Source organism: Apostichopus japonicus, chromosome 2, assembly GCF_037975245.1.
Source record: "Apostichopus japonicus isolate 1M-3 chromosome 2, ASM3797524v1, whole genome shotgun sequence".
Lineage (NCBI taxonomy): Eukaryota > Metazoa > Echinodermata > Holothuroidea > Aspidochirotida > Stichopodidae > Apostichopus > Apostichopus japonicus.
In genome coordinates this window covers 8,116,981-8,405,338 of record NC_092562.1, presented here as the reverse complement: position 1 = coordinate 8,405,338, position 288,358 = coordinate 8,116,981, and the positions used below count along the sequence as shown (strand labels likewise).

The following is a 288,358-nucleotide window of genomic DNA, read 5'->3' as shown; positions in this document are numbered from 1 at the left end:
ATCAGACCAGTGGCGGCGGAACCGGGGGGGCTTGGGGGGGGGGGGGCTCAGCCCCCAATGAAAAAGTTGAGGGGGCAAATGCATGATAAGCCCCCCCAATATTTACCAAGGCTCCGAAACGTGCATCTGCCCATTTTTTAATGCATACTTGTCGATCTGTCCGATGCACACGTATACTATATAGGTGTAACAATTAAATATGATAATTGATTGTCTGTATCATGCCTCATCGAATATTAGTGTTTTAAATAAGAGGGTAATAAGCTAAACGCTACACTCATCAACATTTGCGTTTACACTACGAGTACACGCAAGGCGTGGAACATGGCTTTATGTTTAAACGCAATCAATTATTAAACGAACAAAAACACAATATTAGCATTTCGCCTGTACTGTATAGGGTACATGCATTCATGACATGATGACAGTGCTAGGTCATAGAAATTTGTTGGCAACTGCACATGGTTTTGGAATTACCCATTTGTTGACATTAAGAAATGCTTTCTGTTTTTTCTTATGACATTTATTTAATTCAGGGGCGTCGGAGCCGGTACGGGCAGGTCCGGCGAACGCCGGACCAATATTCACGACGCAAGAAAAAAAAAAGTAGGACTAAAATATGGGGAAAAAATCTCGCAGGTATATGTTTCAATAAGTTTCAATAATAATGACGGCAAGTAGGCTAAATGTGACTACTCTGGAATGGCAGGGGTCTTATTTTCAAGCTCGGGAAGTGCCATTTCCTGCAATCTGGGAGGCATATTTTCAAAATTATCTCCATTACGCTACGCGCCAACCATGGTGGCGCGTAGCGTAGTTTGACCTACCAAACGTCCCCCCGATAATTATGATAGTTGGCCACACTCTGAACCGCCGCACCAATCAAAAATAGCTTCCGACGCCCTTGTAATTATTGCATTTAATTGCAAGTAGTAATTTACTACACTCAAAAACGTCTTTGCGAGTACATGTCGAGTAATAGCTACTCTCTTAAAACACCATCGAATATACAAATTACAATGTTTTTACAGATTTTTACGTGCAATCTGAGAAATTGCAGGCTTGAGACCCATGTTTTAGGGCTAGGTATTCCCAGCATAAAACACTCGGGAAGTGCCGTTTCCGGCCATCTGGGGGGTTTGAAAAACCCAAAATTTTCTTGTACGCTCCGCGCCAACCGATGGTGGCGCTCCGCTTAGATAGTCTCCACATATTAGCCCCCCCAATAATTTTCCCGTTCCGCCGCGCCTGATTATTATCAGACATACTGTTGAAGAGATATTGACAGTTTAAGGATTTTATGTAAAGCCTGGCCCATTCATGAGATACTTTTTAAGAAAAAAATCGCCGCACAGGAAAGAACCTGGGCACGAAAACCAAACTACTGAACAACTGATCCGCTCTCAACTCCAGTCCCCTTGCATCGGGACTGTGACTGTGGGATCATCGTCGGATGTGTATCACCATTCCCTCGAAAGGGAACAGATACTACACATGATCTATAGCCAAAGGCCGAGAAGCATTCATGTGATTGGAACCACAAAATAGGGCACATCTACACATCATAGGGCATCTACCTATTCAGTATGGCATTGATTCAATTGTTGGTCTTGAGATATCGTGTTTACAAGCTTCACTGTCATAACACTCTAGCCGTACCCATTCATGAATAATAATGAAAATGAATTTCTTTATCATATGACCATGTACCTATCATCAACTGACATCACAGTGGCGTCGGAGGCTATTTGGGATTGGTACGGCAAATCAGAGTGTGGCCATCTATCATAATTATTGGGGAACGTTTGGTAGGTCAAACTACGCTACGCGCCACCATGGTTGGCGCGTAGCGTAATGGAGAACATTTTGAAAAAAAAATGTCTCGCAGATTGCAGGAAATGGTACTTCCCGAGCTTGAAAACAAGACCCCTGCCACCCGACTAATCTTCTGAAACACATTTTGAGGTATGTTCCATTTTGGTTCTTTATTTTTTGCCATTTTTTTTTCTTAGTCCTATTGTTTTTTTTGGCGCCGTGAATATTGGTCCGTCACCATACTAAGTAGCCTATGAACTAAATCGGAAATATGGTTGAGAGACATCTGGTAATATATATTACCAGATAAGGTTATATCTTATATTACCAGATATATATTACCTGGTAATATATATTACCATTATAAGAATTTTACGTTAAGTCCCGCCCACTCATCAATATGCACAATGGGAAACAATCAGTAAGGCACATCTACAAATCATGGGGTATCTACCTACCAAGCATGACATTAAGTTGACTCAACTTTTGGTTGTTAAGATAGTGTTTACAAGCTGGCCGTCATACCCATAAACACACGCACACTCACCCACGTCAGCAAAGGTTAGTGAGCCTTCGGCATCGTAATAAAAAACTAGAGCAGCAATGCTGCAGAAACTATAATTTTCAAAAACTCAATTTGATGATCAGTGTATAATTTAATACTGGTATTGGCAGTTATTGTAGGTGCTAGTTATTTAAGACATATTTTTCAACAGACGTTCACATGCACAGAATCACTAAAGGAAAAATGCGGAAAGATATAACCTTAACTACCTTCATGTCAATCTCACCAAATGAATTGAAAGGAATTATTTGAAACTTGCTATGATACCACAGTGTGGATTTCCAATATCAAGCAACATTATTCTTTTCAAGAGTGCAACCCAAACTGTTAAGACTGTTGTAGCTCCACTGTAACAAAAAACTGCATTCACCGTTTCTTCGAGAGAGATGTTAATCGATTGCGAGACCGACTTGGCATTTTACGACCAACTGTATAGTGTTTAGCTGAACAAGGTTTCGAAATGCTTTGTAATTTGAACTGTACTGTGTTATTGGCTGGGAGTACAGCCCCCGCCCCCCCCCCCCCGAGGCTGCCGCACTTTGTGATGTTTCTTGTTCGCATTTGTACCAATTTTGAGGCGCAAAAATACACGTCAGCAAAAGGGATTACAATTCTTTGGAATGTATTTCAATTCCCTTGTGGGGGTCCTGGGGGCGAACCCCCGGAAGGTGTTGCATTGTCTTAACTTAATATTACCCAAATAAAGGAAATTTGAATGTAAGGGAGGTCAGGTTTGTTTTACGGCAGCCAACTGGGGGAGGCTGGTGGGAGGACTGGGAGAGGAGAAGCATCATGTCTTGGGGGATTTATTGACCTTGGTCCCACAAATGCGCAAGCTATGCTTGACAAGTTATTATGTTAACGAGTGAGGGTGGCACAAACGAACAAAATGACATCTACATGGCATAGATTCCCTTTGGCAAAGAATTAAAGAATACTAAGTAATGATAAAAGCAAGCTATAAAGTTTTGTACACATCTCTTCAACATTAATACATGAAATATGTTTTATTAATATTTGTGCCTGTTATATGCAACCCCTGATATATTGTACGGATGAGGCAGCCAATGATGTCATACATTCAGCATTCAATCCATTTGAGTAATATTTTTGTAGTTGGTGCTTACAATAATTCAAAACCTCTAAAGAAGTCCACTCATCTTTGAACTACTGTATCACTACTTTTGTTCCAAGAAATAAACGAACAATTGTAGTCCTAACTACGGGCGTTATTCAACCAATTACAACAAATGTATGCTATTTGCCCTCACCTGCGGCTCTCTGCCCTGCCAAGGAAAACATGATCAGTTTAAGTTAGTAACCAAACTATATACGAAACAAAATGGAATTAAATAATATTCAAAGGTGAGATGAAATAGCAGTCTTCTTACTTTCCTGTTTGAAGTGACGGAGTTGCATTTCATGGTAACAAAATACTTAGGTTCAATGATATCTCAATAATATCCTTGGAAGGATACCATGTCAAGAAGCCTACAAGCATACATTTCCTTTGTACAGAATAACTTTGAAAATCACTTCCATCAAAATGGTCACATGATCTATTTAAAATATGTGGAAAATAATCAAAGCTTGATACCTGATCAGTCAATAGATATGAATACCCACTAAATGAACCAAACTTACAAACTGGTCGTCTACAAGTATTTAATAAATAGTTTCATATGTATGAGTATAATCCATGACAATTCAGCACCATGTTTACAAGTACATGATCTCTCCTTAAAGCTTAAAGTTATACTTTTACAAGGTTTTATCTTCAGGTTTAACACACACTTCAATGACAGGACTGAGATTAAAGCTATACTAGTGGCTGAATCCCATTGTTGAGCAATTGTGCATCTTTGTGTCAAAGTCCGGTACAATGACTGTATTATTCTTTGTTTGTCTTCAGTCTCTTACTGCTTGCACCATGGTTAACATGGTTATTTTGTGCTTATAACTTAAGTGATAGACTAATCAACAGTAATAGTTTTCTTGTTAAACTGTTCTGATGAAAACTGAGAAAGAGCTAATTTAATATTTGCTGAACACTGCTATAAACCCTTTGTGCTTTTACATACATTGGTCTCTCATATTATTCTGTTCCTTTGTGTTCTCTGTCAAATATGAAAACTAATCCAGCTGCTTTTGATAATAAACAACAAATGTAGTCTTCCTGAGACTTGATATAACAGCTTGATGTATGAGTTTGAAATTATTGCACATGTCAAATTTCTATTCACCTTCAGTTCCTGTGCTATGAAACCATCACGTTGATATTTTACATACACTAGAATAATAGTCTTTGTAAAAACTGTTCTGAAAATATGACACAGACCAACAGAACTACATACACACACCTCTTTAGTGGAGTAGCACTTCATCATGAACAAATCCTCATAGAAAATCAAATTAAAGGAAGTCATCCCATACATGCATAAGTCTTATCTGCATACTCTAGGTTCTAAATCACAACTAGAGTAATGTTTATTTGACCCAAGGTTAAACCCACTGGTTGACAAAATCCCCTAAAAGGAACTACTGAAATCACTTTCTTTGCAGGTTTCCAGTTACCACCACTGTTTTTATGCTGAGATGTTGAAAAGGAAGGATTGAAATCAGGAGGTTGAAGATGACCAAAATTCAATACTGAAATAGGATAATTAAACAAAGATGCTTTGCATATGAATTGGGAGGCAGTAAACCATACATTCCCTCTTCTAGTTCAACATTGTTTAGCAGTCAATGTGTGTACACTGGCAAGTGTTATGATACAGTAGTCCAAGCCATCAGCTGCTATGGGTAAGACATGCCAGTTGAAACGTTCTGTGATCTGGAGACCTCCTCTACTCATTATGAGGACCCATAACATGGGTGGGGTATCAGTTCATCAAAAATTCCCTACTTGAGATATCATGTTCACAAGAATTTCAGACTTTGACCTATGACGGTCTCAAATGACCTTTAGTTCTTACAAAATTAACGGGGGGTTTCTTCTCAATATTGAACCTTCATATAATAAATATGAGATACAACCAAGATCCACATTCTTGAAACATCATGTTCGCAAGATTTCAAAATTTAACCTCTGATGACCTGGCATGACCTTTGCCTTCATTATATAATATTACGCACTTCTTGAATTCAATACAGGTATCACAAAACAAAGTTTGAGAGTCTATCAAAGTTTCCTTTTTTGAGCATTAAGATATTGCATTTACAAGGTTTCAGACTTTGATCCCCACTGACCTCAAATAACCTCTGACCTTCAAAACAAACAATAGGCTTCTTGAACTCAATATGGGGCATCAACGTACAAACTTTGAGATCTATCAGTTTCCCTTCTTGTAGTATTGTGGTCACAAGGTTTCACATTTTAACCTCTGCTGATCTGGAATGACTTTTGGCCTCTACTATATAAAACAATATGCTTCTTGGTTTCAATATGGGGCATCTACATACAATGTTTGAGATCAACAAGCAATGTGTCACAAACACATACATACCCAGGCATATACACACACACACATGCCATCATGATTGCAAAGTTACGGTTTACAAAGCCAAACTTGTCTCTTGGTGATGTTATTATCATAATTGGAAAGAAATCTTTAAGAAATCATAACTGACAACTGATTTGGTGATGAGATCTTGATTTACCATAACATTAGTTTGCACTGCTGCAATGTAAATAAGTCAAAACTTGATGCCTTAATGCAGAAACCTGCTCTTGCTTTGTAAATGGCACTCTCTTTTTGGTGAAGACTGTCATGTTTCCGTGGATACCACCTGCATACTACCTAGTGATGTATTAGAAGCTCTTTGTCTGATAAGGACAAACATGGTTCATCATGTTTCTTATTCAACCTTTGGAAAACTATCATGTCAGTACAAAAGTAAAATTTACTGCTATCACTCATGGCACATGAGCTTTATCTCTTTGACTCATACACATGATTCATATATGATAAAAATACATCCCATATAACAGTGACAGAATTGACATAAAGCACTCGGTATTTTGTTGGTAGAAGGTAAAAATTGATTACTTGTGCTGTTGGCCAAAAGCACCAATCCACCTGCATAGGAAATATAAAGACAAAGAACTGATGATATCCCTACAAAGATTCAATTAGCTTGGTAAGCAAGCTAGTATAACCAACACAGTAAAACCAAACACCAAGCTTGAGCGAGGTGTTTCCAACGTGATATATCACCAGCTTGTGTCCATTGTCTTGAATGACCGTTGGGTGTGGTGTGGTACACAGTGACAGCATTGAGTATGGCTGTGTACAGAGATTTGTTGGCTTTCTTGTCAGCCCTATGACTAATAATATGTTAAAACGCACCATTCTTGATTTTTTATGGAAATGTGACATATATACACTATGAAAACATCCATATTGTTCCTTTTCAGTAACTGAGGGCACTTCAAAAGTGACGCAAGCCACATATCGTGTTGCAAGGAAAAGAACTTGCCACCAGAGATAAAATGAAATTGCTCATATTAACAATTAAATTTGTCATTAAATTAACACCTCTCATTACTGCATATTACTGTTCTCAGATTCACTTTGATTGAACACAACTTAAATATTTGAATCCCTCCATGTCTACGGATTGTTTGGGAAACAGATATCGATGCCTCTGGATTAGAATCATATTTGTGTATCTTTTGGAGGAAACAATATAGAGACACAAGAAGAACATTTGATGAACGGTCCAGATCTCTCTGGGCTTAGGTAGACACTAGTATCACGTCCGTGACTGATGAAGTCACTGTATACGAACACCGAGGGTAGCAACAGACTACTTTGATGTCCATCTTTCCATCAAGCCAGAATTCACTTAGTTGTGTGTTACAACCATGACAGATGTTTTAGAGCTTTGTGGTGTGTTTGAGATTCAAAGAAAGGATCCAAGTCTGGGGTGGGCAACCTACGGCCTGGGGGTCACATGCGGCCCGCCACTGAATTTTGGCGGCCGTGAGATGTCTCAAGAAAAAGAAAAAAGAGCCATCTATTTTACATCATCACAAAAAACGAGCTACCCAACGACATCCCAACAGGTATACCACTAGCTGCTGGGATTGAAGAAAGCACCAAGAGTACTTGATTCAGGGATGCCAGCAGGGTTTGCCTCTAGGGCCTGAAAGTTGTGGGGACTTGGATGTCCCAAGGCTTTCTAAGCTAATGTTGGGAACTTTATGAAAATGCAGAGAAAAAATTGCTGTATAGGCTCCAATTTGCTACAGTTTGTTAGGATAATAGTTCGATAATTCTGGGAAAAAGCTCATGCCTGTTTCAACTGGGATGGAAAGATCGCGTAGAGCCAGAACCAAATTTATAAATCGGGAAAAAGCCAGAATTCCTGCTATTGCCAGAATTCTGGCATCACTGTTGATTATACCATGTGTCTTGTTTGTTAATATCCCACGTGTGTTGTTATGTTACAAGAAATGCTAGGTATCGTGATTGATCCCTTATGAATATTACAATGAATCCTGTTATTGCTAGTATGTTGAACTGAGGAGAGATTATCCCTACCTGATATAACGCTCTTAATCCTTGTAGAGGTCAACGTTGATTATTATCTATTCTAAGTACAGAAAAGTCTTCATCAATAGCTTACCATGTAGCAGTAAGGAAATTTTTCCTTCAATGATGTTTGGCACTGTGGCAAAGTCTTCCCTTCAAGGAGGCCAGCACCTTCAGATAGAGAAAGAAACATGTCATATTGAATGAGTTTAACAAGATCATGGTGTACTGTACTGTCAAGAACACTGACACCTCTGTCAAGGTAAACAGGCATTTATGCTTTACACACAAATGTACTGAAATGTGATGATGCAGATGGTTTAGAATGTAAAACATGAACACACCATCCTAAAGGCTTGAAAACAAGTTAATATTAAGGATAAAGCTGCAATAGTTACCAAGTTAAAGTAAACTGTCACATATTTGCGACAAGCAAAGTAACTAACTTTGAAGGTTTGTGATTCCTGATCTTGGTCCTATCATTCATGATGTACAGTAGCATACGAGTCATATGATTTAACAGCAAGGCACGTAGTAAATTGCCATTAGTAAAAGACCTTTGGAATTTTGTTTCAAACTTGTTTTCTATTCATACTTATGTTCACAATGCCCAACCATGTATAATAATGAACACTACAATCCGTAGTTAACATTTTAGCAAGTTTAACATCACCAACCTATCTCCTATTTGCAATACAATACTAAGTAGGCTCTGCCAAGTTTGGCCAACATGTAAACAAACTATACTGCCTGCTAGCACCCCAAACCACTCAAATGCATACATGATATTATCACACTACTGATCATTGATATTAACAGATGTGTCAAGTATGGTAACACATCTCACACACCTACAGTATTGTACCTTAAAAGTAACATTTTGTGCATTTAAGCAATGCACAAAATGCATAGACACTTCAAACAATATTCTTACCTACAAAGAAGGCAGCTAGAAAGAAAGGTGAAGCAATAACTTCATCAAGAATGACCTTCTTGAAGATAGTTTTCTTTTTAATGCCAGGAAGAAACTTATCCAAGTATATATACCAGTAATGATTGAATGGACCAAGAGCAAGTCCCATGATGAACATTCGTCCTGAAAACAAGGAGGAAACAAATTTGTAAAGATCACATTCAGAATTATGTGGCAGACAACATCAGAGGGAAATAAAATACTTAGCATTCCATATGGACTTGAAAATTATTACTACAAAATATTGGAACCCTATGAAATGAAACAAATTTATATCAGTTCCAGCTTGAAACAAGTGTTTTTTTTTTATACTCTGCAGCTGGAAAAAATTTATAAGGGTGCTAATTTTACATGTATGCATAGCAAGAAAATGAATATATATATTATTTAAATCATGCAAATCTTGGACATTAATGCAAACAATAGGATTCTGACAACTTATTATAAGAAAGCCATATGTAAAGTGGTCATAGTTTCTACCTCACACTGATTTGATATTTGAACACGTTTTACTGTTTTTTGTTACAATAACTGCCTATGAGGACCTAAACACGATGTACATTCCAAAGCTTACCTGTCTCCCTACATCCTTTACTCTTGTTTCTCCGTGTCTATAATGAACTGGTAACATTTTAATACTGGACCCCTCCAATCAATGCCCTTCCTTCCATGAGATCACCTCCCATCCCAAAGTAATTCCCTATCTGAAGACCAGGGGCAGCCTCAGCTCCCTTCATCGGGGAGACTGCCCTCTTCAACTACATACTCATTCGTACACTGTACCTCTGACACTAACTAACCAATGTACAAATACAATATTGGCAAAACCAAGTCAGAAACACTCTAGTCTTATCAGCTGCTAACACTGTAAAAAAAAAAACTTGTGCAAAGCATCTTAACATACGTACACCATGTACTCTGCGAAATGATACTATAATGAACTGTGGGCATTACCATTTAAATGCATTACAACTTTAATACATGAACCAATCTAGTGCCAAAAGCACTTGAGTCCCCCAAACTACTGTACTTGGAGTTTATAAACTATTAGGTTGGGATGCTTTACAACCATCTCTCTGTTTCTCTGTACTGGTTGCACTGGTTTTTTTCTTTTATGCCAACTATCAATCACTTGCCATTGACTAAGTGTAAACTGGATACAAACAAGGCAAGAATCCCTTTTAGTACACGTCCAGCACTTAGTAAATAAATCTTGGTCATCCAACATTCTACTAATGCCAAGCAATTGACCCACTTGAGTTACCTACAGGAAGACATATCTGAACCCCGAATTGAGACAAATAGCAACTGCAAGCAACACCCTAACAATTGCAACAGAAGATCTTAGGCAAAGGAACCAAAATGTCTAACAATAAAAGAAGAGTAACCAATAACAACGTGTTTTGGCTAAGCTAAAAGCATGCAGCTTACAAGAGTAGTACTTAACAACCTAGCCCAAAGTAACAGAACAAAAGGTCAGTGAGCAAGAGAGAATAGTCTAAGGAAACAACACCTAAAACTCTACATATAAGGTAGAACCAAGTAAATAACAAATGATTAGCAGGACCACAATACTATAACATGTAATGTATAGAAGCAAAGGGCGGGAAACTAGCGTTAGTAATTCGCGGAACTGTTACCCGTATCCAGAACAAAAAATATGAAACAGGTCGTGAACCGCTCCAAAAGTACAGTCTCAAAACACTTCAATACACAAAAAAAAAGAATATTTAATCAGACTGTGCACAAAGATTAATTATTCCTTCTTTCAGTAAATATCAAACAAAGATCCCAGGAAACCGTTCCGATTGAATTCAGTAGAAATTAAATCCACACAAGAAACGAATGATGTTGACACTTTGGGTGGTAGAATGAGAAGGGCATCGACTGGGAGGGTCTCAGTCATAGAGGGCGCTATAATAGGCTACCAGTTCAGTAGACATGGTAGAATGAGAGTGCTGAGGTTGTGGGTAGACAGGTAAGCGAGGAGCTAAGTAATATACAAGGTTAACATATACATGTTGAGAAGTTAACTTTAAAATGCTGTCTGATCTACATCTCAACATATCAATGGCACTCATATCACTAAGATATCAGGAGGAGGAGGAGGAGGAGGAGGAGGAGGAGGAGGAGGAGGAGGAGGAGGAGGAGGAGGAGGAGGAGGAGGAGGAGGAGGAGGAGGAGGAGGAGGAGGAGGAGGAGGAGAGGAAATGGACCATGTTTTACCATACTCTTTAGACTGTTGTTATGAGCTGTATTAGTTTTTGTTCTGAACTGATTATTGTACTATTGTCATTGACTGGCAGAATTCTCACACTCAGATGGTTGAGCCTCTGTTTCATGCATTAAGTTCTTCCATACTGTGCAGTCTGTGGCTAAATAAAGGTTTGTAAATTTTGAAGACTCACTGCTTTGCACTGGTATGGATTTGGTTTTATAGTAGAGTATATACATGATAGCTCAAAGCTCTAAGGGAATACTGATGAAACCAGTGGCGGAGAAACAGGGGGGGTTGGGGGGGTTTTAACCCCCCCACTTTTTGAAGAGGGGGGGTTGGCCCACACAATCAACCCCCCCTAGTTTTTGCCAGTAATGTTCTGTTATAGCCTATGTTATGTGCTCCAAATGGCATAATAAATCAAATTATTAAATTTGAAATTGTTAAAGTCATTTCAACCTTTTACCTGGTAGGCTACATCAACAATTAACGACCGAAAACCGAGTTAGAATTGACCGACACATTATTTCTAGCCCCTTTCCCCCACCTTGCGCATTGGAACTTGTAGCTCATAGCGCTAACTTCACCCCACAACAGAAATACACAAAATAACGTTTTGTTGCTGTTGAATAGCTTTGGAACTGCATACACTTGCCAACTTCAACGAGGTGAAGGAAGGAAAAGAAAAAGAAGAAAGAGAGAAAAGGATGGAGTAGAAAATACGGCAAGAAAACGGGAAGAGGAAGAGGAACAGTGACAAAATTATTCGAATTTGTAAAGCAAACAGCAGATATCACATCATATCAGTGAGCATGAAAATGGCGTTCCACGATAAACAGCCTCCAAACCATGGGGGCAGATCCTGGTGAGGACAGCGGGACGCGTACCCACCAACATTTTCAGTAGTGGGGACATGATATACCGTGTCCCCACCAATTTGTCTTTGCATTTCAAGTTCCCCTGTATGGAACTTTGGCGCAGTTTGATCCAGCATTGTGCAAATGACATGTAGCAGTTCTCATTTTATTGTATTTTATCCACAGTTGTTAAATATAGGACGGAAATCGCATTTGCGGCAGTCTATATTTGTTTTCTGGGAGAGGACCCCAGACCCATCGTATATACAAAAGTCTACTTGGATTATTTGTCCCCTGATTTTCTTTCTGCAGACGCCCATGTATTTCTCCAAACTAAATTTCTAAGCAATGAGATCTAAAACTTAAGGAGGTTTAGGAGCATCATTAGGTCTGGGAAGTGTTATTTCCGGCGATCTGGGAGGTATATTTGCCCCAAAAAATCGTACGCTACGCGCGAACCCATGGTCGCGCTCCGCTTAGATAGTGTCATAGAACAGACACGCGTCCCTACCAATATCCAAGACTGATCTGCGCCCATGGTCAAAACTGTCGATGTGTGTAGTGTTCGGTTTCGGAAATATCTGGTATATTTTTATTTCCTTCAACGAAATTTTTTAGTAGCCGTCTGAATTTTCGAAAATTCCCTAACCAACATTCTTCATCATACTTCATCATACTTGTGCAATTTTGACCCGTCTGTTAGGGTTTGAAGGAGGTTTTTCTATATCGGTTGTCCATTGATGATATTTTGTGCAACATTATGGGTATGTTTTGAAGTGAATTTATTCACGAGAATTGTGAATTTTCAAATTCTGAACAGTGGGGCTGACGGATATTGTGGGCCGCGATGAAGAATCACCTACAAAAGCAATGATCCACAGGATATGTGATGAAGTCGAACATGATGTGTGACTGGTGACAATCTTCAAAAAGGTTATAGATGAGAAAAAAAGTATTTGGAAAAAACTTGGTTGTCAGGCAAAAGTGTACATATGGTTGGTCAGTTTCAAGCCATTTCAAGTGCCATTTCCGGTGATCTGGGGGTACCAAAACCAGAAATTTTCTTGTACGCTGCGCGCCAACCAATGGTGGCGCTCCGCTTAGATAGTAATACGCGCCCCCCGGGTTAGAAAATCCTGTATACACCCCTGGTTAAATCCAGCTTTTCAAGGCCTGGGCAGTGCCATTTACTGCAATCTGGGAAGCAATATTTGCCAAAAAATTCTTGTGCACTTCGCGCCAACTTATGGTGGCGCTCCACTTAGATAGTGAGCCAGCAGTTATGACTTTTTATTTCATCAATGGCCTGCAACCCCCCCACTTCTGACAAGAAATCTCCGCCACTGGATGAAACTTACGCAATTTACGTACCTGTTCTCTTCCAGTTCCACTTTTTAGGGCCCTGTGTCTGTACATGATGCTTCATAAAGCCGTAACGCTCGTTGCACTGTTCAATGCCATCACTCAAGGCTAGAAAAAATCCTCCAGATACTATGTTTGTTAAAGCCAAGTACTTAGGAGAGTAAAGCCTCCTCGTCAAAGCAGCTACTTTTGAGAAAACCTGACCACCATTCATTTTTGGTCACTGCCATAAAACATTAAAAATCTTTGACACAAACATACTGTACTTTGCAGCAATAATGGTACCTAAATCATTTTGTAAAACGACAGGCAGTTTTATACTAAATTACAAACTGTCTCCCTGTTCCACATCTGAGAGGATCTAACAAACTATTAGACGGTTCGGTTAATACAACTTGCACCATCTATTTCCTTCCAAGAAGAGTATGTGATACCTCTAGAGACCACCCATGGAAGAGATCAATCGCATACTGTGAAAGAAAAGAAAGACCTTTAATAGTGTTAAGTCGAACAAACCTACAGAGCTAAGAAACCTATGGAAATGTCAAGGGCCAACAAAAATTACCAAGTACTGTATGACATCAACCATATAGGTCCTTCTTGAGATACAGTGTTTACAAGCTAGGGCATCACACACACACATACACCAACTTGACTGTATAGGTTCTGATGCAAAAGCAAAACCAATCAATGAAAATCCAACATAAAGAAAAAACTGCTGAAATCAATCTACTTATTATACTAATTATAAATACACTGCTGCAAAAGAAGGCAAGTACAGTAGGTCTCTCAAGTGATAATGCTTTCCATTAATGTCCTTGGACAAAAAAACGGTAATGCTTTGAAAGTCGGGTAAAGTCTTTCACTAAAAGCCATAGCCATGGAATTGTAGGAAATGCACAAATGGGAATAATTCTCAGCATCAATGTTGAAATGCTGTACTCTGATATCATGTAAGTATTGCATAACACATTAACTTTAGATGATGACACCTTCTCTGATCTATTTGTTCTGTACACTGATTTTGGTCTGCTAGATTTGGAAAATTTTGTTTATTGGGTGGGGTGGGACATGTTAGCTGACCAGGGTGACCAACATGATCCCTGAAAACAATCAACCACATCATCACTGACCAATCATCTGCTGATCAAGGTGCTCACTGCTCAGATTTCAATCACATCACACAGAAAGCCTAATCGAGGCAGGCTTAACATGATTTCTTCCTCTTTTGACCCCAAATGACCTTTGACTATAACAAAGTTGGATCAAACTTAACATAAACCTTAGAACTTCAGGAATGGGATTTTACGTGCTTTTGATGTTTTTAACCTTCTTTGGCCAAATGATATAACAATTAAACAAAAGTTTTGTGACCTAACAACTGCTGATCACTACAGTGTGACCCTATTTCACTGAAATGAAAAAGTAGGCTTTGTGCGCTTTTCACAGTTTTGATCTTGTTTGACCAGCATGACCTTAGACCTGACAATTGAGTACGACTTTTGTGACCCACAATCTGCCCATCACAGTGATTGAAATCAAGCAGAAACCCTAGGAGGAGTAGGCTTTTATGTTGTTGTGACCTCAAATATCCTAAAACCTGACCTAACAACAACTTTTATGACCAATCACCTACTGATAAATATGTCTAGTCCCTGAGTAGGCTTTTACATGTGATTTAACATTTTGAACCTATTTTCACCCAAACAAACTTGGAACAAAAGTAAGTACAAATCTGCTGACCCACCATCTGCTAAACACTATGACCAACTGAGTAGTAGACATTAATGACATGATTTACACAGTACCACATACCCCAGGAGGTGAAGTGTTTTACCAAGTGATTTAATGTTTCACCTATTTTTGGATGAAGTTGTTATCCTAAATATACTTTTCCATTTTCACCAAGTTTGATCAAAGTCAGAAGACCTGAGATCCTATAGTTGACAGACAGACATATGCATTGCAACATGTGACAATAGCTGAAACTATGGTAGCTGAGTTAAAACACCAAAGTGTGATGGCCTTCCAGATGCTTCTTGCCATGTAAGAGAAACATTACAACAGTTTTCAAATAACCATGTACCTGCTTTTGGTTGAACATAGGCAGGGGATACTCCTATTCTCCATAGATGTGCCAAGTTTCCTTTTTATATGCCATAATGGCAATATTTGACACAAAGGTGCCTATTATTCTTTTAAGATGGGAAACAGCACATTAATGCTTAATAATGCATTAATGCTTAATACAGCTAAGAGCTTAACACTTATTGTAGCCTATTGAATGCATGCACATCTCACATGTATGAGAATAAGGAACTTCACAGTCTCGCAGTTTCATAAGTCACAATCTGAGCAAATGATAAAAAATTATAACTTTTGAAACTTTGTCAAATAAAAAAGAACCTTGGATTTATAATGAAGAAAACCAAGTTGTAAAGTTTAAACTAGATGGTTATGGTTGCTAAATTGATATCAAATACATGTACAAACAATACAGGGTGTGTCATTTTCAGAGGTGTGCCAAATTTGGGGGTACATACAGTAACTGATACATGCAGACTATGCCTCATCTCAGGAGTTTAAATATTGAAGAATCTTTAGGACAATGAGTACAGTTAGTTAGTCCATAGTCTTAAGGGCTTATTATAACTCGCACTATTATACTGTAGCCTATGTGGGCCACAAGCATATATAGGCTAGAAGTAGGCCTATGTAGTAGTACATGGATACATTATTCCTCAAAATTATTTAACAATGGCACATGACCAACCACCAGTATTGCAATGGGGAGTAAGGCATTTAGACGCGCCCCAAACCAGGTGTCCCCTTCTGAAAAAATTAACTTTCCGTTGCTTGCAAGTGAAGTTTCCTTTGTGTCGCTACAAAATGCAGACAGTAATGAAACGTGATACCTTGTTATCTTTTATTTGGATCTGCTATGTACACTGTGTTGTGTGTATTAACTGTAGCTGCATGTATTGACTGTACACTAGTGTCTACTTACCGAGGGTAGCAAGCTGTGGGTATTTTCTGGGATCGATGGTGGTTTCTAACACTTATGTTACACCCCATTCGAACTATGTCAGAATACCAGCATCAGACGTTTCTTTGTGCGTGAGTCTTTACTACCTTTAAAGGGTCTGCAATTTGTAGCGCCAAGAAGAAAACTTCACTCTCAAGCAAGGGCAAGTTAACTTTTTCAGAGTGAGGCACGCAGTTTGGGGCAAGTCTTCAATGCCTTTAAAGCCTAACCCTATTTCCTAACCCTATTTCCTAACCCTAACCATATTTCCTAACCCTATTTCCTAACCCTGGATTTAACCCTATACCGCTTTAACTCATTCAAGCGAATCATTCACGCGACGCACCTATTCACCGACTGTTATTCTATTGAACCAAGCCGGTGCGATTATACAGTTGTTCTTCGGCCGATTCGAAGTCAGCTTGCACATTCATATGGTACGGATTCTAAAGTCAGGCCCTAAGCTATACTAACGCAAGGCTACTGGGCCTATGCTTACTGTAGGCTAAGTCCAACTCTTAAGAATGAGAGTCCGAGTTCAAATCACAGCCACTTGCAACATTAGGCTATACCTACCAGTATATATATAATAATACATTATATATACCGGTTGGTATAGCCTAATGTTACATGTGCCTCTGGTTCAAATGACCACAAACTCTGCAAAGATAACGATGTGGAACTGCTTAAGGCATTTTTTTTTGTAACTAAGAAGTTGCTTTATCTCATATAAAAACATACCTTCACCAACCGTTCGAAAGTACCAGACTTACGGAACAGTGTTGAAGTTAGGCCACCTTACTTCAACTCTTTGTTAGCAACGTGAAGAATGGGTTGTGCTATTTCCACCCCCTCCATTTCTGTGGCTATTTCATTATTGCGCAATGCAAAATCTGTTCAACCATGAGCCGCCGTCTGCGTATTTTGTTTCCAAGACAATTAAGGGAAATGTGCGTAAAGATGGGTGGGATTTGTAAATTTCGATACAGTAGAGTACGTCACACAAGGGCGGCGGAACCGGGAGGGGGGGGGCACAGGGGGCACGTGCCCCCCACTTTTCCTCAGGTTAAAAATGTGCCCTTTTTCTACATAAAAATTGAGGTGTCTCAAGTTAGCAAGAGGCCAGGGAACCAGAATGAACACTCGGGAAGGGCCGTTTCCGGCCATCTGAGGGGTTTGTAAAACCAACATTTTTCTTGTACGCTCCGCGCCAACTGATGGTGGCGCTCCGCTCAAATAGTCGTGCATACAACTTTGCAAATCCTGGCTACGCCCCTGACTTTTAATGAATTTCTGTGGGTCAAACTCAAAGCTATTTCGAATGGAAAAAAATTGTTAAGATATTAACAAGAAATAAACTCTAATTCCGAAGATTCCTACATTAGCAAATAGCATGATTTCACCTCATTTTGTCTCAAAAGAAAACTTGTTCCTTGTTTCCCAATTTGCACATTGGATATTACAGTGCTAGTATGCATATTTTCCTTGAAGGAGGGGGGGGGGCGTTGATGGAGTGATGTGTATATACGCAAATAAGATAATACAATAAGAGTTATAAAGGGTACCGTATATATAAGGCTGCATCAGTCCAATCGAATTTCTGCAAAGTGCCCTTTGATGTCGGTGCCCCCCCCCCCCAGATTAAAAGTGCTTCCGCCGCCCTTGACGTCACAGTCGTCAATTTTGCACTGAGCAGATGAGCTGGGTCATACGCGTACGAGTGTAAACATTGGTAAACTGACAGTGTCAATAAAGAAACTTGTAATGTGTTCATTGTAGGAACTTTAACAATGTAAAGAACTTTCAAAGTGCAATCCATCATTCTCACGGTAATTTGCGCTTGAAAATCGCTACGAGAAATAATAACTATATCTGAAAATACTGCAGCTTTAGCGGAAAGGGATTCGCCTAAGACGCTGCTACACAGGTGTACTGAATTCCCAGGTAATAACAGTGTACCCCAGGGGCGTATCCAGGATTTTCCAATAGGGGGGAGGGCGTCAGGCATGAATGATCGCCGAGTGGGGGGATATGACCTTGTTGACTATCTAAGCGTAGCGCCACCATGAGTTGGCGCGAAGCGTACAAGAAAATTTTGGGATTAACAAACCCTCTAGATGGCCGGAAACGGCACTTCCCGAGGTTTCCAAGCGGCATATACCAACTTTGAAATAGGGATGTCATGTCCGAAATATCTCATAATCAGGATCCAAAATACTTTTTTTTTTAATTTCGGGTGTTATTTTGGGAAAATTGCCCCTGTCAATCTTGTTTCAGGCGCAACGTTAGAATGTTCGAGAGCTCTTTTATATTATTCGATGAAGAAAATGGCCTCATGCAGGCTATTATAGGCCTATACACAGGCAATACACAATTACACATAGTTACATTCCTAGGTACCGATTGCTAGGGCATCCAGGTGAAACGTGTATAAAGCATTACCCTGGTAACATGACATTCTCAGCTGCTCGAGGGAACATGTACGTGTGTATAGGCCTACTATAGGGCCTATATGAATACTATGAGGGTGCATATATGTACTATATCAATACCGTGGGCGCAATAATACATTTTGTTGTTATAGGGCCAACGAAGCCTACAGTCAACTATTCTTGCTTTATAAAGACGCTTTATTTGAAAAGATCGCACTGCGTTTATGGTAGGCGAGAAATGAAGCTAAAAAGAGCCGTACACTAACGATGATGCATAAATGTAGGCATGAAAATATTCTTATCCCTGGCATTTGGTGGGGGGATATGGTGTATTACATCCCCTCCACCCATTTTCATGGGGGGATATATCCCCCCTTCCCCCAGGATCGCCGCCCATGGCCATATGTGATCCATTTTTCGACCTTAATAATAAGCAACATTTCCAGTAAATATGGACACAAAATGCACAATTTAGTGTGGCTGGCATGTCACTTAGTGTTTATAGTGATAATACAAACACAATTACCATCTATGTTTCTAAACTATTATGCCGCCGAACTTCGCCAGAACCTTTTTTTGGCAAACAAAAAATAAAGCATACGGGAGGGGGGGGGGGGTTGAGGATCACCGACATCTCACATAAAGGACGTCATCAATTTTTTTTTTTTTGCTATTTTTTTTTTTTGCTATTTTTTTTTTTTTGCCTGTTGCGCCCCCCCCCCTGGATACGCCCCTGGTACCCTATACCGAAGTCAGAAAGCCTCAGAAACGCATTTTTGTGTAACCATTCCCTACCTGCCGTTTTGGCAACTTGCGTTGGATACACCCCCCCCCCTGGAAAATTTGCATACTTGTGCCTGTGTAATTTTTCAATCATTAACTTGAAGTTAATGATCCTCCACCTTCTGTTACTATAATTTCAAAATAAAGTACGCAAAGAGAGTGAATTTACTACCAATAACAGAAACTGAGACGGGATACTGTTCTATAAATACTTATTTATGTTCGTAAACTGGTATGATAAGCTAACGTAGTCACTCTTTAAAACGATTAATTATCGTATTGTTTACTGCATATAGTGTTAACAAAATAAATTGAGTTCTGAATAGCAACTACCCTCTGATTCCATATAGTTATGGCATATCTCCGAATATTAATGTTATGCCCCGAAGTGCTAGTAACAGGCCAAGATTTTGCGATTGTTCTTGAGATAGGTCCTATAGAAATGATAGATAATACGTTACCATAAATCGTCTGATTTAAGCAGCACGATCTTCATGTCAAACTGAGTTGCAAATGTACTTAAATGACCTTGGTCTGCCTAACGACTTTACACTGCACAATAACTTCACATTCACAATGACGTAACGCAGCCATGAAGATGTATGACGATTCAATAAAGCGAAAAAGTTTGACATTTTCAATGAATCTACACGTAATAACGTGGTACAAAGGACGCGCCATGCAAACCATATCCACCGTACGCACATTTTGGTGGGTAATTATGCGTTGGGCTTGTGGTGAGTAAGATGACAGGGTAATGACTACTACAGCTTGTGTATATACCGCGAACGATAAAAGTCATGTGACATGTTTGGTAGAGCGTATACATTTCTAAGAAATATATGTTTGGAAAATATGGGATTGAAGTAGTTTTGTATTGGGTTTCCTACCAGTCAAAGATAACCTATGCATACAATATTGATTCAATAATTAAAGCATCATTATTGCAGTACTGAGGAACTTCATAGTCCTGCCAAATTTTTTTTAATTTAAAAATAAGTTCCAACGGAGCATTTACAAAAATACAGCCAAAGCATCATTTAAAAATCTAAACTAACAATTTAGTAGAGGTAACGGTTTGACCCTAGGTAGTGTGTTTTGTAGAGGTATTCATAAATATGTTGTGTTCATATAGGCTATTAATTTCTCAACCAATTAAAAATTGTTATTTAACGTCGATATCACGTGGCTTGGTTATGCGCAGGCAACACCTGTACAGTAGAGTATATGCAGGTATAGACTACTAACAATAAGCATTGTTAATAATGTTTCTTGTCAGAATACAAAATACTTAAGCTGGCCAAACAGCTCCTAAAATAATTTCTTAAGGCATATTCTACATGCCATCTGTGAAATTAGCAAAGTAAACAACAATTTAAGGAGTTTTTTTCAGTGCGTAAAAGATCGCTTTGATTTAGGCAGTGTACTGGAGTAATAGCGATATTTTTCGCACTCCAATCTACAGCTAAAAGATAAGATAAATAATTGGGAAAATTTACCAACCCCACCAATCGTGTAGCAGTTCAAAGTAGCAATGAGGTATACTGTATATGCTTAGGACACGCGCACACCTAACTAGAGGAGCCCTCATGTAACAGAAGCCAAGCTATCTTCGTAGGTATTTTTGCAGATGTTTTTTGTTTATTTGTTTGAAACACTACAGTTGGCCTAGCTGCTTCTTTACGATTCTGCGACATGTTTTACTTTGTTCATAACTAACTTCTGGTGGAAAAATAGTTTAAATTGCATACTGCACAGAAACAAATTTTCCAATCTGCAATTACTCAGCACCATGTATCTGCCCAAGTGCCTAACCTTTGTTCATAGAAAGGGTTGATGTTGTAGATCTGTAGTATGGAGATTTGAACAGCAGTCATAGTGGTTAGTGAGTTTTGCGTTTTGGCGAGTAGTTATGTAGTCACTGTCGCCAAATAGCGAGTACTTTCAAAAATATTCCAGCGTCGAGGCCTGATAACCTTTAAAACGTGATTTCTCATGATAGAATATATGGATTAGTCATATTGAGTACAAGAATCCTATTGCTTGTGACGTCAAATCTCATTTGAGGTCACCAGAGATCAACTTTGAAAACACTTTTACATGATATATAATGATGGGAATCGTGGATACCTTTCATACTATAGTGTGTGGATGCATCACATTGAGTACAAGAACCCTATTGTTTTTGGTGGAGGTGTGTATTGCCAGATACAGTATAGACTGACCTGTGTTTACCATGCCAAAGTGTAATTCTGCTTCAAAATAGTGTTTCGGGCCATTTATATTGTGACAGCTATTTCTGGTTAACTTCAAGCAGAAGTCTAGTGCAATGAAGTCATCGAAACCTCAATGCATTTTGCATTCTTTGGTTTCATTGCTGCATTATCGGGAATTTGAAGCTGGTCAGTACAGTTGCTGTCATTCTGTGAAAGGCTTTTTGCAAGTTCTTTTACCTGAGATCAAGACAAAAGAAAAGAAGTTTTATTGTGGCTTTTAATCACATTGCATTCAACCTTTCAATGGCCTATACGTAAATATAATGACCAACTGTCTGCACCACCAGATTCTGACTCTAAAACAAGATATTGTTGACAGGTCCTTGCTCTCCTTTCTTCGCAAATATCATGACAACTACTTGAGATTGAGCAGTTATGTTGGTATACTTGAAGAATTCTTTTAATAAGAACAAACTAAAACATGCGACGATTGCAGTTAATTATTGCCAAATCGACTGAGTCATTCTTTCGGCAGAAACATTTCGGAAGGTAAATCATGATGTACACTCGACATACGTTTTATCATAGCTGTAATGTGCTGATGTTGTTCTTTCCTTCGAACAATTTTCATCCAAATATTAGTCTGTGACCTCTATAGTCTGCATGGTTCTTGGACTGTGAAGAGTTTCCTAGCTAATCAAGTTGACTAAGAAACTAAACCACATGAGATCAATAGTCAGGTAAAACCTGACAAAAAGATGATGTCATATATTATTATTACTGTATTGTTATTGTTATTATTGTTATTGTTTTTGTTATTATTAATATATTATTGTTATTGTTATTATTATTGTTGTTATTATTGTTGTTATTATTGTTATTATTTTTACTATATAATTATTATTATTATTTTTGTTGTTGTTATAATTGTTGTTATTATTATTATTATTATCATTATCATTACACAGGCAATTCTATGATTACCCACGTTACATTTTGTATACGTTTGGACGTCTTTTGGTACCATAAACACTTCACATATGGGTATGGCATCTTAATTTTTTCTACAGAAGCAACATGTTTAAATATTAATTATTATGGTGCTGGCAGAGTATATGTATTCTGGCACAGCCTATGTTAATGAGTGGAATGCAACATAAATTTTATTTATTCAATTCACATTGTTTGTCCTCTCATTGCTTACACGATCTTGAAGATACAACAAGAAATGTTTAGAAAGAGTTATTTGGGGATAACTCTTCAATGTTTTCATTTGTCACAAACGAAATAACAAGATGTCAATCCACGGAGTTGCATATCTCATCGCCAGCAAAATTTATACTAATAGTATACATTTGACCTTACATCACGTGACCTTTAATCACTTACATAGTTCGATACCACTTGACACTCTCACTATATCTGTGAAGTTCCCATTTGAATTCATTGTTTATTTTTCATTGGGACATATCAACAACAACAACAACAACTAAAATCGATTATCACCTAATTTGACCTCTGACCTTTGGTTCCGGTGGTCTGCGAAACACACGTGACACGAGACACCTTCCAATCACGTTTGAAGAAAATCGGCAAAGCTGTTTAGGAGGAGTTTCTGACATAAAATAGCGCTAAAATGTACATTTGGCCTTTTACCACCAGACCTTTGACCTTGGTTCCCATGGCAACCACATATTTTGATAGTACTAGACATTTCCATATACCATAATAAACTGAAACTGAAACTGTGAAGGTTCAATCCAATGTTGTTATGGCAATTATATATATCCCTAAATTTGACATTTGGTTCCGGGGACCTGCGAGACACAAGGGTTCACCCTGGGGTACCGTCCCACCAAACTTGAAGAAACTCGGCCCATCTTTTTAGGAGGAGTTTTGACACAAACTTGGACACAAAACACACGTGCACTCCACACACACACGCACCCTCGCACGGACACGTTTTGACCCCTCCCTCAGTCATGGACTTCCGGTCACCCCGGGTAACCCACCATGGGTGACCCCCGAGTGTATCTATTCAGGAAAATAAACATTACCATGGCAACTGTTGCTATGGCAACTGACATAATTGTATATGGCCCATCCTTCATATGAGCGATGAGATGATGAAGGATTAACAATGACAGTTGAGTTCACAGAGAAAATGGCATCACCAGCCAGGGTGGTATCTAGCTTCTACTATTTATTCTTCTATAGGAGGATGGGAGTGTAGACGTAGTACTGCCAGAAAATACCATCAGCCTGACCATTTTCTTTTTTTTGTGCCGTGAGGGGGGGGGGGGGGCAAATATGGGGGGCTGGCCTAGCGCTCTCCCCCTTTCGCTAATGTCATCAGCTTGCCAACGTTATAAGTTGTCTTAAAAATATCCCTATTGAAGTTAAGCAAGATATACCAAAGGGGTCATTTGTCCCCCTTGACCATTTGTTTGATTTTGATTTGATAAACTCAAACCATGGAGGTAAAAACAGGATATCTTGTAAATAAAATAAAAAGTTCTATTACATATAACAACGAAGTGCTCCTCTTAAACTAAGAAAATGTGGGCTTGTCAGCTTAACAAAAAAATGTAAACATGCAAATACAAACAAACAAACGCTTCTCCTATTATAACATTCTTTTGAATTTATTTCATAATTCTTTAGTAGGCATGTTTTATTTCCAGTGGACTAAACTTCATATCTTATTGGAATCATTACAGAAACCATCTACTCCGAACATGTTGATTATTGGTGGCTTATATTTTCTCCATTTCTATCTCTTTCTGCTCTTCACACATATGCTTAACCCTTCCTATGAACCTATAGGATTATATCATTTTCATTGTTGGCCCCAAAGGAGCAGTTCGCCTATATTTTAAAGCGCCTTGCAAACTGTACTTTCTTATAACATTAGGCCTCTGGTTGTTTCTTATGCATATCCAAGGATGAATCAAAGAATACTTGGAGACTCGCCCATCATAATTACTAAAAAATACATAAGAAACATCCCGAATCATTCTCCTTTCGTCATCTAGTTGTATTACTGAATCAAAACAGTGCTTATTCGCATATGCGTATGGGACCGCTCCTATTTCCAGGAGGGGGGGGGGGGGTTGCAGAAAGTTTTTGCCCGGATTTTATTCATGATTGTTTTGATACACTTACCTGAGCATACATTGAAAAGTGAGTATATATGGTAAATCTCTGGTCCATATACACATCCATACAATTATGGTTTCAATATTAAATAATTTCAAATTTAGACATTTAATTCTCAGAATTACTACTGATAGCCACCATTTTGTGCGCTTTAACCCGAACAAACCCATAACGCAGTGAGTTGGCGAGAGACAAGGTAAGATTAACCTGACATGTATGGTAGTTTAGTAGTGCCATTCCCTTCTTACAAAAGGACAGGGTATCTACGTCCAAACGGGAACCATGTTAAATAAAAACGGAATATATCACACTACTATAATTGTATGAGAAGGGGAATGACCCCTCCTTAAAATCTCCCTCTCAATGTGCAACCGAACGAACAGTCTAAATCTCAACCTAAACCACACCATTGAACCTTCTTCTATAACAAGGACCATGCACGTATTTTGAAGAGATCTGAGGATATGTTTCATCGAATTGAACCTACATTAGCATTTACCATGAAGGTTTAAGAGATGTTAACTGTGAAGAAGACTTTGCAAGAAAACTGTGTTAAATATTTTAGCAGAGAATGAATATTTTTGCTACTTTTCATTTCCTAAAACAGACTCTTGAGTAACTATATCCTATAGCTTCCTGTGCCACTGCTCTAGAATTTGGACCACATTGGACTGACAAGACCAAACCAAAATGAGTAAAAAAAATATGACAGTGGGATATTAACAGTGTTTGTTCCAATTAGTTATAGAATCTTATTAAAACAAATTGATCCCAAAATCCATTTCCATATATGTATCTGTGTGCGAAAGCCAGTTCTTCTTTAATTAAATATCGCTTTCTTAATATTATGCAAGAATCTCTGAATCATTACGTCGCCAGACATTAACTCGGCCAGCAAAATGAGAGCAACATTGGCAGGGGGCAAACAATACGGATAGTGCAAGCTGGTACCAAAGTTGTGAGTCCGGAAAGCTTAAGTCATGTTGGCGTGTGGTCCAGGGGCCACCACAGGGCCTCTGGTGGGGATGAAGGGGTGGGACCTCTCGTATATAGAGCGGGAGTCCCGGGTTCGAATCCCGGTGGAGGCTGGAAGTTTGTTCACCGTTCTGGATTTTCTAACTCACTACAATTTTCAGTTATAAATAAATTAATTTGCCTTCGTAGTTTCTTTCCATTTCATTTAACAGTGTCTGTTCAAAGTATCTCTTTCGAGATCCGGCTTTATGAATCACAAATGATTTCGAGATGGTTAGCAGCATGTTTGATCTCTGGAGGAAGGCAAAATATATCACCAACTTCAGAGCTAGTACTTGTTCGATACTGGTGGCAGGTGCCTACAATATTATAACATATAGTATAATATAGTATAACTATACGGTAACTTACAGCATGCTGGCAGCGTTAATAGCGCATTGACGTTGGCGTTTGTTTCAAGATAATAAAGAAAACAGAAGTGAAAAGAACACGGACGGTGTATTTACAGGTGATCAATATAATTGCCATCGTGTTGTGACTTTACGTGTTGGTCAAGATCATACCAAAGAAAAAGTGCAATCTTTACAAAAGACTTCCTGTGATACATAAGTATACTGTTTGATAGAAATGGGATGGCGTGATCGTATCTTTATGTCATCATTCTGGAACCTCCACCCGTAAGACAAGCTTGAGTCCCAAGTTCAACGCCCCAGAGAAAGAAATCTCGGATTTGGCTCCGATCTTAATGATCCATGATTCCTCTATAACATTTGTGATATATCAGTCTTTGTCCGATCAGACTCTTAATTATCTACGCAAATCCCATTGCGTTCTTTCTTTGGAAGTTAACTATTACCTTTTTCTAAATCCATAAATATTTCTGTCAACTTGTAATGTCACCCATTCTAACGTCACTCAAACCGTTGTTTGACCATTATAATCTGTCAGTGTCGTTTATTTCTATTTATCGCGAGGCTAGAGACTGTATGCGTACAGTCGTACGTAACCCTTATAAGTTATTTAGCCATTTTAGATTGAACGGTGTAGAAAATGTCTGCAAAGTGGAGCTCTAGGGTGCAAGAGTTCCATGTAATATGCGTTTCCTAATGAGACATTTCCCCTTAGGAAGTGTGTTCTTGTACATATATAGGATCGTCGAACACATCTATAGTTTGCTCTTTTAACTTTCTTTTTCTTTTATAACGTTGAGCCAAAATGGTCATATCCTTTCATGCCTGGAGAAAGTATATCGGGTGTCACACTCGAAGCCTATGACGACAAACTGAGCTTTTGACAACATTACATTACCGCTTAGACGGATAAATCTGTGTTCAGAACTTGGTAGCCAATCATGAAATGGGGTCAGAGAAAAATCAGATTTTAAGAGAAATCATATAAAGAGTAATGGAACTATGCATGGAAACGGGAAAGAGGCGCCCAGTCATTCCCTCTTACATATACAGTCCTTTGTTGCACACTCCTTGTAGTTTTCTCTCAATATTTGAGGTGCTGTTGGTGTGCGTAGATAAGTCGTCGTGTCACAAGGCTACTAGTTGTCAGATGAAGTATAGTTTTCGTAAAATGAAAGGAGAGCATGGCGTCGGCATAGCGTTATTAGGAAAGTACATCCAAGCACAGAATGGAGATAATGTCTATATATGGCATTTTCATGTTTAGAAGGTAAAGTATACACTGGATGATCATGGTTTACATGCTTAACTGTTCAGTTAGTAGACGGCAGACGTCTTTACATCTGATTAGCGTGATCCTTGAATCCGAATCCTTTGTGCTGACAGCATGTACCCGACAATTAATGTTTATTTCAATGAAACCTGTGACGTGACTATGACGTCATAAACTACTTTACTATCATGGAGACCCTTTCTGTTTAACATTCTTTGTTATAAGGAGACACATTAAGTGGAGGTGTTTTGTAGTGGTTATAGTGACCCCATCCTTCCCCGCCCAACAACCTCCTAAGTTCCCGGGGGATAAAACCTCGCCTGCAGGAATCAGATTCTCCTGAAGGACCTAATTATTCTTCTTCTGTGCAGAGCTGTTGAGCGGAGCCTACCGTGGATTTGGCATTCTGATTTGCGATGTTTGATATGTACTTTCAAAACAGCTTCGTTCTCAGTATTTCAAATAGAAACCAGGTGCTGCTGCAGTACACTCTCGTTCGTCCCCACGGGCAGGTATGGGTATGACAAAATACGCCTCTTCGTCATTCTCTGAACACTAATATCGAACAAGGAAGGCTTGATATAAGCCGGTGTTCATCCATCGATTATCACATGAATAGGGTTTCAAATATTTTCTCTTGGCTTCCTAACACTTGGGATAAAACCAGGGAGTTGTTATGGAACAACTCCCTGATAAAACTAAACTATAAACACAATCCACTGGTTGTATACCGTGCGCGTGCGGTACAGTAATGCCCAGGGGCGGCGACTTGTTTCAAATATTGGGGGGGGGGGGGTTTGCTTGGGTGCAGGCGCGTATCCAGGACTTCCTAACCCGGGGTAGCGAATTACTATTCAAAGCGGAGCGCCAGCATTGGTTGGCGCGCAGCGTACAAGAAATTTTCTGGTTTTGATAGCCCCCAGATCACCGGAAATGGCACTTCTCGGGCTTGAAAATGACCAACCAGATGTACACTTTTGCATGAGAACCAAGTTTATCCCAATAGTTTTTTTTTTCATCCATAACCTTTTTCAAGATTGTCACCAGCCACACATCATGATATTCGACCTCATCGCATCTCCTGTGGGTCATTGCTTTTGTAGGTAGTACTACTTAACGGCCCACAATACCCGTCGTAACGGCCCACAATACCCGTCAGCCCCCCTTTAAAGGTTTTAAGCCTATTATTTCTTCAGAATTGGAATAATAAATTCACTTTAAAACATATCCATAATGTTGCACAAAATTTCATCTATGGACAACCAATATAGAGAAACCCCTTCAACCCCTAACAGACCGGTCAAAATTGCACGAGTAGAGGGAAGTATGATGAAGAATGTTGATCAGGGAATTTTCGAAAATTCAGACACAGTTAATTAATTGGTGTACAAATATTCAAACCTCTTATAACGGCTACTATCAAACTTCGATATTATAGAAAAATACAAAAAAAATATGCTCGAGGGAGGAGGGCGGTCTCCCCCTTCGCCCCCCCCCCCCTTGGCTACACGCCTGCGGTTAGAAATCTTTTAGGAAACAGGCCAAATGGAAACCAAGTGAACACATATCGACGTGGATCATATATATGATTGTACGTACTTACACTCATACACAAGAGATGTACAGACATTATGATAATAATCATGAGTGACAACATGCTATACAGTCACAGAACACAGAAACGACCACGAAGAGTCATTTACCTCATGCAGCATGTGTTGGATGAAGTTTTAGCCACCGTCAAATACGATTTGGATATATAATCTCACGCATTATTTTCTGTTTATAGCCACACAAAAAATGTGCCACCAAATATTGGGGGATATTAGATACTATATCCCCCACCTAAAATATGGGGGGCATGTCCCCCCGCCCCCCCCCCCCCCCCCCCCCATGATCGCCGCCCATAGTAATGCCTATTACAAACGAACTTCCCTTTACATAAATCAATACTATGTTGTGGAAGTTGCATGAGTTTTCTGGCTGAAAATGATAACTTATATGTATGTCATCAATAACAGTAGTGACTCATCTTAATTAAACATAATTTTCAACTTAAACATGAATAAACATCATTTTTATCAATAAGCTGTGTTATAAGAACTGTCAAACCTCAAGCACTATAATGGCTTAGTATAAGGTTAGTTTTTTTTAGTATAAAAACCTTACATCTCTTTGATGCCAAAACATTATGTTTAGCAGTATGTATGGATTCTTTTATGTTACTTTATTATATGTTAAAGGTCAATGTTTGCATGGCATCAAATCTCCCATATTTTACGTTAATTCGAAGTCTGTAGTGTCATTGATGTGATTGTTTCAGTGGAATTGTTAGATGATGACGTACGGTCTCGAATGTAAACTTTATAGCGCCCTCACTTTTTAAATAATAAAGATCGACAATAGGAATACGTTGTTGACATGGTAACTATGGTATCCAGGGTAAAGAGTTCGACGTGACCATGACGTTACAGCTTCCTGGAAATGGCAGTGTATAAAGGACACAATGACCGAAGACTTTACTGTCCTTTTCTTAAAATACATTGTAACTTTCAATGGCGGTAACTTACTCTTTTCTACTTGTTTCCGCTAGTTAAATGGAGCCCAAAAGTGTTATTTCGTAGGAAAAGAGTTAGTTAAAGTGTACCCGCCAGTATGCGAAAACACGCAGCATCAGCAATAGTTTGGTAAAACAACTTAATGGAAACAAAGTAACGAAGCTTGTAACGTGCCAATGTAAAATTTAATAAATTTTAGGTGAATTATCTTTTTATCTTAAAACGTGTGCATTAAGATATGAAAATATTGAAATACGAGATGTTAATTTCTCAGTATCTTTATGTTGAGATGTTGAAATATTGAGATACAAGATCATTATATATCTACATCTGAACATTAAGATATTGAAATATTAGCGTACGATATCTTCATATTTTAATACCTGTACATCAAAATATTGAAATATGAAGATACTGCAGATCCTACTAATATCTGTACATCAAAATATTGTAATATTATAGATACCAGATACTACTAATATCTGTACATTAAGATATTGTAACATTTAGATACGATATCTTAATATCTCAACGTCTGAACATTAAGATATTGAAATATTAGAGTATGATATCTTAATATTTTAATACCTGTACATCAAAATATTGAAATATTAAAGATACCAGATCCTACTAATATCTTTACATTAAGATATTGTAACATTTATATACGATATCTTAATATCTCAATATCTGAACTTTAAGATATTGAAATATTAGAGTGTGATATCTTAATATTTTAATACCTGTACATCAAAATATTGAAATATGAAGATACTGCAGATCCTACTAATATCTGTACACTAAGATATTGTAACATTTAGATACGATATCTTAATATCTCAACGTCTGAACATTAAGCTTTTGATATATTAATATACGAGATCTTAATATCCTTGGACCAGTGGGTGTCTTTTATAATTCTCTGTCACATATATTTTTTGGTAAGTGACGTAACTCCAAGAAGAGACAAAATGTATAAAGATGAGATGAAATTCATTACTTCCGTTCGCTATACATCCTGTGATGATGCACATATATCTTTATGTATAGAGATACAAGATATATTTTAATATTTCAATATAGAAAGTAGTATCTTCATCTTCAGGTACTAGACGTTAACTTAATGAAATGCAACTGGAAAGAAATTGTATTTAAGTTATTCAAATGAGACAGAGAACCAAGTCGTGTAGGATTTACCCTTCTGGGCGCCAGCTTGAATTATCTGCAATTTTGTGCCTCATTGTTGCACCCATTGTGTTTTGCCCCCGCACCCCCTCCACCCCTCTTCAATTCAAAGTGTGTCGAGACGCCACTGAAGACAAACGTTGCAAGATATCTTTAACGCTGTTATAACTAATCAGTCAAGACTCGCGTCAGTAATTTCAATTCCAAGGAATTTTGTGAAATTTCTTCCAAAATCCTTGGCAATGACTCGACTCGACCTGAAATGAAGTGACTGGTTATAACTCTGGTATAATGTAGTTAGGTATCCAACACGTACTACCGCAACCTGGTGTTCCAAGCATTCATGTCATTCACAGGAATAAACTTTCATATTTATTTCTGTAACCGTGTTTTATGGGGTTATTGATTTACACTTGTCGATTATAATTTTGTTTGAATTTTCTGAAATAAAAGATAGAAAGACTGAATAGTGATAATTAAGTACAAGATGAGATTATGTCGACCCTGGCATGACGACAAACGCCGTACAGCTTGATGGTATTGGAGCGCTTCATCTGATTATCAAGCGTACAATTACACCTAACTCGATTACTAAACTTGAACATATGTAACCCCCGGGTGTCAAAGTGGATGCAAATAGGCTTTATCCTGCTAGAAGTCGTTTATTGTTCAGTTTATTGCACTATTGGAAATGCATCAAAAAAATGTGTAAATAAATTCCAGTCTTCGCGTTTTTCTTAAGCTTCATATTTAACTAAGAGGAGGCAAGTCTCCAGTTATTGGTGGGAATGTATGTTAGTTCAATTATTGTAATGAACTGAACCGTGAACTATGCCCGCATGACCATGAAAGTTATAAGAAACAAGAACAGCCACTGAGGAAAAGCTAGGACGTATAGCCTACCATTTAGTAAGTAATGGCATGGTGATATCAACTCCTGTCGTATAAACTAGGCCCACTTGTCTCAACCTAACACGTTACCGTTACATAAAACGTCTAGACTGATATAGAGATGTCAGAGGTTAATAGAGGAGTGAAGTAAATGCGAGAAAACCTCCACCAAAAACTTTTTTGGGGGGAGGGGGGTCTTAGACAGCCAAAGTCAAGTAAAATGATGACAACGCCATTCGAACTGATTTGTGATTAAACGTAAACCGCATTATTCACAGACAAGCAACGAATGCCATAAACAGAAAGCGGAAATTCGATGAAACGCTTTGATATTGGCATTATGACAAGTGTCAGAGTCAAACGAGAAATGAAAAAAAAAAAGAGCTTTGTTGTTGCTTAAAGTGATAGCGAATGGCACCAAAATAGATGGAATGATATTCCTTTTTAATACGAGAACATTCTGTCTGTTAGAGAAGATAAGAAGTGAAGCGTGCATCAATTATTAGTATAGAGGCCACCGCATGTATTACAGCTTACGTAGGTTTGGTTATAACTAGCAACACGAGTCCGACAGCATCAATTTGCATTTGCATAGTAAGTTCCAGATGAGTGTATACATTGGCTTAACACTGATTATAGAAATCATTGTTACGAAATTGATCAGTGAATTTACGAACGCTGGTAAAAATAAAACAGCGAGATAATGAGACAATATATAATATTAGGTTAAAGGTAACTGCGTCATTTTGCTGACGTCATTGCCAACTATACGTGCAGCCTATGTACAGCTGAAGAAACAATTTTACTTTCAATATTAGATTCTGAGCTCGAAAAATGAAGTAAAATAAATATGATTATCCAGCATACTTGAGATACAATTGACGGACATATTTGTATACTTTTTCTGAAGATATAACACATTCCGTTGATATGGTTACTTAATTTGTGTACTTTATCATGTGGCTCTTAAGGCAAATTTCTCTCACGAAGTTGCACAATTCCAGGATGCGTAAGGAGTTTCATCAATATGAAATTAATGGAAAGTTAATGTTTAAGTCTCAATACGTGTTTGCTGATGAATTACGGAAAACAAACTTCCGAAATAGATGCAATGTTTCTTATTCTAAGTGAACTCTGACCAGGTGGATTTAATGGAGAATATAGCTGTCGCAATCGAAAGAAAGAAATTTAATTTTTTTAAAAAATTTTTTGCATGGCGCAAACGATTTACCGTAAAATGACTGTTACCGCCCACGTCAGCATGTTCATTACACAGATGTAAACAAAATAGCCTACACATGCGGCCCGATCAAGATTTTAAGGCAGTCCTATACTCTTATCATCCACTTTTTACAATTTCATTGTGGAAACGTCTGAAAATACCTGTTTATTCATTGCCATGGAAGGAAATTACATCATTTCAAAAGCGACATCGGTAAGACCGAGAGAAAGATACAAGAGCAGGGACGTAAGACCAGTGGCGTCGCCAAGGTGTGGCCTGGGGACACCTGGGGGGGGGGGGCACGTGCCCTCCCCAAAAAATCGTCCTCCCCAGGTGCCCCCCAGATGCAATTTGTAGTGTTAAAGGAAATTACTCATACAAATTTTTTTTTTTACAGGACGAGACGTATTATAGGATCTTCAGTAAAACTTCTTTCCCACCGACCATCACAATAACCAGTTGTTTTCTCACTAACAAGGCCACAGAGGCCCCGCTTAAAGTGCTTAAACTTATATACCACCCTGCATGAATTTCAATTTCAATTTTCAACACTCTTATTTAAAAACATTATCAAAGCAAAAGGGTTAATTTACATTTTTGAATAACTTTTTTATCCGCCTCAATTAAAAACATAAATATCGGACAGACTTAGCCCGAAAATTCTTGAACGTAAAGTTACTTCAAGTTGCAAAATATAGCACCAAGATGCACCTAAGGACCTTTGGTTCACCAAAAATTTCTCAAACGGGAGGGGGACACCACCTCCTCTTAAACACCACCTCCAAGACGGCATTCACAAATCCCCCCCCCCCTAATTAAGTGCTGTGCCCTCCCTGCACCCCCAGATTTAAATGTCTGGCGACGCCACTGCCTAAGACAGGCTAGCCACGAAAGTTATAGAAAGCCTAGTCCTAACGATAGTAAACGAAAAAAGAGATTTTATTGGCGCATGATCTGTTGGGCGGGGCAGACACGGACTCGTTAATAAATGTGGCGAATCTTATTCAGCTCAACAGTTTTAACGACAGATAACTCAATAAAAATAATGAATATTGATATGAAAATTGCATAGAACAGTGTCATTTTCACTGAACTTTTAGTGCAGTAGGTTGGAAAGGTATAAGTTTAAATTTGGCAAACACGTAGGCTCATACTGAGACTTCAATGAACCAGGTATCCGACAACCATTTGTTATGATCTTAGGCTCGACAAACGGTAAACGAATGCAGTTAGTTGCAAATAATATAGATGTGTATACCTTTCAAATAAGATGTTAGTTTGTTTGCGAGAAAGCAAGGTCACATGTCACATAAGATACAGATTAACTGTAAATTCATCACTGTCAAATACTAGAGGGGATATTGTACAAAACGTATCCTGCAAAGGTTATATCGTATATATACCCAACAAAGATATCCTGTAAATAAAAACATATGTATAGAGAAAATTAAGTAAACAACATAGATAGGCAGTCAATGGCCTCCATCATGCGGACCATGATGTGCATTAATTATCAGCCGTGATATAATGAGCATATAGTTAAACGGACCATATATTGTTGGTTTAATTAATGTTTTTAAAACTGATCTAACTGTACCCTTGTCCCTTTGGAAAACCTGTACCACTTGTTTCCTACCACATGGGTCACTTAACAACCCTTTTCTCATGTTATGAATGTATAAACTGTTAGAAATGGCTGCATGTGTTTGATAATAATGTCGGATTCCCTGTATGGTGATGGGTGCAAAATCTATGTCGAAAACAATGTTTGATGATAGAGGATCTTATACATATGTTCAGCCACTGCCTCAAATATAGATTCAGTGCACGTCTCCTTGTAAAGTATCCTGTATTAAATACGATGAGCGGCCCCTTTGGCTCCTAACGCCCTTATATCTGCAAATAAATGTTTCTTTTGTAACTTTGAAAACGTGGACAACACAACTCAACTAATATCAAGCGATCCTAATTTTAATTGTCATGCATGCATGCAAGCCATCTGTTGGATATCGCATCTCTCATATTGACTTACTAAAATGGACTTCACAGAATACAAATGTAGTGTTCTTGTTGTACAAACTCTTATCCACAATCATAAATTATTGTAATGGTTATGTGTAGCCTATCCACACCATGCCATTATACACTGGCACAAATAGGCCTCCTTAAACACACCAACCATTATTCTCTATCATGTCCAACATGCTATGGTTATATATAGGCACACGCAGTCACATTATACACTGTCATGGTTGTACGCACACCATACACTGTCCACTATCACAACTAACTGCTATGGTAATAGGCACACTAACACAATCGTAACTAACAGTTATGATTATATACGCCTATAGGCACACGCAGTTACAGTATACATTGTCATGGTTGTACGCACACCATACTCTATCCACTATCATAACTAACTGATATGGTTATAGGTACACTATATGTTCTTAGTCACTATACCGTAACTAACAGTTATATATATATAGGCACACTAACACTATCGTAACTAAAAAGTTATGATTATATATAGGCACACGCAGTCACATTATACAATGTCATGGTTGCACGCACACCATACTCTATCCACTATCATAACTAACTGATATGGTTATATATAGGCACACTAACACTATCGTAACTAACAGTTATGATGATATATAGGCACACGCAGTCACATTATACACTGTCATGGTTGTACGCACACCATACTCTGTCCACTATCACAACTAACTGCTATGGTAATAGGCACACTAACACTATCGTAACTAACAGTTATGATTATATATAGGCACACGCAGTTACAGTATACATTGTCATGGTTGTACGAACACCATACTCTATCCACTATCATAACTAACTGATATGGTTATAGGTACACTATATGTTCTTAGTCACTACCGTAACTAACAGTTATATATATATATATATATATATATATATATACATATATATATATATATATATATATATATATATATATATATATATAGGCACACTAACACTATCGTAACTAAAAAGTTATGATTATATATAGGCACACGCAGTCACATTATACAATGTCATGGTTGCACGCACACCATACTCTATCCACTATCATAACTAACTGATATGGTTATATATAGGCACACTAACACTATCGTAACTAACAGTTATGATGATATATAGGCACACGCAGTCACATTATACACTGTCATGGTTGTACGCACACCATACTCTATCCACTATCATAACTAACTGCTATGGTTACAGGTACACCATTTCCTGGCCACTATCGTAACTAACAGTTATGTATACATATAGGCACACGCAGTCACAGTATTATATACACTGTCATGGTTGTACGCACACCATACTCTTTCGACTATCAAAACTAACTGCTATGGTTATATATTGGCACACTATATGTTCTTATAGCCACTATGGTAACTAACATAGGCACAGAGTCAGAGTATACACTATCAAATCAAACTGTCATGGTATATCTTATCACATCCCTTTAATGTGACACAGGTGCCACAACGTCCATTAACATGGCTTACCGGGAGGATCTCTTATCGCGTGGGGTTTTCGATGTTATTCACACGGTCCATTTTACTACATAGACTACAGAAAGAGGTTTCGTGTGAGTTTCGTCTGCCACATTTCCATTAGTTTCATATAAATGGCCCCTGTATGGGGCCGAATGCTTATTAATATGCCAGGTGGATGGGAGATTATGGTTACCGAAGGTAGTGGACATACGTAATGGTTGTCTTCAGGTTTCATTATCTTTCTTTCGACAAATTCCGTTGCATTTGAGGAAGACAGGGCAATACACTTTAGTTAAATTGGTTGTAATAAAGAATAATTATTTATTTTTGACAGCATATGTTTGTTAATGAGAGCAATGTAGGCTTCTCCAGCTGAAGTCTACCATATAAATACGCTATTAAATTAGTTGGTACCGTACGTTCTAAGAAATACGTTGAAGTTGGCTGATATGCGAAGCTGGACCTCCTTTTACATCTCAAATTGTTGCGTGAAGAAGGGAATTTTAAAATAGGCAGATATTGAATCAAGTAAAGTCAGGACTTGAAAAATAAATAAATAAAGAACAAAAACGAAAAAACATGCACCTTCAGCCAAGAAGGCTATACTGCGTAATGAATTCTTCCCAAGGAAATTTGACACCTGATGCGATATGATGGTCACTTGCGCCATCTCATTTTATCCAAAACAAAGACTCGCGTATAGTCAAAGAATCTTCATTTTCACATATAGAAACACTTGATGCTCGAATGGTGTGTGTGTGTGTGGGGGGGGGGGGGGGTATACTAGTTGAAATAAATTAAAACTCACGGGTATTTAGCCGCGTATTACAAAGTTGTTCTTAATGTTTGAAAACATTCCTAGTATGTTCGCAAACGTACACTCTATAGGCCCTTAACTAGATACATAAGGCACAAAGCCCAGCCCTCTATATATAGTGTTCACCATGCTAATTTTGGTTAGACCGAACAGTATAGAAGAAACGGCTTTACATAAATGTTTGGGTCCCTGGGGACAGGTACTCCGAGTAAGTCGGAGTAGTTGTAGGGGCACCCACAATTTATGGAGGGGCACCAATAATTTAAGGAGGGGTTCACGTGCTGTTACTTGTGAAGTTTGTGTTCATATGATGGCGGGATACATTAAAGGGGTGGAGTGGGAGAGCACTAGTATGAAAGTGGAGGAGGTATGCTCCCTGGGCCCCAGCCTGGCAACCGTAATGCTGGGTAGACGTTAATATTCAAATTGAGCTATATATCCACCTTACAAAAATGTTCAGTGTCTTATGTAAACTTGTATACACATTTTCTTCAACATTTTTATGGCAAGTTAAGGCTACAAAAGTAAAACCCCGCTCATTTGACATGTGCAATACAATTTGGATATAACTTCCCAACATATATTTCTCTGTATTTTCTGACTTTTTTCTATGTACATATCAGATTGTCCAAGTTGAAACAGATATATAATATACTTTTAAGTCTGAAAGTACCCCCCCCCCCCCCCATTTAAATGGTTGTTGGCTTCTTTTTTATATATATATATATATATATGTCGCTTCAAAATGACTAACATGCTGTTTCTAAGGTTTTACAATGTTTATACACGCATGCTGTTATTTAAGAATATTAAAGTTACAACAGGACCAGGCACCATCATAGATGTGTAGGTTTACAAAGTTGCAGCATTTTTAGCTATCTCCCACGCCATATTGTTGTCTTCTTATAAGTAGTATCTTTCTTTTGTAATATTATTTTGCTTTCATTTTGTAAATCAATCTCCATTTGTAACTCTCGGATGCCTTCAGTGATATGGTGACTCACTTTTACATATGTTAAGTGGTCATGAAATACAATTTATCACTTCATAACCTCAAAAAGGATGCATTTAGTTACCACAAACATTTACTCCTCATCGTCATTTACTTAGAAGGCACAGCAAAGACTCCGTCGTGTTGCTTGTAAGGTTCTTTATTAGCAATTTCAAATCAGTTTAGTAGGCCAAGAGCAGACTGTCATTTCATTGCCAACAAAGTTTGTTATCACCATTACTTTCCTATCTTAGCAATTCGATGTAGCCTAGGCTAATTATTACCGTGGCTTTAATTACAAGTTACAACGATAAATTTATAATTACACTAGTACTATATAGTTAACTTGTAGCTATAGGCTAGACAAGCCATAGTAGTGTTACAAAGGTATGCAATTTTCCATATCACTTTTTATTCCTAATGATATCGCAATATATTTCGGCAAATCTGTCGCACAAGACGTACATAAAATAGTGACGTAGAAACACGACATGAGCACGCGCTACTGTTCGTAAGGGGACGAAAAATCCTTGTAGCTTGGTGCCCGGGTGCGATTTTTTCCCCCCGTTAACACAACGAGGGGAAAATATGAATTATTCAACTATATTGCACGATTGAGCTTATAAATAATGGAAAGTTTTATGCTGCATATGGTACAAGCTCAAGAGAGTTCATTCGCTCAACCGGAAAGCCCCAGGACTCTGAAGTACGCTAAATTTAATATCGAAATGTTTTAACGATATCGTTTTATCGTTGCTACATAATGCCATAGGCTATCTCCCGTCAGTATCACTGCCAGTGAAATGCCAAAGGATAATAGCGATGATATCATACTAATCGGTTTCATCCCTACGAGTTGTATATTTGAGCAGTTTAAGGCCTCATTTCAATTTCTTGGCACCTTGAAACGTCGTTTATCGTGTAGTATACTTCCGCAGATAGGCACGGTTAAGTGTCATGACGTCACAGCAGTAGGCCTACAGATCGAGCAGCAACAAACTTTTTCGTGGAACCAAGTTTTGTTTCCTCTCGATAAAACATGTTACATGTTCCTCTTCGCTTCCGTTCCTCATATATGTATATATATTCCCATAGACAATACTGTGTGTATTTATTTATTTATTTATTTTAAAACCTGGAAAGTGGATGGGGCCTTAAGTTAAGCACAATAGCAGTGTAGGTTGACGCTCTTCGATGAGCTATTGCTCTTTAAATTGCTGCAAGCGACAAGTCGGAAGTAGCTTCTATGTGCTAAAGTTCTGTGATTCTTCCACTTTGTCAGTTTAAGTAGCGGGCACATCTATCCACTTACTAGGACTCTGGACTCTCTGCTGAACTCTAAATGTCCCTGTGATGGTTATATTAGGTCGTAAAAGGGAAACAATGGAATTGTCATAGGGGCTGCATACGGTATATTATACTTCATGAGATATATGAAGATTATCGCAAGATATGACAAGTAACAACTTGATATATGTTTAATTTCTTTACAATGGCATAAAAGGCGCCACATGTTCAGCGGTATATGTACATATATGGCTTGTATAATGCAACTTTGTTCTTAAAGGACTTATACCAAGACACCCCCCCCCCCCACCCCTACCGGTCTTCATCATCTAATCCAGGTTAATGGAAGAATGAGTAAGTTTAATACCTTAACATTTCAACACACGAATACTATTCATATTGCACACATTTTAATGAGAATATGTGCACTAATCAGTAGTTTAGCGAGGCAATTGATGAGGATTTCAACGTCTGCTTTAAAGCAAGAGCCAAGGTCAGGAGTCATCGCCAGTGTATATAATAAAACAGTTATTTCAAAGATATTTTGTGAAGAAAATGCCACAATTTTTTATTATTAGATGACCCAAAATAGCCACGCATACATTTCGTTTATTACCGTAAATCATTTTTTTCTGTATAATAAGAATTCCTTATTGGTATAATTACCAAAGTTTCTATAACTCAACAGTTTTGAAACAATATATCAGTAAAGAATTTGTCTGATTCAGGAAAAAATCTCCTTACCATTTTTGTCTAAGTAAATGTAAAGTTAACTAACAATGATACACATAGATAATCCTCTTAATTCTAATATCTGTAAGTCAGAGTTTCTAGTCGCAGTTCTTTTTTTTTTTGAGGAAAACATCGTGATTCCACTCAAAAACTTTGCTGATGAAGGTCACCTACTTAGAAGCAGGCTTACGGGTCAACTTCACAGCTGCAAGATAATTGAGGGAGATCTTAATCTTAATTAATTCAGCCAAACGTGTAGGTTTTCAGACACTTTCAAGAGAAACAAGATTAGATATTTTGTGCACGTCTTATACTGGATTGCCATATGTAACGCGTTTGATTACAAGCGTTGAGGAGAGAAAAGACAACGTTACAGTTTTTTTCCTTCGAAAATACTTGAGTTGACCTAATTAAATCGTTTGATAAGATGTAAACGTTAACACGCGGGCGAAATATTATACAGATTTTAGCTAGTAGGCTCAATAGAACCATTAGATTTACTTAAAGCGGCAATTTCAGTGTCCATCGTTACGTCTATCACTCTTGAAACAATAGATGTCATTTTCTGCTAGAATTACGAACGCGATTGAAACATAGATCAATGTATTACTAAGAACAACAAAACCTAGCGTAGCTCTGGTAAATTTTTTTTACAGCTGATATAACGGGTCGAGCTGTTCTTCTCGCGAATAAATTATAATATTTTACAGGCTACCGAATTTAGGGTTTACTTCATATCATGGTCTCCATGCTGGTCAAGGGCTTTTTGGAGTGATAAGTAGAGGCTGGAATCCATATCATATTTTGCACCTCAGTTGTCGCTGTAACTGGAACAAGGGTCTAATAAAAGGCTAATTAGTATGTGCATAAATAAAAATTTGTATAAACAATACACAAAAAATAAGAAACAAATTGCTTTGAATTCAAATTTCACATTCGAACTTTAAAAACGAGTTTATTCACCTCCCCTCAATCATATCTACTATCATACTATCATAGCCAACCTCTCTCCTAATACCTCACCCCTCCCTGACCACATGAATTCCTCCACATAGCACCACATCTATGTAAATCTCTTTATTTAGTTAAATATACTTCGCTTGACTTATCTAACGGTCCTTTGTAAATCTCAATACTACATATTTAGTGACACTTTGGTAATGACTTCAGATGGTGGGCCAGAACTCTTTACAGTAATGTATACTGCTGTATTGTTAATAATATGAGGGCGTTGTGGTCAAGTGGTTATGGCAGTGGACTTGTGATCTAAGGATTACAGGTTCGAGTCCTGGCCAGAACATTGCGTTGCGTCTTTGGGCAAGGCGCTTTATCTCCATAAATGGGGACTTGCGAGGTAACTTGTAAATATAGTTGCGTGAGCCGGTTTGTGGCTGCACCCTATGGGAAGTCCTCCGGGTGACACGTGGTTGTGGTGCACTGTGGTGCCCCAGGAGAGATTGATTGAAATGTGCACACTTTGGCTAAGTTGTGTGAGACTGTAAGACCTAAAAAGACTGTAAACCTAAAATTAACATAAAAATGTTAACTGCAAAATCTGATTCAAAAATTTCGACCTATGTTGATGACACGGTGGTAATGACTAATAGCTCAATGAAGGATATTTCGGAAACATTGCAAATACTTTGTAAAGTTTCCGGTTTAAAAGTAAACTTGGGCAAACCTTGCCCCTTTTCTCTTGACCTTTGTTCTCGACCCCACCACGTTATTTCCGCAATTTAAAGTTTGTTTTCAGCGACGAACCTGTCAATTATTTAGGTATTTCTTTCACTCATCACCAAGAAGACTTCTATAAGTTGAACTATGTTCCCAAACTATCTCCTATTAAAAGTATTATTAATCGCTGGTCTTCCTGTAATCTTACGCCTATCGGGGAAATCGTTCCCAATAAAACGTTCCTTATTTTCAAAACTTGTCTATTTATATACCGTTTTACCAAATCCGAGTACACAATTTTTTAAAGAATTTGATAGTCCTCTTTTTTATTTCATTTGGTGTAGTCAACCCGACAAAGTAAAGAGAAACGTTTTGGTGTAAGATACATGCAAAGGAGGCCTGAATTTGATTGACATAAGGTCTTAAAGAAAATGAAGATTTATGGAAAGTTTAACGAAGGATTTAAGAGATATGGAATTTTTTTATATTTAAATGCAAATTTCATAAAATTTAATATAATGATAATAATAATAATCATGATCATCATAATAATCATCATATCATAGTAATCATCATCTTAATAAAAATAATCAATAATCATAATAAAAAATCATCATAATAATAATAATAATAATCATAATCATAGTATTCACAATTTTTTAAAGAAGCCTGAATATGATTGACGTAAGGTCTTTTGCAACAAGTTAAGTGGGTTAAACTGCATGTATCTTGATGAAAATGAAGGTTTATGGAAAGTTTTATTTGACGAAGGACGAAAGAGGATTTACATTAAAACGCAACTTTCATAAAATATGACATAAATATTTCAAATAGTTTTATTCGTGATGTGTGTTACGCACGGTCGAATTGTAACTACAGACCCCAGATACGTAGGGTAACCAGTTGTTTTGAATAATGCCTTCATCAAATTGATAATAAGCTCCTTTTATCAAATATTCTCAAACAAGAAAGTGCTTTCTGAGTGCGTGATGTTTTCGACAACAAATGAAATGCTATTGGTTATGATGGTTTTGTGCTAAGTTCGATCTAAATCATTTCGGCTTTTTACTTTTTACTTCGGAATTCGTCGGCGATTCCAAACCCTTGGAAAGAAAGTGTGATCACGCTCACAACACAAATGGTAATGAGCAACACCTTGTTACTATTACGTCACCCAAAGTATATCTACAAGAATCTAATTGAGAAAAATCACAAAAACCAACAACAATCCAGAAATGGCATGAAGTCGATAGCAAGACGCAAGACTGGGAAGTTATTTTTACGTTACCTTATCTAGCTGTACGAGATACTAATATACATTACTTTCAGCTCCGTTTCTTGCATAGAATACTTAGTTCCAACATGTTTTTATTCAAGATCAATGTAAAGGATAGCTCGTTATGTACCTTTTGTCAGAAAGAAAATGAAACACTAGATCATTTGTTTTGGGAATGTGATTTTGTTAAAACCTTCTGGTTAGAGTCTTAAGTTTGTCATATCGACGAAGCTAAACATTCGATCAACTGTTATCTTTTACATGCAAAGTATTAAATTAAATGATAAGCTGCTATATGATATTGCATTTTACTACAAGCTCAAATATTGTTTACAGGTAGAATATTACATATTTAACAAAGCAAATAATGAATGCCGTAGAATTTCTTTCCATTAATGCTGTTTGTTTCTTATATTGTTTTTGAGAATAAGTGTTAATTTTGTTCTGCTGTTAATGTAACAGTTTATTCTAATTAGAGTTTGGAATTGATTGTTCATTTGAAACGAAAGATAGCAGTAAATGGAGGAGAAGATTATGATGACTATGATAATAATTATGATGATGATTATAATGAGTATGATGATGATAATGATTATGATCATTATGATGATGATGATGAAGATTATGGTTATGATAACCATTATGATCATGGTTATGATAATGATGATGATTATTATGATGATAATAATGATTATGATCATTATGATGATGAAGATTATGGTTATGATAACCATTATGATCATGGTTATGATAATGATGATGATTATTATGATGATAATAATGATTATGATCATTATGATGATGAAGATTATGGTTATGATAACCATTATGATCATGGTTATGATAATGATGATGATTATTATGATGATAATAATGATTATGATCATTATGATGATGACTATTATGAAGATTATGATTAAAATTATGATGATTGTTATTATGATTAAATTTTTGATTATAATGATGATGATGATTATGATTATGATAATCATTATGATGATGATGATGATGATAATAATTCTGATTATGATTATAATGATGATAATGATAATGATTATCATCATGATGATCGTGATGATTAAGATTAAGATTAAGATTATCATTATGATTATCACTATCATTTTCATCAGGATTATCATCATGATTATGATTATACATGATTATTTTTATACATGATTATTATTTTCATAAGTATCTAGATCAGTGATTAATATGATGATTATGATGATTATTATTATCATGATTATTATGCTTATTATGATTATGATTATTATGATTATGATCATTGTTGTGATTATTAATATTATTAATATTTTTATAATTATTATTATTATTATTATTATCATCATCATAAGTATCTAGTTCAGTGATTAATATGATGATTATGATCATGATGATTATTATTATTATTATCATGATTATTATTATCATGATTATTATGCTTATTATGATAATGATTATTATTATTATGATTATCGTTATTATCTAGTTCAGGGATAAGTTTCTTCTGATTTCCTTAACTGTTACAAATCTTTCTACGTCGTTAATTTTACTAGTAGTTGAAAGTAAAGTTCAAGCTTTCAACAGTTATTGTTTATGCAATTATTTCCAATACGCGAATATGGATTGCATTTTTCTGGTTAAACTCTTGGATCTGAATCTTGATATGTCAACATCTATGCAACCAGACGGAGTCCAATTTGATCTCCCCCCAACAAGCGGTTTTTTGATAATGAATCATCGAAAATCCGCGTTCTGTTAATTTCTATCGACATTTAATTGCTATTTAATTGGTTAATATAGTTTCAATATGATATGAGAGCAGCATACGGGTTAACTTACGCACATCGTCACTTCTAATTCATTCTTCATCCATTCATGATCAAGGCACGTGTAACACCGAGTTAACGAGGACTCCAATCATAAGCTAGCAGGCTAACCATGCATGCTTTCAATGATACAAGAGAATGTCGGTTGAATGCAATCATACTGACATCTAAGAGTTTCTCTAAGCTAATAACTAAAGCGGTGGAATTGAAAGTATAAAGAGGGGAAAAGTCATGACTTGCGATATATGTTTCAATTTATAAATAAATTAATAACTGAGCTTACCCTGGCAGATGTCATTGATAAATTATACAATAACCTTAATAAGAAGAAAACATGTATTGGTATATTCTTAGACCTATCAAAAGCTTTTGATAGCATTGACCATCGTATTCTCCTACACAATTATCGTTCTACGGCATTATAGAGGACCAACCCTTAACTGAATGGACAGCTACTTATCGAAACGGTTACAGTTTACTTCGTATAGAAACACCATGTCTGACTATGCTGAAATCCGCTGTGGTGTTCCTCAAGGTTCAATACTAGGACCACTTCTATTCATCATATATATCAATAACATCTGTCATATCTCTAATATTGCAAAAACTATTTTATTTGCAGATGACACTAGTATATTTTTCGAATCTAATAATTTGAATATACTTTACCTGACATAGTGTCCATGGAGTTGAATATAGTTTACGACTTGTTTGCAACTAATAAGCTATCACGTAATCTTGATAAAACCAGCTACATTGTTTTCAATAAAAGTAAATCTTTTTTTTGGGGGAAAAGATATTTTAATGGATGGTTAGCCGGTCAAGCATGTACATAGTATTAGTTTTCTCGGAGTATATATTGAAAGTAAACTTACTTGGTGTGAACATATATCAAATATTGCAAACACTGTAGCGAAAAATGTTGGTAATTTCTAAGTTGAAACACTATACTTTTCTCAGAAATTTCTTAGAATGCTTACCAAACTTTAGGCTTCCCCCATTTTTCATATTGCTCTATAATCTGGTCTGGCACCCATAATGTTTATCTTCACCCTCTTGAAATCCTACAAAAGAAAAAGAAAGTCATACCTCATATAGGTCATTCTGAATATCGTGAACACACCAGCTCACTTTTCTAATTGCTCAACTTATTAAAATTTAGCTATATTGTTAGGCTGAATGTAGCCACATTCTTTTACAAGGCTTGGAATGGCTTACTTCCTGCAGCCTGTCATGACTTCTTTACTATTAACAGCGCCAAACATAGTCACCGCACTATGAGTGCCGGTCAAGCAATCCAACTTATGTAATACAACATTTGGTACGTTAAGTTTAAAGAATCGTGCTATAAGGACATGGAATTCTCTTACTGCTGCTTATAAATCTAAATCATCTAAAGTAACATTTAGAAAAACGCTAAAAAAAGAAGTAATTTCTCAGTATTGATACATCGTTTATATTGTATGTTTATAAATTATTCCTTATTAAGACATTGATTATATTTTCATTTATGTATATAGTTTTTTCTTTGGCTGGGGGCTGCAGCCCCCCCCCCCCCCCAACCAAATATTTTTGTGAAAATTCGGGCACTATGCTGAGAATTTTTTCGGGCACCTACTAAAAGAAAAGTCAATTGCACTGTGTTTTTCAATGGTTAAACTTATATTATGATTATCATGATTATTGTAACGGCTTCCCCAAAAGTTATAACCAATATGGAAGAATAATAACACTGCAAATGATTGTATGTACTTGGCATGCGATGTAATAACCGATGCATGTCTATGATGTTTACATTAACATGCTGAACGCGCAATTTTGGTTATAGTTTTCGGGCAAGTCGTTACAGCCTCCCCCACCCCACCCCCCCCCCCAAACAAATTGGGCTGCTACGCCTATATAACGGGTCGTTAACGTAACTAGGAACGTGTCCCACGGACAACTTACGCTTTATAGAAATGTTTAACACTTTATATTTGTAAGTATAGTCTCTCCGCAACGGAATTATGTGTATGTATCCAGGGAGATATAATGCATTCTACATGACAGGAATGATGGTTACTCTGTACCGTGCAACTTAGAAAAGAGGTTGCTAGTGTCATAAAACAGTATCTTACATTGAACCCTCTTCGACAGTAATCAGTGCTGCATACACGAAGTGATGAAACACCTTCGTTAGGTGATCTGTGAATTACTGCACATTTGACGTTTTGTGCATAACTATGACTGACTTTGTTGAGCGTGGTTTGAGGATTTTATTTTTTTTTTACTTTTCATAGTATTCTTACACCTAATGATTTACCTTCAACTTAGATCACATGGCTTTTATGTCATACACATTACTCTCGAAACCATTTTTTCATGTAGTTGTTAAGTTTTAGAAAGTCGCTAAACGCCGTCTACATTGTACAGATCGCCTCATCAATCACGTCATAAATTAAGTATCGCGATCCGCTATGGATAGTGATGGCTTTTGCGGATTTTGCCCATCTTCCTGTTTGGATGTCAGGTTAAAATAAGTTAGTTGATTTAGATTATCGGAGAACTGAAACATGCAAGATATAACTTGAATTGTGAACCCGACCAATGTTGCAATACTAAACAATACTCCATGTGGTTTGTGCAGTACTTCATGTGTTTCATGCAATAATTCATGTGGCTTATGTAATACTGTATGGTTTATGCAATATTTCAAGTGGTCTATAACAATAGTGCATGTGGTTTATGCAATGCTTCATGTGCTTTATGCAATGCTTCATGTGGTTTATGTAATACTTCATGGTTTATGCAATGCTTCATGTGGTTAAAGTGATAGTTGGTAGGGTTTATGCAATACTTCAAAAAATTGATGTAATGCTTCTTGTGGCCTATGCAATACTTCATGTGTTTCATGCAATAATTCATGTGGTTTATGAAATACTCCATGTAGTTTATGCAACACTTCATGTGGTTTATGTAATACTATATGGGTTATGCAATATTTTAAATGGTTGATACAACATATCTGTGCTTAATGTAATATTTCATGTGGTTTTATGCAATACTTCAAAAAATTAATGTAACTCTTCTTGTGTTTTATGTAATAATTTATGAAGTCTATGCAATACTTCATGTGGTTTATGTTAAAGTATGCTCATATAGTAAAGTATGCTCCTTCTAAAGGCTGATGTTAAATGACCTGAAACCTCGAATTGAATACTTTTTCTTAAATTCATACGGCAACAAGCGGAGTTAGTTATGTACCCAATCTGCAACTTGGTCCGCTGAAATCTTATAATTTACCACTTTTTGTTCATTTTGCTGACATTTAGCCTCTTGGAACGAGCATTTAATTCAGTTTTGATTATCTTATCAGAAGGTCCTGCCTAATATCTAAACTTTTTTTGTGATTGCTCTAAATCCATTAGTCGCTCTTTTCACAGATCGTATTCTTCAGTTATGAGTACAGTTCACCGTACTGTGTTTATTTTTCGACAAGAGAAGAAGAAATATGGGCACCTTTACTTTGTTCACTTATATCGTTTTAATGCTTTCAATCTCCACCGTTGCTTTTTAAATTGTTTAGATTTAATCTTCTTCCCTGTCACTTCATACTCTTTAGAGATGAAAGACATACCTCGTGACGTAATTGTTTTTGGCATCCAGTTTGATTTCTGCTTTCAAAATTTTCTGTTTCATTTATTTCCCCATGGTCATTCGTGACAAAATTTTGGTATTTTATATGATAATACTATTTTGAAGTTAATAATATAATATAGAATAATAGAATAATATAATTAAGAGAATTATTAATACATAGCTTCTATTCATGTGAACAAAAGTCTTCTATGGGTTAATATAGAAACATAATTTATCGGGTATGAACTGTCCAAAACAAGGAACTCTAAACAACTTTCATCGGTGTAATAGCAAGTTTTCATATCTTACATTGTTTCCTTTTCTTCTATGGAACTTCAAACTCGTCGATGCGATCCCCCGACAAATTCTTTGTTTTTATCTCATGCACACTCGTATAAACTTAATGAAATGTTGGTATTGCTTGTATTTTTTCAGTCATCAACAAGCAGTATACGGAAAACAATGCAAATATAGAACGCTGTGTGTTGGAATTAGAACCGGTTAGAACGGGTACTGTGAGAAAAGTAATATCCAAGGTCAAGAAGTGAAATGTTATAATGTATTACGACTAAAATGATGGTAAATATGGTTAAAAGAATAATCCAGTTGGTTATAGAAACTTTAGTGAGCTCCCAAAATAATATAAAATTGACACACAGGTAAATTGGAATACAATTTTTGAAGTGACGATTACAAATTCGTTATCAGTTTTAACGACGGAAACGTTCGAAACCAACTCATGAATTATTCATAGATCTTGTAGTGTGACGTCTTCTGTTTACTTTGTTTGGTAACAAATGTGAGCATACGTCATACATACGCTATCGCTTCTGTGAAAACGATATGCCAAGCATTTGGTTGTACTAATAGGCCTTCAAATCATGAGAAACGGCGATTTTCCCCCAATTCCTAACCCACAGTAGATATAAAACATGGCTCCATGCTATAGAAACCGACAAGTTTAAGTTTGCCACCTATACAAATTTAACAAAAGTTTAACAGAAGTCTTGTGAAGACCCTTTTGAAGATTGCGCCCATTATTCGATGGAGTTTCAGTAGTATTAGTGGAACTGGTACCAACACGATAACTACTAGTACCGGCCATCTTTGTCATCACTGGCATTCGGCGGCGACACAGGATCAAGTAGGGATTCCATGAGTTGAGGCAATTTATACTATTTTTAGCACACTTCCGAATTTATAAAAGTAGTGATAAACTGAGCTTATTAAACAAAGTGAGTGGTAACAATACTACAAGGGCTTCTGTACGTACGTACGTATTGTTGGTTTATTGCCTATGCTCATTCATATATAATTTATATCAAACAGGATCCAATCTAGTTTGAATAGCACTGCGCTTACTGCTTTAGAAAATCTGCACAAAGTGCAATAGTGACGTCATATCCTTGGTCGTACGTTAAGAAAAATACGGCGCTTAACAGAGTTATTCAATGTTAGATTTCTCTCCACATGGTAAATGCAATTGATCTAAGACTTGGTGTGTTGTGGTATATTAATATTCTCTTTTTCTAGACTTAAAGTTTGATGCCATAGATTATTCTTTTAAGAAAATCGTGAAATTAACATTCATGCAGTTAGTAACCTTTTTCAATATCTTGCTAAACGAAGGTTACGATTATTCCTATAGTGAAGAATAAACAATTACAGTTGATAATACGTTAGACTGTGTCGGCTAACTTCAAACCTCACTTCTACAAAAGTCAACCATTGAGATCTAGGTCGAAACGCTTATACGAAAAGAAATCTTTCACTTGACTGTGAGATTGAAAACAAGTCAATATCCCTAGGAGGTCACTTCACTTTCCGAAAATAACTTTTTAAAATTTCGCCAAGGAATAGCAAAAACACTCAATTTATCTTCAATATTTTATCAAAATAAGAAACCATCACAAAAATTGAGTATAGCATGCGAGTAACATGACACACAAAATCTATTTCGAAGTTAAGAAGGTATTTTGCTCTTCAGTTGCAAAAGTGTAATACGAGATGATATAGTTTGTAAGAAATTCTTCTAAGAAATGCAAAGCGAATACTGACATATGTCCACATGCGCACCAGAACGTCTGCCGCGCCATCTGAAGGATCGAACTTTATCTACACGAAATGACAAGAATGTTTGATTCGTTCTTGTATTTTCTATACACGCCTGCAAGAAAAGCACCTTATTAGTTTACATTGTGATGTGCAATTTAAATTTTCTCATATTGCCGACTTAACCGTTTCTTGTTGAGGTTGAATGTTATTTTTTAAACTCCATTTTCAACTTGTAGATACAGCCGTCAAAACACTGAGTCGTTTTGAAGTAAAATGTTCTAGTTGTTATCATAATGGAAATATAAGCAATATGAACTGTATTGCTAACGTTTAGTAATATGCAAGAAACCTAATATAGTAACAGAAGAAACTTTATCGCGGTAGGATCCAACTTGTTTTATGTAGCATGAATGCTTTAAGCGCCATATCATACTTTGTATCTGAAACGGTATGAAGTATACATGCATATAATGGCATTTAAGCATTTAATAAACTCGAAATCTTACGTTAAATTCTTATCTGGAATAGAGTTTTTGTGTCGTTTAATCCCTTCGTTTAAAATAGCCATACTTATGAATACCCTTGAAAGAAGATCAAACCAGTAAACATCTGAGGCAACCTGGATATTGTCCCCACCACCATCCCACCCCATGTAAAGGTTATAAATGTAGTATTTTATTTCAAATGTAAAATAATATCTACTGTATTCCAACAGAATAAATAGAATTCAAGTGGTAGTCATTTCAACCTGTTCCTATAGTTGAAGATTCCGATCCTGTTATATGTTATTCATTTCATGTTATTTCTGTTGCTAGGAAACACTTTGTCTTATGCAATCGTTAAATTACGACAAAGCAGGCAAACCGTGGAAAGTTTGTAGAAGTCAGAACAATTTCTTAAACCATTCACGTCGGAAAGATAGCAAGCTTGTGCGATTTCGAAGTATTGGTCACGTCAGTTTCAACGGAAGGAAGGACATGACCATGCAGCTGAAGACTGCAGACGTTTAAACATGTATATTATAGGGACTAGCAACGGGTAAACTTCTACGTTTTGTTGTGGCTTCTAAGTCATGTCGAGAGATCGCGGAAAGAGATAAAGAGTAGAGAGGACCCAACTGTGCATGAAGTTTCTCATCGCCTTATATAAACCATGTTGTACAGATAATGTATGTCTAACCTTATTCGCTAGTTTAATTGCTATCAGTTTACTGAATACAAACGGGAAATGCAGGATTGCCTAACTATAAGATTATAAACGTGTTTGACTTTCCATACTAGTTCCTAAGTTCCATTATTTAAACAAACTATACGCCTTTTAGACGTATATTTTGCCGTTAAAAACATTCAGAAACATAACAATGAGTCACAATGAATTTTTAAAAATGCGCAAAGTTAAACCCGCAGTCAGAATAGGAGAGTGACTATATCTTATTTCTCTTGCAGATGAAAAGATTACTATTATGTCTCGAGCTTTCTATGGACACTAGCGTATTCGACCATATAATATGTTTCACGCAACAAACATATTCTAAATAAGTTTTATCCTTCCAAGTCAAGTCGCGTGTATTCTTTTCTCCTCTTCGTTTTTCGTGACGAAGATACGTGCGTAAGCAGTCTCATGATCCGGTAACCTGTATAGTATAAAGCCTATGACTCTTATACACGGATCTCAATTAATATAATTACCATCACTTCAGCCAAGATGACATTTCAAATTTTTCATTAACTAAAAGAGAAATAATTTGCGGAAGGTAAATCTCACTACTTGGCATTTATTTTCAAAACTAGGATGGCCTAAAAGATGACGGAAAATGATTGCATAAATTAAAATTAACAAATCTTGACTTTTCCAATGTGGCATCAAGTTGATCTTGCGCAACTTTACCCAAATGAAAACTTCATACTTTGAGATAAGGTAATTACCGTAATATTACTTAAAATCTCCTTGGAAAAAAAATTCTCATCGGAGTCAATATCAGAACTCTTGGAATCAAAGCCTTTGAAACCTTAAGGCAAGACGGAAATCGTCTCCCTGTTAATTCACTTCAAGTGCTCTTGTGCCTGTAGATGCCTCGTTCGCCACTATCTTTGCAAACTCAAGTGCATTTCGGCAAACGGCTCTCGACTTGGCCGTTGCTCTTTCAAGATTATTAGGTAAAAACGTCGAATTTACATATCGGTCCAGCCCTTGATACCGAAAACTAACCATCCAAAATTCTTAAAACCATCACGAAATGTGAAGTGGTGCGGAAACTTTCGCAAATATCTTGATGTCGCAAACTGACAGAGTGACGTTAAGTGTACGTTCCAACACAGCATTTTGACATGAAAACATCTCTCTAGGGTGACTAACTACAAGCAGTTTGAAGAATACCGTTTTCATGCAAATTAAGGTCTATAGGTCGTATTTCTGTGCGTCAATGTAAGTGCGTATGACTTGTGTCTGTCAGCGGGGGTATCAGCACTTGGTTGTTGTGCTCACACACGTTGACGTGTTATTGTTATCATTGATCTTTCCTCAAGAGCATAACGGCACTGTACGTATGTACACGTGAGCTTCAAACTTTAATTAAATGCGAGTCTGGGAATTACAGAGACGTTTTCATATTTTAATTCATTTACATATTTGACACAGTTATTGAAAATCAAAGAAAATTGTGCGGTTGTTTTAGAAATTCCGGTAATAACAATGTGGATAGTGTGAAGTGTTGGGAACACTGCATGGTGAGATCTGGGGAGGAATGGGTAATATTACATAGAATGTTAACTCCTCAGTACAACTATGAATGGTCTCTGGTGAATTGAAATTAAATTTACTGATCTACTTAAAAACATGTCATAACATTAGAACACCAAATAGTAGCCCTACTAGCGACCGCTTGATAACATTAATATAATGTATTACCGAATAGATCCGTCCTAAGTTAGAAATTAGTTAATATATACGTTCGAAACTTCAACATCATTCTGTTTCCAACAATACGAAGTTGTTAATATGCTGCATGGTTAGTTGGATATAATTAACGTGATGAAGTAATTATCGAACAGGTTTCTAATTAATGTGCTCCGACATATAAGGCTTTTGATTGGCCCATGCTTGAAACATGATTAATTTTATAGCGTGATTATAGGAGGTTTGTGCAAAAAACATAAGTGAATTAATGCTTGGCATGTTAGTTTTGCAAACATAAATGGATGTATGATTTGCATGTACATTACTATGATGTGATGTAACTTGTGTGATTGAAATGAGCACAGTGTTTAATATAATCCCATTCGCATATTAAACTTATGACTGAAGGCTCCTGTAACATTGAAGATGATGTTTATGATTTTATGTCAACATATTGTATTATAACGTACACATAACGTCACTCTATCATACTGCATGTTCATTTTTAATTTAACATGTTTTTCTAAGAGCATCGTTAGATTTTGTATGAAAAACAACAACTTTGTTATTGCGTCCATCCATACAATCACAACTTTACCTTGTTTACTAACCTTAAGCCCCTCAATTGTACTTTCATTTATCATCCCACTATTCAATAATGTCTTTCCAAGTCTCTGGAGACTATTTCTGAAGACCTCAAAACTTGCATAACACCCAAATCTTGTCCTAGTACTGGTTGTTACTAAATATGTCAGTGGTATAGACCGACCGTCTACAACACGGGGGCAAAATACACCCATTTTTTCATCTGCCCCAAGTAAACGAGGGATGGTTCAATTGGGAAACTAGCAAATATTGTTAAAGAAACTGCTCCGATAACAGTCCATTTATCACAACCACCGACCCTGACAATTTTTAAAGTACTTGAAAGCACTTAACATTCGCGCTCTGGAATAAAATAAACACCATCGTTTTCCAATCACTTCCAATGCAATCACCTTCAAATAGAAGGTGCCTACAAACTTCGAACATTAAAACATCACTTGTTCTAGATGACCAACAAATAATCTGCTCGTACCGTACACAGTGCATCCGATCAACTTCATGCTAGTTATGTATACTTTACGTACAATCCGCGAACTGGTCTCAACTAATACTGATTGACTCATTCGAAACCGAGTCAATGTTAGTAAACACGTACAATTAAATCAAAATAAAATTCATACACTTTTATGAATATCATGCTCTAAAACAACCCCAAAAATAATGTGAAATTAAAAAAAAAAACACAACAACTTCAAGTTTGTTGTTGTTAGCTTGTTACCGTAGATGTGCGGCTTCCTCTATATAATTCATACATTTTCTTCGACCGAAATCTGACCTTTGACGCTGTGACGTCATGAGTCGGAACCACTTATACATTCCACACCCATGCCATCACTTATCGTACACGGGTCAAGAGGATCTCGTAACAACAATATCTGAGATTTATGAACACTATACTCTCTAGTTTTCAGGCTACTGTTTATTCAGTGGTTCACATAACCAGATCATTTTTATTGACATCTTATCTGTCTGATGTTTTTACTGTCCATGAAAGTGGAAAGAATTTTGCTTTGCTCACATTTGCTTCATTATAACTTTGCTTCAAGTTTACGAACTTCCCAGCCTTCCCGTTTTCAGGATTAGAAAACGCCAGGTACTATATTGTCTTTGTAAAGCACATGATTTACTTTAGTTGCGTATTAAATTAGTACTTGCTTCGTGTACGTGATCATGAGCGTACCCTCAACGTGCGTTATTAGGGGGGGGGGGGTCATCGTCCCCACCACCCGTCGTCAGTGGGGGGGGGGGCGCTTAGAGCTTCATGTTTATAATATGAACATACCTCAGAACTCCATTGGACGTCTGTTTTTTTTAAATGTAGGACCCTAGACCCCCCCACATGGGGGGTCGGCTTCAGTGATCCCAGGGCAGCAGTCCCTTGATTAGTCTCCGGCTCTCACATAAAGGTTCAGGCCCCTCTCTCATAACAATTGTGAAACTATTCAATACGAGTGTTTTCCGGTTATAACTGTACGACATACGCTATAAAATATAATTCAAGTCGCCGTGAGTTTACCAGGATGTCAAAGGAGTTGTTAGTTTCGTTGTTTGATCAATTCTAGTAGCACAACAAAACTATAGAACGCCAAAAGGACCACAACATGTAGGAATAAAAACTGTTCTTTTAACTTTATGTGAACACCAGCGCAACCTCGATAAGATTTAACACCACTCGCCCTTGAAAAATGTGTGGATGCAATGTTAGTATGTCATTTGATGTTATAGGTGTGTATAATATATGTACTGATTTATGTGTTGCATCAGAGGTCTATTTTGTTAATCAACTAACTCCCCTCTAAAGTCCATTTGAGCCACAGATGATTAAAGTGTCATTTCTCAACAATTCAAAGTGGTATAGAATTGCAACTGGACTGAATGTTTATTATTGTTTGCCAGACATATACTTTTAACCAGTCACACTTTGCACCGAGATGGATCTTGAAGCAACCATAAGTGAGTTCATTGCAGGGCACGAAGGCAAGAAATGTTTGTTTTCTTTGTCTTTGTGACCTCTAAAATAGGATATTTTCCAACTTTGACTTATATTGGTTAAAGAGCTTTAACCAAACTGAACACAATCTGTTTAAAAAGCCATTAATTTGCTTTTTGTTCATATTAATAGAATATATCTGGACACTAGCAAGTAGGATGTGCATATCAAATATAAACTGACAACTGACAGTAATACTTTTCATATAAGGTAAAGGTGGGTAATTATATAAAATATGATATTTCTGTTAATTGCACAGTTGGTTAAGAAGTTTGGGCATCTCCGTTAATGAATAGCATTCCAATATTGGAAAGATTTTGAGTTAAACTGCATGTTATTGCAAATGTCACGTCTACAATATGAAAGCTAAATTAAGCGAGGAAAATGGAAAATACTTTATGAAACGTGTCCTCGTCTACTATCCGTCAACGTTGCGTTGTATAAATATGCTTCGTATGTTTGTCTGATATATGAAGAACTTAATATCGTTATTTAGAAATTTTATTCATTTATATCATTCCCTGATTATAAAAATTTGAATCTATATATATGTTAAGCATCGTTATGAAAGAGAAAACAACCCGTAAAAGTGAAGTCGAGAAATAATGAATTCGTGAGGCTAACCGGGTCTACTTGAGTACCCTCAAAAATTAATCAATATTCTACAATACTCTTATAAACAAAACAAGAGCGGCAAGAAAGACAATGACAGAACAATGTTGAGACATTTTCAATATTCTTTACGTTTGAAACGACAAATAATACTAATGATTATATGATGACGGTTATTGTGATACTCTTATCACGTGTAAACCCAGGTTACAATATAGAAGTCCGATTATTGTAATTGTAATGACTTATTTTAATTACTTATATTGTAATTACATTGTAATTACTAAACTGTAATTACTGTATATTGTAATTACTTATATTGATTGAGATGAACAATCTCTTATAATTTTAATATCAACCTATACGTTTTCTACTGTGTCTCTTTTAACGTTAAAATGGAATGTCAGGGACCCACACAATTACCATAGATAAATAGTGCATTGCTATATATGAATAAGGCGAAGAACTAAAGAAACTTAAGGGGGGAGAATCATGAATCTGGGACAGGAGAATATCTCTGCCCCTACCCACACCCCTCCCCTAATTGGTGCCCAGCAAGGCAGATGTCGGTAATTAAATGATCAATTATTTGATAATACACATGAAACAATCTTGTTACTAATTCTGTCTGCTTCAATCGGGCAAATAGCATTGGTCTGGTAAGAGCCCTCAAACTAGGACCGTTCTCCCGTCGCATTGTTATGAGTGTTATGCCCTTGCGTAGACCGAAGAACAATCGGTGGTTAGATTACTATATATAGCGATAAATGACATTACAAACTGCCACAACATTCTTGTGTTGGTTTTTCAGTGATTATTGAATGCCACAATGCAAGGAGCCACAATGATAAGCTGTACCTTGCTAGTTGTATGATAAAGGTTTACCCAAGTCTATACAACTGTCCTTTGTACTCAAGTACTACAAGTGGGTAGTAAGTCAGTAAAACGTAATGGAATCTTACCTCAAACAAAGTGTTTGAATAACTTTAGTAATATTTGCTAAATATATAACTCTTCAGGGGCCCGGTTACTTCATATAAACTGCACCTGACAGTCACCGATTTGAAAGTACAAAGTAACAATGAAACGCAAAACCGGGAAAAAAATTAGTTCACCCAAAATTCTGTGAACCCGATCTCTGCAAGGGATGCCCCACCCCTCACCCCCCCCCCCGCATGCTTACATGTTGGTAACTATTAAGCGATAATTTCACCCACAGAATAACTCGACGTCGTTTTTCTTTTCGGAATTTCGACCCTCCCAGTATTTCCGTAAAAAATTTCTTTATATCAAATTTTGACCTTACGTCTTCAATCCCGACTGTTTTCTCAAAATGTAGACTTAATTTCAAATATTTCGTCTCAAAATTTATGCGTTTGATAAAATAGTTCGACTTCCCGAACGAATCCCCAAAGCTCAATTAATTTCCATAATAATGTAATGTTTTCTGAATTTCCACATTTTGTACAATTTCAACTTCTAGGTATTTTGACTGTTCATGCTAAACGTTGACGCATGTATTTTGATATATGGAAAATGTCTAAATCTCAAAATTTATTATAAAATATGAATTATTTCATTTTGACTTTTAAATGAAATTGTGGCTTTTCTTTAAATATAACCACACATTTGGCAAAACTTGGCATTATATCTCATCGCAATTGTGGATTTCCACGCAAAATCTAGACATTTCGAGGGATTATGAGGTGTAAGGAACGAGAAAGAATCATTTTATTGCCGAGCAATCTGACTGCTAGTTCAAAGATTCAGCTGTAAGAGTTATCCTGTTGTTTGTGTATCTATACCTTGCAATGAGCTTGCTTTTAACTTATTCAATCAGTATTGCTTCAGACCTGTTCATGGAATGTGCGTAAAGTGGATTTAATGACGACTAAACAGCTGATGCACTGTTCACGATACACGCCTTAAAGTATTTGAGTGAAAGCTATGGGCAGTAAATTTGTCTCTTTACTGACATAACCAAATTGCCAGCGAAATTAGACAAACTATATGACAAATGAATGCTGTCTCTTTAGTTAAATGTTCATGAAAAACATGACTGACTTCCTGATCCATTGGCTAAATATGTTAGGACTAACCCTGGGTCAATGCATGTTGCTTTATCCCTGCAAATGTCAATCATGGACAAAGTATGATACTTTGCATCATTTACACCATATAGAAAGGGATCTTATACTCATGGACGGTTGTCACTGACATATACCTAAACAAATTACATGTCAATACCTTCCATACATTCATTGTACAATTAGTGAATCATAACTATATGCAAGGTGCGGTCGCAATAAGTTGACTGTTTCGACTATAGATTACCTCCAGGACTGACCTTGCGGCTTTAATAATTGATAATTATGTTGATGATTGTGTGTTTTCTCTGTTCGCAATATATTTTTGTGTTATTTGATAAGATTTAGATAAGTATAGTCAGCCTTTGCTGCTACCTGAGGTCTAACTCTCTGCAAAAATGTGTCAACAGTATTTGTGATAAACGTGTTAGGGCCAGACGTTTTCACTGCAGCAAACCTCAGCAATATATATAAACTATAACATTTACAGGACAGTATAGATCAGAATAGCACACTGGTCAAACGCGAAACTGATTACTGTGAAGACGGGAAGATGATGCGAATGCTTTCCCTCAAAAGAATTAAGTGACCAATATACCAATATGTCTTACTTAGTAGTAATGCAACACTAATAACACCTGGTCAAATTTATCGCTTTCTTCTAAAGTCGATGCCGTGTAAACATTTGTCTTATTAAATAAAGTGACAAGACAAATTTAGTCTGTTAGGGTGCTTTACACACCTTACTTTAAATAGAATTTACTTATTTGCAAGAGTACTTTTTAAATCCATGTTGTTGACACAACTTAAGAGAAAGTCGGGATTGTGTCAGTTTAGTCACGCAGAAACATTGCACCCGTAACAACAACAACGCACGAGCTAAATACATGACGTAAAAGATAATATTTGATTGTTAAACAACAAGTGACAGAATAAGCAATCTTTCATTAAACTAAGTGCTGTGACCATTATGTTAACTTGTCAAAAAACCGAAAGAACATTTGGATTTAACTTTTTTGCTACCAACTTAAGACCATTTGATGTAAAGTTTGTTACCTTTTGTAAACCTTTGTCATTGTTATTAAACGTGTTACTTAAAGTTTACAATCAGTTTACCTCAGATTACAAACCCATTAGAATTGTAACCTTATAACATAGACACTACTCGTATTACTTTGCATTCCTTCACCACACTTGAATATACGATCATTCACCAAACTTTTTGTAGAACTTACTCGACAAGACAGAAATAGACACACACAAAATACAGAGGATAAAATCATTTCGTCCTAAATAAAGTTTTATGTGAATCGATGCACAGGAAATCTAGAAAGTTTCTACTATTGAGAGAATTTTTTTAACGACACCATAGCCAATAAGCTTGTGTTAAATAAATATGCTTGAAGGCGATACAACCAGAATGATTTCTTTCCCAAGTGTTTCTGTTATTGCAATAGCTGTAAATATGGATGAATACTTTATCACAGATGCAGTAACAACTCTAACGAGTTGTCTTCATTATATTCGCCAGGTGTACCTACACTTGTTTACCTAAATTGCTGGTGTAATTATGTTTATTTTGAATGAATCAGCCTGTTTTTGTTTTTGCTTTTTAATTCTTGATGATCTCCTGAAGCATCATCCAACTTTAAAGCTTGCGGGAGTACATATCTAATCGTCAATTTTAATTGTCATTTATACTTTTGAAAACATCAACTTTCCATTCTCTGAAGTAGTCCCATCATATCAGAAAAACAAACTGCTCTCTCATCTTCGTTCGACCGCCCCGAAACCTGTTTCACATAACTATACATGTTTTGTAATTGTAACCATTTTAGCCTCCGGCATCCACTATACTGTGTTAATTACAAGAGGAATTGATCCCGAAATAACGATAAAACAAAATGACTTTCCGCGTCAGTATCGAGTGAGGGCACTGGAACAATAAGTAGCTGCTAAAAATTATCTTCTATTTGTCTTTGTGTTTACGATAAAACTAAGATAACTATCTCGACCTTTCCCGTTGGCATTTAATGCTTCGGATAATTTTATACGATCAAACATTGACAACCTTAAGTACATCCAGCAATATTTACTCACTCGAAATGGAAATGCAAATTTAGTCAAATTTGACTAAACATGCGAAATCCCTTTGCCTGCAATATTTTTCCTCAGCTCCCCTTGGGCACTATCATTTATTCCAGGTGCTTTAAATGTCGGGTTACTTCTACTTTGTTTTATTCTAAGTTGTTTGCCATTTTTTCTACCGAGACATCAAGCTTCCTGCCACATTTGCAACTAATACCCGACTTAATATTTCTAACGCCCACTGTCGGTGTTCCTATTGGTAGATTCTTAATCACGTGACTATGACCTAAATCACGGTTTACTGCCTTTTTTAAAGGTTTTGCTTGTGTTGAAAAGTTCCACTCAACTTTTCAGATTCGACGAGATCATATTGCATAGACTCATTTAAAGACCACACGGGACAACGCTCACATCAGAAAATTTGGCAAGATAGATGCAAGCGTTAGAGTTCGGTTTTCATTTTAAGACCACCTTTGGAGCAACTGAGTTAAATATTTACGTTCATGTTATAAGAAAATTGTAGAAAGGAGATAAATACTGTTGGTTTAATCGACAAAAGCTTCTGTCCTCTGACCCGATTGGAGAGAGGCGTTCATCTTATCGGTTCTCTTAGAGGGAGTTGCGTAGATCAACTAAAATCGGAGGAAAGGTAAGTATCAATTAAGAACATTTATTATATAAGCTGATTAAATATATTACCATTTATTCAAAGAAAAAATGTACAAATAATCAGAAAAACAGTTTAATATTGAAAGTATTCTATAGAATGAGTATTTTTGTATCCTTTCATTATCAATAACTTAAATGACCTGAAGTCTTGAAAATATAACAACGTGAAAAATGCATGTATTTGTATCTAGACATGAAAGATAGATAATGAAACTTCTGACACTCAGGTAAATCACATATCTGAAACCAGAACAAATACTCTTTTTTCCCAATCATTTTCGAGTTGAATTTTTCTGTAAAAATTTGTTTAACTGATCTTACTAAGTGTTTTTTTTTTCATGCAGGAAATAAACCGTAGTGATTTTTTTTTAAAGTAATCTCGACAAGCGGTAAAGGTTGTATGTTTGCAAAACAATATTAACGTTGAGTACATAACGACCCTTGAACGTCTGAGTCTGCAACAAGTGTAATTACACTAATTATGTAGTAAATGTGCAAGTATTGACATCGAAATGTATTATGTGAGGTTCATAGATGAGAAATATCACTTGTGTACATCTAATAATCAGTATCAGTGCACGGCTAATAATCAGTATCAGTGTACAGCTAATAATCAGTATCAGTATCAGTGTACAGCTAATAATCAGTATCCTTTCAAAACCTTAGTTTTTCACATTACTGATATTAGACCTATACGAGTTTGCTTAAAAAACCGTCAGTGTTAGAAAACAACTGGTTCTACACTAATGAACTTTCGGGATACCTTCCTATCTATAAGCCTGTTTATTGCTTACAGAAAAACCACATAACTTACGCATAATAGTACAGAATTCCAGTATATATCCTACCTATAGCTTCATGTTTGTTGTCTGTGTTCTAAAACAAATAAAAAACAAAGTACAGAACGGTAAGAACGGTAGTCAACAACTTTCATGTAACATTTAGTGACCAGAAATTGTTCTGACATTTGCTTGATCGAAGGGCTCATTATCTTAATTAGTATTACAAGGGATTCTACCAAATAATTCCACTAAGTGTATTTTGATATCGGCGGTTTGCATCGGCTTAAAAGTAGCACAAATCTTAACTTAATTACGATGATTATATGATTTTAATAACGTATTGCTATTCAACGTTCGCCATTTGATATATGAAGAGAGAGATAGAGAGGGGGGGGGGGTGGTTTTTGTTATATATAGGTGTGGTATGTGGGGAAATAGGACATTTGAAAAATAATATAGAATTAGTTTCCACGTAGATGTAGGCTAAGTTTTCTATGACACATTTTAGTTTATTAATTGCTCATTATCTAGATAATTCAGATGATATTGGACAATAAATTAACACAAACTGCAAATAGTTGAAATATCAAGAGAATTAACTGGACAAAGAGCAAAGGAGGTGTTGGATTTTACATTCTCGTAATTCTACATTCAACTCATGTTTCCATTTGCATAACAAAAACAACGGAACATGGAATGGAACCGATCGAGTAGCTGATTTTCCAGATTAATGTGTTGAGTGTTTCCTCGTTGAATGTATTATTACTTATCTTTCAAAGGTTCAGTTGCACAGCTGTTCTACACACAAAGTAAATAACAATTATACTCTTGCTAAAGTGATTTTGACACACTTCGAAATTTATTAGGCTTATCGGCGCATAGAGGCCTGAAAGGGATATCAAGTACAGATATGCTTAACGAGGTTTGGTTAGTTACATAATTTACGCCAAAAATACGATACATATAAAACTGATGTATGAGCTATTCAGATAACTTATTAAATTAAGGCTCCATCTGTACACACTGATATATAACAAAGTTGGATATGACCATACTAAATTATAACAAGGCTCCATCTGTACAAACTGATATGTAACAAAGTTGGATATGACCATACTAAATTATAACAAGGCTCCATCTGTATAAACTGATATTTAACCAAGTTGGATATGACCATACTAAAATATAACAAGGCTCAATATGTCCACAGTGATATAACAAAGTTGGATATGAACATACTAAATTATAACAAGGCTCCATCTATCCACACTGATATTTAACCAAGTTGGATATGACCATACTAAAATATAACAAGGCTCAATATGTCCACAGTGATATAACAAAGTTGGATATGAACATACTAAATTATAACAAGGCTCCATCTGTCCACACTGATATTTAACCAAGTTGGATATGACCATACTAAAATATAACAAGGCTCAATATGTCCACAGTGATATAACAAAGTTGGATATGAACATACTAAATTATAACAAGGCTCCATCTGTACAAACTGATATTTAACCAAGTTGGATATGACCATACTAAAATATAACAAGGCTCCATCTGTACAAACTGATATATAACAAAGTTGGATATGAACATACTAAATTATAACAAGGCTCCATCTGCCCACACTGATATTTATCAGAGTTGGATATGACAATACTAACATTTAACAAGGTTCCATCTGTCCACACTGATATATAACAAAGTTGGATAACCATACTAAAATATAACAAGGCTCCCTCTTTCCACACTGATATATAACAAAGGTGGATATTACCATACCAAAAATATAACAAGGTTATGTCTGTCCACACTGATATATAACAATGGTGGATATAACCATACTAAAATATAACAAGGTTATGTCTGTCCACACTGATATATAACAAAGCGTGGTCTGTCGATACTGTCATATATCAAGGATTGATGTAACCATTCTAAAACGTAACAAGTGTCAGTCTGATGATACTAATACATACAAGTCTCGGTGAGTCGATACTAATACATATCAAGGTTCGGTCTGTTGCGACTAACACATACCAGTCTCGGTCTGTTGCGACTTATACACACACGTCTCGGTCTGTTAATGCTAATACATACCAGTCTCGGACTGTTGATACTGATACATACAAGTCTCGGTCTGTTGATACTAATACATACCAGTCTCGTTTTTGTTGTTGTTGTGTTTTTTATTTGCTCTGCTCTTACAATACACCTTCCAAGCAGTTAGAAAGAGAGCTTGATGGAAAACTCATCCGTTCGTATATGACAGCAAATTTGCGTTATTGCAACGTTGAAAGTCAGCTTAAACGTCAAACGTTTAGAAAGGAAAAAAATAACTATAAAATTTGTTGTACGTAGAACTTCTTTATTATGATGAGCTGATTAAAACTATCTTACTCAGATTATTAGAGGTGTAACATTTTTCTAATCTAATAACATCACATTTTTAAACGGTCCGAACATTTTTATTGTGGAAATGAATATTTTCCCGTTACATTCTTTACCTTCGATTGCACCAAATTGTTACAGGCAAAGTATTTGGTAAGCTAAGTGGTTTGGTCTGTTTGTAGATCTCCTCACTGTAACCTCTGTACGGATATACATGATTATATAAGTGATTATGTCTTCTAAAACCTTCCCAGATCATATCACATGGTACGCGATGCACTCATTTATGTAACTTCATTGCAGACCCAAGTTGCTTCTTTCTTATGAAATAACATGCCATTGTATTAGAAACATTTGAAAATTTTACCATTACAAGCAAATGTCCGATCACCGTATATTCTTATATTAAGGAAATGTCCGCTCACCGTATAATCTCATAGTCAGTAAATGTCCTATCACAGTATTCTCTTATGGTCAGGAAATGTCCGATCACCGTATAATGTTACACAAGGAAATGTCCGATCATCGCATAATCTTATGACAAGGAAATGTCTTTTCACCTGATAAACTCATGATAAGGAAATATCCGATCACTTTATCTTCTTACATTAAGGAAATGTCCGCTCACGGTATATTGTTATGATCAGGAAAATGTCCGATAACCGTATAACTTTATGATAAGAAAATATCCGATCACGGTATTCTCGAATATAAAGGAAATGTCCACTCACCGTATTATGTTATGATAAGGATTTATCCGATTAACGAATTTTCTAATATAAAAGAATGTCCGATCTCGGTATAATCTTATGATCAGGGAAATGTCCGATCACCGTATTCTCTAATATTAAGGAAATGTCCGATTACCGTATATTCTAATGGTTAGGAATCGTCAGATCACCGAATAATCTTATCGTAAGGAAATTCCGATCACCGTTTAATTATATAGTCTGCAGGAAATGTCCTATCACCGTATAATCGTAAAAAAGAAATGTCCGATCACCATATAATCGCACGGGTAAAGTAATCTCCGATCACTGTATCATCTTATGGAAAGGAAATGTCAGATCACCGGATAATTTCATGATAAGGAAACATCCGATCACCGTATTCTCTAATATTCAGGTAATGTCCGATCACCGTTATTCTAACGGCAAGGAAATATACGATCACAGTAAGTATAATCTTATGATATGAAAATGTCCGATCACCGTATAAATCATATGGTAAGGCAATGTCCGATCACCAAATAATTTCATGATAAGTAAATATCCGATCACTGTTTACTCTTATGGTAAGGAAAATCCAATCAACGTGTAATCTTATGGTAAATAATGTCCGATCACCGTATAATTTTAGGATCAGGAATTATCCGATCACGGTTATCTCTAATATTCAGGAAACGTCCGATCACCGGTTATTCTCATGGCAAGGAAATATCCGATCAGAGTATAATCTTATCGTAAGGACATGTCCAATCACCGTTTAATAGTATATGATACGGAAATGTCCGATCACCGTATTAAGGTATGTTAAGGAATCGCTTAAGCGGTGTTACATACAAGAAACGTTCTTTCCTTAACTTGTTAGAATAATGGTGATGACACTGAGTTAAGCGCTAAAACAGATTATTAAAATTCCTATGACTGTATGATAAAAAAATTGTAATTGCATGAAGTCAAATTATCATTTTTATGAGAAGAACAAAATACCAAAGAAACACTTGCTATATATAGTGCTGCATGTTTCTATTGTCTTACTTCAATAAATTACTAATGAAAGACTTCATCGCTTGAACTTGTCTTGCTAAAAACTGTAAATGTAATATTTGTCAAGCTTAACAAATTTCATGTTGTGTCTTGTGTTCTTCAGCTGGCTTCGATCTAGTCTCGACACATGAGCACCCAACTAGATGTGTAAAACGGACATTGATAATATGTAATAAGGACCATTTGACATATCGTACTTGATCATCTTTCACTGCATACGGAGGGACAAAACAAGTCACGAAATTAAACTTCACTTAATTAATTACACCATGTCTGCTTACTGGCTGGTAGCTGATCATTTTGTTAATATTAAAAAAAAATCATACTAAATGAGAGCTGCACTACTCTCAATAGAAACTTTTCTAACCAAACTTTCATCAAACGATGTCGCTGTCCATTTTCACAAAAAACCAAAAAAATATTATTTAACATTATCTGTAGTCCAACATGTTCAATAGAATAACACAAGTGGGGACACTTGCTTTGTTGGATTATTCTTTTTACTTTTCTAATACCTGCAGAAGTAAAATTCCTTTCAATAGAAATTGAAAAAAAAGAAGCTGCAAGCAAACTGCTTAATATCCATTAAAGAGCCTGCGTAAGAAAATGTATGAAAGTAAGTAGGCCTGAAGTTTCGATCCTAGCAGGATCTTCAGCCTCTGGAGAAGGTCACGCTAGGATCGAAACGTCAGCCCACTTGCTTTTACACAAATAGAAATTGTCAAAGAACTTCAAATCATCATGGTCTTAAAGAAAACAAATTGAATAAGTCGGTGAAACATAATATAAATAAGTTAAAATATGAATTTTTTTCTAGGTATCTACAGCTTTCGTGAATGGAAGCCCGCACTTTCCACACATAATGTACTCTAAATCTTTAAGTTTAGATGGAAGAAGTTGATGTCCATGTTCCACGACCAATGTCATTAAGACAAACAGGATAGAAATTTACATAACTGTCATGATCAATATAAGCGGAAAGATGTATTCTTTCTTGCCACGATTATGGAATGACGAATGTTGTTCCCTCAATATAATAAATTCATAAAGGTGAACACATCAGAACAAAATTTATTTCATAATTATACGATTTCGCTTGTCTATAAAAGGTGTTAATGTTGTGTACATCGTCAGATTCAAAAGCACCAGGGTGCACTCGGTACAATCATAACATTAGAGTAATACGCTCTCGTTGACAGTAACACAAAGCCATTAAAACGCCATTCACACCAGTGGAATTACTGGTCATCATTGTGAAGTGGATATATATATCTTTATATATATGTATATATATATATATATATATATATATATATATATATATATATTTATGTATTTATGTATATAAATATATATATAATATAGCCGCAGTTCCGGGTGGGCGTTTTAACCTCATTTTCTGCCGCAAGCTATAGAATTTATCGACACCATACCTCAATCTGTGTTTCCCTGGAGAATGAATTTATTATTTGTAACTGCATTTAGTTTTTTGCTAACAAAACAATAAATAAAAATACGAAAAGAACTGTGTCACGGTGTTTTTAGTTTTTATAGGATAAGTTGAAAGTTATAAAGATTTCTGTTCTATCACTTTTCTAAAGACAATGCATTGTGTTATACGAATGGCTAAAGCTACGACAAAGTAAACCATTTGTCTGTCTTCCTTTTTGTACTTTCCCATTTAACATTTGTTCCTGACTTTGGCAGAAGTGTGTAAGTGAAAAGATTATGCAATAACCAAAGCTAAAGGATAGTTTAACGTGTAGTTTTTGCAATTGGTAACGTTGTAGCTGATACCACTGTCAATAGAAAGTACTTAACCACCATTTAAATGTTATTATAAAGAGGACCATGCCCTTATTTAAAATCAATCGCTTTTCCATACAAGCGATTATGTGCGGCAGTTTAGTGCCAACAATTAAAAAAAAATGCAGGTCGATAGTTAACATGGTTACTATTGGGCGTCACATGTTTAACGTCATAGCATTTTAAAGATAAAAGTGAGGTTTTTGTTGTTTGTGATCAATTAATATATGTTCACTGATAGGAATTTGTCCCACTAAACCAGCAATTATAATGTTTAAATTGCTGTAGCGTTATTTATTGACAGACATTATCTAATTAAAAGCAACTTCAATTTGATAGCAAACGGAGGACACATTGTGTTTATAGATGGAAATTCATGTAGCCTGTGTGAAAACATCCAATGAACAAAATCCCCACAATTACAAGTACTACTTCAATGACATGTTGTGCGAAGAAACGTAGAACCAACTTCATGATGTGATCAAATAAGTGAGGGCGGAGTACAATGAACATCGCTTCTCCTTACATCGTCATGAGTTTCCAAATAGACATTGCTGCTTGTACTCTCCCATGCTCCTAAATTACACTCACAATCTGTCATAAGTAGTATTAATAGACAATACATACCATACACGGTCTAGAATATGGCATAGTTTTCGCTTCATTTCTGATGCATCGATAATGCGTCTGTGTGTAGCCCATCTGTGAAAATACCTGTTTTTACAGACCACAAGAAAACTATGCGCTTGATTCAAAGATGCGTTGAGCAGTTTCACTTACAACGTGTTGGCTCAGATTAAATCTTGGAACGTTAGTTGAATAGGACATAGGGGGGGGGGGGGGGCGGGGGGCTTACTGTACGTTTTGCGCTGAGCTATGCGTTGCCACTTGTAGTTCTCCAGGCTCCCTTATCAATCATTGCACCTTCAAGAAATGTAAATTTAGAAGTGATGCGGTGGAAATGGTATTTACTGGTTTCCTTGCGTTTCCATTTATTCATGTAGTTCTTTGTTATTACAAACGTACACGACAATGCGACAATGTAACAAGAGAGTTGTATGGACAAATGAGATATAAACGACATTCTTGGATGGGAAAAGCATCGAAAGGATGAAAGATGAATATGATTTATTAAGAATATTTAGAGCAATGTTTTTTCTTTCTCCCTTATCCAGATGAACGTGTCACATTTGATGTACATTGCCATCTTTGCAGCGGTGTCTGCTTTCATGATACATGCAGGTCAGTTCATTATTAAAGATTTTGAGTTAAACATAGCTTTTTGCGTTGCTATAATTTATAACAATTAAACCAAAGTGACGCAACCCATGGAATCATCAATTACTTTCCAGCTAAAGTAACCATGGAATCATTCATTACTTCCCAGCTAAAGTAACCCATGGAATCATCTCTTACTTTGCAGCTAAAGTAACCCATGGAATCATCCATTACTTTGCAGCTAAAGTAACCCATGGAACCATCCACTACTTTCCAGCTAAAGTAACCCATGGAATCATTCATTACTTTCCAGCTAAAGTAACCCATGTAACCATCCATTGCTCTCCAGCTAAAGTTATCTATGGAATCATTCATTACTTTGCAGCTAAAGTAACCCATGGAATCATCCACTACTTTCCAGCTAAAGTTATCTATGGAATCATTCATTACTTTGCAGCTAAAGTAACCCATGGAATCATCCATTACTTTCCAGCTGAAGTAACCCATGGAATCATCCATTACTTTCCAGTTAAAGTTATCTACGAAATCATCTTATGGTATCAGTTTAAAACAAGACTGCAATTGATCGAATTGCAATTGACCTGCTATTGAATTTTTAGGATGTAAAGTTTAGCTGGCAGGTAATTGTTGATTCCATGGGTTAAGACCCTTTACATGGCAGGTAATTAATAATAATAATAATAATTAATGATTCCATGGGTTACGACTCTTTAGAAGGCAGGTAATTAATAATAATAATAATAATAATAATAATAATAATAATAATAATAATTGATGATTACATGGGTTACGACTCTTTAGAAGGCACTAATTAATACTAATAATAATTGATGATTCCATGGGTTACGACTCTTTAGATGGCAGGTAATTAATAATAATAATTGAAGATTCCATTGGTTACGACTCTTTAGAAGGCAGGTAATTAATAATAATAATTGATGATTCCATGGGTTACGACTCTTTAGAAGGCACTAATTAAAACTAATAATAATTGATGATTCCATAGGGTACGACCCTTCAGATGGCGGGTAATTAATAATAATAACAATTGATGATTTCATGGGTTATGACTCTTTAGATGACAGGTAATTAATAATGATGATAATAATTGATGATTCCATAGGTTATGACCCTTTAAATAGCAGGTAATTAATAATGATAATTGATGATTCCATGGATTACGACTCTTTAGATGGCAGGTAATTAATAATAATAATAATTGGTGATTCCAAGGATTACGACTCTTTAGATTGTAGGTAATTTATAATAATAATAATTGATGATTCCATGGATTACGACTATTTAGAAGGCAGGTTATTAATAATAATATTGATGATTCCATGGATTACGACTATTTAGAAGGCAGGTAATTAATAATAATAATGGATGATTCCATGGATTACGACTCTTTAGATGGCAAGTAATTAATAATAATATTAATTGATGGTTCAATGGATTACGACCTTTCATATGGCAGGTAATTAATTATAATACTAAATGATGGTTCCTTGGGTTACGACCCTTTACATGGCAGGTAATTAATAATAATAATAATTATTGATTCTATAGGTTACGACCCATTAGATGCCAGGTAATTAATAATAATAACAATTGATGATTCCATGGGTTACGACTCTTTAGATGACAGATAATTCATACTTATAATAATTGATGAGTCCATGGGTTACGACTCTTTAGAAGGCAGGTTATAAATTATAATAATTATAATTGATGATTTAATGGGTTGCGTCCCTTTAGATGGCAGGTTATTGATAATTTTATGGGTTACGACCATTTAGATGGCAGTTAATTAATAATAATAATAATAATTGATGATTCAAAGCAGTTATCGTATTGTTTATATTGGGTATCCGTTACTCTTACATGATTTGTTCTGGCAAAGTCCCAACATTTAGCCGGCGGTGCTCTACCATTCCGTGGCTATGCATTGAATGGTATCTGCAGTATTTTACCTGCAAATATTGATCACCTGATAAACACAAGTCCATGTGCGTAGATGTGTAGCAAAAGCAGCAAGTAAACCAATATTATTGGCATTAATAGCGCATTTAAGAGAAAGAAACCGTCAGGACGGGAATGAAGACTGGATAATGCCAACTTCTACTACCAAGCCTCTAAAGTCAGGTAGCTGTTCAAAGAACTAAAAAAAAAACGGTTAATGGTAACTTTATTTCGAACTTGTCTTAGATCAGAAAAATATACTCCTTACACATGAAAACGCGACGTGCATAATACCTTCAATTAATTCATCTCTAAATGCTTGCACGTTTGAAAGGGATACGTTATATCGATTACTGTCCCTGAGATAGAACAGTTTACTTATGGTTCATTACAAATTGCCACGTATAAAACATGTTATTTGTTAATAAAGAAGAGTTATTTTTTCCTTTGCTTTGAGAAACAACAGGAAACACTTTATAAAGGCGCGTAACCCATAGTTTGTATATTTATAGCAGAGCCAATTCTTTACATGATGCAGCTTAATGCATATATAATCATGCGACTGATACGTCCATACTAATTGATCACTTGGATTTGTAAACATGCAACATAGAATGAAACGTGGTTGAAAATGTCGTTCATGTCAAACTTTTTCTCATTTTTCTTACAGTGTCAAGTTTATCATACAATACAATTGATGACACTATACCCTACAAGCGGCGTAAGTAATGTTTGTTAATGTATTTTTTTCACAAACAAGTTGCTGTGATATGCCTTTAGTTAATTGTATGCATGCTCTTAAAGTAAATAACACTGTGGTGCTTCATTATGCTCAGGTATATGCTTTAATGTTATTTAAATTTAAAAAGTTGCTTGCAAAGCGAAGTAGGCATATGATTACTTACATTAGGTTAGCTTCTGACATATTTTTTATTGGTTTTAACAGTTTTCATATGGCAATAAGAACATGATTCTTTAATTTTTTTTTATGAAACCAAGGGTTGGTGAATCAAGCCGTTTGGAAGATTTGGAGTTATATTTTGAAGGTTATAAATCTATTTATTCTAATTATGCTAAGTTTCCTATAATACCACAATGCAACTTCATAAAGGTGTACAAATGAAAAATATCATTTTCTTCCCCATCACTCCTCAGACTTATCAGACACTGATCCGAACTTTAATATATTAAACGGAAATAGCTTTTAAACGGTGTTGATTTGCAATGACAAATGGAATTACTATATATCCATGTCAACTTTCAAAGGGGATAAATGTGTGAACGTTAACTAAATGTATTACTGTTTCTTAATGTTTGTTCTTTTCTTCTACCCTTTCAGTCTTTTGGATAGACAAAAAGGCGTCTTACGATGGTAAGCGTTTGGTATTATATATGAACCTCTTTATTCTTAACCTATAAACTTGAGTTATGTGTCATTATGGTAATGCATTATCACTATTTTTACGTCAACAATGAATCAACAATAGTGTTCTGTGGTGGAAAGTTCTCGACCATGATTTCATTATGTTTCTCAATAATTAAAAGCCAAATATAATTAAATTGATTACAAAGTCAACATTTTATTGATCAGGAAAGCGTCTTTGAACTAATTTTCCGTTTCACTATTGTTTGTCTTGCAGATTCCCCCCTGTATACAGTTCGATCCTCTAGCGCACCAATTATAGTCGGTAAGTATATATAGTTCACCGTGCTGGGAATATAACAGAAAATAGGAATACAGGCCTAAATCATATGGCCAAGTTAAGGTGACGTCGAATTGGTAAAATCTTTTTGTAAATATGGTACTATTTTAAAAACAATTTTCAGTGAATTTCTTAACAATTTGCAACAAAACAACAAATTCCTTGGATCTAACAAATGGAATTTAACGTTTGCTGCAAAATGACAAAATTTCTTATTTCTTATCAAATTTCATCAATAAAAACAAATTGAATTAAACTTTAAATTTACCACCAAATATATTTTACCAACTCAACAGTTTGCAAGAAAATGATAAATTACGCACAGAAAGTCATCATTTCAACAATTGGTATAGCAAATTTATAAACTGATCACTTTTATAGTCTCGCAAATTCAACATTCTGCAAAAAACAAAAACAAAGATAAATTACGCTCGCATCAACATGTCGTCATTTCAACATTTTGCATAAGAAATAATAAATAATTTATTATTATTATCATTTATGAAACCTTTTTGTGAGACGGGCTTATTAACTAGACAGTGGGACGAGGGTAATCAGTAGACAAAATTAATATCAAATAGTTGTCAGTGAGAAAATGTAAATATAAAGAATGCTAGCAAACGAAGCTTGATCAAATTTTGTACAGTATTTTTTGTTATGAAGTATATATTTGTATCCTAACTTAATAACAAAATAATTCAGGATGGTCACCAGTCTCCCTCTCTGGACGTGAATCCGCCCAGGATTAATGAATGTAACCGAACAACGAGGAAATAAATCGGAGAGGGAGGGGGTTGCGAATATGTGACATATAGGAATAACGAATGATAACGTCCAGTTAGCAGTCTAAGGTTTTTTCAAACAAGTGAGAAAAAGTGTTTCAATATCCGTTCTCTCACTGATAGCCAGCACTCACTTCGTTCACGTACTCTTAATATTTTCCAACACGATGTCACAATTACTTTCATGGAACAATAAATTTTACATTTGTATTTTCCTATTCACAGATTGTTTCCTGAAAGAATGTATTAAAAGTTTCTCTGCCTGTGGAAAAACTTGTATCATGACAAGTGAAGAAATGCCTTGCATGGCAGCTTGTAACCAACAGAAACAGCTATGTTCAACGAGGTGTTTTCAGCGGTATGCAGTTAAAACGGTCGGGAATGCAGCATAATTGATCCTTTATCTCTTTAAACGACCATTTAAATATTTCTGGAAGGAATGATCCCCGATTATAGCAAAGAACGCAACAGCAGAGAAACGTCCGTTACAATAATCACGATCCATGAGGAGTTAAAACATGAATGAGAAAACTCTATAACTTATTTACCGGAGATATCTATAATACTGCTACAACTATTTAAAAGAAATAACCCATTGAAGTTATAGTATTTTTTGCACAATGGTCTCTAATTCTTTGTTGGTGCATAAATTGTAACCTGTTGGTAATCAATACTCAAAACGATTAATATTACCAACAGAATGACGGCTCTCATATCCACACCCAACTCTTGCAGGTTGCCATTTTATATCCGTCGTTGGTAAATGTAGTGGAGTGTTAGCTCAGTGGTTAACGTCGATGCCTTTCAATAATGAGGTCCCGAGTTCGAGTCACTCCAAATACAGTTACAGAGTTGTTGAAAATTGACAATTCATGACCATGGACGTTAAATATGAATCTAAGAGACTGACTTCGGTCAGCTTACGGCTTTGATAAGCCACTGATGGCTTCTTCGCGAGTTCCTGCTTGCAGGAGGATCTAAGATACATACATGCATACTTACATGTATGAAAAATAAACTACTCATACCTGTGTGATTGTTTCTTTCATCTAATCAATAAATATGTTATGGTAGAATGAACAATGTAAGAGTCAAACCTTAAATAGTTATAGTAAATATTTTGTTAGAAGGTAAATCTTTAGTCAGGATCACGTTGGCCCTCAACATCTTGTTCATTCAATTATATAAGTTGAAGCTATTCAGTACCATGCCCAAGTGTCATTACAGAGTTGGGATAAAGTTCAGATTTTGTTATCCCATATCTCTATATTAGGTGTTATTTGAAATGAACGGTCCTTGAGAATCCCATTGCGGATACATTGTTATGTATGCCATTCATAAAGCGGATGCGGGTCAATTATTTAAGTTGGGTTCATAACAAGTTAGTATTTTCCGAGGTCTAACATTCGATATCAAATAGGTGTGAGTTTTTTCCCGCATATTGAGAAGTGCAATTTGAAACACTGTTCTAAACGGGGTTATTATTTGACAAGTTTTAGTTTGAATGATTGTAATAGACTGCTTATATATCTAAGGAATATGCAACTATCAATAAACAATACCTAAGTGATAGATGATCTTCATAATGGTTTTACCTTCCATGTCTCTTCCTTTATCTCATTTGAGGATAATTGAGCTAAACAAGGAATCAACCAATAATACGTTGGCATATAATACCATGAAAATGATTGCATTCAACTACAGAGCTGAATTCATGTAGATCCCCCTCTATTTACTTTCCTCGAGTCGACATTATTGGTGAGTAGTTGTACTCTGTTACAAATTCGATTTCGTATCGTGATTTAATTGTACAGTGTATCGAGTCATATATATATAGAGGTTTCTTATGAAGTAATTCATATAGCTTACGCACTTCTTCAACGTAAATAGCAAATAACATAGTATCGTCTGAAGTTCATCATTCCCAAGAGTAGTCCCATGTCTTCGATATTTGTACATACAGAATGCATGAATATAGAAATATAAGTATGTATTGATAAATTTTATTTATTTCATATGCTTACAGATGCCCTCAAAGCCTTTGGCTGTACCTGAATGTTTGAGTCAATATTGAAAGAGTTATTGCCAAGAAAGATTAACATATCGATAAAATTTCTCATCATACATTTTTCTCTTGTTTCAAGTATTTAAAAAAAAAAAACTTCAGAAGTTCCCATTTTCACTATTATGTGCAAACGAGGCAATGCTAACAAATACCACTCTTTTAATCGAACACACGGGCGGCGAAAGTGGGGTCAACGTGGAGGCACAAACTTCGAAGGGCACGCGGACAAGTGACTTTGCTTGAGGAAGCAAATCGCAAAATCACCTCAAAAACCTCTCGACTAATTGACCCACTTTGTATTTTGGATCAAATAGATCAGAACATGAATATTTTCTTTACTAAACATTACTTTATTAATGCCAACCCCCCCCCCAACCCGACTGTACGTGGGCAAAATCTATGCACAGCAGAAACATGGGTGCACAAAGCAAACTAGAGAGCCTCGCTGTGTGATACTTTTAAGAAGAGACACGGATCATTATATCATAAACGGTAATATCAATTAGAGACTTACTCAGAAAATAATCACTTTGTTGTTGGGATCAATGTTATCACTCTCATGAGTAATACCACACCATGCAATAGCGCCGTAAATCCAACTTAATCGCTCAATCACAAGCGATGGAAATCAGGGCAGTCCAGCGATTCAGTAGGTGTTTAATGATGCATCACATACAGACTGTCCAATGTGCGGACTGGGACATAGGATGCTAACAAATCAGTGACCCAACCGTAAACAATGCTTATTCTCTCGGATGCTTTTATTTCTATCATGTATGTATTCTAGAAAAAAACCCCGCGAGGTTTACAAACGAAGCCCGCAGAAACATGTAGCAAAGAAATATGTGTACTTTGGAGCATAAATAGTATATATACGTAAATAGATAGAGACATACGGCCTACTTCTAGTCTAGATGATTCAACATAAATAGGTACATCTGGCTGGGTGTAAACTTTCTACAATATGTTGTCAGCATCAACAATAGCATATATATATATATATATATATATATATATATATATATATATATATATATATATATATATATATATATATATATATATATATATATATATATATGTATATATATATGTATATATATATATATATATATATATATATATATATATATATATATATATATATATATATATATAGGCTATTGTTGACGCTGACAACATATTTGGCGCAGAGTGCTCTATGTCCGGTGGACAGAGCGAAGTAGAGCTGAGAATTAGTTGACACAACTACTAATTCTCACCCATATAAATAAATAAATATATATCAGGTAATTATAAGCTATCGCAATTCCCGAAGTCTGCTTAAAATAGTTACTACTTCTAGCTGCAATATCTGTATTTGTATCATCGTTGGCAAAATTCAAAGATGTGGCTAATTAAGGAATGATCATTTTTATGTTGAGCCACTTTCGGGTAATTTACACACACAGCAAATGCCATGTGGTCATCATGGATTGGAGGTGAAATCAACTGCGTACAGATTATCTCTTACATAATAGTAGTATTTTTGAGATTGCCGATGTCAAATTATATTTATTAATTAAAACCAGTTAGAAAATTTTTGATTTAATATAATTACCTCAAGAAAGTGGTTTGCCATTCAAGTATCGGGGAAAACTTTTCTTACTGCAGACTTTATAGGAAACCGAAGTAATTTAAGGCCAACATCCGAGACAGGAACAAACCGATGGACTCTTTGTCAAATGGTCCCTTGCAAGATGTTTTACATAATGTTCTTTCACAACTATCGCAAGGACATCAACATTCGTTTATTGGTCGTGAATATCTTAAAAACTAACTTACATCCCTCACGTTCTAGAACCTGCGCCAGCGATACTCATCCACTCAGTCAGAGTTAACGGATGCCCGTGGATATTTGAAGAAAATATTGTCCTATAGTATTTTCCATCACAAATTCGACGGTAATGAGCAACTGGAAGCTACAAAGGTGATCTCGAACGACTGGTTTATAAAGAACACCCCGTGTTAGTTTCCTCTGGTATGGCAGAACGGTGTTTATTTTATGCCACTTGACATTAACAGAGTTTCAAAGTCAGTGGAATGCTAACAATAAAACCAAATTTGGTTATAAACAGCTGTGGAAAACACCAAAAGCGAGGTACGAATAGAGATTTTACCTAAATCATTATATCGTTTTAAAAGTGATAACATTATCAAATAATACATAAATTCGAATAGTTGTTCCTGAAAAGATAAGCGGAATTATAGAAACACACAACTTGCACCAGATGGATAAGTTTATGTACAAAAGTATCTTGACAACTTATAAACACTTCAAAACACATACAGTGAGGTAAACCTTCAATTTCTACATCCGTTTTAGTTTTAAGAAAGTACTCACACAATTTATAAAGGGGCAATGCACTGAGGTATCAAAAAAGAAATGTCAAAAATACATTGGGAATTTAATTCCTCTAAATGGTATAACATGTTGATATTAGTTCTGAAATGGAGAAACGAAATGCACCGCCCATTAACGCAAACAGGTTCAAATCAAATTTAACTTTTCTAAGATTGAAAACAACTTTATATTATTCTTGACATGCTGATATTTTGACATGTTGATTTTTTTTTCTGATATACTGATATTGAAACATAACATATTGATTTTGGTATTGGCATACTGATATGCACTTTTCATTCGCTGATATTTTACCTAGCATACTGATATTATCTTCTAACATAATTCTCTTCGTACACTAAACTTGTGAAGATCTATTCTAGGTCTTTTCAATTATTTGTCCGCGTATTAATCATAAAAAGATCACTTTTGTTTGGTTCGAACTTTGACCTCATCCTTTCATCCTGAATACATTCAATGAATGTCCCTAACACGAAGCACCTTGTAACAAACTTCTAAGAAATCGTTACATATATATTAACACCTTAATTACACATTTGACCTTGATCTCATTTACCATTGTAACCACATATTTTGTTAGCACTTGAAATTATACCTGTGAAGACTTCAAGTCCCTTCAATGTTTCTCCTGTCAATGTTTACCCTTCACCGAAGACCGATCGAAGAAAAACCTAGCCGAAGGAATGTTATGCCAACATAATGCAATACCTATATACTGATTCCTGCACAACGTTGTAATTGTTGACATGACGTGAAACTTGTATAATTGTGCCTTTGAGGATAAACAAGTTGCCCTTTAGGAGTGTTAGCTCAGTGGTTAACACCGGTGCATTTCAATCCTAAGGTCCCGAGTTCGAGTCACTCCAAGATTAATGTATGTCGTCCAGTTATAGAGTTGTTGACAATTGACATTTCATAATCATGGACGTTAAATATGAATCTAAGATACTAACTTCGGTCAGTTTGCGGCTCTGATAAGCCAATGAGGCTTCTTCGCGAGTTCCTGCTTGCAGGCGGATCTAAAATACATACCCTTCATTGATTGGAATACCTTGCTTTGACTCGACTTCTTATCTGTCTACAGGCAAGTCATGGTCAATCGGTGGCAAGTCATTTTTGGATATCGACTAGGATCAATGCTAGTCAATTCAGTGGCTGACTCGAGTCACTTCAGTTGAACTCGGATCAGAGATTTGACGTTCTACAACACTGGTTCATACCAGGTATGATGTTCAGTAACTCATAAAACGACCTGCTGTGTGTTACGTGTTAGTTCTTTGACTCTTGTGGTTAGTTAGTTCGTGGACATCCTCACGACTTTGAAGGCTTTTCCCCCACGTCTTGCGCACATTTTGACACTTTTTTATCTTAATTTTGTGTAAATGTAACTTATGGTATTTTTTCTTAACAAATGGACCCCCCCCTCCCGCAAAAAAAAAAGCCTTTTCGGGGCGTGTGTTCAAAATTTGGGCTTTTAACCCAAGATATTCTTATTCCTAATGAAATTCTGGTTTAGAAAAACCACATTTTATCATATTTGTGTGTAATTGTGGCCTCTGTTATTTTTTCCTTAAAAAATGGACCCCCCAGAAAGAACCCCCCTTTTCGGGGCATGCGTTCAGGATTTGGGCTTTTACCCTAAATAATCTTATTCCTTATGAAATTCTGGTCTAGAAAACCACATTTTATCTTATTTGTGTGTAAATGTGACCTCTGATATGTTTTCCTTAAAAAATGGACCCCCCAGAGAGAACCCCCTTTTTGGGTGGTGCGGGAGGATTTGGGCTTTTTATCCAAGATATTCTTATTCCTTATGAAATTCTGGTCTAGAAAAACCACATGAGATAAATCCTCCTTCCAGGTGATAACTAGCTTATTCATAGCCTGGTCTAGATAGGGTTCTTTGATTCATTGAATTGGATGCACAGATTTTAAACAGTATTTCTCAATAAAATCATGAATAGACCGACAGAAGTCACGATGTAGAGTGAGTAAATCATTCACAAAATAATGACCAGAATTTGCAACATTTATCCATACCCAATTACTTTGTTACGAACTTGAATCATGCTGTTATTCTACAACACTTGACTTAAAGAGTACAGATTCGTCAAAAGCATAGAACAAGTTAAAATGCATGAAATGGCTTGATGACTTAAACATCTCTCCAGATATGTAATATTCTTGGTAACAAGTTTGATGTAATAATCAACATTACTGAAAATAATAATCTACGTGTATTTTACATATCTTTTATAGTAAGAAGACAATTGTTCAGCATGGTTGTTTCTTTGCGAACGTTGAATTTTATCCACCATTTTGAGACCTACATTGGGGTAACTTTGAATTGTCTGGTTACGGTTTTGTCAGATTTGTTTCTTCCCAAACAAACATGAAGAGCGATCATTACCATAGTCAAAAAAAAAAGAAGAAGAACTAGAAATCTCTTAGTTTTCATATCCTTTAATTAATACATAACAAACCTTTGGGTACGTTAATAGGCCCTTTAGTACAGTTGAATATAATAATGAATGAGGTCAGCTGTTTTGATGTTTTTTGAGCTATACAGATTCTTCTTAAAGTAATAACTAACTTTTGAATACAATCACCATGTAACAAAATAGCACTTTAGTTGAAATAAGAGCTTAGTGGCATAATTGCCTGTCCCTAAATTAGGAAAAGTTTTAAAGCGTTCACCTGTAGCAAGTTTTACTTCCTTGCACCCTCATTTCCGGAAGTCTAAACTTTCTTTATGACGGGTTGCCCCGTTTGGAAAATACTTTTAAGGGACTTGCCAGTAATACATGCGTCATCATAGCTTGGGACCTCCACGACATGTGGATTATTACTATTACGAGTACCAGCTGACCTATATTAATAATATTACAGCTTTACACGAGTATCTTTACCTCGGGAACTTAAACCCTTATTATATATATTTGTTCGGCCATTGTCCGCTCGTGTTAATACTGCTCCGCGAGCTCTTTTCACCGGACTTAGTGGCCTAACGATCACCTCCGGTCCGCGTATTTTTTTTTCCCATGACGAACGTGGGCATCGGCCAATCAAATCCCTTGATTCCAAACATGTGACGCTTTTTCAAAAAACATGTTCTGAATCTTTTTTCCTAGTTTTGACCCCAGATTATGAACGACAATCCTGCAATTTCATAGAAACTGTATCCTTAACCCACTTTCTAAACCCTAACTCTGATTTCAAACGAATTTGTAAATTCCTGAAAAACCTGAAACCCACGTTCGTCCTGGGAAAAAAAAAACGCCTCCGGTCCGCGTTGCAGGTGATTATTGTTTATCAGCGTAGCCTAGCGCGGTGGCAGTTCATGGGATAGTAAGCCTAGGCGCCCTACACTTCTACTACTACTAATGCTACTACTTCGCACCACTTTCGGGAAGTTTTAACCACAGCTTGGCGTAAAGATTCTCACGCCACCGATCTAAGCTTGGCCTGAGCGACGGCGTACTGTGTTGTTTTGTGTACTGGAGGCCCGGCCACTTTTCATTTAGTTTACTAGACGGACTGATCCGAATTATAAGATCAGAGGTGAGTGTTTTACAACACCTTTCTCAAATCTCTGATTTAGAGAACGTTAGCTCTAAACACCTTCCTCCATTTCACTCCAGGCGTGACCCCATCAAACTACATTTTAATGGTACTAATTTTTCTTAAATCACGAAGCCATTTTTCTAACATACCAGCAACTCTTATACTTTAGGGATCATGAGGGTGTTTATATGCATTTTACAAGATAGAGTCTGATAACGTGCTCACGATCTGAACCTTGCCGACTCATGGGCGTGATCACGAGTGCTTTTATATGGCTTTCTGGTCCGTGATCTAATCACGAGCCAAGGTTATTCCTTGGCAGTACGGCCTTTGTGGATTGATCACTTACTTCATGAACTTGTTTTAACATCCAGGAAGAAGGTGTAGGTATTGAAAATACCCTACCCATCTATTCTAAGTAGGTGTGCACTCTATGGAATTGCTGCATTATTCCAGCTGGCAACCAAATAATAACATTTTAGTTTTATCTCATCGTCCTTGACGTATATTGGATAATACAATATCAGATATCAGCGTACATTTTTTGTAGGCGTTATTAATTATACAAAGATAGCTTCTTTATCCGTGCAAAATTAGTTTTGACTAGCACAGTCTAGCTTGTTCAGAAAACTAGTGATGGCAGTATATTGTTTCATGTACCCTTGTCAGGTCTTCAAGGGAATTGTATCTTATATAATTCCATTTTCATAATTGGGAAGATCACTTTTGATATGCCTCCATCTTGGAAACAAGGTTATCCTGTCCCCACTTCTTCTTTATAAACACCACTGACCATGTATACTAAAACACTAATAGACACTTCCATGTTCATGATTGGGATGATAAGTTTAAAATTTTGACTTCAATCTTGGTAACCATATTTCATTTCCACTTCCTCCAGTGACATACTTTTAATGTGCATAATGTACAACATGCATTCTATGGAAAGATATCATCAAATGATTACGTACACTCCAATCAATTTTCAACCTACTGTTTGCTGTTATGAACTAATAATACTGCCACCTCGCCCCCACCACCCCAAGTCTACTAGCATTCTTTAACAACTTACAGTAAACATGAAGATATAACGTTAAACCACTCGAGTACCCTTCATCACATCAATGAACTTGTCAATGCATTGTTAAATATGAAAATAGTAAAAACACCAAGAAGTAGTAAAAGTGAAATTAAAGTTTATACGAATTAAAAACCCTCAAACCTGCCCTCCACAATTCATCTAGCATTCATTAACAACTTACTGTAAAAATTAAGATATATATGTAAAAGCACTGTTCCATATGAAAATGATAGTAATAACACCAAGAAGTTGTAAATTTAATTAAACGGTATCAGGAGACACAGCTGAAACCCTGTAAAGATTTCTGTTTATATCTGGCTATTTACATCAGCTGAAGCAGTGAACATGGCTATTGTTCCTTGCAATGTTCCTGTCTAACATTTGCTTCCCCACTGTTCCTTTTACAACAAAAGGAAGAACAAACTAACTAAATTAAACCCCCAAATACCTTTTATGTTGTGGTGAGATTTCAATCTCATGATATATTTCAATAAGGCAAATGCAGAAACATACGTCAAATTTGTCTCTACATATTCTTTGCTTTTTTAAGCCATTTGCAGAACTGTCTTCACACTAAAAATTGATTAATTGTACTAACGTGTTCATTTTGCGAGCAAAGTTTGTAAGGCTATCAGTTGGACATTGTAAGAATACAGACTTTGGCAACCTCTTATCATATATATTACATGTTTACATCTAACAACACAACATTTAAGTTGAATTATGAGAAAGTTATTAAATGGACTTGGATATTGAGTTGACAGATGTTCATCATTTCAATACTGACATGGACTGTTCATAATGGAAATATCTAAATTCCGCAACGTAATCACTTAATATCAGGTTTATGAGTATAAAATTCTGGTTAATGAAAAGTCACAGAATAATTCTATTTTCATTAAACACTACATAGCATATCAATAAATAAAATAATGGTCACTAAAATGATCTAATCTGGTAATATAGTTTACAGAATCTTCATTTGATCCAGCTCCATCTTAGAAGACAACAGCATATTCTTCTGGGTTGTTAAGATGATCTCTAAGAAGCTCATAACACAGAAGGTATTCATCCTGGGGATGAAAGGAAAATGGACCACTTACAGAAAAACATCTACTTAAAGTGGAATGCCACAATATACCTACACAGCCACATTTACTATGATGGTCTGTATTTACCTCATGATGTGAACTCATTTTCAAACTTAGCTACAAACCAAGCAGTCAAAGCAATACCATTAATGATTTTCATTATCATGTCCTAGTCAGGGGTATATCACTCAGGGTGATCATGGTCACATTAAGCCCAACCAATCAATAACATGAAAATTGTCATACTTATTGAGATACATATATTCATATAAAACATGTCACATATATATAATAGAGTACATCAATATACCTTATATTGTCACAAATTATGTCATATGTAATGAGATAGGTATGTATCTATAAATATGTCACAAATATTTATGATGGAGTACACCAATTTACCTAATCTAGCAAAGGTACAGTTTAAGGTAATCTGTTTCTACAATACAGATAAGTTTAATTCACTAATCCCCCACCCCCTTCACAGCAGGCTTAACAGTAGCATAAATGTGTTATGTCAGAATGTAGATTCAGTTAAGTGACAATCAATCATCATCTTATACAAACCTGTGTCTGGACTGCCTTAGGACATTGCTTTCGTAGTTTATTCAAAGTCTGAAATACATCAACAGTGCCCTCCTTATCAAGCCTCTCTAGTTCAGAGATTACTGTGACATAGACAGCACTCAAACCAACTCCATTACTGATAGAAGAGAAAGGAAAGACAGACAGTTAATCAATTATCATGGAATAAATTTGTGTATTAGATCAGCACCATAATGTGTTAATAAACTACAGCTGGACCAGAGAATTTAGTTCTATTGTACTTGATGAATTCTCTGAGTTTTTAAAATGATTCAATTTAACAGTCTAAGATATAAATGTAATGTACTTAAATTGGACTGGGGCCTTTAGTTCTGATGTATTTGATAAATTCTCTGATGGTTTACAATGATTCAGTTTAATAGACTATGATACATACATGCAATGTACTAAAGCTGGACCAGCGCCTTTAATTCTGGTGTATTTGATGAATTCTCTGAGTTTATGAACATCAGGTTTATTTCCAAGCCATCCATGGAAGGAGAAATGATCCACCAAAAGGGCTTTCTGAAACATTAAACATAAGTGTATGCATTTGTCAATTAAATTTAAATGTGTGAAATTAATGTCTCAAGATATGCCTGATGAAGTTTGTAGTTCAAAGTTTGCTAAAGTTGAGCGAAATGTTATATTTTATTGCAATGGGTTAATTTATCTGCAATGAGAATACTCCTTCAAAAATATATAGTGAAAGGCATTAGCCCATTCCCACACAGAGAGAAATGTAAAAACAACTATACAATTATCCATAGCAAACTGACTGAAAAGTTATGACCAATTCGAAGGACCCAGGTTAATTAACTTCAAAGGTTTCATTTAATTATTGAGAGTAATGAAAAAGTTCCTCTTACAGTTGGTTCTTATGAACAGTTGGCAGATATCAAACCACTGAATAAACACAATGCACCCATCACATGCTGCTTGGTATGTGAAGGAGTAGTAATAAGTAGAGAACTTATGTGAAAGAGCAAATGATTATATGACACAATACTGCACATAATTATTATACTAACTAGTTATATACCTGAGATCTTTTATGTTTGACTTCAAACTGTCTCCTGGTGAACACATCACTTTCTTCAATCTTCTTACAGATCACAGTCATCAGGCCATTAGAAGCGGCTGCATTGTGGACATTAGGCCAGTAAACAGATAGAGACTGTAAACAGAAAGGGGAGAAGTTATTACACTACTCATTAAATATTAAGGAAAGAGTAATACTATTAAAACACACAGCTCCCCCAGGAAACGCTCCTCTCACACAGCATGTAGTGTCACCCCATCATTATGACTTACTATAAATTTGTAGTATTATTTATTTCATTTTTTAGATGTTTTTAATAAAACTACGACATTATCTGATTAAGGTGTGGTTCGTATTGTTCTACACAACATCCTTAAAGCCAAGTGAGTACTCTTTGTGTTGAATAGAAACTAATTTGGAATAACAAGCTAGTCCTATGATATAGGTCCTTTACAAATACTTCCACAAGACACAACGATCTTCAACTTAGCACAAACCCAACTACTTCGTTAATAAATCAATCACTTAAGGATTTCAATATCTAGAATGACTAGGAAATTGCAAACTGAGTTTGGAAGAGCAGAAATGTTTTGAACTGTCTACAGTTATTTTAGATGATTGGTGACCAAGGTGGTTGGATATGTATTTTGCCTCTTTATCTTTGTTGGACACTATCCCTTAAACATCAAGTTAGTTGTAGAACATATCAAATGAGACTGTTACAACTTAAAAAAATAATTGTGAGTTAGTGTTACATAAAATGCAATCAGCAGACTTCACACATGCAGGAGAAAAAAAAAAAATTTTTCAGTTAGAAAAAGAATTCTGGAGTTTGTGCATATTCTTTGTGGTTTAAGTATTGAGCATGTAAGCTCTTGTATTTATTAAATGTAATTCATATGAGCTTGTGGTGTAGCAAGTAGACCATTTATGAATTGTTATTTTATCAATATATTATAAATTATTCTCTGCATATGCTGTTTAAGTTATTGTAAGTCAGGTGGTATTGGTGTTAATGCATTTCTTGATTAACACTCAAATGTTCTGTAGGCTTCAAACACTAAGCTGTGCAAAACATGCTTAATAGAAACCTACCTCATCAGAATCATCTACGGTGTTCAACATTACAATGCATTTACAGTCATAATCAAAGACCAGTCTCCAAACGTCTTCTACGGTTGAGGCTAGAGGTGATTGGGTCATTATAAACCCCCTCTGTGAAATGTTCTGAAAAATGTATGTATAATGGCCATTACTAGTTACAGCAATCTGAGATACATTTCAAACATATTGTTAATACAATGAACAAATTAATACTTAGTATCTACATATGTTTTAAGGTTCTACATCTTGCAGGAGAAGTTTCAATAATTCTTTCTGATGCATATGCATATAAGAAATGTTTCACAAAATAAAAATCAGTTGCTTTTAGATTATATATAGTCTAATTAAAGACCAGATAGGTACATTACACACAAACCTTGGCAAATGTAGCATTGATGTAACCATTGGAACCAAATAAGTTGCCTGGGGATTTCAAGACTGGTCTGAATTTGTCCACTGTAAAAGAGTAATATGGAAATTTAAATAATGTAAATAACCTACCATCAATAACTTAATTGGGGTGACAATTTCATTGTTCCATACATATGTTTTGTTACACAACTAAAATTTAATGGGAGTAGCTCACCTGGAAGGAGATCAGGGAACCTGTTCTTATGATTATTCTCAGATGAATTTCCTGCTAGGGTTGCCAAGTCCTCCTGATGTTTGGTAGTTTCTTGCAAAATCTAAACAAATTCATGCAGTATTTCTTATTAGATTAATACACATTGACTTTGCTCATCATGTAATATTGCCTACTTTTCTAATTGAATTCCAAATTACTGTTATATTAATACAGCATAAAGTAGTACACCACTAAGTAATACAACATACATTAATTAAATACACTATATAGTTATACAACATATTTAGTATTACACTTAAAACAATCTATCGTTAATCATCATTCAGTGATACACTTACCTGGAATTCCTTCTTGCATTTCTTCTTCATTGCTGACAGGTCAAGTTTCTTGAGTTGATCACATGACATCTGAGAGTCTGGAGACAACATGGCTTCCAACAAAGCATCAAAGATGAACAGATACTGGAGCTAACATTAGAAGGAAGCATATTGACCTCATCAAATGTAAGTAATTCTAGAGACTAGTTGTCCTCCTACAAACTGATTCAGTATTTTCTGACCAATTAATAATTACATGTGACACAATTATATCATAGATACTAGTAATGGATATACCAGTAGCACCAACACTATTACTCTATGTATCAAATATACTTACTTTTGTCAGTACCATGTTCACCCTGTCTTTTCTCATTCCTTCTATGACATCAAACACACTGACTTCCTTCTTGGTTTTAATGACATCCATCAGATCATAGAGACTAATGAATACACCAGTAGCACCAACACCATTACTCAAGAAAGGAAAAAAAGAGATAAAAAATTAATAATTTTTTCAACCATTGACATTTCTTGTCCTCAAGGAACTTTGAAGGAAACTAAATCACCTCAATGAGAACATCCTGAATGAGTCTGTATTAAATAGTTAATAGAGGAATGTGAAATGTTTTGGGATTTTAACATTTCTGTTTCCACTCTGTGTGTTCTTACCTACAATGGACCAGTAAATGTTTGCCTCCTTTCTGATGATTCTTGATCTGTTTGATGGCAGAGGTGAGGTCAGCAGGCTCGGAAGGAACACCTCCATACTTCCAACAGGGGATCTCATACTGTGTCACAGTAGTATGAAATTTCTCATTACCCTGATGTAACAATGTAATAAATAACACACAAGTGAAGCAGCAAATAGTCAACATTGTCTTCCATGATTCTTAACAGATCTACTGTAAACACAGCCATGTTGGATGGCAGCAAATAAAATCTTAATTCATTTACTGTAAAATATTCTTCTTTCATTCTCTGCATCATCATGAGAGACAAAACAAGAATAACAAATGACAGAAGTAAAGAAAGCAATTATTAAAGTCAGTCAATTAATCAACCAATTATGTAAATCAAATATAAATAAAACCTCTTCTAACACATTATATTGAAGCGTAAATATACAATTGCCATGTTGTCATGCAAACGAAATTGAATTTGATCATCTCTCCACTTTAAGCATTGAAATATCTTCAATTCAGTTTGAAAGATCATTTACACCCAGCTAATGGAAATCACAAATATCTTTGTTCTAGAAATAGACTTTGACACCATTAGGGTTCTATGAGAATTACAGATAGTTTCTATCCTTCGAGTTTTAAGATATTTATAAGCACCAAACATGGTAATATTTATTCTTAGCATTAACTCATATCTTTTTGTATTTAGTTTTATTATTGTATTTTAAAATTTGGTTAAATACAGGTAAATAAATATCAAATGTTGATGAAACAGCCTCTTTGAATTTTCTAATGACATTTGTCCAAATATAAACATAATATGGCAAACAATCACTTCATATTAATGTGCCCTAAGTTTATTTACTAATCAACTAAATACTCATGCAGACACATGAGATATATATTTTTTTAGTGGATATGAGTTTGATTTATATTCATCATGTCAGAAGAGAGTAAAATATTAAGTCATACCTTGATAACATTCATTTCTCTGAGTATGTAGCTTCTGAAGGCTGTTGTCTCCATCAACAGTACTGTGATAGCACCATATTTCTGGCTTGTATTGACCTTGTTTGGCCAGTATTGTGCATCCTTAGAATGCTGTTGTTATTGAAATAAAAATAAATTACACAGAAATGTTATGTTACATCAAATTGATGTGCTATGATATTGACAATGATAATGCGGTTCAACACATCTCTCTCTCTCTTAATACTGTGACTTTACTTGGTTCCTTTTATTGGTTTCACATTTACTTCTTACATATATATATATCAATCACTATAATGTTTACCTGCTCGGTTCCATCTTTATCTACCAGCGTCACTATTGTCTCTACATCCTCTTTCCAAACCATCCTCCAGAAATCATCCTTTGTACCTTCCCTCGGTCCTTCAGAACAGTAAGAAATATCACAGGAACATAAAAAATATAAAAAAAACAGCTGGTTATGGAGATCAATGATTTAAACTTTAATCTTCCAGTAACTACCACAAAATGTCCTTATTTTATCAAGTGCTATTCTAAAGAGATAATCACAAGTAACCACACAAAAGAAATCATTTCATTGTAGAAATAGACAGTCCTACAAGAAGGCAGGAGAAAAGCAGACAAAAGTATTGTCAGCCTGCATGAGCATTCCATCAAGAAATATACAAAAAGGCTGTTGATATTTTGCAAACTTTTTTATAGTGTTTAAAAGAGCCAATATTGAAGATAACAGTAATAAAAAGGTGGGTCAACTTATTTCCGTTAACAATGGATAAAATAGTGGCTCAATAAGAAAAGAAAGAGGTACAGAAATACTTCTGTAGCTCATCAACACTGAATTTACTAACAGAGGGTATGACAAATGATATTATCCTGACGTTTATGAATTTAGTGACTCCATATACCAAGACAGAGGCAAGGAAGCACCAAGAACAAAACCTTAAAACATATTGCTTTCATTGTAACTGCTCTTTAGTTATATCATATATTTTTTCTAATGAAAAGAATGTTCGGGCACTTTATCTTTCCAATCTACTCAATTAAAACCACAAGTTTTGTAGATGATTACTTTACGATTTTCAACAAGCACTTGTCAAAAATAGCTCAAAATCTTTGCATCTAACTTTACAAAAAATGAGCAGATACATTTTTTGACAGTTTGTGCTGTAAAAAACAGGTTATTAATAACTCAGGAAACAATTCAAGCAAGTCTTCCAAAAAGAACATCTAGTTATATCTGATGTTCGTCTAATAAAGAGTACAAGCTCAGAATGAATGTTTAACAAGCGATCAATCTATTCAGGACAGTTATTCCCACAAATGCTAAATAATAACGATCTATACAAACCTTGCGCTGCTATGAACGAGACCTTCCCCTGGTGGTTCTGTAATGAGTAAAGATGTATTGCAGTTTTATACACATCTTATTCAATGAGAAGAAATTTGAGAGCTTTCGAAAATGCTACACAAATTTGAATACTTAGTTCTCTATTAATTAACAGTTTTCTAGAACAAATTTGGATCTTCTAGATCTCCTGCCCTATACTGTATTTAAGTCTTCACAGACTAGTTTTACTAATTGTAAATCAGTTTAAATTCTGATCGAGGTCTAAGCAGTGAAAATAAAACAGCTATAGTATTACTGTTGGCAGATCCTCACCAACATATGAGTGACAATAACATATCCCTGGTTTGGCAGTGGACATATTTGACAGCAATTACTTGTATATCAGTGTGAATGTAGTTTGGCACCGCCCTCCTTCCCCCCCCCCCCTCATACACACAGAGAATAGGTTTCTTCAGTTTTATTTCCTTGGTCCACTAAAGGATCGTTAGTAATTGGCAAGATTTGAGCTATGAGATTACATTTTTCTGTTATGGACATTTCAAATAACTATCATGCACACCTTTCACATCGAACATAAATGGTAGCTGTCCTGTAACATGTGGGTTACTTCATATACAAATCAAAATAACAATGGGTTTCTATTGATCTTTGTTTTCTAAATTTCTAAATTCTCAATTCATGTTTAAGGCATACATTACACATGGAATAAGTATATTCACCTTGTATACACGTAAGTCACTTATTTAATGTAAAATACTTATTTATTCTACTGTATGCTACTTGCTGTATAAGTTGTCATCCCTCATACCAGTATATTAAGAGATTTAATGTTCCTATCTGCAGGAAACATGTCAACTTCCACCGGGATTATAATAGAGCGTTATTCATTCATACTTGTTAAATGTTCTCAAATCTGATTGGCCCATTGACATCAGCTGACCTTGCATTAACCTATGGATAATGCTGGGTAAACTCAATGGCGGATTAATAACACCCCTTGGCAAAATAATCACTAAACTAAAGAAAGCTTGCTTTCAGCATGAAGTATAATGACCATAGGGTGAGTTCAACAACCATAACCTAATTAACAATGTTGGTATTAATGTGCATATAATTGCATTAAGATGTCACCTAGGAAAAAAGGCCTAACGATCCTGGTAAGATCGCTCCTATTATTGTGTGATCAAATATTAAAGCAATTGCACTACACAAACGTTAGCTGTTTGTTTTAGAAATTTCTTGATGGAATTGTTCAGGTGTTTATGACCAAAAATTAACTATATAGCTTAGCACAGTATATTGTGTACTATACTATTGTGTACTATTTGCTATGCTTGGACACAGCCAGAGTATGATCTTGCATCAGGTCGTCATGCTGTACAAAATAGTGTTGATCAATGCATAGGCTAATTATTGTCATTCTTGTCATTTTATTTGTGCATGCTTTGAGGCCTTGCTGTTGGTTATTTACCTTCAAAATGTTTTTATTAAATTGTAAATTCTGAGATGAAAATTACTAAGTGTTAGGTTTTAATGAACAGGGTTAATCAACTATCTACCCTGCATTAATTGCAGGGCAATGAACTCAAGAGCCGTAGGCCGAGTACATTCAGCAATTGTTATATCCCTTTTCATACATTACCCTGAGATAAATGCATCCATGGTAGACCATTGATTAACCCATAATTCTTGAAATGATAGCTGTTGTACCCAAAGCAATACCTTGCAACCAGAAATACCACCATATTGTGCTTTATAACAGCAAACTTGTAGGCAATGACATGTTTACTATGTATATGATGTATCTCAATCACATCCATGGACTATATATACAAAGCCAAATTGCAACAGTGACTTAAACCTTCAACATGGTATTGTTAATTCAGCCCATCACCAGCCTACCTGCAAAGACTTGCAATGTCAGATATTTAAGACAAATAAAAATTGAGACAATAACCCGAACCAGGTTAACTTTATTGAGTATAATCACTAAAGGAGTGTAATGATAGAAAAATGTTTTTTATGTTGAAAAGGACAATTTTGCTGCAAAATCTGTAGCTATTCTTAAGAGTAAAGAAGTTACACATTGCTAATATATTGCTGGCCCGTTATCCTACATCTCTTTTTGTTTTCCAATCACATATGAAATTGCTCATAAAGAATTAATTTCTATCTCATAACAAGACGTTAACTCTGATAAAACACATCTGCACTAATAAATGACATTAACCCTTTCAGCAAGGAAGATTCACTGCAATTATCTAATAATTGATAACTTTCTTTGTATGAGAGGAATAATATGTTATCGACTTGCATGTTTTTCTTTTATATTGAAGCCAGTTGTAGTGGCTACTGTACATGTTTTGTTATTAACCAATCACTAAACTTATTTCAAGATGGAATTAAAATAGAATTAGTGGAACCAAACAGCAACTCTTTCTTACAACAACAGAGCTCCAGGAAGTCTCTACTAGCTTGAAACAGCATCATAAAGTATGGAGTTGAGACACTCTGTTAAAATTTCTATGGCAGCTATTTTACAGAATTGTCAATTAAAAGCAGCAAGGATATAGAGCAGCAGGAAGAGTTGCCTCCATGTGACTGTTTAAAAGCAGCAGCTATATTTTACAGTAGAATTACCTTGATGTAGCTGGCATTGATATAGTCAGACCTAACATCACTACCATCTGTATCCAGCCTAACTCTTGAATGATCATCTTGGTAAAATAGTAAAATTAAATGGTAATCATAACAAACATATGTGGAGTGCAGCAGTAAATCCCTGCAAAGATTCTTAAAACGATTCCAAAAGATCCACAACTTTCATCCTAATATTACTGCCACACGCAAAGTTTATGTCATTGGAAGTAAACTTCATTTTTTAAGTGTAATCTTTGGTATTCTAGGAAAAATTTTGATAGATGATTATGTAATTGCATTAAGAGGAAGAAAACATCATGAACACTCTAGAAATTACAAACCTGTCACATAACCTGTTAACATGAAATATAACTCTAATGGAACATGATTATGATGTTAAACTTACATGGCAAGAGAGCCTTGAAGAAATTCTTTGGCTTATTCTGCAACTTGATAGCTGCAGTCCAAGGGTGTTGCTGTCCTGTTTGGAGAGCCTGATGCAAGAAAACAAAGAGGTTTGATTTCTAAAACTAAAGCAATCAAGAAGACATGATGATCAGAAACCAGCTACAGTGTTCCTATCTTGCTTCATCCTCAGTTAAGTATAACACTAATATGTAGTAAAATACACTTTATGAAGTCTTACTTGTACCAAACAGAAAGGAATATAACATCGATGTGACTTGTTCACAAAAGGATCTGGTCAACACGATGCTATACTACCTGGTATCCAGCTAGGTAAACTAACAACAACTTTTAACACAGTCTGTTCTGTTAATTTTAGTCACTTCAAACTAACCATTTTTAAATATTAATCTGCAGGTTTAACTTACCATTACTAAGTCTGATCATCAGCTGGTTAAATTAACTACACAAAAATATAGATCATCTAATCAAAGTCGACAGGTCATATTATATATTATTTCTCATATTCACCAACAGAATATATTAACTACTGCTTTATAAGTAAACTTCTACAATTGCTAATTATGTTAGTATATATATTTGTACCAAAGACATTTTAGTTATACTACTAAAGAGAGTGAACGAATATAACCATTTGTAATCCCATCAAAGTACACATGCATAAGGTGTGCCTGAAGAGTCACATTTTAACTGTTAAAATCTTCAAGTTGCAGCAATCTGCCTTCTCATAACAATTCTTTTCATAAGAATTCAATGTACAGTATTTCAAAATAACTTCACAATCCTGCAATTAATTTCAACAATCAATTCTTTTGTTTACAAAAAGTAGGAGTTTTTATATCAAAAGCTGACCAACCCAAAAAGAATTAGGCAAAGATGTCCCAGAGTCCACTTTCGACCGAAACAGGATTAACTTTTTGCTCTTAAATAATTTGATACTTAATACAGAAAGTAATTTTACTATTTACTTAACATGCACTAGCACTAACACATTACCAATGCATCTGTCTATACACGGTTGTGTGAATGACTCATGAAAGGTCCTACTGACAAACTGAAATAATTCAGATTTTGATGTGGGAAGGGTACATAAATGAAAAATAACAATATCGTAAGATCTTGATATTTTTGGGCTGGAGTATTTCTGGATTGTTCCTCTAGAACTATTTAATATTCACGATCATCAGGTACTCCTGAAATTAATTTCAGATCCATTGTTTGGTAGATCTATTCTAAGAAAATCATGTTTACAACAAAGATTTTAAGTAATATTCCTAATAGTGAAGGATAACACTACAAACAAGTTCTTGTGAAAAGTACAACTTTCAAGTTTCAATGAAAGGACTTGTATACTGCATGTACACTGTGCTGGTTGTAGCTAGTGGTGGGCTTAGTCTGGTGCAGCATGATTGTATTCATATTGTTTGGTAGTACAATTCTGTGAGTTGAGTTAAGGTAAGGAGTTCCTGAAGTAAGTTATAATGATACCAGAAGGACTTGCAGCTGGGTAAAAAACAATATTACTACTCACGGTAAACTGTTGGACGGTTTCTCTAATGACCTTTGACCTTTCTCTACCCATGAAAGTCTTATACTCGGTAATTTTCATTGGTCTTGGTGTTATTGGTTTGCTAGCTCTGAGACTGTTAATATAAACTCCTGTGTATTCCTCAAACATCTCAGGGACTTCATATTCTGTTTCATCCTCACTTTGCAGGTCTGGCTGAGGAACGCTTGGTAATTTACGAGCATCTGTTTCTCTACAGTTGACATCCTCATACTGGTAGTCAGTATGTCTCTTAATGCCCTGACGAGGCATAGCCTTGGGTGCTGCATCCGCTGTTTCATGGATGGTTCTCTCATACCCTGATACTTGTGTGGGAGCTTCTTTCTCAGTAAGATCTTGATATTTTTGGGCTGGAGTATTTCTGGATCGTTCCTCTAGAGCTATGTTATCTTCAGGATCAGCAGCTACTCCTGGAATTAATTTCAGGTCCAATTTTTTGGTGGGAGATTTATTCTTAAAACATTTCATGTTTACAACCAAGCTTGGAAGTTATTCCTCATAATGTTCATCATTCAATGATTTTTTTTTAGTAAGAGTGGAAAAACTTTATGGTGCAGTGTATTAATATTATTTCCTTACCAAAAAAAAAGAGAAAGGATCCCTGTGGTTGATTTTGAAATTAATATGTGCTCATGGAATATTTCAAATATGACACTCCCTATAGTAAGTTCAGAAATCAAACCTACAAGGATTTAAAATATCAAATCATTTCAAAAAGTTTCATTCCACAGACACTTAAGAGTTTATTAATAGGTGAATGGTGAACTCTAGAACCTGATGAATAAATGTGTTGACATGTTCTAAGCGATAAAGGGTTTAAGATGCTAGCTGAACAAACAAGAAACATACTGACCAGCATTAACATAATCAACATCTTGTACATCTTCTGGTTTAGACCCAGTCGCAGGCTTTCTCCGGATTCTATTCAAACAATTATTAGACAAATTGAAAAAGATTATCCAGCCATTGCATTAAGTTATAATTTATAAAGAATTGGGAACATGTACTTATATAATTTCCTGCGTTAGATAGGGAGAGGGTAGACCTAGGCAGTTTTTTCCTGTATTCTGAACAGGAACTAAAATAGGAATGACAGGCAGGTCCCTTATCCAGCAAAAGAAAACAAGGTGCTTGTTCCCTGGCATGTCCACTAGCATAACATCAAAATGAAGGAAACAGTATCAACCCAAAGAGTCATGAACTATCTTTAAAAGATTGTGGAAAACTTTTTAGGTTAAATATACCCCCCCCCCCCCCAACCTTCCTCCAAGAAGAAAAGATAATGCTGTTCTTTTAGTTTTGCTTCAATTGTGTTCAGAATACTGGGGATCCATGCAAGTAGTGAGAGGTCATGCTAGACTGTGCACTGAATTGCCAGACTATCTGAATTTATGCCAAACCCCACACCTCCCTTGGCCCCTCCCAGCCAGCTCACAGTCCCATCCCTACCATTGGTTGAAGCCCAGATAATCCACTTCAGATCAATCAGGACAATGATTATGTGTGCAGTTCATATTCAGCTCTACCAAACTTAATATTTAAATCTTATGACCACCTTACCGCTTGATTATCACCACCAACAGAATAATGATGATCAGGACTGGAATCACCAGGGCAGCCAGATAAACAGGTGAGGAAGGAGGCTCACTCTCTTGAATGAAAAGTTAAAAAAACACTACTGTTTAAAGAATGACAACTTGCACGCTTAATATAACATTATTCCTTACATAAATTTGGTTAAATGAGCACTGTATTAATTTACATTCATTTAGAAGATAAGACCTCTCAAATGGTAACTTCTTTGTAACACATTTCATTACGTTCCAAATTAATACTGATCCTTTCTGTATTACCATGGTTACCTGCTGTAGTCACTGGACTTCCTTCACTCAGAGCACTTTCCTGGTCTGTAGTGACAGTCACTGCAATGTTATAGGTCGTCTCTGGTTCTAGAAGTGATCCATCAATTGTAAAACTCTCAGCATTTGGATCTGCTCTTCCGGCCTCTTGTCTGGAAGAAACATCGCCCTCTACCTCATAGTAAATAGTAAACTTAGTGATTCCAGTACTACACTGCACCGTTGGTTGCTGTTATGTTTAAAATGAAAAGACACAATGTGAACTAGTAGTTACTACACTTACGTGTTGATAAACTAAAACACTGACACTGGTCATCCCAATAAACTAATTTAACTGTGTGGATGGACAATCAAACCAGCTGTAATATGTGTATATATGTTAACTTACAATACAAAATATCTTAACATTGATTACATGATCAAGGGAAGGATATATGTAATACAGGAAATTAGTCAACACTTACTGATTTATTTTCTGGATCCAACTTTATTATTATTTAATAACAGTAGTCATCTGATTATTATAGTTTTATTAATGTTATTATTACTATAATAATTATAATTATTAATTAAAACCACTTAAAGTATGATGATGCATTGCAAAACTCTCAAAATTTGAAGTTCCTTAATATTTTGCATATTATTATTATTAGTTGTATAATTTTGGCTCTACAAACTTGAGATTTGTATTGTACTCTTGTTTTGTTATTTCTTTTTGTTTTCTTTTTGAAAAGCCTGTGCCATATATAAAGCTATTTCTTTATTATCAAATTACTTGCCATTTGGCGAGTGTGATTAATATTCTATTTACTACACTGCATTGTTACATTGCAATTTCGGTAATTCAAGTATTACAAAGTGCAACATAAAGTCTTTCCAACTTTAATAGGATACACACATACATGCCAATACGTAATATACACTGGAAAATGATACTGGTGCTTAACCTTTTTTGTTTAGCCTTAGGCTTTGAGCTTGCAAGTTAATTACTGGTACTGTTCAGCACATGTCAATTGCTTATTTTAACCTGGACTAAACCATTCTTTCAAACCTTTTAAAATCATAAACCATCATTTATACATAACTTTACTGGTCCTACACCATGCTAAGTGTTGATAAGAACAGTACACAATGACAAAATAAATGTTTAACTTTATCTATTAGACCAGTTGAATAAAAAAGAGGTAGAAAAACAATCTACATTTTGCAAGAATAACACTTAAGTGTCTTCTGTCATTTACTACTGTATGAGAATGATAAGGTTTACTTGAAATTAGTCTCCTATTAAACTTTAGCTCCTAACTCTCCTAGAATATTTTCACACTGATTAACACGCCTTATCAACACACACAGCCGAACATTATCAAACTATCTTACCTGCCATATCACAGTCACATCATTTGTAGCAGTTAAAGTTGTTCTGACCATCAGTGGAACAACATCTATAGAAAACAACATAGCGAAGTCATTTGTCTTTCTCACCTTGAAAGTTACATGTACACGTTAGGAAACTACCCTCCTCTGTGTACATTTAAAATCATTTAAAGTAGTTAATACAAATGTCTCAAAGCTAAAAATGGCTAAATTTATCAAATCTAATGGGAATGCATGATGAACATCCACTAATATCCAGACTTTTTGCTTAAAGGTATTTCTGTTTGAACTTAATAGTACAGTACTTTTGCAGCAGTGGCATTCAACAGAATACTACCAGTAATGTAATTACCAATACATAGTGTCTTGATGGTTACCGGTGGACCTCTGGGTCCCTCTCCACCCTCCCCTTCCCTGACTGCTGCTACACTGAATGTATAGTTTCTATCTGACTCCAGACTTGATGCTGTATATTCCAATGTTTGGTCAGCCTGGATCCTTGATCCACTCATCCAATCCTGAGATGGATCCATCTTGTAGTATGGGATGTATGCTACCACAGGAGGATCACCAACATCAGTCTCTTCATCCCAGGGTCTCCATGTAATGGTTACTGATGTGGTAGTCCTGGTTAACTGTGTAGGTGGTTCACTGATGGATGGTAACTCTGTAAGGTTATAAGTAAGACAGAAGACATTTATATACTATTTACTTACAATTCTTTTATCTATTACCATCAAGAAATATACTCACTATATAGGGGTATCTTATGCATTTTAACTCCATAAAGGGTAGTTGATATGACTCTATGAGAACTAACAACCCTTGTGTCTGTTAATATTAACAATATAGCCAGAAAGCCCTATAGATATGGCAGGTATGATGGGTTATAATCAAAAGACAGGATAAAAGATCATGTACAACACATTTTCTTTACATGTAGACAACAGTTTGCTTTGAATTGGTGGCAACTCTGGAAAACATAATTACACTATAAACCTACCATATGAGCCTGTGCATTGATTGCTGTAAGTATAAAGCTAAACCATGACAAGACACAGAAGAACTGATCATGTTCAGATACACTGATAACCTCTATAACTGTAAGTTACTTCTTTTCTGTTAGCAGTAATAACTGGAATTGTTCATTGTGATATCCTACCACTATCATCTATTGTGTCCTCTGATCTGAAAAAGATGGTGACAGTATGAGATTTAATGACACATCACAATTGTACAGATATTCCACACTATATACTTACTGTACACAAAGCCTATGACATTGATTGATCTAACTTTAGTATATTGATATGCAATGTTTTCTTCACTGGAGACCACGTCCACTAAGCTGTTTGGTAGTTCCAGTGGGCTCCCCACCCTGTCAGTAAGGCGTCTGTTGTGACCGATGTCATTGGCAGATTCAGGATGGAGGGGACCCATTGGTCCCAGAGTCGTGCAGGTGTGATATGAATTCTTCCGACCGGGGGATCTGTACTGTCTTGTCTAAGTTCTTCAGATCGGTAGTCTTTGGCAGATGTATTTGCGGCGTGTGCATACAGTACCGCCCAGATTAAATCGGCCGTGGCATCGTGTATCGTGACAAAATATGAGGAGACTCGAGGAGTCTATCGTGATATCGTTTCCATTACGCCTATAGCAAGTACCTAACGTGATATCGTGCGTCGCATCGTGGTCGTAATATCGTGATAGTGTGTTCATCATTTCACTGGCACTTTATACTATCGTAATGTTATCGTTATAGCGTGAATCACGTTGCAGAACGATCGATCGTTTCATCGTGATTTGAAAGAATTGGGGTAGGCTTCTTCCCGCAGTAGATGAAATCATCAATTCAACGCAATGTGCAATAGATTTATTGCAAATTCTGATCAAAAAGTTCGGTTTGTCACCAAAATTAAGTGTCAATCGACATACAAGTTTCTTAATCGCAAAACTAGTACGATAGGCCTAATGAACACACTGTAGGCCTACTCATCCAAACTCCTTCATACAAACCCCTTCTTTAAAAAGAAACAGCGGTCGCAAAATATTTTCACTTCGAACAAAACATTCGTTCTGAACTTCTTGTATGCAAGAATATCAGCCTAGGCTTTAATTGCACTAGCAAATCGTCCCAAATGTTACGATAGGGTTAATATGCATTGTAACGCTGAATATAGGCCTACAGTAGCTTATTCACCGTCTGGGATGCATAGGGTGGCATACTTTAGTATGTTTGAACATTGTTTTCATGATCGAATTTTGCAAGATTTTCGAGAAAATTGTTTGCTTGAAGAATGTTTTCCGCACCATACGATATGCTCAAATAAGCAGTTTCTTTTGCATAGCATCGGTAATCGATATGATCCTGATGGCAACCCGTATTGACACGCACATTAAAAATTATACAAAATAGGTCATAACTTCTGTTAGAAGCTTTTTTTTTATTTAAATGTCATAAAGTCATTTAATTGCTTTTGGCCGGACAGTTTTGTATGGTAGCAACCTTATTTTCTGAAAATACTAGATACGGTCAAGTTCACGAACCTCGTAGAATTTTCAAACCAGTCCAGACATGTTTGGTTTCACCAAAACCTCCATACCATGCAACAAAAGTATATTTTTTGAATATTTATGTGGTAATACTTGAATTTTTCATTTTGTTCAAACATGTGTTTAAGCATCATGTAACGTAGTTAAATACACATTCGCCCAAAATGCAATGATTAGGGGTAGACCCAGTATATTTTATGGGTTCCGGCGTGTCTACGTTCCGACAATTGTTTTTGACTCTGAAGTTCTTTTGACCAATATTTTTGACCAATACGTTTTCGGACCAAATTTTTTTAAGACCCATATTTTTTTAGACCAAAATATTTTGATGACACAAATTTTTTTTACTCTAAAATTTTTGTTGACCAATTTTTTTCGGACAAGCACTATTTGGGTCATAAAATACCATACCATGCAACAAAAGTATATTTTTTGAATATTTATGTGGTAATACTTGAATTTTTCATTTTGTTCAAACATGTGTTTAAGCATCATGTAACGTAGTTAAATACACATTCGCCCAAAATGCAATGATTAGGGGTAGACCCAGTATATTTTATGGGTTCCGGCGTGTCTACGTTCCGACAATTGTTTTTGACTCTGAAGTTCTTTTGACCAATATTTTTGACCAATACGTTTTCGGACCAAATTTTTTTAAGACCCATATTTTTTTAGACCAAAATATTTTGATGACACAAATTTTTTTTACTCTAAAATTTTTGTTGACCAATTTTTTTCGGACAAGCACTATTTGGGTCATAAAAAACTTTGGGCCCTTTTATTTTTTGTTTCGTAAAAACAATTTGGCGCGTCCAAAAGAAAAGAGTCCCCCCAAACAAATCAGGTCAGGAAAATTGTGGGTCCAAAAAAGTTGATTCCACCAAAAAAAATTGGGTCCAAATAAAATTGAGTCCCCCCCAAAAAATTAGGCCGGAAAAAGTCCCCCCCAAAAAATTGGGTCCGAAAAAATTGAGTCCCCCCTAATAAATAGTTAGTGAGACAAAATTTGGGTCTAACAAAATTGATTCCACAAAAAAAATTTGGGTCCAAAAAAATTGAGTCCCCCCCCAAAAAATAACTTGAGCCAGACAAAATTTGGGTAAAAAAAAAATGAGTCCCCAAAAAAATTGGGTCTGAAAAATTGAATCCCCCAAAAAAATTAGTCAGACAGAATTTGGGTCTAACAAAATTGAGCCCCCCCCCCCAGAAAAAAATTGGGTTAAAAAAATTAGAGTCCAAAACAATTGTCGGAACTTAGAGAGACGTCGGAACATAGAGACGTCGGAACATAGGGTATGTCACCCTTCTTAATACATTGAGAAATTACTAGTCAAAAATATTTTCTGAAGAAAAACCGTACGATATATTTCACAAATATTGATGCTTAGATAAGTGCTTCCTCACAATCAACGAGCCGCCCCGAAATTCACTCCGCTTACGTAAAACTTCTATATATATTACACGTGGAAAAACAAGTTTTTACACACTTAATTCCCATTGACATTGTTTACGGAACATAAGTAGGTCAACGACATTCGAACTTGGCAACTTGCCCAAGTTCATTGCACCGTGGGAACGACACAACAAATTGTACATGATTGTACATTTTCCCGCCATCTGGACGCCCGAGTGTAACTTTTGATGTAATATGCAAATTATTAATGGTACTGTGCGGTTAGAACTTAACCTATTGCGACACATACAAATTTTGGGAAGTTGTTGTAGATGTTACTTTTGTATCAAATGTAAAGTACTGTATGGTACTATAATTTATAAAAGACGCTTTTCCTCAGGTGGTAGGGAAAAGGGGTGTTTCGGTGAACTCGATCTCTTTGTATAGTACTTGGATACTTAAAATGACCATGTACTGTACATGCAGTTTCAATTCTATTTAGTAAGCTGTACTTCGCATTTTTATCCTTTGTGGATCTTTATTGGAATAAATACGAAATGTATTTTTTGACGCCAGTATTTAACGGTAAGCATTTTTTAAATTGTTGACTGAGCTTCAAAATCCATTTTCTAAAAAGTCGGTTTTCATGAAGGTTTTATAAAATATAGCTAGGGTAGGAAAATATTAATTAACCACATTAAAGAAAGTTTTTCTATTATCCAAATAAAATACATGTTTCTCGTACTGAGATCTGAAAAAGAAAACAGGCTGACGTTTTTCTTCTTTTCATGCGCTAATACTAGTTTGGAATATGTGGCAACCTTCACAAAATAATTTTTAAGGTTAGTTAGATTTCTTGAATCCGAATAGAGACTCGGGAATCAGGAAAAGGGAGGCCCCTTGCGCGGACGATAAACATGTTTTGTTTTTAACCGGCCCTGCTTCAAAGTTGTTGGGTGGAATTTTTTTCCTTTTCATTCTGTGGGAACCAACGATAAATTATACAAAAACTTAACACAAGAAAGGCTTAGTAGTACTTTATTATTCTTCAAAATGTTGCCAACTATTCAAAGTAACGTGGAACATAAAATCTACAACTAACACTACAGTAGTAACAGAAAAGTCGCTATCCGTACGTAACGTTACTGTTGTTAAATAAAAAGTTAAACATGTTAAGTTGTGAGCTGACTTCAAAAAGTTTTCAAGGCGGAACTCCTGTAAAGATCGATTTTCGCACAGTAGAGTAGGAACTTCCTGATACACGATATTACGACTTAACGAAATAGCGTGAATAATAAAAATCCAAAGCCCAAAGAAGTTACGAATCGTGATGCACTCGGCTTGAAATCACGATCTCACCATATAACGTGTTAGCGTGAATGTAGCAGTCATGTTTGCTATCGTGAAGGCTTGGTATCACGATATAGCATGTGATCGTGGTATATTGTTATATCGTTGTAGCGTGTACAAAAAATTTACAGTAGTCAGGTTTCACGATAGAAAACGACAGAAAAAGATAAGGGCATCACGATACACGATGCCACGGCCGATTTAATCTGGGCGGTACTGTATGTAGTCTGCATAGTCACACCACGTTGATCATGCTGGCCATCAGTCCAAGGGCTCGGAGCCACATCCCTGTTGATGATGGTGTCGGTGCATGTTATGTGCAAGTAGGCGTCTTGGAGGTCCACGATCGCCGCCCACATGCTCTTCCTGAGTAGGGGTAGTATTTAATCTAGCGTTTCCATGTGGACATTTTTGGGGGATTTATGAATAATTTGTTCAGGTGGTTTAGGTTTAGGATGGGACACAAAGATCCGTCCCAGTTTTCTTGTTAGAAAGAAAGAGGCCCAGAAGAGGGCCTCTCCCGATACCTCTACAATGCCCGGTTTGCCAGCAAGGCTGAAATCTCCCTCTCTGGAGCAGCATTTTGGACGGGGTCCCCGGGTGCTGGGGTCAGTCTTCCTCAATCCCCAGAAGGCGGACTGGAGGTGAATTCTATCTGATACCCTTGTGAAATCGTCTCCAACACCTAATTGTCCCTGCCCATAGCTTCCCATTGCTGGGTGAATATGTCAATTCCACCCACCTGCAGAATTGCCGAGGTGAGGTGGGCACCCCTAAGGCCGGTCGGCGAACGGCAGTCTAAAGGAGGAGCGATCGCTCGCCCGTCGAGGTGTCGTTAGGCCTCTGCCTGTGCCTCTCATTCCATATAGACTGAGTGGTCGATTGGTTCTTCCTCTTCCCCTGCCCCGCAGGGCCCCTCTTTGGGGTGTTCGGAGAGAAATTCCTCTGCCTCCTCTGGCCGACCTGGTCTCTTTTGAAGGGTAGGGTCTTGTTGTAAATCTATTCGACGATCCGAATTCTGAATTAGCTAGGGTTTCTCTGCGGGACACATCTTCCTGTAATTTCTGTTGGAATTTTCCTGCGAACAGGTCATCTCCAAGGGATGGTTAGGTCAACAACCTCGCCTCGGCTTCCATCGATGGCCAGCGGATGGATGATATGACATTATCCCTCCTGTGCTTCACTGATCATGTGGCGGCGACTCAGGCAAATTGATCGAACGCCAGCATCACGAGCGGACCCAAGAGTAGTAATTATAGTTGTTCAGCTTCATTTCTGGAGACATGGTTGTCGTCTTGAGGGAGCTGGTGGTGGTGCCTCATAAGTACTTCCGCGGCAAGCATGAGGTTGGAGGTACACTTCATACGTGAACGTGCTGCTACGTCCACGAGTGGCTCCTCCAATTTTCTCTGTTTAGAGTTTCTGAAAATCTGTGACGACGAGGACCCCTGTTCCGATATCAGTTTTTCTTTGGCCTCCTGCGGGATGGATAAAGACTTAAACAGAGATTTCCAAGCGTCGTTTGGTACTCTAATGGATCGTTCTGCTTTTGCTGGGAGTGCAGTCCATCTCTTTTTGTCTGTGATCGTCTCAAACCTACCATAGCACGAAGCGTTGACTGGCAAGATGGTTCTTGGTTGGCTCGCAACTCTCCTGTCGCCGTCAGTTTGGAGACCCGAGTTGGTTTGTGTGGTAGGTCTGGCGACTCTTCAAAGCCCAAATTCCCCCGCATTGTCAGTTCTGGAGGTAATGTTCCTCCTGCCATAAGGATGTCCTCCTCCTCAAGTCTACATGCAATTTCGTCCTCTAGGGGCTCGAACTCCGGAGGTTCGTCTTCAATATATGGTGTCCCCTCCAGCAATGACTTCCTCCGGTTCCTGGTCGGTGGTGTTCTCTTCCCAACAGCGGTTTTAAGATCAAAGGTTATTCAGGTAAAAAGATGTCAAAATCTGACATTCTTGTAAAATTTGATTACTCCAAAGCTATAGCTGCAATTAACCCCATACTATAACTATGAAATATCGTTAGGTTTGTTATACCACCATGTAGCATTTAAGTTTATAAGAAAAAAACCAAACCACTAGTTGCTTTATAGTGCTTATAGCCTTAAACATATTAACTGATTCCAGCTCTTCTTGAAAATGAAATTATTTGTGTCATTTGCAAAGAAACTTTGGAATTGCACAATTTAAGCCATTAAAATAGACCAGAGAAAGGGCCCAAAGACGGATCCTTGCAAAACATTGTTTTCTGTAAACAGGCAGCTGGAGAGCAGGTTTTGGGCTTTGCCATCAATATCATTATGATTAAAGCTTTGTCACAGGAATACCATGATCAACTGTTTCATATGCTTTCTTAAGATCTATGTACAACATTATTGCCAACATGATTTAGTGATGGCATTGGCTTTAGAGTCAACACTCCTCATATTCTACATTGCTCAAATGAAAAGAAAAACAAAGATAATTTAAAAGGTTTCAGTTTCTAGTGGCACTATGACCTCACAAATTCAAAATATTACAGGAACCCGACAGGATTTCAAACTAATATCTCACCCAAACCAAGCAAGATGTTGCTTAACTGTTTTGAGAGGGTTCTTCTCCAAGGTCTCTGTCATACACATCAAGGATGATTGTTAAATTTGTGTCCCCTTTAAAAGCTAAAATAACATACCATGCAGAGCCCATACCAAAATAAACCATGTACACAAACCCTCTTAATCCTCATTTCATTGTCAGAAAAATCAAAGATTAGAAAGCTAGACCTTGGTTAGTAATTCCTTGTGTAGCTTTGTCAAGGAATCAAACACTATAATACCTTACAATTAAACAGTCTCATCAATGTAGGAATGACCCTATCTTTGCAATAATCCCATTGCAATGAAGAATACAAATTAGGAATGTAGTGTTTCAAGGAATGACAGCAATCATAAGTAAGGAATTCAACACTTACCTGGACAAGCAACTGAATCAGTTGCCTGAAATGAATCTGTACATGTACAAGTTATAACACCAGGAAGGTTGGCTATAATAGAGCCAGCAGCAGGAATACAAGTCACGGTTACTGTATCTCCATTAGGATCTGTACAGGAAGGTGTTGTGAACTGAAGGAAAAATTGGTTACCACTTGGGACGGTCTTAATATCTGTTGGACAGGGCCCAATTTGTGGAGGAGAATTCACACCTGTAAAGAACGTAAAGGTTTGTCAGACAAGGCAGCTGCTTAAACAAGGAAGTGATTTGAAAGACTACGATGTTCACCTACTTTAAGATATGACCTAAAAAGTAAAAAAATAGCTAACACAACTGAATGCAAGTAAATAGTCAAACAGTTCAAAGCACAGAACTCATATTACCCAAACTTTAATACAAAATTTGTCATACAAAAATAATTCAAAGGCATTAATGCAGTCAAGCACAATCAAAACCAAGCATCTTACTTAAACTGTTCAGATCTACTGTAGAATAAAATTATATTTAACTGTTGCGAAAGCTTGAGAACACTTGAATGATGTGTATTTTAGTTACAGTGGCAATGTGGACATGGTTAACTTAAACACAGCTGTCTGTGCATGCTGCATAATTATCCAAGACTAGCTATGTGAAACCAGTGGCTAAATAATACTTTTAGTTTCTTTTGGAATCACTGTTACAACAGACTGTTTAGCCTAAAAACCTCTGATAGATTATATAGTGTGGACCTACAATACATTCCTAGCAGACTCCAATAAATCTATTCATCTTTTAAAAGCTACTTAGCACAAATATTCTTGCAACACCTTGTTATGTTATTGAATTATAAAATTCAACCATGGTGACTAAGAATAAGAGAAAAATTCTTAGGAACTGTTTAATATTAATGATATGGTATTGTTTCAAAATGACATTACACACAGCTTTGCTATCATGCTATATATAGATATATATATATATATATATATATATATATATATATAGATATCTATATCTATATATATATATTTATATTTATATATATATATATATATATATATGCTCACACACCTATTCAATGTAGATGAAGCACTGTCGTGAATCAAGTCAATGTACTAATAATGTAATCTGCATTAATTGTGCCATCTTACTTACTTTGAACAGTGACAATAAATGTACCTGTCACTCCTCTCCCACTTGTTAGAGTTGCACATGCTTCGATTGCACCTGTTTCACATGTTTGTAACTTAGGAGTCATATTTGACAAAAATCTGAACATGGAGTGTCATGTAAATAATATCTGCCGGGCTGCGTTTCTCGCTCTTCATAAGATTGGTAAAATTCATCGTTTTTTGAACAATCAAACTACCAAGAGACTTGTCCATGCTTTTATTACATCATGCTTGGAATACTGCAATAGTGTGCTCTAAGGTCTCCCTGATAGTCAACTGGCTAAATTGCAATGCATTCAAAACTCTGCTGCCAGGCTGATCACTCGCACTAGCCTGTCTCTCACATCACCCACATACGTCATGACCTTCATTGGCTACCTGGTATTGATTACAAGGTACTCCTGTTAACCTTTAAATGTATTCATGGTATTGCGCCACACTACTTGGGTGAACTTGTATAAAGTTATACCCCAACTCGCCCTCTGCGCTCTAGCACCCAATCATTGCTCTCTATGCACCCTGTGTCCAATAAATCTTATAGCGAGCGATCTTTCCAGTACTCCTCAACCCTCCTTTGGAATAAGCTCCCACTCAACATAAAGAATGTCGTGTCTGTGGAGATGTTCAAAACTGTTTTGAAGACACACCTGTTTTCATTGTTATAATTGTTAAGTTTACTCTTATTGTATATTGTGTACATATCTTTCACTTTCTTTTGTACAGCGCAGCGAGACTTTATTGTAAGTTGCGCTATATAAGAGCTGTTAATTATTATTATTTTTAATACCCTCATAATTAAGCTTCATCATGGGAATACCATGATCAATTGCATCAAATGCTGTCTTAAGATCTACGTACAAGCCTATTACAGTGTTGCCAATATGACATAGTGATGACATGGGCTTCGGAGTCAACACTCCTCACATCCTACATTAATCATATGAAAATAAAATAAAGATGATTAAAAGGTTTCAGTCCCTAGTGGCACTATGACATCACAAATTCAAAAAATTACAGGAACCTGACATGATTTCAAACTAACATCTCTCCCAAACCATGCAAGATATTGCAATTTAGCTGTCTTGGGAGGGTTCTTCTCCACAAATATCTCTGTCATATAAATTAAAGATGAATTTGTGTCCCCTTTCAAAGTAAACTAACATTACCTGGATAGCCCATACCCAAATAATTCATGAACCCAACCCTCTCAATCCTCATTTGTTTTCGGAAAAATAAGAGGTTGATAGAAAGCTAGAACTTGCTTAGTGATTCCTGGTGTATCCTTTGCCAAGGAATCAAACACAATAACTTACAATTAAACAGTCTCATGAATGTGACAATGACCCATATTTGCAACAGTCCCATGGCAATGATGAATAAAACTCAGGAAATGTAGTATTTTCAAGGAATGACAGCATTCAAGTAAGAATTCAACACTTACCTGGACAAGCAACTGAATCAGTTGCCTGAAATGAATCTGTACATGTACAAGTTATAACACCAGGAAAGTTGGCTACAGTAGAGCCAGCAGCAGGATTACATGTCACGGTTACTGCATCTCCATTAGGATCTGTACAGGAAGGTGTTGCGAACTGAATGAAGAATTGGTTACCACTTGGGAAAGTCGTAAAATCCGTTGGACAGGACCCAATTTGTGGAGGAGAATTTGGAACTGTAGATAATTAAAATGTTATAAATGATCAGGAAAGAATTAAAATCTGATGAAAATGATAATAATAAAGTATATTTCCATAATAATAATAATAATATTAGGCATTTAGCTATGCTATTCGTGGTAAACCATATCACAGCGCTTACAAGTTATATAACCCCTGCTCAATGATAACCTGTCCCAGAGACAATCCCTCCAGGCGGCAGCAGTTATATACTGCGCCCAATGACAAGTTACCTCACAGGTACCCATTTAACCCCTGGGTGGAGAGAGGCAAGTGAGATAAAGCATCTTGCCCAAGGACACAACGTCAGCATTAATAATATTTAAAACCAGTTACAAATTTGATGAAACAAATGTAACTCTGACAATAAGTTACCTTCTAAGCTACTGTAGTTCAAGGAAAGGTACAAGGATGTCAATCTGAGTCAACATTGTCTTCTAACTTACTTATAACACTGATAGTAAATGTACAGGAATCAGTCAGACCTCCACTGTCAGTGCAAGTACATACAACTGTGCCTGGACCAGCAATAAAAAGAGATCCAGATGATGGTGTGCAGGTAGCAAGGAAGTTAGCTTGTTGATTGTCTACACACTGTGGAGTATTGAACTGTGCAGTAGTTGATGTACTCAGTGGTGGTGCTGTTACAGAGAAGTCTGTAGGACACTGGACAGTAGGAGGTTGGTTCACTTCAGAGAAGAAAGAAAAACAGGGAAAATGAAAGCCAAGATCTTTGTTTTTTTTGTCATACTTTTAACCAATTCTCTGAATGCTCATTTCAACGTCTTCACAAACTTTCCTTTTCCTTTGTAGTTCTGAATCTGTGCTGTCTAGATTTCTTCATGATCTCACCATTATTATCCCTCAGCTGATGGGACATCATCCTGTTATACAGCATTATTAGGTCAAATCTGCTCTGTTCTATCTGTTAAAGATTTTGCAACCTGCAGCAGTGACTGTTCATGATGTCATTTGGAATTGTTAAAGTTTGCAAATAGCTCATGGATGCAGTTTTCTAAGTTTTCCTTAGAAAGGGTAAAACATTGAACATTTACCCTCATTATTTCATCTCCCTACAGTTATGTATAGGGAGATGAGATATTGTACTTCACCCCACATCAGAAATGTGAGTTTGCGTGTGTGTGTGTGTGTGAGTGAGCAAAAGAAGTGTGTCGTGAATTCTTCATAGTATATATTGAAACTTTTGTGAAACAAGGAAAACAACTTGCTAAAAAAGAAAGCCAAAATAGAAAAATTGTTGACAGGGTGCCGCTAAAATTTCACTAATATGAAAATAAAGATGTCAATATGTTAAATTTTTTCATTAGTGGTGCAACATTTCTCCTCGTTAACCACAAAATGTTGCATGCAAATTGGATAGACATCTTCTGTTGGGGTAAGTATGAAACAAATGACATCACTGTTTGTTTACTGATGTTCACCAACCTAATCGGTTTTTGAATTATTCGTGTTCAGAATCCAAGGAATAGCACACACACAATTGCAGACACGCAAACACACCCTTACCCACGCTTAATACCTTATGCACACACCATCAGCATCTCCAAGATTCCTATTACCTCCTGGAAGGAAAAAAATCGCTCGCATTTTGCAAGATTAGGAGTGGCTCTAGGGTACAAATGTTGGCTGTATGATAAACCTTAATCACATAAATGAGCCTAGAGTAAATGGAAGAATAATAAACCTGGATAGCATTATCAGTAGGGAGAAAGTCCTTAATGTGATAGAAAATACCCATTAAACTTGAGTAAGGAGTTACATAGGTCATTGACATGCACTTTCCACGATCAATTCTCGTCCATTTTAAGGCCTAAGTACTTTGTACTGGAAGACTTAAGGACATGTATTAATACTTCAAAAACAATATTTCTTGACATGATTGTTGTTTGAGATATCTATGAAATATTGGAAAGTCTGCTTTACCACCATGTAGCATAAGGTTATTAGGAAACATCAAACCAATAGATTAGTTGCTTCATAGCCCTTACAGCTTTAAATAATAACTGATTCCAGCTCTTCTTGGAAATGAAAGTCTTTGTGTCACTTGCAAAGAAAAATTGGAATTGAACAATTTAAAGTCATTAAACTAGACCAGAAACAGTCAGGGCCCAAAGATGGACCTTTGTAGAACTCTATTGGAGACATATTAATAATCAGAATATGTATTATTTACATAAGTACATTGCTTTCTATTAAACAAGTAGCTGGAGAGAAGGTTTTGGGCTTTGCCATCAATACCCTTATGATTAAGCTTCATCATGGGAATACCATGATCAACTGTATCAAATGCTGTCTTAAGATCCAAGTACAAGCCTATTACAGTGTTGCCAACATGACTAAGTGATGACATGGGCTTCAGAGTCAACACTCCTCACATTCTACATTGATTATATGAAAAGAAAAAGAAATGAAAAGGTTTCAGTTCCTAGTGGTAATATGACCAATTGCAGCTTTATGTCACTTGTCATGTGGTATATAATGTCTATGCTTTGTCTAAGGCATTAAGTTAACAGATATGTTTAAAGCCAGTATTTTCAAAACAGCACTTATGCCACCTTGCATTTATAAATCAAATTCACGTTGATGATATTAAAATAAGAAATATATTTAAACTTATGACCATGAAGATATCAATATTTGTTCATAATACAAGGAAGCTATCAGCTTAGATTCAACATACTTTGATTGCACAAAAAGTTATAAAGAGTTGATCAAAGTCATAGGTGCAATTTTCGACAAAGTATGTTTATTAAAGGGTTCCCTTAAAAGTGTACACATTTACCTATGACTCTTATTCCGCAGTCGGTCTTCATTTTTATATCAACTTTTTTTAAGTCTGTGCTTTCAATTGATCGAAGATGAAAGTGTCAATAACATTCCATAATAGAAGTCTTTCTAAGTTAGAAGATGCTGTCTGTCTTGGCTTTGCTGTGACATGAATTATTAATCCAATAAACAGGTCCTGTTATCTTTCTTCTCTTAGTGACAACTATATATAAACTACAAATGTGATTGAAGTGTCCTTTTCTGCAACTGATTATCCAGAATTAATTGAGAGGAAGAAGAGACAATAAATAAATACCATATAATAAATACCATATATTAAAGTGCTGTTATCATGAAATAAAACATGCTCAAGAGCACTGTACAAAAGAACCAAAACCTGGAATATAAAATAACCAAACTTAAGAAAACCTAAAAGTAATAACAACAGCAGTAAAAGTAAAACATGCTCAAGAGCACTGTACAAAAGAACCAAAACCTGGAATATAAAATAACCAAACTTAAGAAAACCTAAAAGTAATAACAACAGCAGTAAAAGTAAAACATGCTCAAGAGCACTGTACAAAAGAACCAAAACCTGGAATATAAAATTACCAAACTTAAGAAAACCTAAAGTAATAACAACAGCAGTAAAAGTAAAACATGATATAAGACAGGTTAATAAACCACAATAAAGAACATAAAAACATAAATAAACATAAATATGGGCACAGTAAAGTGAATAAAACAATGTAATGTGAATAAAATTAATGCCCATACTCGAGCCTAGAAAGATAAGTTTTCAAATGCTTCTTAAAAGTGTCAATATATGTGATATTTCTCAAGTGATGAGGAAGAGAATTCCAGAGTTTAGGACCTGCTGCACTGAAAGAACAATCTCTATATGTGACTTTGTTAGTATGAGGAATGATTAGGGAAAGATGACTTTGGGACCGTAATGCTCTAGCTGGCGTGTAGCGTTTCACCAAATCAGATATATAACTTGATCATTAAGAATACGAAAAACGTGAAGAATGAGTTTGCAATTTATCCGGCGATGAATTGGCAACCAATGCAGGTCTCGGAGTACAGGAGTGATGTGTTTGTAACGACGGGTTCTGGTGATAATTCTTGCAGCCGTATTCTGGACCCTCTGTAGTTTTTTGATTGAGGAGCATGACGTTCCATTCAGGAGAGCATTAATAAAGTCATTGCGATACACACAAATGTTTTAAGTATGTTTTCCTTGCAGTTCTGAAGCTATGATTTGTAGACTTTCAATACCACCATAATTGCTGCTCAAGGTGAGATCTGCCTCATCATTACAATCAGCTTCAGTTGATGAGAAACCATCCTGTTATACAAACTTATAAGGTTTGAAATAAGTCTGTTTGGTTTTATTAGTTAACAAGCACGATAGTATTGAGAAACTATATATACTTTAGCAAAGCTTTCTTAATTGTTGCTTGTCATCTTCACGATAAACATCAGCATTGTCGGTTTCAATTTATTTCACTAACTGGCGAATGGTTATATTTCAGAACCTTTTGCAGTTCTGATTCATTCTCCATTTGCCATGTATATCCCTTCTAATTGGTTTCCACAATGTGAAAAAAAGGTCATAACGAAGTGTTAGTAGCCCACATATAGGCCTACACAAAAAACAATGTCTGATCTTGGTCTGTCAATTACTGATTAAAGCTAAACTTTACCAAACATTGACAAATAAGAGCATCTCTGTTAATTCCCCTATCCTTTTCTTTATAAAACAATGTGTGCACATTATTCAACTTAATTCTCCAACTTTGCAGTGTACCAACAAACTTTCACTAAAGCTGTAATGATAGACAATTTGGTAGACAGATCCTATACAATTTCTTGTGAGAAACTTGGCAAGAGTCCAAGGTAAGTGTCAGTTAGTCCTACATACATCCTATGTTCTTTAAATAATTTGGGCAATTCCAGTACTTAAAATCTTTCTGAATATTAACAATGAAATATCTGGGAAGTACTTTCAACAAACAAGATGTAAAACATATATCACATATCCAGGCCTTCAAACAAAACACCATATTTAACCTATTCAATGTTACATCAAGGCATTTGCAATGTGTCACTTGGAATCTGATTGATCAAATAAATGTACTAACATACACAGCAGGGAACAATAAAGTGTTTACATTTCGTGTAGCACTTTTGAAAGCTCTGAATTTGGTCTTTAAAAATAATCTTGTAACTGTGTACGAAAACTGCTATCTTGTACTTGCTTGGATAGCATTTTTCTATGCGATACCAGATAGAATAAACAGAACCTTTTGTTTGACTAACATTAGACGCCACACAGTGGAAACACTATTAAGTAATAACTAATGCTCGTCTCTCAATTCTGCCAGTCATGATAAAAGAACATGGGATACGTTTTGGGCTGTTCAGAAAAAAACTTTTCTAACAGTGCATCTAGCTGTCTCTGGTTTTACTTGATCAAAACTGAAACCAACATTTCCTGTCATGTCTACTTCAACATAAAATACTACAGACTTTATCATGTAACTATGACAAACCAGCACAAGATCCTCTTCCATAACTGAACATAAAGAAAAACACAATGACATATGTCCAACACCTTATGCCTTGGCTGAATACAATGCAAATTTTACAAGTTGGTTTTACTTCGAAAATTTAACGAAAACTTAGGATCGTGTCTTACCTGGACAAGCAACTGAATCAGTTGCCTGAGATAAATCTGTGCATGTACAAGTTATAACACCAGGAAAGTTGGCTATATTAGAGCCAGCAGCAGGATTACATGTCACGGTTACTGCATCCCCATTAGGATCTGTACAGGAAGGTGTTGTGAACTGCAGGAAGAATTGGTTACCACTTGGGAAAGTCGTAAAATCCGTTGGACAGGATCCAATTTGTGGAGGAGAATTTGGAACTGTAGATAATTAAAATGTTATAAATGATCAGAAAAGAATATCTGATGAAAATAATAATGATTTAGATATCCATGTAAGCATTAATTATATTTAAAACCAGTGACAAATTTGATGAAACAAATGTACAGTAACTCTGAAAAGAAGTTAACTTCTGAGCTAGTTCAAGGACAGGTACACGGATGTCAGTCTGAGTCAACAATGTCTTCAAACTTACTTATAACACTGATAGTAAATGTACAGGAATCAGTCAGACCTCCACTACGTAGTAGCTGTTCTGACAATTACATACAACTGTGTTTGAACCAGCATGAAAAGGAGATCCAGATGATGGTGTGCAGGTAGCAAGGAAGTTAGCTTGTTGATTGTCTACACACTGTGGAGTATTGAACTGTGCAGTAGCTAACTCGATAATTCTAGCATCCATGAATCTCATTTTTGGTAGACGTGTGCTCCTCAGCTGCTTTTGGCACCCCTAATTTTTGGGGTTAATTAGGACTTAGAAGAACTTAGATTTCCCCTCCGGCAGTGTGATAGGTTCCCCCTTCAAATTCTTCGTGCTCATGGGGTGCACCGTGCAATGGCCTGTCACTTTCATGCACAGAGTTGGCATGACTATGCCTTTATTCTTGGAATGACATTGCTGTCCTCCATGTGTACCAAGAAGAGTAAACTACTATCTACATCATATTATAGCCAACAGGCACAGGACTAAGTTGTCAAAGGAGATTGAGTTCTTCTGCAAACAGGTGACCTTTGTGTTCACCTCTTTGAGCTCATTTCCTGGGACTTCCATCACTAAGTTGTTTACTCCTGGTGTCTTAGTGCTTGTTAAAGTAATGTTGGTGTTTCCCAGATAATGAGGTAGCCCATTAGCTGGTTCATTTATCTCCTTATTTGGGTTGGGCAGGAAGTTGCTTAATCTAAGGATACTTTACCCCTGGCTCTGTAAGCCAGTTTACCAGTGATCTGTGCCACTCACTGCAACCCTCAGCTATCTAGGACGTCAGAGAAATCATCATAAGAATTATTTGCTAACTTCTATGCAGGTACGATTCTCATTGTATTTTCCAGAAGTATGATTTTTAGTTAAATAATGTAGTATAGTTATACTCTGCGATGGCTCCAAGCACACAGATATGTATTGTGTTTAATGTAGCCATACCATAGATGGATATGCTATATGTCTAATTGTATAATTTAGTAGTGTTCCCTTGAACAGGAACATGATATAGTCAATGTTATTTATCCATGTGTATTATTTCGCTATTGTGTGTATTCTATAGCCTATATGTTACCCGAATATAGGATTATCTTTCAGTGGAATCCATTAAGCTAGATCATGGTATGTATGTACTTTTCTCTTTATGACAGTTTGTGTCAGTAGTTTACACTGAATAGCTTTACTACTGTTTAATGGTTTCTATTCCATTTTCATGAAGGGTGCTTATCAGTACTGTTAGGAATATATGGTGTAATATTGTTTTGACATTTTATACATTTAGTTGTACACTAGGAACATGCTAGTAATTGGGTTAAGGGCAAACTAGTACTTTACTGAGACTTACTGTATAGTGTCCATTATTGACTGGTACGTCGGCTAGATGTGAGCTATATATATCTTATGCATTTACTGGAAATGTATTTCATTTATATTTAGCCTTAATGTTGCATGTAATTATTGGAGATTGTCTTATATTATATTTGGCAATTACCCATATTGTTACCAAGCCCCATTTTTATTGATTAACGTGAATGTTAAGTAAGGCCACTCGCTTGACAGCCCTCAGCCATCTAAGATATTGGAGGCATCATCATTAGAAATAAAATACTTATTTCTGTGCAAGTTTGATGGGTTTGGGTGGGTGACATAGATGCCCTGGTTACAGATGCCATCTCCCCACCATGCCTTGGTGTGCCTTGGACCACAATGGCCAACCAATCGGGTCTGAAGCAAGCCCTTTCTCCTAACAGTCTGATCACTGTTTTAGTTATAGTTCCTATTGTGAATAGTTTAAGATTGTTATTTCCGGTTTCTTAATTCTTTGTCTTTTCTTTGCTTTCTATTAATTGTAAAAACATTAATTGCTTAACCACATATATGCTTTTCTGCATTTCAATCTCTTTTATTGTTGCTTAAGACGAGTCAGTAGTAGAGTAGTTTTTCATATGTCACAAGGTGAATGGTGATAATGTACCTAACTCAGTATCTCAGTGCAGGTAAGAGACTCTATAACAGCCTAAGAACCCTGCTCCTCCTAAGATTCATGTCCCCTAGCTGGGTGGGAGCATTGAACAGAGTGTTACAAGGTCAATGTAAGTAAAGTTCTGTAAACATGGTAATTCCAAAAATAAAGTTTGCATGAACCTCATACTTTGGTGAACATAGTTGGGTCTAAACTGATTTCAACCATTCAAAGTTGTGAAGTGCTTGTGCAGTGCTGATCAAGGCTGGATATAGGTCTACATGTCGGTAAAAACATTAGGATTTTCTTGTATACCTTTCACTTCCACATGTTCACTCAGCTAAGAGATCCCTATTGCAACAAATTGCAGACCAACATAATTCCTACCTCTATACAAGGGTCAATTAGAATTGTCTGAAAATTACAACATATTCATATGATGCATTTCTTAAACTGACTTACTGTAGCAGCCAATTTGGCCAGTTGTGATGCAGACAAACTAGCAACCCTGATAAGAAGATCATTCTTTGTAGTTGAGTGGAAATTTTGTGGCAAGGAATCACAAAGCCTTCTGTCTCTCTGATTTTTTTCAGTAACTAGTAAGCCTGCTCGCCATGTTTAATCTTTCACCTTGGTTATGGTGAATAACATTCTATGGTTATTTTGATAAAAGCTTATATGGCAGAGCTTACACCAACTGACCAGTTACAATGAAACACTCAGAACTTCACAAAACCTGCACTAAACAGTAGGCCGATAGTAATTAAGCATAAAGATGTATATGCACGCAATGCCTGCTGAAAGTTTAACAGACCATGGCAAATGTTTGAATTTGAACTAGTGTTACCAAGCTTTTACCTACTGCGTCAATTGATGCATTCGTTTCGATCAAACGTACTCCAAGTAAATGTTACATTAATCTACTAACTTTGCAAATGCTAAACTAACTGTAGTCTTATGTTTCTTTGTAAGAGCAGCCTTTTGCATTTTTTAATTTAGCAAAGTTGCCACAAGTTATAGTAACTTAGGTTAGCGTATTTCACTGTTTCCAAACATGTAGCGTACAATCCGAGCTTAACACAGCAGCATGTGCAAATAAGGGAACATGTGAAACCATTTTAATAAGAGCTAGTCTACATGCCAAGGTGTTTTCTTCTAAATTGAGGCCTTGGCTATGCTGAATAGAAGGCAAAGCATTTGTCTTCAAACTAAAGCCTCGACAGGAGGTCTAATGTCAAACCAACAATGAACTTCAAAACTCAAGGCCATGGCTTATTTGAACATAGACTAAATTGTCAGAACTACGGCCACATAAACTTTGCTTTAAAAATATTTACACAACCAAATGCACAAAGATCCTCTGTTTTTAATCTTTGATATATGTCAATGTGGAGACAGTTGGCAAGGCCTAGATAAATAAGCATGTTTGATTTGATACAGACTTGTTTGAAATACTGCATATGCATAGATACTTCTTACAATTAGCCAATCAAGCACATTCACACATATGCTCAAGACATGAACAAAGGAACATTCTTAAGGGAAACACATGGGTTGTACTAACAAGGACCTACTGTAAATGAGAAACAATACAGTCTGAACTGTAGATCTCTTAGGAGAATATTTTACAGCAAAATTTCACAAAATCTATAGAAAAAGTGTGTCTTTCTGGCTTTTCTACTTTCAAAATAAGTACTGTAAGAAATTTTGCACAGTATTCACAAACATTCAAAAGATGTAATAAGAGAGGGATGCCAACGTTTGCAAACACTTTCAAATACAGTTTTTTGAAACCAAGTCATTAACCCAGCATTTTCCTACAAATTAACTAGTATCTTGACGAAATACTTGTAAAGTCGTGCATATAACATATTTTAACATCCTACTAAAAAATCGATCAACTATGATTAACCAGAATGCAAAAATGCATTGTGGTTTCGATGATGTAACATGAGCAGTCTTCTTCATGAATCTGATGTAACGTATAGTGAGGGTGCACATGTTTGCAAGGGTTTCACGATTTGACCTCTAATGACCCCAAATGACCTTGAACTCCACGAATAACAATCGGCTTCTTTAACTCAATGTGGTACTTCTACACACTAAATTAAAGGTCTGCCCAAGCTTCCAGTATTGAGATATTGTGTTTACAAGCTTTTCACAATTTGACCCCTGGTGACCCCAAATGACCCACCAAGAACCAAAAGGTCCTAGTACTCTATGTGGTACTTCTACACACTAAATATGAGGTCCTCCCAAGCTTTCGTTCTTTAGATATCGTGTTTACAAGGTTTTCAAAATTTGACCCCAAATGACCTTTGACCTCCACCAAAAACAATAAGCTTCTTGTACTCAATGTGGTACTTCTACACACTAAGTATGAAGTTAGTCCCACCTTCCCTTCTTGAGATATCGTGTTTACAAGGTTTTCACAATTTGACCCCTGGTGACCCCAAATGACCTTTGAACTCCACCAAAACCAATAACCTTCTTGTACTAAATGTGGTACTTCTACACATCAAATATAAAATTGTTCGGACCTTCCCTTCTTGAGATATGAGAAATGAATTATAAGCTTGTGAAAGAATCATTAACATAATGGTTGTATCTATCTTGTCTAAACCAATGTCAATGAAAATTGCCAAGGTTATACAAATGATGGCTAAGAATGTTGCAGGGCTTCTTGAACCTTCCTGTAGAACTAAGTTAAACATAAGGCTATGCACAGTATGTCATGAGATGGATGATATCAATTAGACAAGGATCAATAAGTAATTATCACAATTTTATGACTAACCTTACATCCGATTATATTATTTTTGGTTTATAATCGCAGTTAATGTTAAATTTAGCATTAAACATCTGAACAAAAGACAATCTGAAGTTTGTAAACTTCCACCACATATGAACATTTCCCATATGTCTACCACGCAGTGGTGTAGCCACGGGGGGCGTGGGGTGACAGCCCCCCATGAAAGATTGTCGCCCCCAGTGGCCCTCCCACTTGGATTTTGGGTGTCACAAGAAAAATTACATTTGCGAAAAATATATCATTGGTCTGAATGGTCTCGAATCTCCATGATGACAGCTCATGAACGACCCCGGACTGGCAGTAGGCTATAGTTGCTGAAAAACCTGACGTGACATAGCCCATAGGTAGAAAAGGCATCTACAGTAGTCGCACTGTACTGAAAACGCATGTTAACGACCGTCGAATTATATAATTCCTGCTCTACAAGACTACAACACACATAATGTTTACTACTGAATCTGTGTGTTCAACTGTTCAGGCAAAATTTGCTTTCGTTTCTCTTTTAAATAACCCTTATCCCTAAAATACAAATGAATACTAATACAAACAGCCAATCAGGATCTTGTAACCAGTGCGCATTAACTGATCAAACAAGCTAGTGAGCTATACTATACCCATGGGCAGCGATCATGGGGGGACGAGGGGAAATGTCCCCCCAATATTTTAGGTGGGGGATATAGTATCTATTACCCCCCCCAAATATTTGGTGGCATAGATTTTATGTTGTGGCTATAAATAGAAAATAATGCGTGAAATTATTTATCCAAATCATATTTGGCGGTGGCTAAAACTTCATCCAACACATGCTGCATGACGTAAATGACTCTTCGTGGTTGTTTCTGTGACCTGTGACCGTATAGCAAGTTGTCACTCATGATTATTATTATGTCTCTACATCTGTTGTGTATGAGTGTAAGTACGTAAAATTATATATATGATCCACATCGATATGGGTTCATGGGTTTCCATTTGGCCTGTTTCTTACAAGATTTCTAACCGCTGGTGCGTAGCCAAGGGGCTGGGGCCACCGCCCTCCCCCCCCCCGAGCACATTTTTTGATTTTTTTTTATATGATATTGCTAGTAATTTCAAAGTAGAACATGCTTAGATGCAACTTACAAGGCCTGGGAAGTGCCATTCCAGCGATCTGGCATTTTTGGCCAAAATTTTCTTGCTTATAAGTTTTGCCCCTGCCTTGGCAAATACCTCACTACGTGCCTGTCTAACTGTGTCACAATTTGTTACTAAATATCACCAAAGTACATCACAGACTTTCACCGAAAGTAGTTTTTTTTTAAGTTGCTACACGCCTGCACCCAAGCAAATGTCCCCCCCCCCCAATATTTGAAACAAATCGCCACCCCTGATTATACCCTTATAGAAAGGTGGTTTCCATGTACTGGAATGCCAAAGAAGATGTTAAAAGGTAAAAAATGCTGACATCATACAGGTTTCTCACATCGTTGCTCGCGTCATTGCCTCAATACTCTGTTACATTTTCAATCGTGTTTTCACTTCTGGGACGTACCCTGATGCTCTTAAAACCGCTAAAAAAACAAATTTTCAAGAAAGGAGACAATACTATCGCTGAGAACTACCGGCCAATCAGTCTATCACCCTAATAATATTTCAGAAGCAATCTTTGATGTTAGTTTGACATATAGTTAGGTCATTTCAGTATGTTACTTGGCTGAAAGCCCAGTCAATCTTTCCTTATTTTCCACGCGCAATTTGCAGATTTGTTGAAAATGTCAATGCAGGTGTCAAACTTACAAAAGATATGTCATGATATTTCAAAGTAACTTACCAGACTGTTTTTTTCTTTCTATTTCACTAAACTATTTGATGACCATACCAAGACATGGGATCTCAAAATAAAGGATGCTGAGAAAACTTTAGAGCAGCTTACAAGGCCTGGGAAGTGTAATTTCGAACGATCTAGGAGGCCGTTTTAGCTAAAAAATTCTGTACATAAAGACTGGCCAACCTGATCAAGCCTTTTCATAAACTAGAACCATTTATACAGAACAAGAAGAAGACCACACATTTTGATAACATAGTGACAATACACAAATTTAAATATAAAGACAAAGGAATGAAAAGTTACCTTCAGTCTGGAAAGAAGAATTCCAGGATGCAGAGATATGTCTTTCCATCAATTGCTTTCTATATTTATAGTTCAGGTTTCTCTTTCTTTATGAATCTTGTAGAGTGCAAACAATCCATCCCATTCTATGTGCACGTTCAAGTAAGTTTTTTACTAGTGCTATTCAAGTTTAGTTGTCCTGTAGTACTCACCAATCATGACAGTGATAACAAACTGACACTGCTCTGTATTTCCTGCACCATCCGTGGCAGTGTAAGTGACTGTAGTTTGCCCTAGAGAGAAAGTATCTCCAGGCTGATGAGATGATGTAAGAGTTACATCTCCAGAATTATCAGATGCTGTGGGTGGTGCCCAGAAAACACTTGTGGATGTCCCAGGTGCAATACTTCTTGAGCTGTCAAACGGACAGTTAGTTATCACTGGAGGATCAGTGTCTGGGGAGTATGGAATAGATCATGTTCATCATAAGACTATGTATGTAAGCAATCCACATCCAGTCATAGTTTCTGGTTCAAACGATTATATGCAGAGAAATATTTAACATCCTCTGACCATATGCAGAAGTCAATTAACTGATTACTAAGTTTAATCATGTTATATGCACCTACATCTACATACATCTGTTACGATATGCTAATCAGATGTAAAGTGAACTCTGTCCACACCAGACACGACATCATGTATGGGAAATATGTTTATATGGTCATATATATCTTGACAAATAGAATTACATTTCACAGCTCCAATTAACCGGGAATATTTTAGAACAATGACTGTGTTATTTCAACAAATGAATGATGTACATAAGAAATATCAATACATAGGAGAAGTTAATTAATAACACATTTGTGGTGTATCAAATGGATGCAGATTTTTTAGATTAAACATGCTGTTAATTTAGACAATATAGACTATTAAGAGTTACTTTCCTTATACATTATATTACCAGTTCTAAAAGTGATCAAGTAACTTTGGTTCTCCTAGAGACAGTGATATGAAGTGCCATATGTGACAATATTATATACCATATATATTGATTATAACGAAGAATATATGTTGGTTATGCAGTAATATATATGACTTATGTTTGTTCTTCATATATAAACGTTATGCATAACCTATGTATATCGCATATCATATATATATCGCATAACATATATATATTGTTCGTTATAACCTTTATATATTATATACTATTTTGTCAAGTTCGGCGCGGTAATATATGGGCAATTCCATGATGGAGGGGACATGGCCTAAAAATAAGAAGTGTCAGTTTTCAACCTGCTATCAGTCTAATGTTGTAGTATACATATCTAAGTTTGTGGAATAGGTAAGCATTTTTTCTCCAGCACTCAAATTTTGAATACATGGCTCAATTAATCAAGGAGAATGAGAGCTCAAAATAATCCTGAAAATGCATCATACATTCCATTCCATTCTATATAATACTCATCAGATAGTATTTGGTAGTTTTATTATGTGTTATGATAGATACTCCTGTTGACTGTGCTATGACAGAAAAAAAATTCAAAATTTCTTCATGACAACTTCAGAACAGACATTTTTCAGGCCTCAATCACTGATGTAACGTGAGTAACCGAAAAAACAACTTTTTCTCTATGTGACATTTCTTTAGCAAGTGGAAATCTGATAACCATAATTTCGTTAGTACTCATAGTCCCAAGGGTGGAAACAAGATCACTAATGAGGAGAGACCCATTATGTGTGAGTGATAGATCACTGAAATCTGTAACGTGAGTAACCGTGTAACGTGAGTAACCAATGTGTAACGTGAGTAACTAAGCTAACACACTGAAACAACGCCGGAAATGCCTATTATTGTCTTGTAAATAATTGCTCAATAAGAGAGGGCAGTGTGGGTTAAGGCTAGGGTTAGTACAACACCTGGAGAGTACTCTCCCATCACCCATGAAGAAGATTCAGCAAGAAGCTAGGAGGGTGGCCACTAAACGACGAGTTGCCTCCTTCTGCATCTTTCAACCTGGAGCGGGAAAGGGCTGGATCCACTTCCTTCATTTCTACCAAGGCCCTGATCCAAATAGACTTCTCTGAGAACTACACATGTGTATCTCAAGATGAAATCCAGAGTGCCCACTGGAACCAAAGAACAGGTGAGCCTGTTCACAGTAGCAGTGTGGCACTCTGGTTCCCTCCATTCCAGTGTTGTGGCATCAGACATCATGGTCCACTCCAAGGATACAGTTGTGGCATATGTGGACAAAGTCCTTGATGGCCTACCCCAAGCCTTGAAGCTTGTATCCGTCTGGTCGGATGGTCCGGCTTCACAATTTAAGAACAGATTCCTCTCTGCTGCTATTATCTGCCTTCAAGAAAACACAATCTTGAGATTCATTGGAACTTCTAACTTCAGTACTTCTAATGGGAAGGGTCCTGTGGATGGGATTGGTGGAGCAGTGAAGCGTCATGTATGGAGCCAAGTCAAATCTCTGAAGGCACACATTAACAATGGGGAAAGCTTCTAGCAGCAACCACTGGGATGCCCAAGGTGGAAGCCCTACTGATGCCGCAAGCTGAAATTGAGGCGAGAAATAGCGACCTCGGTCTGAAATCTGTATTTGAGAATGCCAAGCAAATCGTTGGAATGGCCAGTAAACATCACTTGCAGGTACAGAACAAGGATCTCATCTCCTTCACCATTACAGATGATGGCAACAGCTCTGCTGAAAGGAATACCCCCCTCAGAAGATGGTGAGGCCACAGAAAAATTCAACCTGCTCAGGGAGTGGCAATGCTGGTATGAACTCAGTATAGACTGGTATGACATTGAATAAGAAGCGGTATTGTACACCTGTGTAATAGAAGCAAAGGGGGACCAGAACGACGTACAAGTGTCTGTGATCAATGCAGCCAGCTAGGCCCAATTGAAAGTGGCTAAACCCAAGGCACAAGATATTCTATCTCAGGGAGAAACTCACCACCAACCTTGATGCACCAACCTTGGCCAATAACCATGGGCACTTCAAAAAAATTTCTCTTCCAAAGCCTCTTCCAAACGTTACTCAATGTTCAATTGAGATGTTAATGTTGAACATATGTTACCAATTTCCTATTGGTCCATGGTTTTTGTTCAGTTGGCCTGTTACTTCCCCAGAGAGATTTAGTTCCCTGAGTATTATATCTGGGTAAATTCAAGTTTGACACACTGCTAGTCCTCAAATAAAACTTAATTACAATGTTCAAAATTTGTTGCCGATTTGTGAAGATATGATTCATGCATTATCTCAAAAAGACATGGTATATATCTCATTTAGATTGTAATACTATTGAATTACACCGAAAAAGATGTTCAAAATGTCAATTCCACTGATATATGGGTGTTTCCTAGTCATTATCCAGCAGCAAGTTCCTCACGGAACTCTGATTCCCTATGTATTGTATAGGTGGATAAACTGTAACGTGAGTAACCGTAACGTGAGTAACCGGTGAATGCCTCATTTTCTCCAAGACAGGAAACCAGATGTGATTTTGATTGTGTTCAGTATTTGTATCATCACCTAAGGTCCAAAAAACATGGATTCATTTTCTTTAAATATATCCAGTATGAGGACACTTTTTGAGTGAAGTTAATTTTTGGCGTCGGGGTGATTTTCAAATGTAACGTGAGTAACCGACACTTTCATGTACCTATCTCCTACAAGAAACAAGATAATCAAATTGTGTTTTCGCAAATGTTCAGGTAAATTTGTTAACCTATCAATGCATAGAGAGCAGTCATTCAAATGAATGAATGGTGGAGCTATCAAACCATTTGTGAGCAAAAGTCTTCAAAAATGTAACGTGAGTAACCGTGGAATTGCCCATATATAGATTATAAAAGTGTGAGTGGCACGCGAGTGGGAGGAGCCGTTATGCAAATCGCGTTCGCGAGTTCATGCATTTGTACGATCGGTATTGTTGATAAACTTTTTCGACGGAGCGCGGCCAAAAGGACTTGTATACTATACTAGTGCTACTATACTAGTGCTTCAGCAACGAGGTAAATGAATCATTTATCTCGTTGTGCTTCAGTATATACCTACACTGTACTGCAATAGAAGAATAGGGCATAAGCTACGTTATATCAGTTTGCAATAAACTATCGAACCTTTCAACATGTCGAATAACTTTACGGGAAGCGAGTTTTCTTCCCTAGTTAATAGGCTTGCTGAGCCTGTCGCAAGCACTGATCTGTACACTAACTGGATTGGCGGCTCGCTGCTTCTGAACGCTAGTTGGTCTATTCCCTGTGAAGCGGCCATCTTGAATCACCCAAAAAGACGCCAAACATCTCTTGTTCTGTTACTAGCTAGGTACGGAGCCGGCAGTCAGCACTTTGCATTATCCTAAAGAAATAACTTTACCTCACTCGTTTAATATCTGATGTTTTGAAAAAATGCCTGTTCAGCCTATGGATGCACAAACCGGGATGTTCGTGGAAAACGAAAAAAGGGGTTAACATTTCACAGGTAGGCTATGCCGATTACTTGGGATGAATTCTAGTTAGTCTGTTGTACTACGTTGTATGCACTGGCGAGAATATGAATATGGACGTGTTTCGCGAAAGAAATAAGTTACATGATAAGTAACGTTAGCTTTTCGTCATATTTAGGTCTTCTTGCATCAAAGTACAGTTTTCAGTACACTGCGTGACGTACTGAATACATGAGGAATTATGTGTAGCTTAATAATTGAAAGGGTATACATAGGCATACAACGTTAATTGGCGAGTATTCCACATACAAAATTAATCGCATTCAGTTCCCAAACCCACTAGTGTGAATTCAACCAATCAGAGATGCAGGTTTAGTTATGAGCCGTTGCTAAAAATAGATTCAAGACTTTGCGCTGGTACAACCATGGAGGTAAAAACAGAGTTGTTATGCAACTCCCTGGTACAACTGCCATATACTGTAGACTGTACACAAATCAAGCGTGGTGTTATATTACGTATCTGTCAATGACGTTCGTAGTGTTTAAATATTCATATTATGGGCGAGGTTTATTGGGTTCCCAACGGAAAATATCTTGGAGAACAACAAAGTTGAAAGTTGCAATTTTTTCGACTTTTATGCCACCATTTGGAGTAAAATATAAATAGATAAGCTAGTTAGGTATGTCGTTATGGCATAGTGGGGTCAGTGAGGTTGAAAAAAATCATAGTCGAGGACGCAAAATGCTGCTTTAAGGCTTACCACCTAACTCAGTTTTGAAAACTGAGAGAGTATGTATGTATGTATGTATATTAGATCCTCCTGCAAGCAGGAACTCGCGAGTTGTTGCCTAACTCAAGGCACAAGGCTAAGCTTGACTTATTTGGAAATTTGAAGCCTCACCTTTTATGAATGAGAATTACCAAGGACAGGTTACAATTCAATTGATCTGCTGCCTACAGGTGAAATTATTTCGTTTCTACAGATTAATTTTATATTTATATTTAAATTTTGATGTTTTGTTTATGTAATTTGCAGATTACTCCAACTCGTAAGCCACCATCTGCAAGACGATCCAGCCCAATCCCATGTACAAAACATGAATTACCAAATGCGGAGTGCAGTGAACCTGGAGTATCCCCGGAGATCATACATATGTTATAATGGAGTCTCCAAAAAGCTAAAGCGCAAAATACCCGACATCACATATATTTTCATGCATATTGTGTTGAAACTATTTATCTCTTCATTCTTTTTATATCAAGAGACATGTTCAAGGGCATAAGAGACCATAGAGAACGTTTCATGAGAGCTATATTAGCAGAAAGACATGACAGTAATCACACATGGGGGAAGGGGGGGGGGAGGGACTGATGTGGCTGAACATTCCAAGTTTAAAAATGATAGAACTTATAGCAAAGATTTTGTCAGTACTTTTTAGGCTCTGTTGCCATCATAATTATCACATTTCTGCCATCCAATCATACAGTTAATGAAGAAGTATAAGTTCATTATGTTTTTGAACAATGTAAACATTTCTCTGACCTCTAGTGGCAAAACATCTCGTGAGTTCATATTGTTTGGTGTTGAAGTTCTTGCCGGAATTTGTTTTTGTATAAGTTAAATGATAATTTTCAAGCACTAGAAGCATTTCATGGACTTGCAGGTGCCACCCTATGTATTGTTTATTTTTTTATACCTTTATAGTCTTTTTGGAAAGTTTCATGACATTTTAACCACCAGAAGCATTGCACTGACTTCCTCTGCCCATACTGTTATGTTTTCAGATTATGATATGTGAAGTTCTTGCCATTATGCTTTCTTAAACAATATTTTTATAATATTCTTTTATATGTGAAGTTCTTGCTGATTTACTTTTATTTTTTTATAAATTTTAACCACCAGAAACATTGCATTGACTTCCAGGGTCCAGAGTGTAGTGATTTTAAATTTTCTGGAAATGAAGTTCTTGTTGGACTTTTAAGTGCTAACAAGTCACTACAATCAGTACTATTACAACTGTGTCACTTAAAATGAATAAATTTAAAGAAAAGGATATTTGTTTCCATAATGTTCTTTCATAGTTTACCTTGTCGGTACCCTATTTGTAATCATTTAAGGGTAAAGCTGAAACTGCAAGCACCCAACCGGTAAAGACAATAGCATTATAGCATAAACATGAAATACCACAGTTTATGACTCACGAGATTGCTCTTAGACTACAACTGTTTGAAAAACTTCGAATTTTTGAGTCCCCCTCCCCCCCCCCCCTCCGCCACACCAACCCCTCAATGCTGCTTTCGACCAAGAATATAATCGGAAAGGCTTTTGAGTTGTCCACATTGATCTGCTTTTGCAACCCTCATTTTACTTAGTCAATTGACCGCAGTAAAAAATCAATCTAATATTGAGTACAGGGGCACGTCTCTCGACCACCTCCCACTCCCCCACCTCAGTGACTCACACCTAATATCAGCGCCGCTTCACTTGTCTTTGGATACTTTCTGTCTACAAGAAAACAGCCATTGAATCAACGTTCAAATATCGCTAGCATACAAAATCAGTGAACAGTATCGCTCTTCTTGGGTGAACAAACATGGCAGACAGTAACTTCCGGTAACTTCACAGAGTAGGCCTGTTGCTTCAATCCAGTTAGTGTACAGATCAGTGGTCGCAAGACAAGTTATGAGAGTGGTGGAGATCGAGAGCGTCCAACAAACACTATAACAGGTAGGCTTAGCCTAACAAATTGCATAACTGTACTGGAGAGTTAGCCCAACTGCAGTGTTAGTACTAACTTGTCTTAGGGGCCCCTAGGCTAGGCCTAGCCCTATAAGCCTAGGCTAGCTAACGCGTCGAAATAACTATTTTGTTGAAGTTCCATCACTTGTTAAACACATTTGACATGTACCTATAGGCTTTAGGCAGCTAGACAGACGCAGCCTAGCTTTCACGTACGTAGACTGCTCTATAATCAATGTAGCTATATTCTACACTACACTTTGTACATTCGCCGTAAACGTACATGTCTGTTGCGCGAAATTAAGCTCCTCCCACTCTCGCGTGTCACTCACACTTTTATAATATATATATATTACCACGCCGAACATGACAAAATAGTATATAATATATAAAGGTTATAACGACCAATATATATGTTATGCGATATATATATATGATATGCGATATATATAGGTTATGCATAACGTATATGAAGAACAAACATAAGTCATATATATTACTGTATAACCAACATATATTCCTCGTTATAATCAATATATATGGTATATATATTGTCACATATGGCACTTCATACAGTGAGGTGATTAGTTCAGGATGATGTCATCAAGGTCTTGGCAACTTATCTGGACATTTATATACATTATATGTAGCCTGGATAATTGGCATGTGAAGTGCTTCTTGCATAATTAATGATGATCAGTGCACACCACTAATAGGAACAAAGATTAATTTTAACATTGATTATACAAGCTATGTGTATGTTTGCCACACAAACAGAGAATCAATGGTAGCACATCTTTAAACATCTGTTGCTAACAAACAAAGCAAGATGAAGAAGATGCTGCCTCAATCAATACTCACATACTTCTCTAATTTCTAATCGTTAATACATACCAACCTCAACAGTTACAAATATGTCTTGGTGGGAACAAAAGGTATATTTAAATATCCACTCTCCACAGGATACTACCAGACTGTATATATTCTTGTATTATCTGTTCATTTCGATCTATGTTGACCTCAAATTTTGGAATTTGTTAATTGAAAAATTTAACATTGTATCTTTTGTAATATTGAGACTGCCAATATGAAAACGGATTATTTCAACTTTTATTTTGATGGTCTGCCTTTGTATGAAGGCCACTCATGTATGAGTGTCTATATTTCTTTTGTGTATATGTTACTGGGCAGTTACTATCTTGTATTAACCATTAAATGCTGGGATAGTACACATTGAAAATTAAAGTTAAAACAACATTGTATTCACAATGTTTGTCTGAAATTGATCTTAAAAAGTAACCATGCAGATAGCATGGATATCCCTCATCTACATCCATCATCTACACAATTAAATCTACAAATTTATCAGTCAGGTTTGGTTTAAAGTTAGATGTAGTCAATCATAGACAAGTAAGAACTGAAGGAGTTAAAACCCACAGAAAGTACAGCTTACTTCATCCTTAGGAAGCTCAACAATTCACACAGAAAAAATAGTATACATTTTAAGGTGTTCATCAGAACATCAGAACAGTGTTCATCAGAACACTTAAATCTGTAATGTTAACAGAATAAATGAAAATAGACAGAAGATTTTTATTTGAGCAGAGCTTGACTTTAAATTTAGATCATATGTGATCTATAAAAGTCAATGTATCTTATTTTTAATATGATATTTACCATCATTGTCTATTATAGTCACAGTAGCAGTTCCTTCCCCAAACCTAATGTATACTGATGGAAATGGAAGTATCACCAGATGGAATACTTCAGTAGGCTCAATTATCATATCAGATACAATGGATATATCCACAGGTACACAACGCTGTCCACTGGGTATTGTAACATCAAGGCTAATGGGAGTAAAATCTGAAGATGTCATAGCAGAGTCTTGAGAGGTGGTAACTGTAAAGAAAATATGAGGAGAATTAGCTGACAGATATTAATAATATTCTTGTTTCAAAACTTGATCATATACAACAGTCCCACATACAGTCAAAAATTTAGTTACAAATCTTCCTTTATGAATTTCAAAGATTTACTTATATCATTTCAAGAGTATTAATAAACCTTTTTCTTCAAACTAAACTTTCAAGGATATGCTATCCTTTTCCCTGAACCCACATGGGACATACATGATGATATTTGTATGGTTTTATAACATTTACAGTTGCACAAGAAGTACCAGCAAGGCCAGGGAATACCACCCAGCAGATATAACATCTAGTTTTAAATTTATTAAATTTTTCACACTTGACAGGTAAAATATACAATGAACATAACATATCACAATGTGTGTTATAAATTAGGTTTGAAAGGAAGCCTTTTATAAAACCTAAAAAAGGTTTAATAAAGTAGAACCATTCCAACTAAAAGAAACGAAAGATAAATTTACATTTACCTGTTTACAATTGTGATCACAACTACACTACATTAATTCAATAATATTAATACCTTGTCCAATGTTGTATAATAAATCAAGTGTTAATAAGATACATAAAATCACTACCAATTGAGTTCAAACAGTGTTAGGGACCATTGCCAAATCTAATCGCCGTCATGACCGCGTGCGCTCGCAAGGCTATTGTTCACGTCTTCAGCTTAGTTACACTTGGGTGATCAGCTCTCAGATGAGACTCAGATTTAATGAGGAGGGCCATCTATGACATCATTGGTGTGGACAATGGACTTCCTTAGTGACCAAGATGAATGACATTTCGTTTTGAATAAGGATTAAGTTTCACGGGTAACTTGTTCTGGACTAAAGATACCAGGCATCAACAATCGATTCAAGTTTATATTTGTTTGTTAATGACTATTTTGTTGGCTTCGTGCACACAGTTTTGTATAGGCTATATAATGATGTATGCCAGTATAGGCTTCGTGTATATGCCTGTATAGTACTGAGTGTTATAGACCTACCAAACGTATCCGATTCAAACGAAAACCGTTGAGTCATTGACAACATATTTTTCACGAATACAGATATTATTTGATACTTCATAACATTGCCATATTTCTCAAATTTTATCTTACAATTATAACCTGAATGTTCCCCTCATCGTGATTTAGCAAAACCAACATAATAAGAATCGAGTTTGTACAGTCAAGTTAAATGGTAATTAGTTAGGCCCCGGTGACCTACGAATATTTTTGTAACTGCCAAAGTGATTGATGAATGATCACCAAAATTCATGACTGAGATCAAATAATTCAGCAAAATGACTAAAATCAAGATATCAGTGACTTCAAATACACGGTTGATACCTATCGGTTGTTTTCTTACTAATTTCGAACAGAAGAATTGACAACCTTAACAAGGTCAGCACACTGACAAAACCAATACGTTTTGTACATGCAAATAACGAGATGATTTACACACTGACTGTTCGTGGAAGAAAACGTGACTAGCATTTTGAACTGGCTTCAAGTTGACTTTCGCCCATGAACGGACCACTGATACTAAAGAAAATGATATGGTTGGCCGTACTAAATCACAATTGCGAGGGCGGAAAAAAAAAAAAATGAGTAGCTTTGTTTACAACTTTCAATCAATTGAGTTCAAACAGAGTTATGAGAGATATAATATTAATAACATTTAATGCAGGGTTTAGTTGCCCTTCTTTTAAGTAGTTAAGTAGACTTTGACAGTTTAATATTTGTTGTTATTGTCTTCCGAGTCTTCATGACATGATAGCTTAAGCTAAACATTCCAAAGTAGAACCAGACAACAGCGAATGTTATCAGCATGTCTTGTATCCTAGATATGAATAACGTTATTAGTAGAGAAAACCAGAATGCAAAAATGCATAGTGGTTTCGATGATGTAACATTCACCTATTTTCTGCATGAATTTGACAAAATGTACAGTGAGGATGTACAACATATTTGATATTACTAATACAGTGAAAAGCAGTGCGATGTGACAAATAATTCACAATGACACAGGCTGTCTTGAAATGACCATTGACCTCAACAACAAGCTTCATGTACTTATGTGATAGATACATCAACATACTAAAGATGACATCAGTCCTTGTTGAAATATTGTGTAAAACATGGTTTCACAACATTAAGGCTTCTTGTACTCAATGTAGTACAATAACATACCAAATATGCGATCTGTCCAAGCTTCCCTTACGATATTATGTTTAGGAAGATTTGTTAGTGTGGAGAGACAAGTATAAGAGGGGAGTGAAGTAAATTTCTGGCATTTGCTGACTTCAAATGACCTTTGACCTCCACCAAAAGCAATAGTTGGCTCCTTAATTTTAATATGGTACATCTACAACCCAAATATGAGATCTGTCCATTCTTGCAATATCATGTTTACAAGGTTGTCACGATTTGACCTGTTGTCCCCAAATAACCTTTGACCTACACCAAAAACATCAGGCTTCCTGTACTCAATGTGGTACCCCTACACACTAAATATGGATTGGACCGACCTTCCCTTCTTGAGATAACATGTTTACAAGGCTTTCAAAATTAGACCTTTGGTGACCCCAAAATACCTTTGACCTCCACCAAAAACAAAAGGCTTGTTGCACTCAATGGGGTATGTCTAAACACTAAATATGAGGTCTGCCCATGCTCCCCTGTTTGAGATAACTGGTTTACAATGTTTTCACAAAATGACCCCTGGGGTCCCCAAATGACCTTTGACCTCCACAGAAACAATAGGCTTCCTGTACTCAATGTGGTACTTCTACACATTAAAATGAGGTTTGCCCAAGGTTCCTTTCTGGAGATATCGTGATTACAAGGTTTTGACAATTTGACCCCTAATGACCCTAAATGACCTCCACAGAAAACAATAGGCTTCCTGTACTCAATGTGGTACTTCTACACACCAAATATGAGGTATGCCCAAGCTTCCTTTGTTGAGCTATTGTGTTTACAAGGTTTTTACAATTTGACCCAAGTGACCTTAAATGACCATTGACCTCCACAGAAAACAATAGGCTTCATGAACTCAATGTGGTACTACTACACACCAAATATGAGGTTTGCCCAAACTTCCTTTCTTGAGCTATCATGTTTACAAGGTTTTGACAATCTGACCCATAGTGACCCTAAATGACCTTTGACCTCCACAGAAAACAATAAGCTTCTTGTGCTTAATGCTGTATGTTTACACACTACATATTAGGTTTGTCCAAGCTTCCCTTCTTGAGATATTGTGTTTGCAAGGTTTCCACATTTTGACCCCTGGTGAAGCCAAATGACCTTTGACCTCCACAGAAAACAAAAGACTTCTTGTACTCAATGTGGTACATCTACACATAAAACATGAAGTTGGTCCAACATTCCCTTCTTGAGATATCGTGTTTACAAGCTGGGCGTCACAAACGCACACATGCACGCACACACACGCCATCATGAATACATAGGTTATGATATTCATCAAAACCAAAAAATGCATGCAGGGGTAGGTTGCTGTTTAAAGATTTGTAAACGAAGCATGCAGTTTTTATTTTAATAATATTATTAAGTTTTAAAAGATATAAATTCAGAAATAAAACACTAGTGTGATCATGAGATGGTTCAACTGGTTCAAATTGGATTTTCTAGTATCGACCCAGATAATAGCACATGACATAATAACATATGAAAGTGAGGGACAACCAAACTTTGATACACTATTCTTAGGACACCCTGTCGTAGCTTAGAAATGCTTAGAAAAATGCTTTAGCTTAGAATGACAACATTTCGGGCTATTATTTTAGCGAGTTTGGGATATGATCATGCCAGTTTAGTTTTGAATCATTATTTCACAGTATCAACCCTAGCAATGCAATTACGGCTCAATGTAATCTGACGATCCCACTTATGTTAACGATGTGTATTAACGAATACATAATTTGATTTATCAATATTAAGAGAGAGCTTGTTTGCCGTATTGAAGATGACAAGCCATTGCCATAGTTTTTCTTACAAGACTTCCAGGTGGTTATTGGGAAGAATTAAAACTGTCAACATTTATGAGGAAACAAGCTTGAAGTCATTGCACTGGGAAAAGTCAATGCAAGCAGCTTGCATGCATCACAGAGCCTGCTAGAAATAAATGAATAAGATAAAATAAAGAGCAAGAGCCCAACAGGCGCTATGGTTCCTTGCTTGTGTTGTATGTCATCACCCATGATCATAATATGTATGCCCACATGTACTAGCTATTAACCAATAACTGTATTCCAAGTTTGCATATAATCTGATTTAAGGTTGTGGAGTTAACGTCTGTTGACGTCAAATGAAGTTTGACCTCCACCAAAAAATACTAGGGATGTTGTATGCACTAATGGTGGATCCATGTACTTCAAGTTTGGAGTTATCCAGTTTATAAGCTTAATTTCACACTTTGGAACACACTAATGGTCATCCACATATTTAGTTAGTAAACCATCACCACATGGATTCATATTCTGCCTCCAACAAGGAAAAAAACCAGAAAACCCACAGGCATAGTGACTCCTTGCCAACTTTTATGTAAACACTTCATTGCATTACTGTACACATTCAGTTTTGACCTAAAATTAACTTTGACTTACACAGATAACAATATAGTGTTCTGTTACTTACTTAGTGAATTTACACACAATATATGAATTGCACCCAAGCTTTATTTCTACATTATACCATTTACTGTTCAGAGTTTTGATCTCTGGTGACCTAACGTAACCGTTCATCTCCATAAAATATGTGAACTTATAAAGGGTGATTTGCTAAGTACGTACTACATGAACTTTATCCAAGCTTTGCTTTTGGAGGCATTGTGTTCAGTAGGTTATAAAACTTGTTAACCTCCATTGAACTTTGACCTCTACGAAAAAAAGTCAGCATTCTTGTGCTCACTGAATTTAATCCAAGGTTTGTTTATGAAGTTATTGATTCTACAAGGGTTTCAGATTTTGACCTGTTACCATTAAACCTCCATAGAAAACATTAGTTCTTGTGCAAATTAACTATTGATCTAAGTAACAAGCAACAAGTAACCACCAAACACATTTTTGTTATAGTGTTAACCAGGTGTTCAGACTTTGGCCTCTTGTGACCTCTGTTGACCTATGTAGAAATCAATAGGGTTCATATACTTAGTTGAATTCACAATATGATTTGCTTTTGAAGTTATTGAGTTTGATCTCAAAACCAAAAATATGTGCTTCTTGTACAAAGTTAACAAGTAACTATGAAGTTGAACCACCATGTACTATTTAAGTTAATTATAGTGTTGACAACGTTGTCAGACTTTGGCCTCTGGTGATCTCCAATGACCTTTGACCTCTATGTAAACAAAATTGTTCTTGTACCCACAAAGGTGGATCCAAATATCAAATATGAGTTCATCAATAAGTTACTTTTGTAGTGAATGCAATTACAATGTTAATATTGAAATCTAACCTGAAACAGTCATTGTCAAGTAGGATGGTTTTCTGCAAACACGTATCTGGACACTTGTATCATCACTAACGTTCCCCTCTATAACTGACACTTCTAATGGACTGAGATAAACTTCACTTGCTGCAAGATGAGAGCATTAACAAACATGTATATTTACATAACATAATAAATGGAAAATATTCTAACACTAAGATAACTCCACTGAAAAATATGAATTTACATCTTAATGCGACCAAACTTCATAACACCTACCCTGTATACACATACAGGAGCAAGTTATTTTTGCAGAAGGCTGAACAGTAACTACACGTTTAATTTTGAGAACCTTTTCTTTGGGTGTGGGGGGGTGGGGGTATTCATGTTGATATACCTTTGTCAAATACTTTTCTATTTGCTTAGCACCAATGATAATAAGCAATTTTTACCCCACTTTACTATAAATCTGAGCTCAACACAAAATATGCTTCACACAATGTTAAAACAATAAATATGGCAATCATGAAATATGCATATGTAATAACTTTGTAGTAAGGAAATATCAAAGGGACTTGGCATGTGAAACAAATAACATGGTTCTTGAAAATGTTTGTGTGATATTGGAACCATAAACTATAGCAGATGTATCTTTCAAATTGTTGTGAGCTTTGATTTTACATATATTCAATGATACTCAGATTGATAAATCTGCTAACAAAAGATGTTTTCTTACTATTGGTTTATACTTCTAACTGTATTGCAATATCTCAGTCAATGGTTTGCTGTACTTAATATCAAACATGATCTTAGATTTGATAGGATAAACATTTGTTCAAGACACTCAAATTGATTGATACTTTGAAATGAGTCTGAACTTGCTCTATACATGAGGCATTCACAATCAACTTTGATATCCATCCAAGTTCCCTTTGAGATAACATTTCTCCAGCAAGGCATTGCACATATTCCCTAACACACATAAATAGATGCATACAGCATATAATTAAACATGGTTACGATTTACATTAAAACCAAAGTCAGTTACCAAACATTTGAAGAAATTGCTGGTTGGAACTTGTTTACTAAGTTTGGGCGGTACAAATTAATTTCAGAATGATACATGAAGCATTCTACCTTTTATCATGTGGATAAAAATGTAACAGGAGAAAGATCTGTATACAACGTATCATTGATTCCAAACTGGTGGACCAGCTATACACTATTGGGACAGGATTATTAATTTTGTACTGTTTGCCTATTGGGCAGTATTTCCATTTTTAGGCATAAAATTTGGACCTTAATATATCATAGTATTACTAAAGTTAATCTTGGAAATGTTCTTTAAGTGATACTGAATACTTATAATGGATTTAATGATACTACCTACTCTGACATGAGGGACCCAAAAATTCTTGACTGCAGGAACATACATCATCATTACAGGTACCTCCATTCTGACAGGGCTCCATGAGACAACCTATTGGAAGAATAATACATCATATGGATTCAATTACAACAAATATCAACATGCATTATAATGCATATAGATATTAGTTATAAATCAGAATGATATTTCACATTGACAAATATCCTACAAGAAAGATATTTTGTCAATTCCACATTTACTTCCTTTGACATTTTGATTTGTTTACATGCTCAAAGCAGTTTATATAGACAATGTTTTCTCCCTCCTCAGACTGCTTTCTTCTAATGAATCAAGTAAAGATAACAGGATAATATATGCTTAGTGTGTATGTGCATTTGAAGACATGTTCCAAAATAATGACAGTTAAACAAGAAACAATAGTTCTAACATTCCAATCATCTTCTGTTGCATATTTTAACATTTTATCCACACAGTCTTTTTGCAGTAGCTGTCTGAACACATGGCTAACATTTTTTAAATTTCTTTTCTTAATGATATTTCATGGCAGAATGACCTGCTCAGTACAATTAAGTGAAGTAGCAGATTTGCAAGCTTTTAGCATATTTACGGCCATAATGATTATTTTTTTATTGGAATTATACAAAAATTGATTCTGTGAAATAAATTAAGGGCAAATAATAAATTTTGTTTATGGTTTAATTGCCAATTTTCCAATAATTTAAAGGCACGCTTAATCCACTAGTTAGGACAGAATATTGCAAATTAGTGTCTATAAGATCTTCAATAATTTAAAAATAAAATACTGACACAAGTGAGTTAACCTGCTTCAGTGAGTCCCATACTGACAAATTAGTATCTCACTAAATTCCAGACATTGTAAAGCCCATTATATTTTCATTGAGTCCTAGCTAATTTAAATGATAAAGCCAATGCTGATTAATGACAGTTTGTGAAACCTTTGTGACAAGTACTGAGAACAAACTACAATAATGCAAGTAGCTGGGAAAGTAATAAATTGAAAGTTCATGTGAAGTTAATGAACATTCATGTTAATCTGCATACTGAGTAACACATACTTGCAATTGATATGATGAAACTATTACATAATACTGTTTTAACATTCATTCTTAGACAAATGCAAAGATGTATTTGAAAAAACAATAAATGTTGTACAATAAATTTTACAAAATGGTTCAACAAATCCAGTTGGACAAGTGCATGGGTTCTGTATGGCAGATGGACGACAAGTTCCACCATTAAAGCATGGACAATCAAGATCACAATTAACTGTAAGAAGACAATAAATAGCCTTGACTTACATTAATATGTTGACAAGATAACAGTAAATTTGATTAATTGCACTCTCTTGTTTATATCAGGATGATGGTGTTTGCATAGTAGTGAAGGAGGAATAATTCTGTCAAAATATTTTTACCCTGCCAAATTATACCATTATTTTAATAGCTACTTTTTCCTTTAATTTGTGATTTGTGAATTTGTGACCAAGGCATGCTGTATGTGTTATAAGTTTCTTTACATCAGCAGAGTATTTTTTATAACTCCAACTTACATCCCTGTATTCCACTCCTGCAACTGCATGATACAGTGTTTCATTTGAATGCTTTTTTCTCCCATATGATGAGAATCCTCACTGACTGCAATGTCATGGATACTTCAATGTTAGTAACACTTATCTATCTGGTATTAATTTATAGACCTCTCTCTTATTCTGTGACATGACATGTAAAGGATAACTGGAGGCACAAGTCATATTCTAATGCAGACCATTAGAAGAAAGCACAGCTATCTGACAGTGTACAGATTGTATGCTATATCACAAAATTGAATTCTTGAGAAGTGACCGTTTAATCAGCTGAGGTTAACCAATTAAAGTGTCTGCAATTTATTTTCTAATACACAAACAATAAAGTCAGGTTTTTCAGCTGCAATCAAAATTAAATGGATAAAACATTTAGTCTTTTATGGCCTCAAATGATATGTTCTTTCATGCTACAAATTAGCATGTGGATTATTACAGTATAAGATGTATTACTAATTATCTATTTATAGAAGAAGTTTCTATTCTGTGGCATAATATTTGTTTGATGTTAAATTGGTGTATAGTATGATAATGCATGGCTAGTTAATATGAAACTTTCTGTGAAGTAAGAAAAAAGTCTGTCAAATCCTATTAAAACTTGCTTACAAAGAAGTTTTGCAACACTTTATAGTAAAGTATGTTTATGTTATAAGTCCAAAGTAAAAATCCAATGCCGAAAATGTGAAGGTAACTGGAAGACATATTCATTTCTAAGTACAACAATATGCTTTCCATGTGAATTACAGTATATTAACTTATTCAATGTCTAGGTTGCATTTATGTGTGAGCCATGAATGAAGTTTAAGTTTGTAGATGTAAAATATCACAAGTTAGGTTTAAACTGCTTGCTTCACAAACAGGAGGCCAAACATGTAAAATTGATGTGATGCAGGGCAATTTACAAATTGGGATATTCCGGTGACGTTAACTTTACAAAAAATCAGAGGATATTTCCGATGACACTTTTTATTTGGAATGGTACATGAAATCTCTGGACTGTCCCCAGGAATCATCTGGTCGCCTTAATATCCAAATTGGCACCTTCAAATTCTGTGACTTGTTTCCTGACTGTGTGGGAACCATGCATGTAAATAGGGATGTTTTTGCTTTAGGGCAGGTCCAAGCTATTTGCTCTGTGACGTACGGGGCATTTCAGAGACTTAAATGCATGTGTCTAAAAGTTATAAAAATCTATTTTCCAGAAACTTTTTCAGGTTTTCATATTTGTTATTGCTGCTACTTTATTACAAACTCATGAAGATTTCCTACACTTGCTTTAATTAGGTCCCATCTTAATTAATGTACAGTGTGACATACGGGACACCAGAGAATTTGTGTTTTTTTTACTAAAGAGCAAAGCTGAAAACCCTCTGAAATTAGGAGGGCAGTGATCAAGCTGTTATAACTAGTGAATAGCCTAACCTTCCAAGGGCTAAGCTGTAACATATTAGAAAAAAATATGAAGCCATTCCAGTACAGTGATTACACAAATGAAAATTGTCCTGTGACGTACGGGACAATTTGTCCATATACAAATTGACTATGAAAACTCATAATTTTATTCCTGAATATACCATAACAAGCTGATTTCTACATAAAAACATTAATTTGGATATGCCAGAATAATGTCATTGGTAATTTCATGCCATATTTCCTTCTTTCTGGGATACGGAAAAGAGCATTGACTGTACTTGTGAGATCATTCTACTACATAAAACATGGAATGCGTAAAGTATTAATCTACTCTACACATACATCAAATACTCATAACATCAATTCTAGCTTTGTTAGACCAGGGAGCTGCTACTCTTAGAGTAGCAGCTCCCTGGTTAGACCACATATGATTTAATAAAGATGCAAAGTTTTGGTGCAAAACTGTTTTGGTATATACTGTACAACACTGTATCATACTCCCCACTGTTGCCCCTGAAGTTGAAATATGATCTATCCCAATCAAAACATACCAAAATGTCCACAGTAACGTCCACATAATACCCATCTATGAAATTAGTACAACAAAGTAACCTCTATAGACTGACCTAATACTGGTTATTGAACAAATGAGTGATTGTCCTCTGCAAATATTGGGCGAGCGAAACTCTACACTTGTAACTAAAAATCAAGAATCAAGAACATTGTGCAGTCATGATAGTCACACTTCACAATAGGCCTACGAAATGTTGAAATGCAAACTCAACATTCTTGAAGTCGTCCTCATTCAGTAAGGAGGGCGTTGTGGTCAAGTGGTTAAGGCAGTGGACTGGTGATCTAAGGATTACAGGTTCGAGCCCTGGCCAGATCATTGCGTTGTGTCCTTGGGCAAGGCACTTTATCTCCATTGCCTCACTTCACCCAGGTGTATAAATGGGGACTTGCCAGGTAACTTGTAAATATAGTTGCGTGCGCCGGTTTCTGGCTGCACCCTATGGGAAGTCCCCCGGGGGACACGTGGTTGTGGTGCACTGTGGTGCCCCAGGAGAGATTGATTGAATTGCGCACACTTTGGTGTGTGGGTGTGACAAGTTACCAATGACCAAGGCTAATAGCGCCTTTGAACAATTTATGTTGACTTTGGCGCTATATAAATGTCTTCTGATTGATTGAATGATTGAATGTCAATGTTGAATAGCATTGTTGATGATTCTGTATCCCACACACACACACAATTGACTTCCCGATAGTTTATTGAACAACACCTGGGCTGTTGGTGGTCATCAGTTCTCTTTAGGCATGCAGGGATTATAAATTGCAACTACCAGCTTTCAACAAAATAAATTTGTAAGCATTGGAAGGTTTCCAGTAGAGGTCCCCATTGGAGCCCATGCATGTTTATTATGTATAAATACAGGGTTTCCACCACACTATGTCCCGTACGTCACATTTTGTCCTGTACGTCACATTTTTAAATTTGATAATTAGATTTGCAGTGAATATTATTTCAATTTTTGTGGGATGGATTTTGTTGAGCAATGTTCTTAATTAGAACTTTACAGAATATCACAAAAAAAAATTGTTCCTCCATATCAAAACTTGAAAAAAAGTGCTGAAAATTGTGACGTACGGGACATCAGTATTTGGACACTACCTAATTAGCATATTTAATTGATGAACCCCCAAACATAATATGTCAAAATTATTGGAAGGAAGGGTGTATCATGTCCCACACAACCTATATTCAATTAGTTCATATTGCTGGCAGGGAAATAGGATTCCAAATGTCCCGTACGTCACACTGCAATTTGAATTTATGCAAATTAGCTGGCGGTAATTGTTCGCATAGGCAAAAAATTTTTTAAAAAATGTGAAAATCTGAGACTTCAATAATTCAGCTTTAACATGACACCACATTTAGGGTGCTTTAGTAAAGTTTGAAAATTGGCTTCTAGGGATACAGTACAATAAGCTTGGACCTGCCCTTTATACTTTAAGCATCACTTATTCCCATCCTTGCACATATCATTCCGAATCTTTCAAGTAGATTACTTGATTTTGTGTTAATATTACATATATAATATTACATATATTACATATGTAAGTACATATGTAAGTACATTTAAGAGTGTATGAATTTACTGTTAGATTACAAGTCAATCTAACATACAGCTGCAAGTCCATAATGTTGAACCTAATTAGCATCTATTCATTATAATTCTAGGTACTTGAACATACATTTGATATGCAAGGAACACATAAACTGTCGAACCTCACTTCCAACATGAATATATATATTTTCTATCAAACATATATCATATGCAAGCACATTTATTATCTCATTATGACATCTCAACAATTTTTTTAGTTTCATGAAGTCTGTCAGCTAGCTCTCATGATCTTCCTGTAATGAAATGCTAGCACCATGTGCACAACATCTTATCACAGGTATTAAACATGTTACTCACAGTTATATTACCATAGCACGGCTTGCATAAGTGATAGAATTCCTACCAGCAGTATATACAAACCATTGATACCTAGACCAGTAACCTGTTTTTAAGGTACATTATCAGGGAAGATGACCATTACTTGGTTTATTTGTATTAAGGAATGATTTATTACTTTATACTTACCAGGATCATCATCTATTATTTTAAAAAGGGTCAAGTGATCATGATCCACAAAATAGACCATTGATGATGATGGTTGTGGATCACGCAAGAACAAATTAAAGTTTTTACTGATCTTTTCTTGGGTCAAATCAGATATAATAAAGACATTCACAGGAGTGCAGGGCTGTCCAGCACTAATCGTGACATCCTGAGGAGTGTTGAATGGAATGTTCACATAGTCAACGTCTGGCAATGCTGGGTCTGATCCTGAGTATGATGTGTACACTGTACAGAGAAGATACATGCACAGCACATTAATTAAGTAACCAATCAATGTATAGGGAGCTATAGAGTTGGTTTTTTAACCTTTACTTGAAAGTTTTCACATGTGAAAGCCTCAATATTACAACAAATGCTCTTCTCATGCAATAGACTGCTGTCAGATGGTAACTAGTTTACACAGAGTAAAGGATAAATATAAAGACTTTTACCTCCACTCATCAGGTCAAATAAGTTGGTTGTAGCAATTAATAATATCTGATACAATTACGAAGATACCTATTAGTTATTGATCAGTATAGTCAATACAGACTGCTCCAGGGAATAACAGTGCTTTTACACTAGATCCAAACCAGACGGCGACGTCAGGATCTGATCCTGAAGTACTAGATCATGGCGGTAGCGATCGAATAGTTCAGATCAGTTTGGATCTGAATCTGATCCTCCTATTTTGATGCTGGCAGAAACCAGGATCTGATCCAGACTTCCAGATCAATTTTGCAATGTAAACACCCTCGCATCAACAGTGACGCAAGATATCCGCGGTAACAGCATTATGTCACATGTATTAACTCCTGTGAAATTCCAGTCCTGTATCATGCATGTGCTAATTCCTGCGTACATCGACTGCATGTGGGCCATTAAACATAGCGTAGTAGTATTGTCATCCTAAGGTTATGCAACCATGACAAAGTTTAGAGGTATACGTACTACGCGATCCGAGGCTGCTCATGACACATTTCCATAACCGATAGTTTTACCAACATCCGGTTAAAAGATGCAGAGGATCAGAGTACAACTCAAGTGTAAATGTGCCCGGATTAATGCATAAGGTTACCCCATGAAATGAAGCCTGGTAACATCAGGGAATCTGATCCGGATCTAGTGTAAAAGCACCCAAAGTCTTTTCGTATCACATTGCAAAATAGCCATACATAATGGTCAAATTGCTATATATGCAAACATATAGCAGTGTTTTACACAGGGAGATCATGTACTACTAAATAAAAACGTAACTTAGGGACTTCAATACTGCTACACAAAATTTGAACACTAAATTATTCCCTGTACTCTGTTGTCAGTGTTTTAATTAACCTGTAATTAGTGTCAATGTCTAAAGTCATTAAAATTAGTGTTAAAAAATCAAGCATGAAAGGTACAATAGGTAGCAAACATACTATGCAAATGATTCATATTAAGACTGATTCATTTCTAATGAAAAGGTATCTGAAATAACCTATTTTACCTGTATTAAACTGACATACTATTTCTCTCAAGTAGAAGAGATATTTTTTTTTTAGATCTAGTTTAACCAAGATGCAGTTGATAATTATAAAGAAAGATGAAAACCAGCCCCCCCCCCCTCTCTCCAATTTACCACTCTTATACCTGTCAAGTTCAATGCATGTGATCAATACAGTACACAGTAACTAAAGAGGCCCACAACAAACAGTTTGATAGAAAAACATTTGAAAGACAACAAATGATGAGACTCAGCAGATAACTTCAACAAATAAATTGAAATTATACCAACATTAAAGTAGCCTGACTTTTATATCACTAACAATGGCTATCCAATTGGAATACATTACAATTCAACAACTTGTAATAATGAGGCTATTATCTCTTGCCTGTAGGTTTCAGTCACCCTTGCCTTGAGATGATATAAGTTACTTTCATATTTTCTTCATTTTCAATATATTTGCATCCATGAGAAGTCTAGTCAAACCATTTTATGTACTTTTATGTTTTTGCCAAATCAAATCACAATGCATTCACAAAACTTACAATACTTTGATCTTCTAAAACTAAAGATAAAAATAAGCCCAAACCTGAAAGGGTTACTTCTTCTGAAGATGGTTGTCGACAGACTTGAACGGTAACTGCTTTTTGTCCAACATCTCCTTCAGTTACTGTTATCGCCCAAGGACTCAGATATGCAGCAATTGCTAAAGGTGTTGAATATGATGAACTTCAATATATCTCACAAATTAAACTGAGATCTAAAATGACAGTTAGGATCACTGAGGTCTATTTTGAATACATTCTGTGTAAAATATAGAAGTTGAAACTTGTTCTATTTTTTATTATTTGAGATGTTCAATTAAGAAAAAACTTACAGCTTTAAAGTAGATTATAAAGCAATATGGTGACACAAAAGGAACAATCAATTATCTCTAGTAAATTTTGTAAGCCTCATTTTGTTTTTGCTGTGAAAGCTCTTTGTCTTGATTACTTTGGAAAAACCCAGAAGATTGTGTAATTTCTTGCCTTATTTTAATTTTTTTCACCTGATAGGTAACAGATTAAAATGTAACCATAGTTTTTAAGTAACCACCAAAAACATCACAGAGATTCAGCTCTCTTGACAGTTACAGAGCCACAGTATTTGTAACAATCACTTGTTGACTCCAACCAAGTAGAATATTGATGAGCAAAGTCTACATTCTATGCAAATGTATTCCTATGTGCAGCATTACAGGTCTTTCAGGATCACTGTGATGCCATCAAAATGTTATGTTCTTCACCAACCAGAGATACCAGTTCATTTCAGCAACGAACCAACACTTGGTATTCTATGACTCATTCATGACTTTATCTTATTCATTGCAAGTATTTGAAAACTTTTCAATGTTCAACTCTGCTTTCTGTAGACAACCTCTAACAACCAAATTGAGCTGACAAGGAGCAGTTAAAGCATCTCTGTTATCAGAAACAAATGCAACTAAAGTATTGTGCAATATTTAACAGATTTCATGGTCTAGATACTTGGTATGTACAAGATTATAAATCAGTTCTTTTGTCTGTGGTTCTACTGACAGTGTGGGTCAAGCTGAACTGGAAAAAAATCTGGAAAAAAAACAACATACTGTACCAACAACAGAATTCTGTTCATACCAAGTTTAAGATTTATCAAAAGCTTTACCATCCAATAAAGCCTGTTTCAAACTGTTCGGATTTTGACCACTTCTCTGCTAATACAACCTTTGACCCTAATTAAAAACAATATCAGTGAAGAACTCATTAAGAGGCATCTACATATAATATATCATCTAAATACATAAGTAAAAGACTCACCTATAAAGTTGAAATTAATGAATTTGAAGGTTTACAAGGTTTGCAGGTTCTCAAGTGACCTTTGACCTTCACCAAAAACAAACCTACCACTCATGAGACTATTGAAAGATGGACTTGAGTTTACGATGTTTTCATGTTATGACCACTGTTGACCTCAAATGACATGACCGTTACCAAAAACAATACCAGAACCAAGAATCCACAGAGAGGCACCTACACACATACTATGAGATTGATCAAAGGTAGACATATTGAGCTACCGGGTTTACATGGTTTTGACCACTGGTGGACTCATATGACCTTTGGCATACATCACAAACTGCGATAAAGATAGAAACACCGAGGGGCATGAACAACTCATCTATTTGATTCACCAAACCTTTAAATAATTGTTGAGTGAGCTTGTTTACAAGCTTTTCATATTTTGGCTGATGGTGACCTCAAGTGACATTTGACATCCACCAATACTATAAACAGTCAAGAACTCACTGGGGAGCATCTATGTACAGTACTAAGTATGACGTTTTTGCATGCTACACATGATGAGTTATTGTGTTTACAAAATGAGGAGTCGCAATCCAGTGTTGTCACGAGGTCCTTCTGGTCAAGTCTCAAGTCAAGTCTCAAGCCACCGAGGGCAAGTCTCAATTAAGTCAAGTCTCAATTCATTATAGTATTGGATGTCTGAGTATCAGAAACCTTTAGTAACTCAATTTTTAAAAGAACAGAACTACATAGTACTTGGTGTTGAAGTAATATAAAACATTTTCCAAAATGCCAAAGTGATGAAGGCTTTCTTTAATCTTGTCTCCATTCCAACCGCCATTAATTAATTATTAATTAAATATCAACTTAATGTCAAGAACCCATTACTCTGTATTGGGTTCTTAGTTTGGTCATCCTGCTAGTTGGAAAACTCCAAATCTAGTAATACTCACACTGAGTGTAATCATGATGCTTCATCGGTGAGCTCTCTTTCTCTAGATATTTCTATCAGTACCTCTCTCTCTAATTAGCCTAAATTACCAACTCTCTCTATCTTATAAGCCTACATTATTATCAACACTCTCTATCTTACTAACCTACATTATCAACTCTCTGTATCTTATTAGCCTACATTATCAACTCTCTGTATCTTATAAGCCTACATTATCAACACTCTCTATCTTACTAACCTACATTATCAGCTCTCTGTATCTTATTAGCCTACTTTGTCAACTCTATCTTATTAGCCTACATCAACACTTTCTATCTTTATTAGCCTACATTATCAACTCTCTGTATCTTATTAGCCTACATTATCAACACTCTCTATCTTACTAACCTACATTATCAGCTCTCTCTATCTAATTAGCCTACAATATAAATTCAATCTAATTAGTCTATATTATCAACTCTATCTATTAGCCTACAATATCTATGTATGCTATTAAGATATCTAAGAGAGTCAATTGATACTATAGGCTAATAAGATAGGGTTGATAATGTAGGCTAATAAATTAGAGTGTTGATCATGTAGGCTAATAAGATAGTATTGATAATGTAGGCTAATAAGATAGAGAGAATGTTGATAAAGTAGGCTAACAATAGAGAGATTGTTGATTTAGAGAGATTGTTGATAGTTGATAAGGTATGCTAATTAGATAGAGAGAGTTGGTAAAGTAGGCTAACAATACAAAGATTGTTGATAATGAAGGCTAATAAGAGAGAGTGTTGATAATGTAGGCTACTAAGATATTATTGATAATGTAGGCTAATAAGATAGAGTTGATAAATGTAGGCTGATGATATAGAGAGCGTTGATAATTTAGGCTAATAAGAAAGAGTTGATAATGTAGGCTAATAAGATAGAGAGTGTTGATAATGTAGGCTTATAAGATAGAGACATTTTTGATAATGTAGGCTAATGAGATAGAGAATGTTGATAATGTACTCTCTATCTAATTAGCCTACATTATCAAAACTCTCTATCTCATAAGCCTAAATTATCAAGTCTTTCTTATTAGCCTACATTATCAACACTCTCTATCTTATTAGCCTACATTATCAACTATTTCTTATTAGCCTAAATTATCAACACTCTCTATCTCATCAGCCTACATTTATCAACTCTATCTTATTAGTCTATATTATTAACTCTATCTTAGTAGCAAATATTTTCAACTCAATATCTTAGTAGCCTACATAATCAACAATCTCCCTATTGTTAGCCTACTTCATCAACTCTCTCTATCTAATTAGCCTACATTATCAACTCTCTCTATCTTATGAGCATATATTATCAACTCTCTGTATCTTATTAACCTAAATTATCAACACTCTCTTCATTTACGTTGAGTCCCTAATCTCTACATCACTTGATATCTACTGATCAATTCTCTACTGAGAATTTACGGTTATCATGCTACACAGTTCATGACAAAGGGATCAACATTGCAGATTTTTACTAGGTACACAATAAATAGTTATATACAGCTTTGGCATTGTTAATGGATATAAGAAGAATACAGAGGAATTAGTCATCTTCAAGGCATATATCTGACCCTTGTCAAATGCATTAATTACACTGCATTTCTAGAGTATCTTCATTCAGTTGTAGCAAATATATTTGATTTGACAATGAATGTAACTTTGCAAGTAAAGGACCACATTTACAATTCTGAACACTCTCTTAAACAAATGTAATAGTGACATGCATGCATACAATGGCATACTGTTTATTCTGACACACTGACTGTGTGTTAATGAATATCATCCCATGGTGACCGGACAACTCACCCCTGGACAATTACCCCCCGGACAATTAACACCCAGATAACTCCCCCTGGGCAAATACCCACCGGACAATTCCCACCCAGACAATTCCCACCCGGAAAATTCCCTTCCCAGAAAATTCCCCCTCCCCGGACAATTCCCATCCCGGTCGTCTCCCCTGGACAATTTCCCTCGGACAATTTCCCTCGGACAATTGCCCACAGATACTTGTCAATCGGGAGCACCCAATTGGGATGATTTTAATACGCTAATTACCAATTAAAACTGTGCGTGTGTACGATATTATTTTATATTAGCATAACCAACAGGCCCAACTCACTTGAGGAAAAAATAATCGCGAAGTTAAAGATACGAACAAGTAGCAACAACCATGTTAAATTCATCAAAAGCGTCCTGATTTGTACTGACAACCATGTAAAATTCGTTAGCAACAACGTGAAATGCAGCATCGGTAATGCTATTGCTGTTTACAGAGCGATTCTGATGCTGATGTCAACCGTACCGCACTGCGCGTATACGAGAGCAATATTTTTTCCCACGATCCTGAAAACGGAGGAATTTCACACAATTTAGATTTGATTTAAAGAACATACATCTAGTGTAAAATAAAGCATGAAATAATATTGCAGAAAATAGAACTTCATTAAATCAATGAGATTTCAAACTGGCGAACAATCGACCACCAGCTTCACTGGGACTCAAACCTGCAATGGACCTTCTGCTTATGTGCAGGCTCCTTTCTTCCTCTTATATTGGAAGAAGAGCCCACTGGCTCGGCCATTTGATACATTTAAAAAGTGGTGTTTGTTACCTGATCAAACTTTTAAAGCTACACTTGCAATTAATGATATAAAAAAAAATTACGTATTCAATGAATCAAATAAATGAAAGTAATATAGTGATATTAATATGGCTAAGTCTGAATGATAAATGTATCTATTGTTTGATGATTTTGATACATATACATCACTCTCTAAAATAAAAAATTGAAAATCAATCTAAAAGACTGAAAGTAGGGACCAATGGAAAGTTGGATTGAAAAATTTGAATTGAATATGATTGAGTATCAATATATTAGATTGAAAATCTCAAACATTTTTCAATTGAATTTGATTGGTCACTAGTTTCAATCTTTTGAATTAAGAGAGCACTCTTCCCAGAGAGACAAGTTTGAAAAACTTGTTTAAATATTTATTCTTCGAGCAGAATGGCGTACTTTAAGAGTGGTACATTATGACATGCATAGGTCATGTTGAAGTGCCGAGATTGCTGGTGTAGCCTGCATTATGTTTATCAAGAATGCATGGAACTATATAAACGCTCCCGAAGCGCGCAAACCATGCATGCGAATTGCTAAAAATATTATAGTAGAACATTTTGTGCGCGGCGAGCGCACAGAGAATCTGTAGTTGCTACTACCATGCATGGTCAACATAATGAGCAAATGAAAGTATTATGACATTAACATTGCAGCTAATGCTTGTGAAAGCGCGCGGAAAATTCTGTGGTAGCTAGCTAAAATGCATGCGAAGAGAGATAAAAGCTATCACAGTATCAACCAAGCCAGAGCACGCGAAGCGCGCGAACATTTCTCTGGTCTGGCCATCTATCATGCATTCAAATTGCGCAAAAACTAACACAAAACGCTGAATATTCTAGTTCTGTCAAAAAATACACATGTGGATGCAAGCATATGGCCACTTATAAAGATGGTGTAAACGTTCTCGAAGCGGGCACATTGTTGAGGTGATATTAAGTCATATACACCTCATCCCAATCCCTACCAAAATGTAACTTTTTAAACTTGTGATTGGTCAGGGGCATGTGCAGAAATTTCCACATGGGGGAGGGGGTAACAAAATGTTATGAAATGTAATGATCGCCGTCCTGGGGGAGGCGTCTCAGTGGAAATTTCCGAGGAGGGGGATTGTCCGGGGGAAAAATTGTCCGGGGGGCAATTGTCCGGGGGAAATTGTCAGGACTGGCAATTGTCCTGGTGGGAATTGCCCGGGGGCAATTGTCAGGGTTGGGAATTGTCCGAGTGGGAATCGTCCGGGGGGTAATCGTCTGGGGGAAATAGCCCATGGGGGAGTTGTCCGGGAACCCATCGCTTACCTCACTAATGACAAGTTGTCAATGATCTTATAGCTCTCCCTGTGACCATCAAAAGGAATACAAGACTTTATAGATCAAATTTTACCAGTTTTCCTTGCTTACAGTTCATTGGCAACAAATGCCTTACAAAATCATGTTAATATTTTATGATAAAAGGTGACAAGTGAGGTTACTGTGACATTTAAATGTTCCCTTTGTATAACCAAACAGTACATATTAATAAACTTGAAACTGGGCAATATATTTGAGGTTTATTGGTATCAACTGCCATTCTATGATATGCAAAACCCCATTCTGTGAACATCAGTTTATCACTAAACAACTTGAAAAAATTAAAAGGGAAAAGTCCACCAACTGGAGCAGGATGTTTAACTTGTATAAATCTGCAGCATACTGACTAATATTCATGCAATGCTACCAAATACTGTACGTGGACACAACATCTCACAAAATGAAACAGAATTAGAATGATATATGAGATACTAAGAATACTAACCACTCTCACATTGTGGACCTGCAAAGTTTGCATCACAGTTGCAGACATCACCAACACAGGTACCATTCACACAAGGATGGTTCTGACAACCTAGTAAATAGTGACAAAGAAAGGAAACATATGATATTGAAATGGTTTTGTTACAAAGCTTGTGAGTGAAATATTTGGATGATTGGAGCAAACTTAGACTGTTTCTGTTAATACAGGTATGAGAACTGTTACAAAAAGCTGAGTAGAGATGGTCAAATATTTGTACATTGTGCTAATTATCCTGATTGCAAAGGACACACCTTTAATTTTTCTTCACAAAATGTTAAAGAAAACAAAGTAAACTGCACATTTTTCCTTCACTCTAAACATTATCAGAATAAACATGAAAATATGTTCAGTTAGAACTGAAAATACACAATAACTTATATAATCATATCAGGAGAAAACATAAAGCATGACAGAGATTATGTAAAATATGTTACAGAAGAATGATAAAATTATGTCAGTACATATTTCTTGTGTTACCTATCCAGTTTCAAGAACTAGGGCTAACAACACCACCACATTGAAAATAGCTTGAGTTGACAGAGACCCAAGCTTTACTTAACTTTTCTAACATTATACTATGTAAGACACTCGCATGCATGCAGTAGTAAAACACCCTACCAAAGAGTGGTTAACTGTGTATGGCCTGCATTACAGATTGTCTTGGGGCTAATGTCGAAGGTAATCATAAATAAATGTTTGATGATAAATGAGGATAAAACAGCACAAGTAATATTCAACATGTTCATTTTAAGCTGAATAAACCATAAATTTTATAATAACATCAAAAAGAAACATAAAGCAAGATAAAGATGATGTAAGATATGATAAAATTACATACCGAATGCACAAAATGGCTGAACTGGCGATCCTGTTTGACAGATGCACACGTCTGGAGGCCCAGGCACACAAGTACCTCCATTGAAGCAAGGATAGTTACTGCAGTACACTGTCAAGAAATATATTATTCAGTAACATTACAATCAGGTAAAGACACATTTATGATAGCTGGTTTATGTGACAAAATATGATCTTATCTTTCAATGGAATTAGAAACAGATTGACCAACTCTCTGACAATTTCTCTGAAACTTGGGTGTGCTTGATACAATATATAAATAAATACTCATAGTGTTTTAGGTGTCCAGAGATTAATTGACACTACAATGACCTGCTAAGCTGTAGTGAACTTAGTTCACATTTAAGGACTGATGTTCTCTACAGTACAAACAAGGGAAATAAAAGATCAACATTCCTACATAGGTATTGTCTACCTGTTACAGTATGTTAAAATAGCCTAGCACAAGTAGACCCTTTAAACTAACAACCCAAAGTGAAGACTATATATTTTATGTTGGCCTTCTATTACACAGGCTGAAGTATAGAGCCTTTGAAAGCATTGAGGCTGCACTTTGCTGACCCGTGGTACAGTCCATTAAAAACTGCAGTATGTGGTAAGTTCTCCATCATTTATAGAACTTTATAGATTGGTTGATGTTTTCAGTATTTGACTTTTAATGTGAAAGTGTACACTAGTCCTTACACAATTTACAAGTGTTCAATACATTAGGCCCATTAGTACTAACCATAAGAAAGCAAACTTTAATATCAAAGAAGGTTTTTGCTGTTGATTTTAATTGAAGGGATTTCTGGCATCACTTGCAATTACAACTCATTAAGGGACCAAATCTTGCTTAAGTTCAAAGATGCTGTATGTCTCATGCTTCACAGCTTAGTGTATTCCCATTAATGGCATAAATGCAGTACCCAAGTCTTAACAACAGCCCAACAGGCACTATGGTTCCTGCTTTGGGGAATAGTAAAGTGTTAAATTGTATGTCACCAACCAATATCATAATATTTATGCCCAAATGCATGTAGCAGAGCTATTAATCAACAACTACATTCCAAGTTTGGATATAATCTGATTAAAGGTTGTGGAGTTATAGCAATTTTAAAACATTGGTCCCTCACAAAGAAATTGGGCCAGATAAAATTTTGCACGTACATGGTCCCAAAAATATTTGGCCCAGACAAAGTGGCTTAAAGATATATTTGCCCCCAAACATTGAACCCAAAAAAGTGTGGGCCAAAATAATGTGTCCCAAATGCATTTGAGGTGGAAATAAAACGCTGAACTAAATAAAAACATGTTTGCCAAGTATAGCAGAGATGTACACAGGCGCGTAGCCAAGTGGGGTGTTTTGGGTGTTCAAACACCCCCCATGGCCCAAGTGCCCAATAAAAATATATGCAGAAAACACCAGTGACTTGGAGAGATACGCTAATGATAATTATCGCACCCTCCTCCGGGCCTCACTCGAGTCTCTTCCATTTAGTGCCCTCAGCTGCAACGAAATGCAATAGGTTCAAGCATGGGCAGGAAACTCATAGTGAGTCATAGCGATGTCGTAACAGTTGCATCGCCATGTACAATAACGTTGTAGCTACCGGCTATAGCTCAAGGGTCACGAACATCATATGTATGGAACGCGAAAACGGCAACGTTATGTGATGACAACTTGTGGTTATTGGTTATTGGTTTGCCGTTTCCGCGACGTTATGTGAAGACAACTTGTGGTTATTGGTTTGCCGTTTCCGCGATGTTATGTGATGAAAACTTGTGGTTATTGGTTATTGGTTTGCCGTTTCCGCGACGTTATGTGATGACAACTTGTGGTTATTGGTTTGCCGTTTCCGCGAGCGAACGGTGAGCTGGTGACAACTCCTCATGCGGTGGTGTTGTCATGTGGTGTTGTCGTCATGTGGTGCTGTGTCATGCGGTGCTGTTGTCATAATAAAATAATAGGGGGGGGGTAGGCGGTACGCCATCTAACGTGCCGATTGGACCGGCGACAGGGTCTTAGCTAGCAATGCGTCTCGCCGTCTTTGAGACGGCTAGATCAAAATGAAAGACGGCCGAATTTGAGTGGGACGGCTTTTGAGACGCCAATAGATGGCTCTGTAACTATTAGTTATTTGTATGTACTGCTCAGTCAACGGGCGCCGCACGTTTAAAATGAGGACACAACACTGTGAAATAATCACTGAAAAAAACCCTGACAGTCGATCCTCTCGTTATAACAGCTTGGAATACAGTCCAGTCAACAACACAATATAAAAACCTACACTCAATAGCCAACCACCTAGCTAGCTAAAAAAAAATTGTTTCGTCGCTTGATCATTTTCGCACACCCGTGTATTTGTATTTATTCTTTCCAAGCTAGGTGTTGTGTATCACGGTACTGTGGAAAGAGTGAGCTAATATTGACAGCTGCTGCGATGTTTTCCTTATATACCTGAAAAGGAAGGAGGGAAAAGTTTTGCGTCGTAGTAACGACCATGCAGTCTGTCTAGTTTCAAAATGGTGCGAAATTTCTGATTAATTTATATTAATGTTATATTCATAGGCGGGGGGCTACAGCCCCCCAACCCAAATTGTTGGTGAAAATTCGGGCAATATGCTGAGAATTTTTCGGGCAACTACTGAAAGAAGAATAATTTGCAATGTGTTTTTCAATTATTTTGGTGAAAATGTGGGTACTAATATGCTGAGAATTTTTCGGGCACCTACTGAAAGAAAAATAATTTGCAATGTGTTTTTCAATGGTTAAACTGATATTATCTGTATTATCGTTATTATTGTAACGACTTCCCCAATAACTATAACCAATATGGGAGGGTAATAACACGGAAAATATAAGCAAAATTTTTTGCGCGCTTCGCGCGCATTCAAGGTCTTATTGTGCATGTCATATAGGTATTCATCGGTTATCGGCATGTGATGTAATAACCGATGAATGCCTATGTGATAGCACATTAAGATGTTGAACGCGCGCAGAGCGCACGAAAAATTTTGCTTATATTTTTCGGGCAAGTCGTTACAGCCCCCCCAAATCAAATTAGGCTCATACGCCTATGGTTATATTGCGCGGGTTCGAGAAATCATTTGTCAAGGCAATACAATAGGATGTATGCAACACAAGCCATCTTGCTTCGCAGTTAGTATGAATATCAACCTTTTTTTCATTACGGTCGCATTGGCGATGACCATTCTCGGCTGGGGATGATAATTTCTGGAAAAATTAACGATAGTCGCCAGACCTATAATACTGTGGCGATCGGTTTTTGCAACTGAAAATTTCACCAATACTTTACAAAAATAACGAAGGTACCCGCCCGACGCGGTACTACCCGGTTCCTAATTTACTACCCGAATCCTTTGCAAAGTGTGATTTTTTTTTGCAAACCGATGGTTAGGCAGATTTCCCATTGACCAAGTTAGTGTGGTGTAAGGCTACCATGTGGTCGAAGATAACAACAATAACGAAAGTATTCCATTGATATCTTATAACTGCGTCACAATTTCAGCTAATAAACAGACGGCTAGGCTAGATTACCCACATTGACTTAGTGTGATGTTAGGCAACCATGTGGTCGAAGTTGTCGAACGTAACAGCAATAATGAAAGTATTCCATGGATATCTTATAACTGCATCACAAATTCAGCGAAGAAACAGATGGTTAGGCTTGATTTCCATTGACTTAGTGTGGTGTTAGGCTACCATGTGGAAGAAATGATTGACTCAATCGTTTATTTCAAGGAGAGGTTGACAAGGAATTTTACGAGATGTTTATGGGTTATAGACGGGATAACAAAACAATAATCAGCGCAAGTGGCTTTTTTCTAATCGTTTATTCCAAATGCGATCAAATTGCGCGAATCGCGCAATCTAGTGGCTAATGCGAACCCTGGGCCTGCATATAAGTACGGTAGTCTGTGGTACTATAGTACCCTTACACAAATTTCTAGTACCCTTTACATGCATGCGTATTTCTTGAGCATGTTTTTTGCGCGGGGATTGAAACAATACATGTATGAAAATGCCCTCCTTACATGCACTATGGCATGCGTGAAGCATGTATTTGAAAAAATTACATGCATGTAAATGAGCTACATTACATGCTCCAGCAAATACATGCTTAAAGCAGGTATTACTCAATGTTTTATACATGTACATGCTTAAAGCATGTTTTTTGCGCGGGGTTTGAAACAATACACGTGTGAAAATGCCCTCACATGCACTATGGCATGCGTGAAGCATGTATTTGAAATGTTTCATACATGTACATGCTTAAAGCATGTTTTTTGCGTCGGATTTGAAACAATTCATGCTTGAAGCATGTTTTTAAATCCATTGCATGCACTAATGCAAAGGAAATATACATGCATGTATTCCATGGAAATACATGCATGAAAGTATTTGCAAATGAGGCAATGCTTAGAAATAAGGTAACATTAAATAAAATACTGGTTAAGAATAGACTACTTACAAGAAATGTGAAGATTTAGACTTCTTAAGAAACAAATTATGAAATGCAAAATCTGGACTGAAAGCACCGAACATGGAAAATCAAAGTTTTATTTATGTTGAAAACATATACTAACAAGTGTAGTGAGAAAGGCAAAGTAGAGTTATCCTGGCAAGCTAAAAAAAGTATATGCAAAACTGAAAAATAAGGAGTTGGTCACATGTAGATAATGAACGGTAGATATAATTATGAACTGGTATATAGCTGATAAAAAATATAATGCAGATGAGCTAAGAAAGAAAGCACCTTAAATGCAATTATACAAGTGTAATAAAAATGGTATATCAAAACGTTACATATGCCCATTGGGCACCCTTAATTGTGACTACATTTTCCTCACTATAGATGTGTAGTGTTATAGTATTATAGTATAGTACACAAGTATACTGTTGTAAAGGTACAGTAGTAATGAATGAATCATGTTGAAAGATAAGATCTGGATACTCAAAACACTGATCAAGTCATAAAATTTGGCAATGTTTATCCAATTAAAGAATGGATTGGAAGCTTACAGAATGTTGCATCACAGAATGGCCACTCTGTATGCTATAAGGCACATATATAGAATATATATTTGTCATAAAATTAAGGCAAAAAGAAAACATGAGCAACATTAATATAGTTAAGCTTCATCAAAAATATGTGAACATTCTAAAAGCATTAAATTTGGTGTAAAACATAAAACAAATTACTAACTTGGTCCATTGCTGACTTCTATTCCTATAGGCTTGGTAATTTGTGGAGCCGAATAGCAAATTAAGAACAGAGTAGAAAACTTTCTAGCAGGTACCTATAAGCCAAACACTAGCTTTTCAAGATTTTTACAGCACATGCAACTCATCAATTTCTGTGAACTTCTCCCAGGGCAAATAGGGAATATCTACTTCACATAACTCACATACAAACAAAGTTCGTATTAATTAAACTCTACATTTACACTTGCAAAGATATTGGCATATCAAGATTAAGGCATATTTTGTAAATATTCATATGACCCAAAACAATAGGGATCATACATTTCCCCAAGCCCCACATGCAGTATATGTCAGATATTATGTTTATAAGCTACAGTATTTCTCAATTATCAGAGTTGACACTTTTTGTAAAGTTTGTACATACATGGCAAACATTTCTCGGTGCATTGTACCGTCTGCACTGAAAATGCGCCCGCTACACCACTTGACAAACGTGACCCCATGCTGCTTGCAGACCCTACAGTATGAATCATGCTGTTCGCAGCCGGTATTCTACTGTTGTAGGCATCAAGGCGTGGGGCAATTCCATGACAGAAATCTGAAAAGAACAGAAACAAACATATAGATAGGCTATAGATATTTAGTATAGAGAAAATTCACCTTTACTCCAAAGAAAAATATTATTAGAGAAAACCAGAGAAATAAGATATGACTCATAACTGACAAATAAGTAGTGTTTTAGGAAATAGTATTTTCTAAAACATTACTCCCTATTTGTCAATTATGAATCATATCGTAGTTCTCTGGTTTTGTCTAATAATATTTTATATATATATATATATATATATATATATATATATATATATATATATATATATATACTATAGTGATCGGACGTTTTTATATTTTGTTAGTGACTGCATGTCTTTTCTGATTGTGTATGTAGTGGATGTTACTGGCCTAACTAGGCCTAACTCTATGGAATAACACAGAGTCACGGTAGTATTTCGCCCAGGATTGAACGAGAAACATGGATTTGGAGTTGGGATATTCACAACGGAATTTGGTTTACTGCTAGGATATTTTTTCCTGTGTATGTACTTTGGATATTAAAACGAGTATGTTCATGTATCCTACCCTGGTCGAATTGGGCCTACCAAATTGAAATCGAAGCAAACTTGATTGTTTGCCCAATGGAGATGGGAATTAAATACCAATTCATACATGTGATGCATTTACATTATGAATGATTCAAATTTTGGCATAGAAATTTGTTTGTGAAGTAAACAAAAAACTTATTCCTGAGTGTGCACCTAGGCTATGATATCACACCTGTATGCTTCAAGCCTATTCTTGGTATAAAATTTGAAAACTTCAAATGTCAATATTCGAGAACGAAGCATTAGATTTGAATGTAAGTTTTACCAGAATGTTCAGATTATAGTACTCTTTGATATAACTTTTGGCTGGACAATCCTTTTCAAATGGCAAAAATGCCAGCATAATTGGATGACTATATATGACATACCTCAAGTTTCACTACTCTCGCATTCTTGGACAAAACTGTCTTCATCAACCGATGTCTCTGATGGTGCAAATGCAATGCCATCCAAAAATGAAAATTCTGGGTCTGAAAAACTTGTCTGTAAGAAAAAGTATGAACAACTTTTATTAAAGTTATAAGCAACCTCAGGCCTAGAGGAAAGATGATGGATGCATGGCTGTGGAGTGTCATTCTTCCCTTAAAATGAGGGAGTATTATTCAAAGAGTTCTATCAATTGTTCTGATTCAAGCCCTTGCAGCATATAAAAACAAAAGCAAAAAAAGAAACAAAGCAAAGATGGTACAATTTACATGGTATATCAACATCACTTCCCCAACACCTCTACTACTTTAAGTTTAAAGATGAACAATAATGACATTTTACATTACTCTCTGTACAGTGGTTTATATTTGAATTTCCTTCAAACTGGGACGTTGACTTTCAAACACAAACCGTTTCTTTCTGCTGATTAAAGAAATTTCTGGTTGAAATTGCTACTGATGAGGCAGTTTTTTGGGAAATCTTTGCAGGATGCATATTTATAGCTGATTTGAAGGGAAACTGTACAGAAAGTTGTGTATCTCTCAACTACCTACCTATCCTCCTTTAAAAAATGCCTCTAAAACAATACTACAAAAATCTAACCTGTTTCTTGTTGCCAAGGAAGGCTTGTTGGCATTCCAATGCACCTGTCAAGCATTTCAAGAAATGCAGTTCCTCACAAGTGACTGCTGTAAGGAAAGAGCAAAGGTTCTGTGAAATCTTCTTGACATAAATTGAAAATGTTTGTTAAAACTAGCTTTTTTCTGTCAAAATATGTCCATATATCAAAGAAAACAATAGTAAGACAGAAGAGGTGACACAGCTGAAACGATGCATGTAACCAGAACAACAAAATTGAAGGTTTATCTTAATGCATCACAATATCAATGGAGCAATTGCAGTTCATATTTGGACCAAACAATTTCAGAAACAATATATTATCAATTTGACCTTCCGTGATGCATGATCCTTCCAATGAATGATGTAGCTTCTAATCTTACATTGCACGTCTTTTAGTTTTTCAGGATAAGTAAAAAAAAACAAAGTAGGCCTAGGCCTAGCCTAGGCTAATTAAAATAAAGAAAAAAATTAAAACATTATGACAGCTTGCAAAAACATTACTTACATGGTAATTTTGGTTGGGGCATACGTTGATACCGTTGTAACTCTCTCCTGAGCTCATCTTCTTCGGTCCCCAGCAAACTTCCAACATATTTGCACTTCTTCTCTTGCTGGTAAACGACTAACGTACTGAACCACGTACAATGCAAGTGGTATAATGCAAGTGGTAGGCTATAGTATAGGCTACTACAACATGACCGAAAAGTTGATATTCGAAAAATGCACTCAACTAAATCACTGGAAATAATGAATCCAAACTGCTTTAAACACTAGATCCGTTGACAGAAACAATAAACCTTGATACTAGAGTGAACGCGACAGGAGGTGTTCACTAAACTGAGCAAAATACAAGCAAATTTCCGAAGAAAGATGATACCGACAACACGCCACTGATGTATTCCGATATCTATATACTGTAACTATCTTTGAAAGTGTATGTTTTACCGCCGAAATTGATAGAGTCCCGATGTTCCTTGTAAATGTGAACTGTTATACATTTAACACGAAACGAATCTATTTGGTTCGTGTTTTGTGGGTGAAACAGGACAGGTGTAATTAATTAAAATAAATTTATTTAGAAATTGTGGGTTTCTGTTTTTTTTGGTATCGTATTTTCCGCTTTAGAAGACCAGACAAAATTAAAAAATAATAAATAAACGTACCGGGCACGCCGTCTGCGGTACGGTCGGTCATTATGCATATTCATTTTGTCGACAGCAACGTTAACTTAACTTCGACAAACTAAACGTAAAATAGTATATTGTACTGTACTAAACCAGTAGGAAGGCCCGTGACTACTTTGCTTGGAAAAATAAAGTCGCAATTTAAAGGACGTTAATATTAACAATTTCGAAGAAGCAATAAACCTTGCGCAAGATCGTGATACATGGCGGAGGTTAATCACTGAGCATGTCGGATACACGAGACTCAACTTTCTACTAGGCCTACTACTGTAGGCTACTGTGTGCATATCGCGCGATATGTACAGTATAGACCTTGTCCTTAGACTTTTAGAGTAAGTACGGACGACGTTACTTCTAAGTTCTATGCTCTAAGAAAATTCCGGAACATTTGTCGATCAATATTGAGGCCCACAATGCCTTCTAAATATAGAGACTATTTCAGGACAAGCAACCCGTTTAAGTGTGTGCCACGAACCACACGGTGGCGACTAAGCTCATCTCAGTTAGACGATTTAGACAATGGTGATGAGATGCCTTACGTTAGGCCCAATATTAGTGACACTACTCTGTTAGTGTTGCCATTAGCCCAGCTAGTAGTAGTACTAGTTCTACGACTAGTCTGAATACTACTATTACTAACGTTGGTACCACTCAACTCCCAACAGAAGGAATCAATGAAGGAAATGGAGCTGAAAGGTTGTTAAAATGACTTTTTTTACTTCAGTTATGATGGAACTGGATGTTTTTCCCACCATGAACAAAAATGTATACAGCCTGTGGTATTGGTAAGGCTATAGGCTGCCTACAGAAAACCCAGTGCTTTTTATTAGTAGGGTAATATTTTGAATAGGCCTAGGCTACAGTATATCTTATTTGTATTACTATTACTGTCTTGGTCCATACCTAGGCTTAGCCCTGTAGCCTAGGCCACCAAAATTACATGTGCAGGGTATACAATTAAGCTTCTTTAAAGTTAGGAGCATGGAACTGCCCTTAAAATGCATAGCTGGAGGCGGGGAAAAAAAATTGGGGGGCTAGATCATACTAGTCTAAAGTATTTTAGTAGTAAATAGTACACAAAACAATACCGTGGTTCCCGTTTAGTCCAAAGAGACATTCCACGTATTTCTCGTAAGACGGTGAACCTTTTCTTACTTCACTCTCTGCAAGAGTTACCTGAATACTTAGATTGAAGGGCTCGTGTTCAGTGCTCAGAAGGAAGAACAATTACACTTAAGTTGCCATTCTATTATTTTTTTCTTGGGGGGAGGGGAGGAGTTGGGGTGGAAAACAAGTTGTTTGGCAAAGAACAATCTTAAGACTTCTTTGCTGTGAGTCACGATGTAAAGCAGAAGTTTTGTTTATGCAGTAGCAGGTATGTAGCGCTTGTGTGTAACGTGGCAAAAAACTGCCAATTTCTCTGACGAAGGATGATGTATCCAACAATAAATGAACACATATTAATCTTGACGTTGCACCACCCAACCAAAGATATTTTATTTCTGCGTATGATTTTGGTTGCTGTTTGTGTGTGCATGGATTTCACTGATGCAAAGAATATTAGTTACATTGCTGAGGTTCCCAATCTGATTAAAAGTGATTGAAACAGAGGGCCCTGTTTAAGTTACGTATAACATAATATTTTTATTGGAAAGCTGATTCTGATCAGTATTGTTTGGAGAAAGAAAGAAATTAACACAACAGGAACACTGTAGATATAAATGACTATGTGAATAAAATTGTGAATTCAGTACAATGCAGAAAATTTTTATTCTTGTTCACAATTGATTTTCAAACTCTATTGATAGTTATTTAATTTTTATATATACTAATTGTGTTCATTGAACGGTACACACCAGTCGAAGAGATGCATAATATAAGTACTGTATAAACATGAGTACAGTAAATGGTATGGTAGTCGAAGGTTTTTTGCTTGCATGGAGACCCAATATTTACCAGCTCTGACAACTCTCTCAAAATACCACTGGCTATGTAAAACAACATCTATGGGTATACTAGACTTTTGTTTACATGTACCACCTTTTTAATATTTGCCTATCATAAAATTGCAAAATTTTGAATGTAATTAACCCCAATGAGTTAGAAGAGTCAGTCATTTTAGGCTCAAGTGAATGAGCTGTTTGTGGTTTTTGTTTTTTACTGTGTAAAGACACCAATCGTTTATATTCTATTTATAAGCTGCAATATTTTTGTACACAAAATCCATAAGGTTAGGTCATGACCTTTTCGTTGTGAAACAATAATTTCAACAAGCATTTCCTATATGTAAGGAATTTCATAGTAATCTGAATGTTATTCTTCATTGTACAGTGGTAAAATCAATTTGAAAAGTATTTGTTGTAAATTGCTGTGGTAAGCCTCTCATCTTTCTTTCTGTCTTAATGGCTGTCGTTCACTTTTGACTCAAGAGGGCATTGCGTATCTCTTTGGAAATTTGTCAAACCTTTACCGCTTTATTCTACGGCGCAAGAGTTACCTGAATAATTAGATTAAAGGGCTCGTGTTCAGTGCTCAGAAGGGAGAACAATTACACTTAGGTGCCGTTCTATTTTTTTTTCTTGCGGGGGGTAGGGGTGGATGACAGAAGTTGCTTTGCAAAGAACAATCCAAAGACTTTTTTGCTGTTAGTCACGATGTAAAGTAATGCCAAATATAGTTTTTTCTTTTGTCTACAGTACTCAAGGAAGTCGTACTGTGCATGTTACACTTAGCTGAGGCTAAGTCTACCAGAACAGGAAAACATCAGCTTTGGTGAACATTCAAATTTGTACATTTTCTTGAAATGTACTGCAACTAATTTTATCTTTTTTAATTCGTTTGTGTGTATATATAGGCCTCAACCATACTATTTAGTCTCAAAGTGCAAGCAATTGTGATCTAGGGATGTTATACTTGACTTCAAAAGAACGTAAAGGTCATAGCTTGGCTTGTGCTGTTAACACAGGTTTGTCTTGGGGGACATAAGTTTTTATCTGCGGAATGCAAACTTTTTCGGGCAGATGCGTCCCTGGAACGGGCGTTTTGAATTCCTAGTAAACTAAAAACATTGGCTGACATTTTACCAATTGACTGTTTACATTTGGCCACCCCAAAAACATTTGGTGACCATAACAAGGGTTGTGACCCCAATTTGACTACCAGGGGTGTAACATAGAGTACTAGTCCATTTTACTTTCACCAACATATTGTAGTAATGCATTAGTGAATGTATAAGTGGTAAAATAAGTATTTTGAGAGTGCAGGCAATACCAAATATAAACTTCAAAAAGTCATACCGCATCATCCTGTAGTTTTTATAAAGTTTTTAAATTTGTCATCACAGTATGTAAAGTTGGAATCAAGGCACAGTATGAAGCATGTACAGAAGCTAAATACACAATGGCATTTCCTTATAACTCATGGGAGATTACCAAATCAATGCTTTATATTTCAGGGTGCTCCATTTAATAACATATATCACCAATGCATGAGGTTACTTTAAACAACCAGCTAGCTGAAATTCGAAAAAATGAATGCTTGTTTGCATCTTAAGATGTCAAGAGCTCATCTGGAAAAGAAAAATAATCAAACTCTTCATTCCTACCAAAACTTATTGTGATAAAATATGATATAATCATCCTATATACAGTATACAATAAAATTACATCCAAATTGACTAATTGCATGAGTGCAATTGTAAATTGATCAAAGTCCAAAATACATGCACTGTAAATTTGAATACATGCACTATGAATTTGACAAAGTCCAAAATACATGCTTCACAAGCATTCATAAAACAACTAAGTCCAAATACATGTTTGACAGTTTGGTTACATGCATGCATACACCAAGTTACATGCCCAATGGACACTTATATTGCTGCGATACATGCTTAGTGTAAGGTTTACACGCATGTATTCGAATACATGCATGCATAAATACATGCTTCCTGGATGCATGCATGTAAATTGTATGAAAACAGCATGTGTAGAGCATGTACATGCATGCAAATTGCATGTTTTAGCCTTTTCATACAAGATACATACAATTTACATGCAATTTACATGCAGTTTACATGCTTTAATTTGTATGAGGGTATAGTAACTGTTTAAGAGCTAAATTGGATATTTATATGGTCTGATCCAATAGAAGTGGAGAGCAAGCATAATCAGCGGCGGCAGTGTGAGCTAGTAGTAATGTTAATTATATGAAGTACAGTAATTAACAAGTTAATGAAAGAAACAAAAGCAAATAGAAATTATTGAGGAAGGTTTTATACCTTATCTTACACCTACGTATTTGAACATGAAAACATAAAGTAAGATATTTTTCACCGTACCCATTTTGTTAGAAAATAATATACATTAGCCTATTATTTTAAAATCAAAATGTACTACGTAGATGTCAGTGGCTCGTACGAGCCACTGACATCAGTACTAACTACAAGCTTCAAAGTTCAACGTTAGTAGTCAGTACCGTGACAGTAGTGCTACTCGATGTTGAGCCTAGGCCTTTTTTTGTACTAATATTTAGCATATCGAAGTGGCGATCACATTTTCATTCTGGGCCACCAGAATTTGGAAAAAAATATAAATGTAGTCGCCACAGAATTTCTTCCTGGTGACCGCATTCAATGGGGAATGAAAAAGGGTTGAGTATGATTGTTACCATGGTAATATATGAAGACATGAGCTTTTTTCGTGGATTTCCTTGATTTCTTTTCCGTTAATTTCTAACAACAGCGTTACTGTATCATTTGATCCGTCATTCGAATGTTTTTCATTACCGAATCGATGCATATCCAACCTGCAGAGGGACAAAAACTATTATCCTAACACACTGTAGCATACGCAAACTGGAGCTTATACCGCAAATTTTTCTCTGGATTTTCATAACATTCCCAACATTATTGCAACGATATTTTCATAAATTTCCCATGATTTTCAATTTTTTTAGTATCATTAGAGAAGTGACAATTGAGGAGAAGTGTAGTGCTGTAGCTGCTGAATATTATTCCAGATTAAAACAGACCATTGTGTACATTTTATGAATAGTAACATTTTAAGTATGGGTCGCCATGATTGAAAGAATCAAGTAGGGTGAAAACGACAGGCTAGGCATGTGGCTTCAGTGTGCATATTTTGGCGTGAAACTTTGCTTTTGAGTGTTTTAATCAATTTAAAAATCTTTATAAAATTATAAAAGGCACCAAAATGTTGTCTTTAAACCTCGAATTTCTCAGAGCTTCTGTGGGCTTGGACCCCTGTACCCCAACCAGGGCGTTGCCCATGGACCCTACCACAGGCCCTAAGGCATGCCCATGGACCCCACCTATAACTGTGTCGCGCTGCAAGCTGACTGACGCCAACGGCGTTAGTATAGTATCACCTACAAAGTTCAGTGATTTTTTTTGTACCCCAGGCTCATACCTGTATGGATGACATTAACAGAATATAGGCATATACTTATTAGATACACAGTAGGCTATATATAATTGTAATATATCAATTACTATCAGCTGTTTTCATGGTGCACTTTTGCACCTAGTGTTTTATAGCACTTTTTATGTTTGAATTCCCCCCAAAAATCATGATGGCTTAGGTGTTTTCACAGCTTTCTAAGCATACTGTACTTTTAACCCCAATTGTGTCAAATAAACCATTGATAGGGGCTGGGCTTCCAGGGGCCCTAAGGCGGGCCCCTGGACCCCACCCGTTATAGGCTTCGCGCAGGCGCCGAAGCACTCAGTAACAGATGAGACACCCTATTTGAAATTTCTGGCTAAGACCCTGACCGGCGAGCGTGTTTATTTTTTATAAGGGAATACCTGTGATCATTTTTGGATTGTTAGGCAAATCCGCACATTTTAAAGTTTGCGGGTAATGGCTTTACTGCCGAGGGGGGTGGCTCTGTTTTGAGAATTTGCAACAAGCTACCACTGGTTTTCAAAATAACCTATACGCCCCATATACAAACACGCCATCTTAAAGAAGCGCTATTAAAACACTGGCACCTAATCACGGAACACGATGAACTATCAAAAGCTTTTCCCGATAAACCAATGATTGCTTATAAAAGAGCCAAAAATCTAAAAGATCATCTCGTACAATCAAAATTTACGAGTTAAACGGAATCGGAGGACACCCAAAGTCTTGACGATACGCTACTCGACGCTTTAATTAATGTGCTATAATAAAAGCCTATAAATGATATAACTTACTGGTTTATATATTTACAAGCGACCCGCTTACCTGTCTCCCCACAACATTAGCACCACATTCTACCGTGTCTAGTATGCCCTGGTAATCTTTTAACACTGTGCACCCTCAGTGACCGGCCACTTGCGGTCAATGCCCTCCTTCTCATGAGACCACTTCCCTTCCAAAGTGGTCCCTAACGCGACCTCTGGGGGGTGGCGGGCAAACCCTGCCACCCGCCGAGCTCGCCGAGAAGAAAATCTTACGCTAACAAAAGCTGCTGACGCCTCCAGGCATGGGGGAACCCACCCCGAGAAGTCGAGGGGGGCCCCCCTCCGTAACCCCGTAGGCGTGCCTACCACTAACCTAACAGAGGCCTAATTGGACAAAAACGACGAGGCCATTACTACCTTAGATGGTAAACTGTAACTTGGAATACCAAAGTAAGGAAAACCACTCACCGAAAGACAAGGAGCCGTAGGCGAACCAGTGGATGGCGATGTCTATCGAAGAGAACGTGTGGAGTCATGAGTCAGGTCGAACGACCGCTCCACCGTCCGGCTGTGTCCCACCTCCCTCGGGGGAGGGTGGCGGGAAATGGAGACAGGTAAGCGGGTCGCTCGTAAATATATAAACCAGTAAGTTTTATCATATTTACTTCGCTCCCCGCTTACCTGTCTCCCCACAACATTAGCACCGAGTGGCACTGCCCGATGGTGGGAGGCCCGAGGGGTGGGACCCCCGGAGCTCGCATCACCGAGCGACCAAAGCCGAATCGGCCTGTAGTGTGTCCGATAGGTAGCAGGCGACGAAGCGATTGGAGTCTTCCAAGCCGCCGCCTTGAAGAAGTCTACTATCGGAAAGCCTGTGAACAGGGCTGTAGAAGCTGTGAGACCCCTGATGTCGTGAGCCCTAGATCTGCCTGGACCTGTAGCCAGAGGGCGGAAAGTTTCCACCAATCAGCGGGACAAGGTATCCTTCGAGGCTGCTGAGTAAGGCACTCGAGGGAGGAAGAACAGGGATGTCGAAGTACCCAAGAGATCTTGTGTTCTGTTGAGGTACCACTTCAGTGCCCTAACAGGAAAACCATAGTCTGTCCTCGGGGATCAAAGAGAAGGTCTTGATCTCTGGGATGATGATGTCTCCCGGTAGGAGAGCCCGAACCTGGTTCTTGGCGAAGAAGGATGGGTCGGGAACTATCCGCACCTCACAAACCGTAGGATCGTAAGGCGCCTTAGTCAAGGCGTGCCGTTGTTGCCTGGCGTGGAGCCGTAGAGGAAGCCCTGATGGGAAGGCGGCAATAGCCGAACGATAGTTCTTGATCGTCGAAAACCTGCTTCCCTTCTTGGAACAGTGTGAGTAAGGGGTCGGCGATCGAGGTTAGAGGGGCCATGGTAGGCAGAGTCTGTCTCGTTTGGCGTACTCCGAATCTCCATAGGCGGGAAACGTAAGTCGCCACGGTTGTTCTCCCTCTGGCGGCGAAAGTCCTTTCTGTCTGAGGGAAGACTGGACAATTTCCAGGCAACTAATTGTAAGCCCTTGCTGTCTGGGTGAGCCAGCGCCCCCTGTCTCTGGGACAACAGATGTGGTGTGTCCGGCAGGATCGCCGGTGTGTCCGCGAGGAGCTGGAGAATATTTCCCGAACCAGGGTCAGCGGGGCCACTATGGTGGATCTGCCCCCGGAATGGTGGATCTCCCTAAGAACCTGGCTGATCTTGCCCAGAGGGGGGAAGATGAAAGCCTCCAGTCCGTCTCACGACAGGGACCTGGCGCTATGTGGAAGGCCTGTGGGTGGGACCGCCTGGAACAAAGGATGGGCAGCCCATTGTTGCCCTGTTTCGCAAACAGGTCTATCAGAGGTCTGCCGAACATGTGGAAAAACCTGCCGCATGTTCGTTGTGAAAGGGTCCACTCGTCGGGGTCGAGCTGTCCCCTGGGCAGAGCATGGGCCATCACATTCTCCTTTCTGGCTATATGAGAGGCCCGTAGGGCCATGCTAGATTCTGCAGCTGTGGTGAGGGTCTCCCATGTCAGATGGCACAATCTATCTGACCTGGTGCCATCCTGTCTGTTGATGTAGCTATGCCACCACCGTCGTGTTGTCTGAGAGGATGGTGGTCAAAGTGCCCCATACTTGGGCGTGGAAGGACTCCAGAGAGCCCCTACCCCCCTCCTGAGAGCGAGGCGAAAGTACATGAAACCTGATATGGTTATCTTTTGCGGATATCGTGTTGGAGCAGATCCTTTGCCCTGCTGACGCCACTGTGGTAGGAAAGGTAATAATCCAATGTAATCCGGGCAGCTTTTGAAAGATTTGAATCCACTACGAAAACGCATGAGTAAACACTTGGATGGTAGAATGAGAAGGAGGGCATTGACCACAAGTGGCCGGTCACTGAGGGTGCACAGTTTAAAAGATTACCAGGGCATACTAGACACGGTAGAATGTGGTGCTAATGTTGTGGGGAGACAGGTAAGCGGGGAGCGAAGTTAATCTCAAATTAATCCTAAAAAGCATTTTGAGAACGACAATCCGGCCATAATACAAAGGCCTACTACTGATGAAGTTCCCAGAAAAAAGCGACAACAGAAACCGGTCTAGTTTGGTCATAAGAACCTCACTAATGTCATATCGAGAAAATGATAAAATTCTCAAAACAAAGCCACCCCCCTCGGCAGTAAAGCCATTACCCGCAAACTATAAAATGCGCGGATTTGCCTAACGATCCAAAAAAGATCACGGGTATTCCCTTATAAAAAATAAACATGCTCGCCGGTCCAATCGGTACGTTAGATGGCGTACCGCCTACCCCCCCTATTATTTTATTATGACAACAGCACCGCATGACACAGCACCACATGACGACAACACCACATGACAACACCACCGCATGAGGAGTTGTCACCAGCTCACTGTTCGCTTGCGGAAACGGCAAACCAATAACCAATAACCACAAGTTTTCATCACATAACGTTGCGGAAACAGCAAACCAATAACCAATAACCACAAGTTTTCATCACATAACGTCGCGGAAACGGCAAACCAATAACCACAAGTTGTCATCACATAACGTTTCCGTTTTCGCGTTCCATGCATATAGGCCTACTAGGTCATACGTACTATCCCTTTTTATCTCTGATTCCCCAAATCATTATCCTTCTTACAGTTCAAACTTTTGAGTTGAGGTTGAACAACTTGAACCTAGTTGCTTGGCATCTCTTTAGGTTCGCATTTTCCTTGCATCAATAATGGAGTCTATAGGATTACATTTTTGCATTTTTCTAATGTGAATAGAATTATTCCACAAAATAATTATCAATATTCTTTTGCATGATTTGAGCTCAAACATTGCACCTTTTTGCATCTAGAGGCCTCAAAATTCTACCCCCCCCTTTAGACCCCTCCCCCATGTCAGTCTCCAACAAAACACCCCCCACGAACAAATTCTGGCTACGCGCCTGGATGTACGTCAACGGCCCGAAAAACTGAACAATTGAATGAATACAGAAAACTGAAACCAATAGTTTTATGTTATAAAAGATAGGTAAATATGTTAGGTAAAGCAAATATGGGCATTTAAAAAGCAATTGTTGTAAACATTGGGTTGAATTTTCTTACTGTAGTACTCATATTTCAAATGATTATCTCACATAAAACATATTGTAAACCTTCAGTCTCTTTTGTTTCGGAAGTGACGCTAAACGTTTACACAACCCAGAAGGCTTGATTCATTCTAAAAGACATAGAAATTACCTTGGAAAGTATGGAAAACATTAGTAGGATATGTTGATAATATTTTAATGACATTCATGATATTGGAACCATGGCTGCTTTTGCTGCCATTCATGATAACTTGGAGACAATACTGAATTCATTCAATATCATTTGGTTAAATTCACACTGTTTTGGCTAATTACATATATTTTACCACAAAGAAATGATTAACATTGTGTAGCCATTAGCCATTCTGATGGCTAGTTACAGTATCATTTATGTTGGCTACACTTTTGGCAGTGAAACTTACTGTCACATTGCTGTAACCTTTTACAAATTTGTAGAGGACATTCAGTCTAATATTCTGGAAAAAAACCATCATTAACATGACCTTACCAGTATATTTCATGTAAACAATCAACTGTGTATGTGAGAGTTTCATTATTAATTTCTTCAGTTTGTTACAGTAATTTCTAAGGGAGATCAAGTCATCCATTAGCATATTATATTATGGTACACAAACAGCAGAAATGTAAAAATTTAGTGTTAACAATATTTCATCACCTCCGAAGCAATAATTTACAGTTTAACTCAAATTTAACATAATTAATAAAGGACCTTTCCAAACATATTATCATACTGGTCGCTACACCTCTGCAGAATTACTGTAATATGAGTTTTAGCCAAGGAAGGTGTTTATTGGATAAGTAGAGATCACATATTCCAACTAACCTGTTTCGGAGGTGAAAAGGTGTTTCGGAGGTGACGCATGTTAACGGAAAGTTAAGAATCTCCCAGAAATTAAAACGAATGATCATGTCGTCACAACTTTTACTCAAATATTACGTGAGGAGTTGAGGTGTATTTTAATAAGTTCAATATGGCTAAACTATTGTTTACATAAAAGTTGGGGTTGAGAATGCTTTGTTTCGGAGGTGAAGAAAAAGAATTCCAAATGAAAACAATTTTAGGCCACAGATATTAGACACATTAGTTATTGTAATAATGCAACCTTACTTAACAAAATCTACACTGATTAACTAGAACTTAGTTGCAGTTAAACATAGGTACCAATTGTTCAGGAAAATGTCCCCTCCGAAACAACAAAATCTAGCAACCGGTCCTTGGAGAAGAAAAGGAAGGAAACCTGGAGAACACAAATTTTGCATTTTAGCTTGGAGACTTGTTCATAATATCAACCAAATAAGAATTGGAAAATACCTTCCACCAAAAAAGTAAAACGTAATTGAGAATGTACGGCTGAACTAGCATATTTTAAGCATATTTATGGCCACCAATTTCACCTGAAGAAACCTAGAAAGTTTGTTAAGCTACCCAAGGTAGACTTCACTTAGGATCATTAAATGGCAAAAAATCTCAGAATTCTGGTATTTGGTCACTAAGTTACAAAGCAATGTGCCAATATTGAAAGTTACACCACTGATTGTGAATATGACCATATGGGGAAGCACAGAGATTCTTAAAAAGATGGACGGAACTTCTGGGAGTTTCTCGGTGTTCAAAGAAATCCAGATAAAGCTCACTACCATATCCTATATCCACATTATCAAAGGAGTGAGAACTCTAAGAAGAATGCTGAGACACTGAAAAATGATGAAAATTGCAAAAAAATTGCCACTTACCGTTATCCAATTATCTATTCATTAACTAGCTGTATTGCCTTTCCAATGTGGCATCTTCGCTGCAAAAATCAGCTAGCAATTGTAGAAGTAGGCATTTTAAAGGGAGACAGACATTTTCCCAGCTACAGTATCACATAAGCTCTACCCACATTAGAGGGTTGAGCACTCACTTGCAAAACTTGAGCTGATAAAATTTGTGCACAAACTGCCAAAAAAAGAAGGCCCCAAATTTTTAGTGGGCCAAGATGTTAGGTCTAATTGTACTGACCAGGTATAAACCAACAAATAGATACCAAGTTTGGCTACAATCCTACTTACAGTTGTGGAGTTCTTGCAATGTAAAGAAAATGTGGGCCCCACAAATTTTGGGCCCAAAGAATGTGTCCCAAAATGCACTTGAGGTAGAAAAAAATTGGGCCACCCAGCAAAAAAATGGGCCTGGAAATATGTTAGGCCCAGATGGTCCCAAATAAATTAAACCTACATGTACCAGAGCTATTAACCAACAACTCTATGCGTAGTTTGTTTACAATCTGACTTAAGGTTGTAGAGTTATTGCAATGTAAAGATTTTTACATTTGACCCCATAACCTCATTAATATTCGAATCCACACCAAAAACGATACGGCACACCTTCTCACTATAATACATCTACATAGCAAGTATGACAAATATCCATCACTACTGCCAAACACATGCCAACCTGACTGCAGAGGTTACTTTGCTTCCATCAAGGAACCAAAAATGCATTCATGCAATGTATCTCCTCACATCACTAACAGTAGTAACATCACTAAAAAAGCACTGGGGATAAACATTGCATGTGTTCATTTGAAAGTGACTTTAGGATATAAGTGGTAAATTTATGCAGCCTTGTCGTATAAATCTATAGTATAGGCCAAGTTGGGTTTTTGTTGAATGCGTAATGAACAAGTATCTGGGGGACCAACCAAAATTAGCAAATGGGTACCTGGGAGCAAATTTATGGACCTTTCCTCTCACTATATGCCCTGTGGAGAATGAGAACCATAAATTTTGCTATTGTTGTTGTAAGAGTGTGTATTTCTACCAAGCACGGTTGTAATGGAATGGTGCAGCACATATGATATTGGGCATGCACATACAGTGGTGTTGTATATCATTTGTGTATTAGTTATTCTGCAGTTTTTGAGTGAAGAATGTGCTGATCCATAGTATCCATAGTGAAATGTTCTGATTAGACACTTTTACTGTTCCTCAAATGAGGTAGTACTGCGTATACGAAAAATGCTGTCCGTGCCCTTCCTCAGATTCATTTTTGCCATCATGCCCTTCTCATTTGCCATGATGCCCTTCACCATTAGAACCTACCAATATGGCATATTTGCTCTGTCCTTTTTGAGGCTTATGTCAAGCCCTGCATTGGTACTGTAGTGCCACACAAATTGGTGAGGGTGGCTCCATGTCCCCATAAGTACATTTCTGCAGCAACCATGCCAAGGATATGGAAAAACTTTACAAAGATATTTATTTTTATATATATATTTACATCACATGTGCTGTATTATGTTCTCCCTTACTGGCTAACACTATTACAGATTCCTATATCTCTACATGTGTACACATAGATTCCTTATAAAATTTAAAAATCATATCTGTATTAGAAGTGCATAGGTTTACTGTCTAGTGTGTAGTAATTTATGCAAAGTGACGAAGTCAAGTCACTAGAGATGTCAGGTCCCTTAATCCCCCAGAGCGTACTGTGGAATGATCTTCTTGATCCCATTGCAGGGTCAGATCCTCCTTCCTTTTTCAAACGTAAACAAGGCTTTTGTCTTCACTGGGAGGGACACTATCATAATGAATTTATGTCAATAGATGTGTCTTGATAGAGTCATGCAGGATACCAAAAAAATATCACTGGGTCTTCATTGGATCAAATCAATGATCCATAAGCAGGATTAATTGGAAGTATGACATTTTCCACAGCTTTCCCTATGATATTAATGGATCTTCATAAAAAGAATGTCCATAGCTGGTGACAAGAAGAAGCTAAGAGTTATGTATCAGCACTGATGCAATCAATCATCACCTGACATTTACCTACAGTACAGTAGACATCAGGTAGACATCTACTTGTTGAATGTACAGCATGGAGAGCCACAAAGCATTCATATGTGTCATTATGCATTGTTGCAGGGTTCTTTACCACAACAGTACCTGGAGTCTGAGACAAAGTTTATTTCTGTTCTGATTCCTTGCTGTCAAAGAATGACTCAAGATAAAAAAATCCAAATGCAGCTCAACACAAGCCACAGGGTCCTGTATAATAAGGAAAACACTGTTCCAGGTGTCAAGTCAGCACATACTTTAAATGTACTCAGTATTTGTTTGGATGGTCTAAATTGAAGAAAGATTTAAAACCTGCTGTTTGCAATTTCCAACAGATGATTACTTAATAATAATACAATAATAAAGTAATACAATTCAAGGCTTTCAACAATCATAAGTTGTTATGATATGTGAGTCAGTCAGGTCTCCTTATCTGACATATTGTATCTCTTAGATGTAAACTAGAGCAGGTAAGCTTTGTAAGGGCAGGTAGGGCTAAACTAGGGCGGGTAAGCTTTGTAAGGGCAGGTAAGGGTAAACTAGGGCAGGTAAGCTTTAAGGGCAGACCGTAAGGGTAAACTAGGGCAGGTAAGCTTTGTAAGGGTAAACTAGGGCAGGTAAGCTTTGTAAGGGCAGGTAAGGGTAAACTAGGGCAGGTAACCTTTGTAAGGGCTGGTAAGGGTAAACTAGGGCAGGTAAGCTTTGTAAGGGCAGGTAAGCTTTGTAAGGGCAGGTAAGGGTAAACTAGGGCAGGTAAGCGTTGGAAGGGCAGGTAAGGGTAAACTAGGTCATGTAAGCTTTGTCAGGGGAGGTAAGGGTAAACTAGGGCAGGTAAGCTTTGTAAGGGCAGGTAAGGGTAAACTAGGGCAGGTAAGCTTTGTAAGGGTAAACTAGGGCAGGTAAGCTTTGTAAGGGCAGGTATGGGTAAACTAGGGCAGTTAAGCATTGTAAGGGCAGGTAAGGGTAAACTAAGGCAGGTAAGCTTTGTAAGGGCAGGTAAGGGTAAACTAAGGCAGGTAAGTTTTGTAAGGGCAGGTAAGGGTAAACTAGGGCAGGTTTAAGCTTTGTAAGGGCAGGTAACGGTAAACTAGGACAGGTTTAAGCTTTGTAAGGGCAGGTAAGGGTAAACTAGGGCAGGTAAGCTTTGTAAGAGCAGGTAAGGGTAAACTACGGCAGGTAAGCTTTGTAAGAGCAGGTAAGGGTAAACTAGGACAGGTTTAAGCTTTGTAAGGGCAGGTAAGGGTAAACTATGGGCAGGTAAGTTCTGTAAGGGCAGGTAAGCTCTGTAAGGGCATCCAGGTAAGCTTTGTAAGGGCAGTGAGTGAATAGCATGTAAAAGTGTTTACATTGTTTAGTTTTTATTTTAATCAGACAAATTTTTATAGTCCCACTGTGCACCTTTCTTCAGCCACCATGCTAAGTATATGGAAGATCTTCACATACTGTAAGTGTAAACATATTCTGTACATTGCATACGCTGTATTGTATTCTCCATGACTGGCTAACAGTACAGTAGGTATCATCTCCTTATAATCAAGGGAGCTTACTTATATATGAAACATTTGCTTCATAAATCATGATGCATAGAAATTGCACCTAGGTTTACTGCCCAGTGTGTTGTCCCCCCCCCCCCCCGCCCACCCAATTGGCTTCAACTTATTGGCTGCACATTCTACTTACACAATAGTATGTAACTTACCATTGGAACAAGTTGGTCCTGTAAGTCCTGGTGGACAGCTGCATACGTTATTCACACAGGTCCCTCCATACTGACATGGTAAAAATGGACAACCTAAATGAGAAGAAGGTGACAAATGATAACATCCAATAGGAGCATAAAAATAATGTAAAATTGTAAACCTTAAAGTAGTGTTAGAAATCTACAAAACAGGAAAATATATATGTCAATTTCCTTCTTTCGCACAGTACCATAGACCTAAACACCCAAATTAAATTCAGGTCTAAGGGTACAGATATGCTCTCAATATCTATGCTGTATTAATGTTTAATTTTTGTGGGCTTCTAGTCTAACAGGGACTTGTCAGATAATAAAAACAAAAACAGCAATTTTTGAGTACCAAATATATAATACTAATATAGGTGCAATATACCATGGTATTGTTGCTATATCAATAAGACATTACAAGATTTTGAATGCAAAGAAACAATAGAGTTCTCATACATTTCCCAAGTTAGATTTGAAAGAATTTAGGACTTTTCTACAAGCTCTTTTTATAGATATTGTCTTTAGAAAGCTTGAAGACTTTGACTGCTGTTCACCTCAAATGAAAATTCATTTCAGCAGAAGTTGCCATGTTCACAATATGAAGGTAGATATACATACTTAGCATGATCTCAACCAAGCTTAACATTTGAAGTTACAAGGGTTTTAGACTTCGACATCTGTTGACCTAAAAACACACTGAACTTATGCATACAAAAAGGAAGAAAATTTAATTTAGCATGTCCTGCAGACAAGATGACAACTTTGGCAGTTATTTACTTCACATGATCAAGAAGCTTTTTGCATAATTACGAATTTGGACAGTTACATATCAAGTTCATGGATCTTTTGTAGTGTTGTACTTTGACTTCTACAGGCAATCTATAAGAAAAAACAAGCTGGGACTTATTCTACAAATGTTCCTTTAATTTCATTGAAAGGAAGGTCAATTTTCTATGTTGCAGTAGAGTAGACACCTTACACAAAGCTACTGGAATCCGAGCAGAAGATTTACGTAGGAAACATAGACTAGACAGGACTGAAGCTGCTGAAACAGGCTTACCGATGGGTGCTAGAGTGTTTCTTAGAAATCGAGCACACAGAGGATGAAACAAAATTCAAGACTATTGGAACAACAGACCATTCAGGGTTGTCAAGAGGCCATATCCAGATAGGCATGTATATGTAGCAGAGCTGCTGGAAGGCGATTGACCTGTCCAAGTCTTGAAAAGGCGTGACCTCTTAGATTCTAAAGAACTATAGTCTCTGACCTATTGTACCCTTTAAGGAAGATGCGACTATGAATGACTCAACATCCGATACACTTGAGGATCAAAATGATAGTGAAGCTGCAGACAGTGACCTTGACATTGTAGTTTGTGTTGAAATTGGACCAGAAACGAAGCAGGACTCCACTACTAATTATGTTATTGATAGTATAGGTAATACTGAGACATCCATATATGTAGTCAGACTACAGACCCTGACAATAACGAGATGCCACACACTGAGTCTGAAAGTGAAGCTAATAATAGAAGTGGCTCTGACAAAGCAGGGAAGCGAGAAACACATGGACGACTATCTGCATTGTCAGACCTACCAGTAGGACACACTACACCGACACTTCGTAGGAGCACGCATTACACTGCTGGGTACAATCCGAACCCACACAATGAACCAAGGTCTGTCTTGTGACAGGAAATTTTTGTAGATCCCCATGTTTTGGCAAACCTCAGTGAGACACAACTTCTAATTGCTAGAATGCTTGCACAAGGAACAGCTCCTAAGCAGTAAAGTATATTTTTGTATTATATTGTTTTGTTGTAAGATTGAAGCTACTTGTTATTTGAACACAGCAACCAGGTTATTGTTTGTAATATTGTGTCAAATCCATTTGTTTGAAATAGTTGTAATACTTGGTACAATATTTCAGTGAAATTTTGAACACATCTCCACGGGTCTATATGTGTGTTGACCCCAAATTAGTTATGGGTAAGACCAATACAGGTGATATTATGTTATGATATTTAGCATGCTTGAGTTTGTCAGTATAAGCCCTCTTAATGAACCTTCCAGAATCCTTATTAGTCAAACAATTCTTGGTAATGACTTATAAACCACCCCTTGTATTGTCTGTGGTCACCAATGTTATTACCACTGTTCATCTCGTGACCATTATGTGCACATGCCTTTAACTGTTTCAATTTGTTGGATTTAGTAGTTTTGTTCTTTCATGCATCAAGAAGATTTTATGTAAGAAGTTCTATTTGATGTATTCATTTAAGGACAAGGAACAGGGCTAGGGTAAGTTTTCATGGTTTTTGTGTCATTTTAATTAATGGTATTCGTATAAGCTTAATGAGTATGTGCTGTACTGAATATACATTGATGACTTGGAATTCATCATTAGAATCGATGGATATTGCCTTAATTAGTTCAATTAAGATTACTTGTAAGTTATCTGATATTGTATCATTGCATATAATCCATCATTGGTATGATAGATATGTTTGTCTTGGTATTACGAAAGTTTCCAGAAAGGTCTGTGTGAACATGTTATCATCTATCTAGTTCAGGCGCGTAGCCAGGAATTTGGCAAGGGAGGGGCGAACCTGTAGGTCAATGATCAGAGTCTTAGATTCTACATTGAAAACTATCTAAGCGTAGCGCCACCATGAGTTGGCGCTACGCGTACAAGAACATTTTGGTGAAAATGTCTCCCAGATCGCTGGAAATGGCACTTCCTATAGGTCTTGTAAGTCGCATATAAGCATATAAGCTTGAAATTACTAGCGATATCATATAAAAACATACAAAAAAAATATGCTTAAGGGGCGGTTGCCCCCTACGATCTCCCTTGGCTACGCACCTGATCTAGTTCTAAGCTTAAGTTCTTTGACATGATAAAGTTTGTTTTGTAAGACAGATAGAGAGTTTTTTGGTATAAAATTGTATATGTTTCTGAACTCTGAATATATATTTGATAATTATTCTAAAGTTCTGTATCTTGTTAGGCTCTTAGAAATATGAAGAACAAAGGATTAGTTCACCATTTGTTGTCTATAATAGTGATTCATTCTGATTGGTTTCTAAGAAGTAACCCTACTGTCACAGATGGTACACGATCTTAAAGTAGTTGAATCTTGTGTTAAAATGTGGGCTTGTTTTTATACGCTATGTCCATATACTGTATGTAGGCTTTTGTAACTCTCTTAGGATATACTTTTATGAGGTTAGAAGTTCATATAATCCTTTGGCATAAGTTTCTTTCTCTGTGGCAATGCATTATTACATGCCTGTTGTAATCAATCACTCAGATTTTCTAACACAGTTGATAGTGTCCCTTGTGAATTAAAGTGGTTATATCTTTGTTGTATTAACTGGTAATTAAAGGCAAGTTTTTTACTATTGATATTCCTTTAAGACTCTGACTGGATTTCTACAGTATGACACATTGCTGTCTGTACCGATTTGCTGTGAATGCTAGAATCTAAAAGCAGTATAGTATTGTTCTCCCGTATATTGAAGTAAAAGTGATATATTCATCTTTGTTTAAAGTGAAAAATGTATACCATATTGTACCCTGAGAATCAACTTTGTGTATCACAATTTGATGACAGTTTGCATAACAAAATCATACAAGTGGTTACTGTTTGTGAGTTTTTTCAAACGATAATAACTATTACTACAGCCGATTATAATTTGGATACTTTATGTATTAATGCATGACTTGGCGATAACAGCACAACACGAGTAGACCCCAACTACTAGCCTATGCTATGAACTTGGATAACAAGAGCCAATTGCATTGGATGAAGTACCGAACAAGACTTTCAATACATTTTAACTGTACTGTGAATACAGCACAATGTTTTATCGAAGACCTATAGATCGAGGCCTAAGCTTTTTCTAATATTGACGTTAGGCTACAAAAAGGTAATGTAGCACACAACCGGCCTACTGTAGCCATAGGGCAGAATAATAAGACTCATATTCTGTTCTATGACCGTAGCCTACATAGCCTAAACTAGCCATAGGACTATGCCTAGGTCTGTTCTTGATACCCGTACGTGACGAACTGGCTCACATCAACAAACTTTGTACTCTTTCTCTAGTTTAAACCCCGAATAACGTACCTTGGGTTTTGCTTGGTTGCAGCTTATTGAAAGCCAACAGTACCGTTAAAAGGAATCTTGGCGTAACATCGAAGTGAGCAAACATGGTGTTATTAGTAAAACTCAACCTTCAAGCATCGATACTGCTGTAGTTTAATATTCTTATGAAGTTTTGCACTGGCCAGCCAGCATACGTCGCGTATGCAACGATAATTTTTTGTGATTCAACACAAAATGTCTGACAAAATAGTTACTTCTTCGCATTAAGGTGTTAAATGTACTCAGTCGCTAGCCACACTTTGAGGAAGTTAATTGTGTTCTACTGAATAAGGGTGTGAGATCGACTTGACCTTGTAAGTCACGCCTCGCAACCTCCACAATATTTGTTTATTCTACTTCAAAGAACCAAAAAGGTGAAAATGACGTCATATGACGATCAGTTCTATGTTTTACTATCGTATAGTGTGGTGTCGAAGTTGTGTCACGTGACTCTAGTCACAAACTGCAAACAGCACGACTGGATGCTCCTAAATGTGAGAGTGTGAAATGCCTAACTTCCTATGCCCACTTACTGCCCAATTACTTAATCAGCTTCTTTTGAATCCATTTATCACAATCTAAGCTTCTTTTTTATTCTTTCGCACGAACCTAGAAATAATGAAATAAATATGTTTCAGTAGGATGATCTGGGATCAAGTAAAGTTCTGAGTGCAAGGATCACACATTTGCTTCTGCTCATGTACGAATCAGCCGCACGAACTAAAGACCCATGATATGTTTAAGGAAGTTCATGTTACTCATTACCCCACCATCCACTGAGTGACCCTCAGTGACGCAATGCAATTCGGTAAGCTTCTTTATCCCAACATAATTCTAGGCTCATCGTATTTTCTTTTAAAAAAAAAGGCTGAGGAATGAGCTTATTCTTCATTTTCAACCTAATATAGTGTTGTATCCAAACCACTGAATTAGGCCACATATTGCATAATTATCGGTCGTAATTTACTTTCACATTTTCACAATTGTCCGACATCTCATGAATTCCTGGGGCACCATACACATTGGGCCCAAATGGACCAGCCGGAACTAAGAAGGGAAGCATTCTTTCGTTGTTAAATTTGTAAATTGACATTACCATTCATGACTGTTTACAGAAATGCGAGCACGTATTTTCTTGATCATTTCAACACATGTTATAAATCGGATCTTTGAAGATGTTTAATCTCGAAATTTCAAACATTTAATACTTAAATTTGCCATTAAATTGTAATCGCGGCTATTTATTTGGAAATTTGCAATTGTTTCATCGAAATAGTTGACGTTTTATGTCGTGTTGAAATTTCGAGAAAGGAAATCGCAAATGCATGGAAGTATATAATAAATGAAGCAAAAGAGTTGAGAATTCTCATAAAGATCCAGTGTAATGCATAGCATCAATAATATGACTGAAAAGTGACCATGGTAGCAGCACGGATAGTAGAGGGCGCCCTTACAAAACTCGGAAAGACATCAACTTGCTCGAGTCTGTAATGTTCAGTGACATATTTAGATCGAGTTCAATGTTTCATAGAACCATATGTTCCTACGTTTGAGTAAGCAGTAGACGATGGTCAATATACCTTGGTAACACAAGATCCCTAGTAAACAATTCGATATAATCACTACATGGATAACACTAATTAGATATAATTCATTTCATTATTTCTTGACAACTTTGAGATTTCAACAGTGTTCATTCATACAATTACTTCCAACAACCGGATTTTGCAATATTTTACTTTACCAGAGTATTTGGTTAAATGATAAACCGAAACACTGAAAATAATCTACCCCTCCCGGAGATCAATTTAAGTGTCAATCTTGCAAGAATGGCTCACCAATATTGCATTAGTTTCATAGACACATTCGAGCACATTGTCTCTAAGAACAAGGGCGTAGGAACCGGGGGTGCTGGGGGCACCAGCCCCCCCCCCAGTGAAAAATATGGGGGCGGAAGTATCATTTCGCCCCCTACCCCCCCCCCCCCGCTCCGCAAGTCAGGAAACCCCTTTTTCATTTCCAAATGAGAAAAAAATCTCATTTGGAGCACCAAATTGCATCTGAGGCCACCTGGAAATGCAAAAACATTCCCTCCCCTTAGACATCCCCCAGGCCGGCCATCAGTATTCGCCCCCCCCCCCCACTCAAAAGTACCTTCCTACGCCACTGTCTAAGAATATCGAGATAGATACTCCACCTACGTAGATGCGTAAACATCTAAGTTGATTTGTTTCATTTTCATCGCTTAACTAATCCATACGTAGTTAAGTAAGAGTGGCGTATGTTATCAGACTTAACAACTCTACATGAGCTATTTCTCCATATCGCTTATATGTGTAACTTGTATGATATTATATATATATAGCCTATAGGCTATTTGAATAGCTTGCAGGGATTCGGAAGCGCTGATTTGTGATTCTTAATCTTCGAAAGTTGATTTGCATTGTTTTGTTTAGGTAAATCTTTTGGATGTTCCATCGTTATAAATTGATAGACAGTCATGATGACAGATGTTGTAAACACTTTAACTCAATATATTCACCTATATTGTGCTTTATGTTTGGTAGGCTATATAGATCCCCTTTTGTAATTCAGGACATTAACCGTGTAAAATTGACGGAGGTTGAAGGTAAACGCGTTGTAAACACGATAAATTCAAAAGAAATGCTTGGCTAATGCTTGGCTAAACATGTAGTTCCAAAGAATATGACTCCCAAAGTAATGTCCAGTGGAATTCATAAACATGGTTACTTTGTTGATCCCATTAAGTTAGAATCCTATTGTTTCATGCAGAAGTCAAAGATTTAGGTCAAATACAGGTGAACGTCTGAATACATGTAAGCTTGGTAACTCCAATTACGTTCAGTAAATTTATATGCGGTTTACCGCGTATACGTTCACTTGTAAGTGGGTTCTTGCTGTCTGTGGAAGTGAAACGTCAACAATGACGCCGCCAACGTTTAAAAACTGTGATAAACACGATAACTTCCATTTTAAAGCTTACATGTAGTAAGTAACTTTTAAAGTAACTTTGCTGCCATGGTCGTAACTTGAAAATAGCAACGTTACGTTATATATGCTCATTGAGACTATGTCCGAAATCACTGCCCCTGCTGGCTCTCTGTCATAACTCCAAACCGATTCACTAGAATATTGAATATAGTGCCGTTTCGTGCCGTTTAATGAAGTAATATATTTTGCTCAAAATGGTAAAAGGTTAAGTTATCAACGAGTAACAATAATAAACCACCGCTGTTCTGGTTTTATCAGCAAGGGAGGAAAAATCTGTGTTGATGTGTCATAGGTATTTGGCACATTTTCGTTGTTGTTGAAAGGAACAGCTGGTTATCTTGTAATTTCATCAGCTCTGCTGTTATAACAGCTATAACGTTGTTAGTCTTACATTTTCCTGAGCAGACGAACACTATAGCTTGCAGTTTTGGACTAGCTGGAGACTTTTCCTTGGGTGTAGAGCTGTAAACTCCATTACTGTTGAACATTGTTGCTAAATTGCTGAGTAATTTATCACTCAGTATCATGACTAATTGAACATTGTTTCATCGTAAAACGAGAAGTTGAAAGAACAAAACTAACACAGACAATCTGTAAAGAAACTAGGTGAAACAATGGAGATATCCAGGTTTACTTTGCTTGTATTAAAATCTGAGTAAGTAGTCAAATAAAATTTGTATAAATGCTAACACGTATGTCAGACATATATTAAATGTGCATAGTGCACAAAATGATAAAGTCTATGGAAAGTTATTATCAGAAGATTACATATACTCAAACTGTTCTAGCTGTGAAATTTCTGTGATGAACTGATACTACACCCCCTCTCCACATCCCATCCCCTCTAGTAGCATTTATTAACAACAGACAGTAAATTAAGATTTAACGTTCAAACTCTCCAATAGCCCTCATCACAACAACTTGCACACTGTTCAATAGTCACTTCCGTGTTCATGATTGAGATGATCAATTTAAAGTTTTGGCATGAAGCTTGGTAACCGTATTTTCATTTTCACTTCCTCCAATCACACATTTTTAATGCACAACGAACATTCTATGGAACGTTATTATTAAATGATTACTTACCGATAGCTTTTGAACCTATTATTTGTTGTTATGAACTGATAATACTGCCTTTCATGCCCTACACCCCACCCCCTTCCCCCGTCTACTAGTATTCTTTAAAAACTTACAGTAAAAATTAAGAAATAATGTTAAACCACTCAATTACCCCTTCACCACATCAATCAATTTGTAATGCACTGTTTAATATGAAAATAGTAAACACATAAGAAGTGTCAAAGTGAAATTAAAGTTTATATGGAAAAAAAACCCCTCAAACCTGCCTCCCTACAATTATTCTAGCATTAATTAAAGTAAAACTTAAGATGTATATGTAAAAGCATTGTTCAATAAGAACATAATAGTAATAAAACCAAGAAGTTGTAAAATTAACAATAACTGATAACAGGAAAAACCTCAAACCTTGTAATAATCTCTGTGTATATCTGGCTATTTACATCAGCTGAACCAGGGTACATGGTTTTGTTATTGAAGTGAAAGGAATAAAGTATTGATGTATGCTGATGATGCTACTTACTCTTGCAATGATTGATTAAACGAAAGTTGAAAGAACAAAACTAACACAGACATCCTGTAAAGAAACTAGCTGCAACAATGGAGATATCCAGTTTACTTTGCTTGTGTTCAAATTGGAGTAAATAGTAGTAAAATAACGTTGTATATCTGCTAATGCGTACGTCGGACATACTTTAAATGGAAAGTTATTATCAGAAGATTACATATAATCAAACAGCTGTTCTAGCTATTAATTTTCTGTGATGAACTGATACTACACCCCTCCAACCTCCCATCCCCTCCAACCTCCCATCCCCTCTAGTAGCATTCATTAACAACAGACAGTAGTTTAAGATTGAACATTCAAACTCTCCAATATCCCCATTGCAACAACTTGCACAATGTTCAATAGTCACTTTCGTGTTCATGATTGGGATGATAAATTGAAAGGTTTGGCTTGAAGCTTGACAACCGTATTTTCATTTTCATTTCCTCCAATCACACATTTTAAATGCACAACATACATTCTATGGAAAGTTATTATCAAATGAATACATACACAATAGCTTTTGAAACTATTGTTTGTTGTTATGAACTGATAATACTGCCCAGCCCCATCTACTAGCATTCTATAACAACTAACAGTAAACATGAATATATAATGTTAAACCACTCAATTACACCTTCATCACATCAATCAATTTGTAATGCACTGTTAAATATGAAAATAGTAAACAAAAAAGGAGTGTAAAAGTGAAGTCAAAGTTTATATGAGAAAACCCTCTAACCTGCCTAATTCGTCTAGAGTTAATTACAGTAAAAATTAAGATATATATGTAAAAGTACTGTTCAATAAAAACATAATAGTAATAAAACCAAGAAGCTGTAAAATCAACCATAACTGATAATAGGAAAACCTCAAACCTTGTAATAATCTCTGTGTATATCTGGCTATTTACATCAGCTGAACCAGGGTACATGGTTTTGTTATAATAGTAAAAGGAATAAAGTATTGATGTATGCTGATGATGCTACTTTTGTGATGATGGATGCCTTATGTAGTTAAAAATCTCTTCATTTACATAAAATATCTGAGGCTGTAAAATTGTGAATAAATTCCTCACTTAACATTACTGCTTATGTAATGCTTATGTATATTTTATATTTAACAGTAGGGTCTCGTTAGGTGTTATAGTTGACTCAAAATGGAAATGGTTTCTGTACTTAATTATATTTTTGTCCTGAAGCTTTGAAGTATTTTAGTTTGGTTTGTTATGGATCATTCCCCTGTTGGTCTAAATAATTGGTCAAAGCAGTTGATCTCTTGCAGTATGTTTACTTAATTACTTTCTTCTCTCTGACTGATCTTGTAGTTTTATCAAGAATGCTAAGAATCGTCCATGCTGTAGCTCCTCTATGAGCCCCCTCTCTATATCAAGATTGCTTAGAATCTTCCAAGCTGTAGCTCCTCTATGCAGAGCAGAGCCTGTCACAATCACACCATTGCCAGTAGAGTTTGAAATTCTACTGACCAGGTATAATCAAGCACTAATAGTCACTTCTGGGAAGATCACTTTAGCATACCTCCATTTTGGTTACCCTATTTTTATTTCCATTCCTTCTTTGTAACCATACTCCCAACCAGGATATTTTATATAAGTTGTGTTTCTAACACAGACTTTAATAATAACATGTCATTAGTATTAACCCAAAACTTTTTTTTAGCATGGTAAACTGTCCTCCTAATTATTCAAAGACATAGAGTAGAGTTCCTTGAAATAGCCTTGTGTGTCTTGACATGGTTTAAAAGGCAAAAATTGTATATTGCAGTTAGATTTGAGCTAATAATTTTTGAATTTCTAGCATTTGTTTTTTGGGAGCATTTGTTAATGGCTATCCTTGTGACATGGAAATCAAGACTTTTTTTAACATATTTCATTTGAGTTACAGCCATGTCTCTGCTTTTCTGGAATTTTGAAAGGACTGCTTTTTCTTGCTCTAAAACATTTCATTTACATGAGGCAACACTAACTCACTTAAAAGTGAAATTTCAACACAATATTGTCAAACTTGATATTAGTATTCATAACTTTCTATTGAATGTGAAGAAAGTGCAGTCATCGTCGTCGTTGTCGTCGTCGTCGTCATCATCATCATCATCATCATCATCAATCACTATTTATAAAGTGCTGATATTTTGGAACACTTCAAAAACCATTGAATGAGAACAATGAACAATGAATGTTTCAGCAGTTCTGGTATCAAGTGACTTCCTTATGGCATTGATTTTGTGCAAGTGATGGTATGCTGCCCTGTAGATTGATGACACATGAATGATACCCAGGTCACGTACAGATGATGAGTTCTCAACAACATCACTCCCCACTTGGATATTAGAGACCTGGACCAACTCCTTGAAGTATGGAAGAGTTAAAACAAGTAGACCAGCCTTGTCATCATTCAGTTTGGGGTGGCTATCTTTCATCCATAAACATAGGTTCTGAAATACAACCCTCGATGGGTGCTGAATGAAATCATGTTCACCACTGTTGGTATCTAAGTCGAAGAACATCAACAATTGGGTAGCTTCCGCATGCATATGAACACCTATATATTGTGATTCTTGCATATAGCTGCTAAAGGGGAGAGTAAATTGTAAACAGCTTTGATCCCAGCAAATACCCTTGGGGAACGCCAAATGTTAGCAATATTGGTTGAGATGAAACCTTCTTCATCAACACTTGTCATTAACATACACTACAAAATTACAGCTCTAGTAAGTGTAAAACTATGATAACGAGGGCTCCATTTAACAAAGCAACTGAACATGCAGAATATGAAGGGAAAAATGCAAGAAATGTCAACTCTGCAGTTTTTACTTGATTTAATAGGAGACAAAATCGATTCCAAAGGATTTATTATGTTACAGATGTTGATGGATTGTTCATACTATCCATAGGTATGTTAGATTGACTACCTGACCCGAGCTGTGTCTGTCTGGTAACTTTCGTTTGCGTAGAGTCCGTTCTACAAAATATTCCTTTAAATGCAGGACTGGCCACACACAATAAGAGGAACATTAAGATGCCTTGAATTGAGATGAAGAAACAGTAGAGATAATCAAATATCAGAGTTTTGGTATCGACGGCAGCAAAAAATCCGAAAATCCAAGACAGACCGAGAACGAACCAGAAGAGAATTGCATGGCGGACTCGCTTGATGACCTCATTACGTTTGGCGTTTTCAGCTGTTTTACTGACCATGAGAGGGCGGCAGAGTATTTTACGAATCACCCAAATGAAGATGATGAAATTAAACACAAACATGGCACCCACTTCCGTCAGAAAACCAAAGTAGAGTGCATAACCAGGATGGATAAAGCAGCTTTGGTGAGGGAAAAATAAATTTAAAGCAAAAAGAAGCAAAACAAAAATAATAGGATTAAGATAATATTAATCATACGTAACACTTATAATATCAATATGTCAAATGTCAATATATATCGTTATGGAAATGTTTCAGCAACCTGTGGTATAAAATGGATGTGCACGTTTGTCGTAATTTGGAATAATACATCACAATGAGGAAAATACATTCTTACCAGTTCTTTGTATTTTGACCAAATTAGTAACGCCACGTATCCCAACCCCAACACCCTCTTCCACCGTCACTGCCACCACTACTGATCCAACACCCTTCCTGAAGTGGAATGATTGAGGCTTTAGCTAGTAAATTTAATTGTGTAGGTCATTACATGCTAAGTAAAAGGGGACAAAAATACTTTGATTAACCTCCTCCTCTTGGATCAACTCTATGAAAAAAAAACTTGGTAGCAACGAGCACCCTTGGTAAATATCATCACCATAGCCATGTGGCTTACACCTAACCTTCGTAATAGAAAGAGGAGAGAGGCTGAAAAAGTCAAAACATCTGAGACTTACTAGCTCGCCGATTGGAAATCAGTGCTATTGTCGAGGAACACCACAAGAAGAGCACAAGCAGCCGGTAATCCTGATGGTAACAACAAACCAGAATGCAAATATGCATTGTGGATTTAATAATTTAACATTAGCAGTTTTCTTCATGAAAGTAACGTAATGTATAGTGAGGATGAACATGTTTAGAAGGGTTTTACGATTTGACCTCTTATGACCCCAAAAGACCTTTGACCTCCACCAAAAACAATAGGCTTCTTTACTCAACGTGGTATATCTATACACGGCCCCAAGCTTTCAGTATTGGGATATCGTGATTACAAGGGTTTCACAATTTGATCCTTGCCCTCCACTAAAAGCAATAGGCTCCTTTCACACAATGCGGTACACCCTACACAGCAAATACAAGGACTGCCCATGATTTCCTTCTTGAGATATCGTGTTTACAAGTTTTTTTTACAGTTTGACCCCTGGTGACCCCAAATAACCTTTGACCTCCACCCAAAACAATACACTAATTGTACTGAATGTGGTACTTCTACACGCTAAATATGAAAGCTGCCCATGCTTCCCATCTTGAGATATCGTGTTTACAAGGTTTTCACAATTTCACCCCTGGTGACCCCACATAACCTTTGACCACCACCAAAAGCAATAGGCTTCTTGTACTCAATTGTGGTACTCCTACACATTAAATATGAAATTAGTCTGACCTTCCTTTCTTCATTTATCGTGTTTACAAGCTGGGCGTCACAAACGCATTCACACACACACGCACACCACGCAGACACGCACATACGCCATCTTGAATGCAAAGGTTACGATTATCATGGAAACCAAAAACAGTCAGAAATATGATGATATTCAAAATAATATTTCATTATTTAATTGCATGACAAGTTTCCTTTGAGTGACTAAAAAAATGGACCACAAGTAGAAGTATGAAATATTGTCAATCTTTATTTTTGGGTAGTACTCTATGGACCATCCTCCATTACCTATTCAAAGTAATCGCCTATTTGATAACGTCATTGGCATTCTGTCGGAATCTGTGAATGATTAAATCCCGTTAAAAAGGTATAATTGTCTCCAAAAACTCACTTACCATATGCTAGAAGACAAGCTATTGGTATAAAGTGTCGAACGGTGCTCCTTTCAGCTTTTAGGAATAAATAGTACATGTTCATAGCTTCTGTGGACATCCAAGCCAAAGTAGCAAGACAAAAGAAATGGATGGACACTGAGGCTACCGTACAATAGATCTCCTTCCCAACTGCTAGAGGGCTCAGTAAGAAGGCGATGTAGAATCCCAGGAGAGATAGACAAAGGTTGATGTGGATATGAGTTGGCTGCTTCGACCTGAAAGATCTAAATAAAATAAGCCTAACATTACATAAAATATTAAAGTTAATCTTTCATACTTAACAAAGACCTTCAGTGATTTCCTGCTACTACAGTACTTTTGAAATGAAATAACCTCTGCATCCAATTACAGGGCTTTGCACAATATAAATAGATTTGAAGCTATTTGAATCCCAGCCGAAGAGACTCGTGAGATGATGATATACAGTTACAGTCGCAAAGTAAGGTGACTGGGGTTACGGCAGGTCAAGTTGCTTAGTTTTGTGCCCAGGCTCTATCTGGGGTGACATTTGTACGATGTATGAAGTATATATATATCGAATTTCAATAGAGAAAGACACAGATCTTTATAAATATTAACATATTACATTAATTTACATTAAAAAACACATGAAGACAATCATCTAGCTGATATGATGGCCTTCGTGACATATTACTTTTTTTAAATTAAACTAACGATGTTGGTCTAAGCCAATATTGTAAGATGGCAAAAGAAGAAGCGCTTGATTGGGATGTGATGCTTAAGAACGTCATTGATGATAAGCCTTTATGTGAGCTCAGTAACTTACTTTAAGGAGACAAAGATTATCAGACATCCTACCAGAGCGAATCCCGAGATTATCGATCCAATCAAAGTAATATAGTATAGAGTAACTTGAGCCTCCACAGGTCCCTTACGAACTCTCTGTTGAACAAGAGAAAAAATGAATGGATTTACTCAAAGTTAGCAGGTTGCCTCATGTACCTCGTAATTTTGTACAGTTTATATTACTCACTTCACATGTGATTGCATGTATGGTTTCCAAGAAATGCTGAAAAAACAAGCTATGCATGTTCCATGTGAGAACCATCATGTGTTTCCTTTTTAACATCGATAAAGCAGTCATACGCAGTAGGCATATATCACACATGTCTGACATCACTGGTGCGGATGACCTTTCACCTTTAAATAATGCGATGAACTTGTGATGATTTCAACACTATTTCCAAGTTAAGCTTAAAGTTGTCGGTAACATCAGTTACATCATTCATTACAATTACATACCAAATATGTGATCTGACCAAGCTTCCCTTGGTATATTATGTTTAGGAAGGCGCGTTAGTGTAGAGAGACAGGTGAGAGGTGAGTGAAGTATATGTTTGGTGTTTGTTGACTTCAAATGACCTTTAACCTCCACCAAAAGCAATAATAGGCCCCTTAAATTTGATATGGTACATCTACAAACCAAATATGAGTTCTGTCCAAGGTTTCCTTCTTGCAATATCTTGTTAATAAGGCTTTCACAGTTTGACCTTTTCCCCCCAAATTGACATTTGACCTCCACCAAAATCGATAGGCTTCTTTTACTCAATGTTATACACCTTCAACGAAGTATGAGATCTGTCCAAGCTTCCAATTTTCAGATATCATGTTTACAAGGTTTGCACAATTTGACCTCTGATGACCCCAAATGACCTTCGACATCCTAGGCTTCTTGTACTCAATGTGGTTCATACATGTACTAAATATGAGATCTGTCCAAGCTTACCTTCTTGAGATATCGTGTTTACAAGGTCTTCACAATTTAACATCAGTGGTGACCCCAACTTATCTCCACGAAAACCAGTAGGCTTCTTGTACTCAATATGGTTCTTATGCATACCAAATATGAAATTGGTCAGGCCTTCCCTTCTTCAGATATCGTGTTTACAAGCTAGGCGTCACAAACGCACACACACACGTACGCCATCATGAAAGCAAAGGTTACGATCATTAACAAAACCAAAAAGTTAGGCGCCAGCTTTTACAACTGGTCTAATAACCATTATCAGTGTTGCAACTCAAACTTGAATGAGGTGAAGTAGACCGTAAGGAAAATATTCGTTACATAGACCAATCACAGTTCACGAACCAGTGTTTTACTAGGTCTTGAAACTAGAGTACCTGAGGTGCATCTGCTCGAAAACGTTTGAGTACAACAGATTAAACCTCCTTCCACTAATACACTTCTTTGATAAATGTACTGATAATGTTCGATAAAACCTCAAGCCAAAGAGCTGTTATATGACCTTTATGTTTTTTTAAGCCAAGTAGAACTTTACTAGATCCCGTTGCTGTCATTAATAGACTTATTAGTATGGTAGAGGTCTATATACACACAAACTATGAATTAAAAAGTTGCAGTACATTATCAAGCAAATTAGAATGTTCATGAAAGCTGATGTTTATCCTGTTCTGGTAGGCTTAGCTTAATCTTAGTGTGTAAAATACACTGAATTATTTTCTTATGTACTGTAGGCCAAAAAAGCTATACTCCGATTCTGATTAGCTGTTAATTTAGGGCCCAGAAATAGCAGCTTGCATCTCCTAAAACATGCTTTCTGACCCTCACACCCACATCTATTTGCATTTGAAAATAGACGCTCGTGATGATTTTCTGTAATATTTACAGATTAATGGACGCAATTTAAAAACAAATGATTAATTATGATGTGATCCCAAAGCTAGTAAGTAAATTTCCTAACATTTCAGCCCATCATACAGCCGGTGCACAGTTCTTGGTTAACCGGTTTCAATAACGTGAGCGCATGAGAGCCATTCAAAGGCGTCTCTAGATATAGGGAAAAGCAACTGGGACGCCAGTCTATAGATTTACTCCCCATCATGCAGGATCTGTCGTTAAATGCACATTTTTAATGTCCAGGTACTATGAATAGATGCAACAAGCATGTTCTAACCTTTACGCCATACTTCTTTTTGGTACTGGGGAGATGGGGATCGAAATACGTGTCGTGACTGTTATATAACTAATGGTTGAGAGATATTTTCTTCATATATTGGTCTATTTCCGAGGATATTGAGACAAAGCAAAACAACATTAAACTAAAAAACTCCATCAACAAACAGAAATTGTAAATGAAACCAGGCATATATGACTAGAATTTGAAATGACATTTCCAGAGCCACTGCACCATGGTGGGGCGGGGGCATGGCCCCCGATAATTTTCAAAGCAATATTTTAATTTAAACTTTTCATCTCAAACGTTTTACTTTTAAAGTCAAAATTTTGAGATAAGAAGTCAACATTTTGAGGTAAAAAGTCCTCATTTTGAGGACCCCTTTTCCCACTATGTTTTTCACTTTGAATGACCATAGTCTTTCATTAGCAGCAATGATTTGACGAAGTTGCTATTTCCTATAGAAAATCACCAATCATTTACGTGTACATTGTGCAGTTTGTGTGTGGATATAGTATGGGTGAATAGATGTACACATGTTTGCGGGTGTCACATCTGTTTCCAATACTATACAAAAAGTTGAAAAATATGAGATAATAAATACTTACAATAAGGATAGCAAAACTGCCCAGCCGACCACATGAACACATGGTAAGGTCACGATTTTCGTGGAACATCCTCTCACACCCGTCTTTTGTCCAAAACCCTTCCCCCGTGTTTTCATTATAACTCCAGACAACACAGTCGTGTGCTTCGATAGTTTCTTCTACACTTATTGTCTGCAGTGAGAAAAAGGCTCATTACATTCATTGTAACATAATTTAATGACATGTCACTGATTGTTATCTTATTAAATTAATTCCTTATAAAAGCCTAATTCTGAAAATAAGTTAGGGCAAAATAAAGCCGGATAAAAATTATATATATATATATATATATATATATATATATATATGTATATATATATATGTATATATATATGTATATATATATATGTATATATATATATATATATATATATATATATATATATATATATATATATATATATATATATATATATATATATATATATATATATATATGGGGGCCACAATATGGTAATTTAACATAAACAGTATTTACCTTGGTCTCCCCATGATCTAATTTAATTACAGGACCCATGCCCAGTTGTTTTCTTAATTTATTAGTATAGTTACCATTTCTTGCAACAACTTCCTAGGGTAACCATTTAAAGTCAAAATACGTCTAATAAATTGCAATTCATGAACGAACAAGGAATCCAACGAACACAATCTATGTGCACGTTCATGTAAAGCCTTAATAACGGCAATTTTATACTTTTTGGGGCACCAGGATTTCCAATTAATGAACAACCCTGTAAAAATTTTTTTACGGAAAACTGAAGTGGCGATAGTGTCATTACCGCTGGAGCCAACCATTCTGAAAATATCTATATCAAGAATAGCACATTTACCCCCGCATTCCCTTTCATAAGTAAATTGAATAGATTCATGAAAAGAGTTCAATACCTGTAGAAAATCATCCACATAGTCTGCTGAAATAACTACAAAAATGTCATCCACATATCTTCTATATAAAAGTTAAGTTTAGGACAAATTTGGATCAATTTCTCCTCAAGGTGGCACATAAACAAGTTGGCTAAGCAGACACTTAAGGAAGAGCCTATGGAACAACCAATATATATATATATATATATATATATATATATATATATATATATATATATATATATATATATATATATATATATATATATATATATATATATGTTTACCTGCTCTATTCCATCTTTATCTACCAGCGTCACTATTGTTGCTAGTTGTTCTAATCATTCCTAGTTTAAAAATCACTCTTATCACTATTGTCGTCTTCTGATGTATATTAGCCCTTGTATTTAATTGATCTTGTACAATTACCTGACGATGGAGTGGTGACCACTCCAAAATATAGCAGTAAGTCGTTGTTAAAAATATTCGCTTGTTTATCTTTTATATATATATAAATATATATATATATATATATATATATATATATATATATATATATATATATATATATATATATATATATATATATATATATATATACATGTACAGTTTGCTGCCATTTGGAAATTTGTGACAAAATTACCGTCAAAGCTTTCAGTCATGTAACTACATATGCATAGATAGTGCGAATTAAGATATAAGTTTTGTGATGAGCGTTATGGACTGTATTTCTACCAATAAGCTATAGCAAAAACACAGATTGATGTCTTACAGATAAAAATATTTATATGATTAGGACTTTCTTTTCACACGAAATCATTTTTACCAGATTTGATAGGAATGTTGCGATCACAGGTGAACCCGGAGGGAGATTTACGATGCTGGTGTTCTCAGTTTGTATAATGGCGGAGATGATTTGACTTGCAACCCTTTCATTTACTGTGGAATTATCTTCCTCGTCGATATTCTCTTCTACCTCTGTCGGCATTGATGGTCTGAACAGAACATCATTACCATAGATTATGAAAGTTACTGGAACAGTTGTCAACTCGACACCAGCTGAAATTGGAGAAATGTAATACAGTTTTACTATACTTAAACTGAGCTACTGTACGTTAAATTAGTTAACATCATATGTCAATTATTTCCAATTTTCCTTCATATTAATGTACTAAAGATGTATCATTGTTTGCAAAACTGGTTACGTAACTGCTGCAAAGTATCAATGATGTGTAAAAGAGACTTTCTTACCTCCTCCGAGCAAGTCTAATACTGATGATGGTACCGATATGGATGTAGCCGTTCTGTTGAGAGGTATCGCGTCACCATCAGAGAATAGTCGAGTATTGCCTTCTTGAAAAGCGCCACCCATTAACAGTGTCTCATTTTCTGGCAATAAGTTTGCATACCCTAAGCTACTACCGACACCCCTTGCATCTATTTTAACCGCAGTTACCCCAACATTGTCAAGAACTGTGGAGAAATTTCCATCATTTGTCTGAAAATTTGTGATTTGTTCCTCTAACGCAGCCACAGCCCTTCCTCCTTCAATCATGCCATCCTCTAGAATACCTTGATCTAGATTCATAAGATTGTTGATGCTTCTTACCACTGGATCCGTCACCTATTACGGAGAAAAAGAAAAATTGAATAAACGCGAAATTGCTGTAGATTGTATACCTTATTTTTTTTAGACGTGACATCATCTATTATGTCTCTCCCACCTATCCCTTCTCTACACCCATTCCCCGCTTCACTCCATCCCCAGTAACCATTCCACATTCAGGCCATACATGACTCAATACATTTTTGAAGATATGTTGGCGATTTGCTTGTAATTCTCATTTTGCCCACATTGAGTATATGCGCTAAATTTCATGATACAGTTTGTTGATCTGCTTACGTTAATAGAGGCCTCTCCTGCTCTCACGACTGACTCCAGAGATGAGATGAGCAACTCTATCCTCTGTGGATCCTCTTCCAAAAAGCCTTCACCATCCGATATTTTTGCTATCATTTCCGAGGCCATAACAACCTCTTTGGTGGTTGTGTTTTCTCTGGTGATTGTCTGAATAAAATTTAAGCATATACGTAAATGGGGAAAGAAATGGCAGGTGTGAGGAGAAATATCCTGGCAATCATGTGATAAGTATCGATTATTACTAACATATTACTAACATAAAACAAACCTTCAAAACTTAAACTTTAATGTGTAATGAGAGATGTCCCCAAACAGGACCATCAACCCCCCACACCCCTCATAAACCCTTCACTTCAATCCACTCCCCCCCCCCCCCCGAGAGAAAGCTCAACCTCGTCCGTATAAATGTTTTAGTCATCATGCAATGTTATGTGTTTTGGTGAAATTAAAAAAAGACAGAGCAACATTCAAACAGTTTATAACAGAAGGTAAAACTTACATTAATAATGTCCATGAGTTGAATTTCAAGCTCCGTCGCTAAAGTAATGAGAGAAAATGTTCATATCAGGATATAACTAGTTCTGAATCATTTGGGAAAGTAGTAAAAACAATCAATACATCATAATAAGGGGTGGTATTGGAGCCTCTTCTCTTTGTCTCTGATCCCTGCCTACATTATTCCTTTAACTGGAAATGATTTTGTCTGTATATGTACATTGAAGTGTCAGCCGATACTGAATACAGTGAAGAAGTGGTTTGCTGTCAACTGCTGCTGAGAGCTGGTCAGGCATACTTTTATCCATTTAGATCTCTATTTGGCCCAGAAAAACAAATTCCGTTTTATTGTTAAAACTTCACAAACTAAAGAATGAGAATATCGTTTCAAATATCGATTAAACGTGTTCTTTAATATATCTTGTTCACGTTGATATACAATTAAGAGAAATATATATCAGAAAGGACGGATCGAAAGATGTACGTTTGAAAATTGATATATTTAACTTTCGATGTTCTACTTCATGAGAAGTATATATACTAACCCATTTAAATTGATGTGCATTTGATAAATTCCTACATGGGTAATTACTTCCTTAACACACCGTGAATATGAAGTGTGACCATTTTTTCTTTATATCAACCAGATAAAGTTTTATCTGGCCCAGATACGGATGCAATAAAATTTAACCAGATCAAATTTTATATGGGCCATGTAAAACTTTATTTTACATCAAGTTATATCTGCCCAATTTTTTATCTGGCCAGATATAAATTCCAGATCTGGAGCAGATCTGGCCCAGATTGAAATTCCAGATCTGGGCCAGATCTGGATTTTTATATCTGGGATTTCGGTAAGGGTATAGTAGTGATCCAGGGGGATAAGCCCCCAAGCTGCAAAGCTTTTAAGCATTTACTGTTCTCTCAGAGCATGTTGAGCCAAAAAATTCTTGTGAGAGAGAGGAATTCAATTTCTCTGGAAAGTATTCCAAAGCCCTTGGTGGGTGTTCATGGTGCACATTTTCGGGCAGCTTTAGCAGTTCTAGATCTTTTGTGTTCACTTGTAGTGCCTCTAAGCCCAAAAATGCATGTCAGAAGTCCAGTTTTCTAGAATATCTTATATAAGCCCTTGTGGAGATCATAGGGACTTCCAATGCCGGATCAGCAGATATCTCTTGTTCTCGTAAAGTAAGTTTTAAGCACCAAAATAGATTTCTATTGAGGGAATGTAGCATTTAATTAGCCTTATTTTATTCAAATGTGGGAAGGAACAGTAGCATGTGAAAGTAACCTTACAACGTGATCAACACACCTAAGCGGCTTAAGTACGGGGAACTATCAAGGCTCGCAATCAGCACATGCTTCATTATAAAATACACACAAAAGTACACAAATGGATATAACATCATCTATAAATGCATGCCGTTTAGCGTACGCTGGTCCATTTTATAACTACTGTGTATGTTAAAATCAGACAAAAAAACAACAACAATCAAATAAATAAATAATTAAAAAATAAAAATCCTTTATAATAACCACTAGTGAGTGGATTTCAAAACTGTGCTTGCCAAGTGTGTTAAATGTACAGTAAATACACGTGAAGGCTAAGTTGGGTTGTCGTCAACAAACTCAACCTGTGAGTTAAACAGAAAGTGTGTAAGCAGTTATGTTCCAGATAGGATAAAGTGGAACCAAACCAAACCAGGGGCCAATGCATAGATTAAAAAAGACATGGCAATATAAAGAATGGATGGATGGGAAAGAAATTACTTAGCAATTTCCCTCACTTAGCCTTCTACATTTTCTTTCGTCAAATCTGTACAATGTTCTATGATTCAGCAATATTTCAGCCAATGAAAATGGACAATATATGCTCTTTCAGCTCCATATCATTAAACCACATTATCTGATTGGTTACCATATTCATTTGACAAAAACTTTCTGGCACCTTCTGCATATCATGCACACATAAAGCTTTCTTGGTAAGTTACTCTTAGTATATAGCGGTATATGGATTGTACTGCAGCCATATCATTATCGTTCTGGAGAAAGTTATAACATTAGGCCACATTCTCACACTTTCTTCACAGAGAAGCATAATGTTGACTGAATAAAGACAGAAGTCATTATTTTTTCTAACATTTTATGAGTTATTTATTCTCGATTAGGATTTTTAGTTCCAGCTTTTGAAACTTATATGTCTGATTTGTCATGTCACTCCAATCAAAATTTCTCTTGTGAATAGGTGACTAGAATTAACCAGGATTATGCTAGTGCTTGTGTTATGGTGGCAGTTTCTATGTTCAACATATTAAAGTGCACCATTGACAGACGTGTTGGTTGTTTTGTAACATAGTTGGCTACCGCGACCTATTATTCTGCACACATTTGGATCTCAGCTTGTTGTTCAGCAGAGATAAAACAATAATTACAAATTTTTCCAATTAAAAATAATGTGGCATATTTTAGATCACCATTTTAAATTCAGGGCAACCGACATGTTCCTTTTCTTGACATAAGGTAAGAACAAGGTTTTCCCTGTTGACTCTTGACCTCCAATAAAATCTACAAACGTCACTAGCTATGGGCAACCTTTATGCCAAGAACAAGGGTTGCCAATGATACACACATTTTTAGATATGGGTGTTACAAGAAGGCAGCACACACACACCAAAATATGTACATACTCACACACGCTATCATGAGTTCATAGATTTGGATTGTCATCAAATCTATACTGCCATAAACTTATTTATATATGCAATAATAAAAAAATGTAACATCAAGTATTCCTCTGCTAAAATAACCTGGATATCACGTTTGAATTGTGATCATCCAAACTTGCTCACAAAAGTTGCACCCATACAATAACAGAACAACAAGTTACTTATTTACAATCGATGTACCACAGAGAAATGTTAAATAGCACAAATATGCAACAGCTCCTACAATATAGGTCATTCTCACATTTCATATTCCACACACAAACTGTTGAAAAGTTCAAATTAAAAGTCAACTAAGCAGTCGTATTACAGAGATGACATTGAACTACAGTACATAGCGAGCCTGAATAACAAGTAATTTGCTTTATCAAGTCTCCCACAGTTGGAATTATTTCAAAAAATGATGGGAAATGACGGTGAGACATTTTGCTAACGCACACCAAAATGCATACTGATCATGAATACTAAAATGTATGTAAACTTAACTCACATAAACCACTCACAAAATTTCAGCCAAATCGAAGGAAAAAAATTATTAAATGGCAAGGATTCAAACCCGTTGGCAAAAAGTGACAGAATTTTGGCAAAATTGCATGATCGCTATACAGTACCTCAGCTGTAAGCTTTCAGCTGAGCTAAAAAACAAACTGTTTGGTTACGCCTTTACCACAAGTTTACATATTGTTAAAGCTGTACTATTATGAAGATCATTCTTTGCTCATCATTCAAAAATCACAATCCAGGATTACTAGATGACTTTCAAAATAAGATACTTGCATAGTAATAAATTTTAACTATGCATAAATGTATCCATGAAAATGTGGAAAGTTTCTTAACCGGCAAAAGTCTCATTTGGTTTTCATCTTCAAAAGAGATTTCTATCTTATAGAGCAAGTTATAACAAAGTTCGCTTCTAAGAGAAGAACTTCAAGGAATTATACATTTTACAGATCTATCTTTAGAGGTTGGCTAGTAAAGGGCACAGAATAAATTGGTAGAAGTATTGTTGTAGTTGTTACTCTTCCATGATGGGAGTTTTGAAGTTTGAATTGGATCAGCCATCTGACAACCCTTCAGTACATTGACTTTTTTGTTCTTCAGTTGGGATGGTTCCTGTCAACAAGTCAAATTGTGTAAGTCATGTTGACCAAGTTGAAAATCATGTCATCTCAAGTCTTTTCTCTTCAAGTGATGATGTCATAATAAAGCTACATGTCAGATACACTAAATGTTAAACATCAATTGTAGCCATTCAGTAGGTTCTAACTATAGTAAGCTACAACACATTGTATTTTCTAGTTTATTAAACCCAACAAATCCAATGCATACTTTTACAGACAAGGTATTAGTAAACAATTATATTAATAGGTAACCTCCAGTTTCTGTAACATCACTTTGAGCAGAAGCACAGCAGAACTTTAAAGACATTAAAATACAGTATCAGTGACAGTATCAATGCAGTATCAGTGACAGTATCAATGCAGTATCAGTGACAGTATCAATGCAGTATCAGTGACAGTATCAATGCAACATCAGTGACAGTATCAATGCAGTATCAGTGACAGTATCAATGCAGTATCAGTGACCTTACAAGTTGTTGTTTGCCCATTTACAGGAAGTATGGGTCACCAATAAAACCAAACATTATTAAAGATAATAAAATACTGTCCGAATGAGTTTACCTTCACAAGTTGGTTGTTGTCCGGGTGAGTTAGAATCACCAGTATAACCAGTCCTACAATCACACCTGTAACTACCTATGGTGTTCATACATTCTGATGTCATGGCATCACAAATGTGACTTCCAATACTGCATTCATCAATATCTATAACAAAACATAATTTAAAACATACAACTGGACATTATTGCATGTAAATACTTGTTAGGTGACTCAACAATATTGTAAACAGGAAGTGATTTTGGAAATAAAAAATAATCATGATTTATGTACAATCACGACATTTAAAACAATTCAGATATACACTGTACTCTTCTCCTTAATAATTCTTGCTTGGCTTACCGTGTCTTACAAACAAAATACAGACAGTTCTGTCCCAGATTTTATAGAATAACTTATACTAATGCATAGTCAGAAGAATTTAATATTCCTGTTTCAAATCAAAACGAATTGTTATCTGTTAAGTAATGCAGTCTGTAGTATAGTTCATTCTCCCTTTGAATGAAGTAAATGACACTGCTAAATGAGGTGAATGAGAATAAAGAGAAGGGCGCTACTATTAGGTACAGTTAATCTGTTTCAGTTACGGTGAAAAACCTAATTTCTAGTTGTTTCATGTAAATAACTTTATCAATATAGTCTGTTAAGTTTCAACTTTTTACGGCCACATGTGCTTGACACACAAGGTCATCAGTGTATTATTCTGAATGGCAAGCAGTCTTAGTCTGTCAAAATGTGATATACAATTACATAGTAAATGTCAAACAAACCATATTTAGTCATGATAGCTTAAGACTGGGTAAGGTAAACTGATGCAGACTGTCAAAGGAGCAGAAATCAATTGCTGTAATCTTTGAATGCTTAGATTTCAAGATATGATGTTATATGTTAGATATGATCATTGTATGAAGTATTATGTTGTTAGTAAATTACTTCAATGTGTATAGTAGCTCTCAATTTCATGAAATATATGACAATGCAGGGAACAATTTAGTGTTCAACTTTTGTGTAGAAGTTTTGAAGAAATTTTCTCTCATAAAAATACTATGGTACCTGTATGCAAAAACAGCTATACATTTTTACACTTGTATAGCAACAATTTTCATAGCAGATATTTGGAATCAGTACCGGATAAATTATTCTCTTCAATGTATAGTTTTCACATTATTTTGACATATAATGTAACAATTCCCATGAATAAATATCAATGCCATGAACACATGCCTGGGGAGGAAAATTAAGAACAGTTTGGAAACAATTTGACCATTCTAATTGCATGCATGACATTCTATGGAACATGCTTGACTGAAAGCATTCTGCACAAATTGTATGCAGGTCATATCATAAAATTCCTATGCACAATGATGGTATGGCAGAGCACATTGGGAATGTTGTACTAAGCTTAATTGTATAATATTTCAATCTACAACATTTCAAAGACACTAGATTCAACACAACCAGTAAACAAGAATGCACATAGCATAGCAGTGAAACAGACATGCACCTGTAGATAATCATAATATGTAATGATTTCAGCAGTTGGTTTCAATGTTATGAAGGATAAAACCAGATTTAAAGATCTGTATGGGCTAACAGTAATCACCCCTTTCTACAAATATGATTCTTTCAGTAATTGGCAAAATACTTATTGTTCCAATACAGCAGGATCACCAGCAATTTACTTCGCCATACCTGAAGCACAAATTGCCCACTACAGCTTCCTTATGACAACCACCTAGTTAGGAAAAGTATTCCTATGCTGTACTTTCATGTCCCGCTTCAAAGCACTAGTATTGTCAGTATGAGCAGTATGAGCAGCATGAATATCATGTTTCCATCAGATAAAGATTAAGAACTGTTCATACTGTCAAAACGAATGCTTTGAAGCATGGCATGGAGGACAGTTTAGAGAGGTAATAGCACTAGGAAATTATCCCAACTGGCTGTGACAACCTAAACCATCTCTAGTGTGGAATCTACTTCTTTGACCCACACAACCTTACAGAAGAAGGAGTAGTGAAGCCGGGAAGTTAAATGAAACTCAAAGTGTTAACATTAAGCCTACATACCCTTTTTGAAGTGTTAATGTTAGAGAGTATTATAGCTGATGTAGTGGTGAGAACATAGAACTAGATTCACCTCATTATGAACCATTTCTGCCTCTTGATTGGCATGCATTGTCTTAATTTGTAAAAGGATGGCATCAAATTATAAGACATTACATAAGTTTTGCACAATTTCCACAGACATTCATATTATGTGGGGAGAGCTCATACACTCTTACTTATCATGATTTAATTCCGATACAAAATAAGGAGGTAACATACTACTTGGCAGCTGTGTAATAAAACTATATATACTGCACTTAAACAATATTAATGAAACCAGTAGCTTTGTGTGCTGGTTGCCTTGAACTTGGCATAACTTATACTATAATGCACATTTGTCTTTTAAAGGCTGAATGATGTCAAATTGCAACATGACCAGATTCCAGTCTAATATGGCTGACCAGCTGCACTGTACTATGTTTTAAAGTCCTTTGTTCTACGTCTGAAGAGGTTAGAAGTTAGTTTCGGGAAGAAAACTGCACGGTGTACATGTTCTAATAAATGTTACTCAACAATGACACATCAGACTTGAACTCTCCTTTAAATACAGTACATTTGTGATGTAGCTGGGGGTTCTAGTACAGCCAACCATAACATCAATATAAGCCTTTAGACCAAAAATCATAATCCAGGTATATACTGGACACAAACTTGGCCAACCTGAGCAAGCCTTTTCATTCCTATATCCATTTATATAGAACAGAAGAAGACAACACATATTGATAACATAGTGACGACACACAACTTTAAATAACAGACAAAGGAATCAAAAGTTATCTTAAGTCTGGAAAGAAAAATTGCAGGATGCAGAAATATATCTTTATATGTCTTTCTATTAGTGCTTTCTATATTTATAGTTCAGGTTTCTATTTCTCTATGAATCTTGTAGAGTGTAAACCATCCATCCCATTCAATGTGCACGTTCAAGTTAGTATTTTACTATAGTGCTATTCTAGTTTAGTTGTCCTTTAGTACTCACCAGTCATGACAGTAATAACAAACTGACACTGCTCTGTATTTCCTGCACCATCCGTGGCAGTGTAAGTGACTGTAGTTTGCCCTAGAGAGAAAGTATCTCCGGACTGATAAGATGATGTAAGAGTTACATCTCCAGAATTATCAGATGCTGTGGGTGGTTGCCAGGAAACACTTGTAGACGATGTTCCAGGTATTATACTGACTGACATGTCACTAGGACAGTTGGATATTACTGGAAGCTCAGTGTCTGTGGAATCAATCGCAGTGTATGGAATCAATAATGTATACTCTACTTGAATTACACTCATCATTAGACTATGTAAGTAAGCAATCCACATTCAGCCATAGTTTCTGGTTCAAACGTTCATATGGCAAGATCAAACCAGATAAGAAGATATGAAGTTATATCTATGCAATTCAATAACTGGTCATTCAAATATAATCCTTCCGTAGTCAAGCCTAAGAATGCAGAGAAAAGTTCAACATCCCCTGACCATAGGCAGAAGTCAATTATCTGATTATTGAGTTTGATCTTGTCATATGCACCTACATCTACATACATCTGTTACGATATGCTAATCAGATGTGATCTCTGTCCACCCCAGACACAACATCATGTATGGGAAAATATGTTTATATGGTCGTATATGTATTGACAAATATATTTCACAGCTCCAGTTAACTGGGAACATTTTCGAACAATGACTGTGATATTTCCACAAATGAATGATGTACATACGAAATATCAAAACATAGGAGAAGTTAATTAATTACACATTTGTGGTGTAACAAAAAGGATGCATATTTGTTAGATAAATCATGCTGTTAATTTAGACCATATACACCATTAGGATTTAATTTCCTTATACATTATATTACCAAAGTGATTGAGTAGCTTTGTATTCCTGGTGACAGTGAGGTGAATAGTTCAAGATGATGTCATCACGGTCTTGGCAACTGATCTGAATATTTATATACATTATATGTAGCCTGGATAATTAACATGTCAAGTGCTTGTTGTATAATTAATGATGATCAGTGCACACCACTAATAGAAACAAAGATTAATTTTAACATTGATAATACAAGCTATGTGTATGTTTGCCACACAAACAGAGAAACAATGGTAGAACATCTTCTAACACCTGTTGCTAACAAACAAATCAAGATGAAGAAGATGCTGCCTCAATCAATACTCACAGACTTTTCCAATTTCTAATCGCTAACACATACCAACCTCAACAGTTACAAATATGTCTTGGTTGGGAACTAAATGTATATTTACATATCCACACTCCACAGGTTACTACCAGACTGTAGATTTATATACTTGTATCTATGTAGATCTCAAATTTTGGAATTTGTTAATTGAAAAATTTAACATTGTATCTTTTGTTTATTATTGAGATCTCTGCCAATATGAAAACGGATTATTTCAACTTTTATTTTGATGATCTGAATGTGTAAGAAGTCCACTCATGTACAAGTGTCTATATTTCTTTTGTGTATATGTTACTGGGCAGTTACTATAATGTATTTACCATTAAATGCTGGTACAGTACACACTACAAATATCAAAGTTAAATAAACATTGCATTCACAATGTTTGTCTGAAAGTTATCTTAAATAGTAACTATGCAGATTGAAATCCCTCATCTACATCCATCATCTACACAATTAAACTACAAATATCAGTCAGCTTTGGTTTAAAGTTACCATGTAGTCAATCACAGACAAGTCTAAGAACTGAAGGAGTTAATTCCCACAACCCACAGAAAGTACTGCTTACTTCATCCTTAGGAAGCTTATAAATTCATACAGAAAAAATAGCACACATTTTAAGGAAACTGTTCATCAGAACACTTAAATCTCTAAATTTTAACAGTATAAATGAAAATAGACAGTAGATTTTTATTTGAGCAGAGCTTGACTTTAAATTTAGATCATAATTGTGTTCTATAAAAGTCAATGTATCTTATTTAAACATGATATTTACCACCTTATTCATTTCTAAGTACAACAATATGTTTTTCATGTGAATTACAGTATATTAACTTATTCAATGTCTAGGTAGCATTTATGTGTGAACCATGCACGAATGAAGTTTAAGTTTCTAGATGTAAAAAAAATCACAAGTTAGGTTTAAACTGCTTGCTTCACAAACAGGAGGCCAAACATGTAAAACTAATATGATGCAGGGCCTTTTTACAAATTGGGGATATTCCTGTGACAGTTAACGATACAAAAGATCAGAGGATATTTCCGATGACACTCTTTATTGGGGATGGTACATGAAATCGCTGGACTGTCCCCATGAATCATCTGGTCACCTTAATATCCAAATTGGCACCTTCAAATTCTGTGACTTTTCCTTATTTCCTGACCATGTGGGAACCATGCATGTAAATAGGGATGTTTTTGCTTTATACTTTAAGCATCACTTATTCCCATCCTTGCACATATCATTCTGCATCTTACAAGTTGATTAGTTGATTTGTGTTAATAGTACATTTGTAAGCTATTCTAGCAATATTTCCTCTTTTGCTCTGTAGGATAGACATCAAATTAGGATGGCAGCAAAAACAAACGGAAATTATGGAGTGTTATCGTTATTATTCAATACCTTTAACAGTTATTAGGAACAGATTACGTTTCCAGTACCTTTAACTAAGTTTATTAATGGGTGTATGAATTTACATGCAGCTGCAAGTCCATAATGTTGAACCTAATTAGCATCTGGTCATTATAATCCTAGGTACTTCAACAAATATTGATATGCAAGGAACACAAAAACTGTCGACCCTCACTTCCAACATGAATATATATATATTTCCCATCAAACATATATCATATGCAAGCACATTTATTATCTCATTATGACAGCTCAACATTTTTTTTAGTTTCATTAAGTCTGCCAGCTACTGTAGCTCTCATGATCTTCCCTTAAAGGAATGCTAGCACCATGTGCACAACATCTTATCACATGTATTAAATATGGTACTCACAGAACCACAGCACGGCTTGCTTAAGTGATAGAACTCCTCCCAGTAACATAGGCAAAACATTAATAGCGAGACCAGTAACTTGTTTTTAATACTGTGGTGAGAATTAATTTGTTCATAATCTATGGCATGCATAGTATTTTCAAGCTACATTATCAGAGAAGATAACCATTACTTGGTTTGCTTGTATTAAGGAATGATTTATTACTTTATACTTACCAGGATCATCATCTGCTATAATAATGAAGGTCAAGTAACCTCCAAACACAGAATGGACCATTGATGATGATGGTTGTGGATCACGCAAGAACAAATGAAAGGATTTAATCATCTTTTCTTGGGTCAAATCAGATATAATAAAGACATTCACAGGAGTGCAGGGCTGTCCAGCACTAATCGTAACATTTTGACCAGGTTCTAATGGAATGTTCACAAAGTCAACGTCTGGCAATGCTTTGACTGCTGCTCCGACTGTAGTTGTGTACACTGTACAGAGAAGATACATACACCTCACATTAATTAACCAATCAATGTACAGGGAGCTATTGAGTTGGGTTTTTTTTTGGCATTTACTTGAAAGTTTTCACATGTGAAAGCCTCATTATTACAACCAATGCTGTTTTCATGCAATAGGATGCTGTCAGATGGTAACTACTTTACACAGAGTTAAGGATAAATATAAAGACTTTTACCTCCACTCATCAGGTCAAGTAAAGTTGGTTGTAGCACCTCATAATATCTGATACCATTACTAACATACCTTCGTTCTTGATCAGTATAGTCAATACATGCTGGTCCAGGGAATAAGAGTGCTTTTACACTAGATCCAAACCAGACGTCTACGTCAAGATCTGATCCTGACTGACAGATCATGGCTGTAGTGATCGAAAAGTTCAGATCAGATCAGATCAGATCTGAACCTGATCCTCCTATTTTGATGCTGGCAGAGACCAGGATCTGATCCGGACTTTGAGATTAATTTTGCAATGTAAGCACTCCCGCATCAACAGTGACCCGAGGTATCAGGTAACCGTAATATGTCACATGCATTCTTGGAAATTCCAGTCCTGTATCATGCATGTACTGATTCCTACATACATTGACTGCATGTGGGCCGTACATAGCGTAGTATTGTCACCCTAAGGCTATGCAACCATGACAACGAAAGTTTAGGAGTATACGTAGTACGTGATCCGAGGCTGCGCATCACACATTTTCAATCCAATTTTTTTTACCAACATCCCGTTAAAAGATTCAGTGGATTAGAGTACAACTCAAGTGTAAATGCGCCGGATCAATGCATAAGGTTATCCCATGAAGAGATGATAACATCAGGGGATCTGATCCGGATCTAGTGTAAAAGCACTATAAGTCTTCTAGTATCACATTGCAAAATGACATACAAAATGGTCAAATTGCTATATAAATGGAAATATGTATAGCAGTTTTTTCACACAGAGATCATGTAGTATTTGATAAGAGTGTAACTCAGGGACTACAAACTGCTAAACAAAAGTTGAACACTAAATTATCCTTGATCCGTTGTCATTTTTTTTATTTAACCTGTAATCAGTCTCAATGTCAAAACTCATTCAGTTAGTGTTCAAAACTCCAAGCATAAAAGGTACAGTAGCTCAACACACTATAGGCCTACAATCATGAATATGATTCATGTAAAAACTGATTCATTTCTATTGATAAGGTATCTGATATTACCTATTTTACCTGTATTAAACTCACATGCTATTTCTTCCAAGTAGGAGAGATACTTTTTATTTTAGATCTAGTTTAACCAAGATGCAGTTGACAATTAAAGACAGATAAAAACCAGCCCCCCCCCCCTCCAATTTTCCACTCTCATACCTGTAAAGTTGCATATGATCAATACAGTACACAGTAATAACAGAGGCCCAGAACAAACAGTTTGATAGAAAAATATTTGAAAGACCACAAATGATGAGACTCAGAAGCTAACTGCAACAAATAAATTGAAAATACCGACATTAAAATAGCCTGACTTTTAATATCACTAACAGGGCTATCCAATTGGAATATATTACAATTCAACAACTTGTTATTATGAGACTACTATCTCTTACCAGTAGGTTTCTCACCCTTGCCTTGAGATGATATAAGTTACTCTCATATTTTCTTCATCGTCAATATGTTTGCATCCATGAGAAGTCTAGTCAAACCATTTTATGTACTTTTATGTTTTTGCCAAATCAAATCACAATGCATTCACAAAACTTACAATACTTTGATCTTATAAAACCAAAGAAAAAATAAGCCCAAACCTGTAAGGGTAACTTCTTCTGAAGATGGTTGTCGACAGACTTGAATGGTAACTGCTTTTTGTCCAACATGTCCTTCAGTTACTGTTATACTCCTAGGACTCAGATATGCAGCAATGGCTAAAGGTGTTAAATATGATGAATTTCAATATATCTCACAATTAAACTGAGATCTAAAATGACAGCTTGGATCACAGGTCTGAGATCTAAAATGACAGCTTGGATCACAGGTCTATTTTGAAGACATTCTGTGTAAAATATAGAAGTTGAAACTTGTTCTATTAGTAATTATTTGAGATGTTCAATTAAGAAATACTCACAGCTTTAAAGTAGATTATAAAGCAATATGGTGACACCAAAGGAACAATCAATTATCTCTAGTAAATTTTGTTAGCCTCATTTTGTTTTTGCCGTGAAAGTTCTTTGTCTTGATTACTTTGGAAAAACCCAGAAGATTGTGTAATTTCTTGCCTTATTTTAATATTTTAACACACTTTCACCTGATAGGTAACAGATTAAAATGTAAACGTAGTTTTGAAGTAACTACCAAAAACATCACAGAGTTTCAGCTCTCTTGACAGTTAATACAGAGGTGCAGTATTTGTAACATTCACTTGTTGACTCCAACCAAGTAGAAAATTGATAAGCATGATCTACATCCTATGCAAAGGTTTTCCTATGTGCAGCATGACAGGTCTTCATGATGCACTGTGATGCCATCAAAATGTTATGTTCTTCACCAACCAGAGCTACCAGTTCATTTCAGCAACGAACCAACTCTTAGTTTTCTATGACTCATTCATGACTTTATCTTATTCATTACAAGTATTTGAAAACTTTTCAATGTTCAACTCTACTTTCTGTAGACAACCTCTAACAACCAAACTGAGCTGACAAGGACCAAGTGTGATGACGAGTACCAGTTAAAGCTTCTCTGTTACCAGAAACAAATGCAACTCAAGTATTGTGCAATATTTGACAGATTTCATGGTCTAGATACTTGGTATGTACAAGATTATAAATCAGTTCTTTTGTCTGTGGTTCTACTGACAGTGTGGGTCAAGCTGAACTGGAAAAAAATCTGTCTGCTAAAAACAACATACTGTACCAACAACAGAATTCTGTTTATGCCTAGTACCAAGTTTAAGATTTATCAAAAGCTTTACCATCCAATATAAAGCCTGTTTCAAACTGTTCAGATTTTGACCACTGCTCTGCTAATACACCCTTTGACCCTAATTAAGAACAATATCAGTCAAGAACTCATTGAGAGGCATGTACATATAATATATCATCTAAATACATAAGTAAAAGACTCACCTATAAAGTTGAAATTAATGAATTTGAAAGTTTACAAGGTTTGCAGGTTCTCAAGTGACTTTTCACCCTCACCAAAAACAAACCTACCACTCATGAGGCTTTTGAAGATGGACTTATATTGAGTTTACGATGTTTTAATGTTATGACCACTGTTGATCTCAAATGACATGACCGTTACCAAAAACAATACCAGAACCAAGAATCCACAGCTAGAGAGGCACATACACACCAACATCATAAAACTTACTGGTTTATATATTTACGAGTGACGAGCTTACCTGTCTCCCCACAACATTAGCACCTCATTCTACCGTGTCTAGTATGCCCTGGTAATCTTTTAACACTGTGCACCTTCAGCGACGGGCTCCTCTGGTCAATGCCCTTTCTTCTCATTCTACCATCCAAAGTGTTTACACGTAAACGTTTCATAGTGGATTAAAATCTTACGGAAATTGCCCGGAATATATTGAATTTTTACCTTCTTTACATTCTATTGGATTTCAGAACGTTTTACAGTCGTTTACAGCCTGATAAGTATCCTTTTCTTTTAAAGGGAGGGAGTTTGGGACTGTTTTTAGTGTGCGAGCCATGCCCATGTTTTCGAGTAGCGTAACGTTACTTTTTTAGGTAGTAGTTCCGCGAAACTGCTTCGTTCTTTCTCGCCTGTTCCGCACTAGCGCGGATGGGCGGTATCTCGCCTTTTGTTACATGTTTTTATCTGTTATACTTCTTATAAGATGTTTGATCGTTCGTGTACTTTCGTTATTTGGTCGCTTTTCTAAGTGTTGGGATTTCACTTTCGTAGAATAGTTTGTAAACCGCGAGCCCCTAGCAGGGCGCGATATTTTTGTCACGTATCTCTACTCTCTGATAGTTAACATTCCCACCCTGCTTCCTCCATTTCCATGGTTAGTTTGCGTTCTTACGATAGACTAACTTTCTAGTCTTTTCTAACGTGAGTTTTTCAGTCATGTACTCGGAGCCACTTGAAAAGTGTCAATTGTTCGATGTTCGGTCCGGATCGGGCAGGGGATGGCCAGGATCCTTGCCCCAGGGGCAGGACCTGTAGCATCAGAGACCCTTGTTGGTCTAGATCTTGTTTACGCCAGCACTTTGGCAAGAATTTGACACATGGCTGGCTAGCCAGCGTTCGAAGCCCCGGGACAAACTGGACCTCATCCCATACCCCAATGGTTCTCCAAGAGGGGAGGGAATTGCATGAGAGACGGGAAGTGAGGAAGAATCGAGAGGGTTGGTGGGAACAGGGAGTGGAGAGTGGGTAAGAGAGGGCCAGAGGAGAGACAGAGAGAGAGAAAGAGAAAAAGGAGAGTGGAGAGAGAGAGAGGAGAAAGAGAAATTGCCCTTCCCAAGGTCCCGACGCCGTTCGGATTATATGACCAAGGGGGAAGGCAAGGGCAAGGCTCAAGGCCAATAAAAAGCCCATTAGAAATTCTGACCTGAACGGACAGAATGTCCGGGTCGAGGAGAATGATACCCGGCGTGGTGTGCACACAGAGATGGGCTCCGGGAGCCAGGGTACGGAGAGAGAGGCCGGAGGAGAGAGAAAGAGGAGAGTGGAGAGAGAGAGGAGAAAGAGAAATTGCCCCCCCCCCCCCCCCCCACAAGGTACTGACGCCGTTCGGATTTTATGACCAAGGGGGAAGGCAAGGGCAAGGCTCAAGGCCAATCAATAGCCCATTTGAAATTCCGACCGGAACGGACAGAACGTCCAGGTCAAGGAGAGTGGTACCCGGGGTGGAACGCACACAGAGATGGGCTCCGGGAGCTGGGACCAGCGAGACCCCGGGTCCGGCGAGACTCCAGAGGGAGTGCGGAACCGAGGTTCCTCTGCAGATCTGAGACAGGCCCCGAAGCTGGGAACCGGAGCTACAATCGACTGCTGGGTCCCCAGAGATGGGCTCCGGAGGCCTGGTCCGCAGATCTCCAAACCGGATCCAAAATCGGTTCCGATGCCGGGAGCCGATGAGAATAACAACTGCTGGGCCCCCAAAACGGGGTAGCCGGGGCAGAAGCCCGGTCCGCAGACCTCCTTACCGGAGCTGCGGCCGTTCCCGGGGCCGGGAGCCGACGAAAGTAACAACTGCTGGCCCCCAGAACGGGGTAGCAGGAGCAAGCGCCCCATCCGAAAGAGAGCCGGCCCCGAGCGAGGTTCCCACTGCGAAGGGAGATATACTTATCCCCAGTTTCAGAGGGGGAAGGACAAAAACGGGCACCGAACACAGACATCGGTGCCAAGGAGCGATCGTAACCAACGGCCAGCCCGGCCGCGACACCACGATCAATCCCAGACGAAAAATGGGACCTGATTTGTTCCCCGGTGAGGACGTTCTGGTTTACAGAGCGTTGGTCGACCTGTCCGGCCTAGACGTCGAGGTCGACCCCCTAGATTTCGGGGTTACAGAGGACGGTTACTCCCGCTTCCCAGAGGAGGAAGAGTCTCCTACATTGGGGGAGTGTTGCCCCCTGAACTAGCAGCTTGAGCTGCGACGACAGGCTCGAATCAATTGCGGAAAAACACCGCAATCGCTACACCATTAATCGCTACACATCGCTACACATCCCAAATGTGTGTTTAACAAGTACCAGCAGAAACCAGGACATGACATAGATTTCCTGGACATTCATTGGTCATATTCTCCTCCCTTATCATACTCCTGTCTTATTTTACTTAATCGCAGGTGTTGCTCATATGTCTAGGTTTAAAACCTTACTTGTGTTTAAAACACTGTTGTTTAAAGCACTTACTTGTGGAACCCATTTCCAGAACGTGTTAAAATGCGCAAGACTGAATGGTTTCAAATCGGTTCTCAAGACGTATTCTTTTTACTTTAACGTCTGAGCCCTGGCAAACTGCCAGGAAGAGGGTGCTTATGTTGTGAGGAGACAGGTAAGCTAGGAACGAAGTAAATTATGAGATTGATCAAAGCTAGACATATTGAGTTACCATGTGTACATGGTTTTGACCACTGGTGGACTCATTTGACCTTTGGCATCCATCATACACTGCGATAAAGATAGTAAACATCGAGGGGCACTAACAACTTATCTATTTGAATCACCGAACCTTTTAATAATTGTTGAGTGAGCTTGCTTACAAGCTTTTCATATTTTGACTGATGGTGACCTCAAGTGACACTTGACCTCCACCAATACTATAAACAGTCAAAAGCTCACTGAGGAGCATCTATGTACAGTAAGTATGACGTTTTTGCATGCTACATATGCTGATTTATTGTGTTTAAAAATGAGGAGTCACAATCCAGTGATGTCATGATGTCCCTCTGGTCAAGTCTCAGGTCAAGTGTCAAGCCACCGAGGGCAAGTCTCACTTAAGTCAAGTCTCAATTCACTATAGTATTGAATGTCTGAGAATCAGAAACCATTATTAACTTACTTTTTAAAGGAACAGAACTGCATAGTACTTGGTGTTGAAGTAACATAAAACATTTTCCAAAATGTCAAAGTGATGAAGGCTTTCTTTAATTTTGTCTCCATTCCAACCGCAATTAATTAATCATTAATTAAAAATTAACTGAATGTCAAGTACCCATTTACTCTGTATTGGGTTCTTGGTTTAGTCATCCTGCTAGTTGGAAAACTCCAAAACTAGATTCTCAGACTGAGTGTAATCAAAATTTCTAATCGGTGAGCTCTCCACCTCTGGATATTTCTATTAGTACCTCTAACTCTAAATAGCCTAAATTCCCAACACTCTCTATCTCATAATTGAGCCTACATTATCAACTCTATCTTATTAACCTACATTATCAATTCTCTGTATCTTATTAGCCTACTTTATCAACTCTCTCTATCTTATGAGCCTATATTATCAACAATCTCTATCTTATTAGCCTACATTGTCAACATTCTAAATTTTATTTTCTAAATCATATTAGCATATATCCTACCAACTCTCTCTATCTTAATAGCCTACTTTATCAACTCTCTCTAGACATCTTGTCAGCCTACATTATCAACAGTTTCTATCTTATTAGCCTACATAAGCAACAATCTCTCTATTGTTAGCCTACTTATTCAACTCTCTCTATCTAATTAGTCTACATCATCACTTCTATCATATTAGCATATATCCTACCAACTCTCTCTATCTTAATAGCCTACTTTATCAACTCTCTCTAGACATCATATTAGCCTACTTTATCAACACTATCTTCATTTATGTTGAGACCTTAATCTCTCCATCACTTGATATCTACTGATCAATTCTCTACTGAGAATTTGTGGTTATCATACTACACAGTTCATGACAAAGGGATCAACATTGCAGAATTTCACTAGATACACAATAAATATTTTAAATTTAATAACACATATGTACAGCTTTGGCATTGTTAATGGATATGAGAAGAGTACAGTGGAATTAGTCATCTACATTACATTTGATTTGACGAGGAATGTAACATTGCAAGTTAAGGATCACATTTACAATTCTGAACACTCTTCTAAACAAATGTGATAGTTACAATGGCATATAGTATATATTATGACACGCTGACTGCGTGTTAATTAATATCATCCCTTGGTGACCGGACAACTCCCCCCTGGACAATTACCCCCCAGACCACTCCCCTCTGGACAATTACCCCCTGAACAATTCCCACCCAGACAATTCCCACCCCAGACAATTCCCACCCCAGAAAATTCCACCCCGAATTACCCACAGATAATTGTCAATCGGGAGCACCCAATTGGGACAATTCTATAACGCTAATTACCAATCTAAACGGTGCGTATGTACGATATTATTTTATATTAGCATAACCAACAGGCCCAACTCACTTGAGAAAAAAATAATCTGGAAGTTAAAGATACCAACAAGTAGCAACAACCATGTTAAATTCGTCAAAAGCGTCCTGATTTGTAGTGACAACCATGTAAAATTCGTTAGCAACAAGGTGAAATGCAGCAATGGTGATGCTCTTGCCGTTTACAGAGCGATTCTGATGCTGATGTCAACCGTACCGCACTGCGCATATACGAGAGGAATATTTTTTTCCCACGAGCGCACAGAGAATTTTTAGTTGCTACTACCATGCATGGTCAACATAATGAGCAAATGAAAAGACTATAACACTAACAGTGCAGCTAATACGCGCGAAAGCGACCAGAAAATCATGTGGTAGCTAGCTAAAATGCATGCAAAGAGAGATAAAAGCTATCACAGTATCATCCTAGCTAGTGCACGCGAAGCACACGAACATTTCTCTGGTCCAGTCATCTATCATGCATTCAAATTGCGCAAAAACTAACACAGCATAAACGCTGAATATTCTGTCGAGAAATATACATGTGGATGCAAGCATATGGCCACCACTGATAAAGACACTGTAAACGTTCGCGAAACGAGCACATTTTGAGGTGATATTGAGTCATATATACCTCACCCCAATCCCTACCAAAATGTAACTTTTTAAATTTTTGATCGACTTGTGATTGGTCAGGGGTATGTGCAGAAATTTTCACAGGGGGGGGGCGGGTTAACATGTGATGAAATGTTATGATCGCCGTCCTGGGGGAGGGGTCCAAGTGGAAATTTCCGAGGAGGGGGGATTGTCCGGGAAAAATGTCCGGGGCAATTGTCCGGGGGGGGGGGAATTGGCATGGGTTGGAATTGTCTGGGGAGCAATTGTCACGATTGGGAATTGTCCGGGTGGGAATTGTCTGAGGGGGAATCGTCCGGGGGTAATCATCCGGGGGATCGTCCATGGGAGAGTTGTCCGGGAACCCATCCCTTACCTCTTGACAAGTTGTCAATGATCTTATAGCTCTCACTGTGACCATCAATAGGAATACAAGACTTTAAAGATCAAATTTTACCAGTTTTCCTTGCTTACAGTTCATTGGGAACAAATGACTTTACATAATCAGGTTAATATGTTATGATAAAAGGTGACAAGTGAGGTTACTGTGACATTTAAAATGTTCCCTTTGTATAACCAAACAGTACATATTGATAAACTAGAAACTGGGCAATATATTTGAGGTTTATCGGTATCAACTGTCATTCTATGATATGCAAAAATATGCATTCTGTGAACATGAGTTTATTGCTAAACAAGTTGAAAACATTAAAAGAGAAAAGTCCACCAACTGGAGCAGGATGTTTAACTTGTATAAATCTGTAGCATACTGACTAATATTCATGCAATGCTACAAAATACTGTATTTGCGCACAACATCTCAGAACATAGGCAGAATTAGAATGATGAGATACTAAGAATACTAACCACTCTCACATTGTGGACCTGCAAAGTTTGTATCACAATTGCAGACGTCACCAACACAGGTACCATTCACACAAGGTCGGTTCTGACAACCTAGTAAATAGTGACAAAGAAAGGAAACATATGATGAAAAACACATCCAATTGAGGTAAACAAGGTAAATAGTTATGTATCAAATATTGAAATGGTTTTGTTACAAAGCTTGTGAGTGAAATATTTGGATGATTTGAGCAAACTTAGACTGTTTCTGTTAATACAGGTATGAGAGGTTACAAATAAATGAGTAGATGGTCAAATATTTGTACATTGTGCTAATTACCCTGATTGCAAAGGACTCACCTTTAATTTCTCTTCACCAAATGTTAAAGAAAACAAAGTAAACTGCAAACTTTTCCTTCGCTTTAAATATTTTCAGAATAAACATGAAAATATGTTCAGTTAGAACTGAAAATACACAATAACTTTTATAACAACATCAGGAGAAAACGTAAAGCATGAAAAAGATTTTGTAAAATATGTTACAGAAGACTGATAAAATTATGTCAGTATATACTTCTTGTGTTACATATCCAGCTTATAGTACTAGAGCTAACAAAACCACCAGATTGAAAACAGCTTGAGTTGGTAGATACCCAGGCTTTACTTTCTAACATTATTCTATGTAAGATACTATTATATATGCTGTAGTAACACACCCTACCAAAGAGTGGTTAACTGTGTATGGCCTGCATTGTTGACTGTCTTGGGCCTAATTTCGACGTTAATCATAAATAAATGTTTGGTGATAAATGAGGATAAACAGCACAAGTAATATTCAACATGTTCATTTTAAACTGAATATACCATAAATTTTATAATAACATCAAAAAGAAACATAACGCAAGATAAAAATAATGTAAGATATGATAACATTTTAGAATGTATATACATACTGTATGTACAAAATGGCTGAACCTTTCCTGCTGGACAACTGCACATGTCTGGAGGCCCATGTATACAAGTACCTCTATTGTAGCAAGGATAGTTACTGCAGTCCACTGGCAAATAATATATTATATAGTAACATTACAATCAGGTCAAGACACATTTATGATAGCTAGTTAATGTGTATTATCTAATCTTTAAATGGATTTATAAACAGACTGACCAACTCTTGGACACTTTCTTTGAAACTTGGGTGTGCTTGATACAATATATAAATAAATACACATAGTGTTTTAGGTGTCCAGAGATTAATTGACACTAAATTGATCTGCAGAGCTGTAGAGAAACTTATTTCACATTTAAGGACTGATGCACTCTACAGTACAAACAAGGGAAATAAAAGATCAACATTCCTACATAGGTATTGTCCATCTGTTACAGTATGTTAAAATAGCCTAGCACAAGTAGACCCCTTAAACTAACAACCCAAAGTGAAGACTATATATTTTTTGTTGGAATTATATTTGCAGTCCATTATAAACTGCAGTATATACGTGGTAAGTTCTCCATCATTTATAGAACTTTATAGATTGGTAGATGTTTTCATTATTTGACCTAGTAATAGATTTAAGAGTGCTTTTAATGTGAAAGTGTATACTAGTCCTTACACAATTTACAAGTTTTCAATACATTAGGCCCATTAGTAACCATAAGAAAGCAAACATTAATATCAAAGAAGGTTTTTTTTTTTTAATTGCGATTACAACTCATTAAGGGACCACATCTTGCTTTTGTTCAAAGATGCTGTGTGTCTCATGCTTCACAGCTTAGTGTTTTCCCATTAATGGCAGTATCAAAATCATAACAAGAGCCCAACAGGCACTATGGTTCCTGCTTTGGGGAATAGTAAAGTGTTAAATTGTATGTCACCAACCAATATCATAATATTTATGCCCAAATGCATGTAGCAGCTATTAATCAACAACTACATTCCAAGTTTGGATATAATCTGATTTAAGGTTGTGGAGTTATAGCAATTTTAAAACTCAAAGAAAAATAGGCCTGATAAAATGTTTGCACCTACATGGTCCCAAAAATATTTGGCCCAGACAAAGTGGCTCAAAGATATAATTGCCAGCAAACATTGAACCCAAAAAAGTGTGGGCCAAAATAATGTGTCCCAAAATGCATTTGAGGTGGAAATAAAACGCTGATCTAAATAAAAACATGTATGCCAGTATATATATAGCAGAGCTGTACGTCAACGACCCGAAAAACTGAACAAGTGAATGAATACAGAAAACCAGTAGCTTTATGTTATAAAAGATGGGTAAATGTAAGGTAAAGCAAATAATGGCATTTAAAAAGCAATTGTTGTAAACATTGGGATGAATTTTCTTACTGTAGCACTCATATTTTAAATGATTATCTCACATAAAACATATTGTAAACATTCAGTCTCTTTTGATTCGGAGGTGACGCTAAACGTTTACACAACCGAGAAGGCTTGATTCATTCTAAAACACATAGAACTTACCTTGACATTCAAGATATTGGAACCATGGCTGCTTTTGCTGCCATTCATGATAACTTAGAGACAATACTGTATTCATTCAATATCATTTGGTTAAATTCACACTGTTTTGGCTAATTACATATAGATTACAAAGAATTACAAAGAAATGATCTACATTGTGTAGCCATTAGCCATTCTGATGGCAAGTTACAGTATCATTTATGTTGGCTACACTTTTGGCAGTGAAACTTACTGTCACATTGCTGTAACCTTTTACAAATTTGTAGCGGACATTCAGTCTAATATTCTGGAAAAAAACATCATTAACAAGACCTTACCAGTATATTTCATGTAAACAATCAGTGTCACCTCTGAAACAATAGCAAAGATTTAGCTATTAATATCTGATAAATTTGTCCCATGTTACTAAAGTTTAAAAACTGCATGTTTAGTGATTTTGATCTTTCATGGACAGAACTTCTTTACTAGCATATTTTAAGCATATATATGGCCACCAATTTCACCTGAAGAAACCTAGAAAGTTTGTTAAGCTACCTAAGGTAGACTTCACTTAGGATCATTAAATGGCAAAACATCTAAGAATTCTGGTATTTAGTCACTAAGTTACAAAGCAATAAGTGCCAATATTGAAAGTTACACCACTGATTGTAAAAATGACCATATGGGGAAGCACAGAGATGCATAAAAAGATGGACGAAACTTCCGGGTGTTCCTCGGTGTTAAAAGAAATTCAGATAAAGCTCACTACCATATCCTATATCCACTTTATCAAAGGAGTGAGAACTCTAAGAAGAATGCTGAGACACTGAAAAATGATGAAAATTGCAAACAATTACCACTTCCCTTTATCCGATCATCTATTCATTAGCTGTATTGCCATTCTAATGTGGCATCTTCACTGCAAAAATCAGCTAGCAATTGTAAAAGTAGGCATTTTAAAGGGAAACAGACATTTTCCCAGATACAGTATCACATAAGCTCTACCCACATTAGTGGGTTGAGCACTCACTTGCAAGACTTGAGCTAATAAAATTTGTGCACACTCTGCCAAAGAAAGGCCCCTAAATTTTTAGTGGGCCAAGATGTTCTCAAAATAGTTAGGTCTAATTGTACCGACCAGGTATTAACCAACAAATAGATAACAAGTTTGGCTACAATCCTACTTACAGTTGTGGAGTTCTTGCAATGTAAAGAAAATGTGGGCCCCACAAATTTTGGCCCAAAGAATGTGTCCCAAAATGCACTTGAGGCGGAAAAAATTGGCCCCACCCAGCCAATAAAATGGGCCTGGAAATATGTTAGGCCCAGATGGTCCCAAATAAATTAGACCTACATGTACCAGAGCTATTAACCAACAACTGTATGCGTAGTTTGTTTATAATCTGACTTAAGGTTGAGGAGTTATTGCAATGTAAAGATTTTTACATTTGACCCCATAACCTCATTAATATTCGAATCCACATCAAAAACGATAGGGCACATCTTCTCACTATAATACATCTACATAGCAAGTATGACAAATATCCATCACTACTGCCAAACACACGCCAACCTGACTCCATAGGTTTCTTTGCTTCCAGCAAGGAACCAAAAAGCATACATGTACAGTATCTCTTCACATCACTAACAGGTAAAGTAACATCACTAAAAAAGCACTGGGGATAAACATTGCATGTGTTCATTTGAAAGTGACTTTAGGATATAAATGGTAAACATATGCAGCCTTGACGTATAAATCAGTTCACGGGTTGTTTACAGTATTACCATATATATGAGGCCTGATAGCCTATATATATATATATATATACTGTAGATTGTAACCTTCAGTGTATGTATGCTCCTATAGTATAGGGCAAGTCGGGTTTGGTTGAATGCGTACTGAACAAGTATCTGGGGGACCAACCAAAATTAGCAGATGGGTACCTGGTAGCAAATTTATGGACCTTTCCTCTCACTAGATGACCTGCCCTTGTGGAGAATGAGAACCATACATTTTGCTATTGTTGTTGTAAGAGTATTTCTATCAAGCACGGTTGTAATTGAATGGTGCAGTACATGATATTGGGCATGCGCATACAGTGGTGATATCATTTGTGTATAAGTTATTCTGCAGTTTTGATGATGTTCAGGCACTTAGCTGACGTAACTGACGACACTGACAGCAAAAATTCCATCGTGCGCGCGCGCCCTCCATGTTTGCCACGGTGGCACTGAAAACTACACCCGACCAAGGGCAACAGTTGCTGTCATGCCCTTTTTGTTTTGCTGTCGGTGCCCCGGTCGCGAATATTTTTTTCCCAAACTGAACTGACACTAACATTTTTCCTCGATTCTGATTGGCTCTCAGCGTGCATGTCAATCGTCAAACAGCGAACAAGTCAAAAGACTCAGACATATCGTCAAATGCCTTTTTCGTGTACACTCACTGGCTGGCACACACTCGCTCGCCGTGGCCACTGCATATTCGACTAGGCGCATCATATGCCCGGTCATCGTTCAGTGCTGTACATTCCGAGTAGTACACTAAGTTACACTATAGAGTAACCCAACAATCTTGGGGAGAGTTTGTTGATTCGACCCGTGCAAGAACCTTGCTCTTCAACCTTTTTGCTTTCAAAAGTGTCTTTAAATCAATGGGACTTCTCCAATTAGTTAACTGTATGCGAGGGAATTCATGCAGTAAAATCCAATTGACTCTGTACTGACTCCCGAGGTTGCTCACAAACTTCATGGAGCATTCCCTCCATTTGTAAACATACAGCAAAGACATCATTTAAAATCTAATATTACCATTTATCACAGGGAATGGGTAGAGCTGATGCAGTACGTAATGTGTTTTAATAGCTCATTCATAAACATGTTGAGTTAACTATTCATTTCTAAACCAAGTTAGAAAGTTGGTTGAACATCCATATCCTTGGTTATGCTCAGGCAAGCCCTAAACAGTCAAGTATAGTACTAGCAGACCAAGTAGACTACTAGCACTAACACACATATGGAAATCCCTGTCTGAACTTTTGTAAGCTCTTTATTCTGAGTATGTGCTATAAAAATCCATCAGGTATTGACAAAAGACCCCTTTAGAGCTGATAAGAACAAAATCAAATCACAATACACGATTATCTGGATTTGGTAGAAACATGTTTGCCGACAAAGCATTTTAATTAATGGTATTCGTATAAGCTGAATTAGTATGTGTAGTGAATATACATTGATGACTTAGAATTCATCATTAGAATCGTTGGAAATTGCCTTAATTAGTTCAATTAAGATTACTTGTAAGTTATCTGATATTGTATCATTGCATATAATCCATCATTGGTATGATATATATGTCTGTCTTGGTATAATGAAAGTTTCCAGAAAGGTCTGTGTGAACAACTATCATCTATCTAGTTCTAAGCTTAAGTTCTTTGACACTGAACTCTGAATATATTTTTGATCATCATTTCGGCTCTTAGAGAAATAGAGAACGAAGGATTTTAAAAGTTCACCATGTGTTCTGTAGTGTTGCGTAGCATGCGAGCATAATAACGTGGGGTCCAGGGGCCCGCCTTAGGGCCCGGTGGGGTCAAGGGGTGAAACCCTTGTGGGGTCCAGGGGCGAAGGCCCCCGAAAAAATTGGTATTTTTGCGTGTCTGGCGATAAAAAAAATTCGCAGTTGAGGATGCAAAATACTGACAACTTTTTTAATTTAAATTGTCACGAAACCGATGAAAATTTTAAATGACATGTTAGAGTAGCTATATTATGTTATAAAATGAAAAGAGATTTAATCTGTCTTACAATCATTATAAAGTTTAACTTACAAAACTTCCGACATTATGAAACAAACATCGTTCGGCAAAAGCCCCGCTTCTAGACTGCCTCATAATGAATAGCATGCACTATACATACATCGGTTTACAAACTGCAGTGTTTAACCCCACTTAATGACTACGGTAGGCTACATGTGCTGCAATTTTTTCCAGGTACCTTGCCAAATAACTGTGAGCTCATCCCCTGTCTAACACCTGTTTGTTAAAAACATTTGGCACGTTTCTAAGGAACTTTTCATGGAGTGAACTGTTTTGGCTCCACTCTAGAATTAATTAGGTCAGTCAGTTAAGGATTGGTAAAGTTATGCGAAGTATTATCTTAGACGTTCAAGAAAAGTAGGTAAAATATCCCTGTAACATTTAGGTAAGTAAAACATCTCAAGCCAACCTTGACATGAACAAAACAATCTATTCCCCCATGAAACACGAGACACAGTCCATACCATACATGCATAGCACGATATCAAGGGCCCTATAGCAATGGCCATCTTTTTGAAAGTAAACCTTGTAATGACATGTTTTGGGCCACTTGGCATGATTAACTAAATGCTAAATATTGTTTCCATGTTCTTGTAGAACATCAACTTCGCAAAATGCAATTAGTTGTGTTTATGAAGTTACTTGAGATCCGTTAGGCTATTTGCTATACACTTAACTATGGTAGGATATTAGTTTTTCCGTATTTTTGGAAATTCTAGAAATTACTCAAAATGTGGAATGGCAATATTGTTCAAAAAATTTCCCGCAAGGCTGATTTATTGCAGCAACCTTCCTGCGCTGGGCCGTGGGTGTCCGTGTGACCCGTATACCCTGAAGTGTACGAAACTTGCCATTGACATTGCCCTTGTGAGTGGGTTGGGAACACATCATTACATGTGATATTGTGACTAAAATTGCGAGCACGCTCGCCTAATATTTTCTTTTGTTTCTGAAACTTCTCTTCTGAAATTTTCCTTTTTGTTTTTTTACAGATGTACTTTTTTTTCCCTTATTTTTCGTCCCGTTTTTTTGTCTTTTCTCTATTTTCTTTTCCCGATTTTTTTTCTCCAGCCAAGCTGGAATTCCCGCGAGCATCGCAGATTTCCCGCGAACCTGGTTCAGAAAGTTTGCAAGGTTTTCCAGCCCTGGACTGTTCTGTCTATATTAGTGATTCATTCAGATTGATTTCTAAGAGTACCAAACTGTCACAGATGGTACCCCATCTTAAGGTAAGCCTCGCAAATCTAACCGCCGGTTCCGGGCCGGCGGAAATCTCGCACCCCTTGCTCATTATGCATGTGCATATTGTTCCCATGGTTGAATGCACACAAGCTGGTTGCCAGCCGGAGTAATGAGCACAGCGTCCTGACAACACAAGGCTGGTTATTGTTCACAAACAATGAGCAAACTTGGCCAAGTGACCGGATTAACTTTTAGTCAGGTGGCTTAGCAAATTTAACGTCACCGGCCCGACAAAAGTACCAAATTTGGCATGAAGTTTCTTTTCGACCTATCTATTTAAGATGGCGGCCAAAATCCAAGATGGCAGCCAGAAAAAAAAGGAAATGTCATATATCTGGCTGTAAAAATAAAAAAATGAGCAAATGAGGGGTCAATTCAAGTGTTTCTGGGGTTTGCTGAAACAGATGATGGTCATGGCATGTTGCTTTGGCCACCCATTTTCAAGATGGCGGCCAAAATCCAAGATGGCTGCCAGAAAAAAAGGAAATGTCATATATCTGGCTGCAAAAATAAAAAATGAACAAATGAGGGGTCAATTCAGGTGTTTCCGGGTCAATGAAACAGATGATGGTCATGACACATTGCTTGGGTCACCCATTTCTAAGATGGCTGCCAATATGACAGAAAACACAATTGTTGTCACTGTTAAATGTTAGTGGAAGTGTAGACTTGACTTTGAAGATTCTGATTCCTTCTAATTAGTATTGAAAATCCAACCACCAGACTGACTTTTAGTCGATGCAGTTTGAAAATTAGACAGATTTACTATAACGTAATGTTTTTGTGACGTCAAGGGGGGAAGCAAAGGATAATGCAAAATTTACATTTTCAAAAAGTTTGAAGAATATAAAGATGCAGGCATTTCATTGACTTAAAAGAAAACATTAACTTGAACATTTCACCTATGGAGGAAGAAAAATCAGCAATTACTGTATAAACTCAATAGCGACATTCATTTCGTTTCCCTCTTGACGTCAACGGACCCGGATATTTAGGTAACACAAAACGAAATGAGTTTGAAACTCAAAATTGGGGTTATGAAATACACTCTTATCATCTATGTAAGTTTCAAATCAATCCGCTGCACTCAAGGTGACCTTCAAAAATGTAAGTTTACACTTCCACTGACCTTTAAGTACATACTGAAAGTATTCAGGAGTTCTGTCTACAATTTTAAATACGATGTTTCTTTACCGGACAGTTTACAGTCGTTGTACACTATTTGGATGAACATGTGCATCGACAAAGAGATGTGCAAGGCAGAATTGCCTTGCTGTATTTGCGTGTGTGCTTTTCACATGCAAAGAAAACGGACACAGACCAAAGGCAACAGAACCAAAGACAACCCCAGTCTGTATAACAACCACCAAAAACCCAACTGAAACCCACAAACAGAAATCTCTCACTAACCCACATAAGTATATAACGTAGCATTTAAAGTGAAGTGTAAAGGACACGGAGCCAAAGGCCAACAGAACCAAAACAATAAATCACTACAAACCAGCCCAAAAAAGCCAACTGCAAACCACAAACAGAAAACCCCCCACAAACCCATATATTATGTAACGACCACACAAACCCCCACACCTGACAACTAACTCACTCCAAATTTCATCCGGAACGCCGTCCCGATAGTAGACGACGGGCTTGCGCCAGCGTCTACGAAAGGCAGTGTCGGGAAGCCGTGCATGGTCCGCCTCCATGCGCAACTTATGTCACTTTGCACGAGTGAGACGACCGCCTCGGCCCTTCAGACGTCCCCATAAAAAAATAGGCCGCATCTGCTGTTCCAGATATGTCTCCTGATGATAGCGGCAAACAACAACAGCAGATCCCTAACCCGGGTTGGGCACACAGAGGGCAACAACCCACACAAAAAATCACTACTAATGGCCCACAGTGTGCAACCAATAACACCAATAACGAAGGCGTGAAACCATCATTCCCACACCAACCGGACAAAGGGACACTCCAGCAAAAGGTGTTGCAGAGTCTCGATGGCCTCACAGCCCACATGGGGACAAATCCCATTACCTAGTCGCCACCTAACTAGACAAAAATAGTTAGTGATGAGGACCCCATGTGCAATCCTCCATGCCAAGTCCCGGAGACGGCTATCTAGTGACTTACAACACACAGACCGTCACACATCTGGAGTGATGGCAGTTTGGCCACCCGACGGGCACACAGGCGCGGGCATTGAACATAACATAGAGGGAGCCCCGTTCAGCAGAACATCTGGCCCACCCTCCTCTTTGATTCTACGAAGTGAGTCACCAATCTGAGTATACACCCCCGAAGGGCGTGTCGCATTTGGCCGGTTATTGGAAAAGGATCCGGGCCAGTGGTGGCCAAAAAGAAACCCACACCAGAACCTAACAAAAAAGGCAAAGGGAAAAGAAGGATTCACAAACGCAACGAACACACCTATCAAAGGGAGAAAGCGCAGTTTATATGGTAGGTGGACCAAACCAAGCCCACCGGTCAAGGGGGTCTTTTACAGACCGATCCTTTTGACAAGGTTTGGTTTGCGCTTTCTCCAAATGAAATAAACAATGATCCTGTCCAATTGCACCAAGACATGATCCGGTGCAGCGTTCATCGTACCAGGATACCAAAGGAGAGGAACAATAAAACGATTAACAACTGTAAACTTCCCAGGGAGGGAGAGCCACCTTCGACTAATAGTGTTGAGCCGTGCCCCACATGATCAGCCTTCTCGGCCCAAGTTTACCCTGATCATGACATCTGACCAAGTAGCATCGAACGGGAGGGATTGGCCGCGCCAACCTCCTAAACGCAGCCCTTTGGTCTTGGACTTGTTAAGTCTGGCACCAGTAGCCTCTTGGAAGGTGGACAAAACCTTCGATAAAGGCTTGAAGGAGGCGAGGTCCGACCAAATACAAGTGACGTCACCGGCATATTGCACGCTTGTAACTCTAGCCCCACCCGGTACATTGAAGTGTCGAAAACCTAAGCATCTGTCCAGCGAGGTAATAAGCGTTTTGCTGAAGAGAACATACAACAACGGGGAGAGGGGAAAACCCTGACGGACTCCCCTTCGAATTAGGAAGGGACTAGAAGTTAATTCTTTAACTGTGACCATGCTAGTGACGTTCTTAAAAAGTAACGAGACCCAACGAATAAACACTGAGTTCAATTCGAAGGACTCTAAGGTTCTGAACAGAAAGTCGTGATATACCATGTGAAAGGCCTTCTCCTGGTCCAAGGAGACCAGTGCACATGGCAAATTACGAACTTTAACAAACACGATCAGGCCTCTTATCAACCAGAGGTTATGTTGAATACACTTGCCTCCCACAGCACAAGTCCGGAGAGGACCTACAATATCCGGCATCACATCCGCTTAGCGATTTCCTTATGCTTTGTCCAGGATTTTGTAGTCCACATTTAACAGCGTTATTGGACGCCTATTAGGGTCCAAAGGGTCTCCCGACTTAAGGAGGAGAACAATATTTCCAACCCGCTGTGTTTGGCTCATGTAATTCAACTGGAAAGACGTAGCGAACACGTCTCTCAAGTCCCCACCGAGAACCTCCCAGAAGGTCCTATAGAACTCAGCAGGGAGGCCATCGGGACCAGGGGACTTCCCCTTCTTCATTGCTGCTACCGCTGTCCAGAGCTCACCAACGGAAAGATTCGAACCCAAGCTATCGTTTTTACTCCAAGGGGGGGGGGGGGCCTTGTATATCCAAGACAACAAGTCTAACTGGAGATCCTCGCTATCAGCAGCCCTGGAGTACAAATTCGAAAAGAACGAACTAAATACTTCAGATGACTAGTGACCTGACTTAGCGTGTGTTGTTAGCAGAATTGGCATTGGGTTTATGAAGGGTGCACAATCGTACAAAATCTCCCAATGAGTCGGTATTCACATCTGGTCGGGTTTCCCTCAAGTTACCCTATTATATAGTTGACTTAAAGTATTCAGTCTTATATGACACTCGTAACTCAGTCCCATATAATAACGGGCTTGCGACAGTGTCTATCCACGGTCGATCACACCTCAAAGTTCCCCAATAAGTCCTTAGTGGCTTTCTGAGCCAAAGTGACACAATTAGAATACCTGCCATAACATATAGTCAGGGTACTAGCCCGGTTTCATTTACACGTTTGAGGACGAAAGGTTTAATGGTCCCGATCAGTAAAGGGCAAAGGGGGTCTGGGGAATGTATATATACAAAATTTCCTTTTTTCCAGGCGGCCATCTTGGATTCTGGCCGCCATCTTGGAAGTTGGTTACCCAAGCAACATGCCATGGCCATCATCTGTTTCAGTGACCCCGGAAACACCTTAATTGACCCCTCATTTGTTCATCTCCGATTTTTACAGCCAGATATATGACATTTCCTTTTTTTCTGGCGGCCATCTTGGATTTTGGCCGCCATCTTGGAAAATCGGAGCCGATCAAGTGGGTTCCACGGGATAAAATCAATAGATAGGTCGAAAAGAAACTCCATGCCAAATTTGGTACTTTTGTCCAGCCAGTAACGTTAAGCCTGAAAATTGTTGCTAAGCCACCTGACTATTTTGCGGTTTTGACAGTCAATAGAGCGGTAGTTTATGTTGCAAAGTGACTTATACACTCAAATCCGCCATTACCAAATGTCCGAGACTCAGTACTTTATATAATTCTTGCAAATCTTCGTGTTCAAACCTCACAAATATATAATTTCTTGGTCTCTTATGAACAATTGTGAAACTCCGCCACTCGAGAGTTCGATAAAAACAGCCTTCACCTGGGCTTATACATTATGAGCCTTGTTCAACGAGTGGTATGTAACTATGAATTAAAAACTGAATCAGCCATTGCATTAAATATATGCCTCCAAGAACTTCAGAAAACCCATATTGACAAACCAAAATTTAAGCAAAACAACAGTTAAGCATGTTAAAGAGAGAACATCGACCGTAACGTTGATCTCTGAAGCTAACTGCGACACAATTTCAGCGAATAAACAGATGGTTAGGCTTGATTTACCCATTGACTTAGTGTGTTAGGCTGCCATGTGGTTAGAGATATAAGTTATTATTCGGTGGAAATTTTAATGCAAGCTAATCTGCGATACAGTTTCAGTTTATTTTTTCCACGTCGTATTGCATTGTTTGAAGCAGAGAACCTTCAAGCTGCTGTATAGCTCAGCCCCGGTATGATAAGGACATGTGTAATCGACAAACTTTTCCAGAAACGTAATGGTAATACACCCCCCCCCCCCACCCCACCCTTCCGTAAAAACCTGACCAATTGCTCTACATCCCCAATGCAGTGATACATGATATTGAAAAGGGATGTCTACGATCTAGCTGGCTAAAAAAAAGTACAGCTTCGCTGGAGTGCGAAAATGCCCTACAGTCAACCGATTTTTTTTCCACTTAGCTAGGTAGTTTAGGTCCTGTTCTATACAACCATGGAGCTATCTGTTATAGCTCCATGATACAACTTAGTAGGATCATGGAGCTATAACAGATAGCTCCATGGTAGGATTATGCTAAAGCCTTCCCGTATGTTAGGCTCTGGTTCGCGCTTATGTGCACGTGTACAAGAAGTAAGATGATTTCAGTTTTTTAGATTTTTAAATCTTAAAAATTCCGGAAACTTGTCCTTGCAAAAAGGCAACGAAAGTTTTTGTTCCTACTTGGCCGACCGGGAAAATAAGAAAGATAGCATTTTAGATTCCTGCAGTGTAAATTCACATTTCCTTACTTATTTTTCACAGAAGTTTTGCTTCTGCAATAGGATAAAATACCTATATATATATATATATATATATATATATATATATATATATATATATATATATATATATATATATATATATATATATATATATATATATATATATATATATATATATATATATATATAAATATCTTTTTGAAACGTTTGAATACCTTTAGACTTAGCTATGATGTTTTGTTCAACTCACTATTGTGTTCAAATCGGCTTAGTAAAAACTTGACCGTGGCTGTGAATGTAACTGTATAGCGTGGAGGGTGGTTTGGAGAGAATGTGCACTCAAGTGTGACTCATTATCTGCTTGTGGCTGTGCTCATTATAGCAGCGGAAAAATTCACCGGCCCGGACAGGGCGGTTAGATTTTCGAGACTTCCCTAAAGTAGTTGAATCTTGTGTTTAGTTTTGGGGTTGTTTTATATGCTATGTCCATATACTGTGTGTAGGCTTTTGTAACTCTATTAGGATATATTCCCTTTATGAGGTTAGAAGTTCATACAATCTTTTGGCATAAGTTTCTTTCTGTGTAGCAATGGACCATTACATGACTGTTGTAATCAATCACTCAGATTTTCCAACACAGTTGATAGTTTAATTGTATTTTCTGCTCATATTTGTATTCCCCTGTGAATCGAAGTGGTTACATCTTTGTGGTATTAACTGGTTAAAGGCTAGTTTGTTTACTATTGATATTCCTTGAAGACTCTGACTGGTTTTCTACAGTATTACAAAATTGCTGTCTGTACTGATTTGTTGTGAATGCTAGAATCTAAAGCAGTATAGTATTGTTTTTCCGTACATTGAAGTATAAGTGATATATTTATCTTTGTTTAAAGTGATATATATATACCATATTGTACTTTGAGAATCAACTTTGTGTATCACAATTTGATGACAGTTTGCATAACACAATCATACAAGTGGTTACTGTTCGTGAGTTTTTTTCAAACGATAAATACTATTACTACAGCCGATTATAATTTGGATACTTTATGTATTAATGCATGACTTGGCGATATTAGCACAACACGAGTAGACCCCAACTATGACGTCCTAGCCTATGGATGCTATGAACTTGGATTCCAAGTACCTTGCATTGGATGAAGTACCGAACAAGACTTCCAATACATTATATCTGTACTGTATAATACAGCACAATGTTTTATCGCAGACCTATATAGAGGCCTAAGCTTTTTCTAATATTGACGTTAGGCTACAAAAGGTAATGTAGCACACAACCGGCCTACTGCAGCCATAGGGCAGAATATAAGACTAATATTCTGCTCTAAGACTGTAGCCTACATAGCCTAACCTAGCTATAGGACTATGCCTAGGTCTGCTCTTGATACCCGTACGTGTCTTGTGACTGGCACACATCAACAAACTGTACTTTTTCTCCAGTGTAAATCCCGAATAACGTACCTTGGGTTTTGCTTGGTTGCAGCTTATTGCAAGCCAACAGTACCGTTAAAAGGAATCTTGACGTAACATCGAAGTTACCAAACATGGTGTTATTAGTGTAACTCAGTCAACTTTCGAGCATCGATATTGCTGTAGTTAAATAGCCTTGTTAAGATTTGCACTGGCCAGCCAGCATACGTCGCGTATGCAACGATAATAGTTGTGATCCAACAGAAAATGTCTGACAAAATAGTTCCTTTTACGCATTAAGGTGCTATTTGTACTCAGTGGCTAGCCACACTTTGAGGAAGTTCGTGTTCTATTGAATAAGGAAGTGAGATCGACATGTCCTTGTAAGTCACGCTTCACAACCTCAATTTTTGTTAATTCTACTGCAAAGAACTAAAAAGGGGAGAATGACGTCGTTGGACGCATAGTGTGGTGTCAAAGTTCTGTCACGTGACCCTAGACACAAACTGCAAACAGCACGACTGGATGCTCCTAAATGTGAGAGTGTGAAATGGCTTACTTACTATGCCCACTTACTGCCTAATTACTTAATCAGCTTCTTTTGTATCCATTTATCACAATCTAAGCTTCCTTTTTATTCTTTCGCACGAACCTAGAAATAATGGAAAAAATATGTTTCAGTGGGATCAAGTAAAGTTCTGAGTGCAAGGATCATACATTTACTTCTGCACATGTACGAATCAGCCGCACGAACTAAAGACCCATGATATTTTTAGGGAAGTCCATAGGGAAGTCTCATTACCCCCAACATCCACTGTGTGACCCTCAGTGACGCAAAGCAATTCCAACAAATTCTAGGCTCATCGTATTTTCTTTAAAAAAAAAGGCTGAGGAAGCTTATTTTTCATTTTCAACCTAATATAGTGTTGTTGTAAAAATAAAGTAGCTTAAACTTTGTATCCAAACCACTGATACTTGAATTAGGCCATATTTTGCGTTATTATCGGTCGTGATTTACTTTCACATTTTCACAGTTGTCCGACATCTAATGAGTTCCTGGGGCACCATACACATTGGGCCCCAATGGACCAGCAGGAACTATAAGAAGGGAAACATTGTTTCGTTGTTAAATTTGTAAATTGACATTACCATTCATGACTGTTTACAGAAATGCGAGCACGTATTTTCTTGATCATTTTAACACCTGTTATAATTGGATCTTTGAAGATGTTTAATCTCGAAATTTCAAACATTTAATACTTTAATTTGCCATTGAATTGTAATCGCGGCTATTTATTTGGAAATTTTCACAAATACGTAAAAGTTGCCATTGTTTCATCGAAATAGTTGACTTTTTATGTTGAAAATTCGAAAAAGGAAATCGCAAATGCATGGAAGTATATAATAAATGAAGCAAAAAAGTTGATAATTCTCATAAAGACCCAGTGTAATGCATGGCATCAATAATATGACTGAAAAGTTATCATGGTAGCAACACGGATAATAAAGGGCGCCCTAAAAAACTTGGAAAGACATCAACTTGCTCGAGTCTGTAATGTTCAGTGGCATATTTAAATCGAGTTCAATGTTTCATAGAACCATGTCCTCGTTTGAGTAAACAGTAGACGATGGTCAATATACCTTGGTAATATAAGATCTCTAGTAAACAATTCGATATAATCACGACATAGTTAATACTAAGATATAATTCATTTCATTATTTCTTGACAACTTTGAGACTTCAACAAAGTGTTCATTCATACAAGTACTTCCAACAACCGATTTTGCAATATTTTACTTTACCAGAGTATTTGGTTAAGAGATAAACCGAAACACTGAAAAAAAGAAGGGCCCACCAATATTGCATTAGTTTCATAGACAAATTCGAGCACATTTTCTTTAAGAATATCGAGATAGCTAATCCACCTACGTAGATGCGTAAACACCTAAGTTGATTGTTATATTTTCATCGCTAAACTAATCCATACGTAGTTAAGAGGGATAGACTAATGGCTGCCAGTAAGAGTGGCGTATGTTATCAGACTTAACAACTCTACATGAGCTATTTCTCTATATCGCTTATATGTGTAACTTGTGTGATATTATATAGCCTATTTGAATAGCTCGCAGGGATTCGGAAGCGCTGATTTATGATTCTTAATCTTCGAAAGTTGATTTGCATTGTTTTGTTAGTCAAATCTTTTGGATGTTCCATCATTATAAATTTATAGACAGTCATGATGACAGATGTTTGTAAACAATGTAACTCAATATATTCACCTATATTGTGCTTTATGCTTGGTAGGCTATATAGATCCCCTTTTGTAATTCAGGACATTAACCGTGTAGAGTTGACGGAGGTTGAAGGTAATCGCGTTGTAACAAGATAAATTCAATAGTAATGCTTGGCTGAACATCACCCTTAATTGGTATGCAGTTCCAAAGAATATGAGTAATGACCAGTGGAATTCATAAACTTGGTTGCTCTGATGATCCCATTAAGTTACAATCCTATTGTTTCATACATAAGTCAAAGATTTAGGTCAATACAGGTGAACGTCTGAATACGTACTTGAAATAGAAATGATACGTTAAATATGCTAATTGAGAATGTGTCCGAAATCACTGCCCCTGCTGGCTCTCTGTAATCACTCTAAACCGATTCACTAGAATATTTAATAGAGTGACTTTCGTGCATTGAAGTTTTACATTTTGCTAAAAGTGAATTTATCGACTAGTAACAATTATGAACCACCGCTGTTCTGGTTTTATCAGCTCTGCTATTATAACAGTTATGACGTTGTTAGTCTTACATTTTCCTGAGCAGACGAACACTATACTGTAGCTTGCATTTTTGGACTAGCTGGAGACCTTACCTTGGGTGTAGAGCTGTAAACTCCGTTACTGCTGGATATTGCTGCTACATTGCTGAGTAATTTATCACTCAGTATCAAGACTAATTCAACATTGTTTCATCGTAAAACGAAAGTTGAAAAAACAAAACAAGCACAGATATTATGTAAAGAAACTAGGTGAAACAATGGAGATATCCAGGTTTACTTTGTTTGTATTCAAATCTGAGTAAGTAGTCAAATAAGGTTTGTATAAATGCTAACACGTACGTCGGACATATTTTTAATGTGCATCATGCACAAATATATACAGTTTATGGAAAGCTATTATCAGAAGATTACATATACTCAAACAACTGTTCTAGCTATGAAATTTCTGTGATGAACTGATACTACACCCCCTCTCCACATCCCATTCCCTCTAGTAGCATTCATTTAACAGTAGACAGTAAATTAAGATTTAACGTTCAAACTCTCCAATAGCCCTAATCACAACAACTTGCACACTGTTCAATAGTCACTTCCGTGTTCATGGTTGGAATGATCAATTTAAAGTTTTGGCATGAAGCTTGGTAACCGTATTTTCATTTTCACTTCCTCCAATCACACATTTTAAATGCACAACATACATTCTATGGAAAGTTATTATCAAATGATTACATACACAATAGCTTTTGAAACTATTGTTTGTTGTTATGAACTGATAATACTGCCCAGCCCCATCTACTAGCATTCTATAACAACTAACAGTAAACATGAATATATAATGTTGAACCACTCAATTACACCTTCATCACATCAATCAATTTGTAATGCACTGTTAAATATGAAAATAGTAAACAAAAAAGGAGTGTAAAAGTGAAGTCAAAGTTTATATGAGAAAACCCTCTAACCTGCCTTATTCTTCTAGCATTAATTACAGTAAAAAATAAGATATATATGTAAAAGTACTGTTCAATAAGAACATAATAGTAATAAAACCAAGAAGCTGTAAAATCAACAATAACTGATAATAGGAAAACCTCAAACCTTGTAATAATCTCTGTGTATATCTGACTATTTACATCAGCTGAACCAGGGTACATGGTTTTGTTATTGAAGTGAAAGGAATAAAGTATTGCTGTATGCTGATGATGCTACTTACTCTTGCAATGATTGATTAAACGAAAGTTGAAAGAACAAAACTAACACAGACATCCTGTAAAGAAACTAGATTCAACAACGGAGATATCCAGTTTACTTTGCTTGTGTTCAAATTGGAGTAAATAGTAGTAAAATAACGTTGTATATATGCTAATGCTTACGTCGGACATACTTTAAATGTGCAAAATGCACAAAATGATACAGTCTATGGAAAGTTATTATCAGAAGATTACATATAATCAAACAGCTGTTCTAGCTATTAATTTTCTGTGATGAACTGATACTACACCCCCTCTCTCCCTCCCATCACCTCTAGTAGCATTCATTAACAACAGACAGTAGTTTAAGATTGAACATTCAAACTCTCCAATATCCCCATTGCAACAACTTGCACAATGTTCAATAGTTACTTTCGTGTTCATGATTGGGATGATAAATTGAAAGGTTTGGCTTGAAGCTTGACAACCGTATTTTCCGTCATTTTCGAATGACTACTTATTCTGATGATTTTGATGCTACTTACTCTTGTGATGATGGATGCTATATGTAGTTAAACATCTCTAAAATATCTGAGGCTGTAAAATTGTGAATAAATTCCTCACTTAGCATTACTGCTTATGTAATGCTTATGTAATATTTTATATTTACCAGTAGGGTCTCGTTAGGTGTTATATTTGACTCAAAATGGAAATGGTTTCTGTACTTAATTATATTTTTGTCCTGAAGCTTTGAAGTCTTTTAGTTTGGTTTGTTATGGATCATTCTCATGGTGGTCTAAATAATTGGTGAAAGCAGTTGATCTCTTGCAGTATGTTTCTTAATTACTTTCTTCTCTCTGACTGATCTTGTAGTTTTATCAATAATGCTAAGAATCGTCCATGCTGTAGCTCCTCTATGAGCCTCCTCTCTATATCAAGATTGCTTAGAATCTTCCAAGCTGTAGCTCCTCTATGCCGAGCAGAGCCTGTCACAATCACACCATTGCCAGTAGAGTTTGAAATTCTACTGACCAGGTATAATCAAGCACTAATAGTCACTTCTGGGAAGATCACTTTAGCATACCTCCATTTGGTTACCCTATTTTTATTTCCATTCCTTCTTTGTAACCATACTCCCAACCAGGATATTTTATATAAGTTGTGTTTCTAACACAGACTTTAATAACGTCATTAGTATTAACCCAAAACTTTTTGCATGGTAAACTGTCCTCCTAATTATTCAAAGACATAGAGTAGAGTTCCTTAAAATAGCCTTGTGTGTCTTGACATGGTTTAAAAGGCAAAAATTGTATATTGCAGTTGGATTTGAGCTAATAATTTTTGAATTTCTAGCATTTGTTTTTTGGGAGCATTTGTTAATGGCTATCCTTGTGACATGGAAATCAAGACTTTTTTAACATATTTCATTTGAGTTACAGCCATGTCTCTGCTTTTCTGGAATTTTGAAAGGACTGCTTTTTCTTGCTCTAAAACATTTCATTTACATGAGGCAACACTAACTCACTTAAAAGTGATTTCTTCAACACAATATTGTCAACCTTGATATTTGAGTATTCATAACTTTCTATTGAATGTGAAGAAAGTGCAGTCATCGTCGTCGTCGTCGTCGTCGTCGTCATCATCATCATCAATCACTATTTATAAAGCGCTGATATTTTGGAACACTTCAAAAACCATTGAATGAGAAAGGTTATAAGCTGTTTCTTGGAACTGTTCAGTGTGTGGAAATGTCTGAGATTATGTGGCATGGAATTCCATAAATGAGGGTCAATTCTAAAAAATGCATGACCACCGTTAAACTTAAATTTGAAGCAAGGCTCAATAAGGAGTTTAGCATGTTGACAGCGGAGAGAATGAGTGGCTTGTAAGGGGAGATGAGATCACACCAATATTGAGATGTTTGCCCATCCAAGGGCCTTCCAAGTTAGCAAAAGAATTAGGTAGTTGATTCTTTGTTGCATCGGAAGCTAGTGAAGGTGATATAGTGCTGAGGAGATATGCTCAGGTTTTCTAATGTTAAGAATAACTCTAGCTGAACTTGTTTGGACAACCTGTAGCTTGTGTATTAAACCAGCCAGCTATTAGACAGCATTACAAAAATCTAGACGAGATGTGACAAAGGCATGAACAATGAATGTTTCAGCAGTTCTGGTATCAAGTGACTTCCTTATGGCATTGATTTTCTGCAAGTGATGGTATGCTGCCCCGTAGATTGATGACACATGAATGATACCCAGGTCACGTACAGATGATGAGTTCTCAACAACATCACACCCCACTTGGATTTTAGAGACCTGGACCCACTCCTTGAAGTATGGAAGAGTTAAAACAAGTAGACCAGTCTTGTCATCATTCAGTTTGGGGTGGCTAACTTTCATCCATAAACATAGGTTCTGAAATACAACCCCTCAATTGGTGCTGAATGAAAATCATGTTCACCACTGTTGGTATCTAAGTCGAAGAACATCAACAATTGGGTGGCATCCGCATACCTATGAACACCTATATGTTGTGATTCTTGCATATAGCTGCTAAAAGGGAGAGTAAATTGTAAACAGCTTTTGTCCCAGCAAATACCCTTGGGGAACGCCAAACGTTAGCAATGTTGGTTGCGATGAAACCTTCTTCATCAACACTTGTCATCAACATACACTACAAAATTACAGCTCTAGTAAGTGTAAAACTATGATAACGAGGGCTCCATTTAACAAAGCAACTGAACATGCAGAATATGAAGGTAAAAAATGCAAGAAATGTCAACTCTGCAGTTTTTACTTGATTTAATAGGAGACAAAATCGATTCCAAAGGATTTATTCTGTTGCAGATGTCGATGGATTGTCCATGCTATCCATAGGTATGTTAGATTGACTACTTGACCCGAGCTGTGTCTGTCTGGTAACCTTCGTTTGCGTAGAGTCCGTTCTACAAAATATTCCTTTAAATGCAGGATTGGCCACACACAATAAGAGGAACATTAAGATGCCTTGAATTGAGATGAAGAAACAGTAGAGATAATCAAATATCAGAGTTTTGGTATCGACGGCAGCAAAAAATCCGAAAATCCAAGACAGACCGAGTACGAACCAGAAGAGAATTGCATGGCGGACTCGCTTGATGATCTCATTACGTTTGGCGTTTTCAGCTGTTTTACTGACCATGAGAGGGCGGCAGATGATTTTACGAATCACCCAGATGAAGATGATGAAATTAAACACAAACATGGCACCCACTTCCGTCAGAAAACCAAAGTAGAGTGCATAACCAGGATGGATAAAGCAGCTTTGGTGAGGGAAAATAAATTTAAAGCAAAAAGAAGCAAAACAAAAATAATAGGATTAAGATAATATTTATCATATGTAACACTTATCAATATGTCATGATGTCAATATGTATCGTAATGGAAATGTTTCAGCAACCTGTGGTATAAAATGGATTTTGTGCACGTTTGTCGTAATTTGGAAAAATACATCACAATCAGGAAAATACATTCTTTACCAGTTCTTTGTATTTTGACAAAATTAGTAACGCCACGTATCCCAACCCCAACACCCTCTTCCACCGTCACTGCCACCACTACTGATCCAACACCCTTCCTGAAGTGGAATGATTGAGGCTTTAGCTAGTAAATTTAATTGTGTAGGTCATTACATGCTAAGTAAAAGGGGACAAAAATACTTTGATTAACCTCCACCTCTTGGATCAACTCTATGAAAAAAAAACTGGTAGCAACGAGCACCCTCGGTAAATATCATCACTATAACCATGTGGCTTACACTAACCTTCGTAATAGAAAGAAGAGAGAGGCTGAAAAAGTCAAAACATCTGAGACTTACTAGCTCGCAGATTGGAAATCAGTGCTATTGTCGAGGAACACCACAAGAAGAGCACAAGCAGCCGGTAATCCTGATGGTAACAACAAACCAGAATGCAAATATGCATTGTGGATTTAATAATTTAACATTAGCAGTTTTCTTCATGAAAGTAACGTAATGTATAGTGAGGATGTACATGTTTAGAAGGGTTTTACGATTTGACCTCTTATGACCCCAAAAGACGTTTGACCTCCACCAAAAACAATAGGCTTCTTTACTCAACGTGGTATATCTATACACAGCCCCAAGCTTTCAGTATTGGGATATCGTGATTACAAGGGTTTCACAATTTGATCCTTGCCCTCCACTAAAAGCAATAGGCTTCTTTCACACAATGCGGTACACCCTACACAGCAAATACAAGGTGTGCCCATGATTTCCTTCTTGAGATATCGTGTTTACAAGGTTTTTTTACAGTTTGGTCCCTTGGTGACCCCAAATAACCTTTGACCTCCACCCAAAACAATACACTAATTGTACTGAATGTGGTACTTCTACACGCTAAATACGAAAGCTGCCCATGCTTCCCATCTTGAGATATCGTGTTTACAAGGTTTTCACAATTTCACCCCTGGTGACTCCACATGACCTTTGACCACCACCAAAAGCAATAGGCTTCTTGTACTCAATTGTGGTACTCCTACACATTAAATATGAAATTAGTCTGACCTTCCTTTCTTGATTTATTGTGTTTACAAGCTGGGCGTCACAAACGCATTCACACACACACGCACACCACGCAGACACGCACATATGCCATCTTGAATGCAAAGGTTACGATTATCATGGAAACCAAAAACAGTCAGAAATATGATGATATTCAAAATAATATTTCATTATTTAATTGCATGACAAGTTTCCTTTGAGTGACTAAAATAATGGACCACAAGTAGAAGTATGAAATATTGTCAATCTTTATTTTTGGGTAGTACTCTATGGACCATCCTCCATTACCTATTCAAAGTAATCGCCTATTTGATAACGTCATTGGCATTCTGTCGGAATCTGTGAATGATTAAATCCCGTTAAAAAGTTATAATTGTCTCCAAAAACTCACTTACCATATGCTAGAAGACAAGCTATTGGTATAAAGTGTCGAACGGTGCTCCTTTCAGCTTTTAGGAATAAATAGTACATGTTCATAGCTTCTGTGGACATCCAGGCCAAAGTAGCAAGACAAAAGAAATGGATGGACACTGAGGCTACCGTACAATAGATCTCCTTCCCCACTGCTAGAGGGCTCAGTAAGAAGGCGATGTAGAATCCCAGTAGAGATATACAAAGGTTGATGTGGATATGAGTTGGCTGCTTCGACCTGAAAGATCTAAATAAAATAAGCCTAACATTACATAAAATATTAAAGCTAATCTTTTATACTTAACAAAGACCTTCAGTGATTTCCTGCTACTACAGTACTTTTTAAATGAAATCACCTCTGCATCCAATTACAGGGCTTTGTACAATGTAAATAGATTTGAAGCTATTTGAATCCCAGCCGAAGAGACTCGTGAGATGATGATATACAGTTAGAGTCGCAAAGTAAGGTGACTAGGGTTACGGCAGGTCAAGTTGCTTAGTTTTGTGCCCAGGCTCTATCTGGGGTGATATTTGTACGATGTATGAAGTATATACAATATCGAATTTCAATAGAGAAAGACACAGATCTTTATAAATATTAAATATTACATTAATTTACATTAAAAAACACATGAAGACAATCATCTAGCTGATATGATGGCATTCGTGACATATTACAGCAACAATTAAACTAACGATGTTGGTCTATGCCAATATTGTAAGATGGCAAAAGAAGAAGCGCTTAATTGGGATGTGATGCTTAAGAACGTCATTGATGATAAGCCTTTATGTGAGCTCAGTAACTTACTTTAAGGAGACAAAGATTATCAGACATCCTACCAGAGCTAATCCCGAGATTATCGATCCAATCAAAGTAATATAGTATAGAGTAACTTGAGCCTCCACAGGTCCCTTACGAACTCTCTGTTGAACAAGAGAAAATATGAATGGATTTACTCAAAGTTAGCAGGTTGCCTCATGTACCTCGTAGTTTTGTACAGTTTATATTACTCACTTCACATGTGATTGCATGTATGGTTTCCAAGAAATGCTGAAAAAACAAGCTATGCATGTTCCATGTGAGAACCATCATGTGTTTCCTTTTTAACATCGATAAAGCAGTCATACGCAGTAGGCATACATCACACATGTCTGACATCACTGGTGCAGATGACCTTTCACCTTTAAATAATGCGATGAACTTGTGATGATTTCAACACTATTTCCAAGTTAAGCTTAAAGTTGTCGGTAACATCAGTTACATCATTCATTACAATTACATACCAAATATGTGATCTGTCCAAGCTTCCCTTGGTATATTCTGTTTAGGAAGGCGCGTTAGTGTAGAGAGACAGGTGAGAGGTGAGTGAAGTATATGTTTGGTGTTTGTTGACTTCAAATGACCTTTAACCTCCACCAATAGCAATAATAGGCCCCTTAAATTTGATATGGTACATCTACAAACCAAATATGAGTTCTGTCCAAGGTTTCCTTCTTGCAATATCTTGTTAATAACGCTTTCACAGTTTGCCATTTTCCCCCCAAATTGACATTTGACCTCCACCCAAATCGATAGGCTTCTTTTACTCAATATTATACACCTTCAACGAAGTATGAGATCTGTCCAAGCTTCCAATTTTCAGATATCATGTTTACAAGGTTTACACAATTTGACCTCTGATGACCCCAAATGACCTTCGACATCCTAGGCTTCTTGTACTCAATGTGGTTCATACATGTACTAAATATGAGATCTGTCCAAGCTTACCTTCTTGAGATATCGTGTTTACAAGGTCTTCACAATTTAACATCAGTGGTGACCCCAAATTATCTCCACGAAAACCAGTAGGCTTCTTGTACTCAATATGGTTCTTCTTCATACCAAATATGAAATTGGTCGGGCCTTCCCTCCTTCAGATATCGTGTTTACAAGCTAGACATCACAAACGCACACACACACACACATACGCCATCATGAAAGCAAAGGTTATGATCATTAACAAAACCAAAAAGTTAGGCGCCAGCTTTTACAACTGGTCTAATAACCATTATCAGTGTTGCAACTCAAACTTGAATGAGGTGAAGTAGACCGTAAGGAAAATATTCGTTACATAGACCAATCACAGTTCACGAACCAGTGTTTTACTAGGTCTTGAAACTAGAGTACCTGAGGTGCATCTGCTCGAAAACGTTTGAGTACAACAGATTAAACCTCCTTCCACTAATACACTTCTTTGATAAATGTACTGATAATGTTCGATAAAACCTCAAGCCAAAGAGCTGTTATATGACCTTTATGTTTTTTGAAGTCAAGTAGAACTTTACTAGATCCCGTTGCTGTCATTAATAGACTTATTAGTACGGTAGAGGTCTATATACACACAAACTTTGAATTAAAAAGTTGCAGTACATTATCAAGCAAATTAGAATGTTCATGAAAGCTGATGTTTATCCTGTTCTGGTAGGCTTAGCTTAATCTTAGTGTGTAAAATACACTGAATTATTTTCTTATGTACCGTAGGCCCAAAAAAGCTATACTCCGATTCTGATTAGCTGTTAATTTAGGGCCCAGAAATAGCAGCTTGCATCTCCTAAAACATGCTTTCTGACCCTCACACCCACATCTATTTGCATTTGAAAATAGAGGCTCCTGATGATTTTCTGTAATATTTACAGACTAATGGACGCAATTGAAAAACAAATGATTAATTATGATGTGATCCCAAAGCTAGTAAGTAAATTTCCTAACATTTCAGCCCATCATACAGCCGATGCACAGTTCTTGGTTAACCGGTTTCAATAACGTGAGCGCATGGGAGCCATTCAAAGGCGTCTCTAGATATAGGGAAAAGCAACTGGGACGCCAGTCTATATATTTACTCCTCATCATGCAGGATCTGTCGTTAAATGCACATTTTAAAGTCCAGGTACTATGAATAGATGCAACAAGCATGTTCTAACCTTTACGCCATACTTCTTTTTGGTACTGGGGAGATGGGGGTGGTAATACGTTTCGTGACTGTTATATAACTAATGGTTGAAAGATATTTTCTTCATATATTCGGTCTATTTCCGAGGATATTGAGACAAAGCAAAACAACATTAAACTAAAAAAATCCATCCACAAACAGAAATTGTAAATGAAACCAGGCACATATGACGAGAATTTGAAATGACATTTCCAAAGCCACTGCACCATGGTGGGGCGGGGGCATGGCCACCGATAATTTTCAAAGCAATATTTTAATTTAAACTTTTCATCTCAAACGTTTTACTTTTAAAGTCAAAATTTTGAGATAAGAAGTGAACATTTTGAGGTAAAAAGTCCTCATTTTGAGGACCCCTTTTCCCACTATGTCCTACTATGTTTTTCACTTTGAATGACCATAGTCTTTCATTAGCAGCAATGATTTGACGAAGTTGCTATTTCCTATAGTAAATCACCAATCATTTACGTGTACATTGTGCAGTTTGTGTGTGGATATAATATGGGTGAATAGATGTACACATGTCTGCTGTTGTCACATCTGTTTCCAATACTATACAAAAAAAGGTGAAAAATATGAGATAATAAATACTTACAATAAGGATAGCAAAACTGCCCAGCCGATCACATGAACACATGGTAAGGTCACGATTATCGTGGAACATCCTCTCACACCCGTCTTTTGTCCAAAACCCTTCCCCTGTGTTTTCATTATAACTCCAGACAACACAGTCCTGTGCTTCGATAGTTTCCTCTACACTTATTGTCTGCAGTGAGAAACAGGCTCATTACATTCATTGTAACATAATTTAATGACATGTCACTGATTGTTATCTTATTTAATTAATTCCTTATAAAAGCCTAATTCTGAAAATAAGTTAGGGCAAAATAAAGCCAGATAAAAATATATAAAAAAAAATACATTATAATATATATATATAAAATATATATATATATATATATATATATATATATATATATATATATATATATATAGATAGATAGATATATATATATATATATATATATATATATATATATATATATATGTACATTTTGCTGCCATTTGCAAATTTGTGACAAAATTACCGTCAAAGCTGACAAAACTTTCAGTCATGTAACTACATATGCATAGATAGTGCGAATTAAGATATAAGTTTTGTGATGAGCGTTATGGACTGTATTTCTACCAGTAAGCTATAGCAAAAGCACAGATTGATGTCTTACAGATAAAAATATTTAAATGATTGGGACTTTCATTTCACACGAAATCATATGTACCAGATTTGATAGGAATGTCGTGATCACAGGCGACCCAGGAGGGAGATTCACGATGCTGGTGTTCTCAGTTCGTATAATGGCGGAGATGATTTGACTTGCAATCCTGTCAGTTACTGTGGAATTATCTTCCTCTTCAATATTCTCTTCTACCTCTGTCGGCATTGATGGTCTGAACAGAACATCATTACCATAGATTATGAAAGTTACCGGAACAGCTGTCAACTCGACACCAGCTGAAATTGGAGAAATGTAATACAGTTTTACTATACTTAAACTGAGCTACTGTACGTTAAATTAGTTAACATCATATGTCAATTATTTCCAATTTTCCTTCATATTAATGTACTAAAGATGTATCATTGTTTGCAAAACTGGTTACGTAACTGCTGCAAAGTATCAATGATGTGTAAAAGAGACTTTCTTACCTCCTCCGAGCAAGTCTAATACTGATGATGGTACCGATATGGATGTAGCCGTTCTGTTGAGAGGTATCGCGTCACCATCAGAGAATAGTCGAGTATTGCCTTCTTGAAAAGCGCCATCCATTAACAGTGTCTCATTTTCTGGCAATAAGTTTGCATACCCTAAGCTACTACCGACACCCCTTGCATCTATTTTAACCGCAGTTACCCCAACATTGTCAAGAACTGTGGAGAAATTTCCATCATTTGTCTGAAAATTTGTGATTTGTTCCTCTAACGCAGCCACAGCCCTTCCTCCTTCAATCATGCCATCCTCTAGAATACCTTGATCTAGATTCATAAGATTGTTGATGCTTCTTACCACTGGATCCGTCACCTATTACGGAGAAAAAGAAAAATTGAATAAACGCGAAATTGCTGTAGATTGTATACCTTATTTTTTTTAGACGTGACATCATCTATTATGTCTCTCCCACCTATCCCTTCTCTACACCCATTCCCCGCTTCACTCCATCCCCAGTAACCATTCCACATTCAGGCCATACATGACTCAATACATTTTTGAAGATATGATGGCGATTTGCTTGTAATTCTCATTTTGCCCACATTGATTATATGCGCTAAATTTCATGATACAGTTTGTTGATCTGCTTACGTTAATAGAGGCCTCTCCTGCTCTCACGACTGACTCCAGAGATGAGATGAGCAACTCTATCCTCTGTGGATCCTCTTCCAAAAAGCCTTCACCATCCGATATTTTTGCTATCATTTCCGAGGCCATAACAACCTCTTTGGTGGTTGTGTTTTCTCTGGTGATTGTCTGAATAAAATTTAAGCATATACGTAAATGGGGAAAGAAATGGCAGGTGTGAGGAGAAATATCCTGGCAATCATGTGATAAGTATCGATTATTACTAACATATTACTAACATAAAACAAACCTTCAAAACTTAAACTTTAATGTGTAATGAGAGATGTCCCCAAACAGGGCCATCAACCCCCACACCCCTCATAAACCCTTCACTTCACTTCAATCCACTCCCCCCCCCCCCCCGAGAGAAAGCTCAACCTCGTCCGTATATTTCAAAATGTTTTAGTCATCATGCAATGTTATGTGTTTTGGTGAAATTAAAAAAAGACAGAGCAACATTCAAACAGTTTATAACAGAAGGTAAAACTTACATTAATAATGTCCATGAGTCGAATTTCAAGCTCCGTCGCTAAAGTAATGAGAGAAAATGTTCATATCAGGATATAACTAGTTCTGAATAATTTGGGAAAGTAGCAAAAACAATCAATAGATCATAATAAGGGGTTGTATTGGAACCTCTTCTCTTTGTCTTTGATCCCTGCTTACAGTATTCCTTTAACTGGAAATGATTTTGTCTGTATATGTACATTGAAGTGTCAGCCGATACTGAATACAGTGAAGAAGTGGTTTGCTGTGAACTGCTGCTGAGAGCTGGTCAGGCATACTTTTATCCATTTAGATCTCTATTTGGCCCAGAAAAACAAATTCCGATTTATTGTTAAAACTTCACAAACTAAAGAATGAGAATATCGTTTCAAATATCGATTAAACGTGTTCTTTAATATATCTTGTTCACGTTGATATACAATTAAGAGAAATATATATCAGAAAGGACGGATCAAAAGATGTACTAACCCATTTAAATTGATGCGCATTTGATAAATTCCTACATGGGTTACTTCCTTAACACACCGTGAATATGAAGTGTGACCATTTTTTCTTTATATCAACCAGATAAAGTTTTATCTGGCCCAGATATGGATGCAATAAAATTTAACCAGATCAAATTTTATATGGTCCATGTAAAACTTTATATTATATCAAGTTATATCTGCCCAATTTTTTATCTGGCCAGATATAAATTCCAGATCTGGAGCAGATCTGGCCCAGATTGAAATTCCAGATCTGGGCCAGATCTGGATTTTTATATCTGGCCCAGATCTGGGATTTCGGTAAGGGTAGTAGCGATCCAGGGGGATAAGCTCCCAAGCTGCAGAGCTTTTAAGCATTTACTGTTCTCTCAGAGCATGTTGAGCCAAAAAATTCTTGTGAGAGAGAGGAATTCAATTTCTCTGGAAAGTATTCCAATTGGCTTTAAAGCCCTTGGTGGGTGTTCATGGTGCGCATTTTCGGGCAGCTTTAGCATTTCTAGATCTTTTGTGTTCACTTGAAGTGCCTCTAAGCCCAAAAATGCATGTCAGAAGTCCAGTTTTCTAGAATATCTTATATAAGCCCTTGTGGAGATCATAGGGACTTCCAATGCCGGATCAGCAGATATCTCTTGTTCTCTCGAAGTAAGTTTTAAGCACCAAAATAGTTTTCAATTGAGGGAATGTAGCATTTACTTAGTCTTATTTTATTCAAATGTGGGAAGGAACAGTAGCATGTGAAAGTAGCCTTACAGCGTGATCGTACGGGGAACTATCAAGGCTCGCAATCAGCACATGCTTCATTATAGAATACACACAGAGGTACACAAATGGATATAACATCATCTATAAATGCGTGCCCGTGATCGGACGCTGGTCCATTAAATAACTACCGTGTATGTCAAAATCAGACATCAACAAAAACCAACAACAATCAAATAAATAAATAATTAAAAAATAAAAATCCTTTATATAACCACCAGTGGATTCCAAAACTGTGCTTGCCAAGTGTGTTAAATGCACAGTAAATACACGTGACGGCTAAGTTGGGTTGTCATCAACAAATTCACCCCCTGAGTTGAAAAGAAAGTATGTAAGCAGTTATGTTCCAGATAGGATAAAGTGGAACCAAACCAAACCAGGGGCCAATGCATAGATTAAAACAGAAATGGCAATATAAAGAATGGATGGATGGGAAAAAATGAATAAGCAATTTCCCTCACAATAGCCTTCTACATTTTCTTTGGTCAAATCTGTACAATGTTGTATGATTCAGCAATATTTCAGCCAATGAAAATGGACAATATATGCTCTTTCAGCTTCATATCATTAAATCAGTTCATCTGGTTATCATGTCCATTGACAAAAACTTTCTGGAACTTTCTGCATTTCATTCACACATAAAGCTTTCTTGGTAAGTTACTCTTAGTATATAGCGGTATGATGGATTGTACTGCATCCATATCATTATCATCTGGAGAATGTTGTAACATTAGGCCACATTCTCACACTTTCTTCACAGAAAGCATAATTTTGACTGAATAAAGTCAGAAGTCATTTATTTTTCCTTACAGTTTATGAGTTATTTCTTCTCGATTAGGATATTTCCAGCTTTTGAAACTTATATGTCTGATTTGTCATGTCACTACAATCAAAATTCCTCTTGTGAATAGGTGAATAGAATTTACCAGGATCACACATAGTGCTTGTGTTACGGTGGCAGTTTCTATGTTCACCATATTAAAGTGCACCATTGACAGACGTGTTGGTTGTTTTGTAACATAGTTGGCTACCGCGACCTATTATTCTGCACACATTTGGATCTCAGCTTGTTGTTCAGCAGAGATAAAACAATAATTACAAATTTTTTTTAGTTAAGAATAATTCGGCATATTTTAGATCACCATTTTAAATTCAGGGCAACCGACATGTTCCTTTTCTTGACATAAGGTAAGAACAAGGTTTTCCCTGTTGACTCTTGACCTCCAATAAAATCTACAAACGTCACTAGCTATGGGCAACCTTTATGCCAAGAACAAGGGTTGCCAATGATACACACATTTTTAGATATGGGTGTTACAAGAAGGCGGCACACACACCAAAACATGTACATACTCACACACGCTATCATGAGTTCATAGATTTGGATTGTCATAAAATCTACACTGCCACAAAATTATTTATATATGCAATAATAAAAATATGTAACATCAAGTATTCCTCTGCTAAAATAACCTGGATATCACGTTTGAATTGTGATCATCCAAACTTGCTCACAAAAGTTGCACCCATACAATAACAGAACAACAAGTTACTTATTTACAATCGACGTACCATAGAGAAATGTGAAATAGCACAAATATGCATCAGCTCCTACAATATAGGTCATTCTCACATTTCATATTCCACACACAAACTGTTGGAAAGTTCAAATTACAAGTCAACTAAGCAGTCGTATTACAGAGATGACAGTGAACTACAGTACATAGCAAGCCTGAATAACAAGTAACTAGCTTTATCAAGTCTCCCACAGTCGGAATTATTTCAAAAAATGATGGGAAATGATGGTAAAACATTTTGCTAACGCACACCAAAATGCATACTGATCATGAATACTAAAATGTATGTAAACTTAACTCACATAAACCACTCACAAAGTTTCAGCCAAATCAAAGGAAAAAAATGCTGAAATGGCAGGGATTCAAACCCGTTGGCAAAAAGTGACAGAATTTTGGCAAAATTGCATGATCGCTATACAGTACCTCAGCTGTAAGCTTTCAGCTGAGCTAAAAAACAAACTGTTTGGTTACACCTTTACCACAAGTTTACATATTGTTAAACTGTACAATTATAAAGATCATTCTCTGTTCATCATTCAAAATCACAATCCAGAATTTCTAGATGACTTTTAAAATAAGATACTTGCATAGTAATAAACTTTAACTATGCATAAATGTATCCATTAAAATGTGGAAAGTTTCTTAACCGGCAAAAGTCTCATTTGGTTTTCATCTCCAAAAGAGATTTCTATCTTATTATAACAAAGTTCGCTTCTAAGAGAAGAACTTCAAGGAATTATACATTTTACAGATCTATCTTTAGAGGTTGGCTAGTAAAGGGCACAGAATAAATTGGTAGAAGCATTTTTGTACTTGTTTACTCTTCCATGATGGGAGTTTTGAAGTTTGAATTGGATCAGCCATCTGACAACCCTTCAGTACATTAACTTTTTTGTCCTTCAGTTGGAATGGTTTGTATCAACAAGTCAAATTGTGTAAGTCATGTTGACCAAGTTGAAAGTCATGTCATCTCAAGTCATTTTTCTTCAAGTGATGATGTCATAATAAAGCTACATGTCAGATACACTAAATGTTAAACATTAATTAGAGCCATTCAGTAGGTTCTAACTATAGTAAGCTACAACACATTGTATTTTCTTCTTTATTAAACCAAACAAATCCAATTCATACTTTTACCATCAAGGTATTAGTAAACAATTATCATAATAGGTAACCTTCAGTTTCTGTAATATCACTTTGAGCAGAAGCAAAGCAGAACTTTAAAGACATTAAAATACAGTATCAGTGACAGTATCAATGCAGTATCAGTGACAGTATCAATGCAGTATCAGTGACAGTATCAATACAGTATCAGTGACAGTATCAATGCAGTATCAGTGACCTTACAATTCAATTCATAAGACTTTATTTCAATCTCTTGTATTAAAGTATACAATTTTGCCAATAGACGTGGGTAATAGTACAAAAGAACAAGAGATTGAGGAGTGCCAACAAGAAGCTCTGTAGAGCTTGTTTACGTTGACACCCCTTTACAAATAAAACATAGAAAGAAAGCTTAAGTATACAGAGAAAACAGAACAAAGATGGCAAAGAAATGAAATACAAAATCAATGATAGTTTGATATAAGATACTCTTTAAGACGTTTTTTGAAGGTGTTCAAAGTTTTACAACCAGTAATAGTAGTAGGGAGGGAATTCCAAAGTTTTACGCCGACATAACGAATACCAAGTTGTGAAGACCTAAGTCTAAAGTAAGGAACAGTCAATTGATTTGGCGCACGGTTAGGATAAGGATCGTTACGTAACTGAAAATAGTTGCGAAAAGTCGACGGAGGATTATCATGTAACCAATTGAAAATAAAAATACCAACATAGTAACGATTTATGTCATAGATACTAAGAGCGTTAAGTGTAGTAAACAGGGGTGCTGTATGCTGGAGGTAATCCGCATTACAAATATAACGAATGCCTCTCTTTTGAAGTCAATAAAGGGGTTGAATTCTAGAGGCATGGGTACTACCCCAAATAACATTACAATATGTGAGATAGGGAAGTATGAGTGTACTAAACCAAGTGACCAATGTGCTTCTGGGAAGGATTTGGCGAAGTCTATTAAGAACTCCAGCGCCTTTAGACACTTTCATACAAATATTCTGAATATGATTATTCCAAGAAAGATGATTATCGATATAAACGCCAAGAAATTATGTAGTCTTAGACAGCATGACTTCAACACCGCAAAGTCTGATACTATTTATGTTAGGATTTAAGTGCTTTGAAGGTGTACTAAACACAATAGAGGTAGTTTTCTTACCATTTAGTGACAATTTATTTGCACAAAACCAATTATGAATATATGTAAACTCATTCTGTATAGTATCCAATAGAAAATTAATGTCATTACTGGAAAAGAACAGGTTGGTATCATCAGCATAAAAGATTATATGAAATTTGTTGCTGGCTCTATAGAGGTCATTAACATAAATTATAAACAACAATGGACCAAGTATGGACCCTTGAGGAACACCACACTTAATTGGCTTAGAAACAGAATTTATATTATTAATAACAACAGACTGGTGATGATCAGCAAGATAGCTTTTGAACCACTGAAGTACAGTTCTCCGGATTCCATAATGATTAAGTTTGTCAAGTAAAATGTTATGGTCAAGAGTATCAAACGCCTTCGACAGATCCAGAAATATACCAGAAGCATACTGATTATTTTCGAAAGCTTCCATAACTTTACAAGTAAAATGTAAATATAGCATGTGTAGTTGAACGGCCAGGAAGGAAACCAAATTGATAGTTATACAGTCAATTATGCTTAGCAATAAAGTTATATAACCATGAGAACATTATTTTTTCGATTACCTTGGAGAAACATGGGAGAACTGAAATGGGTCTATAATTATTCACGGATTCCTTTTCACCGGCCTTAAAGACAGGAACAACTCGAGCTATTTTTAAAGATGTGGGAACAACACCAAGCTCAAAAGAGAGATTACAAAGATATTTGAGTGGGATACATAATGAATGGGCAACATGTTTTACAATAATAACAGAAACACCATCAAAACCAGCAGCGGATGGCTTGAGTGATAGAAGTAATTTAAAGACCTCATCTCTTGTTGCAGGAATAATGAATAAAGAGTCAATGACTGGTGCTCGCAGGTACATTTTGTAGTGAGAATTAGCATTAAGAATCTTATGTTGAGTGGCTGGACCAATAGTAGTAAAATAATCATTGAAAATGTTTCCAATATCCAATGGATTAGAAAAACTGACCCCCTGATAATTAATCTGTTCAGGAGTGCGATTAGCTTGTCGACCATGTAAAAGGGTATTTAGTGACCGCCACATACTTTTCGCATCCTGGTTGTTGTTATTATTAAACATATTGGTGTAGTAAGACTTTTTGGCCAGCCTGATAACAGACGTAAGACGATTACGAAAACGTTTGTCATCGTTCAAGTTGTTTGCAGTGCTACTACGGAGATATCTTTTATATAAACGATTCTTTGTACGGCAAGAATTAAGGATGGCAGGAGTCCTCCAGTCATTCTTGTCACTAATACCCTTCTTTGTACTAGGAACATACGGAAGACAGTTGTTTAAACGCTTACTAAATATTTTATTAAACTGATCAAATGCAACGTTTACATCATTGCTATAAAAGACATCTTGCCAAGTTTTGTTTTCAATAGCAGACCGAAATAACCGTATAGTTGCTGGATTAACGTGCCTCCTTAGAGTAATTGACAGAATACTAGTTTTAACATTGTCAATGTCAACAATAGTAAAAACAGGGAAATGATCCGAAATGTCGTCACAAATTATGCCCAAGGTAGATGACGATGATGGACTATTCGTAAAAATTACATCAAGAAGGGTAGCAGAGTGAGACGTTATACTATTAGGCAAATTGTGGAGTGGACGAATAGAGTGAGAATGTACAAGGTTGATAAACTGATTACCGATGTTTTCCGATGTAATTAAGAGATTACAGTTAAAATCGCCCATTAAGAAACAACTCCTGTCTTCTCGATTCAACGAAATAAATAAAGTAGAGAACATGTCAAGCACAGTTTCGCTAACACCGGAGGGGAAATAAATAATCCCTATAATGATTGGCGAATGAGAAGCCTGTAGTTCTATAAAAGTCGACTCAAATACGCCTTCTACAAACATACTCAAATCTGAACGAGATTTGTATTTAAGAGATGAATTGATATATAGTGCGACCCCCCCCCCCCCCCACCACGCCCTTGCCTAGAGGCATGTTTCATATTATACCCAGGGATGTTGTAGAGAGTATGTAAAGTATTACGATTACCAAGCCAGGTCTCGGTTATACCGATAACAGAAAAATTATGCCTAACGGATCTTAGTGATAATAATAAATTATTAAAGTTACTATTCAGAGACCTAGCATTCACATGATACAAGGTAAGTTTCTGATCCCATAAATCGTTGGTAAAATCGTGAAAGAAATTATAATCATAATACTTGCAATTAGTAGCTTGAAAACTTTGAACAGAATTGATATCAGGATCAATAGAACTGAGAAGGGAATTAACGTCGTCGCATGCTTGAAAGTGATTACGAGTATTTTTACAAATGATACAGGCTATGTCTCCATGTTAACTAACAATAGGATTACTAATACAGTCATTATGCCATTTAATAACCCCTCAGCAATTACAGCAATGACCTATGGAATAACAATCACTAGACGTTAAGCTATGCGCACAAATACAACAGAGGTGACTAAATAAGGTACAATGCTCCATGCAGTATCAAATGCAAACTATCAAAGAAGTAAGAAAAGAAAAAAAAGAAAGAAGAACAGAACAAAATAAGAAGAGTGAAAAAAAGTATTATAACGTATAATACCTTGAATGTGGATAAGACGGGTGGTGGGACAAACGAAAACACACGCCACAAGTTGTTGTTTGCCCATTTATAGGAAGTATGGGTCACCAATAAAACCAAGCATTATTAAAGATAATAACATACTGTCCAATGAGTTTACCTTCACAAGTTGGTTGTTGTCCGGGTGAGTAAGGTTCACCAGTATAACCGGTCCTACAATCGCACCTGTAACTACCTATGGTGTTCATACATTCTGATGTCATGGCATCACAAATGTGACTTCCATTACTGCATTCATCAATATCTATAACAAAAGATAATTTAAAACATACAACTGAACAATATTGCATGTAAATACTAACATGTAAATACTAACATGATTCAAGAATATTGTAAACAGGAAGCAATTTGGAAATAAAAATAATTTTAATTTATGTACAATCATGACATTTAAAACAATTATCCAGATATACTCTGTACTCTTCTCCTTGCTTGACGTACTGTGTCTCACAAGCAAAATACAGACAATTCTGTCCCAGATTTAATAGAATAACTTAGACTAATACATAGTCAGAAGAATTTAATATCCCTGTTTCAAATCCAAACAAATTGTTAACTGTTAAGTAAAGCAGTCAGTAGTATAGTATGTACCATTTTCACTTCTTTTGCAGGAGGTAAATGAGGCTGGTAAATGAGGACGGTAAATGAGGTGAATGAAAAGTTGAAGGGTGCTGCTATATTAGGCACAGATGATCTGTTTCTTCTAGAGCATTCAGTTACGGTGAAAAAACTTATTTCTAATCGTTTCATGTGAATTACTTGTCTGGCCAGTAAGCGCTCACAGTACCGCAACACTCGCAGTACTGCTTGCAGTACCACAGAAACACTGAAGACCCCTTCAGTTATCAACCAGTTGCAATCAGAAAAACTCTGATGAAAAGGAATGCCCTGATGAAATAGACCAAAGCTATACACTGCAGGGAGTTTTAATGGAGGTTCTTTCCATGATATATCATATTCATAATAATATTGAGGATTGATAAAGCGCAGACCTATCCACCGATAACGGTGCCAGAGGCACCTAACAATACTACCCTGGTCAATGATAACCTGTCAAACATAGACTCCTCATTGGAGTGGCTAAACAGCCCCCAACTGACAGTATATCATACAGGTCACCATTTATAACTCTGGACGGAAAGACGCAATGGAGATAAAGTGCCTTGCCCAAAGACACAACAGAGTGATCTGGCCAGGACTCAAACCTGCAAGCCTTAGATCACCAGTCCACTGCCTTCACCACTTGACCACAGTGCTCTAAAAGAAATGAGTACTGAATGAATAGTTTGCCTCATCAGAGTCTTAATCAATGCTACAACTGCTATATGTGACTCCTACAACTATATGTATGTATTATGTATCTATTTTAGATCATCCTGCAAGCAGGAACTTGTGAAGAAGCCTCATCTTACATTCATATTTAACGTCCATGATTATGAATTGTCAACAACTCTGTAACTGGACGAAATACATTAATCTTGGAGTGACTTCAACCGGAGACATTATGATTGAAAGGCACAGGCTTTAACCACTGAGCTAACTGAGCTATAGATCTACTCATCAGAAACAAATTCCAACAGGGACCGTGAAGATGGTGAGAGGGTGGGTTTGTAGAAATTCCACCTCATTAATCCCTGGCTGCTTAACTGAGCCCGGGGAGTTACTCAGCACACACAAAAGCGTTATTAAATGTTTCGTCATGTCCTGGTTTCTGCTGGTACTTTTCTCGCCGGACCCGGGGTCTCGCTGGACCCGGGCTCCCGGAGCCCATCTCTGTGTGCGCACCACGCTGGGTACCACTCTCCTCGACCCGGACATTCTGTCCGTTCCGGTCGGAATTTCTAATGGGCTTTTTATTGGCCTTGAGCCTTGCCCTTGCCTTCTCCCTTGGTCATAAAATCCGAACGGCCACTCTCCACTCCATCTCCCACCAAATCTCTCGCTTCTTCCTCACCTCCAGTCTCTCTAATTGCAATTCCTTCCCCTCTCCTACAACGGGGTACGGGATGAGGTCCAGTTTGTTCCGGAGCTTCAAACGCTGGCTAGCCAGCCATGTGTCAATTTCTTGCCAAAGTGCTGGCGTAAACAAGATTGAGACCAACGAGGGTCTCTGGGGCTACAGGTCCTGCCTCTGGGGCAAGGATCCTGGCCATCCCCCGCCCGATCCGGGCGGAACATCCAACAATTGACACATTTCAAGTGGCTCCGAGTACATGACTGAAAAACTCACGTTAGGAAAGACTAGAAGGAGTAGTCTATAGTAAGAATGTAAACTAACAATGGAAATGAAAGAAGCAGGGTTGGGATGTAAACTAACAGAGAGTAGAGATACGTGACAAAAATATCGCGCCCCGCCAGGGGCTCGCGGCTTACAAAGTACGCTACAAAAGTGAAATCCCAACACTTAGATAAGCGACCAACTAATGAAAGTACATTAAACCATCCAACATCTTATAAGAAGTATAATAAAACATGTAAACAAAGGCGAGATACCGCCCATCCGCGCTAATGCGGAACCGCTTCAAGGTACGCTACAAGTGAAAACCAACACAACAAAAAGCGACCAAGTAACAAAGTACATGAAACGAGCAAACATCTTATCAGAAGTATAACAGATAAAAACATGTAAACAAAGACGAGATACCGCCCATCCGCGCTCAATGCGAAATAGGGGCTCGTGGCTCACAAAGTACGCTACAAAGGTGAAAACCCAACATTTAGAAAGCAAACAAGTAACGAAAATACATGAAAACAATCATAACATCTTACGAGAACAGCGTATCCGCAATAGTGCCGGTAGGGGCTCGCGGCTTACAAAATACGCTACACAAGTGAAATCAAACTTAGAAAGCGAACAAGTAACGAAAGTACATGAAAACAATCATAACATCTTAGAAGAAGTATAACAGATAAAAAAAATGTACACAAAGATGAGAAACCGCCAATTCGTGACTAGTTTGAAATAGGCGGTTCGAACGAAGTAGTTTCGCGGAACTACTACCTGAGAAAATAACGTTATGCTAATAAACAACACATGGGCGTGAGTTGCACACTAAAAACAGCCCCCAAACTCCCTTCCCTATAAGAATGGATACTTATCAGGCTGCAATAGGCTGTTGAAATGCTTAGAAATCCAATAGGATGTAAAGAAGGTAATAATCCAATGTAATCCGGGGAGTATTGAAAGATTTGAATCCACTACGAAAACGCATGAGTAAACACTTTGGATGGTAGAATGAGAAGGAAGGCCATTGACCGGATAGGACCGGTCACTGAGGGTGCACAGTGTTAAAAGATTTCCAGAGCATACTAGACATGGTAGAATGAGGTGCTGATGTTGTGGGGAGACAGGTAAGCGGGAACGAAGTAAATGTTTCTTAACCGGTAAGTCTCATTTGGTTTTCATCTTCAAAAGAGATTTCTATCTTATAGAGCAAGTTATAACAAAGTTCGCTTCTAAGAGAAGAACTTCAAGGAATTATACATTTTACATATCTATTTTTAGAGGTTGGCTAGTAAAGGGCACAGAATAAATTGGCAGAAGTATTGTTGTAGTTGTTACTCTTCCATGATGGGAGTTTTGAAGTTTGAATTGGATCAGCCATCTGACAACCCTTCAGTGCATTTGTTCTTCAGTTGGGATGGTTCGTGTCAGCAAGTCAAATGTGTGTAAGTCATGTTGACCAAGTTGAAAGTCATGTCATCTCAAGTCATTTCTCTTCAAGTGATGATTTCATAATAAAGCTACATGTCAGATACACTAAATGTTAAACATCAATTGTAGCCATTCAGTAGGTTCTAACTATAGTAAGCTACAACACATTGTATTTTCTTCTTTATTTAACCAAACAAATACTTTTACTATCAAGGTATTAGTAAACAATTATTTTAATAGGTAACCTTCAGTTTCTGTAATATCACTTTGAGCAGAAGCACAACAGAACTTTAAAGACATTAAAATACAGTATTGGTGACAGTACCAATGCAGTATCAGTGACAGTATCAATGCATTATCAGTATCAATACAGTATCAATGCAGTATCAGTGACAGTATCAATGTAGTATCAGTGACAGTATCAATGCAGTATCAGTGACAGTATCAATGCAGTATCAGTGACAATATCAATGCAGTATCAGTGATATAGTATCAATGCAGTATCAGTGACAGTATCAATGCAGTATCAGTGACAGTATCAATGCAGTATCAGTGACAATATCAATGTAGTATCAGTGACAGTATCAATGCAGTATCAGTGACAGTATCAATGCAGTATCAGTGACAGTATCAATGCAGTATCAGTGACAATATCAATGTAGTATCAGTGACAGTATCAATGCAGTATCAGTGACAGTATCAATGCAGTATCAGTGACAGTATCAATGCAGTATCAGTGACAGTATCAATGCAGTATCAGTGACAATATCAATGTAGTATCAGTGACAGTATCAATGCAGTATCAGTGACAGTATCAATGCAGTATCAGTGACAATATCAATGCAGTATCAGTGATATAGTATCAATGCAGTATCAGTGACCGTATCAATGCAGTATCAGTGACAGTATCAATGCAGTATCAGTGACAGTATCAATGCAGTATCAGTGACAATATCAATGTAGTATCAGTGACAGTATCAATGCAGTATCAGTGACAGTATCAATGCAGTATCAGTGACAATATCAATGCAGTATCAGTGATATAGTATCAATGCAGTATCAGTGACAGTATCAATACAGTATCAGTGACAATATCAATGCAGTATCAGTGACCTTACAAGTTGTTGTTTGCCCATTTATATGGGTCACCAATAAAACCAAGCATTATTAAAGATTAGAAGATACTGTCCAATGAGTTTACCTTCACAAGTTGGTTGTTGTCCGGGTGAGTAAGATTCACCAGTATAACCAGTCCAACAATCACACCTGTAACTTCCTATGGTGTTCATACATTCTGATGTCATGGCATCACAAATGTGACTTCCATTACTGCATTCATCAATATCTATAACAAAAGATAATTTGAAACATACAACTGAACATTATTGCATGTAAATACTTGACTCAAATATATTGTAAACAGGAAGTGATTTGGAAATAAAAATAATCATGATTTATGTACAATCACGACATTTAAAACAATTATTCAGATATACACTGTACTCTTCCTTAATAATTCTTGCTTGACTTACCGTGTCTAACAAACAAACTACAGACAGTTCTGTCCCAGATTTTATAGAATAACTTAGACTAATGCATAGTCAGAAGAATTTAATATTCCTGTTTCAAATCAAAAAGAATTGTTAACTGTAAAGTAATGCAGTCTGTAGTATAGTCAGGGAGTTGTTATGTTCCATAACAACTCCCTGGTATAGTTCATTCTCAGTTTGAATGAAGTAAATGACGCTGCTAAATGAGGGAGGTAAATGAGGTGCATGAGAATAAAGAGAAGGGCGCTACTATTATGTACAGTTAATCTGTTTCAGTACGGTGAAAAACCTAATTTCTAGTTGTTTCATGTAAATAACTTTATCAATATAGTCTGTTAAGTTTAAACTTTTTACGGCCACATGTGCTTGACAAGGTCATCAGTGTATTATTCTGAATGGCAAGCAGTCTTAGTCTGTCAAAAAGTGAAATACAATTACATAGTAAATGTCAAACAAACCATACTTAGTCATGATAGCCTAAGACTGGGTAAGGTAAACTGATGCAGACTGTCAAAGGAGCAGAAATCAATTGCTGTCATCTTTGAATGCTTAGATTTCAAGATATGATGTTAACATCATTGTATGAAGTATTATGTTGTTAGTAAATTACTTCAATGTGTATAGTAGCTCACAATTTCATGAAATATATGAAAATGCAGGGAACAATTTAGTGTTCAACTTTTGTGTAGAAGTTTTGAAGAAATCTTCTCTCATAAAAATACTATGGTACCTGTATGCAAAAACAGCTATACATCTTTACACTTGTATAGCAACCATTTTCATAGCAGATATTTGGATTCAGTACCGGATAAATTATTCTCTGCAATGTACAGTTTTCACATTATTTTGACATATAATGTAACAATTCCCATGAATCAATATCAATGCCATTTACACATGCCTGGGGAGGGAAAATTAAGGAAACAATTTGACCATTCTAATTGCATGCATGACATTCTATGGAACATGCTTGACTGGAAGCATTCTGCACAAATTGTATGCAGGTCATATCATCAAATTCTTATGCACAATGATGGTATGGCAGAGCACATTGGGAATGTTGTACTAAGCTTAATTGTATTACATTTCAATCTACAACATTTCAAAGACACTAGATTCAACACAACCAGTAAACAAGAATGCACCTACTGTAGCATAGCAGTGAAACAGACATGCACCTGTAGATATAATCATAATATGAAATGATTTCAGCAGTTGGTTTCAATGTTATGAAGGATAAAACCAGATTTAAAGATCTGTCTTGGCTAACAGTAATCACCCCTTTCTACAAATATGATTCTTTCTGTAATTGGCAAACTACTTATTTTTCCAATTTGATTTAATTTGATTTAATTTATTGTTTTAACACATAGTAATACAAGGTGAACAAGACAATATAACTGCAAATAAGTAAATATGTGAAAGGAAGTAAACTATGAAACCCTTGTGGGCTTAATCGAATAGAGTACTCCCATCAAAGAAAATGGAAAACCTTAACACCTAAAAAAAAAAAGAAGAAGAACCCCCCCCCAAAAAAAACAAAAAACAGACAACCTTAACACATAAGACAAATAACACTACCCCCCCCTGCAACCACCACCACCTACTCCCACCCCTTACAACGGATACAATTAATAAAGGCTTTCATAGTAATTTTTCAGATGTCGCCTGAACGAAGCCACAGAAGTATAAGATTTCAAGTTAATCTGAAGATTGTTCCACAAAGAAATAGATCGATTACGGAGGCTTTGCATGCTCTTTGAATTACGACAAAAAGAAGCACGCAAATGACCAGCTTGTCTAGTATTATAATTGTGAATAGAGTGGCCAATTGTATAAAAGGTAGCAAAAGAATTTGGAAGCAGATTGTTCATAGCACGATAAGTAAATGTCAGAACATTTAAAGAAATGAGATCAGTGAATTTGAGCATGTTTAAGGAGGAGAATAAATGACTGGTATTATCACGTGGAGCTGAAGACGTTATGTGCCTCACAGCCCGTTTTTGGAGAATGACAAGCTTATTAAGATTAGTATTGAAAGTACCAGACCAAACAGAAGAGCAGTACGATAGATGAGGAAATATAATACTATAGTAAATAGATCTCAGAATTTTCCTTGGAAAAGTATATTTTAACTTAGATAAAATACCTACACCTCTAGAAACTTGTTTACAAACATGATTGATATGGACTTTCCAAGAGAGCTGAGAGTCAATATACACACCAAGAAATTTAATATTATCGACTCTTTTAAGGCAAATACCATGCATATATAAATCAGCATTTAATGTTCTAGAGGAGTTTCCAAATACCACATAATTTGTTTTATCAATATTCAAAGACAGATTGTTAGCAGAAAACCAATCATAAAACGCATTTAATTCATTACATATGGTTACTTTAAGAGTTTCTACATTGCTGTCAGAGAAAAAAATATTAGTGTCATCAGCAAAAAGGACAATCGAGCAATTTGTAGAGACGTTGCAAATATCATTTACGTAAATTATAAAAAGAAGTGGACCTAATATAGACCCTTGAGGAACTCCGCACTGAACTGAACGATTATCAGAATTGATTCCAGAAATAGAAACGTACTGTTGCCTGTTAAACAAATAACTTGAAATGAGAGAAACAGCTAGACCTCTAATACCGTAATGTGATAATTTCCCCAGAAGAATTCCATGATCGATGGTATCGAATGCTTTGGAAAGGTCTAAGAAAACACCAATACAATTATCACCCGAATCAAGAGCACTATGAATTTTATCCACTGCATTGACCAAAGCAAGTTCTGTAGAGTGGCCAGGGCGAAAACCAAATTGATTTTCATTGAGAATATGAAACTTATCAAAGAAAGCATTGAGACGGTTAAAAATCAACCTTTCCAAGATTTTCGATATACAAGGTAGTATAGAAATGGGACGATAATTACTAAATAAATGAACGTCACCCTTTTTAAATATCGGTATGACTTTGGCAATTTTAAGAATATCAGGAAAAATACCCGAGGTAAATGAGAGGTTGAAAATATAAGTCAGTGGTTTTACAATATAAGGTATTATCAATTTCATAATGTTCGGGCGGAAATTAGCGAAACCAGCCGATTTCTTAGTAGCAAAAATTGAATTTGAGACATTAAAAGCTTCACTTTCAGTCACAGGAAAGAGAAAAATAGTGAAGGGATTGGAATCCCCTAGGTAACTACTGAAATGAACATTAGAATCAATGGAACTGGCTAAGGAAGGACCAAGGCCAACAAAATAATTATTAAAAGCATTTGCTATTTTATTAACATCAGTGATTTCATGACCATCCTTAGAATGGAAAACATCGGGAAAATGGTTGGTTTTTCTAGTCTGTAGAGTGCCATTGATAATATTCCATGTTTCTTTCATGTTGTTTTTATTTTCATTAAAAAGATGAAAATAATAATTCCTTTTTGCAATACGGAGAACGTGGTTAAGCTTATTCCGGAAGCGTGCATAATTGTATTTATTATCTGCTGTAGGCAATTTTATATATGTTTTATAAAGCTTATTTTTTGTACGAATAGAATGTAAGATACCAGAAGTGATCCAAGGGGAAGGTTTCTTCCTCGTCTTCTTACCCTTAATAAGTTTCATAGGGAAATTTTTATTATAAATTTCACTAAGTGTATTGTGAAAATTATTGAAAGCATTATTAACATTATCATCAATGAAAACTTGATGCCAGTCCAAACCAGATACTTCCGAAATAAAATTATCAATATTGATATTTGAAAAATCTTGAGCATAAAAATTCTTACGATCATGCTTAGTAGGTAAAAAAGAAATATTTAAATGAATCGGAAAATGATCAGTAATGTCAGTGATAAGAACTCCTGAATAGGAGATCATGACATTATTGTCACCCAAATTGCCGTTAGTCAAGATATTGTCAATAAGTGACGAGGAAGAACTAGAAACCCGGGTAGGTTTCGTGATTGTGGGTATGAAACTACAAGAAACTAAAATATTCAAAAAATCCGACGAGTTTGGCCTATTGAAGTCAATATTGAAGTCACCCAACAAATAACAAGGTTTCTTCTCCTTAGTGATACCATCCAGTGTTTGGTAAATGTAATCATTAAACGAAGTAATATTTCCACTAGGGGGACGGTAGATTATGCCAACGATTATATCTCCTTTCATGAAGGGAACTCTTATTTCGACAAAAAGGCTTTCAACATGATCATTAAATATTGATATATCATCACGTTGACTGAATGTGTATTTTTGATCAATAAATAAACAAATCCCTCCACCCTTCTTGACAGAGCGATGACTCTCGACAAGTGAATAATTATCTAATTTAATGAGTGGAGACAAGTCATCTGTGAACCAAGTCTCCGTGAAACCTATGATTGTAAAATCGTGTTTAATAGTTGAAAGAAAGTCATTGATCGCACTGAAATTCTTATTGAGACTACGACTATTTAAATGAAAAATATTGAAATTACTAGTAGGCATCATATTAAGATCATCAGTATTGTAGTACTTACACATATCCGAACGTATATCGCCAAAATAATCCATATACCATTCATCATTTACTGAAGTGTCATTTGTTAATGAAGCAACTGTATGCGTACTACAATTCCCCAAACCAGAAGCGAGTTCATTGTCCGTGACGTCAATAAAGGGAAATTTAGATTGAGAACATGTCCTACAAATCCAGTTGTTTATAGTACCATCCTTATGTTGTGTAATGCAGGTATTGTGACTTAAAGCGTGACATAACTGACAAATAGTAACACCGTAGTATCCGCTGGAAAAAAACCCATTACAAAAAAAACAATTACTAAAGGACATAGAAAACAAAAATACACAAACTAACTACTATACAAAAACAAAGAGACGAATATGCAAGCCTTAAAAGCCTGCAAGGAAAACATTTCAGAGAACGTAACTTATTGTTATGTATGCTGCAGAAATGTTACTCGACATCATGAGGATACTCCAGTTCATTGTAATCGGAACAGGTGTATATGGCAACGAAAGGAATCCGGCCACGGTAGGACTCCACAGATACTGTTAAAGCGGTGTAGTCTCTGTTGCAAGAAAAGGTGGTAATAGTTTATGCATCAATATCTCTTATGTTCCTGATCTTTTTAACTCCTGTACTTTTTCCTGCGTCTTTTTTGTAAATTGCCAAGATTTTACCGTCTGAGGTCCAAGCACTCTCTATCAAGTCGTGGTTTTGGGTGGCCTTGAGTAGTTTCTGGTTATGGTGGGTGAGGTCTTCTTTGATAACAATGCCCGAACCTTTCAGCTTACGTCTAATACAGCAGGATCACCAGCAATTTACTTCAACATGATGTTTGAAAGCATCAAGTCCACTACAGCTTCTTTATGACAACCACCTAGTTAGGAAAAGTATTCCTATGCTGTACTTTCATGTCCCGCTTCAAAGCACTGGTATTGTCAGTATGAGCAGTATGAACGGTATGAATATCATGTTTCCATCAGATAAAGATTTAGAACTGTTCATACTGTCAAAACGAGTGCTTTGAAGCATGGCATGGGAGGACAACTTAGAGAGATAATAGCATTAGGAAATTTTCCCAACTGGCTGTGACAACTACCTAAACCATCTCTAGTGTGGAATCTACTTCATTGACCCACAGAACCTTACAGAAGAAGGAGTAGGGAAGCCGGGAAATTAAACATGAAACTCAAAGTGTTAACTGCCTATATACCATTTTTGAAGTGTTAATGTTAGATAGTATTGTAGCTGATGTAGTGGTGAGAGCATAAAACTAGATTCAACTCATTATGAACCATTCTGCCTCTTGATTGGCATGTCTTGTCTTAATTTATAGAAACTTAGACCAGAACAAGCAGGATTTCGTCAAGGAAAGAGCACAACTGAACAGATCTTCATACTGAGAAATATTATTGAACAATCCATTGAGTGGCAATCTTCATTATACATAAATTTCATCGACTTTGAAAAGGCTTTTGATTCGATTCACCGGGACAGTTTGTGGGAGATCATGAGGCATTACGGCATACCAGGGAAAATCATCAACATAGTCAAACTAATGTATTCAGACAGTGTGTGTGCAGTGTTAGATGACGGCGAAGTAACAGAGTGGTTCCAAGTAAAGACTGGGGTAAAGCAAGGATGCGTAATGTCCGGATTTTTGTTTCTTCTTGTGATTGACTGGATGATGAGAGAGACTACCAAAGACAACAACACAGGGATCAGGTGGCAGATGATGTCTAAGCTTGAAGATCTAGATTTTGCAGATGACATTGCGCTCCTATCTTCCAGCCATTCTCAAATGCAAAAGAAAACAAACAGTATAACTGGTCTTGCGAGTAGAGTTGGACTTAAAGTAAACAAAAAAAAGACAAAGATCATGAGAATGAATAACAAGAAGAGGGATGCAGTCAAAATAGAAGAGGATGACATAGATGATGTGAATGAATTTGCATACTTAGGTGCAATAGTAAGCAAAGATGGAGGTGGAGAGAGGGAAATGAATAGCAGAATAAACAAGGCAAGAGTTGCATTTACTAAATTGAACAAGATATGGAGATCCAAACAGTACGGAAGAAAAACCAAAATCAAGCTATACAAAACTTTGGTAAGACCAGTACTTCTTTATGGTTGCGAAACGTGGAAAATGAACAAAAGTGATGAAAATAGACTGGATTCCTTCCAATACCAGTGTTTGAAGAAGGCACTACAAATATTCTGGCCCAATATCATTTCAATGGATGAGCTCAATAAATACACCCAAACTGCAAGAATAAGTCAAGAAGTCAAAAGAAGAAGATGGAATTGGATTGGTCATGTTTTAAGGAAACCAAATGATCACCATTGTACGATTGCCCTGACATGGCGGCCAGAAGGGAAGCGGAAAGTTGGCAGACCAAAAACAACGTGGAGGAGGACAGTAGAAAGAGAAAGAAAGCAAGGTGGGTGGAAGACTTGGAATGAGGCAAGGGAAAGTGCACGAGCCAGGGACAAGTGGAAACAGAGCGTGATGGCCTTATGTGCCACAAGGCACGAAGAGGATAGTTGAGTTGAGTTGAGTCTTAATTTATAAAAGGATGGCATCATATTATGTTATTTATTTCTTTGCCACAAAAGTACAAAGTGGAGGGAAGTCTTCCATAAAGCTTAAAAGCTTAACAATGTGGAAGACTCCGTGAAGAAAGAAAAGAAAAGAAAAGAAAAAACAAAATATATATATGTGTATGAATACATACATAAATATAAGTACAAATTAAATGTTCAATATATATATATATAGTAATTACATACAGGTATAATTTAGTTTTAGTCGGTAACTAGCTATTATTACCTTACAAAACCACATCTTAAAGGATGTGACTGACTTTTTACTCTTTAAATCGTTCATTAGAAGATTCCATGCTTTTGTTGCACGGTTTTGTAGGCTTAAAATTCCAATGGTGGTATTGTAGAGATTATAGTGGGCATGATTAGCATGCCTCGTGTTATGATTATGTACATCTCTGTTACTGGTTAAAAAATTGTCAAAGGCAGCTGGTAGTAATCCATTCCAGGTCTTGTAGGCAAATAATGCAAGCTTAACTTTAATGAGATCGTGCAATTTTAGTAAGTTGAGTTTCTTAAATAGGGGACTGGTGTGCTCACGTGGGGCTGAGTGTGTTATGTGGCGAATGGCTGCCTTTTGGAGTATTATAAGATTGTTAAGGTTGGTGTTGTATGTACCAGACCAAATAATGGAACAATAAGTGAGATGCGGGACAACCAGGGTCTGGTATAGTGTTCTGAGTATGTTTTCCGATAGATAATATTTCAACTTAGATAATATGCCAACATTCCGTGCAATTATACTGCAAATAGTTGAAATATGGTTGCGCCAGCTAAGTTTACAATCAATATTTACACCTAAAAACTTAGTAGTATAAACTTGCTTAATTATTTTCCCATCCATACATATATCTTTATTCCAAATAAGTGTATTGCGAGTATTAAAGACAATGTAATTACTTTTTTTGTACATTTAGTGATAATTTGTTGGCTGAAAACCAATTACAGAATTTATTTAATTCATTTGACACGTTGGAAGATAATGTGATTATGTCGTCGCTCTCGAAGAAAATACTGGTGTCATCAGCAAAGAGAATGATTTTGGCTAGTTTGGAGACATGACAAATATCGTTAATATATAGAATAAATAACAAAGGACCTAAGACTGAACCCTGTGGAACGCCGCAACGAATTTTAGCAAGATTGGATCTAGAGGTTTTATACAAGGTATACTGATATCTGTTCGAAATATAGCTTTCAAGCCAGTTGAGAGTAGTTCCTCTAATGCCGTATGAAAATAATTTATTGATAAGGATGGTATGATCGATCGTGTCAAACGCCTTCGAAAGGTCGAGGAATACACCAATGCAATTTTTGCCATTATTAAGACTAGTATGTAAACTGTTAAGTGCATCTGCCAAGAACAGTTCAGTAGAATGTTCGGGTCGAAAGCCGTACTGTTCTTAACAGAGAATATTATATTGGTTAAGAAAATTAAATATGCGATTGAACATAAGTCGTTCTATGATTTTAGAAAAACAGGAAAGCAATGAAATCGGTCGATAATTCTCATATACATTTGAATCTCCCTTTTTATAGATTGGTATAACCTTTGCCGTTTTAAGTTTATCTGGGAATACGCCAGTGTCAAATGATAAATTACATATATGGGTCAAAGGCTTAGCAATAAAAGGAATAACATTTTTTATAATACCAGGTTTTGAAATCATCATATCCTGCTGCTTTATTGGGTTTCAAGTTGGAAGTTGCAATTTTAATTAGTTCTTCTTCAGTGACTGGGAATGTGAATATTGAATGACTATTGTTATCATAGATGGTTTTATGTGATTTACCTTTGTTATTTATTTTACTAGCAAGCGATGGTCCAAGATTTATATAGAAATTATTGAAGTTATTCGCAATGATATTTTCATCACTGGTTTCTTGGTCACCATCTTTGAAAACAGCAGGATATGATGATTCTTTACGGTTATTGTGCAACATTTCATTAATAGTACGCCATGTATGGTTTGTGTTATTTCTGCTCTCATTAAATTTATTGTCAAAATAGAGCTTTTTCGAAAGTTTGATTACTTGATTAAGCTTATTACGATACGTTGTATACATGGACTTGTACATAACTGTAGGAGACTTTAACTGACGTCTGTAAAGTTTGTTTCCTTTTAATGGAAGTCAAAATACCATTCGTAATCCATGGGTGTTTCTTTCTACGACGCTGTTTATGATTGATTTGGCGAATAGGAAAACAATTATTATAAGTTGAACTGAGAAAATTAAAAAAGGTATTATAAGCAGAATTGACATCATTTTCGTTTAAAACTTTATCCCAATATGTGTCCCTTATTTCAGAAGTAAACCGCTTTATGTTGTTAGTATTGTAATTACGTATATAGATGGTGTTGTTAGATCTGATTTTCTTCCCTACCACTTTTAGAAATGTCGGAAAATGGTCACTTATATCAGTGATGAGAATCCCTGAAGTAATCGTAGAATCATCGTTTGTAATGATGTTATCTATCAGGCTTGTAGTAATGCTACTAATACGAGTTGGGACAGTTATTGTAGGGATAAATCCGTTCGAATAGAGAATATTTAAAAACGTAGTTGATTTGATTGCATTCGTTAAATCAATATTATAATCTCCCATTATGTAGGTTTTACAGTTTTTATTCGAAATGATATTGAAAATATTTTCCAGATTAACATTAAACTCATCTAAAGAACCATTAGGTGGTCTGTAGACTATGCCGATAAGAAATTTATCTTTTGAATTCATGTTAGTAGCCTCTATAAAGAGAGATTCTATAGAATTATTAAAAATTGATAGGTCGGGTCTACAAATAAAACTTATATCTTTATGTACAAATAGACAGACTCCACCGCCCCGTTTATTGTTACGATGTTTTTCAACAAGTTTGTAATTATCCAATTTTATGAGGGGAGAAAAATTATCATTGAACCAGGTTTCTGTGAATCCAATTACCGTAAAGTCATTATTTAATACAGAAATGAAAGTATTCATATCGTCAAACTTATTGTTTAGGCTACGACTGTTGTGGTGGTACAGTGATATACCGTAATGAGGGGGCAGATTATAAGAGTCTATGTTATGGTACTTACACGAGACATTATTTTCCCTTAGGCCGTTAATATCGTGGAGTATAGGTGACGCCATTAGGGATAACATTAAAACTGGTAAGAGAATATAAATCTTATTTTGGTTCTGTTCGTTCCCTTTCCCTTGTGTGATATCGCCTGGTAGTTGTGACGTTGGGCCTGGGGATGTTCTTCCTCTGTTGCTGGTTTGTGCTATTCTTTTTTACGACTATCCAGTCTGCTCCGTCATTCGATGATAGGGTTCGCTTTATCTTTTGCGCCGACTTGTTGATTTAATTCGCTCTCCGTTATCGGCTGAACTTTAGTCTGCCGACTTCTCTCTTTCAGGTCACTAATACATTCCTCATCTTTATCTTTTGTTAATACCCCAGTATTCGCAGGTCTCGACTCACTTTCCTGTGCTTCATAAGTCGTTGGTTTCTCTGTGTCCTCATAAGTCGTTGGCTTGTCAATTGGGTTCTCGATTTCTGTGTCCTCATCCATTGTTTCCGTGTCGTCCTTTTCATCTCAGTGATAATTCGTGTGGCCCAGCTTGTTGCATTTGTAACAGAGGATTTCAGGGCAGCGGTTCCTTGAATGCCCTTGTTGACCGCACTCTCTACATGTGTATTGTGGTCACTCTCGCATTATGTGATCATCTGATAAGCAGAGATTACACACCCGTGATTGTCCATTGTGCTTTTATCTTAAGTGAGTTCCCTCTATAGTGATTGCGTACGGTAGAGACTTTACACTGTTTGGTAATTCAAGTCTAACGTATCTGATGCCATTTTCTATGTTGGGGTAGTCTTCGTAATATTTACGTACCCATGTGGATCTTAGTCTACATCCGTATTCTTCCAGTTTTCCGGAGATTTCATCATCGGTAATGTACATTGGGACTCCAAAATCACTTATGGTTATTATGGTCTTGGTCACTCCCATGATGTCACATACCTCATTCCCTATTTTTAATCCAGTTTCTTGAATAAGTTCTGCATCTTCTTTGTTTTTTACCATTAAGATCCACTGTCCTTGAGTCTTAACACACCCGAGAATATTTTTCTTTCCAATGTCGTTGGCCAAAGACTTCAATATGTCCGTAGATTTAAAATTAGCATCAACAAGCTTCACACTGTTGGTTTTCAACACGAAACTATTTGGCGGCATTTTCGCGGATCCGGTACTCATTTTGTGAGATAAAGCCTGGCGCCAAGTGGCGCCTTGGCACTTGTATCGTTTGAAAAAAACTTGTACAAATTACATCAATGTTATGCCAAATTCGTAATAAAATCCTCCTGTTTCACAGGATAATGTTAAATGCCTCAGAATGAGGCCAGAAAAAGTGCACGAAAGACAGAAAATAAGTAAATAATCGAGAGCCGTTGAAGAGATGTTTCCGCTCTGATGTCAATGCAATGCAATGATTTATATGTATAATAAATTACATAAGTTTTGCATAATTTCCACAGACATTCATAATATCTTACTTATCATGATCTAATTCCAATACAAAATAAGGAGGTAACATACGACTTGGCAGCTGTGCAATAATACTAATGTACTACATTTGTGCAATACCAATGAAGCCAGTAGCTTTGTGTGTTGGTTGCCTTGAAGTTGGCATAACCTTGATACTCATGCACATTTGTCTTTTAAAGGCTGAATGATGTCAAATATCAACATGACCAGATTCCAGTCTAATATGGCTGACAACTGTACATTGTTTTAAATTCCTTTGTTCTGCGTCTGAAGAGGTTAGAAGTTAGGTTTGTGGAGAAAACTGCATGGTTTACATGTTCTAATAAATGGTACTCAACAATGACACATCAGACTTTAACTCTCCTTTAAATACAGTACATTTGTGATATACCTGGGGGTTCTACTATAGCCACCCATAAAATCAATATAAACCTTTAGGCCAAAATTCATAATCCAGGTATGTACTGGACATAAAGATTGGCCAACCTGAGCAAGTCTTCACATGCCTAGATCCATTTATATAGAACAAGAAGAAGACAACACATATTGATAACATAGTGACGATACACAACTTTAAATATACAGACAAAGGAATCAAAAGCTATCTTCAGTCTGGAAAGAAGACTTGCAGGATGCTGAAATATGTCTTTATATGTCTTTCCATTAGGGCTTTCTAGATTTATTGTTCAGGTTTCTATTTCTTTATGAATCTTGTAGAGTGTATACAATCCATCCCATTCTATGTGCACGTTCAAGTTAGTATTTTACTATAGTGCTATTCTAGTTTAGTTGTCCTTTACTACTCACCAATCATGACAGTGATAACAAACTGACACTGCTCTGTATTTCCTGCACCATCCCTGGCAGTGTAAGTGACTGTAGTTTGCCCTAGAGAGAAAGTATCTCCACTTTGATGAGATGATGTAAGAGTTACATCTCCAGAATTATCAGTTGCTGTGGGTGGTTGCCAGAAAACACTTGTAGACGATGTTCCAGGTGCAATACTTCTTGAACTGTCACCAGTACAGTTGGATATCACTGGAGGCTCAGTGTCTGTGGAGTCTGGAATCAATAATGTATGTTCTACTTGAATTACACTCATCATTAGACTATGTAAGTAAGCAATCCACGTTCAGCCATAGTTTCTGGTTCAAACTATTATATGGCAAGATCAAACCAGATTAGAAGATATAAAGTTATTTCTATGCAACTCAAGAACTGGTCATTCAATATAATCTTTCCGTAGTCAAACCTATGAATGCAGAGAAAAGTTAAACATATCCCCTGACCATAGGCAGAAGTAAAGTACCTGATTATTAAGTTTAATCATGTCATATGCACCTACATCTACATACATCTGTTACTGTTATCTGTGAACTCTGTCCACCCCAGACACAACATCATGTATGGGAAATATGTTTATATGGTCATATATATCTTGACAAATAGAATTACGTTTCACAGCTCTTATTAACCGGGAATATTTTAGAACAATGACTGTGTTATTTCAACAAATGAATGATGTACATAAGAAATATAAACACATAGGAGAAGTTAATTAATTACACATTTGTGGTGTAACAAATGGATGCAGATTTGTTAGATAAATCATGCTGTTAATTTAGACCATATACACCATTGGGATTTAATTTCCTTATACATTATATTACGAGTTCTCAAAGTGATCGAGTAGCTTTGGTTCTCCTGATGACAGTGAGGTGATTAGTTCAGGATGATGTCATCAAGGTCTTGGCAACTTATCTGGACATTTATATACACTATATGTACCCTGGATAATTAACATGTGAAGTGGTTCTTGCATAATTAATGATGATCAGTGCACACCACTATAAATAGGAACAAAGATTAATTTTAACATTGATTATACAAGCTATGTGTATGATTGCCATACAAACAGAGAATCAATGGTAGCACATCTTCAAACATATGTTGATAACAAACAAATCAAGATGAAAAAGATGCTGCCTCAATCAATACTCACATACTTCTCTAATTTCTAATCGTTTACACATACCAACCTCAACAGTTACAAATATGTCTTGGCGGGAACTAAAGGTATATTTAAATATCCACACTCCACAGGTTACTACCAGACTGTAGATATATATACTTGTATTATCTGTTTATCTCGATCTATGTAGACCTCAAATTTTGGAATTTGTTAATTGAAAAATTTAACATTGTATCTTTTGTAATTTTGAGACTGCCGATATGAAAACAAATTATTTTTATTTTTTATTTTGATGGTCTGACTTTGTATGAAGGCCACTCATGTATGAGTGTCTATATTTCTTTTGTGTATATATATTACTGGGCAGTTACTATAATGTATTAACCATTAAATGCTGGGATAGTACACACTAAAATAATCAAAGTTAAAATAACATTGTATTCTCAATGTTTGTCTGAAATTTATCTTAAAAAGTAACTATGCAGATAGCATGGATATCCCTCATCTACATCTATCATCTACACAATGAAAACTACAAATATCAGTCAGGTTTGGTTTAAAGTTAGATGTAGTCAATCACAGACAAGTGTAAGAACTGAAGGAGTTAAAACCCACAGAAAGTACAGCTTACTTCATCCTTAGGAAGCTCAACAATTCATACAGAAAAAAATAGTATACATTTTAAGGAAACTGTTCATCAGAACACTTAAATCTGTAATTTTAACAGAATAAATGAAAGTAGACAGCAGATTTTTATTTGAGCAGAGCTTAACTTTAAATTTAGATCATATGTGTTCTATAAAAGTCAATGTATCTTATTTTTAATATGATATTTACCATCATTGTCTATTATAGTAACAGTAGCAGTCTCTTCCCCAAACCTAATGTATACTGATGGAATTGGAAGTATCACCAGATGGAATACTTCAGTAGGCTCAAATATCATATCAGATACAATGGTTATATCCACAGGTGCACAAAGCTGTCCACTGGGTATTGTAACAGGAGTGCTAATGTGAGCAATATCTGAAGATATCATAGCAGAGTCTTGAGAGGTGGTAACTGTAAAGAAATTAATTATATTCGTGTTTCAAAATTTGATCATATACAACAGTCCCACATACAGTCAAATATTTAGTTACATATATCCATTTATGAATTTCAAAGATTTACTTATATCATTTCGATAGTATAAATAAACATTTTTTTTCAAATCAAACTTTCTAGGAAATGCTATCCTTTTCCCTGAACCCACATGGGGCATACATGATGATATTTTTATGGTTTTATAACATTTACAGTTGCACAAGAAGTACCAGCAAGGCCAGGGAATACCACCCAGTAGATAACATCTAGTGTCAAATTTATTAAATTTTTCACACTTGACAGGTAGAATATACAATGAACATAACATATCATAATGTGTATCATAAATTAGGTTTGAAAGGAAGCCTTTTATAAATCCTAAAAAAGGTTTAATAAAGTAGAACCCACCCAACTAAAGAAACGAAAGATAAATTTACATTTACCTATTTAAAATTGTGATCACAACTACACTACATCAATTTAATAATTTGAATACCTTGTCCAATGTTGTATAATAAATCAAGTGTTAATAAGATACATAACATCAATACCAACTGAGTTCAAACAGAGTTATGAGAGATATAATATTAATAGCATTTAATGCAGGGTTTATATGCCATTCTTTTAAGTAGTTAAGTAGACTCTGACAGTTTAATATTTGTTGCTATTGTCTTCCGAGTCTTCATGACATGATATCTTAAGCTAAACATTCCAAAGTAGAACCAGACTACAGCAAATGTTATTAGCATGTCTTGTATCCTAGATATGAATAACGTTATTAGTAGAGAAAACCAGAATGCAAAAATGCAAAGTGGTTTCGATGATGTAACATTCACCTATTTTCTGCATGAATCTGACATAATGCATACTTGATATTACTAATACAGTGAAAAGCAGTGCGATGTGACAATTACAATAAATTCACAATGACACAGGCTGTCCTGAAATGACCGTTGAACTCAACAACAAGCTTCTTGTACTTAATGTGATAGATACATGAACATACTAAATATGGCATCAGTCCTTGTTGAAATATTGTGTAAAACATGGTTTCAAAATCTGACCCCTGGTAAACTCAAACAACCATTGACTTCTACCCACAACATTAAGGTTTCTTGTACTCATACCAATTATGCGATCTGTCAAAGCTTCCCTTACGATATTATGTTTAGGAAGATTTGTTAGTGTGGAGAGACAGGTATAAGAGGGGAGTGAAGTAAAAGTCTGGCATTTGCTGACTTTGAATGACCTTTGACCTCCACAAAAAGCAATAATTGGCTCCTTAATTTTAATATGGTACATCTACAAACCAAATATGAGATATGTCCATTCTTGCAATATCATGTTTACAAGGTTGTCACGTTTTGACCTGTTGTCCCCAAATAACCTTTGACCTACACCAAAAACATCAGGCTTCCTGTACTCAATGTGGTACCCCTACACACTAAATATGAATTGGTCCGACCTTCCCTCTTGAGATAACGTGTTCACAAGGTTTTCAAAATTAGACCTTTGGTGACCCCAAAATACCTTTGACCTCCACCAAAAACAAAAGGCTTGTTGCACTCAATGGGGTATGTCTAAACACTAAATACGAGGTCTGCCCATGCTCCCCTGTTTGAGATAACTTGTTTACAATGTTTTCACAAAATGACCCCTGGTGTCCCCAAATGACCTTTGACCTCCACAGAAAACAATAGGCTTCCTGTACTCAATGTGGTACTTCTACACATTAAAGAGAGGTCATGCCCAAGCTTCCTTTCTGGAGATATCGTGATTACAAAGTTTTGACAATTTGACCCCTAATGACCCTAAATGACCTCCACAGAAAACAATAGGCTTCCTGTACTCAATGTGGTACTACTACACACCAAATATGAGGTTTGCCCAAACTTCCTTTCTTGAGCTATTATGTTTGCAAGGTTTTGACAATCTGACCCATAGTGACCCTATATGACCTTTGACCTCCACAGAAAACAATAAGCTTCTTGTGCTTAATGTGTTACATTTACACACTACATATTAGGTTTGTCCAAGCTTCCCTTCTTGAGATATTGTGTTTGCAAGGTTTCCACATTTTGACCCCTGGTGAACCCAAATGACCTTTGACCTCCACAGAAAACAAAAGGCTTCTTGTACTCAATGTGGTACAACTACACATAAAACATGTAGTTGGTCCAACATTCCCTTCTTGAGATATCGTGTTTACAAGCTGGGCGTCACAAACGCACACACGCACACACACCCATACACCATCATGAATACATAAGTTACGATATTCATCGAAACCAAAAAATGCATGCAGGGTAGATTGCTGTTTAAAGATTTGTAAACGAAGCATGCAGTATTTATAAATATTATGAAGTTTTAAAAGATATAAATTCAGAAATAAAACACTAGTGTGATCATGAGATGGTTCAACTGGTTCAAATTGGATTTTCTTGATTCTAGATTTTTCAGATTATAGCACATGACATAATAACATATGAAAGTGAGGGACAACCAAACTTTGACACACTATTCTTAGAACACCCTGTGGTAGAAAATTCTTTAGCTTAGAAATGACAACATTTCGAGCTATTATTTTAGCGAGTTTGGGATATGATCACGCCAGTTTAGGTTTGAATCATTGTTTTCACAGTATCAACCCTAGCAATGCAATTACGGCTCAATGTTAATCTGACCATCCTACTTATGTTTTCGATGTGTATTAAAGAATCCATAATTTGATTTATCAATATTAAGAGAGAGCTTGTTTGCAGTATTGAAGATGACAAGCCACTGCCATAGTATTTTTCACAAGACTTTCATGTGGTTCTTGGGAAGATTTAAACTGTTAATATTTATGAGGAAACAAGCTTCAAGTTATTGCACTGGAAAAAGTCAATGCAAGCAGCTTGCATGCATCACAGAGCCTGCTAGAAATAAATGAACAAGATAAAATAAAGAGCAAGAGCCCAACAGGCGCTATGGTTCCTTGCTTATGTTGTATGTCATCACCCATGATCATAATATGTATGCCCACATGTACTAGCTATTAACCAATAACTGTATTCCAAGTTTGTATATAATCTGATTTAAGGTTGTGGAGTTAATGCAATATTAAAGTTTTGGTCCTTCTCAAAGAAATTGGGTCCAATAGAATTTTGCACATAAATAGTTCCAAAAATAAGTGGCTCAAATATGTATTTGCCCCATTAAATTGAACCCTAAATGGTCCCAAAAATATTGGGCCTAAAGAATGTGTCCTAAAATGCATAATAGGTAAACTAAAATTTGGGACCACCCGGTCCCAAAACATGTCTGGAAATGTTTGGGGCCCAGCTATTAACTAGCAACTGTATACCAAGTTTAGTTACAATCAGTAATGTAAAGAAAATATGGGCCCTGATTGGTCCGAAACATTGGGCCCCACAAATTTGGGGAAGTCATTGTTCGTCTCTAAAAAACAATATTTTGGGTGGTACGACTTGTTGCAGGGGTTACTTAAAAAAAATCCTTCAAGTAAATAAATCTTTCATAGTTTCCAAACTGAAAGCAAAAAAATGGAAAACCTTAAAAACAATGATATTATTCTAGCAGATATTCTGACTTTGTGTGCGTAAAATTGTTCCAACAACTCTGGAAAAAAGCTGTTTGCACACTTTACTCAAAAGAAATATTTAACCTCTGACACAAAATGGTTGTAATACTGTACCATTTTACTTGACATAGATGTAAAAACTTTTCTTGGCAAGCTGCCAACAAGAAATTCCACTATCAGTGTATTTTGCTAGTATTGCATCAACGAAGATATGTAGACTAAATGCTTTACGCTGGCACAACCTTTGCGAATAATGTAAATAAGTTTATAGTAGTTAGCAAAGCAACATGTATATCTATTTACATTTCATGTTATTATTTTCTAATACAGAGATCAGTAATATTCGTAGTGAAGGTATTGTATTAATTAGGCTTTGTACAGTAGGTCTAGAACATTCGACCTTTGTTACTCGATCAATTCATGCTGGTTCAAAATGCATACATCTCACCTGATAGGCCTACGCATAACTATTTGAAGAAATTTTATATTAGTAGTATAGTATTTTTGTACATCCCCTGATGATCAGCTGTAAGATTATGTGGTACTGTAATTCCTAAGCAGCGTTTATAATGCATTTCTTACAATGGCGGGAAATTAGTGCTAACCCAAACTGCGATGATCAGGGGCATATCCAGGATTTTCTTACCCGGGGAAGAGCGCCACCATCGGTTGGCATAGAAATTTAGTTTGGGGAAATGTGTGTCACAGTGTGAGTTGTTAACAATTGTATTGTTTGCACTCAGTCCGTTTTGCTGACCACAATTTACCAGTCTCGTGTATAGATTATGTTTCACATGATTGAATGTGTTCATACTTCAGCGGAGAAGTCACGCCTAACAGTGTCAATAGTAATAATTCTCGTCTTTTATAGCATGTCATTTGCACAATGCTGGATCAAACTGCGCCAAAGTTCAATACAGGGGAATTTGAAATGCAACGTTTGGTCAAGACAAATTGGTGGGGACACAGTATATCATGTCCCCACCACTGAAAAAGTTGTTGGGGACGCGTCCCGCTCTCCCTGCCAGGATCTGCGCCCATGTACTGGTGTACAAATATTAAAACTTCTTATAACAGCTACTATTAAACTTTGTTGAAGGAAATGAAAAAATATCAGATATTTCCGAAACGAACACTACACACAGAGACAGTTTGGAGGCTGTTCATCCTGGAACGCCATTTTCATGTTTACTGATATGATGTGATATCTGCTGTTTGCTTTACAAATTCGAGTAATTGAAATAAGATTGAAATAAATAACTTTTATATGTTTATTGGCAATGCCCCACATTCTTTTCATTTCGAAAGACGCACAGTTTTAAGTTCATTACACACTGAAGGCTTCGATTCTCTATTTGCCTTCAGTTATAGGGACTATGTTGGGATTTTCATCCCTATAGATATCGCTAGATATCGCTAGATATCCATACAGTAAAGTGTCTTAGGGTTTTCTTGGGATTTTCGGGGCCTGATCTTGGGAAATTGCAAAATCGGGACTCTATGTAGGTCAGTGCACGACCTCTAGACATCACTAATACACAACCCCGATCACTTGTTATCGATGAAGTGGTGTGTTGCCGGATTTTGTCAAGGTCTTGGTACTACGGGCGAAGGTCTTTAATTAAGTTTTGTAACTCATCGGGAAGCGATTAGAGGGGTGGGCGTAGGGTTGTGGGGCGCGCGTTTTCATGCAGATGGGAACAATCTCAAGATGTGATGGGTGAGTCCGCCCCTCCCCCCCCCCCTTGGATCCACTACATGATTTTCACAGAAAATGTGCTCAATTCTCAAATCGCATGCAGAATTTATTTTTAAATTCATTGTATGAGTTATGGTACTAGGGTGGGGTAACAATTAGCAAGCAGTTCGCGTTGTATAACATTTTATCTGCTTCCAGCAAGGAACCAAACACACCTTCCTTTCAACATGATATGTAGACCTGTATACACAATAAGATAAGATATGCACCTCAAGTACAAATTAACAGCTATAACATAACGGCAGGGTTCTGCATCCCAGATGCAGCATATCAGAACACGTCATTGTTATTTAACTATGTTTATGCTTTTCATTCCAAAACTTCTTCCAGTTAATCCTTATAATGATTACTTGAACAAATATCAAATAGTTTGCAGCTGCAAGTTGTGTGATTCTTCATACAGCACTAATAACGTTCCTATTACAGATATTTCAAACAAAGCACTTGCTCATGATAGGAAGCCGCTATGATTGCATTGTATCATTTGAACTATTGTTTTCATCACAAATGTTACAAGTTTGGACTGAGTTATTGTTTGAAATTTGCATGCATGGGAAGCTAAACATCTCTAATACTGACTTGTTGATTCTGATGTCACTATTATTTTTCTCCTCTCTGCCATGGGACTTACATTGCCAAATAAAACGTGCATTCAAACAATAGTAATTTATTCCACACTAAGTTCTTGAGATCCTTCTGACTATATGTCAATCAGCTGTAGTATTCCATACAACTTTTGCACAGATCTCCTTTGTATGCGATAAAAACTAAGCTCGTAAATTGTTATCTGACGCTTTGAACACATTGTGTTATGAAAAAGAATCTGAGTCTCATTGCTGAACGGATGGGGAAAAGGTGGATATCCATACAACTGAATGCCAATATAGAATAGGGAAACTGTTTACTTTAAATAACAATGGGACTCAAATTAAATAATACTGGATTAAAAGAACAGTATTTTTCAAATAGAATTTTCTTCCAGACACTAAATTCTTTTCTCTTTTTTCCCTTTCTAACATGAATTTTACACGCACATCACACACACATGCATGTGCCTATATCATTTGCATAGAGCTTTTTGTAGGGGAATCATATCTGTACAATACTATATATATATCAGGAATTAGCTGGGTGCTACTAAGTTGGAAAGATAGGTGCAGAGCCTATTTGTTTATGAAACATCTGGATGCCAGTTGGGAAGTAATGGATGCCTGCTTATTTTCACCTATGCCCATGACCTTAATTACCTGGGGCTGGCATTAGCCATATATTTGTATAATTTGACATACCCATTACACATGTGATGGTTGTAAGTGATTTTAATGTTTCAACTTGGCATCTTAGCATAATTCTGCAGAGAATATGAGCCACACACTTTCAAGACCATGCTTCACCCTACCCCCCTGCAGCAAAACCTGCATTATCGACATATTCCTTTGGGCCAGTCCTCTCTCCTTCCTGTAATTCTCATAACTTTTTGGGGGAAAGCCCCAATCTCAGTTGGGGGGGGGGGCACACGGGGAACAAGGTTTTCAAGGGGCACATGCCTCCCTGGCCCCCTCTTGGCGACGCCACTGTGTTCAACTCCTGAACGCTAGTGCTCAACTTCTGAACGTTGGTGTATTATTTCCGAACGTCTAATGTTCTATTTCTGAGAATAAAACACTGGATGTTCGGAATAGAACATTAGGCGTTCAGAAATTGAACACTTTAGGCGTCAGAAGTTGAAGGCGTTGAAATTGGGTAAGGTGTTCAAATAAGCCTCCAGGCGTTCCAAAATGAAGCAATAACTTAGTGTTCGAATAAGCGTCCAGGCGTTCAAAAAATGGAGAAAAGTGTTCAGAATCTTAACACTTGCGTTCAAAATATGATTCGAACAACAAGACGCATACCTGTTACATTTTGGCGTCCAGATGTTGAACGCCTGAACTTGCAGTTAATAAGGTCGCACTATTAGGTGCATGAAAATATGGGTTCCAAAGTGTTTGCTTAGTCCGTGGCATATATTCCATGCCTATATCTGTACTAAGTGAAAGGTTGGTTATGTTATCGTCTTAATAGTTATCACCCGCAACAAACAGCAGAATAGGGATTACACCTAGACTGTAAATGGGCATAGGTGGTCTGAGCATTGGGAGGGTCAAATTGTTGATAAAGTGGGACTAAATTCCAATATGCCAACATTCAATTCATGTTATTTATCTGAGTTGAGGGTCAAAGATGTTGAGCTAGCAGGGTTGTGCGGGCTAGTCAGAATTAATCAAAGCAGCCTACAGTAATGCATTAACTCATCAGAAGTGACAAGCTGTAGGCCTATAAAAAGGGAATGCACCTTACTCATTGCCGTCAATGCGCAAAAACAAACGTTATGCATAATGGGGCGTGTACTATGTCTATTTGCAGCAAAATTTGCAACTTTTTACAATTTGGTATTTTTCGGTCATTTTTACCACGTGACCTGGTGACGAAATAGCTTTTCTCAATGGCAACAAATTCGGGAACTCAGGAAAAGTCATATTCCTCAGCCCACCACAAATGAAATATGATCAGTTTCTCTTAAGGGTCACTATAGTCTTTTCTTAGAAGGAAGTAGAGGGAGGGGATTGTTGGTGGGGTGGTCTAGGGTAGGATCCGACCCCACATAAACACCAACCCCGATGCCCCAACCAGGGCCCGTCTTTTAAAGGGCCAAAAAATAAACAAACTTGTGCGCTCCTTAACCACACAGTGGACCGCACATGACACTAACCATTTTGACCTTCTCGATGTCCAATTTGGATGAGTTTTGCACCGTTCGATTTGTCCCGTCGAGTTCTACAACATATATCTTCTTTTCTGTGTTTTTTCGACACTATTTTGTTTGGCTCGATTGCAAAATCGGCCTGATTAATGTGCATGCTATTATGCAAAAATATGCAAATGCCTTTTTGTACGCTTCGTATGCAAATTTTTACAATTTCCTACCGACTTGTACGGAAAAAGCATAAACTTGTACGTTTCCTAAAGGGGGTCCCATTCCTCATTGTGAATGATACCGAACTTTTTTGGCTAGGCCTGTTATGAATAACAGACCCTTTGTTCCATTATGAATATCCAACCTTTCCTCCTATTATGAATAACAAACCTTTTTGTCTATAATGGATTACGAACCCTCTGCTCTATTATGAATATCAAAGCCTTCGTCCTATTACGAATAACGAGCCTTTTTAACCATTATGAATATCGAACCCTTTTACCAATTATGAACAACGAACCTTTTTCACCATTATGAATATCGACTCCTTTTACCAATTATGAACAACAAACCTTTTTTTCCACTATGAATAACGAACCTTATGAACAATGAACCTTATGGATGATGACCATTATTAACAATGCACCTTATGAATATAGAACCTTATGAATATCGGGCTGTCACCGTTAAGACTTGCCCTCTGTTGACGTCAAATGAACTTTGACCTCCACCAAAAAAATAATATGGATGTTGTATGCACTAATGGTGGATCCATGTACTTCAAGTTTGGAGTTATCCAGTTTATAAGCTCGATTTCACACTTTGGCACACACTAATGGTCATCCACATATTTAGTTAGTAAATCATCACCATATGGATTCATTCTGCCTTAAACAAGGAATAAAAACAGGAAAGCCAGGAAAACCAACAGGCTTAGTGACTCCTTGCCAACTTTTATGTGAACACTTCATTGTAATAATGTACACGTTCGGTTTTGACGTAAAATGAACTTTGACTTCCGCAAATAACAATATAGCATTCTGTTACTCACTAAGTGAATTTACACACAATGAATGAATTTCATCCAAGCTTTGTTTCTATATTATACCATTTACTGTTCAGAGTTTTGATCTCTGGTGACCTAAAGTAACCGTTCATCTCCATAAAATATGTGAACTTATAAAGGGTGATTTGCTAAGTACTATATGAACTTCATCTATTGAACTTTGACCTCTAATAAAAAGAATCAGCATTCTTGTGCTCTCTGAATTTAATCCAAGGTTTGCCTCTGAAGTTATTGATTCTACAAGGGTTTCAGATGTTGACCTCTGTTACGATTAAACATCACACACAAGACTAAGGGTCGCATCACTTCCAAAACCACTAATGTCATATATTTGATCTCTTGTAGAGTTTGCGGATATCCAGTATGTTGGCGAAACCAAAACCACCCTAAAGAAGCGATTCTATGGCCACAGATCCACAGTCAATACCATGAAGACTAAGACCCCAGTTGGAGAACACTTTAACCTGGATCCCAACCATACCATTAACGACATGTCCCTACAGGGGATTGCATCCTTAGGTAGCCGTTCTGACCTAGTACGAATCAGCAGAGAGAGGCTGTAGATAAAACGCCTTCGCACCATTCAACCTCATTGGCTCAACATTCAGGAAGGACATGACTAACTTTTCTTCTGTCCCCCCTCCTTCTCCCCTTGTTCCCCCCCCCCCATCACTCCTCTTCTCATAGCTCTCTTCCACCCATTTTTCTCCACACCTTTCTGTCTTTGTCCTTCTCCAGTTTATTCCCTACCCCTCTTCCCTTAATCCTCTCTTTGTCCCTCCACTGTTTATCTCTTACCTCTCCTCTCCCCCTGTTTCTTTCTTTCTTTCTTCTCTCCATCCCTTGTCTAGTAGTCTCCATACATCTATCCCTTTGTGTTCACCATGCTCATTAACCTGTCTGTATTCTGTGCATGTTTTTTTCCCTTCTGTTTCTGTTACTGTTAATTGTCATTTAGCCTTTGAAGAAGATCCTGCTAGGATCGAAACGTCAGGCCAACTTAATTTTACACACCATTAAACCTCCATAGAAAACATTGGTTTTTTGTGCAAATTAATTATTGATCTAAGTAACAAGTAACTACCAAACACATGTCGGCTATATTGTTAACCAGGTGTTCAGACTTTGGCCTCTTGTTACCTCTGTTGACCTATGTAGAAATCAATAGGGTTAATATACTTAGTTGGATTCACAATATGATTTGCTTTTTAAGTTATTGAGTTTGATCTCAAAACCGTTGTCCTCAACAGAAAAAAATGTGCTTCTTGTACAAAGTTAACAAGTAACTATGAAGTTGAACCGCCATGTACTATTTAAGTTATAGAGTTGACAATGTTGTCAGACTTTGGCCTCTGGTGATCTCCACTGACCTTTGACCTCTATGTAAATAAAATTGTTCTTGTATCCACTAAGGTGGATCCAAATATCAAATATGAGTTCATCAATTTGAACTTTTTTGAAGTTAATGCAATTTGCAATGTTAATATTGAAATCTAACCTGTAACATTCGTTGTCAAGGTGAATGGTTCTCTGCAAACATGTATCTGGACACTTATATCATCACCAATGTTCCCCTCTGTAACTGACCGCACTAATGAACTGAAATATACTGCCATTGCTGCAAGATGAGAGCATTAACAAACATGTATGAAAAAATATGAATTTACATCTTAATGTGGCCAAACTTCATCACACCTAACCTGTATACGCATACAGGAGCAAGTTATAGTAAGTACACGTTTAATTTCAGAACCTTTTCTTTGAGTGTAAGGGGGGTGGGGGTATTCATATTTGTCAAATACTTTTCTACTTGCTTAGCACCAATGATAATAAACAATTTTTACTGCAACCTTACTATCAAGTTTACGGAGATCTCCTCATTTATATGAGACTCAAATCAGAACTCAATACAAAATGAGCTTCACACAATGTTAATAGAATAAATATGGCAATCATGAAATATGCATATGTAACAACTTTGTAGTAAGTAAATATCAAAGGGACTTGGCATGTAAAACAGAAATTTGTTGTTCCACAAATAACATGGTTCTTGAAAATATTTGTGTGATATTGGAACCATAAACTATAGCAGATGTATCTTTCAAATTGTTGTGAGCTTTGATTTCACATATATTCTCCTAAAGTTGCATAAGATTGATAAATCTGCTAAAAGAAGATGTTTTCTTACTATTGGTTATACTTCTAACTGCATTGCAATATCTCAGTCAATGGTTTGCTGTACTTTGTATCAAACATGAGCTTAGATTTGATAGGGTAAACATTTGTTAAAAACACTCAATTTGATTGATACTTTGAAATGATTACTTGCTCTATACATTAGGCATTCACAATCAACTTTGATATCCATCCATAATTCCCTTTGAGATAACATTTCTCCAGCAAGGCATTGCACATATTCCTAGCACACATACATACATGCATACAGCATATAATTAAACATGGTTACGATTTACATTAAAACCAAAATAAGTTACCAAACATTTGAAGAAATTGCTGGTTGGAACTTGCTTCCTAAGTTTGGACGTACAAATTAATTTCAGAGT

At 36.6% G+C, this 288,358-nt stretch overlaps 4 protein-coding genes and 1 long non-coding RNA gene across 12 annotated transcripts; 1 reads left to right on the top strand and 4 right to left on the bottom strand.

Annotated features, from left to right (window-relative positions):
* Nucleotides 1-3,341: 3,341 nt before the first annotated feature.
* LOC139976943 (mpv17-like protein 2) lies at nt 3,342-17,251 on the bottom strand. 2 transcript variants are annotated; one of them, XM_071985835.1, is made up of 5 exons: nt 17,094-17,251; nt 13,337-13,797; nt 8,852-9,013; nt 8,012-8,088; nt 3,342-6,459 (listed from the first exon to the last, which is right to left on the bottom strand). In XM_071985835.1, the coding sequence occupies exons 2-5, from the start codon at nt 13,539-13,541 to the stop codon at nt 6,313-6,315; spliced, it is 591 nt and encodes a 196-aa protein (XP_071841936.1). In that variant the 5' UTR covers nt 13,542-13,797; nt 17,094-17,251; the 3' UTR covers nt 3,342-6,312. The 2 variants fall into 2 exon arrangements, with proteins under 2 accessions (XP_071841936.1, XP_071841946.1); XM_071985845.1 differs by having other exon boundaries at nt 17,126-17,223.
* Nucleotides 17,252-61,886: 44,635 nt separating this feature from the next.
* On the top strand, nt 61,887-76,775 carry LOC139976785 (uncharacterized). Its single transcript, XM_071985555.1, has 6 exons — nt 61,887-62,198; nt 70,151-70,217; nt 72,847-72,897; nt 73,516-73,548; nt 73,817-73,864; nt 74,887-76,775. The coding sequence occupies exons 2-6, from the start codon at nt 70,151-70,153 to the stop codon at nt 75,051-75,053; spliced, it is 366 nt and encodes a 121-aa protein (XP_071841656.1). The 5' UTR covers nt 61,887-62,198; the 3' UTR covers nt 75,054-76,775.
* A 4,385-nt stretch (nt 76,776-81,160) lies between these two features.
* Nucleotides 81,161-182,840, bottom strand: LOC139976753 (uncharacterized). 3 transcript variants are annotated; one of them, XM_071985479.1, is made up of 35 exons: nt 182,647-182,840; nt 178,487-178,579; nt 154,525-154,632; nt 153,648-153,737; nt 147,016-147,132; nt 144,926-145,189; nt 139,259-139,348; nt 137,896-138,015; nt 132,178-132,402; nt 123,499-123,741; nt 115,974-116,204; nt 110,929-111,171; nt 110,248-110,478; nt 107,636-107,866; nt 99,740-100,054; nt 99,391-99,455; nt 98,017-98,242; nt 97,715-97,805; nt 97,008-97,075; nt 96,119-96,564; nt 94,568-94,655; nt 94,162-94,238; nt 91,522-91,558; nt 90,478-90,575; nt 90,156-90,284; nt 89,173-89,324; nt 88,841-88,976; nt 88,522-88,650; nt 88,184-88,283; nt 87,974-88,053; nt 87,589-87,720; nt 86,494-86,628; nt 85,849-85,976; nt 85,434-85,569; nt 81,161-84,848 (listed from the first exon to the last, which is right to left on the bottom strand). In XM_071985479.1, the coding sequence occupies exons 1-35, from the start codon at nt 182,729-182,731 to the stop codon at nt 84,774-84,776; spliced, it is 5,214 nt and encodes a 1,737-aa protein (XP_071841580.1). In that variant the 5' UTR covers nt 182,732-182,840; the 3' UTR covers nt 81,161-84,773. The 3 variants fall into 3 exon arrangements, with proteins under 3 accessions (XP_071841580.1, XP_071841590.1, XP_071841599.1); XM_071985489.1 differs by lacking the exon at nt 110,248-110,478 and adding an exon at nt 108,790-108,813 and having other exon boundaries at nt 81,162-84,848; nt 110,953-111,171; nt 182,647-182,838; XM_071985498.1 differs by lacking the exons at nt 107,636-107,866; nt 110,248-110,478 and adding an exon at nt 108,790-108,813 and having other exon boundaries at nt 81,163-84,848; nt 110,953-111,171; nt 182,647-182,836.
* On the bottom strand, nt 158,480-162,894 carry LOC139976781 (uncharacterized). 2 transcript variants are annotated; one of them, XR_011796257.1, is made up of 4 exons: nt 162,463-162,894; nt 161,940-162,025; nt 161,279-161,393; nt 158,480-160,348 (listed from the first exon to the last, which is right to left on the bottom strand). It is a non-coding gene; the product is annotated as an uncharacterized lncRNA (long non-coding RNA). The 2 variants fall into 2 exon arrangements; XR_011796256.1 differs by lacking the exon at nt 162,463-162,894 and having other exon boundaries at nt 161,940-162,397.
* A 5,689-nt stretch (nt 182,841-188,529) lies between the features above and the next one.
* Nucleotides 188,530-276,587, bottom strand: LOC139976764 (adhesion G-protein coupled receptor G2-like). Of its 4 annotated transcripts, XM_071985508.1 has the most exons (13): nt 276,404-276,587; nt 274,402-274,647; nt 261,597-261,740; nt 203,602-203,745; nt 199,201-199,238; nt 198,684-198,848; nt 198,032-198,404; nt 197,607-197,839; nt 195,878-196,048; nt 193,121-193,236; nt 192,295-192,557; nt 191,196-191,265; nt 188,530-190,638 (listed from the first exon to the last, which is right to left on the bottom strand). In XM_071985508.1, the coding sequence occupies exons 1-13, from the start codon at nt 276,510-276,512 to the stop codon at nt 190,173-190,175; spliced, it is 2,538 nt and encodes an 845-aa protein (XP_071841609.1). In that variant the 5' UTR covers nt 276,513-276,587; the 3' UTR covers nt 188,530-190,172. The 4 variants fall into 4 exon arrangements, 3 of the variants coding, with proteins under 3 accessions (XP_071841609.1, XP_071841618.1, XP_071841631.1); XR_011796253.1 differs by lacking the exons at nt 191,196-191,265; nt 192,295-192,557; nt 193,121-193,236; ... (7 more) ...; nt 274,402-274,647; nt 276,404-276,587 and adding exons at nt 239,660-241,466; nt 242,021-242,090; nt 243,121-243,383; ... (5 more) ...; nt 249,008-249,045; nt 256,841-256,982 and having other exon boundaries at nt 188,530-189,252; XM_071985517.1 differs by lacking the exons at nt 203,602-203,745; nt 261,597-261,740.
* Between the last annotated feature and the right edge of the window lie 11,771 nt (nt 276,588-288,358).

Bases quoted from the DNA above. Each gene is read 5' to 3' on its own strand.
- LOC139976753 (XM_071985479.1), bottom strand. From the start codon at position 182,731: ATGTTTGCTCACTTCGATGTTACGCCAAGATTCCTTTTAACGGTACTG. The intron at 98,243-99,390 runs GTAAGATAGTTT...TAAACATAACAG, and splicing joins ATGTGACTGTGATATGGCAG to CAACCAACGGTGCAGTGTAG. The intron at 94,656-96,118 runs GTGAGTAGTAAT...TTCTTGCATCAG, and splicing joins AAACCGTCCAACAGTTTACC to GCTCTCCAAACAGGACAGCA.
- LOC139976764 (XM_071985508.1), bottom strand. From the start codon at position 276,512: ATGATATTTGAGCCTACTGAAGTATTCCATCTGGTGATACTTCCAATT. The intron at 203,746-261,596 runs GTAAACTCATTG...GTTTTGTTATAG, and splicing joins ACAACAACCAACTTGTGAAG to ATATTGATGAATGCAGTATT. The intron at 198,405-198,683 runs GTAAGCAGATCA...TCTCCGTAATAG, and splicing joins CAGGAGAGGCCTCTATTAAC to GTGACGGATCCAGTGGTAAG.
- LOC139976943 (XM_071985835.1), bottom strand. From the start codon at position 13,541: ATGAATGGTGGTCAGGTTTTCTCAAAAGTAGCTGCTTTGACGAGGAGG. The intron at 8,089-8,851 runs GTAAGAATATTG...CTCTATCTGAAG, and splicing joins TCTAGCTGCCTTCTTTGTAG to GTGCTGGCCTCCTTGAAGGG. The intron at 6,460-8,011 runs GTAAGCTATTGA...TTTCCTATGCAG, and splicing joins AATTTCCTTACTGCTACATG to GTGGATTGGTGCTTTTGGCC.
- LOC139976785 (XM_071985555.1), top strand. From the start codon at position 70,151: ATGAACGTGTCACATTTGATGTACATTGCCATCTTTGCAGCGGTGTCT. The intron at 70,218-72,846 runs GTCAGTTCATTA...TTTTTCTTACAG, and splicing joins TGCTTTCATGATACATGCAG to TGTCAAGTTTATCATACAAT. The intron at 72,898-73,515 runs GTAAGTAATGTT...CTACCCTTTCAG, and splicing joins CACTATACCCTACAAGCGGC to TCTTTTGGATAGACAAAAAG.